This window comes from Ranitomeya imitator, chromosome 6, assembly GCF_032444005.1.
Source record: "Ranitomeya imitator isolate aRanImi1 chromosome 6, aRanImi1.pri, whole genome shotgun sequence".
Taxonomy (NCBI): domain Eukaryota; kingdom Metazoa; phylum Chordata; class Amphibia; order Anura; family Dendrobatidae; genus Ranitomeya; species Ranitomeya imitator.
The window spans coordinates 441,379,764-441,623,556 of record NC_091287.1 but is presented as its reverse complement, the minus strand read 5'-3'; the positions used below and the strand labels follow the sequence as shown (position 1 = coordinate 441,623,556).

The window sequence follows — 243,793 nt, the reverse complement described above, 5'->3', positions numbered from 1 at the left end:
TGGAGGGAGTTGAATCTCTTAGTTGCCAAGCAACAGCCTCAAAATCTTTATGATCTAGAGATGATCTGCAAAGAGAAGTGGATCAAAATTCCTCCTGACATGTGCGCAAACCTCATCATCAACTACAAAAACCATCTGACTACTGTGCTTGCCAACAAGGGTTTTGCCACCAAGTATTAAGTCTTGATTGCCAGAGGGATCAAATACTTATTTCTCATTATAAAATGCCAATAAATTTATATAATTTATACAGTGTGATTTTCTCGATTTTATTTTTGATATTCTATCTCTCAATGTCAAAATTAACCTACCCTTAAAATTATAGACTGTTCATGTCTTTGTCAGTGGGCAAACTTACAGAATCAGTAAGGGATCAAATACTTATTTCACCCACTGTAGATTGGTGCCAACTGTGTACAATTCGACAACTATATAAATCTGATATTACTTCTTTTCCAAGGTTAATAGCTAAGCGGTCTCAAAACAACAGTTTTATGTGCAAATCCATGTCAATTCCCAGTAAAACTGCATGGCAAGAATGGTTCCTCTCTGCCCCAATGAGCTCGCTGCATGCGGTAGCTATCTGGATTTTTTTTCATGAAGCCATTGAAATGCATTGGTGAGTTTGATCAACAATAGAAATCAAACTAGGACATGTCAGAAGGCATGAAATTGCACATTGACTACAATTCTTCCATTCTGCTAAAATAATGGATGGCACACGTATAAAAAAAAACTGAAAGAGCCCTAAGGGTTGAAGCACAGCAATGCCGAAACTGTGGACAATGGCCGCTCGATTATGAAACAAAATTGACCACCACAGAGTTTTGGCTCATTGTCTCAACCTATGAATTGTGTTAAAAATTAAATGTCAGGACTTTTGTAGAATGTAAGTCCGCATGGACAGGGTCCTCTCCCCTCTGAACCAGTCTGTCATCGTAAATTTGTTTACTGTAAACGATAGCTATAACTATGTATGTAACCCCTTTTAATGTACAGCACCATGGAATTAATGGTGCTATATAAATAAATAATAATAATTTTGTAAGTTATAAGGCTGAGCGGTGAACTGTAGCGGCAGCATTTAGGCTCACGGCATTAAAGCTAAAGACACTTTATACTGATGATTGATACACACTTTGTAGAATGTCAGGCAAAGACTAATACATGAAACCACAGTTTTTTACTCACTTAAATAGCAAGTGCTATGTGTCAATAAATAAGGCCTCATTCAGATATCTGTGAATCACATACATGTATTATCCATGTTTTTCCACGTTAGAGCACGTACCTGTTCTAATCTATGGAGCTGTTCACATGTGCCTGCTTTTTTGTAGACTTTGTGTCCACAAAAAATTTTCAGAGACATGTTTGTTTTTGATCCGAGTCAGAAATCACAGATACCCCAGGAAAGTCTATAGGTTAATGAAAAATCAATGACTGCACATAGAAGCTGTGTGCTATCCTTTTTTAAGTACAGTATGTAATTGGTAGGAGAAACTTTGCAATTTTTTTTATTTTTTTCATATTAGAAAAACACTAATGAAAATCAGACTGTTTTTTGTGTTTGAGAAAAATCAATGACATCTGATTGAGACCTCAGACTTTGCTTTTAATGACCTTTTTAGTTCTCAACAGTTCCTGAATTCCAATGACTCATGGTATTACCAAGTACCAGCAGTTTATGGCCAAAACTGCACTACAAAAGGTCTAAATACTGAAGCTGCTACATGCACTGATTCCACTTCCATGTCTTATAAATGAAGGCTTCGTTTCTGGGAGGGGGCAGGGGATGCCGCAGTGACCGCAGCCTCTGCCCCCAATGACGTCTCATTTGACATCATGCATCGGGGATCCTCAAACGAAGTATCATCAAAACTGAAATAAGTAGGGAAGAAACCTAGATACGGCAGATAGGGAGAGGTAGAGACTTTTTAATTAAACCATAGTAGAAAAAGTAATACATTATTAACAAAAAACAGAGACATTTAGGATGAAAATCAATATTAGTTTGGGACCACCCCTTTAAATGCCATGACGAAAAGCAGATTTTACAGCACTCTGGATGCGTATTCTCTGCTAGATGCTAGTATTCCACGAGAAAGCATCAAAATGATGTAGTGTCTTTAAGATGTACCACAGCTGTAGCGAAAGACATGGCTCGCATGTGCAAAACTTATACATTGATCTACTGCGTCTGAGGGAAAATGTAGAAACTGAACAGAAGGTTCTCAGTTTAGCATTCTGATCAGACTGTGTGAAGCCCACGGCCCCGTCACGATGAACCTCTCAGTGGGTCCCTAACAAGAACGGTGCCCACCACTGCCGCAGTAATGGTGCAACTGATGAACCTCATGTTCAGTTTTGTAAAGTTTTCCTTAGCCGCAATAAATCAAAGTATAAGTTTTTAGTGTGCGGTCCATGACTGTCTACAGCTACGGCATCTTTAAGATGTAAATGAGGGCTCCTGCAGGGTATACTGTAAATCTGATTTTTGGCCAGATATTGCACACAGACAACACTCTGTTACACCATAAGACTGTTCAGATGACCAATTGTTTTTTCTTGGTCCAACTATCCATGATACAAAAAAATCACAGCATGCACTGTTCTCTTCAGAGTCTCTTCTATTCAAATCTATGAGTACATCTAAAAATTGGATCCTACACAGAACATCCATGTGGCATCCGATGCTACTGATACATTTCCATTATTAACCTAGGAAACTGTATTTGATCTTCTGCATTATACAATGTGGACGTATAAAAACAGATGTAAAATAACAGACGCACAAATGAAAATTGTCCAAGGTTTTGGGGTGAAATGCAGACAATCTGTAATATGCTCGTCTGTCCCTGGCCTAAAACGTTAGATGCGTATATCTGTAAAAGGATTCCTACATTTCCAAAAGAAACAGAGTTGCCCCTCCACTGTCTTTTCAGGTAGTGTAAAAGCAGACGTGTAAGGAAACTGCAGGTCTCTAAATGATGGTACAAGCTTGAATCCCAAGTAGCAAAATAGATAAAGTTTGTCCATTATTGCTCTAGGACGGTGGGCTTCAATCGGTCGCCCTCCAGATGTTGGTTGCCAAGTTATGCTGAGAGTTGTAGTTTTTCAATTTGCAGAAGAGCTGCAGGTCGAAGACCTGGTAAAAATGAATATGAGCAAAACAATATACAGACCTCAAGATAAAATGTTCTATTTTATATCATGCCTCGTTGTCCTTAGTTCAGAATCTTGAATTTTTTCACTGATTAAATGTTTAATCATGTATTTTGTTCTTTTTTGCTGTTGTTTCTTTTATTTTTAAAATAAAATAAGGATATTAAATAAAGGTAAATGGATTGTCGTCTTTTCTTTTCTTTTATGTTACTGTATGTGTGTGTGTGTATATATATATATATATATATATATATACACACATACATATACAGCGTACTGTTAGCTGCCTTTGAAGGGCCATACTCATCTCCTACACTTATGGCATGTCTATAGGCTGTATCTATGGTAGATTCAGGTCCCTCTAACCTACATCATTCTTGAGATGGGCTCCCATTGTCCCATTGCTCCCAGGATAATGAGAATTCGTGACCCCCCGTCCCCCACCCCCCCCCCCCACCCCCCCCCCCCCGTCCCTCTCAACTGACAGTGCTCACCAGTGCAGTGTTATTAGATCCGGGTCCATATAAGGCTGCCAGCTTAATTTTTTATTTTTTTTGAGAACTTATCCAAAAAGGAAAAAGACTTCCATCACCTTTTACTGACACACTGGAAAAGCATAATGAATCAATAAAGGGTTTGTCCATTTTAATAAACTTTTGTCCATAGGTTGGGTTTCCTTAAAAAAAGCAGACTTTACTTACCCTCCCTCGGTCCAGTCCTGCGTCTTTGCATCTGCTCCAGTCTCTGCTGTTTGGCTGCAGCGTTCACGTCATGTTGACAGAACTGCAGACAATTACTGAGCCCAGTGGCTCTGCCAATGTATCCCACTCATCTACAAGAAAATTGCATCCTTTGCTTGTTGCCAAAGCAAGACCATTCAGGTGAATGGTACTGATTGAAGTTAGATTCCAAATCTCAAATTTCAACAATTTTTCTGGGTAATTTTTACCTTGCTTCAAATCATCTGTGACTCGTTGCTCCATCCAAAACCAGGGGTCACACAATACTATTGGTACATATCGAAAAAACAAATCCAGAAAGGCAAATTGTATATAGCAATAATTTTATTACATGGTGAAGAACTGACATTGCAAATAAAAAGAAAGCAAATCAAATCTTTGGCACTTGAGATTTACTGTTTCGAACCAACCTGGGTCTTTTTCAGACATCACTATGTCCAAATTGGCAAGTGAAGAGGGTAACCCGTGTTACAAGCAGTAGTGTGGCATCTAAGGGGGCATTGCTAAGGACACCAGAGGATACGGTGTAAAGCACAGTGTGCACTATCAGCAATGATAACATTTTGGTGAATTACTATTTCCTATTGAAATAAAACAAGCATCATGTGAAATGTTCTGTGAGTGTGGCTGATTATCCTCTATTTGATTCTTTGGAATTTTCCCATCACATTAACACTCAGTGAGCACCTTATCTATTGTATACTAGAAGAGTGGGTTACAACTTTGTTCTTTTTCATTTTAACACTATTGGAAATCTTCCATTTTCTCCCAGTTTAAAGGGAAGCAGCCCAGTCACAATGCGCTGAATGAGCCCTAATGCTGCCGATAATAGTCAATGAATTAATAACATTTTATATTGTTTAACAAATAAGAATTATTATTAATTAGTACATTGAATTTTTAAATTAATAACAATGAATAATGAATTATTAATATTAATCATAGGAGGTCAATGTATTTTTTACCCTTTAGTATAGTTTAGTGGAACATAAAGCCCAGTGGGTTGTACTGTCTCCCAATGCTACTGAAATTTCACAGTAGTTAAATTATATATTCACATATATGGTGTGTATATACAGTGGGTACATAAAGTATTCAGATCCCTTTAAATTTTTAACTCTTTGTTTCATTGCAGCCATTTGATACGTTCAAAAAAATTATTTTTTTCTCATTAATGTACACTCTTCACCCCATCTTGACTGAAAAAAAACAAATGTAGAAATTTTTGCATATTTATTAAAAAAGAAAAACTGAAATATCACATGGTCATAAGTATTCAGACCCTTTGCTCAGACACTCATATTTATGTCACATGCTGTCCATTTCCTTGTGATCCTCCTTGAGATGGTTATACTCCTTCATTGGAGTCCAGCTGTGTTTAATTAAACTGATAGGACTTGATTTGGAAAGGCACACACCTGTCTATATAAGACTTCACAGCTCACATTGCATGTCAGACCAAATGAGAATCATGAGGTCAAAGGGACTGGCCAAGGAGCTCAGAGACAGAATTGTGGCAAGGCACAGATCTGGTCAATATAGCAGAAAATAGAAAAAAATATATACCAGCTCACCTGTCGGCATGTGTTGTGGGGAAGCACGGATATAGTGTAGTCATCACGTGAGCAAAGTAATCCAAAAAAAAGAGAAAAAATCCAGCTTCCAAAAACTTACAAATTTATTAAGAATAAAAGGCAGAGTCCAGTCCAATCCATAAATTACATAGAGGAGAGTAGCAAGCAACGCGTTTCGAACAATAGTATGTTCTTTCTCAAAGCTTTGAGAAAGAACATACTATTGTTCGAAACGCGTTGCTTGCTACTCTCTACTATGTACTGTAATTTATTGGATTGGACTGGACTCTGCCTTTTATTCTTAATAAATTTGTACGTTTTTGGAAGCTGGATTTTTTCTCTTTTTTTGGATTACAGATCTGGTCAAGGTTGCAACAGAATTTCTGCAGTACTCAAGGTTCCTAAGAGCACAGTGGCCTCCATAACACTGGTCAACACAAAAAAATCATCAGCAAAGGTAATATATCTGTTTTATGAACTTTGATGTGCTGATTCCAAAAATATGCTTAGTTTTGCTATATCACATAAAGTTTCTGAGGTAGAAGTATTTTTGTTATGTTATTTATTCATTTTCAATGTATGTGATTTTTCTTATGTTATTCACATTTCTTTGATTGTCTTACTTAACTGTGAATTTTCTTACAGGGACAACATCAGTAAAGGTTTTTAGTGAGTTTTATGGGATGGAGTAGTGACAGTGCAGTCAACCAATGACTGCTTCTCGGAAAGTCATATGTTATGGGGAGGAGCTAACTGTTATGAGGCGGTAAGATTTGAGTCAGTCAGAAAAGGATGGTGATGGCAGCAAGGACTGGTATGTGAGACTCAGACAGGAGACAGGCCTGTTCAGGGATCTGAGCACTGCTACAGGGAGATAGAAGGGAAAGCAGCGGACAGCCACCATCGTGATAAGATTTTCACTGCATTTCTGGGAGGGCAAGTCACCTCAGATGGACGAAAACAGCTCAGCCACTGAGGTGTAACTGAGTGAGGGTGTCCACAGGGCGCACCTGAAAGGAGCCATTATCACACTGAGAAATTGCCTGTCTGCAAATGTTCATCTGTAAGGAATAGGCTGAACCGTTTACCTCACAACTGTATAAAGTTATCTACCAGTTTACCTCCAGTAAAATCAGTTCAATATACAAGCTGCCTCTGTCATCTCTGGGGAAATATCTACATATAGTCGGTCGTATCATCGCATTTTTTTTTAAGCTTGTCACCACCAATGAACTGAACTTACTCTACTCTTTGATCTGATTTAAAGGACAAAAATGCCCCGACAGTGTATCAATCATCTGAACAGATTCTACTATGTATATGATTCTTTTATACCAAAAGGCCAAATACGTTCAATCACTCATGGTATTAAGAAGATGTTCCAGATGTACTTTAAGTGACCACTTGGTGAACAAGACAAAAACAGGGCCCCTCATGTGATATGCTCAAGTTGTTCAAATGGTCTTTGTGACTGGTTGAATATGAGGAAAGTGGCTATGCCATTTGCTGTTCCCATGATTTGGAGAGAACCTAAAATTCATAGTGATGACTGCTACTTTTGTTTTGTCAAACTGAAGGGCCTTTCTACAAAGAGCAATCATAAGATTAATTACACTGAACTTGAATCTGCGATTAGGCCAGTTCAACATGATGGAAAATTGCCAGTTTCTGTACCACTGTTGTCTGAATTGGATGAAAAGTAGAATATGAAGACTATGGAGCTGAATCTACTGGCGAAGACATGGAGACCTCAAGTCAAGATGAGTATGTACCTGATGGAGCAGCCAGAACGCTTTACTCAACATGAATTAAATGATCTCATCAGAGACCTTTCATTGTCAAAAGATAAAGCTCAACTTCTTGCATTAGGTTGAAACAGAAGAATCTTCTTCAAGATGATGTCAAAGTGTGTTCTTACCGAAACAAAAGTAACACTTTAACACAATTTTTCACAGTTGATGGACCAATGGTGTACTATAAAAATGCGAATGGCCTCTTTGAAGAACTGAATCAAGAGTATTTTGTTGCAGATTGGCGATTGTTAGTTGTTAGCTCATCCCAGAGAAGTTTGAAAGCAGTGTTGCTTCACAATGGAAATATGAAACCATCAATCCCTATTGCTCAATCATGTCATCTAAAGGAAAGTTGTGAAAATCTGTCAGTTGTTTTTGATGCTATACTATATAAGCATCATCAATGGAATATCTTTGGAGATTTGAAAGTAATTGGTCTGCTAATGGGAATGCAAGGAAGTTTCACAAAATATTGATGCTTCTTGTGTTAATGGGACAGTAGAAATACAGTCGAGCATTATGTTCATCGTGATTGGGGACAGAGAAACATCTATGCTCCAGGTAGACATAATGTTCAGCATAATCCTTTAGTTGCTCTAGCAAAAATCTTTCTTCCTCCACTACATATAATGTTGGGATTGAATAAAACCTTTGTGAAAGCCATGGCAAAGACAAATTCACAAGGGTTCCAGTACAGACAAGGGGCAGTACCCCGAAACACTCTCCGCGAGGAGAAGTGATACTTCTTGGATCCCGGTCAGACACCTCTCAATCAGCCAAACCAGATCTCCACTTTGCACTGACGAGGAGCAGTACCCCGAAACACAGTGTCTGCAAATTGAGATTCTGGTTTGGCTATTATCCTAAGTCATGTGACAAGGCTCATTAAAGGGTCGACATTGACTGTTAGGATGGCTACTTCCAATAGGTGGCACTAGAGTTCTAGTCCACTTCCTCTCTGAAGAGACAATTTGCATATTTCCCAGAGGAGCATTGTGGCTTTAAGTCTCCTCACCTCGACATGCTTATCATGTCAATCTCCACGAGGAGAAACGATACTTCTTGGATCCCGGTCAGACGCCTCTCAATCAGCCAAACCAGATCTCCACTTTGCACTGATGAGGAGCAGTACCCCGAAACACAGTGACTGCAAATTGAGATTCTGGTTTGGCTATTATCCTAAGTCATGTGACAAGGCTCGCTAAAGGGTTTACATTGACTGTTAGGATTGCTTCCTCCAGTAGGTGGCACTAGAGTTCTAGTCCTCTTCCTCTCTGAAGAGACAATTTGCATATTTCCCACAGGAGCATTGTGGCTTTAAGTCTCCTCACCTCGACATGCTTATCATGTCAATCTCCACGAGGAGAAACGATACTTCTTGGATCCCGGTCAGACGCCTCTCAATCAGCCAAACCAGATCTCCACTTTGCACTGATGAGGAGCAGTACCCCGAAACACAGTGACTGCAAATTGAGATTCTGGTTTGGCTATTATCCTAAGTCATGTGACAAGGCTCGCTAAAGGGTTTACATTGACTGTTAGGATTGCTTCCTCCAGTAGGTGGCACTAGAGTTCTAGTCCTCTTCCTCTCTGAAGAGACAATTTGCATATTTCCCACAGGAGCATTGCAGCTTTAAGTCTCCTCATCTCAACATGCTTATCATGTCACTCTCCGCGAGGAGAAACAATACTTCTTGGATCCCGGTCAGACGCCTCTCAATCAGCCAAACCAGATCTCCACTTTGCACTGACGAGGGGCAGTACCCCGAAACACAGTGTCTGCAAATTGAGATTCTGGTTTGGCTATTATCCTAAGTCATGTGACAAGGCTCGTTAAAGGGTCGACATTGACTGTTAGGATTGCTACTTCCAACAGGTGGCACTAGAGTTCTAGTCCTCTTCCTCTCTGAAGAGACAATTTGCATATTTCCCAGAGGAGCATTGCGGCTTTAAGTCTCCTCACCTCGACATGCTTATCATGTCACTTTCCGCGAGGAGAAACGATACTTCTTGGATCCCGGTCAGATGCCTCTCAATCAGCCAAACCAGATCTCCACTTTGCACTGGTGAGGGGCAGTACCCCAAAACACAGTGTCTGCAAATTGAGATTCTGGTTTGCCTATTATCCTAAGTCATGTGATAAGGCTCGTTAAAGGGTCGACATTGACTGATAGGATTGCTACTTCCAATAGGTGGCACTAGAGTTCTAGTCCTCTTCCTCTCTGAAGAGACAATTTGCATATTTCCCAGAGGAGCATTGTGGCTTTAAGTCTCCTCACCTTGACATGCTTATCTGTTGTGAATTCAGCTTTTGGGCTCCCTCCGGTGGTTGTAGAGGGTAATGCAGTTGTGCCTGGATTGCAGGAGTGGACATGTGTATCTACTCATTGCAGGACTGACTGGGGTATATAGCTTTGCAGGATCCTTTAGTCAGTGCCAGTTGTCCATTGTTCTTGAAGGATTCACTTCCTGCTGGTCTCTCCAGTTTGCTGTGCTTTTCTACAAAGATAAGTCCTGGCTTTGTTTTTGCTGTCCACCTGCTGTGGACCTTAAAGTTCTGTGCATTTTCATGTTTTTGTCTTGTCCAGCTTTGTCTGTGAAGGATTTTTTGCAGCCTAGCTTTTTCTCTGGAGATGCAAATATACCCCCCATGTCTTTAGTCAGATGTGGTGATCCGTATTTTCTGCGGTGGATATTTTCTAGTGTTTTATACTGACCGCATAGTACTCTGTTCTATTCTTTCTTTTTAGCTAGTATGGCCTCCTATGCTAAAATCTGATTTCATTTCTGCGTATGTTATTTCCCTCTCCTCTCACAGTCAATATTTGTGGGGGGCTATCTATCCTTTGGGGATTTTCTCTGAGGCAAGATAGGTTTCCTGTTTCTGTCTTTAGCGGTAGTTAGATCTTAGGCTGTGCCGAGGGGTTTAGGGAGTGTTAGGTACCCCCAACGGCTACTTTTAGTTGCGCTGCTAGGTTCGGGGTTTGCGGTCAGTACAGGGACCACCTTCTCCAGAGTCCGTCTCATGCTGCTCCTAGGCCACCAGATCATAACACTTATCATGTCACTCTCCGCGAGGAGAAACGATACTTCTTGGATCCCAGTACATTTCACAGAAATTCTCCAGCATTACACCAGCAAAACTGAAGGAAGGGGTGTTTGTTGGTCCTCAGATCAGAATGCTTATGAGAGATGGTGTGTTTGAGGGAACTCTAAATGATAAGGAATTGAGATCTTGGAAAAGCTTCAAGTGGATCTGTGAAAACTTCTTAGGAAAACAAAAATCTCCAAGAATATGTTGAAGGTGTTGAGGAACTGCTAAATGCATACCATTGTCTTGGATGTCGCATGTCTCTGAAAATGCACTCACATTTAGATTTCTTCCCTCAAAATCTTGGGGATGTAAGCAATAAACAAGGCGAGCGGTTTCACCAGAACATTAAAGTAATGGAACACCACTACCAGGGTTTTTGGATTGACCAGATAACTTTTGGATGTTATATTGTTGTGAATTCTGCTATTGGGTTCCCTCCGGTGGTTATGAGTGGTAGTGCTGCTGTCTTTGGATCGCAGCATTTATCAGGTGTGTCCACTTATTGCAATTTGGACTGGGCTATATAGTCTTGCTTGATCCTTTAGTCAGCGCCAGTTGTCCATTGTTTTTGGAGGATTCACATCCCTGACTGGTCTCTCCTGTTTTGCTGTTAACAAAGATAAGTTCTGGCTTTGTTTTTGCTGTCCACATGCAGTGGGCCTTATAGTTCTGTGCATTTTCATGTTTTGTCTTGTCCAGCTTTGTCTGTGTAAGGATTTTTTGCAGCCAAGCTGTATCTCTGGAGATGCAGATATACCCTCCATGTCTTTAGTCAGATGTGGAGATTTGTATTTTCTGTGGTGGATATTTTCTAGTGTTTTAATACTGACCGCATAGTACTCTGTCATATTCTTTCTTTTTAGCTAGAAAGGCCTCCTTTGCTAAATCCTGATTTCAGTCTGCGTATGTCATTTCCCTCTCCTCTCACAGTCAATATTTGTGGGGGGCTGTCTATCCTTTGGGGATTTTCTCTGAGGCAAGATAGTTTTCCCGTTTCTATCTTTAGGGGAAGTTAGTCCTTAGGCTGTGTCGAGGTGTCTAGGGAGTGTTAGGTACATCCCACGGCTACTTCTAGTTGCGGTGCTAAGTTCAGGGTCTGCGGTCAGTACAGGTACCACCTTCTCCAGAGTACGTCACATGCTGCTCCTAGGCCACCAGATCATAACATTATATAGGGACAACCCTGAAAAATCATTACAACGACAGTCTAATGTCAAGCACTTTTAATTTCTACTCATATTTTGGTTCTATTTTGCATGTGAAATTATTTTAGTTCAATAAAAACTGTTTTGCAAGATGACGCTTTTCTGATATGTAGATTACTGTTTTCTTAATGTTGACAGTATATTTACTATAACTTATAATAATAATGATGCTGCTCCATGGAAACTATACGTGCTACAGAAATACTATATACATTTTTAAAATCAGGACAAAAAAGTTGATTCAGAAAAGTACAAAGTCTCCTGCGATGAATACAAAAAATATTTTTTGTAGACCTGTGTAATCCTCAAATGGAAGAAGTTTGGGACCACCAGAAGTCTTCCTAAACCTGGCCGTCCAGCCAAACTGAGCAATCATGGGAGAAGAGCCTTGGTGAGAGATGTAAATAAGAACCCCAAGATCACGGTGGCTGAGCTTCAGAGATGCAGTAGGGAGATAGGAGAAAGTTCCACAAAGTCAACTATCACTGCAGCCCTCCACCAGTCAGGCTTTTATGGTAGAGTAGCCCGACGGAAGCCACTCCTCAGTGCAAGGCATATGAAAGCCCGCATCGAGTTTGCTAAAAAGCACATGAATGACTCCAAGACTATGAGAACTAAAGGTACCTTCATACTGATCAACTTTCCAACGATCACGACCAGCGATACGACCTGGCCGTGATCGTTGGAAAGTTTTTTAAAAATGAGCGCGTTAATGACCAATCACAAGCCGCTACGTCTTTGAAAGTTATTAACGCGCTCATTTTTAAAAATGAGCGCGTTAATAGCTTGCGGTGACATCGCGGCTTGTGATTGGTCGCGGCCACGCGACCAATCACAAGCCGCTACGTCTTTGAAAGCCATTAACGCGCTCATTTTTAAAAATGAGCGCGTTAATAGCTTGCGGTGACGTCGCGGCTTGTGATTGGTCGCGTGGCCGCGACCAATCACAAGCCGCTACGTCTTTGAAAGTCATTAACGCGCTCATTTTTAAAAAATGAGCGCGCTAATAGCTTGCGGTGACGTCGCGGCTTGTGATTGGTCGCGTGGCGGTCACATGGGCGGCCCGCGACCAATCAGAAGCCGGGACGTGATTCTCAGGTCCTAAAAGCGCTGATTTTGAACAACGAAGCCTGCCGGTTACCCGCGCTGAGTCCAGGGGCCGCCGGAGAGGTAAATATATCAATATTTTTTATTTTAATTCTTTATTTTACACATCTCTATGTATCCGATACCGATACCCGATACCACAAAAGTATCGGATCTCGGTATCGGAATTCCGATACCGCAAGTATCGGCCGATACCCGATACTTGCGGTATCGGAATGCTCAACACTACTCAATACTGAGCAAAGGGTCTGAAACTTATGACCATGTGATATTTCAGTTTTTCTTTTTTAATAAATTTGCAAAAATTTCTACATTTCTGTTTTTTTTCAGTCAAGATGGGGTGCAGAGTGTACATTAATAAGAAAATATGAATATTTTTGAATTTACCAAATGGCGGCAATGAAACAGAGTGAAAAATTTAAAGGGGTCTGAATACATTCTGTACTCAATATATATATATATATATAGAGAGAGAGAGAGAGAGAGAAACTCAAAAAAAAGAGGCAGCACTCCATTTCTTTTTTAAAAATGGTTACTTTTTTAACCAAGCATAGGGAAAAAATTATGGAATCACTCAATTCTGAGGAAAAAATTATGAAATCACCCTGTAAATTTTCATACCCAAAAATAACATCTGCATCAAATTAAATCTGCTTGTTAGTCTGCATCTAAAAAGGAGTGATCATCACACCTTACAGAGATGTTGCACCAAGTGGACTGACATGAATCATGACTCCAACAGGAGAGATGTCAATTGAAACAAAGGAGAGGATTATCAAACTCTTAAAAGAGAGAAAATCATCACGCAATGTTGCAAAAGATATTGGTTGTTCACAGTCAGCTGTGTATAAAATCTGGACCAAATACAAACAACATGGGAAGATTGTTAAAGGCAAACATACTGGTAGACCAAGGAAGACATCAAAGCATCAAGACCGGAAACTTAAAGCAATACGTCTCCAAAACAGGAAATGTACAACAAAACAAATGAGGAACGAATGGGTGGAAACTGGAGTCAACGTCTGTGACCGAACTGTAAGAAACCACCTAAAGGAAATAGGATTTACATATAGAAAAGCTAAACGAATGCCATCATTAACACCTAGACAGAAAAAACAAGGTTACAATGGGCTAAGGAAAAGCAATCGTGGACTGTGGATGACTGGATGAAAGTCATATTCAGTGATGAATCACTAATCTGCATTGGGCAAGGTGATGATGTTGGAACTTTTGTTTGCTGCCCTTCCAATGAGATTAATAAAGAGGACTACCTGAAGATAACATGCAAATTTCCACAGTCATTGATGATATGGGGCTACATGTCAGGTCTAGGCACTGGTGAGATGGCTGTCATTACATCTTCAATAAACGCACAAGTTTATGTTGATATTTTGGACACTTTTCTTATCCCATCAATTGAAAGGATGTTTGTGGATGATGAAATCATTTTTCATGATGATAATGCATCCTGCCATAGAGCAAAAACTGTGAAAACATTCCTTGAAAAAAGACACAGAAGGTCAATGTCATGGCCTGCAAAAAGTCCGGATCTCAATCCAATTGAAAATCTTTGGTGGAAGTTGAAGAAAATGGTCCATGACAAGGCTCCAACCTGCAAAGCTGATCTGGCAACCGCTATCAGAGAAAGTTGGAGCCAGATTGATGAAGAGTCCTGTGTGACACTCATTAAGTCCATGCCTCAGAGACTGCAAGCTGTTATAATAGCCAGAGGTGGTGCAACAAAATACTAGTGATGTGTTGGAGTGTTTTTTTATTTGTTTCTTTTTCATGATTCCATAATTTTTTCCTCAGAATTGAGTGAATAAAAAAAGTAACTATTGCTGACTACCACATTTTTTGTTCTTGATTTCTTTTAGTGTTTATTAAAGCCAGAAAGTTGTCATTTGAAATGACTTTAGTTTTGCGCCATGACTGTGATCTGCTTTTTTCTACAAAATTAAACAACCGAATGAACATCCTCCAAGGCCGGTGATTCCATAATTTTTGCCAGGGGTTGTATTATAGTTTTTTGCAGCTCCATTTCATTCAAGTAAATGGGACTGAACCAGGTACAGCTGTTTATTTATTTATAGGACTGCCATGACTTTCCCCAGACGTCCTGTAGACATTGAATGGAGCACAGGTCGGGCATGTACATCTTTGCTTCATTCAAAACAAGTCTCTGCACAGCCAGATTCCTGGTTCCAGAGCCCTGTTCTCAGGATTGCTGAAAATCCCAGCAGTCAAACCCCCAGTGATCCTTTGGATTGGTAATAATTACCCTTTAACGTGATATACAGTGGATATGAAAAGTACACACACCTTTGTTAAAATGCCAGGTTTCTGTCATGTTACACAGTCATACCAGGAAGAATCATTTCAGAAGCTTTTCCACTTTCATTGTCACCTACTGTATAATTTGTACGAAACCATTGAGAAACAACCTAAAATCATTTTGAAAGGAAAAATAAAAATTCCAAAACTAATACAATGTGGTTTCATAAGTGTCAACACCCTCTTATAATTCGGGATGTGGTGGTATTCACAATTAGCCAAGCATATTTAAACTCATGTCAAATAGTAGTCAGTATACAGCTGCCATTATTCATAGTGAATCTGATTAACCCTATAAAAAGTTTAGCTGTTCTAGTAGGATTTTCCTGATATTTCCTTGTTCAAATTTCACAACAAAGCCATGGACTGTATATAGTTTACAATGCAGCAAAGGGATCTTATTGTTTATTAAATTTACCATGGAATACTGTGAAGATGGTGATCAAGAAGTGGATTAAATTTGGCACAACAGTGATATTACCTAGAAATGGACATCCTTCAAAGGACAAGTAGAGACCTATAGCAATATTAAAGCTGCTGCGGGAATTTCTGTTAAGAGCTGGTTATGTAGTGCATGTGACAACATTCTTCTGTATTCTTCATATGTCTGGCCTGTGGGGTAGAGTGGGAATGCAAAAGCATTTTCTTATGAAGAAAAACATCAAAGTCCAACTATGTTTTGACAAAAGCTAAATCATGTCTGCCAAAAGCATGTGGGAAACCATATTATGGTCTAATAACACCAAGGTTAGACTTTTTGGCCATAATTCCAAAAGGTATGTCTGGCGTAAAGCCATCACTGCACATCAGCAAAAGATCACCATGCCCACAGTGAAGCATGGTGGAGGTAACATTATCCATTAGAGCTGTTTTCAGCAGCTGGAACTGCTGCTTTAGTCAATCCAGAGGGAATTAGGAACAGTTTCAAATATCAGTTAATTTTGCATCAAAGACTTAAGGTCTCTCCTAAAAAGCAGAAGATGAAGAGGAATTCTACCTTTCAGCACAACAACCCTAAGCATACCTAAAAATCAACAAAAGAATGGATTTGCCAGAAGAAGATCAAAGTCTTAGAATTACCCTACCTGAGGCCCAGTCCTGAATCCAAGGACTACAAGGAAGACTACAAGGAAGAATGAGCAAAGATTGCCAGTTGTAGAGTAGACGTGCCATGCTGATAGACCCCAACCCAAAAAGATTGAATGCTGTCAAGAATATAAAGGGTACTTCAACAAAATTTTAATTTAAGGATGTTCAGATTTATGCAACTACATTATTTTAATTCTTTATATTCCTTCCGAAAAGATTTCAGGTTTTTTTTTTTTTTATTGAATTGTGCATTACTATATATAGGTGACATTAAAGGTGGAAAATGTTCTGAAATGATTATTCTTGGTATGTTTTTTTACATTATACAAACCTGGCAAAGCAGGGGCGTGTAGACTTTTTACATCCACTGCATACTATGTGGAACATAAAAGTCAAGATTGTATATTACAATTAACATTTCTTGATGCTAAGTGAACTGCAACTGATAAAAGTAAATATAATGTCAGGTGAATAGAAAATGCCATCTGTGATACCCAAGCCAAGACTGAGTTTGCCAACCAGACAACTGTTAGTAGAACCACTCAGCGGGCACATAAAAAAGGGTAGAAACATAATAATAAGTGATTGAAAAAGAACATTAACACAATAAGCCAAATGTGTCATCATAATGTAGATTTTATATAATTTTAAAAAGCATTTGCAAAGGAAAGACAAATCATGAATTTATTTTATACTCTTTGCTGAAAAATTGCCTTGGAGAGATTTACTGATCCTGTGTTATAGTGTAAACCAATGGAGGCAGATCATGCAGCTGCCATGATTTCCATGAGCTGGGAAAGTGGGGGGCCCAAAGCTAAATAACCCTGCCTCCCAGGCCAATATTTGACCTTTCAGTGGGTGATGAGGTCAGGGTTTATTTTTTTTTGTGATGCTTGCAAACTTGAGGGTTAAAGCACCGCTGTACTTGTTGAAGCAGCAGAACACTCAGCAGTCAAAGTCCTTGCACCACTGAGGACCATGAAAGGCAGCGGTGATGACCTCCTCCAGTGCCCTAGCTTCACCTCTACAACCATTCAAACTTAGTGACAGTAACATACTGACACCAGTGCCACCACCTCCATGCCATCTTAATACGAATAGTGATGTGTTCCAGTGCCCTGGGTGGTTGTCTAAGTTGGGATTTTTCATGAGGCCCCATTATTTCTATGTATGCAGTGGCTGATGCTGGGTGTATTTGAAGCATCATTAGACTTATATTAGCTTTTAATCAAGTTTTTAAGGTATTCCTCATCAATAGGATAGAGGATAACCTACTGATCTCTTGGAGTCTCACCAGTTGGGACACCCACCGATCCTGAGAATAGGGTTCTGCAGCCTCCCTTCTGTGTGGAGATGAGGTGAAGATGGTGCACCATCGCTCTCTTCATTCTGTATGAGACTGCTGAAGATGTCAGAGTACAGCACTTTGCTATCTCCAGCAATCTCAGAGACAATGAATGGAGCAGAGGTGCAATAGCCCGAGCTCTGCTCTGTTCAGATGGGACTCTGTAGAGCCAAATGTTGAGGATCCCTGGGAATCCCAGCTATTAGACCCTGTTCCGGGAAACATGAAGAATTTTAGGGAATTTAAAAAACTAGTAATGATAACCGGCATTACTAATTACACAAAAACTAATTAATGCAATGCCTTTTAATATGTAGTGAACAGTGCAGACCACCCAATCAGGACCTCAGGCAATAACGGGTAACCTGCTTACATTCTGTCTGATTTGTGTACATGTGAATAGATGTGCGTACGTTGGTACAAATAACATTCAATACATACTGGATCCAATTCCACAAGGCAAGAACAAGTTCCAAAAAGTTATAAGCAAAAAGTGAAAAATATGTTAGTGTGCCAGGTACAGTATATGCGTATATGATAACAACTAACCTGATCTCTTTAATAGATTCACTATTTAGACTTCAGATTTGCTTAAACTCTGTCATATTTTGCCAACTTTCTGCTGGTGTTTACTTGGTACCTCTTGGGATCCATAAGACGTGGTATAAAAATACTGGCCATAGAAGTTTTTCCTAGAAAATGCACCCTCTGTTTCCTTGACATTAGGCAGTACAGTATATGTCTTACTATATGGAAAGCTCTAATGCACTTTGTTAGGTCCTTTTTGGCAGTTACAGAATATTCACAGTTATGTCGTTGCTCCTGTTATTGGCACTATGGCAATGAAATTAAACAAGTCTTTGCATTTGTCCAAGTAGCTGGTGAATATTTTGCAAAGTGACATAAAAAGAAAAAAAAAGACCCATTGGTGAATTGTAAAGTGATTGCAGTGATGTCCAGGAGATCAGTCCAGGGCAAGCAGTGGCTGAGTGTTCTCACTGTCTCTGTGGTCCTCGTGCATCAGGGTGCCAGGTTCTACCGCTGATTGGGACCTGAAGGAAATAGAGAAACAACGTATTCATTGTGTGAACCATTGGCGGACACAGACAGAAAAGGGACCCTATGCAAGAACACTATATGGGCCCTTTGCAGCTCAAGAGCTCCTAAAAATGCAAAATGTCACCTGCTTTGGAGGTATAAATGGGCCCCCTTACCACTTGGGCCCCTGTGTAGTCCCAGAGGTTGCAGAAATGATATGTCCGCCGCTGGTGTGGACTATGTATGCATTTAACTGTATAACCACGATTGCCAGATCTTTTTTTGCTTGTTTTTTTAATAAATGTTATAAATTCTATACCAAACTTGTGAAAATCAGAAATCTAGCTATAGGGTGTGGTGATATAACAATGACATATGGGCCCTGGGTCCAAATGAAGTACATTGGCCTCTACGAACATATGAATAAAAATGGTATCAGGCATGTCGACTGCACTGTTACAGATTATGTGTTGGCGCACAGAAATTTCACATTTAGTGCCAAATCAGTCATTTTGGTGAGAGTGCTGTGCACAACGATCCGTAGTGTGACGGATGGAAGTCAATGTGGTAGTGCACGAGCACCATGTACTAGTGCTGTCCACTTTGTGGACTAGATCTTGCTAGTTTCAGTGGCTTGTAAATATGTCCGCATTGTAAATGAGAGTGCAATGCTGCATATGGGTGTGTAACAAGGTGGCACGGGGTGGCAGCCATGGACGAGACCACTAAGTAATAGTCAGTGAGCACCCCGGCACCTTGCTCATGAAAAGTCACATAAAGTTCTTTGTACTGCATGTGTAACATGCACCACAACACACTCTCAGGCTCTATCAAATTCCTTTCGGCTGCTGTCATGTAGGCTCCTCAAATCACTTCAGAGAAGAGATTCTTTTCCAACAGTTGAACTTTAAGCAGCAAAGCATCTATCAAATCAGCAGCACAGTTCACACAAAGTGGCATCTCCTCACTCTCCCTGTCCTTCAGACAGTCCTGATTCTTCCTGACAAATTTTCCCATCTCCTGCACTTACTTTGTTCCACACGTGTTCCAGGCTCACCAGTTCTACTTGTGTCACCAGTCCGGCTTCCTTAGGAAGAGATGCTAGGTAAGCTCCACCTGTCCCGGTCATAAACCCAAATTCACCTTGAGTTGATCCCTGATCTCCTGGTGGCCATCCACACTGGTCCCTATCCTGAGACTCCCTCCAGCCATAGCTGCACCATTCTGCCGGCTACATAGATCCTGTATTCTACAGGTATCTTGCCTTCGGGCAAGCTGCCCGGGAACTCCTCCTATACCCCCCTAATGCTGCTGCTCTCTTCTTTCACCTTTTTTTCTGTGAATGTGCAGCGTTTTTTCATTCATAGGAAACAATGGAAGAGTGCAAAAATGCAGCAAAAAACACAGGTATCAATTTTTGCTGTGTTTTTGGAGGAAGGAAGTTAAATCAAAATTAATTTTTTGGGGTAGGGGACGCTAAACTTTATCAACAGCAAAAACTCAGCAAAACCTGCCTTTTGTAAGCAGCATTTTTACAGCCAAGAGATCAGGTTTTTCCTGTGGGAACAGAAATCTAATTCACAGGAAAGTCAGTATTTACCAACACCGCAAATGTGACTACTTTATTGTAGGAATAAGAAAGTTACTATACAGTGAACTGCAATTTATTTAATCTCTTTTTAAATGTTGAAGTTTTTGGATTTTATACATACCGTGCATAGTCCGTATTAAAGGTGTTGTCCACATTTCCCCTCTTTACAGAAACAAGGGATTTTTTTTTTTCTAAATACATTTACTTATTTTACCCTGTTCCCACTGTGAAGCAATGGTCTTGTTATCCCACCTGTCTTCTACCCTTTTACCTGATTTCTCCTTCCTGCCTCTAACAACAGAGGAACGTCAGTGACGTCACTCTAGAAGCTCTCAGCAGCAACGTCACAGAAGGATTGCAAATGAGACACATAGCACATGTGACTTACGAGTTACATTCAAATCTATAGACTATAGTTGCCGCTTGTCACCAAACATAAAATGGTGTTGACATTTTTTGTGATGGTTGTGGATGGAGTAAGTTGCTGCACCGCTTAAACTGCAGCCTAAAACAGCACCCAAAAAAGAGTAACCCAACCATCATACTATCTCTACACTATACCAGCCACTGATGTTTAAAGAGAATCTGTCACCAGGTTTTTGTTACCCCATCTGAAAAAAGCATGATATAGGGGCAGAAACCCTGACTCTAGTGATGTATCACTTACTGGGCTTATTTCTGCAGTTTTGCTTAAAAACTATTTTATCTGCTGCAGATCTATCAGTTTTCTAAATGCTGAGCTATGTATAATCAGCCCACATCACTGATTGACAGCTTTCTGCCTATGCACAGTGTACACAGAAAGCTGACAGTCAGTGCTAGGATGGGATTGGAGAACATGGTAGTAATCCAAGTTATCCCTCAGTGATAATCTCCTGCTGATAAAACTATGATTTTATAAAAACTGCATCAAGTAAGTGACACATCACTGGAATCAGGGTCTCTGCCCCTAAATTATGCTGCCTTCAGATAAGGTGGCAAAAAACTGATGGATTTTCTTTAACAGATGCATGGCATAACAGATGTTGCCTAACAGCATTGTGCCAGCCAAGTTTTTCACATTGAAATATTTCCACTATGATCCCAATATAGCTAAACCCAAAACCTTTAGGCAAAATTTCAGACAGTCACACAGCTTAGCCCTATTGTTTTTTAGAATGTTAGAAAAAAAAATACTTGTATATGGGCCATGCATCCTTTTATAGATCATTAAGAAGGGGCAATAATGTCTCCCTCCTATACTATCACGTGTGTGCTCAGATGTTTGCCCTAATCTATGTAAATGATCTCTATATTTCCTACAATTATGAAAACTCTACATAATAATCACATGAAAAACCCCACAGACTTATGAAACAAGAAGAATTCGTAGCACAGTACTACAGTATTCAGAGTGTAAACCGTGTGGAGGAATATTAAATTGCTATTTTAATTGACAACATGTCCTTGGTGTAGGTCAGTGCCATTAATCTGATTGCGAGTCACAGCTGCGACGGCAGAGCCACACTTGTGCTGCAGGGCAGGCAGCTATACCACTGGGGATAGATAGATGGCTGCCTTCTTCCATTTCTGTCATGTTATTTAGATATATAAACCTTGAAAATTATGCACCATGTTTGTTTTAGCCGCAGCACTGCTTTACAGCATTGATATATCTGGTATATTGGTTGGTAGAAGACGGGTGAAGCAGCTTTGTATGTGACCAGTGTAGCAATGGCTAATTACATTGTATCAGACCTAAAACTTTGCAATGCGTTATATATAACTTGTCCCAGTAAAGACATATGGTGTGTGGGAGGGGTGCGAGAAGGGTAGACATTTAAAAATGACCTTGCATCAGTTTTATGTCACAGATTTTTGTGCAAGATGTACTCATGCAAAAATGTGTGACATCTTTGTCTCCTTTCTGCCAGGTTCTCCACAGTTCCAACACAGAGTTGGATATAGTGGTAATGGACAGGACTGACCATGGCCCAACAATAGTTATTATACCCAAAATGTGCTAATTGTCAGCAGAGATATCAATTTGTGGCACTTCAGCGGCCCCACATGTACATAAACTACTAACAGATTTTGTTCTTAAAAATTTAGAGGTATCTTACTCCAGAGGACCTCTCACTGAATTTTTCATATTATTCGGAACACAGAATGTAATAGTGGATGCAACGAGGAATAAATTATTATTATTATTATTTGTAATACTGCCTCTCCATTAAGGAAATATCAGCATTCAAAGTATTTTTCCCCTAATAAGTTAATTCTTTTTAAGTCCAAGTGGGTGTAATCAGAGTTTTCACTGGAGGCGTGTACTTCTTCTCCCTATATTATGCTGACCAATAATATGCAGGCATCAACAGTCAAGGAAAAGAACACACCCCCCACCACAGTTTAGGTTTCTGAGTTTATGAGATGTATTGATAAAGCTCAGATCTGGTCTAACCTCCTTGTCCTCTTTAAGACTGGGATATGAATGCTGGCATTAACCCCTTAGTGACAGAGCCAATTTGGTACTTAATGACCGAGCCAATTCTTACAATTTTGACCACTGTCAATTTATGAGGTTATAACTCTGGAATGCTTTAACGGATCCCGCTGATTCTGAGACTGTTTTTTTCGTGTCATATTGTACTTCATGGTAGTGGTAACATTTCTTCGATATTGCTTGCGATTATTTATGAAAAAAATGGAAATATGGCGAAAGTTTTTAAACTTTTGCAATTTTCAAACTTTGTATTTTTATTTTGAGGGGTCTATATGATAGAAAATAATGAAGTGTGACACCATTCTAAAAACTGCACCCCTCAATGTGCTCAAAACCACATTCAAGAAGTTTATTAACCCTTTACGTGCTTCACAGGAACTGAAACAATGTGGATGGAAAAAATGAACATTTAACTTTTTTTTTGCAAAGATTTTACTTCAGAACTTTTTTATTTTCACAAGAGTAAAAACAGAAATTAAACCATAAATGTTGTTGAGCAATTTCTCCTGAATACGCCAATACCCCATATGTGGGGGTAAACCACTGTTTCGGCGCGCCGCAGAGTTTGGAAGTGAAGGAGCACCGTTTGACTTTTTCAATGCAGATTTGGCTGGAATTAAGATTGGATGCCATGTCACGTTTAGAGAGCCCCTGATGTACCTAAACAGTGGAAACCCCCCACAAGTGATACCATTTTGGAAACTAGACCCCTTAAGGAACTTATCTAGATGTGTGGTGAGCACTTTGAGCCCCCAAGTGCTTCACAGAAGTTTATAACGTAGAGCCGTGAAAATAAAAAATCGCATTTGTTTACACAAAAATGATCTTTTCGCCCACAAATTCTTATTTTCTCAAGGGTAACAGGAGAAATTAGACCACAAAAGTTGTTGTGCAATTTCTCCTGAGTACGTCAATACCCCATATGTGGGGGTAAACCACTGTTTGGGCACACCGCAGAGCTTGGAAGAGAAGGAGTGTCGTTTTACTTTTTCAATGTAGAATTGGCTGGAATTGAGATCGGACGCCATGTCGCGTTTGGAGAGCCCCTGATGTGCCGAAACAGTGGAAACCCCCCACAATTGACACCATTTTGGAAACTAGACCCCTTAAGGAACTTATCTAGATGTGTGGTGAGAACTTTGAATGCCCAAGTGCTTCACAGAAGTTTATAATGCAGAGTCGTGAAAATAAAAAATATTTTTTTTTCCACAATAAAGATTTTTTAGCCCCCAAGTTTTTATTTTCACAAGGGTAACAAGAGAAATTGGACCCCAAAAGTTGTTGTCCAATTTGTCCTGAGTATGCCGGTACCCCATATGTGGGGGTAAACCACCGTTTGGGCGCACGGCAGAGCTCGGAAGGAAGGAGCGCCGTTTTGAAATGCAGACTTTGATAGAATGGTCTGCGGGTGTTATGTTGCGTTTGCAGAGCCCCTGATGTACCTAAACAGTAGAAACCCCCCACAAGTGACCCCATTTTGGAAACCAGACCCCCCATGGAACGTATTTAGATGTGTGGTGAGAACTTTGAATGCCCAAGTGCTTCACAGAAGTTTATAATGCAGAGTTGTGAAAATAAAAAATATATTTTTTTTTACAAAAAAGATATTGTAGCCCCCAATTTTTTTATTTTCACAAGAGTAACAGGAGAAATTGGACCCCAAAAGTTGTTGTCCAACTTATCCCGAGTACGCTGATGCCACATATGTGGGGGTAAACCACTGTTTGGGTGCACGGCAGAGCTCGGAAGGGAAGAAGCGCCGTTTTGGAATGCAGACTTTGATAGAATGGTCTGCGGGCGTTATGTTGCGTTTGCAGAGCCCCTGATGTACCTAAACAGTAGAACCCCCCACAAGTGACCCAATTTTGGAAACTAGACCCCCCATGGAACTTATATAGATGTGTGGTGAGAACTTTGAATGCCCAAGTGCTTCACAGAAGTTTATAAGGCAGAGTCGTGAAAATAAAAAATATTTTTCTTTCCACAAAAAAGATTTTGTAGCCCCCAAGTTTTTATTTTCACAAGGGTAACAGGAGAAATTGGACCCAAAAGGTTGTTGTCCAATTTATCCCGAGTACGCTGATGCCCTATATGTGGGGGTAACCCACTGTTTGGGCGCAGGGCAGAGCTCAGAAGGGAGGGAGCACCATTTGACTTTTTGAGCGCAAAATTGGCTGTCGTGTTTGGAGACCCCCTGATGTACCTAAACAGTGAAAACCCTCCAATTCTAACTCCAACCCTAACTCCAACACACCCCTAACCCTAATCCCACCCCGATCTATAATCCTAATCAAAACCCTAACGATAATCACAACCCTAACCCCAAAACAACCCTAATGTCAACCCTAACCATAACCCTAATCAAAACCCTAAATCCAACACACCCCTAATCCTAATCTCAATCCTAACCTCAAACCTAACCCTAATCCCAATACACCCCTAATCCCAACCCTAACCTTAACCCTAATCCCAAACCTAACCCTAATTCCAAGTGTAACCCTAATGCCAACCCTAACCCTAATACCAACCCTAATCCAAACCCTAACCCTAATCCCCTCTAACCCTAACTTTAGCCGCAACCCTAGCCCTAACTTTAGCCCCAACCCTAGCCCTAACCCTAAATTTAGCCCCAACCCTAACCCTAGCCCTAACTTTAGCTCCAACCCTAACCCTAGCCCTAACTTTAGCCCCAACCCTAACCCTAGTCCTAAGGCTACTTTCACACTTGCGTCCTTTGGCATTCGTCGCAATCCGTCATTTTGGACAAAAACGGATCCTGCAAATGTGCCCGCAGGATGCGTTTTTTGCCCATAGACTTGTATTGCCGACGGATCGCGACGGATAGCCACACGTCGCGTCCGTCGTGCACTGGATCAGTTGTGTTTTGGCGGACCGTTGACACAAAAAAGTTCAATGTAACGTTTTTTTGTACGTCGCGTCTGCCATTTCCGACCGCGCATGCGTGGCCGTAACTCCGCCCCTCCTCCCCAGGATATAGACTGGGCAGCAGATGCGTTGACAAACTGCATCCGCTACCCACATTGTGCACAATTTTCACAACGTGCGTCGGTATGTCGGGCCGTCGCAAGTGTAAAAGAAGCCTAACCCTAAATTTAGCCCCAACCCTAACCCTATATTTAGCCCCAACCCTAACCCTAACCCTAAATTTAGCCCCAACCCTAACCCTAAATTTAGCCCCAACCCTAACCCTAACCCTAAATTTAGCCCTAACCCTAACCCTAAATTTAGCCACAATCCTAACCCTAACCCTAAATTTAGCCCCCACCCTAACCCTAATTTTAGCCCCAACTGCTCTTCTCCTGCCGGCCGGCAGATGGCGACAGATGGTGGGCGTACTGCGCATGCGCCCGCTATTTTCTTTCCAGATGAAGATGCCGGCGGGCAGGAGAGGACGCAGGAGGACCCAGGGACACCAGTAAGTATAATAGGGTCCCTGAATCCCCCTATTTCTCTGTCCTCTGATGTGTGATTGCTTTTTTTTTTTTGCGACCGCCGGTAAACAGTTAATTACCTGCGATCGCAAAACAGGGATCGGTAAAACCGACCCCGATCATGTTCTTTGGGGGTCTCGGCTACCCCCGGCAGCCGAGACCCCAAAGATCCTCCCGCAAAGATCCTCCCGGTGCCAGTCAGCGGGCGCACTGCGCATGCGCCCGCCATTTTTTTTGCCGGAAAAAGATGGCGACGCCCATCGGGAGCCACGAGGAGCACCGGGGGAGACAGGTGAGTATCGGGGGGCTATCTGGGACCCCATTTCTCTGTCCTCTGATGTGCGATCACATCGGAGGACAGAGAAATTAAAAGGCAAATTGTGTTCTGTTTTTTTTTTTTGCGATCGCCGGTAAACGGTTAATTACCAGCGATCGCAACTCGGGGGTCGGTAAAAAAAAACCCGAATCATGTTCCCTGGGGTCTCGGCTACCCCCGGCAACCGAGACCCCAGAGAAAATCCGACTCTGGGGGGCGCTATTCACTTTTTCCACAGCGCCATTAATTATCGGCGCTGTGGTTTAAGTACCCTTAGCGGCCGCCGTTAAAAGGCGTATCGGCGGTCATTAAGGGGTTAAATAAACGTTTACAATGGTCTTTTGTGGTGTGAAAATAGTTTTAGAGTTCCAATAAACCAAAGGAAATTGGGATAAAGATAAGAGAAACAGGGTTATTTTAGATAGTGTACAAAATCGAATTCGATGACATTTATAGAAAATGTAACAAGAACAAGATACACGGCACTCTATAGATTTGTGAGTAGAGGTGCTCAAGTAGGGTTTCCAGCCCCTTAAATCAACTGTATCAAAAAGCTTGGCACCCAATAATGCTTGTAGAAAATAAAGTCATTTATTTTACATCTGGACAAACAGATCAGCTGTAGCTTGTATCTTGCTAAACGTTTTCGGTCCTTTGTGGACCTTCCTCAGAGCAAGTTTATCTAATGTAATACAGAGATTATACAAAATAGAAAAAAGGAAAAATGAGGATCAAAATAACAATCTGTCAATGTCAAAACACATTACATAACTCAATATAAGACAAAAAACATAAATAACTGCAATATATGTCAAAATGCTGAAATAACGGTGACTGCAGCTTTTTGATACAATTTATAGAAAATGGATGGTTAGGGATCCTTCACACATATGCATGCATACACACGGATTTTTTCACCTTTTAAACAATTGATTTTGGCTTTTTTTTTTCATTTTCTAGCATTATATACATTAGTCCCTTAAGGGTCCTGTCAAGTGATTCTTCTTGCCCAAACCATAGGCAGCATTAATCAGAGCCTAGCTGCACCATTTCAACCAGGTAAAGTCCGACACCACTCCGAGCTCTAGGAGATTGAAGGTCTCCCACTGTGGAAGGAACTGTCCAGGAGCACTGCCAGTTTAGTCTTGTTTATCCCTATAGTCCCCATCTGACTTTACCTGTTTTTTTCTCAATTGTGCAGTCAGGCTCCGATTCATGATTTCTTGGATTTCCTTGCTCATTATCCCTTTCCCATTGTATGTGTCTTCTCACCATTGATTTACTTAATAGTGAATATGGCTCACAAAGTGTATAAAGATTGACATTTCTGACTTGTAGCCTAGGAACTATGAGACACTGATGTGTATTCTGATGTATATTCTCATTTTTATGTTTTGTAAAGTATTGCTTAGAATAAAGGACTAACGTGTTGGCACTGGTATTGCATTGAGAGCAGAGATTACCTTTTCATGTATTTCGGAGAGCAGTCCCTGTCCACATTGCTAGGTGCGTACTTCACATGGATAGCATTGTAAGACGTGTGAGTATACTCGTTTTCATCGTTGTAATCAGGACCAAGAAGAGTCCTGGCCCAGGTCCCCATGTCATAAGGAGGAAGTGTACCCCCAAATTCAGAGGGCAAACATTCTGGATGGATCAGCTGGTGAAGACTGTTGAGATTGTTACCATGGAGGAAAATCTGCAAATAAAAACAAATCATGTCAATGTTACAGAAAAAATATAATTACTGGAACAAATTTTCCCTTCATCCATAATTATTCCCCATACTATGTGCTATACTTTCTATCCTGCTAATTCTAATGATTGTACTTCTTTGTATTTTTTTACTCTTTCACGTTTCTTTCTTTCCAGGACTCCAGAATTAATGAGCTAACCCTAGTTCACTACTGATATCTGGCCAACGCCGAAGCAGGTTTCGGACATCTACCGATCTATGGGCAGGGAATCAATGGTTGAGTCCTGGACATTCTTGATAAGATCACAACTGTCATGTTGTCAGCTGCAATGCAAGATGCAACTAATGATAGTGAATGTGCCTGCTCAGAAGTCCTAAAACTTAGATTTCTATTGACTGTTGGGTCGGCGTTACAGAAACCTTCAGACCTTAGCTTGTCTACACCACTGTTGGTTGTGATGTTGTAACTAATAGCATATGGACCCTATGGGATCTCTCTAAGATGGTCCCCAGCTATCATTGGTCTTCTCATATGGGCCAAAGGGATCATTTGGATCCCCCACCATCCCAGGCTCCCCAGCAATTGCAGCCCCTGCACCCACTAAGGTTATGCCCCTGATGTTGTAGAGCAACCCTATGATCCAGTGTTGCGAGTGTAGTCTTAGCCTAACAGCTATTTGGGCAGGTTACAGATGAGATTCTTGTACAGCAATGACACCATGACATCACAAATAATCACTTAGGCCACATGATCATTTAACCCTCTCACTGATTTACAGCGTACGACTCCTATTACTGAATTCTTGATGACAGAGTTACATTTGAATTCATTCTCTCCTCTTGTGATTTATTACTCTGTGCTACCTGAGTTGGTGAATACATCTACAGCTTCACATCGTCCACGAGGAAGGCAGATGGGGTCACTTGTGCTGTGCCTTAATCCCAAATCACCATTTAAGCTGAATACACTGCCATTATACTCTTACAAGATCTCCGCTCTCAGTTTAAGGATCTGTTCACATCATAGTTTCAGTCCAAGGGAAAAACGAAGTCACAGCGCTCAGAAAAAATGTTATTTCACAGAGCTGTTCAGACGTCCGTGTTCGCAAAATCACGGCAAGCACTTGTCTCTTCTGTATTTGGGATGAGATTTGCCTATTCAAGTTTATGAGTGTGCAAAAAAATTGATCCTATATGAATCATTCATAGCATCTGATTTTTACTGATACATTGCAATTTTTTCCAATGCGAAACTGTTTATGGTCTTATAAATTTTAATTGCCATACTACTGATATATAAAGGTAATCCATATGGATGGCCATACAGATGGATGGCCATACAGATGAAAAAAATTTTTTCTGGATGAAAATTGAATGACTTCTTATTCAGTTGTGTGAATTTAGCCCAATGGAGAGAAAATGGTTGGAATTGACCCATGGAGTCTAAGATTTATTATCCTCTGTCAACCATTAATGCACATTGGAATATTTTTCTAATATGGGTCTTATCGAAAATATCTTACTTCCACCTCTATCTAAGTATGATTTATCACGTCAAAGCTGAACAAATACGGCTACAGGAATATAATGAAATTATAAAATAGAGCGCCTTATGGTGTAGATAGAGATGCTCAGTTCTGTATGGCAGCTGGACCTTTATGCGATTGTCTGTAATTACAGCTTCTGGTGCTGCCAGTAGTTTTAATATGTTCCCCCTTCATATCACAAATGAGTTTCTGACTGGTTAGATCCTGTTCTTTCTGGAGATCAAAGATGCTCTCATCCCAAAGACTCAGGCTGAATGTAATCCATTGCTATAGCTTTATTGATTAGACTCAGGCAATCTGCAATTCACAGCTGCGACCACAACACACCATATGCCTTCATCTCAGAGGTCAACGAGAAAAACAGACTCAAAGAGGTCTCTGGAGATTTGGAGAAAGTCCGGGATGCAGCCTTCCACCAGTTTTTATGTCTTACCCTTTTTCGTGTCTTGTCTTTTAGGAAAGGTTTAATGATTGTATACAGAGCATGGATGTACCAAGGTTGATTGACGAAGTGGACACCTCCAAAGCGAGCTGGAAAACTGTCCTAGGAGCGAGAGGAAAACAGACGCTCATTACCGGATATAAAAGGGTGGCCGGCTGGACAGAACGACAATCCGTTACACAAGAGACATGCGTTTACTACAATTTTATCATTCAGCCTAGTTATATATCTGTGCAGATTGACTAAAACATACAAGTTGGTCAGCAAAAAAGGATCATGTTCTGACTCCTATGGAACATAACTCTTAGCATAGGCTAATACTCGGTGAATTTACAGCCTAACCAATGTTATTAAGGACTACAAATAAGGGTTGGGGGAAAAGAAAGGAAAGAATGCATGGTTCTGGCTAAGAATACATTTTATTCAAAAGTTTGTAATATTTTATTATGCAAATTGCCTCTTCTGAGAAAAAGAGGATTTTCAGAATAGTATTACAGAAAGGAAGAAGAAAATAAAGAAAATTCGGCAATATATTTAAGATAGCAACAATAGGCAATTTCTAATGATACAATATTTATTATTTAATTTATTTTTTTTTGCAGCATGCATTTCAGAGTTGATACAACTCCTTTCTCAAATACATTGAAACAGGATATCACCCCTGACTTTTAAAAGAGTTAGTAATGATGTTACAATTATCATCACACATGATAAACCACAATAAATTCATTTAACAGAAGATAGTTAATTTTGAAACATATCTAAAAAATTACTAACAGTGATCGCCAGCAAATTGCAACTTCTTAAAGTGGTTATATTAACATATATATATATATATATATATATATATATAAACAAAATAAGAAATCAAAACAAAACAAAATAGAGAAACTCTTTAAAAAAAAATAGAAAAAAAAATAATGAAAAGAGTTTATTAGACTTCACATTAGGGAAATTGAATCATCAAATCTTGTATGTTCGATACTTTCATTCTGCCAAAGTTGCAAGTTTGAATATCCAAAAGGATCCCCTGTGTTATTAGTCTTTGGAATCGATTTGGAATATTCTCAGGTATTTGTTCAAATATTCTTAATTTTAAATGGCTATTATCTTTGTGATTAAATAATGCTTACATAGGCTGTGATTAAGGATTCAAGTCTGAATATTGTGCCTATGTTTATTAATTTGGTTGTGAACAGATTGGATTGTCCTATTGACATACTGGGGATTGCAACTACATTCCAATAGGTAGATGACATAGGACATGTTGCAATTCAACAACTAGTAAAAAATAAAATTCTGGCGTGAGACAACTGATCTGAATTACTCACAGCCATGTGAAATGATATGACAACGCTGACATCTTCATCTGCCGCATCGGAAAGATCCACTCAGACTAGGAAAAGAGGACAGTGTTTTCTGTCTGCAAAGCCACTGTGACGACACAGCATTTTATTTTAATTAACCAGACATCTATTTTCAGTTAATCAGGAGGAATAGACTTTTATCTATTTGTAGACTTTTAAATTGATGTTTTTATCTTTGGTTGGTCAAGAGTCTGAAATGTTGACTCTTCTTGTAGGTTAAATTGATATTTGTAAATTGATGAATGGTTGTTATTTACCTCTTATATCAGCTCCTACAGTTTATTGTACTGTTATCTTAGCAGGGATGCAGGGTCACTGAACAATGATATTTGCAGATATGTTGATTACACATTATACCAGGCTATGCAGTTTGTTGACTTGCAAACATTGAAGGATAAACTAAATAATTAAATAATGCGAGTTAATTTCATCACCCCTTCCCGCTGACCTGTGAATAATGGCTTGAAGAACAGCTGTGAATTACAGGGTCGGCCATTTATCTGGATACACCTTATAAAATGGGAATGGTTGGTGATATCAACTTCCTGTTTGTGGCACATTAGTATATGGGAGGGGAAACTTTTCAAGATGGGTGGTGACCATGGGTGGTCGGCCATTTTGGATCCAACTTTATTTTTTCCAATGGGAAGAGGGTCATGTGACATATCAAACTTATTGAGAATTTCACAAGGAAAACAATGGTGTGCTTGGTTTTAACATAACTTTATTCTTTCATGAGTTATTTACAAGTTTATGATAATTTCTAAAATGTGTTCAAAGTGTTGCCCATTGTGTTGGATTGTCAATGCAACCCTCTTCTCCCACTCTTGACACACTGGTAGTAACGCCGCAGAAGACATGCTAGCATAGGTTTCCAGTATCCCTTGTTTCCTTTGTTTCTTGCTGGGGTCATCTGAAGGCAATTGTCCATGCTGTGAAGATACGAGATGTGCAGCATCTGAAACAATGGATACTGGAAGCCTGTGCTAGCATTTCTTCTGTGGTGTTGCTATCTGTGTGCCAAGAGTGGGAGAAGAGGGTTGCATTGACAATCCAACACAATGGGCAGCACTTTGAACACATTTTATAAGTGGTCATAAACTTGTAAATAACTCGTGAAGGAATAAATGTACATTAAGACCAAGCACACCATTGTTTTTCTTGTGAAATTCTCAATAAGTTGCATGCGTCACATGACCCTCTTCCCATTGGAAAAAATAAAGTTGGATCCAAAATGGCCAGCTTCACAATTGCCATTATGGTCACCACCCATCTTGAAAAGTTTTCCCCCTCCCATATACTAATGTACTACAAACTGGAAGTTGATATCCCCAACCATTCCCATTTTATTTAGGTGTATCCATATAAATGGCCCACCCTGTATACGGGGATATGCCCTATGTAACAATATACATTCAGAAATCCAAGAGATCCAGAGATCCAAAGAACCAGAGACTCTTTACAAAACCACAGCCAGAAACACGTTACAGGATAGCTGCCAGATCATGGCTCTGCCACGAGAGGCACAAATTTGACATTCTACAGGAAACCTCAACTATCATCATTGTTTTTGTTCCTACCTCATGCTGCTGCCAGATTACATAGAGACACCTATATAGTTACTATCAGAAGATGTATATACAACAAAAAAATACGACCTTGAAAAAGGTAACAAAGCAGACAAGCTTTATTCACATAAATCACAGTGAGAAGTGAGAATCTGGAATTGCTTGCCTGAGGAGGTGGTGATGGCGAACTCAGTCGAGGGGTTCAAGAGAGGCCTGGATGTCTTCCTGGAGCAGAACAACATTGTATCATACAATTATTAGGTTCTGTAGAAGGACGTAGATCTGGGGATTTATTATGATGGAATATAGGCTGAACTGGATGGACAAATGTCTTTTTTCGGCCTTACTAACTATGTTACTATGTTACATGTTAAAAATATTTTAAAAACAGTAAAACACCACAGATAGAGAAAGGTGGGTGACCCTGGAAACCAACATCATGTTTTAGAGTATAGCAGGAATATTACAATGTAACACTTCAGCAGAATGTAGGGAAGAAAACAATAATAAATATGGTAAGTAAAACACAATGTATGCTAAAATGCTAATATAATATATATATACTATATATATATATATATATATATATATATATATATATTTTTTTTTATTATAGGTACTGCCCATATCACATAAATCAAATGGTTATCAAAGAACATATGTAGACACCAAGTGCAGTAAGTATACATAATGTTAAATAAAAGTTCAAAGAATAAATAACCTTAGTAGGTAACTGCTTAAGTATCAAGCCACATGGTAAAACTAAGTAGTATTACCTGATAGGAGGAGGTTATCCAGGCACCCACCACATCCAACGTGTGTTTCTCTTCGTCTTTGACCCCAGGGTCACCCACCTATTTCTATCTGTGATGTTTTACTGTTTTTAAAACATTTTAACATGTGATTTGTGTGAATAAAGCCTGTCTACTTTGTTACCTTTTTCAATGTGTTATATGTCAGATTACATTGCAAAAACCTGCTGAGAGGACTTTGCACTAGTTTTAGCATGTTTTACTGGCCACTTAGAATAGCAGCTGAAGCGCTGAATACAACATAATTTTATTTTTCATATCTCATCTCCTGTGCTTAGATATAACCTTGCAATGTTTATATGCTAAATTCCTTTTCAACCAAGGGGGCATTAGCGTAGATTCATTTTTGCGGGCGTTTACTTTTTCTCTTGCAATGCGATGACCAATCAAAAGCAGAAAGCATCATGCAAGGAAAAAATGGTAATAACCCCAGAAAATGTCAGACTTGGCTTTTTCTGAGTGAGACTTATAGAGTGGGGAAAGTAAGTATTTGATACACTGCCAATTTTGGGAGTTTTCCCACCTACAAAGAATGGAGAGGTCTTGAATTTTTATTGTAGGTATACTTTAACTGTGAGAGACAGAATCTTAAAAAACAATCCATAAAACCACATTGTATGATTTTTACATAATTAATTTGCATTTTATTGCATGAAATATTTGGTACAGAAACCTTTTTTTGCAATTACAGAGGTCTGACGTTTCCTGTAGTTCTCAACCAAGTTTGCACACACTGCAGCAGGGATTTTGTCCCACTCCTCCATATAGATCTTCTCCAGATGTTTCAGGCTTCTGGGCTGTTGCTGAGCAACATTGAGTATCAGCTCCTTCCAAAGGTTTTTAATTGGGTTCAGCAGAGCTGCCACTGGGAATTTCAGGGCCCCCATACTGGCAACATTTTTGGGCCCCCTTGAGACTCCGCTCAGGCTCCACCCCTGTCCTGCCTCCACCCAGCTTCTCCTTCACCCCTCGAACCTTTCACAGTCTTACCGCCCACTCTTGGAAAAACTCCACTTCTGCCCCATATCCTCACCAATCACACATTAACAGTTCCCAGTGAACACGATATCACATACATAGCCAACAGCTTTTGTTTTAGCCAAAATATTTTTTTAAGCCACCACCATGACAAGGTAGACTCTTTTGAATGGGCCATACTCTAACCTATTAAACATTTCTTAAAATATCCAAAATCTCGCGATACATGACCATATGCATCCTCCCTTCAATAAGATGCACTTGGCCTGTCCCCTTTACAGAAAACCACCCCAAAGTATGAAGTTTCACCCACCCTGCTTCACGGTGGTGACGGTGTTCTTGGGGTTGTACGCCTCCTTCTTCCTTCTCCAAACATGGCGAGAGGAAATGATACCAAAAATTTCTATTTTGGTCTCATCTGACCACATGACCTTCTTCCATGCCTCCTCTGGATCATCCAGAAGGTCATTGGCAAACTTCATACGGTCATGGACATGTTCTGCTGTGAGCAGGGGGGACCTTGCGTGACCTACAGGATTTTAATCCATGACGGCATAGTGTGTTACTAATGGTAATGTTTGAGCCCGTGGTTTCAGCTCTCTTCAGGTCATTGACCAGGTCCTCCTGGGTAGTTCTGGGCTGATTCCAGCCCTTTCTCCGAATCATGCTTACCCCACGAGGCGAGATCTTGCATGGAGTCTCAGACCAAGGAAGATTGACAAATAGAGAAAAACGAGCAGCATCCAATCCAGGTGAAAAAGTAGAAATTCTTTATTCTGCCATCATAATCATACAACTTTTCAACCAAACATGGTCTTTATCAAGTATATATGTTTGGTCGAAACGTTGTATGACTATGATGGCAGAATAAAGAATCTCTATTTTTTCCACCTAGATTGGATGCTACTCGTTTTTCTCTATTTGTCAGTATTTGTCCAATTGGGTCAATGGATTTTGAGCGTGCATCCTAAAATTATGTAATGTGCTGTCGGCTGCTGCTTATTGTACAAGGAAGATTGACAGTCATCTTGTGTTTTTCCATTTTCTAATAATGGCGCCAACAGTTTTTGTCATCTCTCCAACCTGCTTGTCTATTGTCCTGTAGCCCATCCCAGCCTTATGCAGGTCTACAATTTTGTCCCTGGTGTTCTTAGACAGCTATCTGGTCTTGGCCATGGTGGAAAGGTTGGAGTGTGATTAATTAAAGGGAAGCTGTCAGCAGGTTTGGCTGATATAATATACGACCACAGCCTTTCAGGGCTTATCCACAGCATTCTATACTTATTTTATACAATAAAATGCAATTTAATTATGTAAAAATCATACAATGTGAATTTCTGTTTTTATTTTTCAATTCTGTCTCCCACAATTGAAGTGTACCTATGATAAAAATTACAGACCTCTCCATTCTTTGTAGGTGGGAAAACTTGCAAATTCAGCAGTGTATCAAATACTTATTTTCCCCACTGTAGCACCTCTGCGTCTACAGCTGTACTCTTACAGCATTCTCAGCTCTGCTATACTCATTCCACAGTGCCATGAGATGAAAGCTGCAGATGCAGAGATATTTGTAATGACACACAGCTTTGCACAACTACCATCCCCTCCTTTTAATCACAGTAGATACAGCACGTAAGATCAGTGAGGTGAACAGGGCTGTGTGCCCTAGCATGTCTCTCACAGAGAGAGTCAGGTCTCACCTTCCCTGGGGAAATGTTCTTTTTTAACCCTTGCATGATGCCTCTTGCTTATCATTGGTCAACTTCATGCAGGGGAAAAAGGCGATGCCCCCAAAAATGAATCTCTGCTATTGCTCGCTTGGTTGAAGATGAAAATAGCACATAAGTTAATATCTTTAGGATGGGAAATTAATAAATAAAAACCATGTTATACTGAGCTTTACAGCCACTATTTCATGATGTGGCCAGTTTAACCTTGTATAACTGGTGAGAGGTCATCTTTAAATCTGCATTGAAATGTTTAGATTGTTGATGCTGACTATATAACCTGTAGATATCACATTTAACTGCTATCAAGAAATGTTTAGAAGTAAATTGACAATTTGTCAGACTCATTTCTTTAATCAAACACTTGCTATGCAGTATGAGTACAACGCAGCAGTCGATCCAATGGCTTTTGTGTTGCTTCCTCACCCACACAATCCCTTAGGTCCCCAGTGAAGCCACCTAGCCAGAAAATAAACAATGCCTGTGCATAATTCAGGGGCCTAAACCCCAGTGAATCTCCTAACATGCAAAATGGGAACAATTAAAAAATTGAGCTGGAACCACATATCAGTATTCAGTAAGCATTTTTATAGGGAAGCACATGCATATACTGTATATTACTATAGACTTCTCTCCACTGCAACTTTCTGCAGCATGGCTTCATTCACACAGCTGTGCAAAATGTCATATGCTGTCTGTTTTTTAGTCAGACAGCACACAGACCCACAGAATTTCATAGATCCATACAGACATATGTTTTTTAAAAACAAATCTGTATTTTCACAGAAAATTCTCACGATCGGAGCGGTGATGTCAGTAAGGTAACTGGGGTTCATCTGCTATGAACTTTGGTGACCTTACATCAGACTCAGACACTGCAGGATCGTAATCATGCTCCTGTCTCAGTGTGTTCCAGCTGGCTTGCTCAGTGGTTGCATCATGCTACCGTTCAGCCAAACCATCCAAATGTAGAAGAGCTGGAGTTCTTTGTGAGCCAGCATCACATAGGGATTATCTGTGGACAGGTGAGGAATATGGGGTTTATTATTTTTTATTTTTACAGTAATAAATGGCTAAAAGTGGGTCGGGGAGTTTTTGTTTAAAATAAAGGACTTTACTCGATCTGTGTCTTTATTACATTTGACTATGGGGTTAGTAATGGGGGCTTCTTATAGATGCCTCTCCACTACTAACCGCTGGACTTGATGTCAGCTGACATTACAAAGCTGACATCAACCCCACAACTACAAGTGCTTCTTATTAAATTATATCATCAAAAAGTTAAATTTATTTCAATTCTTCAATACAAAATGTGAAACTCATATATTATATAGAGTCATTACAAACAGAGTGATCTATTTCAAGTGTTTATTTCTGTTTATGTTGATGATTATGGCTTACAGCCAAACAAAACCCAAAATCATTATCTCAATAAATTAGAATAACAAAAAATACCTGCAGAGGCTTCCTAAGCGTTTAAAAAGGTCCCTTAGGCCTGAGTCACACTATGTAGAATACAGCCGAGTGCTATGCGAGAAAACATTGCATAACACTCAGCCCAGTGTTAATCTATGGAGCAGCTCACATCAGCATTTATTTTCTCAGCCGTATTCGGCGTGCGTGTAAAATTGCAGCATCCTGCAATTGTCACAGAGACTCGGCCGAGACTCGCCAATGGAAGCCTATGGGTACGAGAAAAAAAACGCACAGCGCTCGGACCATGTGAGTGCTGTAGGATTTTTTTTTTTTTTTTTATTTTTTATTTTCAACTTTTCAAAATACATGAACAGTACAGTAGGACACATGAATCTGAGACATACTGTTACAAACTGCTGAATGGGATGAATTGTACCATACAGATGTATCAAACTGAGCATATTGTTCACCGGAGGTGTCCATAGCTTTGGGTATTTGCATAAAATTCCGGTGGGAAAGTTAGGTCACAAAGTCCGAGTCATGCAACCCAAGAACACAAAAGAAAAAAGAATAAAAAGAAACATACAAAAAACACAAGAGAACAACAAAAACCATAAAAGGGGAAAGGGGGGGGGGGAATGGGATGTACCGGAGGGGATGAAGTGGTCAAGTAGAACTTCCTGAATCACAAATCTCTCGTCTGATGGAGACGGGTATAAGAAGACCATAAACCAGCAAGAAATAATCAGGTAGTTGCAACTAACTGGGAAAGAGTGCTAGAGAGAATATCAAATAATACTAAGACAACCAGGTGAATGAGCAGTGCCCGGGTCCATCACAGTGCAATGTTAATAAACATGCGGAAATCGCGGGAGAACAAACTTGTATAGCTAAGAAGAATAGCTAGTGGAAGGCAATGAAGTAGAGTTAGATGATATTTGCCATGGCAACCATGTCCGAAAGAATCTATCGTGTGAATGAGAATCCCAGCTGGACAGCTCTTCCATCCTACAGATGTCCTGGACTTTTTTGGTCCATTCATCAATGTGATGGGGGGTCGTTTGTCTCCAATGTAAGGAGATCAAGTGTTTGGCTGCGGCTATTAGAAGAGGGAGAAGGTCATGTTTTTTCGGCTTGTATGACTTCGCGGGAAGCGACAGTAGTACTTCTTGGGGTGTTAGGTTCTGTGTTATTAAACCAATTTGGCGGAGTCGGTTGAAGACATCTTTCCAGAATTTAGTGATAATTGGGCATGACCAGAATATGTGTGATAACGAGCCCTTTGACCTCATGCATCTCCAACAAAGAGGAGAGTCTGAGAGGCCCAGGTGATAGAGCGACTCGGGGGTTCTATACCATCTGGAAAGGACTTTAAAAGCATTCTCCTGTAACAGGACACATCTTGAGAACCCGTGTGAGTGTCCTAGTACTTGCTCTGTTTCCCTACTGGAGAGAGATATGTTCAACTCAGACTCCCAAGAGGATATATATAGGGGTTTAAACTTAGTTTTAGGGGAGATTAAGGTATGATATAGTTTAGATATTAATTTAGGGGGTGTGGGATTGAGTTTGAGTATAAGTTCCAACCAAAGCCATTCTGGGTTGTTTTGGATGTTTGACTTGAGTTTAGACATAATGTGTTGTATATGGTGTATTTGTTTAAAATCTCGGGGTCGCTTCCTGGCATCACGAGGCCAACTATTTGTACAGTTGATTTGATTGGTAAGTAAGTGAGAAATTGGGAGGTTCGGCAAGGAATCCCAGAGGTCAAATGCATCTATGTATTTTGGTTCGATGAGCCAGGGCACGACCCCCAGAGGCATGTTGTCCAAAAAGAGACAATGTGGCCAGTTGTTTGGGATCAGCTTCCTCCTAATAGACAGTGTGTTGCTGGTTATTCCTTCTAGGGAATTTTGCGGGGGGACAGCCGAGGTCCAGAGGTATTTTCCAGCCCCACCTCCCAGTAATAAGAGTTCAAGGTTAGGGGTTTTTGGGGAAAGTCTAGGTTTGACCAGATATATCCACCTGGCCAAATGGATTGCCCGGTAGTGCTGTAGGATTTTTACTCAGCATTGTCCTTTGAAAAGCCGGCAGTTCATGTGCCGCATACAGTAAAATCAGAGTGACAGGTTACAACAGATATAATAGATATATACATATAGAATAGGTAGATATATAGATGTCAGTGACACAAACTGTTAGGACTGGCAGAACGCACCAAGTATAAGATGAAATAATATTGGTGCCTTCGCAGTCCGAGGTCCACCGTGCGGGTGAAAAACCTGCTGCTAGTAAATGGCAGCGCTATATGGCGGTGGAAGCGAACCATGTAAAGCCACAGGTCCGCAATACCGCACTAATAAGTGCAAGCAAGGAGTCAGCGAACTCAATCCCAAGACTCAGGGTTGAAGTCCATACAGACTACTTGCGCACCACACCGCAACTGGGTGTGTTAGGTATAGTAAGAGCACCGAAGTGCGAATGGTGCCGTGCTGGCAGACACCACTAAGTACCCAGACGTGGGTTAGGAAGCGCACTACTGGCGTGTGGCGCCACACTGGCGGTCACAGCAATAGACGCTGATTCGTGTGTAACACGTTGAGTGATTAGTCGGGCGCTAGGTAGCAGCCATACTCCTTATGCGAACAGTCATACAATAGGGTAGGGGTATTTAATGAACGACTTGCACTCACAACAAACACACGTATACAAATGTACACTAGCGCATGGCCGTGCGGTCATGCAAAGCTTATATTGCTGCAGTACGTTCAGGACCTTCCAATAAAGGACCAATGGGCAGCTGCCACAGAAGTTAGCCCTTTCAGGACCCTCCAGGAGGACCAGTGGGAACCACTGCAGCATCTGAGCATGTGACCCTCGATCTCCAACGGGAGATCTCACCCTGGGCATGCTCAGAAGGGAAAAAGCAGGACTTAGTCCCAAAAGCGTCCGCTCGCTGCTGCCCAGCACTGGCTTTAATGGCAAAAGCTGGAAAAGCAACAGCAAGCCTAAGCACAGAGTGAGACTGAGCCAGACGCAAGGACCGACGTCTCTGCTGAGCAGGTTCCACTGCGGCAGGAGAAAAATGGGAGACTGCAGCAGAAACGGGCCGAGATTCCCCCTGTGCAGAAGCGGGAACTCAACCCCTAACACACACACACACATATATATATATATATTACATAGATAGATAGATAAAAGAAAAACCAGCAATTCAGCAGCCATGTAGTGTAAAATTACAGCAGGAGCCAACAGGATAGAACAGATGGACTAAATACAGTAAATACACACAGAATAGGTAGATATACAGATGTCAGTGACATATACAATTTATTAATTAATAAAATAATTTTTCTGAAAAAAATGGTGTGGGCTTCCGCATAATTTCCCGAACCAGCACAGGGAAAGCTGAAGGCTGGGGGCCAATGTTTATAGCCTGGGAAGGGGGTAAGTAATATCATGCAGCCTGCCATCTAGATGTAGCAGAGCTAGACCCGTCTTGAGACTAATGGATTAGCAGCATTTCTACAGAAAGGTCTCTTTTGCAGATGACAAGGGCGTCGGTAGAATGGGCGAGGTCATAAGAATGGGTAAATTAAAATTTATTCAAGGAGTCTGGGTCATACTTTCAAATAAAGGACTTTATTCTCGGTGTCTGTGTTTTCATACAATGTGACTATGGGGTTAATAATGGGGGCATCTTATTGACGCCTCTCCGTTACTAACCTTGGGGCTTGATGTCACCTGACAATACAAAGGTGACATCAACTCCCTCCAACTATCACCCCCCATGCCACCGCTATAGAGCAAGTGGGAAGAACAAGGCTAAGTACCAGAATTGGCGCATCGTAGAGATGCACCTCTTCTGGAGCGGCTGAGTGCTGATGTTTTTAGCCTGGGGGGTCCAGTATCCATGGCTCCTTCCTAGTCTATTATTATCAGCCTGAAGCTGTCTGCATAGCCTTTGCTGGTTATTAATTATAGGGGATCATTTTTTAGGGTCCCCTATTTTATTAATTAAATACATGGTATTCTAGAATATGTATGTACAGTTAGGTCCATATATATTTGGACAGAGACAACAGTTTTCTAATTTTGGTTACAGACATTACCAAAATGAATTTTGAACAAAACAATTCAGATGCAGTCGAAGTTCAGACTTTCAGCTTTCATTTGAGGGTATCCACATTAAAATTGGATGAAGGGTTTATGAGTTTCAGCTCCTTAACATGTGCCACCCTGTTTTTAAAGGGACCAAAAGTAATTGGACAATTGACTCCAAGGCTATTTCATGGACAGGTGTGGGCAATCCCTTCATTATGTCATTCTCAATTAAGCAGATAAAAGGTCTGGAGTTGATTTGAGGTGTGGTGCTTGCATTTGGAAGGTTTTGCTGTGAAGTAAACATGCGGTCAAAGGAGCTCTCCATGCAGGTGAAACAAGCCATCCTTAAGCTGCGAAAACAGAAAAAACCCATCCGAGAAATTGCTACAATATTAGAAGTGGCAAAATCTACAGTTTGGTACATCCTGAGAAAGAAAGAAAGCACTGGTGAACTCATCAATGCAAAAAGACCTGGGTGCCCACGGAAGACAACAGTGGCGGATGATCGCAGAATAATCTCCATGGTGAAGAGAAACCCCTTCACAACAGCCAACCAAGTGAACAACACTGTCCAGGAGGTAGGCATATCAATATCCAAATCTACCATAAAGAGAAGACTGCATGAAAGTAAATACAGAGGGTTCACTGCACGGTGCAAGCCACTTATAAGCATCAAGGATAAAGAGGTTAGACTGGACTTTGCTAAAAAAACATCTAAAAAAGCCAGCACAGTTCTGGAATAACATTCTTTGGACAAATGAAACCAAGATCAACCTCTACCAGAATGATGGAAAGCGAAAAGTATGGCGAAGTCATGGTACAGCTCATGATCCAAAGCATACCACATCATCTGTAAAACACGGCGGAGGCAGTGTGATGGCTTGGGCATGCATGGCTGCCGGTGGCACTGGGTCACTAGTGTTTATTGATGATGTGACACTGGACAGAAGCAGCCAAATGAATTCTGAGGTATTCAGAGCCATACTGTGTGCTCAGATCCAGCCAAGTGCAGCCAAACTGATTGGTCATCGTTTCATACTACAGATGGACAATGACCCAAAACATAAAGCCAAAGCAACCCAGGAGTTTAAAGCAAAGAAGTGGAATATTCTTGAATGTCCAAGTCAGTCACCTGATCTCATCCCAATTGAGCATGCATTTCACTTGTTAAAGACTAAACTTCAGACAGAAAGGCCCGCAAACAAACAGCAACTGAAAACCACCGCAGTGAAGGCCTGGCAGAGCATCAAAAAGGAGGAAACACAGTGTCTGGTGATGTCCATGAGTTCAAGACTTCAGGCAGTCATTGCCAACAAAGGGTTTTCAACCAAGTACTAAAAATGAACATTTTATTTAAACTTATTGAATCTGTCCAATTACTTTTGGTCCCTTTAAAAACAGTGTGGCACATGTTAAGGAGCTGAAACTCCTAAACCCTTCATCCAATTTTAATGTGGATACCCTCAAATGAAAGCTGAAAGTCTGAACTTCAACTGCATCTGAATTGTTTTGTTTAAAATTCATTGTGGTAATGTCTATAACCAAAATTAGAAAAATGTTGTCTCTGTCCAAATATATATGGATCTAACTGTATGTATATACAATGCCTACAAGTAGTATTCAACCCCCTGCAGATTTAGCAGGTTTAATAAGATTCAAATAAGTTAGAGTCTTCAAACTTCAAACAAGAGCATGATTTATTAACAGATGCATAAATCTTACAAACCAAAAAGTTTTGTTGCTCAGTTAAATTTTTATAAATTTTAAACATAAAAGTGTGGGTCAATTATTATTCAACCCCTAGGTTTAATATTTTGCGGAATAACCTTTGTTTGCAATTACAGCTAATAATCGTCTTTTATTAGACCTGATCAGGCCGGCACAGGTCTCTGGAGTTATCTTGGCCCACTCCTCCATGCAGATCTTCTCCAAGTTATCTAGGTTCTTTGGGTGTCTCATGTGGACTTTAATCTTGAGCTTCTTCCACAAGTTTTCAATTGGTTTAAGGTCAGGAGACTGACTAGGCCACTGAAACACCTTGATTTTTTGCCTCTTGAACCAGGCCTTGGTTTTCTTGGCTGTGTGCTTTGGGTCGTTGTCTTGTTGGAAGATGAAATGACGACCCATCTTAAGATCCTTGATGGAGGAGCGGAGGTTCTTGGCCAAAATCTCCAGGTAGGCCGTGCTATCCATCTTCCCATGGATGCGGACCAGATGGCCAGGCCCCTTGGCTGAGAAACAGCCCCACAGCATGATGCTGCCACCACCATGCTTGACTGTAGGGATGGTATTCTTGGGGTCGTATGCAGTGCCATCCAGTCTCCAAACGTCACGTGTGTGGTTGGCACCAGAGATCTCGATCTTGGTCTCATCAGACCAGAGAACCTTGAACCAGTCAGTCTCAGAGTCCTCCAAGTGATCATGAACAAACTGTAGACGAGCCTTGACATGACGCTTTGAAAGTAAAGGTACCTCGTCTGGAACGGAGACCATTGCGGTGGAGTACGTTACTTATGGTATTGACTGAAACCAATGTCCCCACTGCCATTAGATCTTCCCGGAGCTCCTTCCTTGTTGTCCTTGGGTTAGCCTTGACTCTTCGGACAAGCCTGGCCTCGGCACGGGAGGAAACTTTCAAAGGCTGTCCAGGCCGTGGAAGGCTAACAGTAGTTCCATAAGCCTTCCACTTCCGGATGATGCTCCCAACAGTGGAGACAGGTAGGCCCAACTCCTTGGATTTTGTACCCCTTGCCAGGCTTGTGACCCTCCACGATCTTGTCTCTGATGGCCTTGGAATGCTCCTTTGTCTTTCCCATGTTGACCATGTATGAGTGCTGTTCACAAGTTTGGGGAGGGTCTTAAATAGTCAGAAAAGGCTGGAAAAAGAGATAATTAATCCAAACATGTGAAGCTCATTGTTCTTTGTGCCTGAACTACTTCTTAATACTTTAGGGGAACCAAACAGAATTCTGGTGGGTTGAGGGGTTGAATAATAAATGACCCTCTGAAAAGACTTTTCACAATTTAAAAAAAAAATAAACAAAGAAATAACATTCTTTTTTGCTGCAGTGTATTTCACACTTCCAGGCTGATCTACAGTCCAAATGTCACAATGCCAAGTTAATTTGAAATGTGTAAACCTGCTAAATCTGCATGGGGTTGAATACTACTTGTAGGCACTGTATAGTAGCCACATAGTATATAGCACAGGCCATGACATATTATAGAATACCCGATGCATTAATACAGGCCACGCAATATATAACAGTGGCCATGCAGTATATAACACAGCCCAAACAGTATATAACACAGCCCATGCAGTATATAACATTGGCCACGTAGTATATAACACTGCCCACGTAGTATATAGCAGCCACACAGTATATAACACAGCCCACGTAGTATATAACACAGCCCAAGCAGTATATAACAAAGTCCATGCAATATATAACATTGCCCACGTAGTATATAACACTGCCCACATAGTAAATAGCAGCCATGTAGTATATAATGCAGCCCATGCAGTATATAACACAGCCCACGTAGTATATAGCAGTGTGGGCACAATATCCCTGTTAAAAAAAAATAATTAAAATAAAAAATAGTTATATACTCACCCGCCGGTGTCCAACGAAGCTGTGTCGATGCATGCGCGGCTTCCACCAGCTTCCGTTCCCAGGATGCATTGCGGAATTACCCAGATGACGTAGCGGTCTCGCGAGAGCGCTAAGTATTTTGGTTAATTTTGCCATGCATCTCTGCCATGCGTCTGACCAGTCAGCGCAGCCATCTACCAAGAAAGTTTAGATGACACCTCCAGTGTGTGCGCCGATAATATCCTTTCCCCACTTCCTGCCTGCACAGTCATCGCTAGGAACCATGTGTACATAGCAATGAATATGCAGGGAGGAAGTGGGGAGAGCATGTTATCGGTTCACACACCGGAGTGACTCGCCTGCACCTTCACAGAAGATCCCTAAATGCAGTGCCTATAGAAGGGAGGATGAGGTCTGTATTTCTGAGGGAGTGCAGGGTGCAGACACGGGATTCCGGGGCCGTAACTGATGCTGATGGGAGGGGGTAATTATTGCAATGAAGACAGGAGACAGTGATTTCTTCCAGGCACCGCACGCCCTGGAGCCTGGTAGAAATCATTAGCATAAAGAAAGAATATAACATTTCTCAGCAACAAGACTGTTAATATGAGGCATACAGGTAGGACTAGTGTAATGTAACATTTCCATTACCTGCATGCCCGTATTAATAGGTCATATACGTCCCGGGGTGACAGATTCCCTTTAACATATATTATACATTACAGTTGTATTTAACTGTGGTAAGTAAGGGAATAATGAGAATTATTAATTATGTAGGCTCACAACAGCCACAAAACTGGCAACAACAGTGCCAGGCTATGAATTTCAAGCAGGGGAATACACAACATAAAATCAGCATAAATAAGGCATTTGCATAAAATTAAAGCCACTAAGATAACTAGGTAGAATCTCTGCCACAACAAGGTCACACATGGAAAAGAATATGTAAATCCTTGGCAGTTCAGAACATTAGGCCGGGGTCACACTTGCGAGTGCAATGCGAGAAATTCACGCGAGTCTCTCGCATCCATACTTGACACTGCCGCCTGGAACTCCGGACCGGAGTGTGTGGTTACATGTATTTCTATGCAGCTGAACACTCCGTTCCCGACAGCCAGCGGCAGTGCCGGGTATTGATGCAAGAGACTTGCGCGAGTTTCTCGCATTGCACTCGCAAGTGTGACACCGGCCTTGTAGTTTAAGGAGCACAAGTCCTTAATTTTTTTTTACGACAGTGGTGGTCATTGTCTTTGATTTTGATTGATTTTGGGCTAATTGAATACAATTCTGTACATGTAAAGACATTCCTGATAACGGTAATATCAAGAGGAATCCTGCAAAACTGAAATTAATTATGTTTTAGGCTTGGATATGCTGTACATATTTATTCAGTAGGTTGTACTATAGTACATTATAACTTTTTCTTATTTGCTTCTGATGACTGCTACCATAGACTTAAATCCAAATAACTTTCCATTTTTGGACATGACAGCAATGAAAAAGATACATCTGCCATAATAAAGTGACAGAGCTGGTGTGCCAAATCATAATGTGTGTGGCTAAGTAGAGGATCAATTGAGTGAAACTACTGCTATAAAGACAGTCCTGAATGCAGTAAAGAGAATCACTGTGTGAAATGTTAGCAATGTTCTAGCAAGAAGACATCTGATTAACAGATTGAAAAATCTGTAACCGTGAAATGTGTGTTTTATAGCCTATAAATAACTGGTAAAAGAATTGCTGATAATTTCTATTTGCTAAAGACTGAAGAGCTGCATCTAGAAATCTGTAAATGGATGGATGATGCTTCACATGTGAATAGCGTCCTCCATTAAATCTTACATTTTAGTAGGACACCCATATGGCAATAGATTCTTTACCTAAGGGTATGTGCACGTCATGTTTTTTCTGTGTGTTTTTTTTTCAGCAAAAAAAAGCATTTTACTGTCCCAGCAATGTGAATTACCGTATATTTCTAAAGTCTCATGCACACGTTGCTTATTTTATTCTTACAGATTTTAATCAGTTTCATATCTGCAGCATTTCAATACTTTCAGCGTTTTTGCAGCATTTTTCACCAATTCTAATGAATGTGAGAAAATGCATTAAAAAAGCAATCAAAATGCATGCTTTTTATATAGCGTTATTCCTGTCAAGAGACACTTTTCTGATGCAGAAAAGTCTGCAGGAAACACTTAATGTGTGCACATATGCTAAGTATTAGTGCCCACCTTAGCTTCTCAAATGATATTAAACCCTTTACCCCCAAGGGTGGTTTGCACGTTAATGACCGGGCCAATTTTTACAATTCTGACCACTGTCCCTTTATGAGGTTATAACTCTGGAACGCTTCAACGGATCCCAGTGATTCTGACATTGTTTTCTCGTGACATATTGTACTTCATGACAATGGTAAAAATTCTTTGATAGTACCTGCGTTTATTTGTGAAAAAAACGGAAATTTGGCAAAAATTATGAAAATTTCGCAATTTTCCAACTTTGAATTTTTATGCAATTAAATCACAGAGATATATCACACAAAATACTTAATAAGTAACATTTCCCACATGTCTACTTTACATCAGCATAATTTTGGAACCAACTTTTTTTTTGTTAGGGAGTTATAAGGGTGAAAAGTTGACCAGCAATTTCTCATTTTTACAACACCATTTTTTTTAGGTACCACTTCTCATTTGAAGTCATTTTGAGGGGTCTATATGATAGAAAATACCCAAGTGTGACACCATTCTAAAAACTACACCCCTCAAGGTGCTCAAAACCACATTCAAGAAGTTTATTAACCCTTCTGGTGCTTCACAGGAATTTTTTGAATGTTTAAATATAAATGAACATTTAACTTTTTTTCAAAAAAATTTTGGAAAGTAGACCCCCTAAGGAACTTATCTAGATGTGTGGTGAGCGCTTTGACCCACCAAGGGCTTCATAGAAGTTTATAATGGAGAGCCGTAAAAATAAAACAAAAATTTTTTCCCACAAAATTTATTTTTTAGCCCCCAGTTTTGTATTTTCCCGAGGGTAACAGGAGAAATTGGACCCCAAAATTTGTTGTCCAATTTGTCCTGAGTGCGCTGATACCCCATATGTGGGGGGGAACCACTGTTTGGGTGCATGGGAGGGCTCGGAAGGGAAGGAGCACCATTTGGAATGCAGACTTAGATGGAATGGTCTGCAGGCGTCACATTGCATTTGCAGAGCCCCTAATGTACCTAAACAGTAGAAACCCCCCACAAGTGACTCCATTTTGGAAACTAGACCCCGTAAGGAACTCATCTAGATGTGTTGTGAGAGCTTTGAACCCCCAAGTGTTTCACTACAGTTTGTAACGCAGAGCCGTGAAAATTAAAAAAAAAATCTTTCCCCCGAAAATAATTTTTTAGCCCCCAGTTTTGTATTTTCCCAAGGGTAACAGGAGAAATTGGACCCCAACAGTTGTTGTCCTATTTGTCCTGAGTACGCTGATACCAAATATGTTGGGGTAAACCCCTGTTTGGGCACACGGGAGAGCTCGGAAGGGAAGAAGCACTGTTTTACTTTTTCAACGCAGAATTGGCTGGAATTGAGATCGGACGCCATGTCGCGTTTGGAGAGCCCCTGATGTGCCTAAACAGTGGAAACCCCCCAATTATAACTGAAACCCTAATCCAAACACACCCCTAACCCTAATTCCAACGGTAACCCTAACCTCACCTCTAACCCTGACACATCCCTAACCCTAATCCCAACCCTATTCCCAACTGTAAATGTAATCTAAACCCTAACTGTAACTTTAGCCCCAACCCTAACCCTAACACTTAGCCCCAACCCAAACTGTAGCCCTAGCCCTAACCCTAGCCCTAACCCTAACCATAGCCCTAACCCTAACCCTAGCCCTAACCCTAGCCCTAACCCTAACCCCAGCCCTAACCCTAGCCCTAACCCTAACCCTAACCCTAGCCCTAACCCTAGCCCTAACCCTAGCCCTAACCCTAACCCTAACCCTAGCCCTAACCCTAGCCCTAACCCTAGCCCTAACCCTAGCCCTAACCCTAGCCCTAGCCCTAACCCTAGCCCTAGCCCTAATGGGAAAATGGAAATAAATACATTTTTTTAATTTTTCCCTAACTAAGGGGGTGATGAAGGGGGGTTTGATTTACTTTTATAGCGGGTTTTTTAGCGGACTTTTATGATTGGCAGCCGTCACACACTGAAAGACGCTTTTTATTGCAAAAAATATTTTTTGCATTACCACATTTTGAGAGCTATAATTTTTCCATATTTTGGTCCACAGAGTCATGTGAGGTCTTGTTTTTTGTGGGACGAGTTGACGTTTTTATTGGTAACATGTTCGGGCACGTGACATTTTTTGATCGCTTTTTATTCCGATTTTTGTGAGACAGAATGACCAAAAACCAGCTATTCATGAATTTCTCGGAAGGGAAGAAGCACTGTTTTACTTTTTCAACGCAGAATTGGCTGGAATTGAGATCGGACACCATGTCGCGTTTGGAGAGCCCCTGATGTGCCTAAACAGTGGAAACCCCCCAATTATAACTGAAACCCTAATCCAAACACCCCTAACCCTAATTCCAACGGTAACCCTAACCTCACCTCTAACCCTGACACACCCCTAACCCTAATCCCAACCCTATTCCCAACTGTAAATGTAATCTAAACCCTAACTGTAACTTTAGCCCCAACCCAAACTGTAGCCCTAGCCCTAACCCTAGCCCTAACCCTAACCCTAGCCCTAACCCTAACCCTAGCCCTAACCCTAGCCCTAACCCTAACCCCAGCCCTAACCCTAGCCCTAACCCTAGCCCTAACCCTAACCCTAGCCCTGACCCTAACCCTAGCCCTAACCCTAGCCCTAACCCTAGCCCTAACCCTAGCCCTAACCCTAACCCTAACCCTAAACCTAGCCCTAGCCCTAGCCCTAGCCCTAACCCTAGCATTAACCCTAGCCCTAACCCTAGCCCTAATGGGAAAATGGAAATAAATACATTTTTTTAATTTTTCCCTAACTAAGGGGGTGATGAAGGGGGGTTTGATTTACTTTTATAGCGGGTTTTTTAGCGGACTTTTATGATTGGCAGCCGTCACACACTGAAAGACGCTTTTTATTGCAAAAAATATTTTTTGCATTACCACACTTTGAGAGCTATAATTTTTCCATATTTTGGTCCACAGAGTCATGTGAGGTCTTGTTTTTTGTGGGACGAGTTGACGTTTTTATTGGTAACATCTTCGGGCACGTGACATTTTTTGATCGCTTTTTATTCCGATTTTTGTGAGACAGAATGACCAAAAACCAGCTATTCATGAATTTCTCGGAAGGGAAGAAGCACTGTTTTACTTTTTCAACGCAGAATTGGCTGGAATTGAGATCGGACACCATGTCGCATTTGGAGAGCCCCTGATGTGCCTAAACAGTGGAAACCCCCCAATTATAACTGAAACCCTAATCCAAACACACCCCTAACCCTAATTCCAACGGTAACCCTAACCTCACCTCTAACCCTGACACACCCCTAACCCTAATCCCAACCCTATTCCCAACTGTAAATGTAATCTAAACCCTAACTGTAACTTTAGCCCCAACCGAAACTGTAGCCCTAGCCCTAACCCTAGCCCTAACACTAACCCTAGCCCTAACACTAACCCTAGCCCTAACCCTAACCCTAGCCCTAGCCCTAACCCTAAAACCCCAGCCCTAACCCTAGCCCTAACCCTAGCCCTAACCCTAACCCTAGCCCTAACCCTAACCCTAGCCCTAACCCTAGCCCTAACCCTAGCCCTAACCCTAACCCTAGCCCTAACCCTAGCCCTAACCCTAGCCCTAGCCCTAACCCTAGCCCTAACCCTAGCCCTAGCCCTAATGGGAAAATGGAAATAAATACATTTTTTTAATTTTTCCCTAACTAAGGGGGTGATGAAGGGGGGTTTGATTTACTTTTATAGCGGGTTTTTTAGCGGACTTTTATGATTGGCAGCCGTCACACACTGAAAGACGCTTTTTATTGCAAAAAATATTTTTTGCATTACCACATTTTGAGAGCTATAATTTTTCCATATTTTGGTCCACAGAGTCATGTGAGGTCTTGTTTTTTGTGGGACGAGTTGACGTTTTTATTGGTAACATCTTCGGGCACGTGACATTTTTTGATCGCTTTTTATTCCGATTTTTGTGAGACAGAATGACCAAAAACCAGCTATTCATGAATTTCTTTTGGGGGAGGCGTTTATACCGTTCTGCGTTTGGTAAAATTGATAAAGCAGTTTAATTCTTCGGGTCAGTACGATTACAGCGACACCTCATTTATATCATTTTTTTATGTTTTGTCGCTTTTATACGATAAAAACTATTTTATAGAAAAAATAAGTATTTTTGCATCGCTTTATTCTCATGACTATAACTTTTTTATTTTTTTGCTGATGATGTTGTATGGCAGCTCGTTTTTTGCAGGACAAGATGACGTTTTCAGCGGTACCATGGTTATTTATATCTGTCTTTTTGATCGCGTGTTATTCCACTTTTTGTTCAGCGGTATGATAATAAAGCGTTGTTTTTTGCGTCGTTTTTTTTTTTTTCTTACGGTGTTTACTGAAAGGGTTAACTAGTGGGACAGTTTTATAGGTTGGGTCGTTACGGACGCGGCAATACTAAATATGTGTACTTTTATTGTTTTTTTTTTATTTATTTAGATAAAGAAATGTATTTATGGGAATAATATATATTTTTTTTTTCATTATTTAGGAATATTTTTTTTTATTTTTTTTTTTTACATTTGGAAATTTTTTTTTTTACTTTTTTACTTTGTCCCAGGGGGGGACATCACAGATCGGTGATCTGACAGTGTGCACAGCACTCTGTCAGATCACCGATCTGACTTAGAGCAGTGCAGGCTTCACAGTGCCTGCTCTGAGCAGGCTCTGTGAAGCCACCTCCCTCCCTGCAGGACCCGGATCCGCGGCCATCTTGGATCCGGGTCTGGAGCAGGCAGGGAGGGAGGTAAGACCCTCGCAGCAACGCGATCACATCGCATTGCTGCGGGGGGCTCAGGGAAGCCCACAGGGAGCCCCCTCCCTGCGCGATGCTTCCCTGCACCGCCGGCACATCGCGATCATCTTTGATCGTGGTGTGCCAGGGGTTAATGTGCCGGGGGCGGTCCGTGACCGCTCCTGGCACATAGTGCGATAGGCAGCTGACACCCGGCCGCGATCGGCCGCGCTCCCCCCGTGAGCGCCGCCGATCGCGCTGGACGTACTATCCCGTCCGTGGTCATAGGGGCCCACCCCACCTCGACGGGATAGTACGTCCGATATCAGAAAGGGGTTAATGACATAATAATGATCCACAAAGAAATAGTGCCTCCTTTAGCCACTCAGTACAAGTAATTCAGTTATTCACCCTCTTTCAAAATAGAAGTTACCCTAACCCTAGTCCTACAATGTACAGCGCATCTCAAGCTGCAGGCGCCTGTTGGTGTGGTGTCATTGTATTCCTCCAACCCGCACAGGGGTTTCAGCGTCTCCTAGGTTGTATGCTCAACCATATTCCTTGTTGTATACAATAAGTAGACCATTTCACAAAATCCTCATTTCAAAGTGCAACACCCATCTCATATTTATAAATGTCATAATTTACCCAATCTTAACAATATATGTTTGACTGCTTTATTAAAGGAGGATTGTCAAGTTGTTAAATTGCTTTAGTTAGTTATATAGCATTAAAATAAGCACCTTTTTCAACTGACTTGCTTTTTCTATCTGCTATCATACTCCTATAATGGGAGCTTTTATCTTTCATAGTGTACAGCTGATTACTATGGAGCTCAGCCTCTACTACCTGGCCAGACCCTGGGTGAGTGTGTGCAGTAGTTAAATTCTAGGAGAGGGGTTAAATCCAAATATCCCAGCCACCATCTCTTTATAGCCCATTTATTTCAATGCAGCAGTTATCTGCTCATCCCTATCCCCTTCTCTCTCAGCTGCTGTTATAAATCTTGCAAAATCACCAGCCTATCTGTCAGGACTCCTATAGTCACAGTTCAGATTGCTTTTGCTATCTTGAATCTGAATAATCTGTGTTATAGCAGGACTTGTGCTGAGCTTTATAGTTCTACTAATATTACAGCTCTGCTACTCACCCATCCTGTCACTCAATGAGGAGAGCTCCACCCTGCCAGGAAGTGAGGAGATTGTAAGAAGACTGCATAGCACTGAGCTTCACAAGAGACAGCTTGAAAATACCCCTTTAAAAATGTTTGCTTCCCAATGAACAAAATACTTTATTTCACCCACCCCAAAAAATAAAAAATTTTCGGGAGTAAAGCCACTCCTCTATTCTTTCTATGCTGAAAACAGGAGATACTATTTTAGTACTGTGAACAATATATTTAGTGGTGATACAACCGGATTAATATTCTATAAAGCCTTTCATGCATTTATGTTCCATTTCATTTTAACAGATAAACAAACAATTTAATTTCCAAATCTATGCAAGTACTAAGAAAATACGTTAAAAATCTCTAAATGGTACACAATTTCTGCCGCACTAGACGTTAGTCATTTTATGTTCACACACCTGCAACCCTTCGATGGCTAGTCTGAGGATTGATGGGGTAAGCTTGGAGGCTTGCTTGAAGGAAAAATTGCTCCAGTCTATGATTAAAATGAAGCCATTGATTTGAAGCTCTTGGTCTTCTATTAGAACTTCTAGCGAAAGGAGAATGGCACGCATGATGTCCACAAAGGAGTTCCTTAAAGAAAATAAATTATAATTAAGCAGTGACTCATGTAAGGCTTAGCTTGAGAAAATGTATGATATAAACTGAAATTGCATGCAATAATTACATGTCAGTTTTATCCAAGAGGGAAATTTTGTTGGAAAGAAGCTTCTAGGAATATGTGCGCACAAAGTCTTATTCAAGCTGCCAAAAATGTCCGTTTTTCAAACAGGCAATCCCTGCATGTGTGGCGGCTGTCGAACAGCCACGAGACCTGCAGGTGAGGGGACTCGAGTCGCACATATTTTTTGGAACTATATATTTCTGATACCTCTGATGCTGAGGATAATAATGGGCTTTAAAGATTATACAAAAACCTTCCAGAAAGCACTAAATACAATAACTGATGTATAGCTAAATTATTTTGTCTATAGTGACTTCACCACAAGGGCGGACACAGAAAGAAGAAGGCCCCTGTGTAAAAACAATTTAGGCGTCCTCTGCAATGTTACACAATTACGCATGTTTGTTGTACAATTCCACTTGCTTAGGCGGTTGGATAGGGCCACCTTACCTCTCGGGCACCTGTGCGGCTGAACAGGTTGCACCAATGGTATATCCACACCTGCGACACCATATACAATATACCATTTTCTCAGAATGGCAGAACTTGAGTGGTAAGGGTTAACGAAGCCCGGTAACTAGAGTACAGTTTCAGATAAAATACTCCAAATTTTATTTAGATGCGGGTAGCTTTAGGGTTGGATTTTCTTATTGTACATTTTTTTTAGGTTGTATGATTTTTTATCCAAATACTTTAAGCATCAAAACTAAGTTATAGCTTAAACTTTTGTACCATCTGAGAGGGCATAACAAATAAAATAAAAAAAACCTGTAGAATACTGAGAAAAACATTAATCTTTGGAATGCCTATTTTCAAAACCTAACATTTTGCATTGGACTTAGAGACAAGAATGAGCAATGGCCAAGAAGTGGTTCAATGTTTAGAAATTATATAACATTTTCTGTTGACATCTTGTTATACTTTGAAGTGTCTCATCTTCGACTTGTATGGCAATTCTGAGGTATTACAACATACATTGTCTGGGGCCGAATCTATCCAACTAGTTCTTATTGAAATATCCAATAATTGATTTTTCAATCAGGTGCACAATATTGCAAATAAGAGAAACGACGATACACATCCGCTCTTTTCTTGGTCAATAAAATATCACACTGAACTTATAGATCTACTCTATGTCATGTTAAGCAAAATAAAACATCAGGTGAAATACAAAAATAAGAAGATTGTGAAAAATATAGGACTGAAGATATGGTTCTACACCACAAGATAGAAATCATATAAAAGAAAGGTGTGAATAGCCAAAGGACAAGAAATAATGACTAAAGAGTAACCTTTTATTTATTACTCAAAAAAGGCAGTGTAAATAGCATAAGTATCATAACTAGTCATAAGATGGCACCACCAGTGGCTTACAGGTAAAGTAAATAGTCATAAATAATGAATGCAGTTAAACATAAATTAAACCCACAATTGAAATGTGACAAAGGAAAAATGGTAAGAAACAAGGGTGTAAGGTACAAGTAAAGGAATCAAGAACCATGTGGTGTGTCACAAAACAGAGGTTGGCAAATGTAAAGGGTAGATGGTAGTAGAATATTTACCAGAAATACACTGTGGCGCCTGGAGTCCCTACGTACGTTTTGGCGCACAAGCCTTCTTCCAGGAGCCAGAATATCTACTGTAATATCTACTGCTGTAATATCTACCATATCTATACTTTAAAGGAGACCTCATATCTTAAAAAATGCTATTAATCTGCAGATATGGGGTTAATCTGCAGATTAATAGTGTTCTGAAACTGCTCGACACCCGCACTCAGGGCTGGTTTTAGACAAAGTGGGGCACTAAGTATTCACATATTGCACCATCACACTCCATTTTGTTCAGACTGCCATTACGACATGTGCCCTACATGTACAGTGCATGTCGTGTCTCCCCCTTTAATGTGGGCTCTGGCACTGAGCCCACATCTTTTCCGGCACATGTCAGCTGTTTTGAAAAGCTGACATGTACTCCTAACAGCGGTGGGTGGAATCGCGGTCCACTCGCGGCTGTTAACCTGTTAAATGCTGCTGTCAAATTCTGACTGGAATTTTATGTGCTTGCGCCGGAAGTGCTTCACTAATCTCTCCCATTGGTACTCGTGTCACATGACCGCGGTCCCAGGTGGGTTGGCATGACAACCTGGGGTCTGCAGCAGACACCTGTGGTTATCATAGCCAAATAGCTATGAGCGCCGCCCAGCGGTTGGCCCTCACAGAAAGTGAGTATCAGCTCAGGCTAAGAGCAGGGAATCATAAGTAGATTACTGTTTAAAGGTGATTTGATTAGAAGGAATTTGATGGGCATTTGTTGAATACAGTGGTCTCATATTTTTGGATTATCTTTTATCTGCACATTACATTGGTTATAGTGTTTTTAAATAATTATATTAAAGATTATTGTTTTTAGAGGGTTTACATGTTCACACCCCTTAGCAATTTACAAATAACACGTTAGAAAATATCACATCTCTTTTCATCAATGACTGAGGTATGACTGCCACAAACTCTGAATATAGCCGAGAAGCAAAAATAGACATCTGCTTTTCTTCGGAACCTATCTTGTATAAAATAAAAGTTAGATTAATGAATGAAAACTTTTCTTTTATTTTCAAAAACAGAAGATGGAGTTTTGTGTAAGAGAAGAATGAGTTCTGTGTAAGAGAAGATAGAGTTACGTGTGCTTTGTACCTTTTGGTGGTGACTGCCTTTCAGATGCCCAAAAGAAACAGATTCCAGATGACAATCAATAATAGCCTCCATTACAATTCTAATTTTTTTATGCAGAGCCTCTAAATGGAGTAAAAATCTGCATTGACATGTAAATTTACATCTCTCCATAATCCCTCTCACCTTGTGCAAGTGTCACAGAAGCTTTGCCAGTTTTGTAATTTTGGTGATCAATCATGTGATGCAGGACACAAACAACAGTATATAAGTCAATGTAATGTTGGCCTTTGAAAATGTTCAGCTTAAATTTGGACCTGAAGAGAGATCAGCAGATCGGCCATTCGCTTCTAATGTCCCTCAGCCTAATTATTTCCCTACTACCTTGCTGTCTACAGTAATTAAAAGACTTCATCAGGCCCCATATATACATATACTGTATATAGGGACTGGATAAATAGGATACTCAAGGTATCCTCACACTACTGGTAAATCAGCAATCCTGATATAGGATCCATTAAGCGGCTCTTGAAGCAATGACTCCAGCAGCAGTCCACTCCTTATGAATCTCCCTCAAATTTTTCAATGGCCTTTTCTTAACAATCCTTTCAAGGCTGCGGTTATCCCAGTTGCTTGTGCACCTTTTTCTACCACACTTTTTCTTTCCACTCAACTTTCTGTTAATATGTTTGGATACAGCACTCTGTGAACAGCCGGCTTCTTTAGCAATGACCTTTTGTCTGCCTTCTGGACATCTGTCAAGTCAGCAGTCTTCCCCATGATTGTGGAGCCTACTGAAACAAAGTAAGGGACTTTTTTAAAATGCTTAGGAAGCCTTTGCAGATGTTTTTGTTAATTATTCTAATTTACTGAGATAATGACTTTTGGGTTGTCATTGGCTGTAAGCCATAATCATCAACATTAACAGAAATAAATACTTGAAATAGATTACTCTTTTTATAATGGCTCTATATTATATGAGTTTAACTTTTTGTATTAAAGAACTGAAATAAATTAACTTTTTGATGATATTCTAATTTAATGAGAAGCACTTGCATAAATGAGATCTCCTCTGAGGTGTCTTTTTTCTAAGCTAAACAAGCCCAACTTTTCCAACATATCATCATATGAGAGGCCTTCCATCCCTTGTAATAATCTAGTTGCCCGCCTTTAAACTAACTAACTTCTGAATATCCTTTTTAAAATGTGGAGCCCAAAACTGGATCCCATATTCTAGATGTGGTCATACCAGTGATTTACAAAGGGGTAATAATACGTTGGGATCACACGATTTTCTCTCTCTTTTTATACATTGAGTACTGCTGCCCAGCTTATTTGTAACCAGAATACCAAAGTCCTTCTCCTGTTCTGTAGTCCTGAGTATACTCCCATTTAATGAATATGCAGCAATAGGATTACTCCGTCCTAGGTGCATTACTCTACATTAAATCTAATTTGCCAATTCAGTGATGCCTATTAACCCCTTTCTGCCAATGGACGTACTATTCCGTCCATGTGGGGTAGGCCCTACTTCCCAAGGACGGAATCGTACGTTCAGTTCGATCGGCCGTGCTCACGGGGGGAGCGCGGCCGATCGCGGCCGGGTGTCAGCTGCCTATCGCGTCACGGACCGCTCCCGGCACATTAACCCCTGGCACACCAAACATGATCACGATGTGCTGGCGGTGCAGGAAAGCATCGCGCAGGGAGGGGGCTCCCTGCGGGCTTCCCTGAGCCCCTCGCAGCAATGCGATGTGATCGCGTTGCTGCGAGGGTTTCCTTACCTCCCTCCCTGCTCCAGACCCGGATCCAAGATGGCCGCGACATCCGGGTCCTGCAGGGAGGGAGGTGGCTCACTAGTTAACCCCTTCAGTAAACACCGTAAGAAAAAAAAAAACGAGGCAAAAAACAACGCTTTATTATCATACCGCCGAACAAAAAGTGGAATAACACGCGATCAAAAACACAGTCATAAATAACCATGGTACCGCTGAAAGCATCATCTTGTCCCGCAAAAAATGAGCTGCCATACAGCATCATCAGCAAAAAAATAAAAAAGTTATAGACCTCAGAATAAAGAGATGCAAAAATAATTATTTTTTCTATAAAATAGTTTTTATCGTATAAAAGCGCCAAAACATAAAAAAAATATAAATGAGGTATCGCTGTAATCGTACTGACCCGTAGAATAAAACTGCTTTATCCATTTTACCAAACGCAGAATGGTATAAACGCCTCCCCCAAATGAAATTCATGAATAGCTGGTTATTGGTCATTCTGCCTCACAAAAATCGGAATAAAAAGCGATCAAAAAATGTCACGTGTCCAAAAATGTTACCAATAAAAACGTCAACTTGTCCCGCAAAAAACAAGACCTCACATGACTCTGTGGACCAAAATATGGAAAAATTATAGCTCTCAAAATGTGGTAACGCAAAAAATATTTTTTGCAATAAAAAGCGTCTTTTAGTGTGTGACGGCTGCCAATCATAAAAATCCGCTAAAAAACCCACTATAAAAGTAAATCAAACCCCCCTTCATCACCCCCGTAGTTAGGGAAAAATAAAAAAATTTAAAAAATGTATTTATTTCCATTCTCCCATTAGGGCTAGGTTAGGGTTAGTGCTAGGGTTAGGGCTAGGGTTAGGGCTAGGGTTAGGGCTAGGGCTAGGGTTAGGGCTAGGTTTAGGGTTGGGGCTAGGGTTAGGGCTAGAGTTGGGGCTAGGGTTAAGGCTACAGTTAGGGCTGGGGCTAAAGTTAGGGTTAGGGTTTGGATTACATTTACGTTTGGGAATAGGGTTGGGATTAGGGTTAGGGGTGCGTCTGGGATAGAGGTGTGGTTAGGGTTACCATTGGGATTAGAGTTAGGGGTGTGTTTGGATTAGGGTTTGTTATAATTGGGGGGTTTCCACTGTTTAGGCACATCAGGGGCTCTCCAAACGCGACATGGCGTCCGATCTCAAAACGAAAATGTAAAACAGTGCTCCTTCCCTTCCGAGCTCTCCCGTGTACCCAAACAGGGGTTTACCCCAACATATGGGGTATCAGCGTAGTCAGGACAAATTGGACAACAACTTTTGGGGTCCAATTTCTCCTGTTACCCTTGGGAAAATACAAAACTGGGGGCTAAAAAATAATTTTTGTGGGAAAAAAAAGGATTTTTTATTTTCACGGCTCTGCGATATAAACTGTAGTGAAACACTTGGGGGTTCAAAGTTCTCACAACACATCTAGATAAGTTCTGGGGGGTCTAGTTTCCAATATGGGGTTACTTTTGGGGGGTTTCTACTGTTTAGGTACATATGGGGCTCTGCAAACGCAATGTGACGCCTGCAGACCAATCCATCTAAGTCTGCATTCCAAATGATGCTCCTTCCCTTCCGAGCTCTGCCATGCGCTCAAACGGTGGTTCCCCCCCCACATATCAGGTATCAGCGTACTCAGGACAAATTGGACAACAATATTTAGGGTCCAATTTCTCCTGTTACCCTTGGAAAAATACAAAACTGGGGGCTAAAAAATAATTTTTGTGGAAAAATTTTTTTTTTTATTTGCGCGGCTCTGCGTTATAAACTGTAGTGAAACACTTGGGGGTTCAAAGCTCTCACATCTTATCTAGATGAGTTCCTTAGGGGGTCTACTTTCCAAAATGGTGTCACTTGTGGGGGTTTCTACTGTTTAGGTACATTAGGGGCTCTGCAAACGCAATGTGACGCCTGCAGACCATTCCATCTAAGTCTGCATTCCAAATGGCGCTCCTTCCCTTCCGAGCCCTCACATGTGCCCAAACAGTGGTTCCCCCCCCACATATGGGGTATCAACGCACTCAGGACAAATTGCACAATAACCTTTGGGGTCTAATTTCTTCTCTTACCCTTGGGAAAATAAAAAATTGGGGGCGAAAAGATAATTTTTGTGAAAAAAAAATGATTTTTTATTTTTACGGTTCTGCATTATAAACTTCTGTGAAGCACTTGGTGGGTCAAAGTGCTCAATACACCTCTAGATAAGTTCCTTAGGGGGTCTACTTTCCAAAATGGTGTCACTTGTGGGGGGTTTCAATGTTTAGGCACATCAGTGGCTCTCCAAATGCAACATGGTGTCCCATCTCAATTCCTGTCAATTTTGCATGGAAAAGTCAAACGGCGCTCCTTCCCTTCCGAGCTCTCCCATGCGCCCAAACAGTGGTTTACTCCCACATATGGGGTATCAGCGTACTCAGGACAAATTGTGCAAAAACTTTTGGGGTCCAATTTCTTCTCTTACCCTTGGGAAAATAAAAAATTGGGGGCGAAAAAATAATTTTTGTGAAAAAAACGATTTTTTATTTTTAAGGTTCTGCATTATAAACTTCTGTGAAGCACTTGGTGGGTCAAAGTGCTCACCACACCTCTAGATAAGTTCCTTAGGGGGTCTACTTTCCAAAATGGTGTCACTTGTGGGGGTTTCAATGTTTAGGCACATCAGTGGCTCTCCAAACGCAACATGGCATCCCATCTCAATTCCAGTCTATTTTGCATTGAAAAGTCAAACGGCGCTCCTTCGCTTCCGAGCTCTGTCATGCGCCCAAACAGTGGTTTACCCCCACATGTCGGGTATCAGCGTACTCAGGACAAATTGTACAACAATGTTTGGGGTCCATTTTCTCCTGTTACCCTTGGTAAAATAAAACAAATTGGAGCTGAAGTAAATTTTTTATGAAGAAAAGTTAAATGTTCATTTTTATTTAAACATTCCAAAAATTCCTGTGAAACACCTGAAGGGTTAATAAACTTCTTGAATATGGATTTGAGCACCTTGAGGGGTGCAGTTTTTAGAATGGTGTCACACTTGGGTATTTTCTATCATATAGACTCCTCAAAATGACTTCAAATGAGATGTGGTCCCTAAAAAAAAATGGTGTTGTAAAAATGAGAAATTGCTGGTCAACTTTTAACCCTTATAACTCCCTAACAAAAAAAATTTTTGGTTCCAAAATTGTGCTGATGTAAAGTAGACATGTGGGAAATGTTACTTATTAAGTATTTTGTGTGACATATCTCTGTGATTTAATTGCATAAAAATTCAAAGTTGGAAAATTGCGAAATTTTCTAAATTTTCGCCAAATTTCCGTTTTTTCCACAAATAAACGCAGGTAATATCAAAGAAATTTTACCACTATCATGAAGTACAATATGTCTCGAGAAAACAATGTCAGAATCACCGGGATCGGTTGGAGCGTTCCAGAGTTATAACCTCATAAAGGGACAGTGGTCAGAATTGTAAAAATTGGCCCGGTCCATAACGTGCAAACCACCCTTGGGGGTAAAGGGGTTAAAGGGAAATAATTGCCATACTTTGGGCAGACAACTACAGTTTGAGCTGCATGTGTACCAACTTAAGTCAAGCTCAATTTTTTTGTTTTTTTTGTAATATTGCATTCTGTGCAACTGGGGTGTGGCCACAATTTTCTGAGCTGGAGATTGTACATAAGGCTCCCCCAGACTGGTGTTCTACTGGTTGGGCCCAGTCCTGTTGTCTGCCCTTATTCACACTGAGTTCAACATTGACACATGGTAAGGTTTTTCATATTAGACAGTGTAGGACTGCCCTGATCAGAGTTGCCTTGTCGTGGTGGGATGGCTTTTATGCTATTTTTGATCAAAAACAGTATTACTAAGAACTCTGTTATTTAGATGCACTTTTTGCTTTTTACTTAGTTACAGCATAGTTTTTGCTCATTTTTTCTCTTGTAGATTTTATATGTTTTATTGCCAATGTGAACATGCCTTTATGTGCTGCATGTGTACCAACTTAAGTCCAGCTCAATTTTTGTGTTTTAACTACAGTTTGATGCAGAGTCAGATTCACCTGCTGTGACTTGGAGGGCCTCAAATAGCCTGTCAGGCTAAGAACATGCTTCAAGTAACAGGTCTATTATACACACCTCGGCATCCCAGCTAACCACTGAACAGACGATCAGTTATATTCCTCAGCGAACAAGTTACAGTCCGTAAGGCTGCTTTCACACATTAGTTTTTTGCCGTCAGGCACATTTTGGCAAATTTTGAAAAAAACTGATCCGGCTAAAGTTGCCGCTGGATCCGTTTTTTTCTCATAGACTTGTATTAGTGACAGATTGCGACAGATGGTCTCACGTTTCATCCATTTTTTGCCTGATCCGTCGAAAACTGTATTTCCGGCGGCTGGAGAAAACAGATATAGTAACATTTTTTGTATCCGTCAAAAAAATGGACAGCAACGGATCCATCGCCGTCCGTGGTTTGCTATAATTGAACCCTATGGCGCTGGATCTGTCAAATGATGGAATGTGGCGACAGAATCCTTTTTTTTAAACTAAGCATGCGTTTTCCATTCTGGGGTCTCTCTCTCTCTCTCGAGCAGCTAGTTAGATCCGGCTAAAAAACGGATCTGTTGCATCAATTTTTCACAATTTGCCAAAGATCAGTTTTTTTCAAAATTCACCGGATTGAGCTTGACTGCAAAAAACTGATGTGTGAAAGTAGCCTAAGTCCTGAGCTCAGGCCCCACCTCAGTGATCACGGTGGTAGTGTACACGCATACCTAGAGAGCGCTTGGCACCAAATGTAGATTGTCAGGCAGATACTGTACATTACTTGCAAGCAGAACTGTATGAACTAGACCTAATTGTTCATACTGTAGCTTTGAGAGGCTTATATACTTATACTCTTATCAAAACCCTTCCCGTGGAGAATCACCTGTGGGTGAGAGGAAGGGTGGATTAGATAATTGTTATATTGAAACTAGATGGTGGCGCATCGGGTATTGTAGAATATGCATGTCCATGTAGTATATTGCCCAGCCACGTAGTATATTGCCCAGCCATGTAGTATATTGCTCAGCCACGTAGTATATTGCACAGTCACGTAGTATATTGCCCAGTGACGTAGTATATTGCCCAGCCATGTAGTATATTGCCCAGCCACGTAGTATATTGCCAAGCCACGTAGTATATTGCACAGCCACGTAGTATATTGCCCAGTTATGTAGTATATTGCCCAGCCACGTAGTATATTGCCCAGCCACGTAGTATATTGCCCAGCCATTTAGTATATTGCCCAGCCACGTAGTATAATGCACAGCCACGTAGTATATTGCCCAGTGACGTAGTATATTGCCCAGCCACGTAGTATATTGCCCAGCCACGTAGTATATTGCCCAGCCACGTAGTATATTGCCCAGACACATAGTATATTGCCCAGTGACATAGTATATTGCCCAGTGACGTAGTATATTGCCCAGCCACATAGTATATTGCCCAGCCACGTAGTATATTGCCCAGTCACGTAGTATATTGCCCAGTGACGTAGCATATTGCGCAGCCACGTAGTATATTGGCCAGTTACATAGTATGTTGCCCAGTCACGTAGTATATTGCGCAGCCATGTAGTATATTGCCCAGTCACGTAGTATATTGCTCAGACACGTAGTATATTGCCCAGTGACGTAGTATATCGCACAGCAAAGTAGTATACAGCACAGAGCCACATAGTATATTGCCCAGTGACGTAGTATATTGCCGAGTGACGTAGTATACAGCACAGAGCCACGTAGTATATTGCACAGCGAAGTAGTATACAGCACAGAGCCACGTATTGTATTGGCCAGTCACGTAGTATATTACCCAGCTGCGTAGTATATTGCCCAGCCAGGTTTGTCACAGGTGAAAAAATAAAAAAGAAACATATACTCACCTTTCCGAAGGCCCCTTGTAGTCCACGGCAGCTTCCGGTCCCAGCGTTGGTGTGGGCACAGGACCTGTGATGAAGTCGCGGTCACATGACCGTGACGTCATGGCAGGTCTTTGTAGCGCAGGCGCGCAGGGACTGTGATGATGTCGCGGTCACATGACCGTGACGTCATGGCAGGTCCTTCTGCCATACCATCTTTGCCACCGGAAAGTGCAGTGGAAGATGGCGGCCGGTGGGAGCGGCTCTGCGGACTACAGAGGGTGAGTATAGCAGGTTTATTTTTTTTAAAATTATTTTTAACATTACATTTTTTACTATTCATGCCGCATAGGCAGTGTCAATAGTAAAAAGTTGGGGACACACAGGGTTAATAGCGGCAGTAACGAAGTGCGTTACCCGCGGCATAACGCGGTCCGTTACTGCCGGCATTAACCCTGTGTTAGCGGTGACCGGAGGGGACTATGCGGGCGACGGGCACTGACTGCGGGGAGTAAGGAGCGGCCATTTTCTTCCGGACTGTGGCCGTCGCTGATTGGTCCCGCAGCCATGACAGGCAACTGGCGAGACCAATCAGCGAATGAATAAGGCTACGTTCACATTTGTGTTGCGTCGGGCGCAGGTTCGGCGACGCATAGCGACGCATGCGTCATGCGCCCCTATATTTAACATGGGGGCGAATGGACATGCGTTGTCTTGCGTTTTGAGACGCATGCGTCATTTTTGGCGCAAGCATCAGGGCGCAGAGGACGCTGCATGTTGCATTTTTTTGCATCCGAAATCAAGCCAAAAATGGACGCATGCGTCACAAAACAATGCGTTTTTGCATGCGTTTTGCATGCGTTGTGCGTTGCAACACCCAACAACGCAAATGTGAACGTAGCCTAACCTTGACAGAAGGACAGACAGAAAGACGGAAGTGACCCTTAGACAATTATATAGTAGATGCTGTTTGTTGTATTTCTATGTTCAAATGCATCTCTATGTACCAATATCATCTTCCTGTGGGTTTGCTAGCTGCACTGCAGTTCAAGTATACAAAATTCTCCCAGTGACACCACTGAAACCTGTGTCTTAAAGCTTTATTGAAAAAGTCTTGAGTATACTAATAGATCACAGACTGAACATGAGCCAACAGTGTGATGCAGCAGCAAAAAGGGCAAATACAAATCTGGGATGTAGCATACAGTCTAGATCATGTGAAGTCATTATTGCCCTTTACTCCTCTTTGGTCAGACCTCATCTGGAATACTGTGTCCAGTTTTGGGCACCACATTTTAAAAAAGACATCAAAAGCTGGAGCAAGTTCAGAGAAGAGTGACCAAAATGGTGACTGGTCGGTCTGCAAACCATGTCCTATGAGGAACGTTTACAGGATTTGGGAATGTTTAACTTGCAAAAAGAAGACTGAGAGGAGACTTAATAGTTGTCTACAGATATCTCAAGGGCTGTCACATTGTAGAAGGATCATCTTTATTCTCATTTGTACAAGGAAAGACTAGAAGCAATGGGATGAAACTGAATGGGAGGAGACACAGATTAGATATTAGAAAAAACTTTTTGACAGTTAGGGAGATCAATGAGTGGAACAGGCAGGCCATGAGAGGCGGTGAGTTCTCCTTCAATGGAAGTCATCAAACAGAGGTTCGACAGACATCCTGCTTTGAGCTTTGAGCAGGGGGTTGGACCAGATGACCCAGGAGGTCCCTTCCAACTCTACCATTCTATGATTCTTTAATTCTATGATTTAGCTGCTGTCTACAATTAAAGAGGTTGTGTGTTCAAATCCCAGTGAGACCTCACAAAAAAGAGAAAATGCCACTTTTGTAATTGTTTTTTATTTTTTAGTAGTTTTATAGTAACAAAAATTTATTTTTTTTGTCTTCACCTCGACACTACAGGGACATATTAATAAAATGCTATGTACAGATGTATCACGATGTACCTATACAATCTGTTTCTGGCTTCACTGTCTGCAATACAGCTCAAGATTACCAAATTCTCCTATCTTTATCAATATGAGCTGTGGCTTATCGCTAGAGAGGCTGCCTGAGATTAAAGAGATATGTGGTTGGGTCCTGGGGAGATCGTGTGAATATTATAATTTAATTTAGGGGGAGGATCTACAGAGTGATGAAGACATCGTTGACAGGGATTTATTAAACCATGTCAAACAGATGTCTGTTCAGCCTCTGTTGAAAACTTCCATTGAAGGAGAACTCACCACCTTTCGTTGCAGCCAGTTCCACTCATTGATCACCCTCATTGCCATTTTTAGTATTAGAAGCCGGGACTGAGCCCTCAAGTCGGGACAGTCCCGCTGAATCAGTAACAGTTGAGAGCTATGAAGAATCCCATTGCTGTTTAGGGGTGAGATTATGATACAATAGTCAATTTTCAAGCCCCCCGTTACCAGCACAACAAAAGGAGAAGACTAGTCTTTTCAATTTTGCAAAGTACACTGGGTACTGTAATTTTGTATGCAGTCGTGTAGATGAGATAGTAAACATGAAAGTGTCACTCTGGATCTACAGTTCCACGTTTAGTTTCTTTTGAAATCTAGAGCAAAACCAACAAAAGGCAAGAGAAATGTACAGGAAGTGTTCTTCAGTGAATATATTTTAGAAATTTAAAGACTTGTGAACAAAAAAGTCAGTGCCTGTAATATAAGGAAGAAACCAGTAGTTCAATGTAGTTACAGTATATAATGCATTGCACTGTTTAAAAGTGATTTTGTCTTTTTAGTAATTTTCATACACTTAGTTGGGTACAAATAGAGTTAATAATTGGGACAAGCCCAGACTGGGAGGGACTATATGGGAATGCAGAAAATTACTTCCTGGTAGCAAGTCAGATGGGGCATAGAAACAAGTATTGTAAGAAGTAAAGTTTGACAGTTAGCAGACTGACATGCTATAGTGTTTTGTGTGCGAAGAGGGAGGACTGCTTCACATCAGAAAATACATCTTGAGGACAGAGGAAACAAGAAATTTGACAGATTGGAATACAGGTCAAAGGTACAGAACTTTGCCCCGGGAAAGTAGAAGGCATACTTGAAGAAGATTGAAAGCAGAGAAGGAGGTGTATCAGCAGTGCGCTAGTGAACAGTTGTTTACATTTTAAGGAAGCTGTAGTCGCCATATTGGGAATTCTCCTAAAGGAGAGCAGTGAACTTTCAAGGTTCAGGTAAGTAGTACTGACGTACCTCAAACAGTGTGGTCCTCGTTAGTCAGTTGGGAACTGAGAGTAGCTGTGAGCGGCAGTAACATTACATCCTGACCCATGCAGCCCGCACAGGCGAAGATGAAATTTCCCATAATTGTTTACTGAATTATCATGAGGTGCAAGAGAATAAAGTGTCAATAAAAGACCACTCCAACATTTTTTTTTATTGCACTGCTGGAGTGATTCTTTAAATTTAATTCCCCTGCCCCTGTCTCATACTCACCGGCCATTGCCTTTATCCTTTTCCAGCATCGCTCCTGTTGGTCTCCAAAGGTCATTTTTCAATACATCTCTATTGGAGCCTCGTTCTGGTTCTCATAGAATTGCATTGGACTCTTGTGACGTACCTTCTTACTTCCGGCCAGTCAGAAGTTACGGGCACAAGATGGCGCCACGAGACTGGAGCGGTGTTAGTAAAAGGTGAAGCCGCTGGAAGGTAAGTAGAAGAATGGTGGCAGGGGCTTCCACTTAAAGTGCCACTCCAGCGTTGAAAAAACAACAACAATGCTGGTCTGCTGTTTTAAATGAAGTGCCCATGTCTGCTTAATGCAAGAGAATCATTTATGTGTATATAGTTCTTATCAAGTTTATGTTCTGTAAAAAGTTTATTGTTGGACTTTGGTCTCCCTCACTAACACCTGGTCCTGGCCTTCAAGGTACAATGGAACCATGTGGTCTGCAGAGGCATATAGCCCAGGCCATAAGAAGAGCAAACACACCTATCCAGGACCCACATTTTTGTGTACAGTTGCGGGGTGTGAAACACAAGAACATCGACCATGGCTACAACCCCACACCACGTTACCCTGAGATGGTTGTTAACCTGATTAATCAAATGAAGGATCATTCAGTCAATGGATATCTAGTGTGAAAGACCAGCTTTACTGTGGCCATCAAATCCCAAACGTAGCTTACATAGATTGCTTAAAGCATTATTCCAGGTCTATTACTTCTGCATCTGGAGATGAGTGGGGCTGGTGATGTCACAACTACTGATATCTACTGATTGTTCTTGTATCCTGGTAGGTATAAGTAGACTTCATGACACTAACCCTACACACTTTCTAATACGGAAGTGAGTAAAGCCAATATAACCCTTTAAGGCCAACTGTAATACATGGTGACATGTAGGTAACATTACAGATGTATAAATATCTTGAATAATAATATTTAGCATATTAGTTTACCTTCTTGAATGAAACAGAAGAATTTGAAGGTGTAAAATATTTTCCCTGGTTCTTATACTTAGAATACAAAAATATCATTCATACTAGCCACAAATGCATTTTTGTAGTTTATTACCCATGAAAACATTATACTGGTACTAATAATGAAATATCTGACCTAATGAAGACAAAATTCAGGCCATTCACTATAACAATCAGTAGAAGGACTAAATGCTATCTACATTTACCTACTCTGGTCCCAGTTGGCTGCAAAAAGTATAAGAATCTTCCTCCCATAGTGATCACGACTGTCCAGGACACCAGGAAATCCATCCATGAGAGCACGTTTAACCCCAGGGTCATCTGCTTTAAGATTTTTAAACATGTCCAAATTAAGTTGACGATACTGGAAATACTGGGCGAGAAGTCGGAAAGCTTCCATCTGGTTGAACTTTCTTGCTCTTAGAAACCTTAGTATGAAGGCATCATCTGTCCTTAGGAAGCCAATATCTGGTCTAGTGATGATCATGTCTCTGACTTGTTGGATATCCTGATGTAAAGTGTCTGGATTTTCATTCAGTTCCAAACGGGCTTTCTCTATTGTCTCCGGACTTAGTCCAACTTGTAAGTGGGTCATCTTTATAACTTGTAGATATGCAAAACCTTAATTTCTGCTTAATTATTTGCAAAAATGTTCATGCCTTCCACCAAGTCTGAACATGAAATTCTCCGAAACTAAACTCCACACAAATCCAGGATCAAGAGAAAAGGGAAGGGTGAAATGATGGTGGTATATCCAGAAATGAAGGCGTTATCTGCAAACATAAAAATCACAATGTCTTAGTTATCAATTGTTTAGTAAAATAAGTTCTACCATATACAATATTGCTCTGTCAACACTATAATTTTATTCCCTGTAATTTCAAATATAATTAACTTCTGGTGAATTGTGAGAAAATAACAGCAAGTTCAATAATTCTTGGTGTAGAAGTCATAGGCAGTTGGGATTAGTTGGGATTGACAAGTGACTTTTTTCCTATAGACAATCATTGAGTAAGCTCGCTGCATAAACTCTAGTAAAATGCCTAGAGGAAATCAGCTGTCGTGTACCTGAAAAGATGCGGGCTCAACATCGGAACCCTCAGGAAAGAGGGAGACAAGACTTATGACGTATATATACATCATACTGTATGTCGTAAAGGGGTTAACATTGCAAAGTATAGGAAAAGATTTGTAATTTATGTATCTATTCAAATGTGAAAAACACTGACGACTCACACCGATGGTAAAAACTAACACATGGATGACACACTGATCCAAAACACTGACAACAGCACCAATACTATTTTTTTCACGTGTATGTTTAACCCCTTAGTGACAGAGCCAATTTGGTACTTAATGACCGAGCCAATTTTTGCAATTCTGACCACTGTCACTTTGTGAGGTTATAACTCTGGAACGCTTCAACAGATCCCGCTGATTCTGAGAATGTTTTTTCGTGACATATTGTACTTCATGATAGCGGTAACATTTCTTCGATATTACTTGCGATTATTTATGAAAAAAGCGGAAATATGGCGAAAATTTTTAAAATTTTGCAATTTTCAAACTTTGTATTTATATGCCCTTAAATCAGAGAGATATGTCACGAAAAATAGTTAATAAATAACATTTCCCACATGTCTACTTTACATCAGCACAATTTTGGAAACAAAATTTTTTTTTGTTACGGAGTTATAAGGGTTAAAAGTTGACCAGCAATTTCTCATTTTTACAACACCATTTTTTTTTAGGGGCCACATCACATTTGAAGTCATTTTGAGGGGTCTATATGATAGAAAATAACGAAGTGTGACACCATTCTAAAAACTACACCCCTCAAGGTTCTCAAAACCACATTCAAGAAGTTTATTAACCCTTTATGTGCTTCACAGGAACTGAAACAATGTGGAAGGAAAAAATGAACATTTAACTTTTTTTTGCAAACATCTTAATTCAGAACCATTTTTTTATTTTCACATGTGTAAAAACAGAAATGTAACCATACATTTTGTTATGCAATTTCTCCTGAATACGCCAATACCCCATATGTGGGGGTAAACCACTTTTTGGATGCACCACAGAACTTAGAAGTGAAGGAGTGCCGTTTGACTTTTTCAATGCAGAATTGGCTGGAATTCAGATCGGATGCCATGTCACGTTTAGAGAGCCCCTGATGTACCTAAACAGTGGAAACCCCCCACAAGTGACACCATTTTGGAAACTAGACCCCTTAAGGAACTTATCTAGATGTGTGGTGAGCACATTAAACCCCCATGTGCTTCACAGAAGTTTATAACGTAGAGCTGTGAAAAAAAAATCGCATTTTTTCTACAAATATGATCTTTTTGCCCACAAATTTTTATTTTCACAAGGGTAACAGGAGAAATTAGACCACAAAAGTTGTTGTGCAATTTATCCTGAGTACGTCGATACCCAATATGTGGGGGTAAACCACTGTTTGGGCGCACCACAGAGCTTGGAAGAGAAAGAGTGCCGTTTTACTTTTTCAATGTAGAATTGGCTGGAATTAAGATCGGACGCCATGTCGCGTTTGGAGAGCCCCTGATGTGCCTAAACAGTAGAAATCCCCCACAAGTGACCCCATTTTGGAAACTAGACCCCCCAAGGAACTTATCTAGATGTGTGGTGAGAACTTTGAATGCCCAAGTGCTTCACAGAAGTTTATAATGCAGAGTCGTGAAAATAAAAAATATTTTTTTTTCCACAAAAAAGATTTTTTAGCCCCCAGTTTTTATTTTCACAAGTGTAACAAGAAAAATTAGACCCCAAAAGTTGTTGTCCAATTTGTCCTGAGTATGCTGGTACCCCATATGTGGGGGTAAACCACTGTGTAGGCGCACGGCAGAGCTCGGAAGGAAGGAGCGCCGTTTTGGAATGCAGACTTTGATAGAATGGTCTGCGAGCATTATGTTGCATTTGCAGAGCCCCTGATGAACCTAACCAGTAGAAACCCCCAACAAGTGACCCCGTTTTGGAAACTAGACCCCCCAAGGAACTTATATAGATATGTGGTGAGAACTTTGAATGCCCAAGTGCTTCACAGAAGTTTATAATGCAAAGTCAAAAAAAAAAAAAAATTCCTAAGTTTTTATTTTCACAAGGGTAACAAGAGAAATTGGACCCCAGAAGTTGTTGTCCAATTTATCCCGAGTACGCTGATGCCCCATATGTGGGGGTAACCCACTGTTTGGGCGCACGGCAGAGCTCAGAAGGGAGGGAGCACCATTTGACTTTTTGAGCGCAAAATTGGCTGTCGTGTTTGGAGACCCCCTGATGTACCTAAACAGTGGAAACCCCCCAATTCTAGCTCCAACCCAACTCCAACACACCCCTAACCCTAATCCCAACCTGATCCATAATCCTAATCACTAACCCTAACCATAATCACAACCCTTACCCCAAAACAACCCTAATGTCAATCCTAACCATAACCCTAATCAAAACCCTAAATCCAACACACCCCTAATCCTAATCTCAACCCTAACCTCAAACCTAATCCTAATCCCAATATACCCCTAATCACAACCCTAACCTTAACCCTAATCAAACCTAACCCTAATCCCAAGCGTAACCCTAATGCCAACCCTAACCCTAATACGAACCCTAATCCAAACCCTAACCCTAATCCCAACTCTAACCCTAACTTTAGCCCCAACCCTAGCTCTAACTTTAGCCCCAACCCTAACCCTAGCCCTAAGGCTACTTTCACACTTGCGTCGTTTGGCATCCGTCGCAATCCGTAGTTTTGGACAAGAAACGGATCCTGCAAATGTGTCCGCAGGATGCGTTTTTTGCCCATAGACTTGTATTGCTGACGGATCGTGACAGATGGCCACACGTCGCGTCTGTCGTGCACTGGATCAGTTGTGTTTTGGCGGACCGTCGGCACAAAAAACGTCCAATGAAACTTTTTTTGTACGTCGCATCCGCCATTTCTGACCGCGCATGTGTGGCCGTAACTCCGCCCCCTCCCCCCCAGGACATAGATTGGGCAGCGGATGCGTTGAAAAACTACATCCGCTGCCCACGTTGTGCACAATTTTCACAACGTGCGTCGGTATGTCGGGCCGACGCATTGCGACGGCCCCGTACCGACGTAAGTGTGAAAGAACAGCCGAGACCCCGGAGAAAATCCGACTTTGGGGGGCGCTATTCACTTTTTCCACAGCGCCGTTAATTAACGGCGCTGTGGTTTAAGTACCCTTAAGTACCCTTAGCGGCCGCCGTTAAAAGGCGTATCGGCGGTCGCTAAGGGGTTAAACACGTACATGTGAATGAGGCCTTACATAGTGTTTGCGCCTCATCACAGCAAAGCACAAGAACTAGCTGGCTGAACGAGGGGCCTCTGAGGGTAGGTGCACACGTTGCAGATTTGTCTGCAGAATTCTCTCCACGGAATCTGCAAGAATCTGTATCTCTTGGCAGAAAACACAGGTAAAAAAATTTAAGTTTTTGATGCATTTTTTGTGCGGATTTTCATGCATTATTTCATGCAGATTTGTCTGCGTTTTTGTCTAACCTCTTCAATTACATACTCCATTGAATAATGTTCACACACACACACACATGTAGATAGATAGATAGATAGATAGATAGATAGATAGATAGATAGATAGATAGATAGATAGATGAGTTATTTAGTGTCACGTCTTAATGGACTGGAGAAATGCGGGGGTATCCGCCCCCAAAGGTCTCTATGTTCATACTTAGAATTGGGATGCCCCACTTAAATGGGGAGGGTATCCTAGACCTAGTGACACGTTTTGGACTTATGTCCTGGCCCTTTAAATTCGGCAGCACGTCAAATCTTTCCCATATAGAGAACACTGTATGTGCTAATATGACCTAAATACGGCGCTTCCTTTTTAGTTTAATTTTATTTGTAAAAAAGGTATTTTCTAAGGTTCAGAGATGCAGAGATCGGAGGAATTTGGTTTTAATTTTGATATAAGTTTACATGGAGTATTGTAATGTAGGGGTCCGTCACCTCTTTGGGAAAATTTTCCCTTAACTAATATGGCGCAGCGATCTTCCAGCAACTCTGCGCAACTGCGGCTCTAAGCATTGTGGGTCTTTGACCTAGACGTCACCTGAATAGGTGCATGAGGATGCTGGAGATCGCATGATTAAGATTAAGACTTATGTGTAAGGCTGCCGTCACACTAGCAGTATTTGGTCAGTATTTTACATCAGTATTTGTAAGCCAAAACCAGGAGTGGGACAATTAGAGGAAAAGTATAATAGAAACATATGCACCACTTCAGCATGTATCACTCACTTCTGGTTTTGGCTTACAAATACTGATGTAATATACTGACCAAATACTGCTAGTGTGACGGCAGCCTAAGTGTGTTTTAATCATGATTTATGGGACATGGGCACCTGATTTTCTTTTATTACTAATTGGCTATTTAGTCATTTTTTAATCACTATCACGCAATATGCAATGTATTATACCTATTAATATTAAAATTTAAGGGGCATGTCAATTTTGCACGGATGCACTTTTGTATTGATGGTCAATTTATGTATTATATATTATTTTTTACAATATTGCACTTAATGAGTTTTTTAATGAGATGTGTATGTGTTTCATATAAAAGGCTGCTTCACTCTTGTATTCACTGCTTGAAAAAGGATATTACATCCGAAACGTTGCCACGCCATTCAGGCATTAAAGTCCACTTATTTTCTTTAGTTTTAATGTGCTGCTTTCCTTTTTTTGAATCTAGATAGATAGATAGATAGATAGATAGATAGATAGATAGATTATAGATAGATAGACAATTACCCTGCTGTGAGGTCGAAACGTTGCACCACTTGATGTTGGATTAAAGTCCACAATTTTTCTTGAACTGGAGTGCTGTCTTATTTTTTTCTATTTATATTTTGCGTTGGACAACTGTATTATTCAGGAAGTATTGCACCCAAAATCTGCTCAAGTTTGTGCTGCTATTTGTCTTTTCTATTTAGATAGATAGATAGGAGATAGATAGATAGATAGATATGAGATAGATAGATAAATAGATATATGATAATAGATAGATAGATAGATAGATAGATAGATAGATAGATAGATAGATAGATAGATAGATAGAGAACCGGACTGGCCATCGGGCAGTTCTGACAAATGACAGAAGGGCCGATGTCAGTAGTGGGCTGCTGCGCGCTGACTCACCCCCCCACCAGCACCACCGCCGCCACATTCAACTATACCGGCATCTATGACACTGGTACAGTTGAATGCAATGATGGAGGAGAGAGCGTCTGCTGACGCTCACTCTCCCATCATTCCCCGCTCTGCTTCTGACACTACGGGTGCGCGTACACTCACTGTGTCCAAGGCGTTGCAGCGACAGCCGCCGAGACAGGAGCTGGGAGCAGCGCGGACATGAGGAGAGGTGAGGAGTGTGTTGTTTTTTTTTTACTGGACCGTGGGGCCATTCTCGGGGGGGGGGGGGAGGAGAGATGCGGGCTGTGCTTTATACTACTGTGTGGGCTGTGCTGTATACTACTATGTGGGCTGTCCTATATACTACTATGTGGGCTATGCTTTATACTACTATGTGGGCTTTGCTGTATACTGCTATGTGGTCTGTGCTATATACTACTGTATGGGCTGTGCTTTATACTACTGTGTGGGTTGTGCTGTACACTACTATGTGGGCTGTGCTATATACTACTTTGTGGGCTGTGCTATATACTACTATGTGGCTGGACTCTGCTATATACTACTATGTGGGCTGTGCTGTATAGTGCTATGTGGACTGTGCTATATACTACTGTGTGGGCTGTCCTGTATACTACTGTGTAGGCTGTGCTATATACTACTATATGGGCTGTGCTATATACTACTGAGTGGGCTGTGCTGTATACTTCTGTGTGGGCAGTGCTATATACTACTGTGTGGGCTGTGCTGTATACTACTGTGTGGGCAGTGCTGTATACTACTGTGTGGGCTGTGCAGTATACTACTATGTGGGCTGTGCTATATACTACTATGTGGGCTGTGCTATATACTACTATGTGGGCTGTGCTATATACTACTATGTGGGCTGTGCTGTATACTACTATGTGGGCTGTGCTGTATACTACTGTGTGGGCTGTGCTGTATACTACTACATGGGCTGTGCTGTATACTGCTACGTGGGCTGTACTGTATACTGCTACATCGGCTGTGCTGTATACTACAGTGTAGGCTGTGTTGTATACTACTATGTGGGCTGTGTTATCTGCTATGCGGGTTGTGCTATATACTATGCGGGCTTTGCTATATACTATGCGGGTTGTGCTATATACTATGCGGGCTTTGCTATATACTATGGGGGTATATTATATTCTATGGGGGAGGCCGTGTTATATACTATTGTGGGGGAATTGTTGTGAATTCTGTGATCAAGCTCCCTCCTGTGGTCACAAGTGGTACTGCGGCTTCTGAGTTTCCTTCCTCAGGTGATGAGGTTAAGTCGTTAGGTGCTGCTCTATTTAACTCCACCTAGTGCTTTGATCCTGGCCTCCAGTCAATGTTCTAGTATTGGTCTTGCTTCCTCCTGGATCGTTCCTGTGGCCTGTCTGCTCAGCATAAGCTAAGTTCTGCTTGTGTTACTTTTGTTCCTATATTTTCTGTCCAGCTTGCTTTTTTGGTTTTGCTTGCTTGCTGGAAGCTCTGAGACGCAGAGGGAGCACCTCCGTACCGTTAGTCGGTGCGGAGGGTCTTTTTGCCCCTCTGCGTGGTTGTTTGTAGGTTTTTGTGTTGACCGCAAAGCTATCTTTCCTATCCTCGGTCTATTCAGTAAGTCGGGCCTCACTTTGCTAAATCTATTTCATCTCTGTGTTTGTATTTTCATCTTACTCACAGTCATTATATGTGGGGGGCTGCCTTTTCCTTTGGGGAATTTCTCTGAGGCAAGGTAGGCTTATTTTTCTATCTTCAGGACTAGCTAGTTTCTCAGGCTGTGCCGAGTTGCATAGGGAGCGTTAGGCGCAATCCACGGCTACCTCTAGTGTGGTTTGATAGGTTTAGGGATTGCGGTCAGCAGAGTTTCCACGTCTCAGAGCTCGTCCTATGTTTTGTGGTTTTTGTCAGGTCACTTGTGTGCTCTGAACTTCAAGGTCCATTGTGGTTCTGAATTACCTATTCATAACAGTACTGGAGGCCCAAAGTACTATGCTTCTCAATAGAGGGAAAAAAGAAGTTCTGAGACCATTTTTTTTTCTTTGCACTGTGTTTTGCCTTTTTTTTCCCCTAGACATTTGGGTGGTTCAGGACACAGGTGTGGTGATGGACATTAAAGGTCTGTCTTCATGTTTGGATCTTCTCACTGCAAGAGTACAAAATATTCAAGACTTTGTGGCTCAGAATTCTATGTTAGAACCAAGAATTCCTATTCCTGATTTGTTTTCTGGAGATAGAGCTAAATTTCTGAGTTTCAAAAATAATTGCAAACTGTTTCTGGCGTTGAAACCTCGCTCCTCTGGTGACCCAGTTCAACAAGTTAAGATCATTATTTCTTTATTACGTGGCGATCCTCAAGACTGGGCATTTTCCCTTGCGCCAGGAGATCCTGCATTATGTAATATTGATGCGTTTTTTCTGGCGCTCGGATTACTGTACGATGAACCTAATTCAGTGGATCAGGCAGAGAAAAATTTGCTGGCTCTGTGTCAGGGTCAGGGTCAGGATCAGGGTCAGGGTCAGGATGAGATAGAGATTTATTGTCAGAAGTTTAGAAAGTGGTCTGTGCTCACTCAATGGAATGAATGTGCTTTGGCAGCAATCTTCAGAAAGGGTCTCTCTGAAGCCCTTAAGGATGTCATGGTGGGATTTCCTATGCCTGCTGGTCTGAATGAGTCTATGTCTTTGGCCATTCAGATCGGTCGACGCTTGCGTGAGCGTAAATCTGTGCACCATTTGGCGGTATTATCTGAGTATAAACCTGAGCCTATGCAATGCGATAGGACTTTGACCAGAGCTGAAAGGCAAGAACACAGACGTCAGAATGGGCTGTGTTTCTACTGTGGTGATTCCACTCATGCTATCTCCGATTGTCCTAAGCGCACTAAGCGGTTCGCTAGGTCTGCCACTATTGGTACGGTACAGTCGAAATTTCTTTTGTCCGTTACTTTGATCTGCTCTTTGTCATCCTATTCTGTTATGGCATTTGTGGATTCAGGCGCTGCCCTGAATTTGATGGACTTGGAGTTTGCTAGGCGCTGTGGGTTTGTCTTGGAGCCCTTGCAGTGTCTTATTCCATTGAGAGGAATTGATGCTACGCCTTTGGCCAAGAATAAGCCTCAGTATTGGACCCAGCTGACCATGTGCATGGCTCCTGCGCACCAGGAGGATATTTGCTTTCTGGTGTTGCAAAATCTGCATGATGTGGTCGTGTTGGGGTTGCCATGGCTACAAGTCCATAACCCAGTATTAGATTGGAAATCAATGTCTGTGTCCAGCTGGGGTTGTCAGGGGGTACATGGTGATGTTCCATTTCTGTCTATCTCATCATCCACCCCTTCTGAGGTCCCAGAGTTCTTGTCTGATTACCGGGATGTATTCGATGAGCCCAAGTCCAATGCCCTACCTCCGCATAGGGATTGTGATTGTGCTATCGAGTTGATTCCTGGTAGTAAGTTTCCTAAGGGTCGACTGTTTAATTTATCTGTACCTGAGCACGCCGCTATGCGGAGTTACGTAAAAGAATCCTTGGAGAAGGGTCATATTCGGCCGTCGTCATCGCCATTGGGAGCAGGGTTCTTTTTTGTGGCCAAGAAGGATGGTTCGCTGAGACCTTGTATTGATTACCGCCTTCTAAATAAAATCACGGTCAAATTTCAGTACCCCTTGCCGCTGCTATCTGATTTGTTTGCTCGGATTAAGGGGGCTAGTTGGTTCACCAAGATAGATCTTCGTGGTGCATATAATCTTGTGCGTATTAAACGGGGCGATGAATGGAAAACTGCATTTAATACGCCCGAGGGCCATTTTGAGTACCTAGTTATGCCATTCGGACTTGCCAATGCTCCATCAGTATTTCAGTCCTTTATGCATGACATCTTCCGAGAGTACCTGGATAAATTCCTGATTGTATACTTGGATGATATTTTGGTCTTCTCGGATGATTGGGAGTCTCATGTGAAGCAGGTCAGAATGGTGTTCCAGGTCCTGCGTGCTAATTCTTTGTTTGTGAAGGGATCAAAGTGTCTCTTTGGTGTTCAGAAGGTTTCATTTTTGGGGTTCATTTTTTCTCCTTCTACCATCGAGATGGACCCTGTTAAGGTCCAGGCCATTTATGATTGGACTCAGCCGACATCTCTGAAGAGTCTGCAAAAGTTCCTTGGCTTTGCTAATTTTTATCGTCGCTTCATCTGTAATTTTTCTAGTATTGCTAAACCATTGACCGATTTGACCAAGAAGGGTGCTGATGTGGTCAATTGGTCTTCTGCTGCTGTGGAAGCTTTTCAAGAGTTAAAGCGTCGTTTTTCTTCTGCCCCTGTGTTGTGTCAACCAGATGTTTCGCTTCCGTTCCAGGTTGAGGTTGATGCTTCTGAAATTGGAGCGGGGGCTGGTTTGTCGCAAAGAGGTGCTGATTGCTCGGTGATGAAGCCATGCGCCTTCTTTTCCAGGAAGTTTTCGCCTGCTGAGCGAAATTATGATGTTGGCAATCGAGAGTTGCTGGCCATGAAGTGGGCATTCGAGGAGTGGCGTCATTGGCTTGAAGGAGCTAAGCATCGCGTGGTGGTCTTGACTGATCACAAGAACTTGACTTATCTCGAGTCTGCCAAACGGTTGAATCCTAGACAGGCTCGTTGGTCGCTGTTTTTCTCCCGTTTTGACTTTGTGGTTTCGTACCTTCCGGGCTCTAAAAATGTGAAGGCGGATGCCCTGTCTAGGAGTTTTGTGCCCGACTCTCCGGGTTTGCCTGAGCCGGCGGGTATTCTCAAAGAGGGAGTAATTGTGTCTGCCATCTCTCCTGATTTGCGGCGGGTGCTGCAAAAATTTCAGGCTAATAAACCTGATCGTTGCCCAGCAGAGAAAATGTTTGTCCCTGATAGGTGGACGAATAAAGTTATATCTGAGGTTCATTGTTCGGTGTTGGCTGGTCATCCTGGAATCTTTGGTACCAGAGATTTGGTGGCTAGATCCTTTTGGTGGCCGTCTCTGTCGCGGGATGTGCGTTCTTTTGTGCAGTCCTGTGGGATTTGTGCTCGGGCTAAGCCCTGCGGTTCTCGTGCCAGTGGGTTGCTTTTGCCCTTGCCGGTCCCAAAGAGGCCTTGGACACATATCTCTATGGATTTTATTTCGGATCTCCCCGTCTCTCAAAAAATGTCGGTCATTTGGGTAGTTTGTGATTGCTTCTCTAAGATGATCCATTTGGTACCCTTGTCTAAATTACCTTCCTCCTCTGATTTGGTGCCATTGTTCTTCCAGCATGTGGTTCGTTTACATGGCATTCCGGAGAACATCGTTTCTGACAGAGGTTCCCAGTTTGTTTCGAGGTTTTGGCAAGCCTTTTGTGCTAGGATGGGCATTGATTTGTCTTTTTCCTCGGCTTTCCATCCTCAGACAAATGGCCAGACTGAACGAACCAATCAGACCTTGGAAACATATCTGAGATGTTTTGTTTCTGCTGATCAGGATGATTGGGTGTCCTTTTTGCCGTTGGCTGAGTTCGCTCTTAATAATCGGGCCAGCTCGGCTATCTTGGTTTCACCGTTTTTCTGCAATTCTGGGTTCCATCCTCGTTTCTCTTCAGGGCAGGTTGAGTCTTTGGACTGTCCTGGTGTGGATACTGTGGTGGACAGGTTGCAGCGGATTTGGACTCATGTAGTGGACAATTTGACCTTGTCCCAGGAGAAGGCTCAACGTTTCGCTAATCGCAGACGCTGTGTGGGTCCCCGACTTCGTGTTGGGGATTTGGTTTGGTTGTCATCTCGTTATATTCCTATTAAGGTTTCCTCTCCTAAGTTTAAACCTCGTTTCATTGGTCCGTATAGGATTTCTGAGGTTCTTAATCCTGTGTCTTTTCGTTTGACCCTTCCAGATTCTTTTTCCATCCATAACGTATTCCATAGGTCATTGTTGCGGAGATACGTGGCGCCTGTGGTTCCATCTGTTGATCCTCCTGCCCCGGTTTTGGTGGAGGGGGAGTTGGAGTATATAGTGGAGAAGATTTTGGATTCTCGTGTTTCGAGACGGAAACTCCAGTATCTGGTTAAGTGGAAGGGTTATGGTCAGGAAGATAATTCCTGGGTCTTTGCCTCTGATGTCCATGCTGCCGATCTTGTTGTGCCTTTCATATGGCTCATCCTGGTCGGCCTGGGGGCTCTGGTGAGGGTTTGGTGACCCATCCTCAAGGGGGGGGGTACTGTTGTGAATTCTGTGATCAAGCTCCCTCCTGTGGTCACAAGTGGTACTGTGGCTTCTGAGTTTCCTTCCTCAGGTGATGAGGTTAAGTCGTTAGGTGCTGCTCTATTTAACTCCACCTAGTGCTTTGATCCTGGCCTCCAGTCAATGTTCTAGTATTGGTCTTGCTTCCTCCTGGATCGTTCCTGTGGCCTGTCTGCTCAGCATAAGCTAAGTTCTGCTTGTGTTACTTTAGTTCCTATATTTTCTGTCCAGCTTGCTTTTTTGGTTTTGCTTGCTGGAAGCTCTGAGACGCAGAGGGAGCACCTCCGTACCGTTAGTCGGTGCGGAGGGTCTTTTTGCCCCTCTGCGTGGTTGTTTGTAGGTTTTTGTGTTGACCGCACAGCTATCTTTCCTATCCTCGGTCTATTCAGTAAGTCGGGCCTCACTTTGCTAAATCTATTTCATCTCTGTGTTTGTATTTTCATCTTACTCACAGTCATTATATGTGGGGGGCTGCCTTTTCCTTTGGGGAATTTCTCTGAGGCAAGGTAGGCTTATTTTTCTGTCTTCAGGACTAGCTAGTTTCTCAGGCTGTGCCGAGTTGCATAGGGAGCGTTAGGCGCAATCCACGGCTACCTCTAGTGTGGTTTGATAGGTTTAGGGATTGCGGTCAGCAGAGTTTCCACGTCTCAGAGCTCGTCCTATGTTTTGTGGTTTTTGTCAGGTCACTTGTGTGCTCTGAACTTCAAGGTCCATTGTGGTTCTGAATTACCTATTCATAACAGGGAATATTATATTCTATGGGGAGGCTGTGTTATATACTATGGGGGGTATATTATATTCTATGAGGGAGGCTGTGTTATATACTATGGGGGCTGCATTATATTCTATGGAGGCTCCATTATATATTATGGGGAGGTGGGCTGTATTATATTCTATTGGGGGCTGTATTAGATTTTATGAGGGATGATTGCATCATACTCTTTGATGGGGCTGCATTATATTCTGTGGGGAGGTGGGCTGTATTTTATTCTATTCGTGGCTACATTATATTCTATGGGGGGCTGTATTATATTTATATTCTTTGAGGGGTGATTGCATCATACTCTATGAGGGGGCTGCATTAAACTATGAGGGGGGCTGCATTATATTCTATGGGGTGGTTGCATTATACTCTGAGTTGGCTGCATTATATTCTGTAGGGTGGTGGCTGCATTATACTATATGTGGGCTGCATTATACTGTATCGAGGACTATGAAAAATACGTTATACTATATGAAGAACTATGGGGTGCATTATACTATGGGAAGTGAATTGTACTACATGGATGACTATAGCGGTGCATTATACTATATGGAGCACTATGAGGAGTGTATTATGCTATATGAAGGACTGAGCAGCGTATTTTAATATATGGAGGACTATAGGGAGTGTATTATACTATATGGAGGACTGTGGTTCACATTATAATATATGGAGGACTATGGGGTGTATTTTACTAAACAAGTAAAATGCTGCATATTCAGATTGTTTTTGCTGGAACAAAAATCATTGTTCTCATGAGCACATCGCCGGTGTAAACTGTAGATGTGCTGTTGATAACATGATACTGTTTGGTGATCTGTTAGTGATCTATTAGTGATCGTTCTGTCCCATCATTATTCCTCAGCTGGTGGAAAGAGGCCGGGAAACAAGCGTTGAACAACTTCAGTATTGTCGATCAAACTCTTTAGCGGCCTGAGATCAGCGCATGTAAATACAACTTTGCCTAGGGCCCCACTTTGCCTAAAACCGGCCCTGCCTACAAGTATACAAAGATATTATACAGTCACCATGTGACAAGTGGGCCTGTGTAACTTCAAATGTCAGGGCTGAATTGTAGTCCCAGTCCGGTCCTAGATAGATAGGAGTTAGATTGATAGATAGATAGATAGATAGATAGATACATTTTTGGTGAAGAATCAACAAGTGGAGCACAATTGTGAAGTGGAACGAAATTTATTGGTTATTTAAAATTTTTGTGGAAATTCAAAAATGGAAAAGTGGAGTGTGCAATATTATTTGGCCCCTTTACTTTCAGTGCAGCAAACTCACTCCAGAAGTTCATTGTGGATCTCTGAATGATCCAATGTTGTCCTAAATGCCTAATGATGATAAATATAATCCACCTGTGTGTGATCAAGTCTCCGTATAAATACACCTGCTCTGTGATATTCTCAGGGTTCTGTTTTAAGCACAGAGAGCATCATGAAGACCAAGGAACACAACAGGCAGGTCTGTGAAACTATCGTGGAGAAGTTTAAAGCTGGATTTGGATACAAAATGATTCCAAAACGTTAAATATCCCAAGGAGCACTGTGCAAGCGATTATATTGAAATGGAAGGAGTGTCATACCACTGAAAATCTACCAAGACCCGGCCGTCCCTAACTTTCATCTTAAACAAGGAGAAGACTGATCAGAGATGCAGCCAATAGGCCCATGATCACTCTGGATGAACTGCAGAGATCTACAGCTGAGGTGGGACAGTCTGTCCATAGGACAACAATCAGTCATACACTGCAGAAATCTGATCTTTATGGAAGAGTGGCAAGAAGAAAGCCATTTCTCAAAGATATCCATAAAAAGTGTAATTTAAAGTTTGCAACAAGCCACCTGGGAGACACACCAAACATTTGGAAGAAGGTGCTCTGGTCAGATGAAACCAAAATCGAACTTTTTGGCAACAATGCCAAAATAAATGTTTGGCATAAAGGCAAAACAGCTCATCACCCTGAACACACCATCCCCACTGTTAAACATGGTGGTGACAGCATCATGGTTTGGGCCTGCTTTTCTTCAGCAGGGACAGGGAAGATGGTTAAAATTGATGGGAAGATGGATAGAGCCAAATACAGGACCATTCTTGTTTGAGTTTGCAAAAGACCTGAGACTGGGACGGAGATTTGTCTTCCAACAAGACAATGATCCCAAACATAAAGCAAAATCTACAATGGAATGGTTCACAAATAAACGTATCCAGGTGTTAGAATGGCCAAGTCAAAGTCCAGGCTTCAATCCAATCGAGAATCTGTAGAAAGAGCTGAAAACTGCTGTTCACAAACGATCTCTATCAAACCTCACTGAGCTCGAGCTGTTTGCCAAGGAAGAATGGGCAAGAATCTCAGTCTCTCGATGTACAAAACTGATAGAGACATACCCCAAGCGAATTGCAGCTGTAATCACAGCAAAAGGTGGCACAACAAAGTATTAAGTTAAACAGGCCGAATAATATTGCACTCCCCACTTTTCAGTTTTTGAATTTCCATAAAAATTTAAAATAACCAATAAATTTCATTCAACTTCACAATTGTGCTCCACTTGTTGATTCTTCACCAAAAATGTACGTTTGGTATCTTTATGTTTGAAGCATTATATGTGGGAAAAGGTTGAAAAGTTCCAGGGAGCCGAATACTTTCGCAGGGCACTGTTGATAAATAGATAGGAGATAGATAATAGATAGAGGACAGATATATAGATATATATGAGTTAGATAGATAGATACATGCATAGATAATATATAGATAAATAGAAAGATAATAGATAGATGATAGATAGATGATAGATAGATAGATAGATATTGGATAGATAGATGATTGATAGATAGATAGATAGATAGATAGATAGATAGATAGATAATAGATAGATAGATAGATAACACCAAGGCTGATGTTTAGTAATGTACCTAATAAATGTATGCATAAATAACTAAAGACTAAAGTAACTAAAGACACACACACAAAATCTGCACGCAATATCTTTAATCTAAAAAAAGGCAAAAAAAAGTGGCTTGGGCTCCTGTGCAATTTTCTGCGCCAAAGAAGGCAAGCCGACAGCTGGAGGCCGATGTTTCTAGCCTTGGAAGTGGTTAATACCCATGGAGCTTCCCAGGCTATGAATCTCAGCCCACAGCTGTATATTTAGCCTTTACTGGCTAAATATATATATATAATAGGGGACTCCAAAAAAAAGGACGTGGGGTCCCCCTTTAATTAATAGCCAGAAAAGGCTATGCAGACAGCTGTGGGCTGATATTCATAGCCTAGAGAGGGGCTACGGATATTGGCCCCACCCTGCTACAAATACCAGGCCCCAGCTGCCCGAGAAATGGTGCATCTGTAAGATGCGCCATTTCCGGCACTTAGCCTCTCTCTTCAAACTGCCCTCTAGCGGTGGCATATGGGGTAATAAGGGGTTAATGTCACCTTTGATTGTAAGGTGACATTAAGCCCGGTTAGTAATGGGGAGGCGTCAATAAGATACCTATCCATTACTAATTTTATAGTAGTGAAAGGGTTAAATAAAGACACAGCCAGAAAAAAAGTATTTTAATATTCTTAATTTCACCATACTTACAACCACACCTAATTTCCCAAAGCGATCACCTGCAAAAAATAAAAAATAATAAACCAACAGTATACTCCCTGGTCCGACGTAGTCCAATTAATAACGAGTGTCCCATGACGATCTCCCCTATAGAGCGATCACATCAGGAGATGTGACAGCTCTATAGGCCTCCAGTTACACATTGACAGGAGATAATGGCTCCTGCAGTGTTATCACTGAGGGTTCAATGGCCTCTCACTTTACGGCACTGCTGCATGAGAATTTTCACATGCAGCAGTGCCGCAAGTGACAGTATGAACTCTGCACTCACAGCGGTGGAGGAATACAGTGCAGAAAGATACCGTCTGTCAATGTATCCTGGAGCCCCTGGAGAGCGGTCGCATCTGCCAATGTGACAGCTCTCCACAGGAGATCATCGTGGGACACTCGTTATTAAATGGATTACATCGGATCAGGGAGTATACTGTTGGCTTATTATTTTTTAATTTTTTACAGGTGATCGAGGGCTTTGGGGACTAGGGGATTAGTGATTATATACTGCATGTTGTATGTACTGTATGTCTATATGTATGTACTGTATATGTGTGTATGTGTTGTTTGTTTTTTACACTTGAACACAGTAGCTGGATGATGGGACTACTGCTGTCCCATCATCCGGCTACCTGTCACTGTAGCAGGCATAGCCGGAAGGGACTAGTAGCCCCATTGGATGATGCCTGCCAGCACACAGACCCGCACGCACACACAGCCCCGCACACACACATACAGCCCTGCACAGCCCCGTACACCCACACACATGCACACACACACAGATACACACTAACGCCCGCACACACACACAGCCCCACACATCTTCTCTGCACACACGCACACACACAGCCCCGCCGCACACCCCCACAGACCCCAGCAGACACAGACACACACAAACACCCACACACAGCCCCGCTCATCTTCTCTGGACACACACACTCTCCCCCCTCCCGATCTGCAGCATTTCTCGCAGGCACATCGACAGCAAATCCGCAGATCTTTTTTAAACCTGCGGTTTTGCTGCGGATTGGCCTGACACAATGGAAGTCTATGGGAGCAGAAACGCTGCAGATCCACAAAAAGAATTGACATGCTGCAGAAAAAAAAAGCTGCGATTCCACGGGTTTTTTTCTGCAGCATGTGCACACCAAATGTCAATTTTACATTGACTAACATTGCTTGTGCACTACACTACGGATTTCATGCAATTCTGCACGTCCAAAAATGCTGCACATCCGCATCTAAATCTGCAAAACCTAACTGTACATCTAAAGTAAGGGGTAAAGTTTCCCCTTGTGGAAGACTTACAAGACGAGCAATGCTCCTCTCTACAAGGAGAAACTTTACACCTTATATCCCTAAGTTAAAAACTCCTGATTAATTACCTTTAGACTTCCCTATGGTCTTAATAGGTGTGCAATAGTTTCAAGAATTCTATCAAGGAAAAAATCATGGACATACGTGAGTCACTGTAATGACGTAACTTACCTATGACTCACACACAAAAAACTGACATGAATGCAGATATTCACAAGTCATCACCCAAATAGAAGAAGCCTGAAGGTCTCTACTTACCTGATTAATGTTAAATAGGGCTCACAGTATCTGAGTTGAGGTACCCTGGCGACAAACCCAGGCTACAATTTTTTGAATTAAAATGCACCCACTTGTGCAACTCTGATTAAGGTCGTCTGTGCGGAAGACAAGGTCTCTTACATTTTTAAAGTGGTATAAAAAATGAATGAATTTTGGAGACTATAAGCACATTGCTGGAGTGTAACTATTAGGCCGGGATCACACATGCGAGAAACACGTCCGTGTCTCGCATGTGAAATCCAAGCTCTGGCGCCAGCACTGTGGAGCGGAGCGTGCGGCCGCATAGGAACACATGGAGCCGCACGCTCCCCTCTGGAGTGCCGGCGCCCGAGCTTGGATTTCACATGCGAGACACGGACGTGTTTCTCGCATGTGTGATCCCGGCCTTAAGAGTACTGCTAGAGTGGAAAAAACTGTTACCTATTATCTATAGTGTTATGGAAAAGTAATACATGACAGAGATTATTGAATTGGCTGTCAAGTGTTCACAGTACATTTACTTATATATTATCATCCACTTTACACATTGTTCTGCACATAAACATGTCGTGCTAGAGTGCGGATAGTACAGCCTGGCACACTGTCATCTACAGTGGCATGTAAAAGTTTGGGCACCCCTGGTCAAATCAAAATTACTGTTATTAAGAACTCTTAAGCAAGTTGAAGATGAAATTATCACTAAATGGCTTAAAGTTAAACAAGGCACATCTCCTTTGTATTTTAGGCCTATATGTATATATACTAGATGGTGGCCCGATTCTAACGCATCGGGTATTCTAGAATATGTATGTCCATGTAGTATATTGCCCAGCCACGTAGTATATTGCCCAGCCACGTAGTATATTGCCCAGCCACGTAGTATTTTGCCCAGTCACATAGTATTTTGCCCAGCTACGTAGTATATTGCCCAGCCACGTAGTATATTGCCCAGTCACATAGTATATTGCCCAGCCACGTAGTATATTGCCCAGTCACATAGTATATTGCCCAGCCACGTGGTATATTGCCCAGCCACATAGTATATTGCCCAGCCACGTAGTATATGGCCCAGTCACATAGTATATTGCCCAGCTTGCCCAGTCACATAGTATATTGCACAGAGCCACATAGTATACAGCACAGAGCCACATAGTATACAGCACAGAGCCACGTGGTATACAGCACAGAGCCACGTGGTATACAGCACAGAGCCACGTAGTATACAGCACAGAGCCACGTAGTATACAGCACAGAGCCACGTAGTATATTGGCCAGTCACGTAGTATGCATCATATCCCTGTTAAAATAAAAAATAGTTACATATGCACCTCCTGGAGGCACCGGATCGAAGCGGCCGGTTCCCGATGCTTGTCGCGCACTCCGGTCTGAAGATTGCATTGCAGTCGCGCGAGTTGATGACATAGCGGTCTCGCGAGACTGTATGTCATCATCTCGCGAGACCGCAATGCATGCAGCAGTCACCGGGGCATTGCGCGGAGCGGGAAAGGCCGGTTCCTAATCCGGGGGGGGGCCACCGGAGGGTGAGTATGTAACTATTTTTTATTTTTATTTTTTATTTTTAACATTAGATATTTCTACTATTCATTCTGCATAGGCAGCATGAATAGTAAAAAGGTGGTCACACAGGGTTAATAGCAGCGTTAACCGAGTGTGTTACACCGCGGTCAACGCTGCCATTAACCCTGTATGAGCGCTGACCGGAGGGGAGTATGCGGACGCCGGGCACTGACTGCAGGGAGGAAGGAGCGGCCATTTTCTTCTGGACTGTGGCCGTCGCTGATTGGTCGCGGCAGCTATGACAGGCAGCTGCCGAGACCAATCAGCGAATGAATAACCGTGACAGAAAGAATGACAGACAGACAGACAGAATGACGGAAGTGACCCTTAGACAATTATATAGTAGATCTATATATATATGTTCATCTTTTACGTTTTCACAAATTACAAATAGGAAAATGGGCCAATGCAAAAGTTTGGGCACCTTTTGAGATTTTGTGCTCAGATAACCTTGACCAAGGTTTGAGACCTTAATTAGACTCTTAAGGTTATGGCTTGTCCACTATCATCATTTGGAAACGCCAGGTGATACAAATTTCCCAGCTTTACAAAAAAACCCAGTCTCCTCTAACCTTGTGCCAGAAAACAGCAGCCATGGGTTCTTCTAAGCAGTTGCTTAGCACTCTGAAAATGAAAATGATGGAGGTCCACAAAATAAGAGAAGATAGTGTAATGACCAGAGGTCCGAATAAGATCCAGTGAGTCACAAACCAAGACCAAGGCAGAAATCTCCAACGGTATTTACTCAAAGGCAAAATAATCAAGGTAATATGGAGAATATTAAGGCAGATGCACCCCAAAGATACACTAGCTCAGCAGCAGCTGAAATCACTGTGCCACTCCAAGGTCTCCTGAGAACTGTATACTACAACAGACTAGTAATAAATTTACCTAACAGGCAACTAAAAACAGGAACAAGTGTAAATTGAATGTAGTGTTATTAAGGGAGCCCCTGGAATGGCACATTGAGTATAACTTACACAACTCTAAAATAAGATACACCTCTAAAGTAACAATTTAACACTCTGAGCAGAGATACCCGGGTATCTATAACTATGGCACCGTATCCTGAGATGGATTTCCTCTCAGGCAGGAATCCGCACAGGCTGCAGCCAGTCCTTATCTTCAGCGCCAATAAGTTACAGCAAGCTCCTCTTGTCTTGTCGGCCGATGCCGAGCCCAAACGCCGGGGACTTAGTTAGTGGTCTCACGATGTAGTCTCTGCTTCTGTAGCTCCTAGGAATGCTTCCACGACAATCCGTCCGTCTCTGTATCAGCAGTCTGTCCAGACTTGTTCCTCCACTCAATGCACAGGGAATCCACAGACTTCCAAATACGTACTGGGTTCTTAGTAAAGTCTCAGTCTTTTCTTAGATAAAGGGTTAGCTCCTCTCCAGGAAACGTTAGCAACACAAGTCTCTCACAGAGTTAAACAAAAGGTTAGCTCTTCTTCAGGGGAACGTTAGCAACAAAAAGTCTCTCAAAAGCTTCTTTTCCTCCAAAAACACTTGCAGTAAATCCACACAGTCTCTTTTTAAGATCTCACAGCAGCTTCTCCTTTTGCTTCCCGCCTTTTCTCTCTCAGCTCTCACTTCTTAGTTTCACTTTACACCGGAGACACTCGACCCCACCCCCCAGCACACATTGTCTCTGGGAGTTTTGCACGGTCTGTCCTTTGCTGCAACAGGCAAAAACCACAGGGTCCTAGTGCCCTCTCAGTGGGACTACAGTTCACCCTCTTACAATAGCAAAGCATTTTCAAGCTGCACTTTCATCAATATGAAATGCAATTAAAGAAATGGCAGGTAACAGGAACAGTGGGGGTCAAGAAACGGTCTGGAAAACCAAGCATAATTTCAGTGAGAGCTGCTTGTAAGATTGCTAGAGAGGCAAATCAGATCCCCTGCTTGACTGCAAAAGACCTTCAGAAAGATTTAGCAGACTCTGGAGTAGTGGTAAATTGTCATACTATTCAGAGAGACCTACAGAAATATGACCTTCATGGAAGAGTCATCACAAGAAAACCTCTCCTGAGTCCTCGCCAAAAAATTCAGCATCAGAAGAATGCAAAAGAACATCTAAACAAGCCTAATGCATTTTGGAAATAAGTCATGTGGACTAATGAGGTTAAAATAGAGCTTTTGGGCCAGAATGGTATGGGATTTTGCATCAGCCCATTTTCCTTTTTGTAAGGCCATCCCTTGACCCAAGCGATATGTCCAGCTATCGCCCAATATCTTTGCTCCCATTTGCTTCCAAACTCCTTGAGCAGCACTTTGACAACCTACATTCTGGCTTCCGTCCCCACCATTCCACTGAGACTGCCCTAACCAAAATTACTAACGACTTACTTAAAGCCAAAGCTAACAGACAATTCTCTATACTCCTCCTTCTAGACCTGTTCTCTGCCTTCGACACAGTTGACCACTGCCTCCTACTACAGATCCTCTCTTCCATTGGTGTCAAAGACCTTACCCTATCTTGGATCTCCTCATACCTTACCAACCGCACATTTAGCGTTTCCTGCTCCCATACTACCTCTTTATCTTGCCCCCTCTCTGTTGGTGTCCCTCAAGGCTCTGTCCTTGGGGCCTTACTCTTCTCAATCTATACACTCGGCCTAGGACAACTCATAAGGTCCTATGGCTTCCAGTACCATCTATATAGTGATGCCATTCAGATCTACCTCTCTGGCCCAGATGTCACCTCTCTGCTCTATGTCTATCAGCCATATCCTACTTCTTCTCCTCTCGCTTCCTCAAGCTCAATGTTGACAAATCTGAACTAATTATCTTTCCTCCATCTCGAATGTCCCCAAAATCTGCTGCCTCAGAGTAACCCTTGACTGTGCCCTGTCCTTCAAACTACACATCCAAGCTCTCGCCACCTCCTGTCGCCTCCAGCTCAAAAATATTTCCAGAATCCGTCCTTTCCTCAACTCTCACTCTACCAAAATGCTCGTGCATGCCCTAATCATCTCCCGCCTCGACTGCTGCAACATCCTCCTCTGTGGCCTACCTTATAACACTCTCGCACCCCTCCAGTCCATCCTTAACTCTGCTGCCCAACTAATTAATCTCTCTCCTCGCTACACTCCTGCTTCCCCTCTTTGCAAATCCCTTCGCTGGCTCCCAATTTCCCAGCGTATGCAGTTTAAACTACTAACACTGACCTATAAAGCCATCCATAACCTTTCTCCTCCGTATATTTCCGAACAAATCTCCCCATATCTTCCCTCACGTAATCTCCGGTCCTCCCAAAACCTCCTTCTCTCCTCCTCGCTTATTCGCTCCTCACCCAATAGCCTCCAAGACTTCTCTTGAATATATCCCATCCTCTGGAATTCTGTGCCCCAACACATCCGGTTATAAACCACATTTGGATCCTTCAAAAGAAACCTGAAAACCCATCTCTTCAAAGAAGCATACAGCCTGTAATGACCACACGGCTACCTCAACACCATCGGAACTACTGCAACTCTCGACCTACTGTCTCCTTACCCATAATCCTGTAGAATGTAAGCCCGCAAGGCAGTGTCCCTTTCCCTCTGTACCAGTCTGTTATTGTTAGTTTTGTTTACTGTAAGTGATATTTATATTTTGATGTAACCCCTCCTCATGTACAGCATCATGGAATTAATGGTGCTATATAAATAATAATAATAACTAGATGGGTATTTCCTGAAGGAACTACAGATAGTGCTTTGTAATGGTGCCCGGGCTGCCCCTGCAAGACTTTCACACTTGGGTGCCCTTCAGGCGCTGGTTTGGTGGGCGGGGCCCCTCAGGGGATGATTTGGTGGGCGGGGCCACTCTGTGTCCGATTTGGTAGACGGGACCACTCTGGGTCTGATTTGGTGGGCGGGGCCACTCTGGGTCAGATTTGATGGGCGGGGCCACTCTGGGTCAGATTTGGTGGGCAGAGCACCTCTGGGTCAGATTTGGTGGGCAGGGCACCTCGGTCAGATTTGGTGGGCGGGGCACCTCTGGGTCAGATTTGGTGGGCGCGGCACCTCTGGGTCAGATTTGGTGGGCGCGGCACCTCTGGGTCACATTTGGTGGGCGGGGCACCTCTGGGTCACATTTGGTGGGCGGGGTCACTCTGGGTCACATTTGGTGGGCGGGGTCACTCTGGGTCACATTTGGTGGGCGGGGTCACTCTGGGTCACATTTGGTGGGCGGGGTCACTCTGGGTCACATTTGGTGGGCGGGGTCACTCTGGGTCACATTTGGTGGGCGGGGTCACTCTGGGTCACATTTGGTGGGCGGGGTCACTCTGGGTCACATTTGGTGGGCGGGATCACTCTGGGTCACATTTGGTGGGCGGGGTCACTCTGGCTCACATTTGGTGGGCGGGGTCACTCTGAGTCACATTTGGTGGGCGGGGTCACTCTGGGTCACATTTGGTGGGCGGAGTCACTCTGGGTCACATTTGGTGGGCGGGGTCACTCTGGGTCCGATTTGGTGGGCGGGGTCACTCTGGATCCGATTTGGTGGGCGGGGCACCTCTGGGTCCGATTTGGTGGGCGGGGCCACTCGCGGTCCGATTTAGTGGGCGGGGCCACTCGGAGTCACATTTGGTGGGCGGGGTCACATTTGGTGGGCGGGGTCATTTTGGGTCACATTTGGTGGGCGGGGTCACTCTGGGTCACCTTTGGTGGGCGGGGTCACTCTGGGTCACATTTGGTGGGCGGGGTCACTCTGGGTCACATTTGGTGGGCGGGGTCACTCTGGGTCACATTTGGTGGGCGGGGTCACTCTGGGTCACATTTGGTGAGCGGGGTCACTCTGGGTCACATTTGGTGGGCGGGGTCACTCTGGGTCACATTTGGTGGGCGGGGTCACTCTGGGTCACATTTGGTGGGCGGGGTCACTCTGGGTCACATTTGGTGGGCGGGGTCACTCTGGGTCACATTTGGTGGGCGGGGTCACTCTGGGTCCGATTTGGCGGGCGGGGTCACTCTGGGTCAGATTTGGCGGGCGGGGTCACTCTGGGTCCGATTTGGCGGGCGGGGCCACTCGGGGTCCGATTTGGCGGGCGGGGCCACTCGGGGTCCGATTTGGTGGGCGGGGCCACTCGGGTCCGATTTGGTGGGCTGCGCACCTCAGGTGCCAATTTGGTGCGCGGGTCACTTTAAGAGCTGATATTATCTGGCAAAACTGTGTCCTGGTGGGGTCATGTAGAGTTCGTAGGCGTTGGCATAGTAACTGGGTCTGACTGCACATCGCAATGAGCTAATCAGCCAGGTGGCAGTTGGCAGTTATTTTGAAATTGCCTCAGAAATCAGCCATTATCCCTTATTGTTGGAACAATTTCCCATTGAAATGCATTGAGACGAAATTTTCAAACGCCAATTGCGCCAAAACTACAAATCCGATCGACACGAAAAATACTTAGCACACCTGCCAGGAACGCTGGCTTCGAAATGACACCTCACTGGAGTCTGTGCGTGCAGCGGTTCGGGCCGCATTAATTGCGGACTGAATAATAATAATAAGAAGAATAAGTTGACTACGGTGGAATAACAATATAGTGCTTTGTCCCAAAGCACTATAATAAGAATAATAAAATACAATGGAAATGTGTCATCTTTAACTTTAGGCCTGTTAGAGATCATTTCATCTTCAACTTGCTTAACTGCTTAACTGTTCCCAATAACAGTAATTTTGACCAGGGGGGCCCAAACTTACATGCCATTGTACGTATCCGCCTATTATACAGAAATGTCACTGATTGTAGAATAGGACGCTTCCCTTTTGGATAGGTTCATGTTTTGTTTTTTTGCTATAATTTGGCCTCACCATTTGAACAAAACCTTAGACTTCATTTCCCAGAAAGCATTTCCAAGGGCACAGATACTACAATAAATAGGTATTCCGATCTCCAAGATCCTATCCTAATATGTAGTAGGTGTTATAATAATAATCATCACAAATACCTCCAACAAGCAACTAGCTTACTAACTGTCACACTCACTATATCAGTGGACGCAAGCATAGATACCTAAGATCCTGCAATGCCTGCACATGAAGAAAGAGACATAGCGAATCAGAAAAACTATACTACATTTCTAATTGGAGGTATTTGCTAATATTATTATTATTCCTACTACATGTTGGGATAGGATCTTGGAGATTTGAATTCCACCTCTAGATTAGATTGTGATACATGCTGTAGCATAGGACTGAATCAAGATCTTATATGTAAAGCACTTTATCTACAAGATGACTCAAAGGTTTATGTTAATTAAAATCGATTTTAAATGAGTGATTTCATGAAAAACTTTGATAGCAATCACTGTGTGATCAATAGAGGTCCAACCATGGACCAGCCACCAAACAGGAGAATGAAGGGTCTGCAGTGTTTTAGTTGATGTGAAAAGATCTTCATAATAGATCAAAACTGGGCTTTTAACTTTAGAAATAAAAACATTTTTAAATACCATTTTGGAATATCCTCATTAATCACAATTGCAGTTTGACAGACAGCAGAGATCAAGTGACGATTAGCACTGGGGCTCAGTAACAATCAAAGCCTGGTCACTGCAATTCGTGTCCCCAGTTGCTACAAATAGCTGTGAGATGTGAACACAAGGGTGGTCCTTAATGTAAGCAAAAATTATATTTTTAATTTTGTGATGGGGTACTCTCTGAAATGATTAATTTAGGTAAAAACTAAGTAAAACACAAACATTTTAGAAATGTTTTCAATTTTACAGGTACCTACCAATCAGTATATTTAGTCGTTTGAACATATCTTGGTAAAAATTAACCATTATGATTGGCAATTACAGATCATGCTTGTTTCTCAACAAAAACAAAAAACCTTTATTGCCTGAGAATTAAATACATTTTTGATAGCGTCACTTATTATTTGCAGTCCATGAGTGTCTTTTTCATTCTATCTTCATATCATTCTCGATACTCCTTGATACTCGATACTCCTTGACTGCCAGCAGCAGACATTTTTTTGTTCTTCATTTGTTTCGTGCAACTTGTTATATTCTTCCATCAGTGCTACTCCTTGTTCTGCAGTTTCATTACACCCTCTCTTACCCTTACTGTTTACTTGGCAACCTGGTAACCTTCATCTGCAGACCATAGATCTACAGCTTTGGACAGGAACACTGATGACAAGCCGATGATGCTAAAGAACCTGTAGGTTTTCAAAGTGACAGTCTTCCAGGTTTTTCGTCATAACTAGTGTTGAGCATTCCGATACTGCAAATATCGGGTATCGGCCGATATTCGGTGGATTGGATTTCCGATACTGAGTTCCAATACTTTTAAGATATCGGAATCGGAAATTCCTATAGTGCAATGATGTACTGTAATGGAGTGTGGGCGGTGCATGGGCGGAGACTGCGTGTCTGTGTGTGCAGGTGGGGTCTGTGCGTGACCGTGGGGGGTCTGTGCGGGCCTACTGGGGGTCTGTATGGGCCTGCCGGGGGTCTGTGCGGCCTGCCGGGGGTCTGTACGGGCCTGCTTGGGGTCTGAGCGGCCTGCCGGGGGTCTGTGCTGCCTGCCGGGGGTCTGTGCAGGCCTACTGGGGGTATGTGCGGCCTGCCAGGGGTCTGTGTGGGCTTGCCGGGGGTCTGTGCGGGCTGCTGGGAATCTGTGCGGGCCTACTGGGGGTCTGTACGGGCCTGCCGGGGGTTGTGCGTCTGTGCAGGCATCGTCCAATGGGACTACAAGTCCCATCGGGCTATGCCTGCTACAATGACAGTGATTGACAGTGATTGACACATTAGCCAATGATGGGACAGTAGTAGTCCATCATCCGGCTAATGTGTTGAATGTAAAAAAAAACACAAACATACATACTACATACATACTACATACATACAACATACATACTACATATACATACTATATACAGTACATACAACATACTACATACATATTACATACATACTACATACATACTACATACATACTACATACATAGATACTACATACATACAACATACTACATACACACTACATACATACATACTACATACATACATAATACATACATACTACATACATACAACATACATACTACATACATACTTACTACATACTGTGATGCAGTGACCCCTGTGACAGCTAGGGGGTGCTGCGAGTGCTCTTTGGGATGTGCATGGAGGCATATCTATTGTGATAATCGTGGTGATCAGTGACTGGCTGTGTTGTGAATGGCCGATATGTGTCGCAGAGGGAGTCTGCGTAGTAAGTCTGATGCAATGTTGTTGTTCTGGGACCTGTAGTCCCTCAAGTGTGTATATGTATGGTGTAGCTGTAAGGGAGACTTACTAGGCTAGTTGTGTGAGATGGGTGGGACAAACTAGCCACACATCCACACTCCCATCCAGGGGAGTGCTTAAGGGTATATAATGTGACCAGGGTGTGGGTCACATGTTCTCGTGTGGTTCCAGTGGAAGGTTCTGGAGAACCTGTGTGTTGGGAGGTCCTGGGAGTAGGACCGGATCCCTGAATAGCACACTGAACCATCTGTGTTGGACTTCCTGGGAGTAGGAGTCCTGAATAGCACATGGTGGGGCTTTGGACCTAGTGAGCCTGGTGTGTTGGATTTTCCTGGGAGTAGGAGTTCTGAATAGCACACTGAACAACCTGTGTGGAATTTCCTGGGAGTACGAGTTCTGAATAGCACATGGTGGGGCTTTGGACTTGCGGGTGGCCTGGGGTGTTGGACGAGGTCCTGAATAGCACCTGGACAGGTCACATGTGCGGTTCATGTGGGGAAGCTACCGTCCTTCAGTGGGTCTGGACTGACTAAGATATGCCACCCAGGCAAGTTGGTGATCCCTGTGAGGCAGCTTTCCCGGAGGAGTGGACTGACAAGGAGTCAGCAGGTGGAGCAGGAGCTCCCGTCAGGTACCTTTACAGACTGTTGGTGCTTGTGTTGTTCCATGAACTGTGTGGTCTCCCACGGTGACTGAACGGAGTGAGGTTTGGCGTGATTAGAGACCGCGACCCAGTGTCATATGTGCTGTATGTGAATTGGGACATTGGTGAAGTGTACGGCGTACAGTAACCCATGGTAACTGGGCGAAGTGAGAGGTCCAGCATGTTTAGTGTCTGTGAGACAAAGCCGTAAACGTGAGTCAAAGCTGTAAATGAAGTGTTAAGACAAAGCTGCAAGTTAATATCACCAGTTGGTGCCTATTGTGTTCTATGGAATGTATAATATGGACTGTGCATAACCCGGTTTATGACACTTTAATAAACCGCATGGACTGTTTTGTGTTCAAAAATCGTGCCTGACTACGTTAATCCCGTGCCAAGCGAGTGTCCCCCAATACACTTAGTGAGAGCAATCTTACAATACATACTACATGCATACTATATACATACTACATACATACAACATACATACATACTACATACACACAACATACATACTACAAACATACTACATACATACATACATACAACATACTACATACATACTACATACATACTGTATACAATACATTCATACATTACATACAATACATACATCTAGACATACAGTACATATAACATAGAGTACATACTCACCATCACTTGTCACTTTGTTCCCCGAAGCCAGTGTCACCTGTAAAAAATATTAAAATAACAAACAAACAATATAGTCCTTGATCCGCAGAAATCCACAAGTGTCCCACGACGATCTCCTGTGGAGAACGGCAGCATCAGCTCATGCAACCGCTCTCTAGGGGCTCCCGGAATATAATGACGTGAGGAAGGTATCCTTGCACTGTATTCCTCCGCCGCTGTAAAAAAATAGTCCCTAGTCTCACTTTTGGCATTGCTGTGTGAGAAATTTTCCTACGCAGCAATTGCCATAAAGTGAGACTCTGAACTATAGTAACCTCTCAGTGATGCACTGCAGGAGCCATTGTCTCCTGTCAGTGTGTCACTGAAGGTTCTATAGAGCAGTGACATCACCCGATGTCACTGTTCTATAGGGGAAATCGTCGTGGGACACTCGTTATTAATTGGACTACTGCGGACAGGTAGTAAACGGTTTATTATTTTACGTTTTTTGCAGGCGCTGAAGTATGGTAAGTATGGTTAAATGAAGAATATTAAAATACTTTCTTCCTAATGTGTGTGTTTTATTAACCATTTACTAGTATTGGATTGATAATGGATAGGCGTCTTATTAAAGCCTCTACATTAATTAACCCGGCTTAATGTCACCTTACAATAACAAGGTGATATTAACTACTTATTACCCCATAGCCCACCTCTACACGGGAGTGGGAAGAGAGGGGCTAAGTGCTGGAATTTCTGGGGTGGCTGAGGACTGGTATTTGTAGCCGGGGGGCAATATCCATGGCCCCTCTCTAGGCTATGAATATCAGCCCGCAGCTGTCTGCATAGCCTTTCTGGCTATAAAATATAGGGGGACCCCACGTCATTTTTTGGGGGTGTCCCCCTATTTTAATAGCCAGTAATGGCTACGCAGACAGCTGCGGGCTGATAATCATAGCAGGCTACAAATATTGCCCCCCCCCCTCGTCGTCGGCTTTCCCCCTCTTGCGCAGAAAATTGCGTGGGAGCCCACGCCATTTTTTTCCATTTTTAAAAAATTAAACGCTCATTAAGGCCTCTTTCACACTTCGGTACAAGTCCATCGCTATGTGTCGGGCCAAGGTACCGACGCACGTTGTGAAATTTGTGCATGACGTGGGCAGCGGATGCAGTTTTTCAACGCATCCGCTGCCCATTCTGAAGTCCAGGGAGGAGGGGGCGGAGTTTCGGCAGCGCATGCGCAGTAGAAAATGGCAGACGCGATGGACAGAAAAAGTTCACTTGAACGTTTTTTCGTGCTGACGGTCCGCCAAAACACGACGGATCCGTTGCATGATGGATATTGGGAAATATCGGGATCGGATTGGATCAGCAGATATTTTTTGGATATCGGCTGATCCAATCTGATCCCGATATTTCCCAATATCGGAAAGTATCGCTCAACACTAGTCATAACTGATGCTGAATGGACAGTTATGTTCTTGGGAGGATGTTCTGTCGCTGGTGTGCCGCTGATAGTTGGCGCAATCAGAAGTTTTGTGTCATTTGACACAGCATCTTCAAGTAAGGATAGAGTGATCAGTTCCTTGGACAAGTACAATAAATGTCTTTTCATCTTCTTTATCATGACTTCTGACTCCAAGTTGTTCTGATCCTTGTATTTATAAATGTCCTTGAGCAGCTGGAGATCAATGCGTGAAGCTGATGGTGCTGACGGCACCAGGAACCATGTCTTCGCATAGATCAAAACAGTGAACTGACAGATGTGTGTGATAGCCTTTTTTCCTCATTTGTCGGCAAGAACTGACTCCTGAACTTCCACATTTTTAGAGCATAGATGGTTTTTGCAATCCATCTGGCTTGATGCAGTCCAGCTGGAGCTCTGAATTAAATTCCTTTAGATGAAACACCACCAAGGAAAATGATTGTTAACTCCAATAATTCTCATTAGTCCTTGTGGGGTTGGTACTTAAGCAGTTGCATCTCCGCAAAGGGTATGATTTCAGCTGCCATGTCGGAAACTGCTGATGACATGATCTGGTCTGATAGTGCTGTCTGAAAGATAGTCAAGACAATGACCTGTCAGCTGTCCTTAAACCTGCTGGAGATATGTTTTTCTGGACCTTTCGATGGACCAAGTCAATGAACAATCACTGCTTCCAGCACTATTTCCAGAATATGATGGCGTCATGTAAACCACAGCATGTCCTTGTCAAGCTTCTGCTCTAGAAGTTTGCAGGCGCTTGTTCCTGAAACCCGTGTTAACAGATGTGCTATTAGAACATATTCACTTTTCATTGTCAGTAACATTCCTGGTCACTGCTGCAGTATTAACAGCACTAGCGCAAGCTTCACTTGTTCCTTTGGCCAGCTTTGGAACTCCAAGCAACTGATCAATGCCAACTCCTGATACCAGAATGGGAAGATGGTCTACAGTTTTAACGATGCTGATGTCTTCTAAGAGCTTTCTATCCCAGTGAGTTGTTAAAGGTACAGTTGGTTGAAATTGCTGTGTCAGATTTAGAGCCATTGTTTGACAGCGTTTTATTCTTTATGAACTAATGAACTAATTTACATTGAAATCTGCAGGATTATGTCCAAGGTGCTGAATTGTTTATCTCTGAGCTAGCAAAAACTCATTGTCTTCCAGTATTCTTGTCATATCCATGCGTGATATCAAACAAGTTGTCTAACCTGTGGTCCATTCTCCCTCCTTCTTCTTCAGACTATCAGAACATTTAGTTTTGTTTTCTTTGTTTTTCTTCAGCTTGTCATATTCTTTGAAAAGACCTTCCATTTTTTACCCACATAGTTTTCTGTCTCGTGGGGACGCCATCCTTTGCCCTGACATCAAGAACATCATTACCTGTTAAGCGAACTGCGTCAGGAACTGTCTGTTTAGTCATTTTCTTGTAGTAGTAGAACAGCGACATAACCGCTCTCTCTTATAGCAGTTTAGTTGAAGATAAACTACTATCAATCAGACATGTGTCCAGTAAGCCACAAGTCTGTTTAGCTTCAGGCTGTTATCTGTGACATACTGCAGGGCTAGCTGCTATGATTGATATTTAATTTTTGTAACCCCTGTGAAATGAGTATGGTGTACAGGAACTGATGCAAACAGAAACAGACAGTGCTTCTCAGTCAGAGACATTAATCCTCTCAGAGCTGTATAGCCATGGCAGCCTTGAGGAGGTGGAGCAGCATCAGAGGATAGTACTGATTAGCTGAGCAAGATGGAGACGGAGGGTGTTATTAATGCCAGGCTATATTCAGCAAAATTTGCTCTGTCCTGCCACAAACAGATCTTTTAGACAAGATGCAAATGGGACTTGACCATGACAAAAAATCAAGAAAGTTTTATGGTAGGTAAGGTTCCCTAAATTATTGACTGAATTATTTTCTGCATTTATAGTTTACATACAGAAGCAAAATAAAGGGGTGTCTACTGAAGAAAACACACTTTTGAAAGTAAGGACCACCTTAGTGAACAATCATGAAAGCAGACAGAAAAAAAGTGAAGCGTTTGAAGTTTGGTGCTGGAGAAGACTTCTACGAATCTCATGAACAATTAGCATCACCAACACAAATGTTCTTGATCATATAAACCCAGAGATGTCCCTGGAAGGCAAGACCACCAGATAGAAACTGGCTTTTTTGGACATTCAATGAGGGAAAATTCATTAGACAGCAAAATTCTATTCAGAATGGCAGTGGAAAAAGGAAACAGGGCCCACTGATTGGTCACTATCAAGGATAACCCAGGAAAAATCATCAAGAAATTGAAAATAGCCATGGAAAACAGGAAAGCATAGTGAGAACTGGCTACAGAGTATTCAAGGGTTGGACACACCTGAACGGATAAAATCAGTTACGAAATTCTGGGTTATTAGAAATGGGTCCCATATGCAGGATCTTGAGCTTTTTGCCAGATCTGGAAGTGATTACAAGGAGTGTTTCCTCCTCTGTCTTGTATTACACAGGCAACCCATTTATTTAAATGGTCATGGGGTAATGCTTAGTTTTCCTTGTAATGCCTTGTAAAGGTAATGTCTAAGATTATAGCTGATCGCTTGAGGACTCGTTGTAATATGATTATTTTCAACAATACCCATAGGGATCATTAGAAGGATAGAGCACCTATGACAGTAAACTGGTGGTGATAGAAGACCATACACTTGAATTCAAAGTTGGAACCTCACATTTCCTTATTTTTACTATGTAATCGATATTGGCAGATTGCATCTAATCTACAATGTTTTCCATATTTTAGGTAACATCAGGAATCTTTATCTTCAGGTGAGGATATCCGGAGTTCAGAGCAAAGGAAAAATCTTCAAATAAGCAATCATTTTGGCAAAAAAAGCCTTTCTGTGCCGCACGGTTATAGTAAAATGACATAAATGCAAGTAAATACCCAATGTTGCTGATGCACAAGCCATTCTATCTGTTAATAGATTGAATGCAACCACATGATTATGTCTGCCTATTCTTCAACCCTTTGTAAATTAAATAGTTCAAGGCAGTTCTCAATCTCACTAATGCTCTGCTTCACAAAAGACTCTTCAAGATCAGCTCTGCAGCTGAAAAAGATGTATGTTTTACAAAGGAGCAGATGTTCATTGAAAAGAATGTGTTCACATATGCTACTCATCTGTCAGAACATACACAAAGTCCACAGATATTGCACCCGTGTTTTTAGAATATTCCACAAAAGAGTTTGATGCAAAACTGCAGTCAAGAATAATAATGCATAAATGGCATTAACATAACATTCAAGTGCTGCTGGAAAACAAAATGTTTATATTTCACATATACAGTATACAGTCAATGCATTAGATAGATAGATAGATAGTAGTGATGAGCGAGCGTGTTCGCCACTGCTTGATACTGGATCGAGCATCAGCGTGCTTGAGCATGCTCATTACGTGATCGAGTATCGCGAGTGCTCGAGTGCCATGATCACATCACTACTCCGCATGTTTGTTGCCTGTCAAATAGACAATAAACATGTGAGGATTGCCAGACATACACGGTAATGCTGTAGCCATGTTGGATACTGGCATTACTGTGATTGGCCGGCCGCGTTGCTTCATAGAGTCTTATATAAGCACCTGTAACGTGATGTTCGACACACTGTCCTCAGGAAGCAGTTCAGGGAGAGTTGTTATTGGAAGGAGAGCGTAGTTTAGAGCAGGCATATACGACATGCAGTGTTCAATATTGCTATTGCAACACTTGTATAGCATTAAAATAAAAGTCCTTTTCGGGTAGCTAATTATTTTCATTTTTCTAGTAAAACCATGGTCACCTGCATTGATTGGAGGGATATTTTTCAATTACATGCATAAAGGACGTGTTTAGTTTTATATTGCAGTACTGGTACAAGTATACCGCTGCAGCACCGTTAAAAGAAAAGTCCTTTTCAGAGCAACATATTTTTTCACCTATTAATACCAGAAAATTTGCAAGCATATAAATATATACTTACTTTAAAATGTGCAAGGTGCGCTGCTGATGGTGCACGCAGGGGCTGAGGCCATGGGCCAGGTGAAATTGTATCTGCTGCGGGAGCATAACAAACACACTCATCTATGAAACCTAAATTCCTATCCCACTTTGCACAGGGAAGTGGGACACCACTCTTGAATCCAGAACAGTGCGAACAGGTGGTTGGCTCGATGCCAGTTAATGCTTCCAGTATGTTTCGCAGCACCACTCTGTCTTCCAAATGGTCCAGTCTCACTAGCCAAGAGTCTGGACCACATAATCCTCACCCTTACACTCCTTCCTTCCACCATGGTGAGTTCCAGGAGTCAAGTGATCCCACACTCGGACACTCTGACAAGCTCTTTACTTTTCAATTTATTGCTTCCTTCCTCTCGCTCTGCAGGTTTCAAGCAGGACATGAGGAGCTCATGTGTAGTGATGCCCAAATATTTGAGCAGCCTAGTTCAGAAGACGACGACGGTGGGAAATGGCAATTTATGTCTCAAGAGGTAGATGATGATAACATCACTTGTTGGCAATTGTGTCTTAAATCAGCAAGTCAGAAGGATCACAGTGTGGAAGACGAGGTAGTGTGCGATGAAGTCACTGACCAAACCAGAGAATATGCCATGCAGAACAAGGCCAGCAGCGCAGAGGATGAGTAATGCATGACACCGCAACAAGCAGGAATAGGCAGTGGGGTGGCCAGAGGGAGAAGGCGGGCCAACTTTTTCCCAGAGCAACAGCACGCATCAAGTTCCCAGGCCAAAGATTAGGTGTTCCTCAGTCTGGTTCTTTTTTAAAGAAAATGTGGATGATAAAAGAATGGTCATTTGCGGCCTCTGCCCTACCAAGGTCATCAGGGTTCTGACCACTACCAGCATACTCAGGCACATGTCATCAAACACCTGACTAGGTGGGCTGAACGCCTTGGTCAACAATCAGTGTCTATGGGTGACACTACTGCCTCTTCCCCTGTGCTACGTGCTTGCCTCGCACCCATATGTCTATGGGTGCGAGTGACACAACGCACATCACGCGGATATCATCTGAGTGATGTGCAATATATGCCGACGCCGACAGTGGAAGAGATGGAGAAATTACTTTCTCCACCTGCTCCTCAGCTGTGCTCTGATTCTGTCTGTGCGAGCGGCTCGGAGCACATACGCATGACACTCGGCTCCCGCTCACAGCAGAGCAGGAGTCAAGGGTCATTAGCATATGACATCTGATGCTCTCACATTGGATGCCATACGCTAGTGTTACCCCAGCCTAATAGTGACTCCCAGCTCACACAGACAGTGTGATCCGGTGAGTCAAAATAGAAGTCACCTAAGTAAGACGAGGACTGGAGTGGTGATGAAAACTGGTGAAACTGGTTTTCCAAGATCATTTCCCAATATGTATTAGGTGTAATAATGGAAATATTAGCAAATAGCTCCAATTAGAAATGTACCATAAGTTTTATGATTCGCTATGTCTCTTTCTTCAGTTAGTTAGCTAGTTGCTAGTGGTTTTAACCATTGATACCTTAGGTCCTGAAATGCCTGCACATGAAGAAAGAGACATAGTGATTCAGAAAAACTATACTACATTTCTAATTGAAGGTATTTGCTATTATTATTATTATTATTACTTCACCTACTACATATTGGGATAGGATCTTGAAGATGGGAATACCCTTTTAAGGTTGTGAATGTCTGTTGTGATGAGGTGATCTACTTTTATTGTAATATACATCACATTTACTAATTGCCCCAATTAATTTTAAAACTGTATTATATATATGTACTGTATCATGCACAATTGCACTTTTTTATAATTGGTTATTCTGGATTTTCTGTCATTACACATTATCATATGATAATGTATGGACTATTGTATTTGCAAATTGTATTTTTGTGTTATTTATCTATGTGAATTGTGGTGATTGACACTCCTATATAAAGCTGTGCTGTGCACCCTGTATTCACTTGAGAAAGGCTCAGGGCTAGAACCAAAATGTTGTATACTTTTAGCATGGAATAAACAACAGTGTTTATTCATCACATTCATACGCGAGTTCAGCCCATTTTTGAACTTTAGATAGATTGATAGATAATAGATAAATAAACATACATGTCCTGTGTTCTCATCAATGGATACTATCAATGCATGTAGCCTAATTTATCTTGATAACCTGGTGACTATTAAACAATGGCGGTATAATTTATGATGCTGGTAGGACCACTGTAAAGGCCCCTTCACACTTAGCGACGCTGCAGCGATTCCGACAACGATCCGGATCGCTGCAGCGTCGCTGTTTGGTCGCTGGAGAGCTGTCACACAGACCGCTCTCCAGCGACCAACGATGCCGGTAACCAGGGTAAACATCGGGTAACTAAGCGCAGGGCCCCGCTTAGTAACCCGATGTTTACCCTGGTTACCATGCTAAAAGTAAAAAAAAACAAACACTAGATACTTACCTACCGCTGTCTGTCCTCCAGCGCTGCGCTCTGCTTCTCTGCTCTCCTCCTGTACTGCCTGTGAGCCGGAAAGCAGAGCGGTGACGTCACCGCTCTGCTTTCCGGCTCACAGCCAGTACAGGAGGAGAGCAGAGCACAGCGCTGGAGGACAGATAGCGGTAGGTAAGTATCTAGTGTTTGTTTTTTTTTACTTTTAGCATGGTAACCAGGGTAAACATCAGGTTACTAAGCGCGGCCCTGCGCTTAGTTACCCGATGTTTACCCTGGTTACCAGTGAAGACATCGCTGGATCGGTGTCACACACGCCGATCCAGCGATGTCAGCGGGAGATCCAGCGACGAAATAAAGTTCTGGACTTTATTCAGCGACCAACGATCTCCCAGCAGGGGCCTGATCGTTGGTCGCTGTCACACATAACGATTTCATTAACGATATCGTTGCTACGTCACAAATAGCAACGATATCGTTAACTATATCGTTATGTGTGAAGGTACCTTAAAGCACTTAATTGCTATACTGAATTTTCAATAAGGAATGGGACAGAATCGATGCTGACTAATTGTTATGTTGACAGATCTCATTTACACCCTGCATTTTTTAGATCCTTGCTTTGTGTACTTTCCATCTGTCACAGTCTAGCAAACGCCGGCTGCTCAGTGTAAGTATGCTTCTAAATTGTTCTTAGCTTCACTTCTAAAATGAGGAGTGTGAACCACATAGAGAAGTCGGAATATTCTTCTCTAATTGTTACACAGTACACTCAATTTGTATTTTTCACTGGTGAGATATGGTATTACCGTGGAAAGACTTGCATACTTGTATGCGATATACTGAGTCAATTCAGCACCAAGGCTGTATTTAATTTGGCTAAGATTCTTAAGATCAGTTTGAGCATGCTAAACATCATGGAATAGTGGCTGAATAAAAAAAAAACAGCTTATCTTCGGTGCAGAGATATTAGTTTGCACACTTTAGGTTATCTATATATATATAAAAATGAGTGTATGTGTATGTGTGTATCAGCCATGTCCACTCCACATAGCCCAACCCAATCACAAGCATCTTTCATTTCTCCAGAGCTTTAGGCCTCTTTCACACTTCCGTCTTTTACCTCCCGTCATACTCCGTCGATTTTTGTAAAAACAGGATCCTGCAAATTTTTCTGCAGGATCCTGTTTTTTTCCCATAGACTTGTATTAGCGACGGATTGTGACGGATGGCCATCCGTTTCACCCGTCGTGCACTGGATCCGTCGGAAAATAACTCCGTCAGGGGGAGAAAATGTTCAGAAGAATGTTTTTTCTTCACGTCGGAAAATCGCTCAGCGACGGGTCCTGTGCTGCCCGTCGGTGGCTATAATGGAAGCCTCTGGGCGCAGGATCCGTTGCTGACCGTCAAAAACAGGAATCCAGTGACGTATCCCGTTTTTCTCTTCTGAGCATGCCTGGAAGGATTTTCTAGTCAGGGGTCTCTCTCTCTCTCTCCACAATTTTATACATTGAAATTCAGGTAGCGCCAACTTCAACGCATCTGTCAGGACACAGGATGCGTTGCATCCGTTTTGCACTATTTTTAACACATTCGTCGATACGTCGCATCGATGCATTCTGACGGCCGCCTGCCGACGGAAGTGTGAAAGAAGCCTTAAAGAAGCTGAGCTGTGATTGGTTGCTATGAGCAACAGTTTTCCCACTCCACAACACCTCAGCAGACAATGACTGGGTGGGAGAAATCTAGCATCCCTGGGAACATAAGCTCACAGCCATTGTCTGCCCCCCAGACATGACAGAAATCACCCCCTCCTCTATTACTGCCACACTCTATTGTTACCGGCGTAGAAAATCGCATCATCAGCGGCCACATACAGAGCTGCACTGCCAGGTTACTTAACAGCACATCTCCAGAAACTCCCTGCCCAGCGCAACCCAGCTCGGGACTATGGGATGGAGGATATGTGATGGTATATGGACACAGGACTATGGGATGAAGGATATGTATGATGGGTATATGGGCATGGGACTAAAGGATGGAGGATATGTATGATGGTATATGGACACTGGACTATGGGATGAGGATATGTATGATAGGTATATGGGCATGGGACTATGGATGGAGGATGTGTATGATGGGTATATGAGAACTGGACTACGGGATGGAGGATATGTGTGATGGGTATATGGGCACTGGACTATGGGGTGGAGGATATATGTCATGGGTATATGGGCACTGGACTATGGGATGGAGGATATGTGTGATGGGTATATGGGCACGGGACTATGAGATGGAGGATATGTATGATGTGTATATGGGCATGGGACTATAGGATGGAGGATATGCATGAAGGGTATATGGGCACGGGACTATGAGATGGAGGATGTGTATGATGGGTATATGGACATGGGTCTATGGGATGGAGGATGTGTGATGGGTATATGGGCACTGGACTATGGGATGGAGGATGTGTGATGGGTTTATGAGCATGGGACTATGCGATGGAGGATATGTATGATTGGTATATGGGCATGGGACTTTGGAATGGAGGATATGTATGATGGGTATATGGGCACGGGACTATGGGATGGAGGATGTGTGATGGGTATATGGGCACTGGACTATGGGATGGAGGATGTTTGATGGTTATATGGTCACCAAACTATGGGATGGAGGATAATCATTATAATTTGTTATAACTAACCACAGTTAGATACTATGCCCGGGCAATGCCAGGCTCTTCAGCTAGTAATTTATAATAAAACTAACTGGGCATTACCAGAATTTTGTATCTGGGGATGTGTACTTCTTCCCCTCCATGACGTTGACCAATCATAAGCAGGCAAAAACAGACAGGGGAAAAAGTAAATATGCCCTCCTCTCCTCACTGATCTCTGCAGCCATTATGTAGAGATACAGCAGAGCTGAATTATGTTTCCTTGAAAACACTTCCAGCGTTCATCTCAGTCAGTGTGGGGGAGGGTCAGTGCTGACAGCACTGTGAAATGAGATCTGGAAGTGCTTGTGATGATACACAACCCAGTTCTGCTGCATATCTACACAGTACCTGTAGCATTGTATATAATCATAAACACTTTCAAATTTCATTTCAAGGTGGTCAGTACTATAGGAGGGTGTCATAATCTTATAGCACTCTAAGATGAGATCTGGAAGTATTTATAATTATACATAACTCTGCAGATACTGCACAACCCCTCATTTTATTCATCCCCTCTGCACAGCCCCTCATTTCATTCCCTCCATCTGTACAGCCCCTCATTTTATTCCCCCCATCTGCACAGCCCCTCATTTTATTCCCCCCATCTGTACAGCCCCTCATTTTATTTCCCCCATCTGCACAGCCCCTCATTTTATTCCCCCATCTGCACAGACCCTCAATTTATCCCCCCTCTGCACTACTCTCATTTTATATCCCCCATCAGCAAAGCCCCTGTATTCGTGACTGACAGAGGTGAATACAATTGAGTGCAGGGAGGGAGCGATCACCGGGGCACAGGCAGAGAGAGGAAGAGTGGTGTCAGTGACTGACACTGCTCCCCTGTGTGCATGCAATCCGGCCTTCATTGTGCTGAATGTCTGCGGCCAGAGGAAGGTGTCAGGTGTCAGCATGCATAGAGCAATTTGTTTTTTAAGCACGCCCCCCCTCGGGTGGGAAGCGTTCTAGGCAGGTGCCTACCCTACCTATCCCCTCTCCTGACCCTGGTTGAGCTTAACATAAAGACCTAAATTAAACTGTACAAGCTAGTATCTCTGCAATGGAGAGGATAAATTAAAAAATAAAATCTAAATTTTACTCAGCTTTGCAGCTACAATTTCATGTTGCAGCAAGTTTAATATGCTCAAATTGGTGAAAGTCCTCTTTAAGAACACTAATGCAGGAAATCAGTAGTACTATACACTGCAATCCGTTCTTACCAGGCTCAGTTTACACTGTATTATGGTCAATGAAATGTTCCGCTAAACACTTACACAGACATATGCAATTGTAAGTCTATACAGGTATCTGCCATTGACTACCGTGCACCGCACAGTATCATTTTTTCATTTTATACAATTGTTGAGCTCACCTTTCATTACTGTTGAGGTGGAGAAATTATGACTTAGGCCGGCTTCACACTCAGCGTATGAAAATACGGTCCGTATATTACGGCCGTAATACGCTGAAATGTCCCGAAAATAGTGGTCCGTAGCTCCTCCGTAGGCAGGGTGTGTCAGCGTTTTTTGCGCATGGCATCCTCCGTATGTAATCCGTATGGCATCCGTACTGCGTGGTTTTCTCGCAGGCTTGCAAAACCAACATACCGCTATAGAAATGATCCATGTGTCCCAAAAAGAAAAAAATATATATATATACTGTCTATATATATATATATATATATATATATATATATGTCATTAGACACATATATGTATATATATTAATATTTATTCCAGCGCTATACAGCTTGAAAGCCGGTAATTCAATTACCGGCTTTTTCTTTCTCCTTCCTAAAACCCGACATGATTTGAGACATGGTTTACATACAGTAAACCATGTCTTCTCTCCATTTTTTTTGCAGATTCCACACTACTAATGTCAGTAGAGTGTATCTGCAAAATTTGGCCGTTCTAGCTCTTAAAATAAAGGGTTAAATGGCGGAAAAAATTGGCGTGGGCTCCCGCGCAATTTTCTCCGCCAGAGTAGTAAAGCCAGTGACTGAGGGCAGATATTAATAGCCTGGAGAGGGTCCATGGTTATTGGCCCCCCCTGGCTAAAAACATCTGCCCCCAGCCACCCCAGAAAAGGCACATCTGGAAGATGCGCCTATTCTGGCACTTGGCCACTCTCTTCCCATTCCCGTGTAGCGGTGGGATATGGGGTAATGAAGGGTTAATGCCACCTTGCTATTGTAAGGTGACATTAAGCCTAATTAATAATGGAGAGGCGTCAATTATGACACCTATCCATTATTAATCCAATTGTAGTAAAGGGTTAAATAAAACACAAACACATTATTTAAAATTATTTTAATGAAATAAAAACAATGGTTGTTGGAGTATTTTATTCTACGCCCAATCCAATCACTGAAGACCCTCGTTCTGTGAAAGAAAAAACATAATAAACCAACAATATACTTACCCTCCGCAGATCTGTAACGTCCAACGATGTAAATCCTTCTGAAGGGGTTAAAACATTTTGCAGCAAGGAGCTTTGCTAATGCAGGCTGCTCCTCGCTGCAAAACCCGGGGAATGAGTCTAAATATAGATCAATGAGCTATATTTAGCTTCATTTGCGGTGAGGCGCCCTCTGCTGGCTGTTTATAGATCGTGGGAACTTGCCTAGAAAGCCTGGGAGCATTGCATTGCAAATGCAAGGTGGCATTAACCCTTCATTACCCCATATCCCACCGCTACACGGGAATGGGAAGAGAGTGGCCAAGTGCCAGAATAGGCGCATCTTCCAGATGTGCCTTTTCTGGGGTGGCTGGGGGCAGATATTTTTAGCCAGGGGGGGGCCAATAACCATGGACCCTCTCCAGGCTATTAATATCTGCCCTCAGTCACTGGCTTTACTACTCTGGCGGAGAAAATTGCGCGGGAGCCCACGCCAATTTTTTCCGCCATTTAACCCTTTATTTTAAGAGCTAGAACGGCCAAATTTTGCAGATACACTCTGCTGACATTAGTAGTGTGGAATCTGCCAAAAAAATGGAGAGAAGACATGGTTTACTGTATGTAAACCATGTCTCAAATCATGTCGGGTTTAGGAAGGAGAAAGAAAAAGCCGGTAATTGAATTACCGGCTTTCAAGCTGTAAAGCGCTGGAATAAATATTAATATATATACATATATGTGTCTCACTGACATATATATATATATACCTATTCTATGTGTACACATTTATTCTACCTATTGGACTGTAAGCTGTCAGTGTGATTTTACTGTACACCGCACTGAATTACCGGCTTTTCTCTCTAACACCGCTGCGCATTTCTCGCAAGTCACACTGCTTGTCCGTGTGAAATCCGTATTTTTCACGCTTCCATAGACTTTCATTGGCGTATTTCTTGCGCAGTACGGTGACAAACGCAGCATGCTGCGATTTTGTACGGCCGTAGAAAGCCGTATAATACTGATCAGTAAAATACGGCAGATAGGAGCAGGGGCATAGAGAATAATTGTGCCGTATTTTTTGCGAGTTTTACGGACGTAGTTTCTGCGCTCTTACGTCCGTAAAACTCGCAAGTGTGAAGCCGGCCTTATACTGGATAAATATATGGCAAAGGACCACCTATATTGCGCAGGTATCGGGTGCCAACCTATGTTAAAACTCCAGGTGCTTCACATAAATTAATGCAAAGTAGGAGAATAAAAATTGAAACATAACATTTGTGTTTACTAAAGTTTTGCATTAGTCCCATATTTTTCATTTTCACAAGGGTAAAAGGAGAAAATAGACCATGCAGTTTTGTTGTGCATTTTCTCCTGAGTGCATTGATATCTCATATGTGGGCAGAAACTACTTTAGATACACGACAGGGCTCGGAAGAGAAGAAGCGCTATTTGGGTTTTGCAATGTAAGTTTGGCTGGAATAGATCATGGACAACTGGTCACATTTGCAAAACCCAAGAGGTGCCAAAGCAGCAGAAGCCCTACAAGTGAAACCATTTTGGGGGGTGTCCAAAGTCACTCCATGTACCTCATTTCAGTGAATGATTCCATCAGCAGTTTTTGGAGATTTAGACAGAAATCCCAACAAGTGTTTAGCAAAAAATACAATAAAAATGTTTTTTTTTTATTTTACAGTTAATGCCAATCATCAACAGAAGACCTCAAACTATTAATATGTGCATGTACGCATGTACATAAAGATAGGTCCAGCAATACCTTTAACATGGCCAGTCCGTTCTTCTATCTTTGGATTAATATGTAAATGAAGATGAGGAGCTATTTGTAGATCTGGTACCTTTGTCACTCCAGCTCTATTCCCTGCCTAGCACCACCTTCACTTACTTGACTGACAGCTCCTTTACCTGAAGTCACACACCATAGAGGCTGTCAGTTAAGCGGGAGGAGACGGCGCTAGGTAGGGAAAGGGCAGTAGTGACAGAGGTTGCTGATCTACCATATCCATTTACAAATCAATTGAAACTCTTATTTCTCAGTAACAGAAGAATGAACTGGCCATGTAAAGTTATTGCTGGACTTTCCTTTGAAATAGCTACATGTGCATATAAATAGTTTAAGGGTGAATAGAGCTCCCATGAAATAAGGAAACTTTATGATTTACTTGCTGTTAAAATTCTGTTATATTCATGAGCCATCAAATGTGATCTTGTAGCCACAGATCCTTTTTTTCTTGAAAGCATAGAGCCCTGAGATTTACTGTCTGAATTGTGAAGACATGTATCCATTTTGAGACTTCGTAGGAGTCTCAGGATGGTGCTTTGTTGGTGGAGTGGATGGACGCTGAGGATGGGAGTGAGTGAGCCGTGTACAGCTCTGCCTCTTAGGAAATGTAGTCTAGAGGAATGTTGGGAGAGCTGGCAGGAAGATCAGGATGTACAAATAATAGACCACTAGAACAACTGAAGGGGGCTAAAAAGGAGTTAAAAAGGTATAAGGTTTTTTGGGGCACTCATTGCAAGCCTTACACCAAAATGTTGTGACTTTACAAAGTGTTTTATGTCAGATTTCAGATGTAAACCCATAGATGAATCGTTGACCTAGACGTCTTATAGATGTCTCAAAACTGAGAAGGTTGGTTTAAGATAGGCAATTGGCGCAATGTATACCAGATTTATTATTAATATTTATTTAGTAAATCTCCTCTTGTTATTTTTATCTAGCTGCTCTATAAATAATGCTGCTTTTGTCTTTTATGGTTTTAGTAGATCTCTATGAATGCTTAGTAAAGAGAATATGCAAATTGCGAAAAGAGGACTTAAACTCTATAGCGCCACCTGTTGGAAGTAGCGATCCTACAAGTCACAATCAACCCTTTAACGAGTCGTGCAATATAACTTAGGATAAAAGCCAAACCAGTATCTCAATTCGCAGACACGGTGTTTCGGGCTGTTGGCCCTCGTCAGTACGAAGCATGAGAACTAATTTGGCTAGATGAGAGACTCTAGACTGGGGTCTAAGGGGCAACGTTTCTCCTTAGGGAGAGTGACATACCAGCTCTGGCTTGTCAAGATAAGGAGGCTTATTTGCCGTACAATGCTCCTCTGGGAAATATAATATGCAAATTGCCTCTTCAGAGAAAAAGAGGACTTAAACTCTATAGCGCCACCTGTTGGAAGTAGCGGTCTTACAAGTCACAATCAACCCTTGAACGTATAGAGAAGCAACTAATAAAGGTATTTTATGCTAGCTGTCATATGATCTACATTGAGGACAGATCTAATTTATCGAATGTAATCACCATGGAAAATATATGGACATACAACAGCACAGATAATTTAAGAAAATGTTTCCTAGCCATGATTCTGATCATTAATAATGTATAGAAGCTGTTCTATGCAATTTATCAGAATACCAGAGGCACAACTACTACTTTTGCATTCAGATTTCCCTGACCCTTCAGTGCCAAGTGGCATGAATATACAGAAATACTGTACAATACCGTATATTCTCCTGTTTGCATTTTTCATGTTTATTTTTGGGGCAAGTTACAGCGATCCACCGCACACTGTCAGGATCCATAAACTTGCTGTCACATAGAATGACTGCAGACTTATATCAGAAGACCTGACATCCCCTTTAACCGTGTGTCCGGAAGTAAATTTTCTTGCTTATGAAATATTTGTGTTTTATACCTTATTATATTTATGCTGTGGAGCAGGATATCTCACACTTACTGTATACTGTACGTTATTATCGCAATAAATTAGAGATAGAATACCTCTTTTGAGATGAATTTCAGAATACCAGGTAATTATGCACATTGTAGTTCTCTGAATTTATGTGATAATAGTAGTGTATAAGCGGGTGGTTTCGTCAAACTCAATCTGACAGGTGCCCCGCCCCTATCAAAGTGTATCAAAGTGTGTAACCCCTCCCCTCCCCTTGTTTGACGGCTGGTATCCAGCTGTCCCTCCTTGTTTGATTTCCCCTTTTGATATAGTTTAATATAGTTTAATTTGTTGTAGTTTTGATATTATTCCCGTATTTTGTGGAATAACACATGTTTATAATTATAGCCTAGTCGTGTATTTATTTTACACGTGGTTTATAACACCTTTCTCATTTGTTTATAATAGATTTTATACGTATCCCCGAGTTTGATTCTGTAAGCTTTTGTTTTATTCACAGTGTATTCATATAGTGGAGAACTTAAAGCTGTTTATATGTGTCTCTACTGAACACTATGGTGAACATTAACTAAATGTTTATTTTCCCAAACAGAGAATCTGCTGTGGGTATTTGCAGTGTATTCATATAGTGGAGAACTTAAAGCTGTCTATTTGTTTTTGTAAATGGTGAACACTAACTAAATGGTGAACATTATCTAAATTAGGTTAACTGCGGTTCAGAGGTTCATAACACCTAGGTCAAGCAATTGTTGTTGTATTTGCGTACCCCATAAATGTTTATTTCCACAAACAGAAAAGTTATTGTGTCCTGAAGATGGCATCTGAGGTTATTTGTTATCTACTGAGGCCATTGCAAGCTGTGTTTATTCACATTGTAGCAGGTTTTATCCTTGTGGCTGCCTTATATACACAGAAGAGATATGCACCAATGTCACAACACAAGTTATAATATGACCCAATGTTACAATACAAGTAAGAAGCGGCGTGTTTTATACGAATAAAAACCAAAGACACGATATTGTAAAAAAAATTTAAAAGATTTATTTCTCACGATAAAACAGCATCTCAAAGACATTTCAACACTATAAAAAATTCTTACAGAATATAAAAAGTAAAAACATTACAATACAGTAATATGACAGTACAGTAACAGTACAATGATCAATTACACTTCTTACAAAATAATTAATATAGCGTTACAAGGCGTGTACAGCATTTATCCAGTACATTCTTTACATCGTGAGCCACATGGTTTGTAGCAGCGGTAGAGACCTTTTTTTAGGTAGCAAAGTTCCACGTGTGGTACCTAATGACGGGGAATGTAAAGATTGAATTGTACGGGGTGACGCCGCTAACTTCAGCGGTGTAGATACAGAGCGTGTCTCACTGTTGGTAATTTTTAATTCATCTAAAAGCTTCCTAGTAGCGGGGTTACCCACAACTGTAGACGGCATATTTAGCTCTGCCATAGCCTGCATAAATGAATCCCAACCCGGCGGTAAATTTCTACTGTTCAGAGCATGACTCTGCGTTGTACTACGTACCAAATCCAGTAAGTTAGACCCTGGTATTACGGATCCTTTGAAAATAAATTCAGCATTATTATTCCATGCTGTGACATTTTTATTCTGCAGCAGCCTGTTTAGTAAAAATTCAGCATTCTTTTTATATCTTTGGTTTATATGGCCGACAATTTCAGCGATCTCATGATTTTTATCAGAGTCGGTATTTGGCAATTGCTGCTGACCAGGATCAGGAGGGCTAACGAGATTTAAAGCCGTTACTTCTTTTGAGCTGTGCCTCGTATGTACCAAGTAGCGTTGTAGCACAGCGCTATACATTTTAATTTTCACATCATCGGGAATGTCACGACGCTGTAAAATGTCGCTAATCTCACCATCAAGGCGCCGAATAACACTGTCGCGTATGTTATCTGTAGTACCGGGTCTTAGTTTGTCTAGCTCCTGTTTGGGGACTAGATACATTTTCGTTGTATGCTCCATTATCTTCCGGCGATCAGGCTTGTTATTATTGGGATTGCAAAAGCTAAAAGAGGACCGATAAACCCGCCGGCCTGTTTTAGTAGGCGCTTCTTTTTCTTTATGGGCTGAGACCTGTCGCCAGTGATTTTTGCACTTTATTAACATACAACACACAAGAAATAGACATTTAGAACTTATTTATGATTAATATGCGATTATTAGGCATTTAGGACTTATGTTATCATGTTTTTGCACTTTATTAATATGCGGTTATTAGTCATTTAGGACTTATGTTATCATGTTTTTGCACTTTATTAATATGCTGACCACATAGGTCAGGGATTTTTTGTACTTTATTAATATGCGGGCCACAAACACTTCTGCACCCACGGGCGCTTCTCAACCAACCATGCATCCGGTACTCATCAGGCACTGTGAAATAATGCAAAAATACATCTGTGCGCGGCTGTCGGCATCAACATTGTGCTATTATAAGTTTATGGTTCTGTAAAGAACACGCAACACATACAGAACTCACACACACACACAAATACACACAGCACACAACACGCACACATTTCTCAAAATGCCATACACTTCAGAATATATTTGCAATTCACTACGCATGTAACACATATTTCTTCGCCCCACACGCATTTAACAGTCTTTCATATGTATCGCAGAAAGATTTTAGTTCCAACTGCGGGTCAGCGGCTTAAAGAAAAGTTATTGTGGCCTTGATTCTGGGGTAACACATGTTTATAAATATAGCCTAGTCGTGTATTTATTTTACACATGGTTTATAACACATTTCATGGCCTTGATTCTGGGGTAACACATGTTTATAAATATAGCCTAGTCGTGTATTTATTTTACACATGGTTTATAACACATTTCATTTGTTTTTGTTGTTTGATTGTCATGTAAGAAGCGTTGTGTTTTATACGAATATAAAAGTGACACATTCCCATATATTATTACAGCTTTCATTAATTCTACATTATTTTAGCACATATTAATTTTACACTATTAATTTTACAGGAGCCTGTGCTGCCTATAATTTGACTCCTTTTTATACAAAGACATCTAACATATACAGACTTTTAATATTTTTGTGTAAAATCGCGGTCAGACAGGCACAAACACACACACACACACACACACGCACACAACACAGAACCACACACAACAAACACACAGAACCCACACACACACACACACACACACACACACAAGAAATAGACATTTAGGACTTATTTATGTTATTATCTTTATGCACTTTGAATGTGCTGTCTATAATTTGACTCTATCCTTGTTTTGTTGAAAATAACTGGACATACATAAGAAACCGGGCAATATATCTTTATAGAAATAACACTTCTGCACTCTTTGTGTATTTCTATCAGTTTTATTCAGGCATTTATAACACAACATGTTTGATATTGGTAATTTGATTCTGGGAACACATTTTAAGTTACTGCTGCACATGTATTACTGTTTTTCTTGTTTTTTGTGTAAAATTTCGTTGTTGGTTTACAAAGACATTTCTTTGAGAAATGTGTAGCATAACCAATTACCCATCACGGCCACTAGATGGCAGAATATCATATTAATTATTCTGGGATAACATTTCTCTTTGTGCCTATTAATTTTACAGGAGCCTGTGCTGCCTATAATTTGACTCCTTTTTATACAAAGACATCTAACATATACAGACTTTTAATATTTTTGTGTAAAATCGCGGTCAGACAGGCACAAACACACACACACACACACACACGCACACAACACAGAACCACACACAACAAACACACAGAACCCACACACACACACACACACACAAGAAATAGACATTTAGGACTTATTTATGTTATTATCTTTATGCACTTTGAATGTGCTGTCTATAATTTGACTCTATCCTTGTTTTGTTGAAAATAACTGGACATACATAAGAAACCGGGCAATATATCTTTATAGAAATAACACTTCTGCACTCTTTGTGTATTTCTATCAGTTTTATTCAGGCATTTATAACACAACATGTTTGATATTGGTAATTTGATTCTGGGAACACATTTTAAGTTACTGCTGCACATGTATTACTGTTTTTCTTGTTTTTTGTGTAAAATTTCGTTGTTGGCTTACAAAGACATTTCTTTGAGAAATGTGTAGCATAACCAATTACCCATCACGGCCACTAGATGGCAGAATATCATATTAATTATTCTGGGATAACATTTCTCTTTGGGCATTTCTATCAGTTTTATTTATGCTTTTATAACACAACATGTCTGCTATTGTTAATTTGATTCGGGGATAACACATGTTTATAAAAATAACGCTATAGCAAGCGGTAATGTCAAATTCTGAAAATAGCCATTTTATATTGAATTACTAACATTTTTCTATTTTAGCGCTGACACAGCCACATATATTATTCCAGCTTTCTTTAATTCTGCATTATTTTATCACATGATGAAAATAGTCATTTTATATTGAATTACTGCAGCTCGCGGCGCGTTACCACTGGTCTCGTTTCTCAATTAATTTCCCAGCTGACGACGCTATCTATAATTCTGCGTATACCTTAGGCGTGTATTTACATGACAGTGTAATTATTTCTCACAATAAAACAACAGCTCAAATTTTAAGTTAGCTAACAGCATAATGATGACAAATGCATCTTTGCGGAATCTGATAACGACACGCTGAACAAAGGACGGAGCCTGACAAATACACACAACACACAACACGCACATATTATGAAAAATGACAACCATTGTATGTGATTTAAAAAACTTTAGTTAGATTTATCAGGGGTGATTTAGTTTGAAAGCACGCAGCTCCTCGGTAATGTCATGTGTTGGACACGCATTTAACAGTCTTTCATATGTATCGCAGAAAGATTTTAGTTCCATCTGTGCGAGTTTGCTTTGAGCGTACTGCGCAGACATGTCAGTAAACATTTTGACATGGTCAGCATCCCACGAAGGACGACCTGTGTAAGGTGTATGTACAGCAACTTTCTGCTTTCTACCTACACGGCGTCGGGATACGGTTCGTTTCTTTAGAGGTAATACAGGGGCAAAAACGCTAGAAAAGTCTGCAAGAGCAGTATCTGCAGATTGCACAGTCTGGCACACAGGTATATTGAGGGGCTCTGTGGGTGACCACAGACCCTCGGAGAGCTGCTCAATTTCTCTGTTTTCAGGCGTAACTTGGGGTATGGCGCCTGTGCTATTGGCGGGCCGTGTTATGCGGGGCCGAGCGTTCGGCGCTGCACGTTTCTCTCTTGAAACGTTCGTATATTTCTGATGTGAAATCTTGGGGCTTGGATTCCCGGGTTGTTTTGGTGCAGCGTAGCATTCATCACGATCCACAACACAGATGGGCGAGAGAGATGTTGTTCGCACCGCCGTATTAGCTCTTTGTGGTTGATTCTCTTCAGTGTCGTAATTACGCCAGTGCAAAACTCGTTGTTGAAGAGGCGACGTATCTAAAAGAAAAGATACAAGTGGCGGTTAGCCGCGAAACGGCGCAAAATTGGAAAAGCTAAACGGCGACGCATAGCTATGATCATACGTAATATTTGAAAAGTTAATGGGGACAGGTAGCCATGAAATCATTGTAACAATATTTACATAAACCTGTATAGAGCAGTCCAGATATATACTTACAAGTATGAAGCGGGAATTGTCCCACATCAGCTCCTGGTTTAACGGGAGGCGCAATGCTCAAACTCGCAGAGGCGGGAATATTCTCTTTTTCAAGCTGTATTTTCCGGGCAACTAGATTAGCGGGTGTAAGTAAAAATATAACGATTAGCGAACACAGAATTGATTTTCTACACAAAACTGCAGCGGTGAGAAGAATATATATATATTCAAAAATGAATTTTCTGACAGTTAGCTAGCAGCTGTAAGTAAATATGAGTATTACACAAAAGTGAGAATCGACTGTATTTCAAGTGAACAGATACCTTTTCTATTCTTGAAACATCGGTGTAACGAGTTGCCGCGTCTTTTAGGCGCATCGGGTTTCGCTGAAGTTGCAGGGTTCTTGACATCTATGATCTCCACGTCTGAACCCAGCGTATCGCGTGGTTCGGGAACACACCAGTTTTCAGCCATAGCGTCAGATGTCTCCGTGTCAGTATCTGTATGAGAAATTGCGCGTAGTTCGTGTTTACATACAAAGGATTAAAGCAACTGATATAGTATAATATAGTTTTACGGTATAAACATATTTGCGGTGTAAATTAATATAGCAAGACTTATGCCGCTATATATTAATAATTCAGTATTATATTGACGGCTACCGCTATTATTTGTTTTATTAATTTAATCATATAATAATTAATATAGAAAGACTTATCAGCGGGCAACTATTATAACATAATTTATGTAATACAGTAGTTAATAACTGGCAATACGCCCTAACTAGCGCCTGCAGCGTTTACTTACTACATGTGTGTTGTTTAACATAGACATATTTATAGTCATATTTATACAGTAGCGGTATATTTAGTGGGGCTGTGTAATATAGTTTTACCGCATAAATCATATTTGTGGCGCATGATTAATATAGAAAGACTTAGCCGTATTACCCATGATTTGCGTAGTATAAGAATATTTATACACGGGGAGCAGTTTATTTGTTGGGGTATATAAATGAGTTTGACGAGTGGTGGTGTGTGGATAATATAGTTTGCGCATAAAATTTACACAGATAATTTATTTTAGATGGAATCCCAACATTTTTCGGCTTTTTCCAGTCAAGTTGCGGATTCGGTAATAGGTATGTTTCAAGATTTATATACATGTATCTGTTAGTGTCCCATTCTAACTAAGGGCTGTTTTTATATATTATTTTTATATTGTTTATTCTTTCTTGTTTAAGATGAATTAATCAGGACCATCCCCGATAATCTAGATGAATTTACCAGGAACACCCCCGATGCTGTAGATGAATTTATCAGCAACTATAGCGATGATTTTTTAAACGGCTTCAGCGTGCCTACTCTGGAGTGTGATACACCTGGAGCTGAGTATAGTAACACTAATGCAGGTATCGCTGCTGTGTGGGATTTGACTCAGGACATCATAGGTGCGTTGTGTGACTGCTGTGTATGTATGTGTGTGTGTGTGTGTGTGTATATAGCTTTTAAGTATTTAGACGTGTAAATATATATATTAATTCTTTACAGATGTCGACATGTTTCCAGAACCAACCACCACGGAACACAATCAGACGCCTGTTGAGGAACTGATGTACCAGACCCCCACGCCGAGAAACAGCCCTGATTCTAGAGCACCTAAAAAACAGCTCGGACCGGCGGGCAAAAAAGGGAAAGGTGAGAATCATATGAAAAGTTTTTTGCACAACCGCTCTGCGAAAATCCACCACGCCTCTACTAAGGCCTGTATCTTTATTTATAGCTTGTAAACTGAAGCCTAGAAGAATTTTCACAAAAGAGAATATACCGGAGCTAATGGAGAGCATCGCAGAAGCTGCAGAAGACGCCACGGCAATCATTCACCACACATCGCTATCCCGTAAGTGTATATTTTGGTATACATGCACAGTCTCTGTACAGTCAATGATGCACGTGCTTCATCATTGAGATCCATGGCCCCCACATATCTGACACATGTATAATCTATCCTGCAGCTAAGCGCAGCGGCCTGCGGCGGTCTCACACATATCTGGCACACGTATAATCTTTCCTGCAGCTATGCGCAGCGGCCTGCGACGGTCTCGCACATATCTGACACATGTATAATCTTTCCTACAGCTAAGCGCAAAGTCATGAGAAAAACACCTCCAGCACCTCTACAGCCGCTACAGATCACCGAGAATGGCGCAGCACAAGCGTGGCCAGCGATACAGACGGCTAATGGATCTGTTAGAGCATATCCGCTATCACCGATCTGCGTGGTGCAGGACGCAGGAAACCCTGTACCGTCGGACCATCGTGAAATACCCCATCCAAGTACCGGACAGCCATCGACAATCCGTGTGAATGACCCCGCGCTACTATATCCAGAAGTGCTCGAGGTACCCCGAAAACATAAGCGGAAAACAAAACATGTTACAGAGCCACCAACCGCATCCTGCGCCGTGGGTGCCACAGCCACGATGAGTCGTGAAGAGTATGATCGCGAGATTGATCAGCTCGCTGATGGTAAGCAACCATCCATAGAACCGCTCATTATACGTATGTCCCACACTATGCAACCGTCAGCGCCATGTGTAACGGGTCCTGCTAATGCCTCTGGGGCCGGACCCTCAGGACCCTCTAATTTGGGTGACATATCTCATGTCTGTGTATCTAACTCTGTTAATGTTAAGAAACGGTCAAAGAGGTCGCGGCCGGATGATGTTAAGGGGTGTAAAGAGCTTAAGGTGTGTAAAAAGCCACGGATTCATGCGCCAGCTATAGATCTGCAGCATGAATCCCGCAGCTGGGACCCCGTTGAAATGCTTGTATTTCAGGAACACATCGGCCGCTACTTACGCTACAAACGCTGGGTCCCCAAAATAATGTTTTTTTGCGATACTTTTGAAAAATTATTATTAACACAATTTATATATATATTATCTATGTTAATATATACTGTTTATGGCGTAAAACTATAGCATCTATTAACTATTGTATTACACAAATTATGGCATAATAAATATATGATTAAATTAATAAAACAAATAATAGCGGTAGCCGTCAATATAATACTGAATTATTAATATATAGCGGCATAAGTCTTGCTATATTAATTTACACCGCAAATATGTTTATACCGTAAAACTATATTATACTATATCAGTTGCTTTAATCCTTTGTATGTAAACACGAACTACGCGCAATTTCTCATACAGATACTGACACGGAGACATCTGACGCTATGGCTGAAAACTGGTGTGTTCCCGAACCACGCGATACGCTGGGTTCAGACGTGGAGATCATAGATGTCAAGAACCCTGCAACTTCAGCGAAACCCGATGCGCCTAAAAGACGCGGCAACTCGTTACACCGATGTTTCAAGAATAGAAAAGGTATCTGTTCACTTGAAATACAGTCGATTCTCACTTTTGTGTAATACTCATATTTACTTACAGCTGCTAGCTAACTGTCAGAAAATTCATTTTTGAATATATATATATTCTTCTCACCGCTGCAGTTTTGTGTAGAAAATCAATTCTGTGTTCGCTAATCGTTATATTTTTACTTACACCCGCTAATCTAGTTGCCCGGAAAATACAGCTTGAAAAAGAGAATATTCCCGCCTCTGCGAGTTTGAGCATTGCGCCTCCCGTTAAACCAGGAGCTGATGTGGGACAATTCCCGCTTCATACTTGTAAGTATATATCTGGACTGCTCTATACAGGTTTATGTAAATATTGTTACAATGATTTCATGGCTACCTGTCCCCATTAACTTTTCAAATATTACGTATGATCATAGCTATGCGTCGCCGTTTAGCTTTTCCAATTTTGCGCCGTTTCGCGGCTAACCGCCACTTGTATCTTTTCTTTTAGATACGTCGCCTCTTCAACAACGAGTTTTGCACTGGCGTAATTACGACACTGAAGAGAATCAACCACAAAGAGCTAATACGGCGGTGCGAACAACATCTCTCTCGCCCATCTGTGTTGTGGATCGTGATGAATGCTACGCTGCACCAAAACAACCCGGGAATCCAAGCCCCAAGATTTCACATCAGAAATATACGAACGTTTCAAGAGAGAAACGTGCAGCGCCGAACGCTCGGCCCCGCATAACACGGCCCGCCAATAGCACAGGCGCCATACCCCAAGTTACGCCTGAAAACAGAGAAATTGAGCAGCTCTCCGAGGGTCTGTGGTCACCCACAGAGCCCCTCAATATACCTGTGTGCCAGACTGTGCAATCTGCAGATACTGCTCTTGCAGACTTTTCTAGCGTTTTTGCCCCTGTATTACCTCTAAAGAAACGAACCGTATCCCGACGCCGTGTAGGTAGAAAGCAGAAAGTTGCTGTACATACACCTTACACAGGTCGTCCTTCGTGGGATGCTGACCATGTCAAAATGTTTACTGACATGTCTGCGCAGTACGCTCAAAGCAAACTCGCACAGATGGAACTAAAATCTTTCTGCGATACATATGAAAGACTGTTAAATGCGTGTCCAACACATGACATTACCGAGGAGCTGCGTGCTTTCAAACTAAATCACCCCTGATAAATCTAACTAAAGTTTTTTAAATCACATACAATGGTTGTCATTTTTCATAATATGTGCGTGTTGTGTGTTGTGTGTATTTGTCAGGCTCCGTCCTTTGTTCAGCGTGTCGTTATCAGATTCCGCAAAGATGCATTTGTCATCATTATGCTGTTAGCTAACTTAAAATTTGAGCTGTTGTTTTATTGTGAGAAATAATTACACTGTCATGTAAATACACGCCTAAGGTATACGCAGAATTATAGATAGCGTCGTCAGCTGGGAAATTAATTGAGAAACGAGACCAGTGGTAACGCGCCGCGAGCTGCAGTAATTCAATATAAAATGACTATTTTCATCATGTGATAAAATAATGCAGAATTAAAGAAAGCTGGAATAATATATGTGGCTGTGTCAGCGCTAAAATAGAAAAATGTTAGTAATTCAATATAAAATGGCTATTTTCAGAATTTGACATTACCGCTTGCTATAGCGTTATTTTTATAAACATGTGTTATCCCCGAATCAAATTAACAATAGCAGACATGTTGTGTTATAAAAGCATAAATAAAACTGATAGAAATGCCCAAAGAGAAATGTTATCCCAGAATAATTAATATGATATTCTGCCATCTAGTGGCCGTGATGGGTAATTGGTTATGCTACACATTTCTCAAAGAAATGTCTTTGTAAGCCAACAACGAAATTTTACACAAAAAACAAGAAAAACAGTAATACATGTGCAGCAGTAACTTAAAATGTGTTCCCAGAATCAAATTACCAATATCAAACATGTTGTGTTATAAATGCCTGAATAAAACTGATAGAAATACACAAAGAGTGCAGAAGTGTTATTTCTATAAAGATATATTGCCCGGTTTCTTATGTATGTCCAGTTATTTTCAACAAAACAAGGATAGAGTCAAATTATAGACAGCACATTCAAAGTGCATAAAGATAATAACATAAATAAGTCCTAAATGTCTATTTCTTGTGTGTGTGTGTGTGTGTGTGGGTTCTGTGTGTTTGTTGTGTGTGGTTCTGTGTTGTGTGCGTGTGTGTGTGTGTGTGTGTGTTTGTGCCTGTCTGACCGCGATTTTACACAAAAATATTAAAAGTCTGTATATGTTAGATGTCTTTGTATAAAAAGGAGTCAAATTATAGGCAGCACAGGCTCCTGTAAAATTAATAGGCACAAAGAGAAATGTTATCCCAGAATAATTAATATGATATTCTGCCATCTAGTGGCCGTGATGGGTAATTGGTTATGCTACACATTTCTCAAAGAAATGTCTTTGTAAACCAACAACGAAATTTTACACAAAAAACAAGAAAAACAGTAATACATGTGCAGCAGTAACTTAAAATGTGTTCCCAGAATCAAATTACCAATATCAAACATGTTGTGTTATAAATGCCTGAATAAAACTGATAGAAATACACAAAGAGTGCAGAAGTGTTATTTCTATAAAGATATATTGCCCGGTTTCTTATGTATGTCCAGTTATTTTCAACAAAACAAGGATAGAGTCAAATTATAGACAGCACATTCAAAGTGCATAAAGATAATAACATAAATAAGTCCTAAATGTCTATTTCTTGTGTGTGTGTGTGTGTGTGTGTGTGTGTGGGTTCTGTGTGTTTGTTGTGTGTGGTTCTGTGTTGTGTGCGTGTGTGTGTGTGTGTGTGTGTTTGTGCCTGTCTGACCGCGATTTTACACAAAAATATTAAAAGTCTGTATATGTTAGATGTCTTTGTATAAAAAGGAGTCAAATTATAGGCAGCACAGGCTCCTGTAAAATTAATAGTGTAAAATTAATATGTGCTAAAATAATGTAGAATTAATGAAAGCTGTAATAATATATGGGAATGTGTCACTTTTATATTCGTATAAAACACAACGCTTCTTACATGACAATCAAACAACAAAAACAAATGAAATGTGTTATAAACCATGTGTAAAATAAATACACGACTAGGCTATATTTATAAACATGTGTTACCCCAGAATCAAGGCCATGAAATGTGTTATAAACCATGTGTAAAATAAATACACGACTAGGCTATATTTATAAACATGTGTTACCCCAGAATCAAGGCCACAATAACTTTTCTTTAAGCCGCTGACCCGCAGTTGGAACTAAAATCTTTCTGCGATACATATGAAAGACTGTTAAATGCGTGTGGGGCGAAGAAATATGTGTTACATGCGTAGTGAATTGCAAATATATTCTGAAGTGTATGGCATTTTGAGAAATGTGTGCGTGTTGTGTGCTGTGTGTATTTGTGTGTGTGTGTGAGTTCTGTATGTGTTGCGTGTTCTTTACAGAACCATAAACTTATAATAGCACAATGTTGATGCCGACAGCCGCGCACAGATGTATTTTTGCATTATTTCACAGTGCCTGATGAGTACCGGATGCATGGTTGGTTGAGAAGCGCCCGTGGGTGCAGAAGTGTTTGTGGCCCGCATATTAATAAAGTACAAAAAATCCCTGACCTATGTGGTCAGCATATTAATAAAGTGCAAAAACATGATAACATAAGTCCTAAATGACTAATAACCGCATATTAATAAAGTGCAAAAACATGATAACATAAGTCCTAAATGCCTAATAATCGCATATTAATCATAAATAAGTTCTAAATGTCTATTTCTTGTGTGTTGTATGTTAATAAAGTGCAAAAATCACTGGCGACAGGTCTCAGCCCATAAAGAAAAAGAAGCGCCTACTAAAACAGGCCGGCGGGTTTATCGGTCCTCTTTTAGCTTTTGCAATCCCAATAATAACAAGCCTGATCGCCGGAAGATAATGGAGCATACAACGAAAATGTATCTAGTCCCCAAACAGGAGCTAGACAAACTAAGACCCGGTACTACAGATAACATACGCGACAGTGTTATTCGGCGCCTTGATGGTGAGATTAGCGACATTTTACAGCGTCGTGACATTCCCGATGATGTGAAAATTAAAATGTATAGCGCTGTGCTACAACGCTACTTGGTACATACGAGGCACAGCTCAAAAGAAGTAACGGCTTTAAATCTCGTTAGCCCTCCTGATCCTGGTCAGCAGCAATTGCCAAATACCGACTCTGATAAAAATCATGAGATCGCTGAAATTGTCGGCCATATAAACCAAAGATATAAAAAGAATGCTGAATTTTTACTAAACAGGCTGCTGCAGAATAAAAATGTCACAGCATGGAATAATAATGCTGAATTTATTTTCAAAGGATCCGTAATACCAGGGTCTAACTTACTGGATTTGGTACGTAGTACAACGCAGAGTCATGCTCTGAACAGTAGAAATTTACCGCCGGGTTGGGATTCATTTATGCAGGCTATGGCAGAGCTAAATATGCCGTCTACAGTTGTGGGTAACCCCGCTACTAGGAAGCTTTTAGATGAATTAAAAATTACCAACAGTGAGACACGCTCTGTATCTACACCGCTGAAGTTAGCGGCGTCACCCCGTACAATTCAATCTTTACATTCCCCGTCATTAGGTACCACACGTGGAACTTTGCTACCTAAAAAAAGGTCTCTACCGCTGCTACAAACCATGTGGCTCACGATGTAAAGAATGTACTGGATAAATGCTGTACACGCCTTGTAACGCTATATTAATTATTTTGTAAGAAGTGTAATTGATCATTGTACTGTTACTGTACTGTCATATTACTGTATTGTAATGTTTTTACTTTTTATATTCTGTAAGAATTTTTTATAGTGTTGAAATGTCTTTGAGATGCTGTTTTATCGTGAGAAATAAATCTTTTAAATTTTTTTTACAATATCGTGTCTTTGGTTTTTATTCGTATAAAACACGCCGCTTCTTACTTGTATTGTAACATTGGGTCATATTATAACTTGTGTTGTGACATTGGTGCATATCTCTTCTGTGTATATAAGGCAGCCACAAGGATAAAACCTGCTACAATGTGAATAAACACAGCTTGCAATGGCCTCAGTAGATAACAAATAACCTCAGATGCCATCTTCAGGACACAATAACTTTTCTGTTTGTGGAAATAAACATTTATGGGGTACGCAAATACAACAACAATTGCTTGACCTAGGTGTTATGAACCTCTGAACCGCAGTTAACCTAATTTAGATAATGTTCACCATTTAGTTAGTGTTCACCATTTACAAAAACAAATAGACAGCTTTAAGTTCTCCACTATATGAATACACTGCAAATACCCACAGCAGATTCTCTGTTTGGGAAAATAAACATTTAGTTAATGTTCACCATAGTGTTCAGTAGAGACACATATAAACAGCTTTAAGTTCTCCACTATATGAATACACTGTGAATAAAACAAAAGCTTACAGAATCAAACTCGGGGATACGTATAAAATCTATTATAAACAAATGAGAAAGGTGTTATAAACCACGTGTAAAATAAATACACGACTAGGCTATAATTATAAACATGTGTTATTCCACAAAATACGGGAATAATATCAAAACTACAACAAATTAAACTATATTAAACTATATCAAAAGGGGAAATCAAACAAGGAGGGACAGCTGGATACCAGCCGTCAAACAAGGGGAGGGGAGGGGTTACACACTTTGATACACTTTGATAGGGGCGGGGCACCTGTCAGATTGAGTTTGACGAAACCACCCGCTTATACACTACTGATAATAAAACAGACTTCCCTGAATACTAGAATGCTTCAATAATAATCCTTAAAGCTACCTGGGGGATTTCAGATTCATTGTGGTCACCCTGCAGATTCATTAGTACACCATAAGCTGCCATAAAGCAGCTATTGGGAGTATTAGGATCATACCGAGAAGGCTGACCATCTACCTTGGGAAATTTAAAACTCCTAATATTAATGGATAACTCACCCAGCTACATGCAATATCAATGACATCATCATGGTTATATCAATGCACAACCTATATACAGTTTTAAGATATATTTGTGATTATATACAAGTTATTTTAACTGCTTAAGATAATCCTTTTCACACAAAAGACTGTATAGGGTTAGGCATGGCTCAAATATTGTCACAATCATAAAATTGCTAAAATAGATGAGAAATGTGATTGTAAATGACACAATTTTCTTTATGGTAACTATAATATATGTTGGCAGTGTTAAAGGGAACCTGTTTCCAGTTATTTAGTGTCTGAACAAATGCCACCACCTTTATCGGCCCCTGTGCTGCATTCCACAAAGTTGCATAGAATTTCCTGACTCCCCCTGTATACCTTAAATATACCTTTTGAATTGCTCCCGCGCTGTATATAAATCCGGTAGGTCCGGTACGGTGCGTGTCATTGCTGTGGCATCTGTCCCTCCTCTCTATTGCTAATCACCGTCCTCCGGCTCTGATTGATGTGGATGATGCATCCTGCGTCATCCACATAGCCCTACCAAATCTCGCACCTGCATCGGAGCATTACCGGCTCGTGCATGCACACTTTGCTCTGCCCTACTCCGGGCAGAGGATAAAACATGCGCATGCCTTCAGTAGGGCAGAGCAAAGTGCGCCTGAACAAAGGCGGCGATGCTCCGGCACAGGCGCAAGATTTTCTTGAGCTATGTGGATGAAGTATGATGTGTCAGACACATCGATCAAAGGTGGAGGACAGCAATTAGCAGCAGAGCGGAAGGACAGACGCTGCAGCAAGGATGCCCATATGGCCGGATTTACATACAGCGCGGGAACAGAAGCAAGTCAAACTTTGGGACATACACGGGGAGTCAGAAAATAATATACAAACTTGTGGAATGCAGCACAGGAGATAACAAAAACTGGTGACAGGTTCCCTTTAAAGGGAACTTCTCACCATGAAAGGTAGCCCGTTCTGTAGGCACAATGTTATAGAGCAGAGGGAGTGGAGTAGATTGAGATCTTGAGTTTTGTGAGAAAAGATTCAGTATAACCTGTGACCAATTATTCGTCCAGTAGGCGGTCCTATCAGTGACTGACAGCTTTTTTTTGTACAAGCTTGACAACAGAAGTAGCTGTCAGTCACTGATAGGACCGCCCACTGGACACAAAATCCCAGAAAGAAAAGATGTTCAAATAATTAAAACACCAGTCGTATTGAATATTTTCCCACAAAACCATATATTAATCTGCTCAGCTCTACAACCTGACACATGCAGATTAGACTGCAGTTTTATGGTGACAGGTTCATTTTAATAAATAACTGCAAATACATGTGAATCACTTCTGTTAATCTGTTTACTATTCATATTTGGGTATGGAAGGTACAGAGCTCATGTCCTGCTACAACATTCAGCGAGACCTGTTTGTTGTTGCTTTTATCCATTGGGTAGAGTTTTCTAACATTTAATGCCATTTCTACAATTGTACTTTTGGAACTGGAAGATGAATGTAGCATTGGCTCTGCCTTCGTTCAGCTTTGACAACTTTTTATTCTATATTTTTTAGGACAACTGTAGTTTCAATTTTTTCTATTCCATGTGGTTGGCAAAGGCATGGCATGAGTGGTCATCATGTATCAACAGTCAACAGAAGACAGAAGAATGAATGTGACATTTTTGGTTTTGTCCACTTTGCGCCGTTCTTGTTTATATAAATGTTGTACCAATCATGTGCTAGTCACTGGGAAGACTGACAACGTTTTACTTTTGTAACTTCATTTTTAATTATTTGGGGGGCTGAGGAAGAGGCTAATCAACTACAAGCCAGTTATTTGAGTAGAAATAAAATAATTAAGAAACTATATGTGATGGAGAAGGTCCCAACACATTTCTGAAGCATAGAGTAAAGAGCGCACTTTCCAAAATGTGTTTAAAATACCAGCAATTACAAAACCCACAAAGACTTTCTGTGCCTTTCCAAACCCAACAGGTTAGCAGCTTGTGCCCAAATGTATGCAATTTTATCTTAATTGGATGAAAACAGATTTCTTAGCAAAATATATAAGACTAGATGGTGGCCCGATTCTAATGCATCGGGTATTCTAGAATATGCATGTCCACGTAGTATATTGCACAGCCCACGTAGTATATTGCCCAGCCACGTAGTATATTGCCCAGTGACATAATATATTGCCCAGCCACGTAGTATATTGCCCAGCCACGTAGTATATTGCCCAGCCATGTAGTGGTATATTGCCCAGCTACGTAGTATATTGCCCAGTGACGTAGTATATTGCCCAGCCACGTAGTATACAGCACAGACACATAGTATATTGCCCAGCCATGTAGTATATTTCCCAGCTACGTAGTATATTGCCCAGTAACGTACTGTAGTACAGTTAGGGCCAGAAATATTTGGACAGTGACACAATTTTCGCGAGTTGGGCTCTGCATGCCACCACATTGGATTTGAAATGAAACCTCTACAACAGAATTCAAGTGCAGATTGTAACGTTTAATTTGAAGGGTTGAACAAAAATATCTCATAGAAAATGTAGGAATTGTACACATTTCTTTACAAACACTCCACATTTTAGGAGGTCAAAAGTAATTGGACAAATAAACATAACCCAAACAAAATATTTTTATTTTCAATATTTTGTTGCAAATCCTTTGGAGGCAATCACTGCCTTAAGTCTGGAACCCATGGACATCACCAAACGCTGGGTTTCCTCCTTCTTAATGCTTTGCCACGCCTTTACAGCCGCAGCCTTCAGGTCTTGCTTGTTTGTGGGTCTTTCCGTCTTAAGTCTGGATTTGAGCAAGTGAAATGCATGCTCAATTGGGTTTAGATCTGGAGATTGACTTGGCCATTGCAGAATGTTCCACTTTTTGGCACTCATGAACTCCTGGGTAGCTTTGGATGTATGCTTGGGGTCATTGTCCATCTGTACTATGAAGCGCCGTCCAATCAACTTTGCAGCATTTGGCTGAATCTGGGCTGAAAGTATATCCCGGTACACTTCAGAATTCATCCGGCTACTCTTGTCTGCTCTTATGTCATCAATAAACACAAGTGACCCAGTGCCATTGAAAGCCATGCATGCCCATGCCATCACGTTGCCTCCACCATGTTTTACAGAGGATGTGGTGTGCCTTGGATCATGTGCCGTTCCCTTTCTTCTCCAAACTTTTTTCTTCCCATCATTCTGGTACAGGTTGATCTTTGTCTCATCTGTCCATAGAATACTTTTCCAGAACTGAGCTGGCTTCTTGAGGTGTTTTTCTGCAAATTTAACTCTGGCCTGTCTATTTTTGGTATTGATGAATGGTTTGCATCTAGATGTGAACCCTTTGTATTTACTGTCATCAGGGGCTGGCTGGCACTTTTCAGCCTGGGGGGCAATCACAAGGCAGTGGCCCTTCAGTTGCGGTGGCCCTCCTTTTTCCTGCTTACCTCTGGCCATTGCATTAAAGCAGCAGACATAACAGGCTTTAAAAACATGCTGGTACAGAGATATGGAAACAGAACTGAGCTTGCTGCATAGATATGGGAGCAGAACTGAGCTTGCTTTCTCCAGAGATAAGGGAGCAGAACAGAGCTTACTACAAAGATATGGGAGCAGAACGGAGCTTACTACAGAGATATGGGAGCAGAACGGAGCTTACTACAGACATATGGGAGCAGAACAGAGCTTACTACAGACATATGGGAGCAGAACAGAGCTTACAACAGAGATATGGGAGCAGAACGGAGCTTACTACAGAGATATGGGAGCAGAACGGAGCTTACTAAGAGATATGGGAGCAGAACTGATCTTACTCTAGAGATAAGGGAGCAGAACAGAGCTTACTACAGAGATATGGGAGCAGAACGGAGCTTACTACAGAGATATGGGAGCAGAACAGAGCTTACTATGAGATATGGGAGCAAAACAGAGCTTACTATGAGATATGGGAGCAGAACAGAGCTTACTACAGAGATATGGGAGCAGAACCGAGCTTACTACAGACATATGGGAGCAGAACAGAGCTTACTACAGAGATATGGGAGCAGAACGGAGCTTACTACAGAGATATGGGAGCAGAACGGAGCTTACTATGAGATATGGGAGAACTGATCTTACTCCAGAGATAAGTGAGCAGAACAGAGCTTACTACAGAGATATGGGAGCAGAACGGAGCTTACTACAGACATATGGGAGCAGAACGGAGCTTACTACAGAGATATGGGAGCAGAACAGAGCTTACTACAGACATATGGGAGCAGAACAGAGCTTACTACAGAGATATGGGAGCAGAACGGAGCTTACTACAGAGATATGGGAGCAGAACGGAGCTTACTAAGAGATATGGGAGCAGAACTGATCTTACTCTAGAGATAAGGGAGCAGAACAGAGCTTACTACAGAGATATGGGAGCAGAACGGAGCTTACTACAGAGATATGGGAGCAGAACAGAGCTTACTATGAGATATGGGAGCAGAACAGAGCTTACTATGAGATATGGGAGCAGAATGGAGCTTACTACAGAGATATGGGAGCAGAACAGAGGTTACTACAGAGATATGGGAGCAGAACAGAGCTTACTATGAGATATGGGAGCAGAACAGAGCTTACTACAGAGATATGGGAGCAGAACAGAGCTTACTATGAGATATGGGAGCAGAACTGATCTTACTCCAGAGATAAGGGAGCAGAACAGAGCTTACTACAGAGATATGGGAGCAGAACGGAGCTTACTACAGACATATGGGAGCAGAACGGAGCTTACTATGAGATATGGGAGCAGAACTGATCTTACTCCAGAGATAAGTGAGCAGAACAGAGCTTACTACAGAGATATGGGAGCAGAATGGAGCTTACTACAGAGATATGGGAGCAGAACAGAGCTTACTACAGAGATATGGGAGCAGAACAGAGCTTACTATGAGATATGGGAGCAGAACTGATCTTAATCCAGAGATAAGGGAGCAGAACAGAGCTTACTACAGACATATGGGAGCAGAACGGCGCTTACTACAGAGATATGGGAGCAGAACAGAGCTTACTACAGAGATATGGGAGCAGAACAGAGCTTACTATGAGATATGGGAGCAGAACTGATCTTACTCCAGAGATAAGGGAGCAGAACAGAGCTTACTACAGAGATATGGGAGCAGAACGGAGCTTACTACAGACATATGGGAGCAGAACGGAGCTTATTATGAGATATGGGAGCAGAACTGATCTTACTCCAGAGATAAGTGAGCAGAACAGAGCTTACTACAGAGATATGGGAGCAGAATGGAGCTTACTACAGAGATATGGGAGCAGAACAGAGCTTACTACAGAGATATGGGAGCAGAACAGAGCTTACTATGAGATATGGGAGCAGAACTGATCTTAATCCAGAGATAAGGGAGCAGAACAGAGCTTACTACAGACATATGGGAGCAGAACGGAGCTTACTACAGAGATATGGGAGCAGAACGGAGCTTACTACAGACATATGGGAGCAGAACGGAGCTTACTAGACATATGGGAGCAGAACAGAGCTTACTACAGACATATGGGAGCAGAACAGAGCTTACTACAGAGATATGGGAGCAGAACAGAGCTTACTACAGACTTATGGGAGCAGAACAGAGCTTACTACAGAGATATGGGAGCAGAACGGAGCTAACTACAGACATATGGGAGCAGAACGGAGCTTACTACAGACATATGGGAGCAGAACAGAGCTTACTACAGAGATATGGGAGCAGAACAGAGCTTACTACAGAGATATGGGAGCAGAACAGAGCTTACTACAAAGATGTGGGAGCAGAACAGAGCTTACTACAGACATATGGGAGCAGAACAGAGCTTACTACAGAGATATTGGAGCAGAACGGAGCTTACTACAGACATATGGGAGCAGAACAGAGCTTACTACAGACATATGGAAGCAGAACAGAGCTTACTACAGAGATATGGGAGCAGAACGGAGCTTACTACAGACATATTGGAGCAGAACGGAGCTTACTACAGACATATGGGAGCAGAACAGAGCTTACTACAGAGATATGGGAGCAGAACAGAGCTTACTACAGAGATATGGGAGCAGAACAGAGCTTACTACAAAGATGTGGGAGCAGAACAGAGCTTACTACAGACATATGGGAGCAGAACAGAGCTTACTACAGAGATATGGGAGCAGAACCGAGTTTACTCCAGAGATAAGGGAGCAGAACAGAGCTTACTACAGAGATATTGGAGCAGAACGGAGCTTACTACAGACATATGGGAGCAGAACAGAGGTTACTACAGAGATATGGGAGCAGAACAGAGCTTACTATGAGATATGGGAGCAGAACAGAGCTTACTACAGAGATATGGGAGCAGAACAGAGCTTACTATGAGATATGGGAGCAGAACTGATCTTACTACAGACATATGGGAGCAGAACAGAGCTTACTACAGAGATATGGGAGCAGAACAGAGCTTAATATGAGATATGGGAGCAGAACTGATCTTACTCCAGAGATATGGGAGCAGAACAGATCTTACTCCAGAGATATGGGAGCAGAACAGAGCTTACTACAGAGATATGGGAGCAGAACTGATCTTACTCCAGAGATATGGGAGCAGAACAGAGCTTACTACAGACATATGGGAACAGAATGGAGCTTACTACAGAGCAGTGGCATAACTACAAAAGTTATGGGCCCCGCTGCGAACTGTCAAATGGGGTCCCCCCATGCCAAAATATATAGATGAATTAGAAATGGCAACACACGCAAACGTCATCTGCATTAGTAATACATGCACCATTACATAATTAGTTGTAGGCTGGGTTCACAAGAGTGAAGTTTACATTCTGTATACACACCACAACCTCCAGCCTAGCGGAGGGTATCCCTCCTGTAAACCCAGCCTGACGGGGTCAACCCCTTATAAATGGAAGTGTGCTCCTCTAAACCATGTAATCACTGCCAATCCTCCAACCGTAAGTGGTGAATTTCCAGAGCTGGGAAATGGGAGCTCAATATTAGAACACGTCAACTTTAGTTCCCATCCCACCTCAAGGAAGTATGGTAGACAGGTGTGATAAGACTGTTAGAAAAACTACTGCCACACACACAGCAGTACATACTGGCAGAAGTGTGAGGGCATTAGTGCCTGTGTATGGACATGTTAGTGCCTCTTAGCTTTTGGCAATGTTTTACCTCAGCTCACATTTGGGCCATACCATTGTAAAACAGGTAGACACATTTACCCACTGACCCTACTATTCATAAGGAACTGCTGTCTACCCCTTAGTTGCCACTGTATATAGTCAGGGTGGGAATGTGGGCTACAGAGCAACACAGGGCGATGACACTGCTACCTGAACCCTTCAGCTGCCCTACTATGTGCAGGGAATAAAACCAGTACAAAGTATGGCAGCCTCCCTGCAGAGCTGTCCAGGGCCGTACTGGAACAAAAAAGGAGCAATGCCACACAAACCCCACCAGCCCACAGACTATAACACTCCCTGACACCCGATCAGTGGATTTTCCTATACTGTGTTGTGTTCTTCAACGCTCCTCTTAAAGGCGTTATTGGAAGAGCTATGTTTGAATGCCGTCGCAGTGCGCACGATTGATCGCTTCTTTAGAGCGCCGGTTCTCGAGATCATGGGGGTCCGAGCGTTCGGACCCCAGCAACTACAAAGTTCTCGGGAAAGGGAATTACTTGGTATAATCCATTTAAATGTGTTTTCCAATATATATATATTTTTTATTTTCCCATAGTATTCCTGAAAATAATAAACCAATATTAACCCTCCCAAAGACCAATGTCGCCTATCCGAGAACAGGACAGGAGAAGTGGTACTGTGCATTGCATATATACAGGACAGGAGGAGTGGTACTGTGCATTGTATATATACAGGACAGGAGAAGTGGTACTGTGCAGTGTATATATACAGGAGGAGTGGTAATGTGCAGTGTATATATACAGGACAGGAGGAGTGGTACTGTGTAGTGTATATATACAGGACAGGAGGAGTGGTACTGTGCAGTGTATATATACAGGACAGGAGGAGTGGTACTGTGCAGTGTATATATACAGGAGGAGTGGTAATGTGCAGAGTATATATACAGGACAGGAGGAGTGGTACTGTGTAGTGTATATATACAGGACAGGAGGAGTGGTACTGTGCAGTGTATATATACAGGACAGGAGGAGTGGTACTGTGCAGTGTATATATACAGGACAGGAGGAGCGGTACTGTGCAGTGTATATATACAGAAGTGGTACTGTGCAGTGTATATATACAGCAGGAGTGGTACTGTGCAGTGTATATATACAGGACAGGAGGAGTGGCACTGTGCGGTGTATATATACAGGACAGGAGGAGTGGTACTGTGCAGTGTATATATACAGGACAGGAGGATCGTTACTGTGCAGTGTATATATACAGGAGGAGTGGTACTGTGCAGTGTATATATACAGGAGAAGTGGTACTGTGCAGTGTATATATACAGGAGGAGTGGTAATGTGCACAGTATATATACAGGACAGGAGGAGTGGTACTGTGCAGTGTATATATACAGGACAGGAGGAGCGGTACTGTGCAGTGTATGTATACAGGACAGGAGGAGTGGTACTGTGCAGTGTATATATACAGGACAGGAGAAGTGGTACTGTGCAGTGTATATATACAGGAGGAGTGGTAATGTGCACAGTATATATACAGGACAGGAGGAGTGGTACTGTGCAGTGTATATATACAGGACAGGAGGAGTGGTACTGTGCAGTGTATATATACAGGACAGGAGGAGTGGTACTGTGCAGTGTATATATACAGGACAGGAGGAGTGGTACTGTGCAGTGTATATATACAGGACAGGAGGAGTGGTACTGTGTAGTGTATATATACAGGACAGGAGGAGTGGTACTGTGCAGTGTATATATACAGGACAGGAGGAGTGGTACTGTGCAGTGTATATATACAGGACAGGAGGAGTGGTACTGTGCAGTGTATATATACAGGACAGGAGGAGTGGTACTGTGTAGTGTATATATACAGGACAGGAGGAGTGGTACTGTGTAGTGTATATATACAGGACAGGAGGAGTGGTACTGTGCAGTGTATATATACAGGACAGGAGGAGTGGTACTGTGCAGTGTATATATACAGGACAGGAGGAGCGGTACTGTGCAGTGTATATATACAGAAGTGGTACTGTGCAGTGTATATATACAGCAGGAGTGGTACTGTGCAGTGTATATATACAGGACAGGAGGAGTGGCACTGTGCGGTGTATATATACAGGACAGGAGGAGTGGTACTGTGCAGTGTATATATACAGGACAGGAGGATCGTTACTGTGCAGTGTATATATACAGGAGGAGTGGTACTGTGCAGTGTATATATACAGGAGAAGTGGTACTGTGCAGTGTATATATACAGGAGGAGTGGTAATGTGCACAGTATATATACAGGACAGGAGGAGTGGTACTGTGCAGTGTATATATACAGGACAGGAGGAGCGGTACTGTGCAGTGTATGTATACAGGACAGGAGGAGTGGTACTGTGCAGTGTATATATACAGGACAGGAGAAGTGGTACTGTGCAGTGTATATATACAGGAGGAGTGGTAATGTGCACAGTATATATACAGGACAGGAGGAGTGGTACTGTGCAGTGTATATATACAGGACAGGAGGAGTGGTACTGTGCAGTGTATATATACAGGACAGGAGGAGTGGTACTGTGCAGTGTATATATACAGGACAGGAGGAGTGGTACTGTGCAGTGTATATATACAGGAGGAGAGGTACTGTGCAGTGTATATATACAGGGCAGTGGTACTGTGCAGTGTATATATACAGAAGTGGTACTGTGCAGTGTATATATACAGCAGGAGTGGTACTGTGCAGTGTATATATACAGGACAGGAGGAGTGGCACTGTGCGGTGTATATATACAGGACAGGAGGAGTGGCACTGTGTGGTGTACATACACAGATACTTAGAGTTACACCACGCAGGCTATATACAGTATATAAAACTGAGCAGCACCAAATATTTAAGGGCTTGTCCACTACTAGGACAACCCCTAAATGTTCGGCCCCGATAAATTAATAAAGCCTATACTCACCTCCTGTGCCAGCGCCGTTCCCACAGAGGCTGTTATGTGGTGTTGTGATACGTGATGCCCGGCACCAATCAGTGCTGGTGTCACTGTCTCAATCTTCGCACAATCTGAACATGAAGAGGACGTCCGGGATCAAGCAGCTCACCCTGCACGTCCTCTTCATGTTCAGTTTGTCTGAAGGCGAAGACAGTGACACCAGCACTGATTGGTTCCGGGCATCATGTGTCATAACACCACATCACAGCCTCTGTGGGAACGGCGCTGGCACGGCAGGTGAGTATAGGTTTTATTAATTTATCGCGGCCGAACATTTAGTTTAAGACGAGGTTGTCCTAGTGGGAGACAATCCCTTTAAGCAGTGGACTCTTTATTAGCCCATATTCTCGGCCATATTCTCGGAGTCCACCGCACACACACAGGGAACCGTGGAATTACTGGGGCTCTGGCCTGTCGCAAAATGGCAGCGCTGGACACCCACGCAGCACTGCTGGGCACCAGAGACACCCGCAGCACCGGCCAGCAACCGCCAGGCATCCAGAGACACCCAGCAGCAGCACCAGACATGCACCAGCACAAGACCCCCCACACCATCACTCCGCACATCAGTGCCCCCCTCATCCTGGCCTGCAGCATCACCCCACTCCTGCCTCCTCCAGCAACGACCCTGAGACCCCCCTTCACTGCACCCAGTAAGCAATAAGACGCATGGATTATAAGAAGCACCACCATTTTATTAAAAAAAATTTTTTTCTTATTTTTCTCCTCAAAATTTGGGGTGCGTCTTATAATCCGGAGCTTCTTATAATCCAACAATTACGTGTATATATATATGTATCCAAAAACGAGGCAGCACTCCATAGTTCAATATAAAAACGTGCAGGGTTTAATTTACCCACATATTCTGGCAACGTTTCAGCTCACAATGAGCTTTTCTCAAGCCTTGAGAAAAGCTCATTGTGAGCTGAAACGTTGCCAGAATATGTGGGTAAATTAAACCCTGCACGTTTTTATATTGAACTATGGAGTGCTGCCTCGTTTTTGGATACTTGCAATTGTGGATGATCGCTGGACTGATTGTCTTGGGGCCCTGCACCTGAAGATAAGTATTTCTGTGCTGTTCCCTTTTTCTACTCGATATATATATATATATATATATATATATATATATACATACACACACACACATACATACATACATGCACGTAGACACACATACACACATACACACACATACAGACACTCACACACATATCTATATATACACATACATAGACACACATACATACATGCATGCACACACACAGACACACACATATACACATACATAGACACATACATACATGCACGCACACACACATAGACACACACACATACGGTATATATATACATACATACACATACATACATGCACGCACGCACACACACACATACATAGACACACACACTCACTCACACATACATTATATAGGTGAAACCGCGACTGCGGTATGTACATTATATAGCTGATACCACTGTGTGTAATATACTGCGACCGCTATGTATAGCCCATAAAGGCCAGACGCTGTGTGTGTACAAATGTGTGTGTGTGTGTCTGTGTATGTATATACAGTGGGGCAAAAAAGTATTTAGTCAGTCAGCAATAGTGCAAGTTCCACCACTTAAAAAGATGAGAGGCGTCTGTAATTTACATCATAGGTAGACCTCAACTATGGGAGACAAACTGAGAAAAAAAAATCCAGAAAATCACATTGTCTGTTTTTTTATCATTTTTTTTGCATATTATGGTGGAAAATAAGTATTTGGTCAGAAACAAACAATCAAGATTTCTGGCTCTCACAGACCTGTAACTTCTTCTTTAAGAGTCTCCTCTTTCCTCCACTCATTACCTGTAGTAATGGCACCTGTTTAAACTTGTTATCAGTATAAAAAGACACCTGTGCACACCCTCAAACAGTCTGACTCCAAACTCCACTATGGTGAAGACCAAAGAGCTGTCAAAGGACACCAGAAACAAAATTGTAGCCCTGCACCAGGCTGGGAAGACTGAATCTGCAATAGCCAACCAGCTTGGAGTGAAGAAATCAACAGTGGGAGCAATAATTAGAAAATGGAAGACATACAAGACCACTGATAATCTCCCTCAATCTGGGGCTCCACGCAAAATCCCACCCCGTGGGGTCAGAATGATCACAAGAACGGTGAGCAAAAATCCCAGAACCATGCGGGGGGACCTAGTGAATGAACTGCAGAGAGCTGGGACCAATGTAACAAGGCCTACCATAAGTAACACACTACGCCACCATGGACTCAGATCCTGCAGTGCCAGACGTGTCCCACTGCTTAAGCCAGTACATGTCCGGGCCCGTCTGAAGTTTGCTAGAGAGCATTTGGATGATCCAGAGGAGTTTTGGGAGAATGTCCTATGGTCTGATGAAACCAAACTGGAACTGTTTGGTAGAAACACAACTTGTCGTGTTTGGAGGAAAAAGAATACTGAGTTGCATCCATCAAACACCATACCTACTGTAAAGCATGGTGGTGGAAACATCATGCTTTGGGGCTGTTTCTCTGCAAAGGGGCCAGGACGACTGATCCGGGTACATGAAAGAATGAATGGGGCCATGTATCGTGAGATTTTGAGTGCAAACCTCCTTCCATCAGCAAGGGCATTGAAGATGAAACGTGGCTGGGTCTTTCAACATGACAATGTTGAAACTAACTCATCAGGAGGGCGTTAAACTAGAAGAAGAGGGGACGGGAAGAAAAACATTAGACTCGAACAAAGACGACCCAGGAAAACATACTCAGAAGGGAGGTAAGAACATTTCTAAAACAATCCACAGTGAGGAGATTGGAACAAAACAAAATCCTCTAAACTGCATGCTCGCAAACGCCAGAAGCCTGACAAACAAGATGGAAGAACTAGAAGCAGAAATATCTACAGGTAACTTTGACATAGTGGGAATAACCGAGACATGGTTAGATGAAAGCTATGACTGGGCAGTTAACTTACAGGGTTACAGTCTGTTTAGAAAGGATCGTAAAAATCGGAGAGGAGGAGGGGTTTGTCTCTATGTAAAGTCTTGTCTAAAGTCCACTTTAAGGGAGGATATTAGCGAAGGAAATGAGGATGTCGAGTCCATATGGGTTGAAATTCATGGAGGGAAAAATGGTAACAAAATTCTCATTGGGGTCTGTTACAAACCCCCAAATATAACAGAAAGCATGGAAAGTCTACTTCTAAAGCAGATAGATGAAGCTGCAACCCATAATGAGGTCCTGGTTATGGGGGACTTTAACTACCCGGATATTAACTGGGAAACAGAAACCTGTGAAACCCATAAAGGCAACAGGTTTCTGCTAATAACCAAGAAAAATTATCTTTCACAATTGGTGCAGAATCCAACCAGAGGAGCAGCACTTTTAGACCTAATACTATCTAATAGACCTGACAGAATAACAAATCTGCAGGTGGTTGGGCATTTAGGAAATAGCGACCACAATATTGTGCAGTTTCACCTGTCTTTCACTAGGGGGACTTGTCAGGGAGTCACAAAAACATTGAACTTTAGGAAGGCAAAGTTTGAACAGCTTAGAGATGCCCTTAATCTGGTAGACTGGGACAATATCCTCAGAAATGAGAATACAGATAATAAATGGGAAATGTTTAAGAACATCCTAAATAGGCAGTGTAAGCGGTTTATACCTTGTGGGAATAAAAGGACTAGAAATAGGAAAAACCCAATGTGGCTAAACAAAGAAGTAAGACAGGCAATTAACAGTAAAAAGAAAGCATTTGCACTACTAAAGCAGGATGGCACCATTGAAGCTCTAAAAAACTATAGGGAGAAAAATACTTTATCTAAAAAACTAATTAAAGCTGCCAAAAAGGAAACAGAGAAGCACATTGCTAAGGAGAGTAAAACTAATCCCAAACTGTTCTTCAACTATATCAATAGTAAAAGAATAAAAACTGAAAATGTAGGCCCCTTAAAAAATAGTGAGGAAAGAATGGTTGTAGATGACGAGGAAAAAGCTAACATATTAAACACCTTCTTCTCCACGGTATTCACGGTGGAAAATGAAATGCTAGGTGAAATCCCAAGAAACAATGAAAACCCTATATTAAGGGTCACCAATCTAACCCAAGAAGAGGTGCGAAACCGGCTAAATAAGATTAAAATAGATAAATCTCCGGGTCCGGATGGCATACACCCACGAGTACTAAGAGAACTAAGTAATGTAATAGATAAACCATTATTTCTTATTTTTAGTGACTCTATAGCGACAGGGTCTGTTCCGCAGGACTGGCGCATAGCAAATGTGGTGCCAATATTCAAAAAGGGCTCTAAAAGTGAACCTGGAAATTATAGGCCAGTAAGTCTAACCTCTATTGTTGGTAAAATATTTGAAGGGTTTCTGAGGGATGTTATTCTGGATTATCTCAATGAGAATAACTGTTTAACTCCATATCAGCATGGGTTTATGAGAAATCGCTCCTGTCAAACCAATCTAATCAGTTTTTATGAAGAGGTAAGCTATAGACTGGACCACGGTGAGTCATTGGACGTGGTATATCTCGATTTTTCCAAAGCGTTTGATACCGTGCCGCACAAGAGGTTGGTACACAAAATGAGAATGCTTGGTCTGGGGGAAAATGTGTGTAAATGGCTTAGTAACTGGCTTAGTGATAGAAAGCAGAGGGTGGTTATAAATGGTATAGTCTCTAACTGGGTCGCTGTGACCAGTGGGGTACCGCAGGGGTCAGTATTGGGACCTGTTCTCTTCAACATATTCATTAATGATCTGGTAGAAGGTTTACACAGTAAAATATCGATATTTGCAGATGATACAAAACTATGTAAAGCAGTTAATACAAGAGAAGATAGTATTCTGCTACAGATGGATCTGGATAAGTTGGAAACTTGGGCTGAAAGGTGGCAGATGAGGTTTAACAATGATAAATGTAAGGTTATACACATGGGAAGAGGGAATCAATATCACCATTACACACTGAACGGGAAACCACTGGGTAAATCTGACAGGGAGAAGGACTTGGGGATCCTAGTTAATGATAAACTTACCTGGAGCAGCCAGTGCCAGGCAGCAGCTGCCAAGGCAAACAGGATCATGGGGTGCATTAAAAGAGGTCTGGATACACATGATGAGAGCATTATACTGCCTCTGTACAAATCCCTAGTTAGACCGCACATGGAGTACTGTGTCCAGTTTTGGGCACCGGTGCTCAGGAAGGATATAATGGAACTAGAGAGAGTACAAAGGAGGGCAACAAAATTAATAAAGGGGATGGGAGAACTACAATACCCAGATAGATTAGCGAAATTAGGATTATTTAGTCTAGAAAAAAGACGACTGAGGGGCGATCTAATAACCATGTATAAGTATATAAGGGGACAATACAAATATCTCGCTGAGGATCTGTTTATACCAAGGAAGGTGACGGGCACAAGGGGGCATTCTTTGCGTCTGGAGGAGAGAAGGTTTTTCCACCAACATAGAAGAGGATTCTTTACTGTTAGGGCAGTGAGAATCTGGAATTGCTTGCCTGAGGAGGTGGTGATGGCGAACTCAGTCGAGGGGTTCAAGAGAGGCCTGGATGTCTTCCTGGAGCAGAGCAATATTGTATCATACAATTATTAGGTTCTGTAGAAGGACGTAGATCTGGGTATTTATTATGATGGAATATAGGCTGAACTGGATGGACAAATGTCTTTTTTCGGCCTTACTAACTATGTTACTATGTTACTATGTTACTATGACAATGATGCAAAGCACACCGCCAGGGCAACGAAGGAGTGGCTTCGTAACAAGCATTTCAAGGTCCTGGAGTGGCCTAGCCAGTCTCCAGATCTCAACCCTATAGAAAACCTTTGGAGGGAGTTGAAAGTCCATGTTGCCAAGTGAAAAGCCAAAAACATCACTGCTCTAGAGGAGATCTGCATGGAGGAATGGGCCAACATACCAACAACAGTGTGTGGCAACCTTGTGAAGACTTACAAAAAAAGGTTGACCTCTGTCATTGCCAACAAAGGATATATTACAAAGTATTGAGATGAAATTTTGTTTCTGACCAAATACTTATTTTCCACCATAATATGCAAATAAAATGTTAAAAAAACAGACAATGTGATTTTCTGGATTTTTTTTTCTCAGTTTGTCTCCCATAGTTGAGGTCTACCTATGATGTAAATTACAGACGCCTCTCATCTTTTTAAGTGGTGGAACTTGCACTATTGCTGACTGACTAAATACTTTTTTGCCCCACTGTATATATATATACACACACACACGCACATAAACACTGCGGCTGACCTATATGGCCTATACACAGCGGTCGCAGTATATTACACACAGTGGTATCACCTATATAATGTACGTACCGCAGTTTCACCTATATAATGTATATACAACAGTATACAATATACATTAGACAGGTCAAACTGCAAATGCTGCATATACTTACAAAAGGTTTCATCTTGGTTCTCACCTGAGATAGTGGAGGATGAGGAGGGTCCACTGTCCAGCCGGCATCGGAGGTGCTAAGGGCGTGGGGCAGATGCCGGCTGGGGATTGGTGAGGAGAGCACTGTTCTCTGATGCTGGTTCTGGCCAGGGTCAGACACGGTGAGGCTCAGGTGTCTCTGCGTGCGGTGGCGGCCTTTTCAAACCTTTGCACAGGCCCTGGTGCGTGCGCTCTCCTGTTTGCCTTCACTGACAAAAGCTGCAGCCGTGTACGCAAGCACAAATGAGGGCTGTGCTCATGTGGGCCGCCACGGCCTTGGTCAGCGCGTTCAGCAAAAGAGCACGCACCAGGGCCTGTGCAGAGGATTTAGAGGGCCGGTGGCCCATTTTGAAGCTCTGCGTGCTTAGGGGTCCCTTAACACTTCGGGCCCTGCTGCAACCTCTGTAGTTACGCCCCTGATAGTGGTATACCATAGGCACAGATATACAATGTTATATACACTGGATGGATCATTCCTGCACCTGGCCCAGGACATACATGCACTGTATATATACAGGGCCATGTATATAGCATGTGATGTCTGGTCACCAGGTTCAGGCTTGATCACTCCAGTGCTGGATTCTGTAGACAGTCTCTGCTCACTCTCGGTATAGGGAGATTTATTGCAGGAGGCTGAACTTTCCTGCAGTCTGGTGACCCTGGAGCCGATGACCTGGCACTGACAGGGTGAAAGTTCAGACCCCTGCAATAAATCTGTGAGCATCAGCAGAGCGGCCACTGATACTATAGAGACCGGCCCTGGACTTATCGGGAGGTGAGCAGCAGCGTTCACCTCCTCACCACACAGAGAGCTGAAGGTACTCACTGATGTCTGGGCCATCCACATGCAGATCTCCAGCAGTTACATGCAGCAGTGTTCCTCTACCTCTGGAGCCGGCGCACACAGGGAGCAGGGGGCGTGTCTGCAGCTCCACTGTGAGGCAGCTGCCAGGACATACACAACACAGCGCCCAGCAGCCCGAATCAGCTGCTTGGTGACCGGCCCGGGGGGCACATGCCCCTTTTCCACCCGGCCCAGCCCGCGCCTGACTGTCATGGAGTCTTCTCTTTACTGTTGACTTAGAGACAGATACACCTACTTCACTGAGCGTGTTCTGGACTTCAGTTGATGTTGTGAACGGGTTCTTCTTCACCAAATTAAGTATGCGGCGATCATCCACCACTGTTGTCATCCGTGGACGCCCAGGCCTTTTTGAGTTCCCAAGCTCACCAGTCAATTCCTTTTTCTCAGAATGTACCCAACTGTTGATTTTGCTACTCCAAGCATGTCTGCTATCTCTCTGATGGATTTTTTCTTTTTTTTTTCAGCCTCAGGATGTTCTGCTTCACCTCAATTGAGAGTTCCTTTGACCGCATGTTGTCTGCTCATAGCAACAGCTTCCAAATGCAAAACCACACACCTGGAATCCACCCCTGACCTTTTAACTACTTCATTGATTACAGGTTAACGAGGGAGACGCCTTCAGAGTTAATTGCAGCCCTTAGAGTCCATTGTCCAATTACTTTTGGTCCCTTGAAAAAGAGGACGCTATGCATTACAGAGCTATGATTCCTAAACCCTTTCTCCGATTTGGATGTGGAAACTATCATATTGCAGCTGGGAGTGTGCACTTTCAGCCCATATTATATATATAATTGTATTTATGAACATGTTTTTGTAAACAGCTAAAATAACAAAACTTGTGTCACTGTCCAAATATTTCTGGCCCTAACTGTATATTGCCCAGCCACATAGTATATTGCCCAGTGACGTAGTATATTGTAGTATATTGCCCAGCCACATAGTATATTGCCCAGTGACGTAGTATATTGCCCAGTCATGTAGTATATTGCCCAGTCACGTAGTATATTGCCCAGTCACGTAGTATATCGCCCAGCCACATAGTATATTGACCAGTGACGTAGTATATTGCCCAGCCACGTAGTATAATGCCCAGCCACGTTGTATATTGCCCAGTCACGTAGTATATTGCCCAGCCATGTAGCATATTGCCCAGTCACGTAGTATATTGCCCAGTCACGTAGTATATTGCCCAGTCACGTAGTATATTGCCCAGCCACGTAGTATATTGCCCAGTCACATAGTATATTGCCCAGCCACGTAGTATATTGCCCAGCCACGTAGTATATTGCCTAGTCACGTAGTATATTGCCCAGTCACGTAGTATATTGCACAGTAACGTAGTATACAGCACAGAGCCACGTAGTATACAGCACAGACACGTAGTATACTGCCAATTCACGTAGTATATTGGCCAGTCACGTAGTATATTGCCCAGCTACGTAGTATATTGACCAGCCATGTATGTAACAGGTTAAAAAAGAAAAAAGAAACATATACTCACCTTCCGAGGGCCCCTTGTAGTCCTGTAGTCCTGTCGCCTGTGTGCGGTGCATGTGGCAGCTTCCGGTCCCAGGGTTGGTATGAGCGCAGGACCTGTGATGACGTCGCGGTCACATGACTGTGATGTCATGGCAGGTCCTTCTCGCATAGCATCTTTGGAACCGGAACCTGCCGCTTGCACTGCCGAGGACAGGGCGCACGTCGGAGGGTGAGAATAACGTTTTTTTTTTAATTATTATTTGTAACATTAGTTGGTCACACAAATGGTTAATAGCTGCGTAACCGGAGTGCGTTACACCGCGCTCCGGTAATGCTGGAATTAACCCTGTGTGAGGGCTGACTGGATGACTGGAGGGGAGTATGGAGCGGGCACTGACTGCGAGGAGGAAAGAGCAGCTATATTGCCGCTGGACTGTGGCCGTCGCTGATTGGTCGTGGCAATGGTCGTGGGCGTTTTGCCACAACCAATCAGCGACTTGGATTCCATGACAGACAGAGGCCGCGACCAATGAATATCCGTGACAGACAAAAACACAGACAGAAGGACAGACAGACGGATGTGACCCTTAGACAATTATATAGTGGATTACATCAAGACCTACATAAAATCATTCTTTACTAGCAGTTATCTAATCCAATTTATTACTAAGATCATTGATTGAAATACTTAGATGCAGAAAATGTATGTTTTTTGTTTTAGTGTGCATGATAAAGCAATACTGAACACAAGGCGCCTTGGACTACACTTGACATGGTCCATAATGATTAGGCCTTATTAGCGGTGTAATGTATGCAGAGCTATAATATTCTATACGCCATGTATGTTCTATTTTGGCGATTTTCTGCAGCTATTATCTCAAATTATGTTTGAGATTTTTTTTTCTTCCTTGATTTTAATTGGTGACCTCTGAAAATTGTATCTATAAATTACATTAAATTAGCTTAAGCATAACCTCAAGATTATATTAATGATGTAAATCAGAAGCATATACAATTTTATGTACATTCATCTACAAAAAAAAAAGAAAAGTAAATCAGAAAAAAAAAAAAAAAAAAAAATTGCCGAAAATGCTATTACCTAGCAGACAGATATGGCTTATATAGGCGCATACATAATACTATAAAACAGATGTAAACTAATAGAGCATACGGTTGATTAATTTATTTTCCACTATTTTCAGCTCTACAGAAAGTCACCTTAGGATGCATTAACCCTTCCCATTTACAGGCATCTTCTATAAACCTTAGCCCTTGTCTTTTATACCATCAGCCTTGTTTCTTCCAATCTGCATTAACCCATTCATTACAAAAGGCCTACGAATACCAGCAGCGTCTGCTTTTTCCCACACACTCATCCACATAATTTAATCTCCTCGCCAGCAGCCTCATACCCATTGCAAACCGATCGCTTTTTTGCCTGCTCGTTGCTTAAGGCTGTTCTCTGCTTTTCATTGCTTTGTCTTTCAGTCATCAGCAGGAAGCCTTTCTTGTTAAGAATACATCAAATGACATATTATATATTGCCTCCGTACGTATATTCCCATATTGTACATTGATTTAATCACAGACCCCGCTATACTAGTCTGTGGTCCTGTATGCTGACTCACCAGAACCATCAGCATGTCCTGGTCCTGAACTCTTGAGCCTTTTGTCTCTGTAATAGCATAGGGGTTGTGTGCAATCTGCAGAGCATTGTTAGACAGGGAAGGCTTGAGCTGAGATACTGCAGATGGGAGCTGTCCATGCGCTTAAGTGCTGAAATGCTGCAGCTACAGAGAATCAGAGCCTTCTATAATCTTCACATACCTGTTACGCATTAAATCCGTGCGGAAAGAAGCAAGCTGTCCATCTTGGATTTGGAAATATGAGCTGTCGACTTTAGTCAAGTTTCCAGAATAATGTCTTCAGCTGTGGGGTTTGCCAGAAGGCTCGCGTGCCAGAGAACGAGCTGGAAGGAGGCAGTGAAAGAGTCCTCCCCAGCAGTGCTTGTCTTCAAGGCAATAAAGGGAAAAAAAAGGTTTGCTAGCAAAAGCAGACCCACCCCTGATATCTCATTGGCTGATCTGAAATTGTGGAGCAAATATTTAAACTGAATTTTCCATTTCTTCATAGATCAGAAGCCCCTTCATATAAACAGAAAATATCATTCCATGCTACGGTAAAAGTTTTATTGTACCCTATTTAATACAAACATGACATGCCTAGCATCTCTAAGTCTGTTTTCCTCTACGTGACATTAATATGATCCTGTCTATAATCATTTCAAACCACAAAATTCTGATATTATATTTGGTTAATAACATAAGTTAATGAATGAAAAGTATTTATTATCACCGATATATTTGTAAAGAGAAAAATAAATTGGATGTATATAACATATATACCGTAGGTGAGGTATAAAATATTGTTATTTTAGAATGCATACCATTACATACAAGTGCTTCTCACTAAATTAGAATAGCATCAAAAATTTAATTTAGTTCAGTTCTTCAATACAAAAAGTGAAACTCATATATTAGATAGAGTCATTACAAACAGAGTGATCTATTTCACATGTTTATTTCTGTTAATGCTGATGACTATGGCCGACAGCCAATGAAAACTGAAAAGTTATTATCTCAGTAAATTAGAATACTTTATAACGCAAGCTTGAAAAAGGATTTTAAAATCCGAAATGTTGGCCTACTAAAATGTATGTTCAGTAAATGCACTCAACACTTGGTCAAGGCTTCTTTTGCATCAATTACTGCATCAATGCGGATTGGCATAGAAGCATTTAGCCTGTGGCACTGCTGAGGTGTTATGGAAGCCCAGGTTGCTTTGATAGCAGCCTTCAGCTCGTCTGCATTGTTGAGTCTGGTGTCTGTCATCTTCCTCTTGACAATACCCCATAGATTCTCTATGGGGTTAAGGTCAGGCAAGTTTGCTGCCAATCAAGCACAGTGATACTGTTGTTTTTAAATCAGGTACTTTTGATAGTGTGGATAAGTGCCAAGTCCTGCTGGAGAATGAAATTTCCATCTCCATTAAACTTGACAGCAGAGGGAAGCATGAAGTGTTCTAAAGTTTTCTGGTAGACGGCTGCGCTGAAATTGGTCTTGATAAAACACAGTGGACCTACACCAGCAGATGACATGACTCCTGAAACCATCACTGTTTGTGGAAACTTCACACTAGACCTCAAGCAGCTTGGATTGTGGCCTCTCCACTCTTCCTCCAGACTCTGGGACCTTGATTTCCAAATGATATGCAACATTTTCTTTCATCTGAAAACAACACCTTGGACCAATGAGAAACAGTCCAGTTCTTTTTCTCCTTGGCCCAGGTAAAGATGCTTCTGGCTTTGTCTACTGGTCATGAGTGGCTTGACACAAGGAAAGCGACACTTGTAGCCCATGTCCTGGATACATCTCTGTGTGGTGGCTCTTGAAGCAATGACTATAGCAGCCTTCCACTCCTTGTGAATCTCCCCCAAATTTTTGAATGGACACTTCTTAGTTTATTTATTTATTTTACTCATTTATATAGCGCCATTAATTCCACAGCACTTTACAGATGTTATTGGCACTGTCCCTGATGGGGCTCACAATCTAAATTCCCTATCAGTATGTCTTTGGAATGTGGGAGGAAACCGGAGTACCTGGAGGAAACCCACGCAAACATGGGGAGAACATACAAACTCCTTGCAGATGTTGTCCTTGGTGGGATTTGAACCCAGGACCCCAGCGCTGCAAGGCTGCAGTGCTAACCACTGAGCAACTGTGCCTTTCAAATCTGATGTTATCCTGTTTGCTTGTGCACCTTTGTCTATAACACTTTTTTGTTCCACTCAACTTTCCATTAATATGATTGGATATAGCACTCTGTGCACAGCCATCTTTCAAGTTAGCAGTCTTCCCCATGATTGTGGAGCCTACTGAAACAGACTAAGGGACCTTTTTAAATGCTTAGAAAGCCTTTGCAGGTGTTTTTTGTTAATTATTCTAATTTACTGAGATAATGACTTTTGGGTTTTCATTGGCTGTAAGCCATAATCATCAATATTAACAGAAATAAACACTTAATCAATGATTTAGAAATACCGTGCTTCAGGTGCCTAGAGAGAGTTAACAACTAACTGAAATGTCTACAGTAATGGACAAAAATTTTGAGATTGAGACAAATATTAATTTTTCCAAAGTCTACTGCTTCATTTTTTCTCATGGCAATTTGCATATACTCCTGAATGTCAGAGTGATCAGCTTAACAGCAATTACTGTACTTGCAAAGTCAATATTTGCCCAGAAAATGAACTTTAACCCCCAAAACACATTTCAACATCATTGCAGTCCTGCCTTAAAAGGAGCAGCTAACATTGTTTTAGTGATTGATCCATTAACACAGGTGTGGGTGTTGATGAGGACAGGGCTGGCGATCAATCAGTCATAATTAAGTAAGAATGACATCACTGGACACTTTAAAAGGAGGCTGGTGCTTGGTATCATTGTTTCTCTTCAGTTAACCATGGTTATCTCCAAAGAAACACGTGCAGCCCCAAAGAAACACATGCAGCCATCATTGCATTGCACAAAAATGGCCTAACAGGGAAGAGTATCGCAGCTACAAAGATTGCACCTCAGTCAACAATCTATCGCATCATCAAGAACTTCAAGGAGAGAGCTTCCATTGTTGTCAAAAAGGCTCCAGGGTGCCCAAGAAAGACCAGCAAGCACCAGGACCGTATCTTAAAACTGTTTCAGCTGCGGGATCGGACTACCAGCAGTGCCGAGCTTGCTCAGGAATGACAGCAGGCTGGTGTGAGTGCTTCTGCACGCACTGTGAGGCGGAGACTCTTTGAGCAAGGCCTGGTTTCAAGGAGGGCAGCAAAGAAGCCACTTCTCTCCAGAAAAAACATCAGGGACCGACTGATATTCTGCAAAAGATACAGGGAGTGGACTGCTGAGGACTGGGGCAAAGTCATTTTCTCTGATGAATCCCCTTTTCGATTGTTTGGGACATCTGGAAAACAGCTTATTCGGAGAAGAAGAGGTGAGCGATACCACCAGTCTTGTCTCATGCCAACTGTAAAGCATCCTGAAACCATTCATGTGTGGGGTTGCTTGCCAGCCAAGGGAATCGGCTCACTCACAGTCTTGCCTAAAATCACAGCCATGAATAAAGAATGGTACCAGAATGTCCTCCAAGAGCAACTTCTCCCAACCGTCCAAGAGCAGTTTGGCGTCCAACAATGCCTTTTCCAGCATCATGGAGCACCTTGCCATAAAGCAAAGGTGCTAACTAAATGGCTCATGGAACAAAACATAGAGATTTTGGGTCCATGGCCTGGAAACTCCCCAGATCTTAATCCCATTGAGAACTTGTCAATCATCAAGAGACGGGTGGACAAACAAAAACCAACAAATTCTGGAAAATGCAAGCATTGATTATGCAAGAATGGACTGCTATCAGTCAGGATTTGGTCCAGAAGTTGATTGAGAGCATGCCAGGGAGAATTGCAGAGGTCTTGAAGAAGAAGGGTCAACACTGCAAATATTGACTTGCTGCATTAACTCATTCTAACTGTCAATATAACCTATCGGTACTCATAATATGATTGCAATTATATTTCTGTATGTGATATAAACATCAGACAAACACTAATAAAAACCAGAGGGCAGCAGATCATGTGAAAATATAATTTTGGTGTCATTCTCAAAACTTTTGGCCATGACTGTACGATCATACGCATTCATCAGCCTGTAGTTGCCATATGGGGCTGATCAATAATGAAAAAATTTATCTAACAAGTGTTCCTCATATACCCAGAGGAAATAACTTTGTAGACAATTGTACTGCTGTACAGTGTTGTATATTACTCACAGTATGTGCTGTACAAGTCACCCCAAAAACATTTAAGATTACACATATAGGGGTTCACATACCTTATAGTTCACTGACAATGATCCCGTATATGTCTTGCCAATTTGCTAGATGGAAAACTGGACAGTGGATAAACACCCACCGCCGCCGGTTGTACTGGAAGGGGCGTGCTGTGGGTTCGTGTGGAGCTGAAGCAGTGAGTAATCAGGTGGATATAGACGCACCGTCCGGTGCTGTGTAAAGTCAGCAGGGATGTGTTGCTAATCCGTGCAGAGCCAGAGATGTCCCGGCCGGTGGCGTCCCTGGTTACACGGAGAAAAATATGGCCGATACTGCTGGGCAGCGTGTGATGTCACTGGCCTACGAAGTCTCGCTGAGTCCAAAAACAACCAACGCGTTTCAAAGTGTAACGCACTTCTTTGTCAGGGTTACAGCCTCGTGTTTGTTGCTCCATATACCAAGTACCTTGCTGTATGTTATTAACTCCCCACCTGCCAGTCTTAATCCACCATACTTAGGAACTATAGTAATAATCTTTCACTGTCAGAGGATTATTTGCCTTTATGTAATTTACATTTTATTGAAAAACCATAACTCTAATACAGTTATCGTGATAGGTGGGAAACCAATAGAGAATTATGATGAATTGGATAATTATAGTGAACTATTGTATTGTTGTTAAAAAATTTTTTACAGACTTGTTAATAACTTGCCCAATCAGGCTACCTGAATAAAAATTATAACTTTATTATAATAAGAGTTAAAAAAATGTCAAGGAATTATTTTAAAATGTATGTGGCTTTTATAAACCACCTATCTACTCTAATTGAACCACACATTAAAAATGGGGAGGAATAGAGGGGTAATGGTCTGCAGTATTTGCTCCACAAACACTGTGTTAATGCATAAAACCTGTGTTAATTATGAATGCATTGATATTGAAATTAATTATAAAAATAAAAGTGAAAAATCAATGCATCAATGTATAAATCAGCCCCAATTCTCTGTGGAAAAAAGGCTTTTGCTTTTATGTGATTGTTTTATATGGGGCTATATTGTTTTTAGCCTTTGTAGGTGTTTTAGAAAGCATATAATTCCAATTCACAGTTAAGGCCTTTAGGGGTTAAAGTATCCAAAGCAAATATCCATTCAGATTTCCCTCTGGATATATGCTTTAGGAAGTCGTCCCCTCTCCGATTTGGATATACAATTTGGATGCCACAAAATTGTACTCCTTTTAAAGATTGTCCATGTTTCTCCTTAAAATGGCGTGAAAGGGGGTGTCCTGTAAATCCTTTTAGGATATTTCTAAAGTGTTCCTTTATACGTACTCGGAGTTGTCTTTTTGTCCGATCCACATACAATTTCTTACACGGACATTGAATTAAATGGATAACCCCAGTAGAGTAACAGGATTTTTTATCTTTGATAACAAATTCTTTTACTTCATCTGAAGCTAGGAATGTTAGTTGTCTGATTTAGAATAGGTATGTGTACATCCATAATATCCCCCACATGGTAGAAATCCAATTTTGGATTGGTTGGAAATTATGTGACTATCGGGTAATCCCGTGAGGACCATTTTTGTTGTGGGGGCTATGATATGACCTAGGGATGACCTCCTGTATACGAACCTGGGTTTAGTGGGGAGATATTCCACTACCACCATGTCTTTTTGTAGAACTGGCCAGTGTTTGCGCACAAATGTTTACAAATTATTTGTGTCCTGCATGAAACTGCATTATGAATGGTAGATTAAAATTTGTTGCTGCAAATTCATACTATTGGGATCATCAGTTTTGCTTCCTTCGTTGTTGTTATTACGTTTCCTCATTATAGGGAACCTGTTGTTAGCGAGTTCCGGCCGCTGCACAGGGGGAATTTCGAACCATGTCCGCTGTGGTCTCCCATTCTCATCCAGCCACAGTGGAACCTGCTCAGCGGAGACGTCGGTCTCAGTGTCTGGCTCAGGCAGATAATGTGCGCTTGGTTACCACTGATCTTCCAGACTCAGCCATTGTAACTAGCACTATTCTTCGGTGGGCAGATGCTCCTGGGAGTAAGTCCTGCTTTTCCTCTACTGAGCATGCCCAAGGGTCGACCTTCCATTGGAGGTCTGGGATCACATGCTCAGGTCATGTAGCGGCTCCTTTTGGACCACTAGGAAGGTCCTTGTCTGCTACAGCTATAAAAGGTTCGCATGGCCACACGGCCATGCGCTAGTATTAACCTATGTCATGAGCTTTGCTACTTTGTGGTCATGTCTGCATGTGGTCAGGGATGGCTGAAATAAGCCCCTAGAATACCGGCGCCTCCGGTGAGGAGTTTTGTGTGCATGAATTCAGGGCTGGCGTATAGCCACTAGAATTCTGGCTCCACCGGAGAGGAGTTGTTCGTGTGCTAGGCTGACTGCATGACCACTGTTTGCTTTCTGCTCTGTTAGGTAGCTGTGATCCTCTGTGAGGTTAACAGGGCACAGCGTTTTCCTATCTTAGTGATTCTGTGAAGTAACAGAGTTCGCTTATACCGCCATATAGTGCCGCCAATTGCTAGCAGCAGGTTCTCTCCTGCACGGTGAACCCCGGGTTGCGAACGCACCTATTATAACTCATATATATACTTGGTGCATTCCGCCAACCCTAACATAATACTAGTGCCAAGGTCTGGCTAGTAAATGGTGGACGATCAGCGTCTATAGCGGTACATCCATTAGCTGGAGGGTAGGTTGGTGGCTCTTGAGCGCACAACCTCGGCTGTGGATGTCACCGCAGTCGCTGTACAGGCTGCTAGCTGCAGCCAGTTTGTCCTCTGCCACCCCTGCTCCGACCTTATCCCGTCTCCCACCTCCAGACAAGTTTGCTGGTGACAGTAAGCTCTGTCGGGGATTCGTGAGCCAGTGCACCATATATCTAGAGCTTCGTGCTGCACGTTTTCCTATGGAACGGGCTAAAGTGGGATTTATCATATCCCTTCTGTCGGGCAGGGCGTTGGAATGGGCAGCGCCGCTGTGGGAGCGCGATGATCGTGTGGTACAGAGTGCTCCTCGCTTCCTGGACTCTCTGAGACAGGTCTTTTTGGGACCTCGTGTTACCCACGATACAGTGCTCCAACTGCTGGCATTAACACAGGGTTCGTCAATGGTCAGCCAATTTGCCGTCCACTTCCGGACTTTGGCATCAGAGTTGGAGTGGCCAGATAAAGTCCTTATTCCTGTGTACTGGAAGGGACTGGCTGACCATGTAAAGGACACCTTGGCCACCAGAGAGATTCCTGCCACACTGGAGGACCTCATAGCTATATCTACCCGCATCGACCACCGTTTTAATGAGCGGAGGTTGGAGTAGACCCAGTGTAGGCAGAGGTTCCGGTTGGCTCCTACCTTTGCCAATCCTCTGGAGTCTCCTATTCAGGCAGTGACTGTTCGAGTGGTAAATGGGTCAAGACTGCCCATACAAATTACACATTAGACCATCCCTTTCACGTTATGCATGTCTCCTTCCCATCAGGAGATTATCTCCCTGCTTGTCATTCCCGAGGGAATGGATGAGATTTTTCTGGGGATGCCCTGGTTACGTTTCCACTCTCCTCATATAGAGTGGTCCTCAGGGAGAATTTTGGGTTGGAGTGAATGCTGTAAGGGCAGATGTATGAGGGAGTGCATTCAGGTTGCCACTACATAGGTACCCACAGATCTTACTTCTCTCCCCAAGTGCTATTGGTCCTATGCTGACGTGTTCTCCAAGAAGGCTGCGGAGACCCTTCCATCTCACTGTCCCTATGACTGTCCTATTGATCATGCCTGGAGCAGAGCCTCCCCGGGGTCAGGTCTATCCTCTCTCCCTCCCGGAGATGGAGGCTATGACTCAGTATATTCAGGAGAATTTGGCTAGAACGTTCATTAGGAAGTCAGTGCCAACTGCAGGGGTGGGGTTCTTTTTCGTGCAGAAGAAGAACGTAGAACTTCGTCCATGCATAGATTACAGGGGTCTTAACGCCATCACCATTAAGAATAAGTACCTTTTGCCCCTGATTTCTGAGTTCTTCGATAGGCTATGGGGAGCAAGGGTATTCACCAAAAGAGATCTGCGGGGTGCTTACAATCTGATTCGCATCTGTGAGGGGGACAAATGGAAGACGGCATTTAACACCAGGGATGGGCACTATGAATATCTGGTGATGCCCTTGGACCTCTGTAATGCCCCAGCCGTCTTCCAAGACTTTGTAAACGATATCTTCCAGGATATGCTCTCCACTTCGGTCGCAGTCTATCTGGATGATAAACTCATCTACTCTCCAGATATTGACTCTCACCGGAGAGATGTTTGCAAAGTCTTCGACCTCTTACGGGCAAACTTCCGCTACGCTAAGTTGGACAAATGTGTGTTTGAGCAGGAGTCCTTGCCTTTCCTTGGTTATATCATCTCCGCCCAGGGGTTGGCTATGGATCCTGCCAAACTACAGGCTGTGATGGACTGGCAAGAACCCCACTCTCTCAAAGCGGTGCAGCGCTTTATGGAGTTCATTAACTACTATCGCCAGTTCAATCCGCATTTCTCAACTTTAGTAGCTCCCTTGGTAGCCCTCACCAAGAAGGGAGCAAATCCCAAATTGTGGTCGGAGGAGGTCTCCAAGGCCTTTCTCTCAATAAAATCTCATTTTGCTTGCGCTCCCATTCTACATCGCCCCGATGTTGATAAGCCGTTTATAATAGAGGTGGATGCCTCATTCGTTGGTACTGGAGCAGTCCTCTTGCAATAGGATGCTCAAGGTTGGAAGCATCCTTGCTTCTTCTTTTCCAAGACCTTCACACCAGCGGAGAGGAATTATTCCGTCGGGGACAGGGAGTTGCTTGCCATGAAATTGGCTTTCTCTGAGTGGAGACATCTTCCGGAGGGGGCTCGCTTTCCTTTCCAAGTTTTTAATGACCACAAAAATTTAGTATACTTACAGACAGCCCAGCGGCTAAATTCTCGCCAGGCCAGATGGTCCCTGTTCCCCCAGTTCAATTTTACTCTCCATTTTCTCTCCGGAGAAGAGCATTCGTGCTGACGCTTTCTCTTGCTCCGTTGTGTCATCTGTGGAGGAGGAAGAGGAGCCTCAGCTGATTGTCCCCACTGAGAGCTTGAGAGCTCTGGCCCCAGTCTAGCTAGAGTCTGTGCCCCCCGGCAAGACTTTTGGACCATCACATTTGCGACCGGAGGTTCTCTCTTGGGCTCATTCCTCTAGGGTGGGTGGACATTTTGGGACCAAGAGGACGTCTGAGCTGCTGGCGAGAACATACTGGTGGCCGCATATGGATCGTGATGTCGGGGACTATATTTGGGCATGTGTCTCCTGTGCTAAGAATAAAGGTACCGTCACACTAAGCGATGCTGCAGCGATACCGACAACGATGTCGATCGCTGCAGCATCGCTGTTTGGTCGCTGGAGAGCTGTCACACAGACAGCTCTCCAGCGACCAACGATGCCGAAGTCCCCGGGTGACCAGGGTAAACATCGGGTTACTAAGCGCAGGGCCTGGGTAATCACCGATCATTTCTCTAAAATGGTGCACTTGGTGCCTCCTCCACGGCTACCTTCTGCACGGGCTTTGGCAGCATTGTTTGTAAAACATGTTTTCCGCCTACACGGTATGCCTGACAAGATTGTCAGTGACCAGGGTCCCCAGTTTGCATCTCGGTTCTGAAGAGAGCTTTGTCGACTACTCAGTATCGAGTTGAATCTCTCTTCTGCATATTATCCCGAGAGGAATGGGTTGGTAGAGAGGATCAACCAGACCTTGGTCACATATCTGCGACATTTTGTCTGAGTCAAATGACTGGGCATTCTTGCTACCGTGGGCGGAGTTTGCACTAAACAATGTCGTAGCCGACTCCACTGGTGCTAGTTACAGTGGCTGAGCCTGGAAGATTAGTAGTAACCAAGTGCACATGATCTGCCTGAGCCAGATGCAGAGACCGACGTCTCCGCTGAGCAGGCTCCACTGCGGCTGGAGAAGAATGGGAGACCGCAGTGGAGATGGCCCAAGATTCCAAGATTCCCCCTGAGCAGAGGCAGGAACTTGACCCCTAACATTACCCACCCTCCTAGGGCCCTGTCAGGAATCCCCTGACCGCTGCCACCAATTTGTCACGATTCACACCGTGACGTCACCCCTACGTCACGGGTCGGGGTGGCTTTGGGCCAACAGACGGCTATCACATGTGCAGGGGGGCTTATCTTAGTTATCCCTCCACTGCTAACAATGTGATGAGAAAACACACACAAGGCTATTGACCTCTTAGTTTACAGCAGGGGCTTATTCTAGGTATCCCACTGCTTTCAATATACCACAAATTGCAGGGATTTATGTATATCCCGCTTACAGTTCCACTTAACACTTGCAGCTCTCTGGCGCCCCCTTACTCTCAGGTCAGATTAGGTACTGCACCCTGGGTAATTAGTCGCCAGAAAGGCTGCCTGCTATGTACTGGCTATTGGGCACGCTGCAGCGACGCGATAACTACTCCCACTCAGGCATAACATTAATTATCAACACCGCAGCCGCTACAGCATCACTCAACAGTCTGCACACGGTATCACTGCCACCAGCTTCGATTAAATGGGTCCGAAGCTAACCCAACACAACAGTAGCGTATTTCCCTTCAGAAGACTTAGGGTATGGTTTAGAACAGGAGAATGAACTAATATTAAATATTATATCCCATAAATATTAGGCAGTGCTCTATCAAAAATATTTTATAAAGATGTTACAAATGAGACAATTGCAAATATGTACACGGGTAATTATAACATAAAGGGAATAAAGGAGAAAAGATAACACTCACATGTTCAAAGCATGGCAGGCCCCCAGGCTGGTGCAGTTTTCCATACGTCCCAGCTCATGGGATGTACTCAGCTCTTCCAGGAAAATAGGACAAGAAAGAGCTGGGGATGCCTGCCAGACACTTAAAACCTGAAGGCTGTGACATCACAGAAAGGCTGTCTTATCCAGACCCTCCTCTCTCTACATTCTGAGTACTTCAATCTTAAATTTATCTACTTGCTATAACTTCGCTACAAAACATGTCATAGTCATAATGAACCCATAATTCATCTTGGATTAACGTGAGCATTCTAATGAGATCAAATATGTCCTATCTGGGATACATATTTACCAAGAAAACCTTACTTCTTTACCAGATGGAGTTAGAAGCCCGTGTTTCGGGGGATGGGTCGATACACCGAGTGAGAATACGAATATATATTTTCGTGGTCTTAACGTAAACCTGGTGCATACTATCGTACAAAACCCAAACAAAGAATCTTTCATGAATTTTGGAGCCATTTTTCCAGTTCCAGCTAGTGGAAGATTCTAACCTGGTCGTAAATACCGTTCGGCCATAAAACTTCTCTTCCCCCATACATTGGCAAAGCAGCTCTTGGCTGAGTGAAAGGGAAGGAATTTGAAGCTACAAACTGCTGCAGCATCACTCCAAGAAGGGGGGCTTAGCCCACGCAGGCTAGCAAGAAAACTACTTATGATATTTCATACCATATCGTGACACCTCCCCCTTTTGGTGTGCGCTAGGGAGGCAGTACCCCACGGTATGCCTCCATGGGCACCTCAGTAGGTTCACCCTGGCAGGAGAGTCCATCTGCATTCCCATGCTCTTTGCCCGTTTTGTGTTCAATGGTGAAGTCAAACTGCTGAAGGACAAGGCTCCAGCGTAGCAACCTGCCGTTGGTTCCACACATGGCGTTTAGCCAGCACAGAGGGTTGTGGTCGGTCACCACAGTGAAGGGGCGACCGTACAAGTAGGGCTGCAAGCGCTGCAGGGCCCAGACTATGGCCAGGCATTCCTTCTCGATGGTGGAGTAGGCCACTTCCCTCGGCAAAAGCTTCCGGCTCAGGTATAACATGGGGTGCTCTTGGTCCTCCGAGTCAACCTGGCTGAGCACAGCACCAAGGCCAAACTCGCTGGCGTCGGTCTGCACAAAGTACGGTCGACTGCTGTCGACTGCTTTCAACACAGGGGCATTGCACAGTGCGGTTTTCAATGCCTGGAAGGCCCCCTCACAGCCATCTGTCCAGTTGACGATGTGGGGTAGCTTCTTCCTGGTGAGGTCCGTCAAAGGTTTTGCCAGGCTACTATAGTGCTGTACGAAGCGCCTATAGTACCCTGCAGTGCCCAAGAAGGACATCACCTGTTTATTGGTCACGGGAGTGGGCCAGTTCACGATCACTCCCACTTTGTCAGGCTCTGGCTTCAGGGTGTTCCCGCCTACCCGGTGCCCCAGGTAGTGAACCTCCCTCATGCCCATCTGACACTTTCCCGGCTTGATAGTCAGTCCTGCTTGGTGAATTCGCCTGAGCACCTCCTTGAGATGCTGCAGGTGTTCCTTCCAGGAGGGACTGAAGATGGCAATGTCATCCAAGTACGCCACAGTGTACTTCTCCAGTCCCTGAAGCAGGAGGTTGACCATCCGCTGGAAAGTGGCAGGGGCATTCTTCATGCCGAAGGGCATGACCGTGGACTCGTACAGTCCGAAGGGCGTGATAATGGCGGACTTCTCCTGCGCCTCGGGGCTCAGGGGAATCTGCCAGTATCCTCTACTCAGATCCATTATTGTTAGGTAATCTGCGCCAGCTAACTTATCCAGCAGCTCCTCGATGCACGGCATTGGGTGCGCATCAGAGGCTGTGATGGCGTTGAGCCCCCTGTAGTCCACGCAGAACCGGGTGGTCCAGTCTTTCTTTGGCACGAGAACTACAGGTGATGCCCACGCGCTCTTTGACCATCGAATCACCCCCAGCTGTAACATCTCATCGATCTCTTGGCGCATAATCTGCTGCACTTGGTCAGAGATTCGATAGGGTGTTCGCCGTAGTGGGGCGTGATTCCCGGTGTCCACCTCGTGGACGGCTAACTCAGTCCTCCCAGGTCGGTTGGGGAACACGACCCGGAAGGGTTCCAGTGTGGTTTGCAACTGCAACCGCTGGGGTTCAGTTAACGAGGCGCTTACCTCCACGTCCTCAATGGACCCATTGGCCTTGGCTTGGGCCAGCATGTCCAGGAGGGTGTCTTCCTCCCCGTCTTCGGGCATGCTGCAGACCAATAGGACGAAAGGTTCACGTTCGTGATGAGCCTTCATCATGTTGACGTGAAAGGCCTTTCGCCTACCCCGAGCGTGGTCAAGTGTGACCATGTAAGTGACCGGGTTGAGCTGTTGGTGGACGACGTACTGGCCCTCCCAGGCTGCCTGAATCTTATCCGTTGGTACGGGGACCAGCACCCACACCTTTTGACCCACGTGGTAGGTCCGCTCCCAGGCGTTCTGGTCGTACCAGTGCTTCTGATCAGCCTGAGCCTGCGTCATGTTGTCATGCACCAACTGCGTCAAGGTCTGCATCTTGTCACGGAAGCGCATGACATACTCTACTATGGACACTTCAGAAGGGTTCGGCCCCTCTTCCCAGGATTCTCTTACCAACCCAAGGGGTCCCCGGACTCGCCTGCCGTACAGGAGCTCGAAGGGGGAGAACCCCGTCGAGGCCTGGGGAACCTTTCGGTAAGTGAACAGCAGGTGTGGGAGGTACCGCTCCCAGTCGCGCCCTTAAGTCTCAACCAGCATGCGTAGCATCTGTTTGAGGGTACCATTGAAGCCTTCACACAAGCCATTGGTCTGTGGGTGATACGCACTCGATACCAGGTGCTTCACCTGCATTCTCTTACAGAGAGCCTCCATTAGGCGAGACATAAATTGGGTCCCTTGATCAGTAAGCATTTCCCTGGGAAACCCTACACGTGAAAAGATGGCCAACAGGGCATCCGCTACCTTATCTGCCATAGTTGACGACAGAGCTACTGCCTCTGGGTACCGGGTAGCATAGTCTACCACAGTAAGGATGTATTGCTTTCCAGAGCTTCTGGGGACGGCCAGCGGGCCCACAATGTCCACTGCGATCCTCTGGAAAGGCTCCTCTATCCCTCGCAAAGGGATCAGGGGAGCCTTAATAGCAGGCCCCGCCTTCCCCACTCTTTGACAAGTGATACAGGAGCGGCAGTAGTTTGACACATTTGTCCCCATCTTAGGCCAATAGAAGTGTTGAGACAGCCGGGCCTTAGTTTTGCTGATCCCCAAGTGTCCAGCTAGCGGGATCTCATGGGCAATCCGCAACAACTCACCCCGGAATTGCTGCGGGACGACCAGCTGTCTTTCCCTCAACCACTCCTTTTGTGATTCTCCGGGTACTGTCTCCCGGTACAACCTTCCTCGTTCCCAGAACACCTTCTCCTTATCAGCCTCGGAGAAGAGCGTCCCGGCAAGTTGTCTCAAACTCTCTAGGCTCGCATCTGTGTGCAGAGCGGCCTGAAACTCCTGGCTAGGGGAAGCCAAAAGCGACGTCAGGGTCCCTTCCCCACGGGAACCCTCTTGGACCTGCTCTGGGTCCACCTCTGGTTCAGTCACAGTAATGACTGAGGAGGGTCCGGAAGGCAGACAGTTATCTGTGTTCCGGGCACTCTGACTGCGGGTGACAGCAGCTACGTAGGCTGTCTCCCCGGGGGTTTCTACAGGCCCATCAGCCGATGCTGCTATGGGCTCTACCTCCCCATCCACCCCCAACACTCCAGGGGCAGTGCTACTTATGGGCCAGTTACCTTCCTCGGTGGCACTGGTCACTTTCATGGCATCACCTTCCTCACGGTTCCCATGCATCTCCCCATTTCCTGTAGCACCGACACTTGCCCCTGTTAGGGGTTCCTCAGCCGTCTCACTCCGCAGAGCGACGTGGCTGGGCACGCCTGTACCTATGGACACATTAACCTTCACAGAAAAATCATTATCAGGTTCAGCTGGCACAGGTACAACATTTTCACCATCAATCCTAGGGAAAAAATGGTTATTAGATGCATCATTACAAGATAAAGCATGGTCAGGTAACACATGCGATTTCCCATCATCATCATCATCAGGGTTAACTTTACCCTCATTAGTAGATTGGGGAGGGGTGTCAGGGACGTAGTATGCAACCAGAGAGAGAAAACCGAAAAAGAAATGGACACTAGAGCTCAAAAATTTGACAATTTTATTTAAAGAACCATATAAAAAATACAAAAAAATACAAATAGAGATCAAATAAGAAGATGCAATAAGAAAATGACAAGGCAACACTAGTGCCACACACGGACAAGATGTTACACTCAAGAGCAAAAGATATTCAATAGTACTGATACCGCAGGTGTACATAAGTAACATACATCAGTCAGTAAGGTAATACATAATACATAGTACAGATAACGGGAACCAGACTGATGTACTATAGATAAATGGCCGAACAAGTGGTAATCAAAGACAAATAAATGCTCATAGAAAAGATGCCAATGCAGGGAGGTACAAGGTATGCAGGAAAATATCATATAAAGTGACTAGTGCCGTAAGATGTATACTAAGAGATACCAGTAAAGTGCCTAGTGCAAGCTAAATGTAGCCATATATATTATAAGACTCATGCTAACCCAGACCAAGATGTTACACTGAAGAGCAATGGATATTCAATAGTACTGATACCACAAGTGTACATAAGTAACATACATCAGTCAGTAAGGTAATATATAATGTATAGTACAGATAACGGGAACCAGACTGATGTACTATAGATAAATGGCCGAACAAGTGGTAATCAAAGACAAATAAATGCTCATAGAAAAGATGCCAATGCAGGGAGGTACAGGGTATGCAGGAAAATATCAAGTGACTAGTGCAATAGGATGTATACTAAGAAATACCGGTAAAGTGCCTAGTGCAAGCTAAATGTAGCCATATACAGTGGGGCAAAAAAGTATTTAGTCAGTCAGCAATAGTGCAAGTTCCACCACTTAAAAAGATGAGAGGCGTCTGTAACTTACATCATAGGTAGACCTCAACTATGGGAGACAAACTGAGAAAAAAAAATCCAGAAAATCACATTGTCTGTTTTTTTAACATTTTATTTGCATATTATGGTGGAAAATAAGTATTTGGTCAGAAACAAAATTTCATCTCAATACTTTGTAATATATCCTTTGTTGGCAATGACAGAGGTCAAACGTTTTCTGTAAGTCTTCACAAGGTTGCCACACACTGTTGTTGGTATGTTGGCCCATTCCTCCATGCAGATCTCCTCTAGAGCAGTGATGTTTTTGGCTTTTCGCTTGGCAACACGGACTTTCAACTCCCTCCAAAGGTTTTCTATAGGGTTGAGATCTGGAGACTGGCTAGGCTACTTTTTAAGTGGTGGAACTTGCACTATTGCTGACTGACTAAATACTTTTTTTTGCCCCACTGTATATTATACGACTCATGCTAACCCAGACCAAGGACATAGGTCAATCACAAATGGGAAATCCCATGTAAGTAAATAGGTGAAGCCTAAGATAAGCCTGCATACCACTAATGAAAAGGTACATGTAAGGAGTACCAACCTGCAGCCGTGTGTGGAGAGGAGCCCCGACGCGCGTTTCGCGGATACTGCTTCCTCGGGGGGCGCTCCAGTATGTATGTATGTATATCCAGTAGTATGCAACCATCCTCCCCAAATCAGTCCCCAACAAAACATCAGTGGGCAAATTATCAGACAGCCCCACTTCCTTCACCCCGCTCCCGGCACCCCAATCAATAAAAACCCGGGCCATCGGTAAGGGACAGCTGATGCCCCCAATCCCAGTGACAGTTAGGGTTTTCCCCGGAATGATTTCTTCAGGGGCCGCCAGTTCGGGTCGGATGAGGGTTCGTTCAGCCCCGGTGTCCTTGAGGCCTGTAGCAACATGGCCTCCCACAGTGACGTGCTGTACGTTGTCACACACCCTCCCAACCACACCACCCACCAAAAGAACTGCTGCATTAGGCCCTGGGGCCTTGGCTGGGGTGTTCTTCTGCTTGGTTGGGCAGGATGGACTGATATGACCAGTCTGCTGGCAGGTGAAACACTTGCGAGGTTCAGTGGTAGGTCTGGTGCTGTTGGCTACGGGGACAGGACCTCTGGAGTGCTGGCTGGCAGGGATACTGGCATTGGTTGCAGGCTTACCCCCTCTCCAGCTGGTGGTGACTGGCTTCCGCACTTCCGATCTACGGTGGGCCTCATAGGCATCGGCAATCTGCACTGCTTTCGTCACGTCTTTTGGTTCTCTGTCCATCACGAACTGTCGCACCTCAGCTGGGCAAAGATGAAAGAACTGGTCTTGGATCATCAGGTCTCGCAGTTGTGCAAAGGTGGTCACTGACAGTCCTTGGGTCCACTGGTCAAAGTGGGTCCCCAGTCCATGCACCACATCACTGTAACTGTCATGTGGGCCACGTTGGAGGGTCCGGAACTTTCTACGGTACACCTCGGGAGTAAGCTGGTACTTTGCTATAAGGGCCTGCTTGATGGCCTCATAGTCTCCATCTTGTTCTTGAGGGAGGGCAGCAAACGCCTCCAGAGCTTTGCCTCTCAGCCCTGGTGTCAGGTATCGGGCCCATTCATCTGTAGGCAGCCGGTACTGTCTGCAGGCTTTCTCAAAGGCCCGCAGAAAAGTGTCCAAGTCCCCGTCCTTCTCCATAACAGGAAAGTGATCGGGCCGGGGTTTAGGTATCTGAGCGCTGCTGGGCTCACGGTTGGTCTGGGACGACCCCTGCATTTGCAGTTGGGCTAACTGCAGCTGGTACTCCCGCTCCGCTTGCCGCTCGGCTCGCTGGGCCTGAGCCTCTCGCTCGGCTTGCCGCTCGGCTCGGGCCTCTCTCTCAGCTCGGGCCTCTCTCTCGGCTTGCTGGGCCTCCTGCCGGTATTGCTGAATCAGCTGCCGACGTCCCTCATGGTCGTCAGTGGGGAATTCTTTCAAGGCCGCCTGCAGGTGGGGGTCCAATTCGCCCGGATTGCTAACAGGGCCAGCATTCAGTGGTTGGACCTCTGCTGCAGCACCATGTTCGCTGGTGCTGACTTCTGCGGCCTCTGGGCTCTGTGACCTGGCTGGGTCGGCTTCAAATTGCACCAGGTCAGTGACCATTTGAGCCTTGGACTTGTCCTGGGGGTTCAGGCCATGGTACAGGCATTTCCCAGCAAGAATGTCCTTCTTCTGCTGGTTGTACCAGACTTCCCCTTTCGCAGCCATGGTTGCCAAATAAAAGATAGGATGGAAAAATGAAGAGAAGGGAGGGGATAATTATCAGTACGCAATTGTCTCAAGACTAATAAAACACTGAGTTCGTTCTCCAAACTTATTTGCGCAGAGTCCTTGCAAGAACTTTCTGCAAGTTTTTAGTGAGAGGAATGATTGCTCAAACCAAATCACTAATGCTCTAAGATATCCCACCGCCTTGCCACCAAATGTCAGGAATCCCCTGACCGCTGCCATCAATTTGTCACGATTCACACCGTGACGTCACCCCTACGTCACGGGTCGGGGTGGCTTTGGGCCAACAGACGGCTATCACATGTGCAGGGGGCTTATCTTAGTTATCCCTCCACTGCTAACAATGTGATGAGAAAACACACACAAGGCTATGGACCTCTTAGTTTACAGCAGGGGCTTATTCTAGGTATCCCACTGCTTTCAATATACCACAAATTGCAGGGATTTATGTATATCCCGCTTACAGTTCCACTTAACACTTGCAGCTCTCTGGCGCCCCCCTTACTCTCAGGTCAGATTAGGTACTGCACCCTGGGTAATTAGTCGCCAGAAAGGCTGCCTGCTATGTACTAACTATTGGGCACGCTGCAGCGACGCGATAACTACTCCCACTCAGGCAGGAACATTAATTATCAACACCGCAGCCGCTACAGCATCACTCAACAGTCTGCACACGGTATCACTGCCACCAGCTTCGATTAAATGGGTCCGAAGCTAACCCAACACAACAGTAGCGTATTTCCCTTCAGAAGACTTAGGGTACGGTTTAGAACAGGAGAACGAACTAATATTAAATATTATATCCCATAAAAATTAGGCAGTGCTTTATCAAAAATATTTTATAAAGATGTTACAAATGAGACAATTGCAAATATGTACACGGGTAATTATAACATAAAGGGAATAAAGGAGAAAAGATAACACTCACATGTTACTTCTTTACCAGATGGAGTTAGAAGCCCGTGTTTCGGGGGATGGGTCGATACACCGAGTGAGAATACGAATATATATTTTCGTGGTCTTAACGTAAACCTGGTGCATACTATCGTACAAAACCCAAACAAAGAATCTTTCATGAATTTTGGAGCCATTTTTCCAGTTCCAGCTAGTGGAAGATTCTAACCTGGTCGTAAATACCGTTCGGCCATAAAACTTCTCTTCCCCCATACATTGGCAAAGCAGCTCTTGGCTGAGTGAAAGGGAAGGAATTTGAAGCTACAAACTGCTGCAGCATCACTCCAAGAAGGGGGGCTTAGCCCACGCAGGCTAGCAAGAAAACTACTTATGATATTTCATACCATATTGTGACAGGCCCCCCTCCTTGGGCCTCGCTACGCTTGAACGCAGCAATGAGCTGGAGAGCTCAAATGTGCTTAGCAGGCTCCCAGGACTTGTCCTCTGGGCCATAACCCTTCCAGTTCACCAAATAGAATTTTTTGCCAGGTACCACCTTGCACCCCAAAATAGCGTTCACCTTGTAATCGTCCATAGATGAACCCGATGTCCCGGCAGATGACTCGAAAAACTGGGACATGTGTACGGGCTTCAAGAGGGACACATGAAAGGTGTCGGTGATACCTAGGCGCGGAGGAAGGGCCAGACGGTAGACCCCAGGGTTAACCTGTTCGAGGACCTTGAAGAGACCCAAGTAGCAAGGTGCAAACTTAGTGGACTCAACTCACAGCCTGATGTTACGGGTGGAGAGCCACACTAAGTCACCAGGAGCAAAAGTTGGAGCGGGGCGCCAGTGTGCATCGGCAGAGGACCTCATACTCTCCTTGGAGGCCTGAATGGCATCCTGAGTGCGGTCCCAAATGTCCCATGCCTCCACAGCCCAGTCTGCCACCCTGGAGTCGGCGGAAGACACGGGCATGGGCACGGGGACACGCGGATGCTGGCCGTAATTTAGGAGGAATGGAGTGTGACCGGTGGAGTCGGCTACGGCAATGTTAAGTGCAAACTCCACCCATGGTAGCAAGGATGCCCAGTAATCCTGCCTGGCAGAAACAAAATGTCGTAAATATGTGACCAGGGTCTGGTTGGCCCTCTCAACTAACCTATTCGTCTCGGGATGATATGCCGAGGAGAGATTCAACTCAATACTGAGTAGATGACAAAGCTCTCTCCAGAATCGAGACGCAAACTGGGGACCCCGGTCACTGACAATTTTGTACGGCATACCGGGAAGTGAAAGATATGCTTGACGAACAACGCTGCCAGAGCCTATGCAGAAGGTAGCCATGGAAAGGCACCAAGTACACCATTTTGGAAAAATGGTTGGTGATCACCCAGATAATGGTGCCACTACGAGACTTGGGCAAGCTCTCCACAAAATCCATCCTGACCACTTCCCAGGGCCTGTCCACCACTGGCAGGGGGTAAAGCAACCCAGCTGGCCGTTGCCGAGGAGACTTGTTCTTGGCTAAAGAACCACATGCCTGAACATAGTCTGTGACGTCACGAGCCATATGCGGCCACCAGTATGTCCTCGCCAGTAGCTCAGATGTCATTTTGGACTCAAAATGTCCACCCACCCTGGACGAGTGAGCCCAAGAGAGAACCTCCGGATGCAGACTGGATTGTACAAAAGTCTTGCCCGGAGGCACAGACTCTAGCGAAACTGGGGCCACAGTTCTCAGGCTGTCGGTGGGGACAATAAGCCGAGGCTCCTCGTCCTTCTCCTCAGATGATACAATGGAACGAGAGAGCGTCGGCACGAATCCACACAGAGCTCTACCGAGTGGGTAAATGATCCTATAGTAATTGTCCCCTTAAAGGATAATTTGGAGGCAAACGTCACAGTATCTAGTGTACCTCCAACTACTACCACTAGACGCTGACGTTTCCTCGACCGCTGGGGACATCTGGTGGCAAGATGTCCTGACTGCTGGCAAACATGACAAACCTGGAGTGCACGAGCGGAACCCGCTCGTGACACTACCATCGCCTCATGTGACTCAGGGGCCTGGAATGGAGATTCCAAAGGCTTGGCGAAGGTGGGAGTCAGTCGAAACCTCTGCCTACACTGGGCTCGCTCTAACCTCCGCTCATGAAAACGGAGATGAGTGGACACAGCTATTAACTCCTCCAGTGTGGTTGGAATCTCCCTAGTGGCCAGAGCGTCCTTCACGTGGTCAGCCAGCCCCCTCCAAAATATCAGAATAAGGGCTTTATCCGACCACTCCAGCTCAGATGCTAGAGTGCGAAAGTGGACGGCAAAATGGCTGACCAAGGACAAGCCCTGAGTCAATGCCAACAGTTGGAGCGCCGTATCATGAGTGACGCGAGGTCCTAAAAAGACCTGTTTCAGAGTGCTCAGGAACAACGTAGCACTCTGTACCACATGATTGCCACGCTCCCACAGTGGCATAGCCCACTCCAACACCCTCTTCCGACAGGACACAATAAATCCCACCTTAGCCCGCTCTGTGGGGAAACATGCGGCCAGAAGCTCGAGATGTATAGAGCACTGGCTCACAAAACCCCTACAAGATTTACTATCACCCAAAAAATTTTCTGGCAGCGGGAGGTGAGATAGAGTCGGGACAGGGGTGGCAGTGGACAAGGTTGCTGAAGCCACGCTAGCAGCCTGAACAGCAACTGCGGTTACATCCACAGCTGAGGTTGTGCGCTCGAGAGCCGCCAACCTACCCTCCAGCTGCTGGATGTACCGCATGGATTGCTGTGTGTCCGCCATTGCTAGCCAGACCTTGGTGCTATTATGTTAGGGCTGGCGGAACGCACCAAGTATATTTAGATATTATTATTGGTGCGTTTGCAGCCTGGTGTCCACCGTGCAGGAGTCCAACCGGCTACTAGCAAATGGTGGCACAATATGGCAGTAGAAGTGAACTCTGTTACTTCACAGTGTCGCACAGAAGGGAAAACGCTGTGCCCTGTTAGAGTCACAGGGGAACACAGCTGCCTAACAGAGCAAAAGCAATCAGTGGTCATGGAGAAGCAAGCACACAAACACCTCCCCTCCGGTGGATCTGGAATTCTAATGGCTTTACGCCAGCACTGAATTCACCATACAAAACTCCTCACCGGAGGTGCCGGTATTCTAGTGGCTTATTTCAGCCGGACCCTGACCACAAGCAGACAAGACCACTGAGTAGCTAAAGCTCATAACATAAGCTGATACAAACGCATGGCCGTGCAGCCACTCAAACTTTTCATAGCAGCAGCAACTTCAGGACCTTCCTAGAGGACCAATGGGAGCTGCTACAGTACCTGAGCAACTTCAGGACCTTCCTAGAGGACCAATGGGAGCTGCCACAGTACCTGAGCAAGTGACCGCCGACCTCCAATGAGAGGTCTTACCCCGGGCATGCTCAGAAGGGGAAAAGCAGGACTTAGTCCCAGAGACGTCTGCTTGCCGCTGACCAGTACTGGTTACAATGGCTCAGCCTGGAAAGGTAGCAGTAACCATCCGCACAGTATCAGGCTGGGCCAGAATAAAAGACCGCAGCGGAGATGGCCCGAGATTCCCCCTGTGCAGAGGTGGGAACTCGACCCCTAACAATACGACTCTTCCCATTTGGTGACATATAGGTTCGCATAGCTGGGCGCAAACCTTGTCCCCATTGCTGTCCCCCACATTTGAATGTAATATTGGCCTTCATACAGAAAATAATTGTGTTGCAATATAAACTTAATGCAATCCACAATATATTGTATTTGTATTTCAGTATATGTGCCTATGCCTTGGAGGAAATATTCAATGGCTTGGCAACCTTTTTCCTGATTGATGACTGTATACAGTGATTTGATGTCCAGACTCCAGAGTGCCCAATATATAGTTGCTGTTCCATTTGATTTTTTTCAAAACCTCCAATGTATGGCCTGATTCATTTAGGTATGCTGGTATTAATTTCATGCATTTCTGCAGATGAACATCCACATATCGGGATAGATTAGCTGTTGGATTATTAATTCCCGATATGATGGGCCTACCTGGAGGGCAAGTTGTATTTTTGTGGAGTTTTGGAATATGGTAGAATATCACACTACTTGGGTTCTTGTTCATAATATATAGAAATTCTTTTTTTTATTTAGAATGTCCAGTGATTTACCTTTCTGTGCCAAGGTATTCAACTTACTGACATAATGGGTGGTGGGGTCTTGGCTTAGTTTTTTATAAGTAACCTGATCCCCTAGGAGTTTAATGGATTCCTGATGGTACATAGTGTGACTAAGTATCACGATACCTCCACCTTTATCAGCGGGCCGAACAACAATATCATTATTTGCCTGTACGTCTTTAATCGCCTTCCTTTCTTGGGAATTTAAGTTATGGGGCATATAGTTTTTTTTTTAATTAAATTTCCTTACATCTCTTGATACCAACATATCGAAAGTATGAAAAGCATTTGAATATTCTTGAATCGGGTTAAAATTTGATGGGTTAGCTAAGGAAGTGTGAACAAAACCCGATGTCTCAAACTGGTTACATTTGGTTGGTACTCGCTCTTTCTTCAAAAAATATTTTTTAAGAGCTAAATTTCGTAGATATTTTTTTCATACTAATGTATAAATTAAATGGTTTAGCTTCCTTGGTTGGCACAAACTTAATGCCTTTTTGTAAAAGGGAGATTTCATTCTCTGATAATTGATATGGACTAAGCTTGTATATTGATTGTGGGCAGTTACTTACGTTCTTTATTTCCTTTTTGGAGAGCTTCCCGCCCCCTTTTACCTCTTTTTGTTTTTGTTTTGCGGGTCTGATCTGAAAAAAATCCCGATTAATTTGTTGCTGAACTCCAGTTCCTCTGCCTTTCATCTGTGTTGGATTACTTCCTCTATTAGGGTTTTTATTCATAGAATTACAATTGATGTTCCTACCTTCCCTAATAGATTGAAATTGGTGAGTATTAGAGGGTCTTAAGGTGCCTTCACACTGAGCAATATTGCAACGAGAACGACAACGATCTATGACGTTGCAGCGTCCTGGATAACGATATCGTTGTGTTTGACACGCAGCAGCGATCCGGATCCCGCTGTGACATCGCTAGTCGTTGCCGAAAGTTCAGAACTTTATTTGGTCGTTAGATCAGCCTGAATCGTTGTGTTTGACATGAAAAGCAACGACGCCAGCAACGATGAAAGGGGCCGTCGCAGCGTCTTGTTGTGGCCAGGTAGGCGTTATGCATTACAAAAGGAGAAGCCTTTAAATTTAGCAATGTCGCTCGTAGATAGATACGCAATTATTTCGAAGATCCCAATATATTACAAATTACAAAAGGAGACGCCATCTGTCATAATGGCCTGGGAGGTGGTGTGAACATTATTATAGTAATGTAATTATCACCATACTCCCAAATGCATTCCAAAGACAAAAGGTGACGCCTACATCACATTATTACATTAAAAAAGGCACCCCTTTACATTACATTACAAAAGGTGACGCCAACTGTCACGACAGCCTAGGAGGTAGGTGTGAACTTTACATAAGGGCGTATTTACAATGCATCACTATTACAAAAGAAGACCCCTTTAAATCACATTATTACATTACAAAAGGTGACGCCATAACGTTATAGATTTCAAATGGCTTTGTTGTTACGTCTCACTGAGAACGCTGATAGGTCACATCGGGGTCATCTGTACCTGCGTTCCGAAATATAAACCGCGACTTTACAACTTTTCAATCACTTGTGCGTACTCTGCCATCCACGAGCATCTCGTGTGCGTCTTGGTTCGAAATCCATCGTGTTCCTTCTCCATCAACTCGTGGGCGTCTTGGCTGTAACTTTTGAGCGACCTGTTTGTAGATCTTCAACTCTGCAGCGTTCTCAATTAGTACATCTACGGTGAGTATATCCTTGTGCTGTATTCATTTGCCATGCAGCAATACTAATTTATGTGTATAGAAATAGATGTATACTACATCTCAGCAGTGATTTTTTTTAGAGCTTTCACGTTTATAACCAAAGACGCTTTAGCGTCGTAGTATTTCCCTTTTAAGTGGTAATGCAAACGATTTTGTAGTATGGTGTGTTTCACCAACATGAAATTGGCCATTGACAAAATAGCAACCAATAGAATTTACAAATTTTTCAACGCTCAAAATGGATAAAAATAGCCCTCATCCCATCCCCAAATGGTGGCTATGGGGAAACACACAAACGGCCCCCATCCCATCCCCTAAATGGTGGAAATAGTCCCACGGACCATCCCATACAAAAAATGACTGATAACAATAGGAACGGCATACGGCTCATCAAACTTTTAATTTTTGCTGTTTCTTAACTTTTATTTTTTTATTTTTTAAAGATGTCTACAAATGAGCAGGACTGTGTTCGGGCACTCATAGAGATGTACCGCTCCCTGCCCTGTTTGTGGAAGATAAAATCTAAGGATTATAGCAACCGTTACATGAAGAGAGAAGCGTATGAGAAGCTGGTGGCCGTCTACAGGGAGTATCATCCCACAGAGACCGTGGATGAAAACATTGTGAGGAAAAAGATCCAGGCTCTCCGCACAGTTTTCAAAAAAGAGGTCAACAAAGTGGAAAATTCTAAGAAGTCTGGGGCCGGAACTGAGGAAGTCTATGTGCCCAGGCTGTGGTATTACGACCTGATGGCATTCACTAGAGACCAAGAAATCCCTCGCCCGTGCCAGACTGTGACTAGCCTTTGTGAGCCATCGCCCGAAGATATCCTGCCTGAGTCTCCTGACGACCATGTAAGTAGCCCCAAGCTTCCCTTCTTGTAGCATGCCGTGTGTCTTGTATGTTTATGAGACTGCATGGCTTCCAGTAATAGTGAGTCACGTTGTTCATGTTTAATCCCCCTGATGATAACAGCTGCCACTTCCTGTGTCCGTAATTAACATATTGTGTCTTCCGCACATTCGTACAGTATTGCCGGCCAATGTAGTTCAGCACAGCTCTTTAACCCCTTTGTTTTTTAACCCAGGTAACTGTTCCTCATAGGTTCCAATGGGCATAGAGGTGTTTGGGGAGGTGTGGGCTCTCTAGGGCTGTGTGGCAGAGTCGTTTGTATGTTATTTATTTTAAATTTTTCTTTTTCATGTAATTGCAGGTGCCTCTGCAACAGCGGGAAACAACGGAAGCGAACAATGTACAGTCCCCTCAGTCCTCCAGTAGCCCGTCTGTCGAGGAGCAGACATGTCCACTGCGCCCATCTAGAAAAAGAAAATCAACAGCAGCCACACCTGTGGATCTCCTGGCAGTGGCCAACAGCATCTTGTCCAAGCACGTCACAACCAAACTCTCCCCATTCGCATCCTTGGTTGAGGAACGTTTAAACAGACTGGATGATACCCAAAGATCTCACGCGGAGAGAATAATGTTTGACGTTATGAACGCGGCAGCCGCAGGAAAACTATGCGACACATCAACATTGAGCATTGACGTCCGTCAGCCCAGTGCCCATTTTTATTGGGGACACCAACAGGAGCCCATGCACAGCACTCCTGTCCGCAGACCTGGGCCACATAATTCTCAGTTCCGGACACCACCTGCACCCCCTTCTTTTGGTGACTTATCACAAGGACCTCCTATGGCCACGCACCACTACAGTGAGATGGACACTTACTACCAAAATTTGTAGTGTTGTAGTTGAAATAAATGAGACTTGTGTTTTAGATGCTCCACAAGTAATCCCCTATGCCTTCTCCCCTGCAGGCATCCTCCTGGCACCCGGTCATTAATCCCCTATGCCTCATCAACATTAAAAAAGTATTGTAATAAAAAATAATAAAATTTTTAATACAAATTATTAAATTTTTGGTTTCTTAAATTTGTGTATGTACTACGTGTCTCTTTGGCTTGGCAATAAATGACGCCGCTGGTCAATATACTACGTTGCTGGGCAATATGCGACGGGGACATGCAAATGCTAGAATACCCAATACATTACCGTCACACATAACTATATTGTTAACGATATCGTTGCTTTTTGTGACGTAGCAACGATATCGTTAACTAAATTGTTGTGTGACAGCGTCCAGCGATCAGGCCCATGCTGGGAGATCATTGGTCGCTGGGGAAAGTACAGCACTTTTTTTGGTTGCTGAATCTCCCGCTGACATCGCTGAATCGGCGTTACACACAGCATGTGTAACGCCGATTCAGCGATGTCGTCACAAGAAACAAGGGAAACATTGGGTTACTAAGTGCAGGGCCACTCTTAGTAACGTGATGTTTACCATGGTTACCGTTGTCAATGTTAAAAAAACAAACAGTACATACATTCCCGCTGTATGGTCAAGTCCCTCGCCTTCGGCTTCCCGCACTGACTGGTGAGCGCCGTCCGGTAGTAAAGCACAGCGTTGACATCACCGTTGTACTTTACGCCCGGCGCTGAGTCAGTGCTGGAAGCTGAAGGCGAGGGACATGACCATACAGCGTGAATGTAAGTATGTATTGTTATTTTTTTTTAACATTTACAACGGTAACCAGGCTAAACATCGGGTTAATAATCGCGGCCCTGCACTTAGTAACCCGATGTTTACCCTGGTTACCCGTGGACTTCTGGATCGGTGCTCGCTGGAGAGCTGTCTGTGTGACAGCTCTCCAGCGACCAAACAGCGATCGACATCATTGTCGGTATCGCTGCAGAGTCGATGAGTGTGAAGGTACCTTTAGAATATGGTGAACATCTACTAATATATATACACACACACATCAGGAAATCACTAGTGCATAGGATGCTGCAGACTCACAGGTTTCATATGATTGATACAGAAGTAGAGTATGTTCATAGATATATATGTTTATTGGTATGTATTGGTATGTATGTAAAATAATAAGAAATAACAAATAGATATATCGTTATGTTCACATTTATTACAGAGAAAGGAGTATCATGGGTCATCCAAAAATTGTTAAAAATGAGCACTTTTACACAAGAGCACTTGAACCCCCCAAAAATATCATCCATAATACATGGTAAAAGTTATGCCAACAGTTACGTTACAGCTGTTGATACTGCCATGGGACAGCCCCTGGCCCATTGAAAAAGTCAGAGTACTTGTCCCTGCTATTCGTTGCATCATCACAGTACCTTCCAGAACCCAGACTTTCCAAACCGCAAACCCTGTGCGCGTCTAGACGCCATTCGCCCTGGGTTACATCTCCGTTACCCTGGTCCACAGAGTCTACATACTGTGGAGGGCTGTATGCAGTGGCATCACGGCGACGTAGAAAGTTGTGGAGGACACAACAAGCAAGCACCACAGAGTCAATAGACGTTAGTTTCATGTTTAGTGCTGTGTGGAAAACCCGAAATCGGTTTGCCATAATTCCGAATGCATTTTCCACAACGCGTCTAGCTCTTGAAAGTCTGTAATTAAAGATTCGTCGTTCCGGTGTCAGAGTCTTCTGGGAGAAGGGCTTCAAAAGGTTGGGATGCAGTGGGAAAGCCTCATCTCCGACAAAGACAAAGTTCATGTTTTCTGTTGTGTCACTGTTGGGCGGCAAGGCAAGTTTATTATTTTTCAAGCGTTCCCCAAAATCTGTGTGCTCCAAAACTCCTCCATCGGATACTCCCCCGTTAATCCCAACAGACACACTTATGAAATCATAGTTAGCATTTACGAGGGCCATGAGAATTATGCTGAAATATCCCTTATAGTTATAATAAAAGGAGCCAGAGTGTGGTGGTTGGGTGATGCGTACATGTTTGCCATCCAAGGCCCCACCGCAATTAGGGAACTGCCATTGCTCCACAAATCCCCTTGAAATCTCTTTCCAGTCATCCGGGGTCTGTGGGAAAGGCATGTAACTGCGGTGTAAAACTGAGACAATAGCTTTGCATGTCTCTGGGATGATGACGCTGAGTAGGGATCGGGATATAGCTGCGCTGTAATGCAAGTCTTGCATAGACCTGCCAGTCGCCAGGAAACGCAGCGTGACAGCCAGCCTCTCATCCACAGGGACAGCTGCTCTCATCTGTGTATTTTGCCGCCTGATATAAGGTTCTACAGCTGCAAGTAGGACATTAAATGAGTCCTCCGACATTCTCAGGTAGTTACGAAAATCATGCGGGTTGTTATCCTGCAGTTCCCTTATAAGGCCCATATGGGACAATTGATTCCTATTCTGCAGCCACTGTTTGGTCCACATGCGGCGCTGACGCTTTACACGATTGTTTCGCGCTTGAACCTCCAGCTGGTTGTGAGCTTCTACCAATAACGCGGCCGCAACAATCACAGGTACATCCGAATGAGACATGGCAACCTGAGAAAGGAAAAAAGAAAAAAAATTACTACATATCATTTTCAAAACTTACACAAGACATCCAATACTGTAATGCATTCTCCGTTGCGTCACCGATGTTGCACCATTTGACAAAAATGTTAACATAGGATGTAAGGTACTATATATATATATATATATACATACATACACACACATATATATACATACACAGAGATATACATGGCTAATTGTAAGCAACGTTAACACAACAGCCATACCCCATAGATACCCTCCATTAAATGTACCATCCACTGAAACAAACAGGACGATGAGTGCTGCTGATTTATAACGGGAACGCCAAATAGTGACTTCTGGAGCCGGCGTCACACCCGCGACGGTGTGCATAAATGGAGACGCTATAGCGTTGCGAATCGCGCGCCAGAACGGCAGAATCAAGGACCTCCTCTGGGCGTGGCTGGGTGGTGCCATACAGCGTCTCTCTTGCTAAAATGGCGGCGAGACCGCGATGTCCTCCTTTGGGGCAGACAGAGGTCCGCTTTTTTGTTAAAAAAATGGATGCCATGGACTATGAGGGCCGGGAGAGTCGCCCAGCACACCCAAATCTACACAAGAATGAGGTGTTGCGCCACATTGCCCAGAAGATGGAGCGGAGGTTCGGCATCCGGCGCAGTGCACTGCAGCTGCGCAAAAAGTGGGCCGACCTCCGGTACAAACAGCCACTTTATCTGGCAACGTTGCGGGCAGAGACCAGGCAAGGCAAGTAACAGTATAGTGTAATTGGGAGACACACAGTATCGGGAGGGGGGAATAGGGACACTCGCACTGCCGTGTGGCGCTTCCCACCTTCTATATATGTACCTCGATTTGGGGAGTTAAATTTAAATTTTATTCCTTTATGCCACTGGCCTAGGTTTGTTATTTGTGGGGGTGTCGGAAGCTCTGTACTTTGGTGTGTAAACATTGTGTTTCTTTATTTTTTGTGTATAGAGAGACAACGCCAGCAGAGGACTACAGCGGCCAGCAGCGTACGCCCACAGCCAGGGCCGTCACGTAAGTTACCCCTCATGTCTGGCAATTGCGATGGCGCCTACTTAATTTTTTATTTAAGTCTACAGCTCTGTACTTCTGGTGTCTAAACCTTGCGTGTCTTTTTTTGGGGTGTAGAGAGACGCCGCCGGCAGAGGACAGCACCCACTGCAGCCAGCAGTACAGCGGCTAGCAGCGGAAGCCCACAGCCAGTGTCGTCACGTAAGTTAACCACCCTTTTTTAGAATTTAATGACGCCATACGGGCCATTAGTAGGGAGGTTAAATATTGTGTACATTACAGGTGCAGTAACCCCACCGCAGGCCACAACCCCGCCCTTTCAACACCCATCTTCCTCCCCCGGGTCGGCGTCATTCTCTCCAGCGACAAGCATTCGTAAGTGACAAAACCAGCGAGCGCTTCACCACAGTGAGTTCAATTGTTAACCAGATATGTATTTGCTTCCTTTCAGCAGCAGGAGCTGTGGCCCGAGCCAGGGGATGGGTGGTCAGCAGCTCCGCGGATGAGCAACAGGCGTCCCTTTTCCGTAAGTATTGAGAAAGTGGGAGGGGGTTATCGGTGGGATGTCACATTTGACAACGACTAAACGGACCCTAAAACATTGAACCTAAAAAATGCCCTCTGGGGCAGTACAAAATTGAGTGTGTAGTTAAAAGTACCATTTTACAATAAACGATTTACTAACGATCATTACCAGCTATACGACCTGGTCGTGATCGTTGGTAAGTCACTGTGTGGTCGCTGGGTCGCTGTCACACAGAACGATTGCGTTAACAATATCGTTGCAACTTCACAGAAATCAAAGATATCGTTACAAAAATCGTTATTTTTGACGGTACCTTAAATTGCTGGTTATGTAAACACATGCCACCGTTGCAGCTTAATCACTGTCCATTCTCCAACCTCTTCTATCACAGAACCGGACACTGTGAGAGAGCTGCTGGCCAAGCAAGACCGCCTGGAGCGGACAGCAGCGCTCATGCTGCAACAAGTACAGCAACATGGCCGCACGCTGCGACACCTCTTGAGGCGTGGGAGGTTCTGATTTTTTTTTTTTTTTCTTTCATTGTTTGGGATATTGTTCTGTTACTTGTTATTTTTCAGTTAACAACATAAAAAAAGTTTGATTTGACACAATTATGTTTGGTTTATTGTGTCTATAGCCGCCGGCAACACACCGTGCGCCAAGAAACGTCGCCACACACACTTTTTGGCCCACATAATATCTCCAGTAGTTAAAAATAAAAAGACTGCAGCTTGGTGTGTCTGTAGTATACAGATATGAGGTGGGCCAAAAATATTACATGCATCTCCATAATCACACAAATTGAGGGGACAATGGTTGTCACACGGTACATATCTATGCTCACCTGCCAGGTGTCAGAAATAGTGAATTCATGAGCCTGTATATGTTTATCATGAATTCATTTTTTCTGACACCGTACTTGATGAATATAGATAGCGTGACAGTGATTGTCTCTTGATCAAAAAAAAATAAGGTCAGTTTGTGGAAAAAAAAAAAATTAGTTTACCAGTTGTGAGCTGTTTTTATTTACTTGCGGAGCAGGCCAGGGACAGCTAAGCCAAGGTAGACACAAAAGAGTTGGTTGGCCTTACCATATAGTTTGCGCAAAAAATGCTACACAGCGCCAAAGAGTTTGCAAACTGCATCCGAAAGTGCCTCCATCTTGTGTGTCCGCTTACCAGATGCACAAGATAGCTGCCAGATATGTTTTATACATTACTATACCATATACTTAGATAAGCATTGCGTCTAGCATTACTACATAGCCATTACTATACAGAAAAAAAAAAAAAAAATTGGACATACCGTTGATGAGCAATAAAAGAACCGATGAAGACGCCGGCAGTGGAGTACGGCGTTCCGAACAGAACGTTCACGGTAGAAGAGGATCGTAGCTGGAGAAGGATCGTTCCGGACAGGACGCTAGAAATGCAGAAAAACATGCATACGCAGCTCTCGAACAATGTGAATCAATCGCTGTAGAGTCGCGGTTTATATTCTGGGACGCCGGGACGTCACATCCTGGGTGACACCTATCTGGGTGTCACCCACCTGGGTGACACCTATCTGACTACGCTGCCAATTCATCGGATCGTTTACACCACTGCTGTTTGACGTGAAGCAAGCAACCAGCGACAACGATCCGTGAGTCGCTGTTACGTCACTGTATCGCTCCGGCATCGTTCGAACGTTGGTGTGTTTGACGTCTCTACAGCGATCTAAACAGCGACGCTCCAGCGATCGCCTTTTGGTCGTATCGTTGTCTATATCGCTGCAGCGTCGCTCAGTGTGAAGGTACCTTTACCCCTGACTCCTTGCTCATCATGGGAATGCCTCTCCTATTAGCATTAGTTTGATTTGGTCTATTAGTTGGAATTGTGCTCTCACTAAACTCATCTCCAGCTGTAGTTACTTCAGGTGGTTCGAAGTCTTCCATACACAATGATAAAGGCATACATCTATTGGTATAACACACAGGATTGTTAGTGTGATCATTATGTCGAGTTTGAGTATTGATAGACATATGATCTGTAGTGTGTGTACATGATGGGGTCTCAATTAAACTATTCATTGTTTGAGTTGGAGAGTTACTCTCAATTAGAGTGTCCCTCCTACAGGCAGAAACTGGAGTGTATTGTGTGTAGTTTAAAATAGCTTAGATGGAAAATTCCATTAGGGTATCACTTACATTCTCATTAATACTAGGTGTTAGATTATACTCATCCAGAGTTAAAAACTGATTTACTCTCGATTGTATACTAATGGTTGTTACCGCTGGTGAGCCGTTTGGGGTAGAAGATTCTAGAAACAATCTGTGGGGTATATTATCCCTATAGAATTTCTTCATTTTTTTTAATTAATAATGTTCTTTTCCTTCTCCCTTAGTCTTTGTAAAATGCTATCAGCAAGATTTTGATTATCCTCTGTGAGTTTGCATGTTTTAACCCCTTCCCGACCTTTGACGCCACGTAGGCGTCATGAAAGTCGGTGCCATTCCGACCCATGACGCCTATGCGGCGTCATGGAAAGATCGCGTCCCTGCAGATCGGGTGAAAGGGTTAACTCCCATTTCACCCGATCTGCAGGGACAGGGGGAGTGGTAGTTTAGCCCAGGGGGGGTGGCTTCACCCCCTCGTGGCTACGATCGCTCTGATTGGCTGTTGAAAGTGAAACTGCCAATCAGAGCGATTTGTAATATTTCACCCATTATAACGGGTGAAATATTACAATCCAGCCATGGCCGATGCTGAAATATCATCGGCCATGGCTGGAAATACTAGTGTGCCCCCACCCCACCCCTCCGATCGCCCCCCCACCCCCCCGATCTGGCCGGTACACTGCTCCGGCTCCCCTCCGTCCAGTGCTCCGCTCCCCCCCGTGCTCGTGTCCGCTCCCCCCGTGCTCCAATCACCCCCCCGTGCTCCAATCACCCCCCCTGCACTCCGATCCACCCCCCCGTGCTCCGTTCCACCCCCCCGTGCTCCATTCCAGCCCCCCCGTGCTCCGTTCCACGCCCCCCGCGCTCCGTTCCACCCCTCCCGCGCTCCGATTCCCCCCCCGTGCTCTGATCCCCCCCCCGTGGTCCCCCCCACCCTATCATACTTACCGATCCAGCCGTGGTCCCGTCCGTCTTCTCCCGGGCGCCGCCATCTTCCAAAATGGCGGGCGCATGCGCAGTGCGCCCGCCGAATCTGCCGGCCGGCAGATTCGTTCCAAAGTGCATTTTGATCACTGAGATATAATCTATCTCAGTGATCAAAATAAAAAAAATAATAAATGACCCCCCCCCCCTTTGTCACCCCCATAGGTAGGGACAATAAAAAAATAAAGAAATTTTTTTTTTCCACTAATGTTAGAATAGGGTTAGGGTTAGGGGTAGGGTTGGGGTTAGGGGTAGGGTTAGGGTTAAGGTTAGGGCTAGGGGTAGGGGTAGGGTTAGGGTTAGGGGTAGGGTTAGGGGTAGGGTTAGGGTTAGGGGTAGGGGTAGGGCTAGGGTTAGGGTTAGGGCTAGGGTTAGGGTTAGGAATGTGCACACGTATTCTGGTCCTCTGCGGATTTTTCCGCTGCGGATTTGATAAATCCGCAGTGCTAAACCGCTGCGGATTTATGGCGGATTTACCGCGTTTTTTTCTGCGCATTTCACTGCGGTTTTACAATTGCGATTTTCTATTGGAGCAGTTGTAAAACCGCTGCGGAATCCGCACAAAGAAGTGACATGCTGCGGAATGTAAACCGCTGCGTTTCCGTGCAGTTTTTCCGCAGCATGTGTACAGCGATTTTTGTTTCCCATAGGTTTACATTGAACTGTACACTCATGGGAAACTGCTGCGGATCCGCAGCGTTTTCCGCAGCGTGTGCACATACTTAGAATTAGGCTATGTGCACACGGTGCGGATTTGGCTGCGGATCCGCAGCGGATTGGCCGCTGCGGATTCGCAGCAGTGTTCCATCAGGTTTACAGTACCATGTAAACATATGAAAAACCAAATCCGCTGTGCCCATGGTGCGGAAAATACCGCGCGGGAACGCTGCGTTGTATTTTCCGCAGCATGTCAATTCTTTGTGCGGATTCCGCAGCGTTTTACACCTGTTCCTCAATAGGAATCCGCAGGTGAAATCCGCACAAAAAACACTGGAAATCCGCGGAAAATCCGCAGGTAAAACACAGTGCCTTTTACCCGCAGATTTTTCAAAAATGGTGCGGAAATATCTCACACGAATCCGCAACGTGGGCACATAGCCTTAGGGTTAGGGTTGGAATTAGGGTTGTGGTTAGGGTTAGGGGTGTGTTGGGGTTAGTGTTGTGGTTAGGGGTGTGTTGGGGTTAGGGTTGTGATTAGGATTATGGCTACAGTTGGGATTAGGGTTAGGGGTGTGTTGGGGTTAGTGTTGGAGTTAGAATTGAGGGGTTACCACTGTTTAGGCACATCAGGGGTCTCCAAACGCAACATGGCGCCACCATTGATTCCAGCCAATCTCGTATTCAAAAAGTCAAATGGTGCTCCCTCACTTCCGAGCCCTGACGTGTGCCCAAACAGTGGTTTACCCCCACATATGGGGTACCAGCATACTCAGGACAAACTGCGCAACAATTACTGGGGTCCAATTTCTCCTGTTACCCTTGTGAATCTAAAAAAATGCTTGCTAAAACATAATTTTTGAGGAAAGAAAAATGATTTTTTATTTTCACGGCTCTGCGTTGTAAACGTCTGTGAAGCACTTGGGGGTTCAAAGTGCTCACCACATATCTAGATAAGTTCCTTGGGGGGTCTAGTTTCTAAAATGGGGTCACTTGTGGGGGGTCTCTACTGTTTAGGCACACCAGGGGCTCTGCAAACGCAACGTGACACCCGCAGACCATTCCATCAAAGTCTGCATTTCAAAAGTCACTACTTCCCTTCTGAGCCCCGACGTGTGCCCAAACAGTGGTTTACCCCCACATATGGGGTATCAGCGTACTCAGGAGAAACTGGACAACAACTTTTGGGGTCCAATTTCTCCTGTAACCCTTGGGAAAATAAAAAATTCTGGGCTAAATAATTATTTTTGAGGAAAGAAAACGTATTTATTATTTTCACGGCTCTGCATTATAAACTTCTATGAAGCACTTGGGGGTTCAAAGTGCTCACCACACATCTAGATAAGTTCCTTTCAGGGTCTAGTTTCCAAAATGGGGTCACTTGTGGGGGGTTTCTACTGTTTAGGCACATCAGGGGCTCTGCAAACGCAACGTGACGCCCGCAGAGCATTCCATCAAAGTCTGCATTTCAAAACGTCACTACTTCAATTCCAAGCCCCGGCATGTGCCCAAACAGTAGTTTACCCCCACATATGGGGTATCACCGTACTCAGGAGAAACTGGACAACAACTTTTGGGGTCAAATTTCTCCTGTTACCCTTGGGAAAATTAAAAAATTCTGGGCTAAATAATTATTTTTGAGGAAAGAAAACGTATTTATTATTTTCACGGCTCTGCATTATAAACTTCTATGAAGCACTTGGGGGTTCAAAGTGCTCACCACACATCTAGATAAGTTCCTTTGGGGGTCTAGTTTCCAAAATGGGGTCACTTGTGGGGGGTTTCTACTGTTAAGCCACATCAGGGGCTCTGCAAACGCAACGTGACGCCCACAGAGCATTCCATCAAAGTCTGCATTTCAAAACGTCACTACTTCACTTCCGAGCCCCAGCATGTGCCCAAACAGTGATTTACCCCCACATATGGGGTATCAGCGTACTCAGGAGAAACTGGACAACAACTTTTGGGGTCAAATTTCTCCTGTTACCCTTGGGAAAATAAAAAATTGCAGGCTAAAAGATCATTTTTGAGAAAATAATTTTTTTTTTTATTTTCATGGCTCTGCGTTATAAACTTCTGTGAAGCACTTGGGGGTTCAAAGTCCTCACCACACATCTAGATTAGTTCCTTTGGGGGTCTAGTTTCCAAAATGGTGTCATTTCTGGGGGATCTCCAATGTTTAAGCACACAGGGGCTCTCCAAACGTGACATGGTGTCCGCTAATGATTGGAGCTAATTTTCCATTTAAAAAGCCAAATGGCGTGCCATCCCTTCCGAGCCCTGCCGTGCGCCCAAACAGTGGTTTACCCCCACATATGGGGTATCAGCGTACTCAGGACAAACTGGACAACAATATTTGGGGTCCAATTTCTCCCATTATCCTTGGCAAAATAGGAAATTCCAGGCTAAAAAATCATTTTTGAGGAAAGAAAAATTATTTTTTATTTTCATGGCTCTGCGTTATAAACTTCTGTGAAGCACCTGGGGGTTTAAAGTGCTCAATATGCATCTAGATAAGTTCCTTGGGGGGTCTAGTTTCCAAAATGGGGTCACTTGTGGGGGAGCTCCAATGTTTAGGCACACAGGGGGCTCTCCAAACGCGACATGGTGTCCGCTAACAATTGGAGCTAATTTTCCATTCAAAAAGTCAAATGGCGCGCCTTCCCTTCCGAGCCCTGCCGTGTGCCCAAACAGTGGTTTACCCCCACATATGAGGTATCGGCGTACTCGGGAGAAATTGCCCAACAAATTTTATGATCCATTTTATCCTACTGCCCATGTGAAAATGAAAAAATTGAGGCGAAAATAATTTTTTTGTGAAAAAAAAGTACTTTTTCATTTTTACAGATCAATTTGTGAAGCACCTGAGGGTTTAAAGTGCTCACTAGGCATCTAAATAAGTTCCTTGGGGGGTCTAGTTTCCAAAATGGGGTCACTTGTGGGGGAGCGCCAATGTTTAGGCACACAGGAGCTATCCAAACGCGACATGGTGTGTTATGGCTGGCAATCAGGCAACACAGCGTGCAGTAATCAGCGCACATACAGAGATCTGGCAATAACCAAAAACAATAGGACGAGCTCTGAGACGTGGAATCTCTGTAGACTGCAGTACCTGATCTATCCTCACACAACTATAAGCAGCAGTGGATTGCGCCTATCAACTACCTATGCAACTCGGCACTGCCTGAGGAGCTGACTAGCCTGAAGATAGAAATACAAGCCTGACTTACCTCAGAGAAATACCCCAAAGGAATAGGCAGCCCCCCACATATAATGACTGTTAGCAAGATGAAAAGACAAACGTAGGAATGAAATAGATTCAGCAAAGTGAGGCCCGATATTCTAGACAGAGCGAGGATAGCAAAGAGAACTATGCAGTCTACAAAAAACCCTAAAACGAAAACCACGCAAAGGGGCAAAAAGACCCACCGTGCCGAACTAACAGCACGGCGGTGCACCCCTTTGCTTCTCAGAGCTTCCAGCAAAAGTTAATAGCAAGCTGAACAGAAAACAAACTAGAAGCACTTATCTAGCAGAGCAGCAGGCCCAAGGAAAGATGCAGTAGCTCAGATCCAACACTGGAACATTGACAAGGAGCAAGGAAGACAGACTCAGGTGGAGCTAAATAGCAAGGCAGCCAACGAGCTCACCAAAACACCTGAGGGAGGAAGCCCAGAGACTGCAATACCACTTGTGACCACAGAAGTGAACTCAGCCACAGAATTCACAACAGTACCCCCCCCTTGAGGAGGGGTCACCGAACCCTCACCAGAACCCCCAGGCCGACCAGGATGAGCCACATGAAAGGCACGAACAAGATCTGGGGCATGGACATCAGAGGCAAAAACCCAGGAATTATCTTCCTGAGCATAACCCTTCCATTTGACCAGATACTGGAGTTTCCGTCTAGAGACACGAGAATCCAAAATCTTCTCCACAATATACTCCAATTCCCCCTCCACCAAAACAGGGGCAGGAGGCTCCACAGATGGAACCATAGGTGCCACGTATCTCCTCAACAACGACCTATGGAATACATTATGTATGGAAAAGGAGTCTGGGAGGGTCAGACGAAAAGACACCGGATTGAGAATCTCAGAAATCCTATACGGACCAATAAAACGAGGTTTAAATTTAGGAGAGGAAACCTTCATAGGTATATGACGAGAAGATAACCAAACCAGATCCCCAACACGAAGTCGGGGTCCCACACGGCGTCTGCGATTAGCGAAAAGCTGAGCCTTCTCCTGGGACAAGGTCAAATTGTCCACTACCTGAGTCCAGATCTGCTGCAACCTGTCCACCACATAATCCACACCAGGACAGTCCGAAGACTCAACCTGTCCTGAAGAGAAACGAGGATGGAACCCAGAATTGCAGAAAAATGGAGAGACCAAGGTAGCCGAGCTGGCCCGATTATTAAGGGCGAACTCAGCCAACGGCAAAAATGACACCCAATCATCCTGGTCAGCGGAAACAAAACATCTCAGATATGTTTCCAAGGTCTGATTGGTTCGTTCGGTCTGGCCATTAGTCTGAGGATGGAAGGCCGAGGAAAAAGATAGGTCAATGCCCATCCTACCACAAAAGGCTCGCCAGAACCTCGAGACAAACTGGGAACCTCTGTCAGAAACAATATTCTCAGGAATGCCATGTATGGCTACGTTCACATTAGCGTTGCGCCGCCCTGCGTCGGCGACGCAACGCGCGACGCACGGAAAAACGCGCGCAAACGCGCGCAAAAACGCGCGCGTTTTGCGACGCGTGCGTCATTTTTGACGAAAATCGGACGCACAGAAAATGCAACTTGTTGCATTTTCTTGCGTCCGACGCTAGCGTCGGAAACGACGCACGTGGCGAAAAACGCCACCCAAAAAACGCACGCGTCCCCTATGTTAAACATAGGGGCGCGTCGCCGCTGCGTCGCCGCTGCGTCGCCGACGCAACAGCGGCGCAACGCTAATGTGAACGTAGCCTAAACGAACCACATGCTGGAAGAACAAAGGCACCAAATCAGAGGAGGAAGGCAATTTAACCAAGGGCACCAGATGGACCATTTTAGAAAAGCGATCACAGACCACCCAAATGACCGACATTTTTTGAGAAACGGGAAGGTCAGAAATGAAATCCATCGAAATATGTGTCCAAGGCCTCTTCGGGACCGGCAAGGGCAAAAGCAACCCACTGGCACGTGAACAGCAGGGCTTAGCCCTAGCACAAATTCCACAGGACTGCACAAAAGCACGCACATCCCGTGACAGAGATGGCCACCAGAAGGATCTAGCAACCAACTCCCTGGTACCAAAGATTCCTGGATGACCGGCCAGCACCGAACAATGAAGTTCAGAGATAACTTTACTAGTCCACCTATCAGGGACGAACAGTTTCTCGGCCGGACAACGATCAGGTTTATTAGCCTGAAATTTCTGCAACACTCTCCGCAAATCAGGGGAGATGGCAGACACAATGACTCCTTCCTTGAGGATACTCGCCGGCTCAGATAACCCCGGAGAGTCGGGCACAAAACTCCTAGACAGAGCATCCGCCTTCACATTTTTAGAGCCCGGAAGGTATGAAATCACAAAATCAAAACGAGCAAAAAATAACGACCAACGGGCCTGTCTAGGATTCAAGCGCTTGGCAGACTCAAGATAAGTAAGGTTCTTATGATCAGTCAAAACCACCACGCGATGCTTAGCACCCTCAAGCCAATGACGCCACTCCTCGAATGCCCACTTCATGGCCAGCAACTCTCGGTTGCCCACATCATAATTACGCTCAGCAGCAGAAAATTTCCTGGAAAAGAAAGCACATGGTTTGAACACTGAGCAACCAGAACCTCTCTGTGACAAAACCGCCCCTGCACCAATCTCAGAAGCATCAACCTCGACCTGGAACGGAAGAGAAACATCAGGTTGACACAACACAGGGGCACAGCAAAAACGACGCTTCAACTCCTGAAAAGCTTCCACGGCAGCAGAAGACCAATTAACCAAATCAGCACCCTTCTTGGTCAAATCGGTCAATGGTCTGGCAATGCTAGAAAAATTACAGATGAAGCGACGATAAAAATTAGCAAAGCCCAGGAATTTCTGCAGACTTTTTAGAGATGTCGGCTGAGTCCAATCCTGGATGGCCTGAACCTTAACCGGATCCATCTCGATAGTAGAAGGGGAAAAGATGAACCCCAAAAATGAAACTTTCTGCACACCGAAGAGACACTTTGATCCCTTCACGAACAAGGAATTAGCACGCAGTACCTGGAAAACCATTCTGACTTGCTTCACATGAGACTCCCAATCATCTGAGAAGATCAAAATGTCATCCAAGTAAACAATCAAGAATTTATCCAGATACTCACGGAAAATGTCATGCATAAAAGACTGAAAAACAGATGGAGCATTGGCAAGTCCGAACGGCATCACCAGATACTCAAAATGACCCTCGGGCGTATTAAATGCCGTTTTCCATTCATCTCCCTGCCTGATTCTCACCAGATTATACGCACCACGAAGATCAATCTTAGTAAACCAACTAGCCCCCTTAATCCGAGCAAACAAGTCAGAAATCAATGGCAAGGGATACTGAAACTTAACAGTGATCTTATTAAGAAGGCGGTAATCAATACACGGTCTTAGCGAACCATCCTTCTTGGCTACAAAAAAGAACCCTGCTCCCAATGGTGACGACGATGGGCGAATATGTCCCTTCTCCAGGGACTCCTTCACATAACTGCGCATAGCGGTGTGTTCAGGTACGGACAAATTAAATAAACGACCCTTAGGGAATTTACTACCAGGAATCAAATCGATAGCACAATCACAATTCCTATGCGGAGGTAGGGCATCAGACTTGGACTCTTCAAATACATCCTGAAAGTCCGACAAGAACTCTGGGATGTCAGAAGGAATGGATGACGAAATAGACAAAAATGGAACATCACCATGTACTCCCTGACAACCCCAGCTGGTTACCGACATAGAGTTCCAATCCAATACTGGATTATGGGTTTGTAGCCATGGCAACCCCAACACGACCACATCATGCAAATTATGCAGTACCAAAAAGCGAATAACTTCCTGATGTGCAGGAGCCATGCACATGGTCCGCTGGGCCCAGTACTGAGGCTTATTCTTGGCCAAAGGTGTAGCATCAATTCCTCTCAACGGAATAGGACACCGCAAAGGCTCCAAGAAAAATCCACAACGTTTAGCATAATCCAAATCCATCAGATTCAGGGCAGCGCCTGAATCCACAAACGCCATGACAGAATATGATGACAAAGAGCACATTAAGGTAATGGACAAAAGGAATTTGGACTGTACAGTACCAATAACGGCAGAGCTATCGAACCGCCTAGTGCGTTTAGGACAATTAGAAATAGCATGAGTAGAATCACCACAATAGAAACACAGTCTGTTCAGACGTCTGTGTTCGTGCCGTTCTACTTTAGTCATAGTCCTGTCGCACTGCATAGGCTCAGGCTTACTCTCAGACAATACCGCCAGATGGTGCACAGATTTACGCTCGCGCAAGCGACGACCGATCTGAATGGCCAAGGACATAGACTCATTCAAACCAGCAGGCATAGGAAATCCCACCATTACATCCTTAAGAGCTTCAGAGAGACCCTTTCTGAACAAAGCCGCTAGTGCAGATTCATTCCACAGAGTGAGTACTGACCATTTTCTAAATTTCTGACAATATACTTCTACATCAACCTGACCCTGGCATAAAGCCAGCAGATTTTTCTCAGCTTGATCCACTGAATTAGGCTCATCGTAAAGCAATCCCAGCGCCTGGAAAAATGCATCAACATTACTCAATGCAGAATCTCCTGGTGCAAGAGAAAACGCCCAGTCCTGTGGGTCGCCGCGCAAAAAAGAAATAATAATCAAAACCTGTTGAATAGGATTACCAGAAGAATGAGGTTTCAAGGCCAAAAATAGCTTACAATTATTTCTGAAGCTCAGGAACTTAGTTCTGTCACCAAAAAACAAATCAGGAATCGGAATTCTTGGTTCTAGCATCGATTTCTGATCAATAGTATCTTGAATCTTTTGTACATTTACAACGAGATTATCCATTGAGGAGCACAGAGCCTGAATATCCATGTCCACAGCTGTGTCCTGAAGCACTCTAATGTCTAGGGGAAAAAAAAGACTGAAGACAGAGCTAAGAAAAAAAAATGATGTCAGGATTTCTTTTTTCCCTCTATTGGAAATCATTGAAGGGCTCCTTGTACTGTTATGGCTGGCAATCAGGCAACACAGCGTGCAGTAATCAGCGCACATACAGAGATCTGGCAATAACCAAAAACAATAGGACGAGCTCTGAGACGTGGAATCTCTGTAGACTGCAGTACCTGATCTATCCTCACACAACTATAAGCAGCAGTGGATTGCGCCTATCAACTACCTATGCAACTCGGCACTGCCTGAGGAGCTGACTAGCCTGAAGATAGAAATACAAGCCTGACTTACCTCAGAGAAATACCCCAAAGGAATAGGCAGCCCCCCACATATAATGACTGTTAGCAAGATGAAAAGACAAACGTAGGAATGAAATAGATTCAGCAAAGTGAGGCCCGATATTCTAGACAGAGCGAGGATAGCAAAGAGAACTATGCAGTCTACAAAAAACCCTAAAACGAAAACCACGCAAAGGGGCAAAAAGACCCACCGTGCCGAACTAACAGCACGGCGGTGCACCCCTTTGCTTCTCAGAGCTTCCAGCAAAAGTTAATAGCAAGCTGGACAGAAAAAACAGAAAACAAACTAGAAGCACTTATCTAGCAGAGCAGCAGGCCCAAGGAAAGATGCAGTAGCTCAGATCCAACACTGGAACATTGACAAGGAGCAAGGAAGACAGACTCAGGTGGAGCTAAATAGCAAGGCAGCCAACGAGCTCACCAAAACACCTGAGGGAGGAAGCCCAGAGACTGCAATACCACTTGTGACCACAGAAGTGAACTCAGCCACAGAATTCACAACAATGGTGTCCGCTAACGATGGAAATAATTTTTCATTCAAAAAGTCAAATGGCGCTCCTTCCCTTCCGAGCCTTACCATGTGCCCAAACAGTGGTTTACCCCCACATGTGAGGTATTGGTGTACTCAGGAGAAATTGCCCAACACATTTTAGGATCCATTTTATCCTGTTGCCCATGTGAAAATGAAAAAATTGAGGCTAAAAGAATTTTTTTGTGAAAAAAAAGTACTTTTTCATTTTTACGGATCAATTTGTGAAGCACCTGGGGGTTCAAAGTGCTCACTATGCATCTAGATAAGTTCCTTGGGGCGTCTAGTTTCCAAAATGGGGTCACTTGTGGGGGAGCTCCAATTTTTAGGCACACGGGGGCTCTCCAAACGTGACATGGTGTCCGCTAAAGAGTGGAGCCAATTTTTGATTCAAAAAGTCAAATGGCGCTCCTTCCCTTCCAAGCCCTGCCGTGCGCCCAAACAGTGGTTTACCCCCACATATGAGGTATCAGCGTACTCAGGACAAATTGGACAACAACTTTCGTGGTTCAGTTTCTCCTTTTACCATTGGGAAAATAAAAAAATTGTTGCTAAAAGATAATTTTTGTGACTAAAAAGTTAAATGTTCATTTTTTCCTTCCATGTTGCTTCTGCTGCTGTGAAGCACCTGAAGGGTTAATAAACTTCTTGAATGTGGTTTTGAGTACCTTGAGGGGTGCAGTTTTTAGAATGGTGTCACTTTTGGGTATTTTCAGCCATATAGACCCCTCAAACTGACTTCAAATGTGAGGTGGTCCCTAAAAAAAATGGTTTTGTAAATTTCGTTGTAAAAATGACAAATCGCTGGTCAAATTTTAACCCTTATAACTTCCTAACAAAAAAAATTTTGTTTCCAAAATTGTGCTGATGTAAAGTAAACATGTGGGAAATGTTATTTATTAACTATTTTGTGTCACATATCTCTCTGGTTTAACAGAATAAAAATTCAAAATGTGAAAATTGCGAAATTTTCAAAATTTTCGCCAAATTTCCGTGTTTATCACAAATAAATGCAGAATTTATTGACCTAAATTTACCACTAACATGAAGCCCAATATGTCACGAAAAAACAATCTCAGAACCGCTAGGATCCGTTGAAGCGTTCCTGAGTTATTACCTCATAAAGGGACACTGGTCAGAATTGCAAAAAACGGCAAGGTCTTTAAGGTCAAAATAGGCTGGGTCTTGAAGGGGTTAAGCTCATCAAAAATTTTAGTGATTTGATGACTGAAGTTACCTAAGTTTAGAACACGTTTATCAATAACAAACTGTAAAGCCCTCAAGGAGAATTCATGGAACATTTTATCCTATTCTTCACGAATGCTGGGGTTTCCAAAGTCTCCTGCAAGACTTTTATATATTACTAAGCCTTTAGGAATTGTATTGGCTTGTATGTATTTCTCCAGTGAAGCTACTTCCCACATATCTCTCATCTCTATGTTTAATAATTTTTCCAGAGATTTTAGTAATTCTTTAACATGACACACATCGATAGGGGAAGGAGCCTTGGCTGTGAATCGTTCTTTAATACATGCAAATCTGTGATCCCTATCATTCCATAGTGCATGAAGAGCCATATTTAGAGCTGCCTAAGTGTGAAAGCAGAGATAAAACTGATTAAAAGTAATAAACACACTGGCGCAGCACTGGCAAAAAGTCGAGAGCTGCTGGTATTCAGACAGATACTGTGCCACTTCCGTCAAAAGTTAAAATTAATCAATGATTTAGAAATACCGCGCTTCAGGTGCCTAGAGAGAGTTAACAACTAACTCAAACGTCTACAATCATACGCATTCATCAGCCTCTGGTTGCCATATGGTGCTGATCAATAATGAAAAAATATATCTAACAAGTGTTCCTCATACACCCAGAGGAAATAACTTTATAGACAATTGTACTGCTCCGTTGTATATCACTCACAGTACGTGCTGTACATGTCACCCCAAAAACATTTATGATTACACATATAGGGGTTCACATACCTTATAGTTCACTGACAATGATCCCGTATGTCTTGCCAATTTGCTAGATGGGAAACTGGACAGTGGATAAGCACCCACCGCCACCTGTTGTACTGGAAAGGGCGTGCTGTGGGTTCAGGCGGAGGTGAAGCAGTGAGTAATCAGAGCAGGTGGGTATAGACGCACCGTCCGGTGCTGTGTAAAGTCAGCAGGGATGTGTTGCTAATCCATGCAGAGCCAGAGACGACCCGGCCGGTGGCGTCCCTGGTTGCATGGAGAAAAGATGGCCAATACTGCTGGGCAGCTTGTGACGCCACTGGCCTACGGCGCCTCGCTGAGGCCAAAAACAACCAATGCGTTTCAAAGTGTAATGCACTTCTTCGTCAGGGTTACAGCCTCGTGTTTGTTGCTCCATATATAGGCACTACCCAAGTACCTTACTGTATGCTATTAACTCCCCATGTGCCAGTCTAATTCCACCATACTTAGGAACTATAGTAATAATAATCTTTCACTGTCAGAGGATTATTTGCCCTTATGAAATTTACATTTTATTAAAAAACCCTAATATAGATTATTTATACAGCTATGGTGATAGGTGAGAAACCAATAGAGAATTATGATTAATTGGACAATTATAGTGAACTATTGTATTGTTGTTAAATTTTTTTTTTGCAAACTTGTTAACAAAGTGCCCAATTGGGCTACCTGAATAAAAATTATAACTTTACTATAATAAGAGTTAAAAAATGTCAAGGAATTCTTTTTAAATGTATGTGGCTTTTATAGACCACCTATCTACTCTAATCGAAGCACACATTAAAAATGGGGAGGGATAGAGGGGAAATGGTCTTCAGTATTTGCTCCACAAACACTGTGTTAATGCATAAAACCTGTGTTAATAATGAATGCATTGATATTAAAATTAATTATAAAAATAAAAGTGAAAAACCAATGCATCAACGTACTCATTTATATAGCGCCATGAATTCCACAGCACTTTTCAGATATTATTGGCACTGCCCCTGATAGGGCTCACAATCTCAATTCCCTATCAGTATGTCTTTGGAATGTGGGAGGAAACCGGAGAACCTGGAGGAAACCCACGCAAACATGGGGAGAACATACAAACTCCTTGTAGATGTTGTTCTTGGTGGGATTTGAACCCAGGACCCCAGCGCTGCAAGGCTGCAGTGCTAACCACTAAGCCACTGTGCCTTTCAAATCTGATGTTATCCTGTTTGCTTGTGCACCTTTGTCTACAACACTTTTTCCTTCCACTCAACTTTCCATTAATATGCTTGGATACAGCACTCTGTGCGCAGCCATCTGTCAAGTCGGCAGTCTTCCCCATGATTGTGGAGCCTACTGAAACAGACTAAGGGACCTTTTTAAATGCTTAGGAAGCCTTTGCAGTTGTTTTTTGTTAATTATTCTAATTTACTGAGAAAATGACTTTTGGGTTTTCATTGACTGTAAGCCATAATCATCAATATTAATAGAAATAAACACTTGAAATAGATCACTTTGTTTGTAATATAGTATACGGGTTTCACTTTTTGTTTTGAAGAACAGAAATAAATCTACTTTTTGATGATATTCTAATTTAGTGAGAAGCACTTGTATAAAGAAGTCAATTCCATTCGAATATTTTATTATTCAATATGTTATTAGATTGGAAGCCAGTGAAACTCGCACAACCATTTGGAAGACATTCTAGCTCCATTCTAATGCTTACGTGAATTAAAAAAGTGTCCTTTTACTAGGGAAAATCCCAATCAGAAAACACTTCAAATGCACAGATACAAACACACAGCCTGTGATAGGTAATATCCAGGACAAAAAAGTGAACAGGACTAGAAGGAAAATAAATGTTTTATTAAGTAATAAAAGTAAAAACAATTAAAGTCAGAAAAGGTGCTTACAGAACAAGGATGCAGTAAAGTGCTCACTCACAATGAATGCAATGATGGGGTCATAGCAGTGGTTTAAAGGTAGAAAGATAAAGGAAAGTCAGACAGTGGTTACCCATGCACATTATAGAAAACTTTCCATAATGTAGTCTCAATGTCAAAGTGTCAGCCAGCAAATAAGATCATATAGGTACAAGATATTACCTATTGGTCTAAGTGAACTGTGAGCCTAGCAGACAACTATAGCACCGCATCTTTTCCCCTCGACGTGCATTTTGTCATGCTTCTTCCAGGAGCTTATGAATCTTTGAGACTGAGAATATTTGCAGCAGGTATCCATTGGAAAGGTGGGGTATCCCTGTGGTAATCATACAGACACACCTGTGTAATTACAGTTATGATATTCGCATGACCTGTCAAATTTGAACAATTTGCGAATCAGTGCAGTACATCCAGCAGAGACACTGAGAAGCGTGTGCTCGGTGTCTCCCTGTGAACTCCTATTCCCTGTTTGACGGCATTGCAAGCCTGAGAAACCTCGCCTGCTCATGGTGCCATCAGACAGGTCCTAGGAGTTCACAGCCAATGAACTCACTTTACCTACGTGAAGTCAGCACAAGTGTAGTGGGGAAATTTCCCACGGAGCTCGCGCTGATGTCAGAAAGCTGGAGTGAGTTAATTGGCGCTAACACTCGCATGACACTTGCATTGCACTTGTGCGACTCTCGGCAGGGAGGCTCAGACTGATTTTTCAGACGTTTATTGTGACTCCGTTCTTAAACTCATACTGGTTACTCTTCCACCAATGAACAAAATTTGACAGGTTAATTCACACACATCCGGTCAGAACTGACAGGGACCACTGTGCTGCGTCACTCAGTAGGCACGGAAATGTTGTCAAGGTTACTATAATTTACGCAGCCACCTAGTGCAGACACTGAGCATTTACTTGGAACACTGGAACAATCAAATGCCAGGGGTTGTATATTGGTGATGAAGCACAAGCAGCTTACAAACGTTACAAGATGACTCTAAATCCCCTAGATAGAACTCAGTTATGGAAATATACACCGTCGTGTTCACATTAAGGATCAAACTTTCTCAAGATGGCCGCCAAACCAACCCCTTCCTGTCAGGCGCTTCTTCACAAATGCTTGTTCTGCCCCCTGGCCTGGGGCTCTGTCTGCTTCTGTCCAAACTGCAGTTCAAACCAGCAGAACAGAGTCCATGTAACATAACACCAATCTCTGCCAACAGAGACGCTGTTTTTATTTCTCCTCACAGAACTGGGGTCACAGCCCCAGAATCAAAATCCTGCACAAACCAGTTTAAGCCGGAGTCATCAAGCATTTGCAGGGGAAACAGTGGCCTCCTGTGGCTGATGATTATTACTGCAGGCAATAGTATTGTCAATTCTACGTTACTAACGAAATAAACAGCAGCTGCAAATTACATGCAAACGGTTAATGATGGGTGACTGACGATCAGCGGCATATTCCCCATCATCTCACAGTTACATCATGCCTATACTCCAGCCACATTCAGAGATGCAGTCCATATTCTGCTGCTACATCATGCCTATACTCCAGTCACATCTAGAGGGGCACTTACAACACTTGTATACAACTTCACAGTTAACCTATTGCCCTAATGCTGTATACGCTGATCCTAATCTGTCTTTTTTTTCAGTTCTGTTATTCATATACATTATATTGACAGCATGACATGGAGGAATGATTCTGAAGGTTGTGTGTTGTTATCTGTAATCATTGTGGCCGGCCTTAATTTTTGGCCTAGTCATCCAGGACAAATGTAAGAGCATTTCTGCAACACTGATGCTCATTCACTTTAGGTGGTGACTACCACTACCTGCTGTAAAAATGGCAATGTGTAATGATAAAAATCATCATGCGTTCATTACAGCGACTCAAAGTCCATTTCTATCCAAGTTATAATCCTCTACATCCACCATTTACAAATGGGTTTTCAATGAGGCGATAGAGACCAAATCAAATAATATATAATTGAAGTAAATGTGTAGTAATGTCTACACTTCAGAGGTAAAGCCACTGGCCTCTCTGCATTTATTTCAGATACGGGTGTTCTTTGTTAGCCATTAGCAAAATGAAAGAATTGCAGAGTTTTCACATTCTAAAGTTTTCATCCCCTGGCAATTTATAGGAGACACTTTAGTTTCACACTATTAAAAATGACCTTTATATTCCTGTGACTGATGAAATTATTACTTTAAGTGGTGGTTCATTTTAATAAAATTTATGGCACCCTGAAGAGATTCAGGCACTTATAACCAATGTAATGCTAATAGTTTCCTTCAGAAAGAACAGTCAAATTTGCATGCAAATTAGAAATATTTCTAAGTTACTGAGCATGGCTTATATAAAAAGATCGGTCCAAAAATTAAAGTGTAATTGTAAATGCTTGGTCTGGTCACTATTCAGACTTTGTAGTATTGTGCTGGTCATTCCAACTAATTTTTTTAACATTGAATTACAGCATTGTTTAATAGGAATCCATGCACACAATAGTTCAGCATTATTTTAGTACTGTATGACAGTATTAGGCTATGTTCACACTTTGCGTTTTTGCTGCTTTTTTATGCTAAGTTTAAGCTGCTTACAAAAAGCAGGTTTTGCTTAGCTTTTGCTGCGTTTTTTTTTTCTGCATTTTTTCCTGCGTTTTTGTCAGGGTACATTTGCCTCTTGTGCATGCTGATAAAGATTAGTGCTTTAAAAAAGTGTCATTCAACTTCATCAGGTTTTGTCACCACAAATGCAGCAAAACCTGATACCAGCTTTTTTTTTAGTGTTTTTGCACTACTAATGGGTGAAAAACGCTGAAAAAATGCTGAAAGAAGAAGTGACATGCTGCATTTTGCAAAAATCAAGATGTTTGACAAAACAATCAGGAGAAAAAAAATCTATGTGCATGAAATTTCTGAACTCTCTTAGGCCAGTCTCACACGTCCAGATAATTCCGGTACCGGAAAAATCAGCACCGGAATTATCCGTGTCTGTGTGCCGCTGCGTTTCTGTAGCACATCAGTGTGGCACACGTGCGGCACACACACCGTGCGGGAGACAGCGCTAAAGTTTAGCGCTGTTCCCTGCATCTGGTGCTGAAGCCGCGATTCATATCTTCCCTGCAGCAGCGTTTGCTGTAGAGAAGATATGAATAATCGTGTTTAAAATAAAGCTCCATGTCTCCACCCCCCTCCCACCCCCTGTGCGCCCCCCCGCTGTTATTAAAATACTCACCCGGCTCCCTCGCTGGCTGGCGTTGCTTCCTGTCCTGGCCGCACCTTCTACTGTATGAGCGGTCACGTGGGGCCGCTCATTTACAGTAATGAATATGCGGCTCCACCCCTATGGGAGGTGGAGCCGCATATTCATTACTGTAAATGAGAGTCCCCACGTGACCACTCATACAGTAGAGGGTGCAGCCAGGACAGGAAGCAGCGCCAGCCAGCGAGGGAGCCGGGTGAGTATTTTAATAACAACGGGAGGGGAGGAGGGGGGCGCACAGGGGGTGGGAGTGGGGTGGGCACATGGAGCTTTATTTTAAACATGATTATTCATATCTTCTCTACAGCAAACGCTGCTGGAGAGAAGATATGAATGGCGGCTTCAGCACCAGTGGGGGGACAGCGCTTACAGTAGCGCTGTCTCCTGCACGGCACACGGACTGCAGACGGACAACGTCCGTGTGCGGTTCGTGTTTTACATGGATCCATTGACTTTAATGGGTCCGTGTAATCCGTGCGCTCCCACGAACACTGACATGTCTCCATGTTTGGCACACGGAGACACGGTCCGCAAAAAATCAATGACATCTGCACAGATGCATTGATTTATCTGTGTCTACGTGTGTCAGTGGCTCCGGTACGTGAGGAAACTGTCACCTCATGTACCGGAGCCACTGATGTGTGAAACCGGCCTTAAGGTACCTTCACACATAACGATATTGTTAACGATATCGTTGCTATTTGTGACGTAGCAACGATATCGTTAATGAAATCGTTATGTGTGACAGCGACCAACGATCAGGCCCCTGCTGGGAGATCGTTGGTCGCTGAATAAAGTCCAGAACTTTATTTCGTCGCTGGATCTCCCGTGGACATCGCTGGATCGGCGTGTGTGACACCGATCCAGCGATGTCTTCACTGGTAACCAGGGTAAACATCGGGTAACTAAGCGCAGGGCCGCGCTTAGTAACCTGATGTTTACCCTGGTTACCATGCTAAAAGTAAAAAAAAACAAACAGTACATACTTACCTACAGCTGTCTGTCCTCCAGCGCTGTGCTCTGCACTCCTCCTGTACTGGCTGTGAGCCGGAAAGCAGAGCGGTGACGTCACCGCTCTGCTTTCCGGCTCCCAGACAGTACAGGAGGAGAGCAGAGAAGCAGAGCGCAGCGCTGGAGGACAGACGGCTGTAGGTAAGTATGTACTGTTTGTTTTTTTTTACTTTTAGCATGGTAACCAGGGTAAACATCGGGTTACTAAGCGCGGCCCTGCGCTTAGTTACCCGATGTTTACCCTGGTTACCGGCATCGTTGGTCGCTGGAGAGCGGTCTGTGTGACAGCTCTCCAGCGACCAAACAGCGACGCTGCAGCGATCCGGATCGTTGTCGGTATCGCTGCAGCGTCGCTAAATGTGAAGGGGCCTTTAGACTTTCCTAGTATTGTGAAATGACGAAGCTCAACATTTGCATGAGAAAAGCAGCAAAAACACAACGTGTGAACATAGCTTTACTTTATCTATTTTTTGGTCAACACTTCTAAGAAGATGACCACAGTCTCTGCCATGTGAGAGTAAAAAGCATATGTGGTTTTCTTTGATAAATAATATAATAAGCATCATCCAACAATATATAATTCATAGGTTTTCATAGTAGTATCTCTACGTACAGTACAATATGTATGTAAAAAGGAATACAATTTAGATCTTTATGCAGAGAAAATGCTGTTATACTTAGTAGTGCAGCCTGTGGCTCATGGAGGGTGAATATCTACACTTGAAAAAAAAACCAGAATGATCAGAGCAGCAACTTTAGTTAAATGCATACAGTGTGACTAGGCCTCGTGTGCAGCTAATCTGGCTGCAGACGTGGAGTGTCTACCCCTAGTAATGTGTAAGCAGGAGCACGGGATGCAGTGAAGGACAGGAGGCAGAGCAAGGGTTAACAAGTTTACTAACAGGGGAATACTCCACGCAGGGAGGTAAAGGGTTAAAGAGGGGATAAAACAGTTCAATGCAAAGGATATGGTGAGGTGAAGAATAACGGTACTAGTAACGGCAGTTTTTATTCCTAAGTCCATGAAATGGTTAGCGCCGACAACAGCTGTAGTGGTAGCTTTTCCCTGAAGGTCCTGTGGGCATCAATGCCCCATCTTCTGGTGGCAACGGTCGGTCTCCGGTACCTTCCGCTGAGCCCTAGTCCATAGGGTTGAGCGAAACGGGTCGGCCATTTTCAGAAGTCGCGTGGCCCCGGCATGACTCTCCTCACAGTCTCTGTCAGCGGTTGTGGTGGCAGTGCTTGGGCACAGGCCTACGCTGTATGGATGCTCTGGGACCAAAGCACTCACTGGTCCTTGCGGTAGTGTCTGACAAGGGTATGGGCCACAGTCCTGTATGAGCCCAATGTGGCTTGGCAAACCTATAATGGCACAGTCAGGGTGTAAGGGTCTGTCCTGTCCCGAGTCACTCTTATGGGGCACGTGTGTTGTACTCACGGACACGATGCATTTGGCGCCTTGCTTTCTGGTAGTCACCGGTACACTGCACCTCTCTCTGCACTTGCCAGGCACACACTGCACATCACCCTCCCTCTCTAATCCCCGCTGCCAACAGTGGGAGATGGCGGACGCAGGTCTACACGATGCTGTTGCTGTTGCTAGACACACATCTCCCCTCAGTGCAGCAGTCCCTGTCCTTCTTGTCTGCTCAGTGTGCACAACTCTGCTCTGGGTGCACGGCTCTGCTCTGTTCTGCAGCGGTCCCTCTGCCAGCAACGGGGGCTCTCTCTATGCCACCTGTCGCAGCGCTGGTACTCTGTGTTGGGGAAGGGGAAGCAGAGCGCGCTGCTCTGCGTTTGCACCAAACTGTCTTGCGCGTGCTTTTCCTTTTTATGCCCTTGCTGCTGCACGCTTTTCTCCTCTCACTCCCCGCCCTTCTGAGACAGCAGGAAAGTCCACCTCATTAGCACTTCCTCCAGGCAATAGGGGAAGGTCTGGCTCAGTCAGGCTTCCCCCCGGGAACAGGGGATGCAGCCTCTCTAGTGCCGGACCCAGCATGCAGATACCCACAGTGCTGTCGACCCCCTTACAAATGCCCAAGGAAAAACATTACTATCACCCACACAAGAAGCGGCCTACACAATATCTGACATCTTCATGTTCCCCAATTGTGCCTAATTCACATTCACTGTTTCCTGATGGAAAATATAGACTTGCATTGTTCTCTGAGAGCGTCTTACACATACAAGACCTTTATAAACTGGCAGACAGAAAAGAGTCTATGAAATTATTTGAAAATTAATGTATTTATAAATCAATCTGTGAAGGAAACAGACAATGGCATAGTACTTTGGCAGTGCAAATGGCGGAAAATGATTACCATTAATTTTATACTGATTAGAAAGGATTTGTAAACTTATAGCAAGCAGAAATTGCCTCAACTATTTTGTATATGAATGCTAAACAGTTTTGCACCCATGCATTCAGGTTATACTTTAAACTTACTTGTCCTTTCACACAAATGCTGTAGAAAATTTTGGTCTTCCTGCTCTTATAGCCCACAAACGAAAAACGCATATGGTGCACATATCAGTTTAATGGTTTGGACACACCTTGCATTTTTGCCACTTTGTTCCCATGTACTGTTGCGGAGATAAAACTCAGCATTTTACAATACTCGCAAAGTGAATGAGATTCCTTATAGAGATATTTTAATCTCTGAGATCCTATCCCAATATGTAGTGAGTGTCACAATAATAATGACTCAAATTAGAAATGTAGTATAGTTCTGCTAATTTGCTATGTATCTTACCCCATGTAACATAGAAACATAATGTATATACTTGAGTATAAGCCGACCCGAGTATAAGCCGAGACCCCTAATTTTGCCACAAAAAACTGGGAAAACTTAATGACTCGAGTATAAGCCTAGGGTGGAAAATACAGCAGCTACTGGTAAACTTCAAAAATAAAAATAGATACCATAAAAGTAAAATTAATTGAGACATCAGTAGTTTAAGTGTTTTTGAATATCCATATTGAATCAGGGGCCCCATAAGATGCTCCATACAAAATACGCCCCATACAATGCTGCACAAATGTTGATTATGGCCCCATAAGATGCTCCATACAGACTTTTGCCCCATATAATGCTCCACAAATGCTGATTATGACCCCATAAGATGCTCCATAGAGATATTTGCCCCATATAATGCTGCACATGGCCCCATAAGATGTTCCATAGAGATATTTGCCCCATATAATGCTAAACATGGCCCCATACAGATATTTGCCCAATATAATGCTGCACATGGCCCCATAAGATGCCCCATAGAGATATTTGCCCCCATATAACGCTGCACATGGCCCAATAAAATGCTCCATAGAGATATTTTCCCCCATATAATGATGCACATGGCCACATAAGATGCTCCATACAGACATTTGCCCCATATGCTGTTGCTGCGATTAAAAAAAAAAAATGACATGCTCACCTCTCAGGCCCCTGGCACTTGCTATATTCACCTGCTCCCCGTTCCACTGATGGACGCCGCTGTGTCTTCCCCGTCCTCTGCACTGTTCAGGCAGAGGGTGGCGTGCACTAATCACGTCATCGCGCCCTCTGACCTGAGCGTCCCTGCAGAGAACGGGGAAGACACAGCGGTGGCTGGCGGTGGAATGGGGAACAGGTGAATATTGCGCACTGCATTATACTCACGTGCTCCTGGTGCGGTCCCTGTACGTCTGTTCCCCGGTGCCGGCAGCTTCGTCGTGTAGTAAGCGGTCTCATGGTACCACTCATTACAGTAATGAATATGCGGCTCCAACCCTATGGGAGTGGAGTCAGGTCCATATTCATTACTGTAATGAGCAGTACCACGTGACCGCTCACTACAGGAAGAAGCTGCCGGCACCCAGGAACCAGGGATGTGCAGGGACCGCACCAGGAGCAGGTGAGTATTATTACACAGCTGCCGCTCCCCCTCCCCTGCTGATCCCTGGGAATGACTCGAGTATAAGCCGAGAGGGGCAATTTCAGCCTAAAAAAAGGGGCTGAAATTCTCAGCTTATACTTGAGTATATACAGTAGTTATTAAGGTTGAAGGAAGACTTTAAGTCCATCTAGTTCAACCCATAGCCTAACCTAACATGCCCTAACATGTTGAACCAGAGGAAGGCAAAAAAAAACCATGTGGCAAAGAGTAAGCTCCACATTGGGGAATAAAATTCCTTCCCGACTCCACATACGGCAATCAGACTAGTTCCCTGGATCAACGCCCTATCAAGGAATCTAGTATATATAACCTGTAACATTATACTTTTCAAGAAAGGCATCCAGTCCCCTCTTAAATTTTAGTAATGAATCACTCATTACAACATCATACGGCAGAGAGTTCCATAGTCTCACTGCTCTTACAGTAAAGAATCTGCGTCTGTTATTATGATTAAACCTTCTTTCCTCCAGACGTAGAGGATGCCCCCTTGTCCCTGTCTCAGGTCTATGATTAAAAAGATCATCGGAAAGGTCTTTGTACTGTCCCCTCATATATTTATACATTAAAATAAGATCACCTCTTAGCCTTCGTTTTTCCAAACTAAATAGCCTAAACTGTAATAACCTATCTTGGTATTGCCGACCCCCAGTCCTCTCATAACTGTGATCGCTCTTCTCTGCGCCCGCTCTAGTTCAGCTATGTCTTTCTTATACACCGGAGACCAGAACTGTGCACAGTATTCTAAGTGTGGTTGCACAAGTGACTTGTATAGAGGTAAAATTATGTTCTCCTCATGAGCATCTATGCTTCTTTTAATGCATCCCACTATTTTATTTGCCTTTGTAGCAGCTGCCTGACACTGGCCACTGAATATGAGTTTGTCATCCACCCATACTCCCAGGTCTTTTTCATTGATGGTTTTGCCCAGAGTTTTAGAATTAAGCACATAATTATGCATCGTCTTTGCTCTACCCAAGTGCATGACCTTACATTTATCCCCATTAAAGTTCATTTGCCATTTTTCAGCCCAAGCTTCTAGTTTTCATAAATCATCCTGTAATATAAAATTGTCCTCCTCTGTATTGATTACCCTGCAGAGTTTAGTGTCATCTGCAAACATTGAAAATTCTGCTCTGTATGCCCCTACAAGGTCATTAATAAATATGTTAAAAAGAAGAGGGCCCAATACTGACCCCTGTGGTACCCCACTGCCAACTGCGACCCAGTCCAAGTGTGCTCCATTAATAATCACCCCTTTTTTTCTATCCCTGAGCCAACTCTCAACCCACTTACACATATTTTCCCCTATCCCCATTATTCTCATTTTATGTATCAACCTTTTGTGTGGCACCGCATCAAAAGCTTTTGAAAAGTCCATATACACTACGTCCACTGCGTTCCCTTGGTCCAGTCTGGATTTTACCTCATCATAGAAATTGATCAGATTAGTCTGACAGGAACGGTCCTTAGTAAATCCATGTTGGTATTGGGTCATGAGGTTATTCCTCTTCAGATACTCCAGTATAGCATCCCTTAGAATGCCCTCCAGGATTTTACCCACAGTAGAGGTTAAGCTTACTGGCCTATAATTTCCAAGTTCAGTTTTTGTCCCCTTTTTGAATATTGGCACCACATTTGCTATACGCCAGTCCTGTGGTACAGACCCTGTTATTATGGAGTCTTTAAAGATTAAAAATAATGGTCTATCAATGACTGTACTTAATTCCTGCAGTATCCCAACCGGACCCGGAGATTTGTCAATTTTAGTGATTTTAAGACGCCGACGTACTTCCTGCTGGGTTAAGCAGGTGACATTTAATGGGGAATTTTTATCACTAGTCATTTTGTCTGCCATGGAATTTTCTTGTGTAAATACTGATGAAAAAAAGTCATTTAGCATATTGGCTTTTTCCTCATCTTCATCCACTATTTCACCCAGACTATTTTTAAGGGGGCAACACTATCATTTTTTAGTTTCTTACTATTTACGTAGTTAAAGAATATTTTGGGATTATTTTTTATGTGTAGGGCTTTGCAACAGCTTAGGTATCCATGGTTATGACCACTCATAGGCCGGGGTCACAGCTGCGAGAAACTAGCACGAGTCTCGCGACTCAATACCCGGCACTGCCGCCGGCACTCGGAACTGGAGTGTGAGGCTGCATGTATTACTATGCAGCTGAACGGCTCCGGTCTGAGTGCCGGCAGCAGTGCTGGGTATTGAGACGCGAGACTCGTGCGAGTTTCTCACAAATGTGACCCTGGCCATATAGAGAGTTAGTTAACTGTTAGTGGCTGTAACCATGGATACCTAAGATACTGCAGTGCCTGCACATAGGGTAAGTGAAATAACGAATCTGAAAAACTATATTAGATTTCTAATTGGAGGTATTTGTGAATATTATTATTATTATTATTATTATTATTATCATATCTGCTACATATTGGAATAAGATCTTGGAGATGGGAGTACCTCTATAAGGCTGGAATCACACCAGTGCATGGCATCCAATGCAAGAGCACTGGATGCAATATGCTACTGTGCTCCAATTTTCTCATATGAGAGAATCGGAGCACAGGTGAGGAGACCAAGAAAGTAATTTCTGCATATCCTCTGCTGCCGGTGTCGGCATGATATCCGAATGCAGTACAATGTTTTACTCGCACCCATAGACTTGTATGGGTGCGTGTGAGCCGAGTCTCGCTGCCAATCTCAGCATGCTGCCCCATAGAGTAACACTGGGCCGAGTGTTATGGGATGTTTTATCGCATAGCACTCGGTCATGTTATACAGCAGTGTAACTCCAGCTTAAGTCTCATGCACACATTGCTTATTGTTTTCTTACGCCATATGCACACTTTTACCTCAGTATTTGTAAGTCTAAACCAGGAGTGGGTAAAAAATATAGAAGTGGTGACGTGTTTCTATGATACTTCTCTGATTGTTTCAATGCTGGTTTTGGCTTATAAATACTGAGGTAAGAAAACCTCATCAAATACTCAATGTATACACATGGCCTTACAGATCTGAAGAGGTTTCAAATCTACAGCATGTGAATTCGTTCAGCATTTTTGCTGCATTTTACCTTTTTAATGAATGAGGAAAAAAATACATAAAAAAATTCAAAATTGCACACAAAATTGTGTATTTTACCCAGACAACCTCTAAAATTTCCCAGTATGCCTTGCTCCTGCAATTTCCCAAGTGTATGGCTACCTAAACAGAATGCCCTCTCTAGTATGCCTGTATATAGTTTGACAGACCTTCAAGCAGGAGGAATAGAAAGATGCAGACCAGCTCCCATTTCCCGAAATCTATTTTGGTGTCTCTTGCTGCTAGAGTTGGATTACACTTGACAACAGGCAATGAACAGTAACTTAGAGTTAGACCGGGGTCACACTAGCGATGAATACTCACGAGTGCTATGCGATAAAACATTGCATAGCACTCGGACCAGTATTCATCTATAAGGCAGCTCACATCAGTGTGAGTGAAATGTCAGAATGCTGTGATTGTCACCGACACTCGGCCGAGTCTCGGCTCGCCAGCACCCATATAAGCCTATGGGTGCAAGTGAGACAACGCACATCACTCAGATATCATCCGAGTGATGTACAATATACGCTGACCCCAGCAACGGAGGAGATGGAGAAATTAATTTCTCCACCTCCTCTGCTGTGCTCCGATCCTCTCTGCACGAGAGGCTCGGAGCACATACGCATGACACTCGGCTCCCGCTCGCAGCAGAGCAGGAGCCGAGGGTCATTATCATATTGCATCCAATGCTCTCGCATCAGATGCCATACGCTAGTCTGACCCCGGCCATAGAGTAAGTTAGTAAGTTACTCACTAGCACTGCTAATAAGCTGTTCATAGTCAAAAAAAGTGGAGACTGGACATTTAGTGGGATAATGGTACCAATATCTTGACTCCTTTAGGAACTGTCTTCACCTCCTTGACAGCAAAGAGCTTATTAGCATAGAAGGATTAAAATGAATAATAATAAGACATTTACTTAGTCTTCAAATGATACCTTTGGATAGTACAGGAGTCAAACGTTCAGGTACTGATATTGGTTTTAGGGGCAGAAACTTCTGACAGGTTGCCTCTAAAGTGTAGATTCCTCTGTGCTAGTCTAATTACAGCTGCATTTATATAATTTCCCTGTAGATATTTATTGTCACAATATCTCATTTAATGAGCGGTGCTCATTAGCTGTTGGGAAATCTTCAGATTTGTAGTCGTAAAACTTTGTTCACATCATGATGGGGGTGTTAGTCTTGGTGTGTTTCCATGTACTTTTTTTAATGTACATATTTGAATAGTGATGCAAAATTAATGACCCAGACTTTTGCTTTCTTTCTATGTAGATGCGTATTTCTGCCATTGACTCTGATTGTAAAAAACAAAAACCATACAGCCAGGGTTGTTAACTTGGCTTTTTGTTTGTTCTACACAGCTTACCAAAATGTCATGGGCATACAATATTTTTACAGACATATTGGAAAACCATAATAAATTATTATGATTATAAGTGATGCATGTCTGTAAACTGTAAAATTATGATAATTTGCAAATAATTTGCAATCAATATTATCAGTATAAGTTTCTTCAGTCTCAAAAAAAATCCTGGATGCCTTAGAGTTTTTTTTTCACAGGACAGGGCAGAAAACTCTGTTTTTCCGGATTGTTTCAGAATTTCTGGATGGTTGGCAACCAAGCATACAGTGCACATGGTGTCCCTTGAAACACGTGGTTGACTACACTTTTTAAAACAGCTAAAAAAAGGAATACTGGTGCATACTGGCAAAATACATTGCTGCACATGCAATTTCCCACACTGAATTTATTTATCATTGTATATATTGTGCCTCGAAGAAACCTATAAGAAGAGCTACACCAGGGAATTATTTGCCAATGTGAAACAATAGAAAGAGCCTTTCTTAGCATTCAAGAAACAATCAATGACAAATATGGTAATGAAATTAGTGACCAGCAGGACATCAAGTAGAGATGGAAGGAATATGCAGGGAAACTATATGCCAGTGCCAGCATTAATTATCACAAAGACAGTGAGGGCCAACAGGAACTAGAACTAGACTTATTGGAAAGTAAAGTGAATTGTTCGCTGATGCAGTTGCCAAACAACAAAGAGCCTGGCATTAATAGTATCCCTGCAGAGCTGCTCAAACCAGTTCCAGTAACTGCATTGACAGCTCTATGCCAGATCTGCAGAAGCTAGAAAAGGTCAGTTTTCATCCCATTACTGAAGAAAATCGATTCCAATGACCAGGGTCGGAATGGAGTGCCTAGGGCCCACCAGGGCAATTGACTCTGGGGACCCACACTATAGCCAGCATAAACGGTTTTATTACTTATTATTTTTTTATATATAATATTATGACAGGGATGTAAAACATATTTGTTATATACCTCATTAGGAAAATAAGTTGATGATGAATGATGAGTCCTGGTGTTCGTGAGCTCCCAGGTTTTTTCTCTACACCGTGCCACTGATTTACAGTTTTTGTTTTTTTTAACGAAATAGCAGCGGGGGGAGGAGAAAGTCAGGAGCTCATGAATATTCAGGACTCATCATTATGTGCTGGAGCTTCCAATACAAGATTTTGGTACAACTGAGTGACCCAGCACTTTGCTATGGAGATCTGTCACTAGTTTGTTACCCTCAGTTAGGACACCATAACATTGGTGACAGAATCCCTTTAACAAAATCCCTGTGTGATGGACAAGGGAGACTCCATTTTGGATTTATGAAGTCAGGCCCCATAGATTATCAGGAGATCTTCTTCCACTCATGAAGTGGCCCCACCCTTGGGAGAAGTACACAGATTCCCACAAGAGCAGAACTCTTACCATTTGGCCAGAGAATTAGAGGCCATGTGTTAATGAAGGCAAAGAAAAGCAGAGCTAGGACCCCCTACTGTCTTTTATGCAAGAAGGCCAACATCAAAGCAAACTCTAGACCAAATGTCACTGACACCTAGAGATGAATCATGAGGGTACCATGAAAGCTAGACCGAGCGTCACCGACATCTAGAGATGGATTTTGAAAGTACTGTGCATCTCAGGGTTAAGTCCAATGTATCACCAGAACCCTGGAAGCCCCTTGTATGCACCCCTGCGTATCACATTGCTCTAGCGTTCCGTATACTGAGTTATCAAGACTGGCTCTCCAGAACCACTGCAGAGTGCCTGATAACCAGTACATGACAGGGCAACCTCTCTGGGGACTACTTATCCTAGGTGCAGTTCTCTGACTGACCTGAGGGTAAGGGGGCGCCAGAGAGCTTTGACTGTGTAAGCTCTGCGACAGATTGGTGACGGCGAGGTGATATCCGTATCCCCGATCCTCTCGTGTGTGTCGTTTTTCCTTAAAAGTGGTGGCAGCAGTGGGATCGAGATAATAGTGAGCGTGGGACCCTACTCTGAAACACTAAAGACTACCAGTGGTAGCTTTTGCAGCTGGGGTCTTAAGATCAGCCCAACACTAGACTGTCAGAGTGCAAATAATATAAGGTGTGTTGGTGTGCACGGGTTGCAGCTCTGTGTCAGTAACCAAACAGTGCAAGGATGGCTAGTGGCACCAGGTCCCAAACCCAGGCAATGGCCAATGCTATGGGTGATGGAGAGGAGGTGGACAATTGTGCTGTTCAAGGTGATACAGAGTCCATTCAAGGCTCCCTAAGGAGCCTGCCACCCATGCTCAGTCCTGCAGTGAGCTGCCCCTCACCTACCCACCCCAGCCAAGCAGGCTCAGATGCCCTCCTGCAATTGGCAATAGCCAGTCTCAATGCTCATGACCAGGCCACCTGTTACAAACTCCTAGCAGTGTGAGAACGCCAGGCAGAGCAGGAGACTACAGAACGCAGTGAAGCTGCAGAGTGCAATGCAGTGCGCCGAGTGGAGAGTGAAGCTGCAGAGCTCCAGGCAGAGCGGGAGGCCACAGAATGCCGAGCAAAGTGTGAGGCTGCAGAGCGCCAAGCAGAGCGCCAAGCGGACCATGAAGCTGCAGAGTGCCAGGCAGAGCGAGAGGCCACAGAGCACCGAGCAGAGCATGAAGCTGCAGAGCACCAGACAGAGCGTGAAGCTGTGTAGCTAAGCACCAGATGGAGATGGCTCAGCAGCGGTCCCCATCAGACACCTCAGCACCTCCGGAAACCAAGTCTTCCAAAGTCTGCTCTGATGACTTCCTCTTGTTAGAAAAGGATAGAGACCTGGACTCATTTCTGCTGGCCTTTGAGTGGACCTGCCGCTAACACCATCTGGCCCAGAATCAGTGGGCCATGTCTGGACCTGCCGTTTGAGGGGTAAGGCCTTGGATATTTTGGGGGACTTACCTGCCGGGGAGGAGCAGGACTACGACAGCATCAAATGGGCCCTGATCCAGCAGTTCATCCTCACCCTGGAGTCTTACCACAGAAAGTTCTGGAGCCTGCAGAGGGGCCCGAAGGAGGCCTGGGCCGACCACAAGCGGGTCCTTATGAGAGCTGCCGAGCACTGGACCAAGGGTCTGGAGTTCACCACCAGCCAGGAGATCCAGGAGCTGTTTGTCATAGATTTCCTTATGCCCCTGTCCTCTCATGTGTGTCATTTTTCTTTACACCCTGGATAACACCTTTAGGGTAGTTTCATACAAGCGAGTTCACTGCTGGATGCTTGCTGCTTGTATCCCACAGTGGACCCACTCTGGAGGAAGATTGTGCCGGCATTATATTGAGATATACTCATATATAATGCACCAGGTGCATTATATCTAATGTTATGAGTCAGAGTGAGATCCTTCAAGTGTATTGGACACCTCTTTAACTGCACTCTGTGTGCACATAACTCTTCAAACCAAGCAGAGGAGCTCAGATTATCATGGTGGCCAATCATTTATATACACCTTCACACCTGTTTAATTTCCATCCATCTCCATCCTTCTCTCGCTCTATAAAGCCAGAGCTGTCAATCAAACTAGTGGGGGGTGAAAAACAAGCAGGTGGCAAGGTGAATTTATATGATTGGCCACGCTGTGAAGCACCGAGTGGCCGGACTTAGTTTGAACAGTCATTCTGTACTGACAGTCCCTTTAAGGGTAACTTGTCACCTTGAGAAACGCTATTTATATGCAGATATAGGGTTAATCTCCTAGTAAATAGGGTTTAAAAGGAATCTGTCATCCCGGGACATATATGACATATTTATATGGGCATACAGGCAATGGAAATGTTTGACTAGTCCTACCTGTATGCCTCATACTAATGGTCTTGTTGCTGAGAAATGTTATATTCTTTCTTTATGTTAATGATTTCTTCCAGGCTCCTGGGCATGAGGTGCCTGGAAGAAATCCCTGCCTCTTGTCTTCATTGTAATACTTACCGCCTCCCACATAAGTATCAATTACAGCTCCCGAATCCTGCACTTGTGCCCTGCACTCCATCAGAAATACATACCTCACCCTCCCTTCTGTGGTCACTCCATTCAGGGACCTTCTGCACAGGCGACTTCTGCTCTAGTGACCTACAGTGTGCGCGCTGACAAGGTGCTCTCCACACTTTCTCCCTACACAGTCATCACCATGTACACATGGTTCCTAGCAATGACTATGGAGGGGGGAAGTGGGGAGAACATATTTTTGGCGCACACACAGGAGTTCACAGTGACTCGCCAGCGCCTGCACAGAAGATCTCTTAATGAAATGCACACAGTAGGGAGGATGAGGCATGTAATTCTGAGGAAGTGCAGGGTGCAGGCACGGGATTCCAGGGCTGTAAGGCTGCTTTCACACATCAGGTTTTTTCTTTCAGGCACAATCCGGACACGTTTTTTTCCTTATGCCGGATCAGTTTTTTTTCCCATAGAGTTGTATTAGTGCCGGATTGTGCCTGAAGGACATGCGTTTCATCAGTTTTGTGCCGTATCCGTCCCTTCAGGCTTTTTTGCCGGACACAAAAAAGTCTCCTGCAACGTTTTTTGTGTCCGTCGAAAAAGCCTGAAGGGACGATTCCGGCAATAAACGCATGGAACGGATGTGTGAATGAACGTTTCTGGCGACCGAATCCGTTTTTACACACTGAGCATGCCCAGAAGCTTTGTTTTTGATTCTCCCTCTCTCTCTCTCTCTCTCTCTCTCTCTCTCTCATATATACACACTAGCTGAAGAGCCCGGCGTTGCCTGGGCATAGTAAATATCTGTGGTTAGTTATAGCACCTCACTTCTCTTATTTTCCCATCACGCCTCTCATTTTCCCAATCACATCTTTCATTTTCCCCCTCACATCTCTCATTTTCTCCATCACACCTCTCATTTTCTCCCTCACTCCTCTCATTCCCCCCTAACACTTGTCATTTCAGCCTCACATCTGTCATTTTCTGATCACTTCACTATTTTTCCTCACTCCTCTCATTTTGCACTCACACCTTTTCATTTTCACCTCACACCTCTCATTTTCACCTCATCACCTCAGTATATACATGTTTGTCATCTCCCTTATATATAGTATACATCTGTATGTCATCTCCTGTATATAGTATATACCTGTATGTCATCTCCCCTGTATATAGTATATACCTGCTGTGTGTCATCTCCCCTATATATAGTATATACCTGAATGTCATCTCCTTCTATATATAGTATATACCTGTATGTCATCTCCTCCTGTATATAGTATATACCTGTGTGTCATCTCCCCTGTATATAGTATATATCTGAGTGTCATCTCCTCCTGCATATAGTATATACCTGCATGTCATCTTCTATATATAGCATATACCTGTATGTCATCTCCTCCTGTATATAGTATATACCTGTGTGTCATCTCCCCTGTATATAGTATATATCTGAGTGTCATCTCCTCCTGCATATAGTATATACCTGCATGTCATCTTCTATATATAGCATATACCTGTATGTCATCTCCTCCTGTATATAGTATATACCTGTATGTCATCTCCTCCTGTATATATATATGTACCTATATGTCATCTCCTCCTCTATATAGTATATACCTGTGTGTCATCTCTCCTGTATATAGTATATATCTGTGTGTCATCTCCCCTGTATATAGTATATACCTGTGTGTCATCTCCTCCTGTATTAGACCTCGTTCACACGTTATTTGCTCAGTATTTTTACCTCAGTATTTGTAAGCTAAATTGGCAGCCTGATAAATCCCCAGCCAACAGGAAGCCCTCCCCCTGGCAGTATATATTAGCTCACACATACACATAATAGACAGGTCATGTGACTGACAGCTGCCGTATTTCCTATATGGTGCAATTGTTGTAGTTTGTCTGCTTATTAATCAGATTTTTATTTTTGAAGGATAATACCAGACTTGTGTGTGTTTTAGGGCGAGTTTCGTTTGTCAAGTTGTGTGTGTTGAGTTGCGTGTGGCGACATGCATGTAGCGACTTTTGTGAGATGAGTTTTGTGTAGCAACATGCGTGTAGCAACTTTTTGTGTGTCGAGTTGCATGTGACAGGTTAGTGTAGCAAGTTGTGTGCAGCAAGTTTTGCGCATGGCGAGTTTTGCGCGTTGCGAGTATTATGTGTGGTGCCTTTTGAGTATGTGCAAGTTTTGTGTGAGGCAACTTTTGCATGTGTTGCAACTTTTGTGCATGTGGCAATTTTTCCGCGTGTGCAAGTTTTGCGTGTGGCGAGTTTTTCATGAGGAGAATTTTGCACTTGTGGCGAGTTTTGCAAGAGCCTAGTTTTTGCATGTGTCGAGCTCTGCGCGTGGCGAGTTTTGAGTGGCGACTTTTGTGTTTTGACTTTTATGTGGCGAGGTTGGTGTATTTGTGGTGAAATGTGTGCTGAGGGTAATATGTGTTCAAGCACGTGGTAGAGTGTTGCGCATTTTGTGTGTGTTCATATCCCCGTGTGTGGTGAGTATCCCATGTCGAGGCCCCACCTTAGCAACTGTACGGTATATACTCTTTGGCGCCATCGCTCTCATTCTTTAAGTCCCCCTTGTTCACATCTGGCAGCTGTCAATTTGCCTCCTACACTTTTCCTTTCATTTTTTCCCATTATGTAGATAGGGGCAAAATTGTTTGGTGAATTGGAAAGCGCGGGGTGAAAATTTCACCTCACAACATAGCCTATGACGCTCTCGGGGTCCAGACGTGTGACTGTGCAAAATTTTGTTGCTGTAGCTGCGATGCTTCCAACACTTTTCCTTTCACTTTTTCCCCATTATGTAGATAGGGGCAAAATTGTTTGGTGAATTGGAACGCGCGGGGTTTAAATTTCACCTCACAACAAAGCCTATGACGCTCTCAGGGTCCCGACGTGTGACTGTGCAAAATTTTGTTTCTGTAGCTGCGACGCCTCCAACACTTTTCCTTTCACTTTTTTCCCCATTATGTAGATAGGGGCAAAATTGTTTGGTGAATTGGAACGCGCGGGGTTAATATTTCACCTCACAACATAGCCTATGATGCTCTCAGGGTCCAGTCGTGTGACTGTGCAAAATTTTGTTGCTGTAGCTGCGACGCCTCCAACACTTTTCCTTTCACTTTTTTCCCCATTATGTAGATAGGGGCAAAATTGTTTGGTGAATTGGAACGCGCGGGGTTAAAATTTCGCCTCACAATATAGCCTATGACGCTCTCGGGGTCCAGACGTGTGACTGTGCAAAATTTTGTTGCTGTAGCTGCGACGCTTCCAACACTTTTCCTTTCACTTTTTTCTCCATTATGTAGATAGGGGCAAAATTGTTTGGTGAATTGGAACGCGCGGGGTTAAAATTTCACCTCACAACGTAGCCTATGACGCTCTCAGGGTCCAGACGTGTGACTGTGCAAAATTTTGTTGCTGTAGCTGCGACGCTTCCAACACTTTTCCTTTCACTTTTTTCCCCATTATGTAGATAGGGGCAAAATTGTTTGGTGAATTGGAACGCGCGGGGTTAATATTTCACCTCACAACGTAGCCTATGACGCTCTCAGGGTCCAGACGTGTGACTGTGCAAAATTTTGTTGCTGTAGCTGCGACGCTTCCAACACTTTTCCTTTCACTTTTTTCCCCATTATGTAGATAGGGGCAAAATTGTTTGGTGAATTGGAACGCGCGGGGTTAAAATTTCGCCTCACAATATAGCCTATGACGCTCTCGGGGTCCAGACGTGTGACTGTGCAAAATTTTGTGGCTGTAGCTGCGACGGTGCAGATGCCAATCCCGGACATACACACACACATACACACACACATTCAGCTTTATATTGTAGATAGAATAGGTGTATATAAATATATATATATATATATATATATATATATATATATATATAAGTTTTGTGTACGTTTGTATATTATGAGCTTCTGACTCGTTTTTTCTCCTGTATTATTATATATATTTGAGTCGCTCTGCCCTTTATAATATGCAATTTAGCAATAATGCTACTTCATGCATGGTATTTTTGTAGGAAGAATGTCTTTGGGATTATTTTTCAAATTGATGTTTTCGTGTTTCTCACAGCTTCCAGTTCCAAAGCAGCTATGGATTATAAAGCACGTGAGCAATCATGGCTGACACGTATTAATGAGGTGTTCAATGACAGTTCCAGGCCATCAACAGCAGATGGCAGTAGGGATACATATGAGACAACTAAGAAACTTAAAGATTTACTACATAGGCGCACTCGGATCTGGTGGAATCGTGCCTTTCTAAATAAATATATTAAAACTGGCCTTACGCCCAGAGGGTTGAGAGTCCAGGTGTTCCCGTCCTTCGAGGTGGAGGATATAGTGTTCAAACAGAAATGGGAGGAATATGCTACTACATGCTCAAAGGGCTTTATGGTACTATTAGCTCAATTAAATAAAGATACCATAGACTCCCTGGACAAAGAAATCTGAGGTAGAATTACAAGCACTTAATTGTGAAGTTGATAAAGAATTCCAGAAGTGGGAGAAGGAGATTTGTGCCACTAAGACAGCGAAGTTCCAGCGAGATGTTGGGGACAGACAGTCCAATATGATGTATAGGTGGAATCGGAAATCACGTAAACACATGAAGGCATCTAGGAGGAGATCTATATCTGCATCTATGACCTCACGCGCAACTGAGGAATCATCTAAATCGCATTCGAAGGCTGTTGAACCTTATAAAATGTTCCCCAATATGGATATTCAGGTGAAGCGTAAAGTGGGATATGCCAACAAACAAGATAAAAAGCACAAAACCAACCAACTAGAGGTAATTAATTTATCTGCACATGTTCTGACTCAGGCTCAGTTGGAGGTTCTGTCCATGGGTTTAACCTTCTCACCAACTAATAATTTTGATTCTTTTACAGCAATAAAGGATTTGTTTTTGTTTTCAAGAAAATTAATTCTTAAAAAATTACACAATAAAGGAAATGATGGGCAATCACATAATGAACAAGCAGAAATGGAAGCTCTTAGAGCCTTGGAGGAACTTCTAGCTGAGCAGGACTCAACATGTGCAGGTACGTTCCCACGTTTCATATATCCACGGTCTACTTGTTTCCCCCCCTTGTTGGTGTGTCCAGCTGTGGACATATTTACTAGGTTAGTTATGAATGATTTTCAACACATGTCCACCATTCGTAAAACCGATAATCTAACAGCACGGCAGAGACTAGCCCTGAGAGATCTCAGAGGCTATAGGGTTATCGTTATCAAGCCAGCCGAAAAGGGGGGGAACATAGTGATATGGCCACAGTGGATATATGAGAGAGAGGCCTATAGGCAATTGAAAGATAAAAAACATACGATCGTCTTGATCATAATCCTATAATTACTTTTTCTGCAGAACTTGAATTAATTTTACAACAGGCCTTTGAGAAAGGCATTATCCCCCCAAAAATAATGGAGGGTCTACTCACAAAAACCCCTAAAGTTCCGACCATCTATTTTACACCGAAAATTCACAAGGATTCTTCGAATCCACCCGGTCGGACCATTGTTTCCGGCTTGGGTGGACTCTGTGAACCTATTTGTAAATTCATAGATTATTACTTCAAGCCGCTTGTGGAATCCTTACCCTCGTACGCACGGGACATAATGGATGTTCTGTCCAGAATTGACGGTATGCCCCTGGATTCGGATATGTTACTTGTGACAGCAGATATCGAATCACTGTACACATGCATCCGACACAGTGACGGTCTTCAAGCCTGTCGGTTTTTTCTTGATAACAGCAACTGGGATGGCCCTATGTGTGAGCTTATCCTGGAGCTGCTCCAGTACATCCTGACCCACAATTTCTTCGTCTTTCGCGATGTATTCTATCTACAGCGGTGCGGCACTGCCGTGGGGGCGGCCTATGCGCCCTCTTTCACCAATCTCTTCCTAGGATTTTGGGAGAGGGAGATGTTTGGGGGAGAGGGCGTTCAGGCTGCAGACCATGTGCAGTGCTGGCTACACTATATCGATGACGTTTTTATTGTGTGGCGGGGCGGCGAACAGCAGCTCCGTGATTTTATGGATGGCCTGAACTCCAATATGTACAATATCAAATTGACATATACATACAGCAGGACCGAGGTGGACTTTCTGGATGTCAAAATATTGGTGGATGAACACTTGCAGTTGCAGACTGACGTATACCGTAAGCCCACCTCGGTCAATGCTTTGTTACATGCGAGTTCGGGCCATCCTACATCCACCATTAGGGCCATCCCAGTGGGCCAATTCCTCAGAATGAGACGTATTTGCTCATCTGAGGAAAGATTTGAGGCTCAGGCGACGGATTTACGTGACAGGTTTCGGATGCGTGGGTACAGTGAACGTTGCATCAAGCGGGGATATATGCGGGCAAAGAGGAGTAGCCGCTCCACCCTTTTACATGGCCAACTAAAAACCAAAAAAGGTGATGACCAAGTTAGATTCATATCCACCTATAATGGTCAGTGGATGCAGATGAGGGAGAGCCTAAAACGTCATTGGAACGTGTTACAGACGAATCCAATGCTGTCAAAATACTTACCTAGGGATACACTAATGACAGCAAGACGCAGCCAGAATTTGGGAGATATGCTGGTAAGAAGTCACTACATACCAGATATCAAAAGCCCCTTTAATTCCCGAGGACCGCCACAGGGGTGCTTTCCCTGTGGTAGATGTGTAGCTTGTAAGAATATTTTAAGAACAAACACATTTACCTCATCGGATGGAACACGTAACTTTAATATCAGACAGCATATCACCTGTGCAACTGCACAGGTGATCTATTACGCTACGTGTGACTGCAATAAAATCTATATAGGGCTAACGTCACGCCAGCTCAAAACACGTACTAGTGAGTACGTGCGTGACATACTTGCAGCGGCATCGGTCACTGACCAAACTTTGTTAAAGACCATACCTAGGCACTTTCGAAATTTCCACCAAAGTGATCCGAAATCCTTTCTGGTCAGAGGGATTCAGCACATCCAACTGGGGATCCGTGGTGGGGACATTAAACGCTTACTTGCCCAAAAAGAATGCAGATGGATTACCATCTTGGGCACTATGTCCCCCCACGGTCTCAATGAATCACAGGGGTTTGCTTCATTCCTCTGACCATTACTCACATGCGCTTTATGAGGTAGTAGCTGTCTCTTTGTGTTTTCCCTGAGATTATCCTGCCTTCTGCTGTTGTATGTCTTTTAATGGCTTTTTGGCTTTTTTTAATCATTTTTATTATGTTTTGACATTCATGTTTTTTATTCTTATTTCTTTAGTGATCAATCATATACAGCATATATGTTTCAACATCTGTTACATGCCCTTTTCAAGATGTATCCCCATACCCGGCAGATTACCTGGACGTTGATGGATATGAAGAGTGGTTCCTGTATACATCTAGTCTAATATCTATCGGGATGCTTTGAACTTCAATATGGACTTTATTTAACCACTTCTTTGATATTCTAAAGTACTGACGATCAGCATTTTGTCAACTGAAGTGTATCTAGTGATATCGCTGCGATGTCCCTTTTCTTGGGATATTTCAGCATAGTTATTATTATGGCTTTCTATACAATGGCGATCAAAAAAGAAAGGTATATTTTTGTATTCACGGCTCATTGTACCCCCTCCATCTGCCCTGCTTGAATTGGTGCATGGTGGCGGTTTGGCGCCAGCCGCTTCATGTGACCTGTCTTGCGTTGCAGACGGATGTGTGGACATGTTTTTACTTTTTATCTGTTATGTCTAGCATTTTGCCTGACATTGGGCTCTCCTTGTGCCTTTATGGAGCTGATCTCATTGTATGGTTGCTTCTATTCATGCATATACGGTACTTTGCTGCACTAATCTCATTGTATGGTTGCTTCTATTCATGCATATACGGTATGGCTGTTTCTATTCATGCATATACGGTATGGTTGCTTCTATTCATGCATATACGGTACTTTGCTGCACCTATGCTGACACATTATATCTAATGCCCGGGGATGGTTGCTTCTATTCATGTATATACGGTACTTTGCTGCACTGATCTCATTGTATGGTTGCTTCTATTCATGCATATACGGTACTTTGCTGCACCTATGCTGAGCACTTGCGCTGATGCGATCACTACGATTGGATCGCTTGTACCATGTGACCACGCATGCCGGGTATTTAGGGTGGGATGAGTTGCCTCCAAAGCCACGCCCCCTGAAGAAGGTGGACCTGCATCGAAACGTGCGTTGGGGAGTGAGTCCCGGGACACCTGCCTAACACGCTATGGGTAAATACTATGTTTAACTGCAGTGCCATTTTTTTTTTTTTTATTATTCATGTTTCTTGCATCAGTAGCTGGCATGATTTGACAAGTCTGGTATATGCACATGCTGAACTATCTGGGAGTAGGTGGAAGTGGTTGGAGTCCACAGGGATATATGGTAGCCTTTAACTCCACTATTGCTCTCAGCTTTTTCAGCATGCTATGCAGGCTCTATTAGGAGCTAATGGGAGTGGTTGGCATTCACAGGGATGTATAATGTGCTTCCAAATTTAACCATTTGTGCTACCAGCATACAGATAGGCTTTAAACTTATTGCTACTGCTATAAATGTATTATGGTACTTTGATTTGGTATTCTTTGCTATATTGTGCTGGCCCAATTGTGCAGGCGGGACCTACCGGCACTCACTTATTTGGAATTTTTGTCATGTACCTCATATTGTTATAAACATCACTGATTGCTCCAAGAACTGTATGCACTGGCACACTAACAGTTCTAGTTTTATGGATATTTAATAAAAGTTGTGTACGTTTGTATATTATGAGCTTCTGACTCGTTTTTTCTCCTGTGAAATATATATATATATATATATATATATATATATATATATATATATATATATATATATATATATATTATTCTCTCTTTACATTTCATAGAGAGATAGAAGAATAGCCGGTAATTCATTTGTTTTTTAATTTATTACAGGAATTTGAGGGCATGGTTTGGATTGGCAGAAGAATAAAGATGGCAAGACTGTGTGTTCTTTCATTTCATTAACCCCTTAGCGACCGCCGATACGCCTTTTTAATGGCAGCTGCTAAGGGTACTTAAACCACAGCGCCGTTAATTAACGGCGCTGTGGAAGAAGTAAATAGCGCCCCCAGAGTCAGATTTTCTCCGGGGTCTCAACTGCCGGGGGTAGCCGAGACCCCAGAGAACATGATTCGGGGTTTTTTTTACCGACCCCGCATTTGCGATCGACGGTAATTAACCGTTTACCGGCGATCGCAAAAAAAACAAACAAAAAAAAGCGATCTCTTTTTAATTTCTCTGTCCTCCGATGTGATCGCACATCAGAGGACAGAGAAAAGGGGTCCCAGATAGCCCACCGATACTCACCTCTCTCCCGATGCTCCTTGTGGCTCCCAGTGGGCGCCGCCATCTTCAAAATGGTGGGCGCATGCGCAGTGCGCCCGCCGGCCAGCACCGGGAGAATCTTTGGGGTCTCGGCTGCCGGGGGTAGCCGAGACCCCAAAGAACATGATCGGGGTCGGTTTTACTGACTCCTGTTTTGCGATCGCCAGTAATTAACTGTTTACCGGCGACCGCAAAAAAAAAAAAAAAAAAAAAAAAAAAGCAAAGTGTAATTCTCTGTCCTCTGATGTGATCGCACATCAGAGGACAGAGAAATAGGGGGATTCGGGGACCCTATTATACTTACCGGTGTCCCTGGATCCTCCTGGTGCTCCTCCTGGCTGCCGGGGAAAAGAAAATGGCGGGCGCATGCGCAGTACGCCCGCCATCTGCAGGCCGACAGGAGAAGAGCAGTTGGGGCTAAAATTAGGGTTGGGGCTAAATTCAGGGTTAGGGTTCTTTCACACTTGCATCGGTACGGGGCCGTCGCAATGCGTCGGCCCGACGCACGTTGTGAAAATTGTGCAAAACGTGGGCAGCGGATGTTGTTTTTCAACGCATCCGCTGCCCAATCTATGTCCTGGGGCGGAGTTACGGCCACGCATGCGCGGTCACAAATGGCGGATTAGTGATTAGGATTATGGATCGGGTTGGGGTTAGAGGTGTGTTGGGGTTAGGGTTGGAGCTAGAATTGGGGGTTTTCCACAGTTTAGGTACATCAGGGGGTCTCCAAACACGACAGCCAATTTTGCGCTCAAAAAGTCAAATGGTGCTCCCTCCCTTCTGAGCTCTGCCGTGTGCCCAAACAGTGGTTTACCCCCACATATTGGGTATCGACGTACTCAGGAGAAATTGCACTACAACTTTTGTGGTCTAATTTCTCCTGTTACCCTTGTAAAAATAAGAATTTGTGGGCGAAAAGATCATTTTTGTGTAAACAAATGCGATTTTTTTTTTTTTTTTTTTTTTTTTTTTTTTTTACTCAGCTCTACGTTATAAACTTCTGTGAAGCTCTTGGGGGTTCAAAGTGCTCACCACACATCTAGATAAGTTCCTTAAGGGGTCTAGTTTACAAAATGGTGTCACTTGTGGGGTTTTTTCACTGTTTAGGCACATCAGGGGCTCTCTAAACATGACATGGCGTCCGATCTCAATTCCAGCCAATTCTGCATTGAAAGAGTCAAACGGCGCTCCTTCACTTCCAAGTTCTGCGGTGCGCCCAAACAGTGGTTTACCCCCACATATGGGGTATTGGCGTATTCAGGAGAAATTGCATAACAAAATTTATGGTTACATTTCTGTTTTTACACTTGTGAAAATAAAAAAATGGTTCTGAATTAAAATGTTTGCAAAAAAAAGTTCATTTTTTCCTTCCACATTGTTTCAGTTCCTGTGAAGCACGTAAAGGGTTAATAAACTTCTTGAATGTGGTTTTGAGCACCTTGAGGGGTGTAGTTTTTAGAATGGTGTCACACTTCATTATTTTCTATCATATAGACCCCTCAAAATGACTTCAAATGTGATGTGGTCCCTAAAAAAACAAAGGTGTTGTAAAAATGAGAAATTGCTGGTCAACTTTTAACCCTTATAACTCCCTAACAAAAAAAAATTTTGTTTCCAAAATTATGCTGATGTAAAGTAGACATGTGGGAAATGTTATTTATTAACTATTTTTTTGTGACATCTCTCTGATTTAAGGGCATAAAAATACTAAGTTTGAAAATTGCAAAATTATAAAAATTTTCGCCATATTTCCATTTTTTTTCATAAATAATCGCAAGTAATATCGAAGAAATGTTACCACTAACATGAAGTACAATGTTTTTTCGTGACATAATCTCAGAATCGGTGGGATCCGTTGAAGCGTTCCAGAGTTATAACCTCATGAAGTGACAGTGGTCAGAATTTCAAAAATTGGCTCGGTCATTAAGTACCAAATTGGCTCTGTCACTAAGGGGTTAAAATACTTTATTCTGCCTGTGTGTTTATTTATCCCTTTTCAAACTTTAGGATTAGTAATGGATAGGTGTCTTATTGACATATCTCCATTACTAAGCCAGGCTTAATGTCACCTTACATTACAAAGGGGACATTAACCCCTTATTACCCCATATGCCAATGCTACAGGGCAGTGGGAAGGCAGAGTCTAAGGCTATATTCACACTTTGCGGATTTTGCTGCGGATCCGCAGCGGATTTGACCGCTGCGGATTTGCAGCAGTTTCCCATGAGTTTACAGTACAATGTAAACCTATGGGAAACAAAAAAACTCAGTGCACATGCTGCGGAAAAAGCCACGCGGAAACGCTGCGGATTACATTCCGCAGCATGTCACTTCTTTTCTGCGGATTTTCACCTGCTCCAATAGAAAACTGCAGATGAAAATCCGCAGAAGAAACCGCAGTAAAAACCGCGATAAATCCGCAGTAAAAACTGCGACGGGTTTTCACTGCGGATTTTGGAATTCTGCTGCGGAAAAATCCGCAGTGGAATCTGCAAAGTGTGAACATAGCCTTAGTGCCGGAATTGGCGCATCTTACAGATGCACCTTTTCTGAGGTGGCTGGGAGCAGATGTTTTTAGGCAGGGGGGCAATAACCATGGTCCCTCTCTAGGCTATTAATAACTGTCATCAGTCTCTGGTTTTCCCTCTGTGGTGCAAAAAAATTGTGCAGGAGCCCACACCAGTTTTTTTTTTTTTTTTTTCTGTGAAAACATTCTTTTATTAAATACATACAGGTCCCAAATTTTACACACACATACCAATAACAGTATTAGTCACTGACATATATAAATCTAACTGTTCTACAATGGTTTACTGTATGTAAACCATGTCTCCTATCCTGTCGGCTTCTGCGATGATGTTATAGAAGCTAACAAATGAATTATCAGCAATTCTCAGAGGCGTAGCTAGGGTGTTGATTCGGGGGGGGGGGGGGGGGGGGCGGGGGGAAGCCTATGCGTGGGCCCCTAACAAGGTAACCTTGCTTATAAATGGGTGACGCCCCCTAATAGTGGAGGAGAACCTCAGCAGATGACCGCACTGTTACTGAAGATAATCTCTATATAAAGACCAACATGGATATTACCGTCATATGGTCAATCCTACAGAGCATATAACAGATCACAGCACAGTTACAGATAATGACTTACCGCTGATGTTCCTTCTGTTGGAATAGTTCACTTTTTCCATCTGGCCCAGACTGTCATGACAACTTCTTCCAGCCAGTACTCATCTGCAGAGAATACAACAAAGACACGTTTCACTTCTCATATTCCAGCCATCACTATCTATTCCCAACCTGCACAAACTCCTCATCCTGCTGATACCCCAATACTGAGCTGCTGCCCTATGTGACCCTATTACTGAACCTGCTATATGTTACTATGTGCCTTCTAAATTCTAAAGAAACCCAATAATATAGTAAAGCCGGGTACAAGTGCCCTAGAAAATAGTGCCCATATTTTGTCCCCTAGAAAGTAATAATGCCCAGTGTGACCCTTTGATAGTCACAGTAACCTGAGTTCCCCAATAACAATAAGTGCCCATTTTACATTTAATAATGTCCCGAGTCTGCCCCCTGTACGGCTCCCCTATACACAGCATGATGCTCTCTTATACACAGTATAATACCCCCTCACTGAAAATTACCACCCACACAGTATACTGACCCCTTAGTAGCCCCCAAACTGTTTGGTGGCTCCAACACTGTATGATGGCCCCTTCACTTTAATCCCCACACTGTACGATGGCCCCCCTCACTGTAATCTCTACACTGTATGATGCCCCCTAGATAGCTTCCATATAGTATAATGCATCAGATAGTCCTAAATGTAGTGTAATGCACTCCCCAAAAGCCTCCATATAGTATAATGCACTCTCCATAGGCCTACTCTATATTGTATAATGCACCCCCCAAAGGCAAACTCTACAGCACAAGGCAGCCCCCATAGGCAAACTCTATATTGTATAATGCACCCCCCATAGGCAGACTCTATAGCACAAGGCAGCACCCCTAGGCGCACACTATAGCACTAGGCAGCACCCATAGGCACACTCTATAGCACAAGGCAGACCCTGTAGTATAAGACAGCACCCCCATAGGCAGACACTGCAATATAAGGCAGCACCCCATAGGCAGACCCTGTAGTATAAAGCAGCACCCCTATAGGCAGACCCTGTAGCATAAGGCACATGCCGATACAGTTACAGTTATGTAGCTCCGGGTGGGCCCCTTCTGAGCACCGAGCCCTGGGCGACCGCCCCCTCTACCCACCCGGTAGCTACGCTACTGGCTATTCTGCTATGTATCTCTCTATGAAATATAAAGATATATATTTATATGTGTCACTGACATATATATTCTATGTGTATATACTGTATCTATTCTATCTTTTCTACTCTTAACTCGTCAGTGTGATTTTTTTTTTTTTTTTTTTTTTTTTTTTTTTTTTTTTTCCTGCATGCCGGACATGAATTGCCAGCTTTTCAAAGGACACCGCTGCATAAAAATCGGACAGCACTCGCATGGTGCGAGTGCTGTGCAATTTTTTTTTTTTTGCACCCATTGACTTGCATTGGCAAGTTTAGTCCGAGATATGCAGCATGCTGCAATTTTTTTTTCTCAGTCCGATTTTAGCTTGAAAAAAATTGCAGATGAGATGTAACTCATTGAATAACATTGGTCCGAGTGCAATCTGATTTTTTTTTTTTTTATCGGATTGTACTCGTCTGTATTTCTTGCAAATGAGTATGAGCCAAGTGAAAATTAAGCTTTATTCTCCCTGCTGCCACCCGCTTCCTGTCATAGGGTCGGTGCAAGGAGGGAGACATTACAGTCATTGCTAACTACAAAGTGAGAATGCTATAATAACGTCCCGGACTGTGATTGTGACATCGTCCAAGGAGCACAACTTCAGGTTGGGTTTCATTGAATGGCAGCAACACATGACAACCCATCAGCAACCCACAGTTGCATCACTGATGGGAGCAGGTGAGTGCATGCACCGGCCATCTAAATGTCACTGTCAGTGACTGACAAGGGCATTTAAATACTTAAAACAGGAGGGCCTGTGCGCGTTGGGCCCCACCTCCTCTTGCTTCATTAGCATCCCTGGCACCTGCGCTGTAAGTTCGAAGGGCAGCGCAACTGCGCATGCCCAGAAAAAAATACTTACAGCCCAGGCGCTGAGAACACTAATGAAGTAAGAGGAGGTGGTGCCCAACGCGCACAGGCCCGGAGTGACGGCTGTGCTGCGTCTGATTAGGGGGGAAAGACCCGCCCCCAGGACGATTTCACGGTATGAGGGGGCACATTTTATAAGCGTTTATTTCAGCGTGTGCAGGGAGCATAACTAAAAGAGTCACCTTGTCAGAATGCAGCATTAGTGCTGCACAGGGTGGCTCTTTTAGTTACAAACGCCTGAGGGGGGTGACTGGTTCCCTTTAAGCCCCAGACCTTGTGACTCCTCCCCCATGTGACTGAACACTTGACTGTGACATCACACAGGTCCTGTCAGCACACCTCGGTGCCAGCTCTGCAGGTGGAGATAAGGTGGACACCTTCCCACCCACTTTATGGATGTCCACATAAAAACCGGCCCATTATGCAACTTAGCTAAATCCTCACAACATGTAATGAGCTGGAGGAAAAATACTCTAGGTTTCACATCACTGATGCCATTAAGCATAGTGACACATATCTCCCCTCCAGTACTTTACCAGTGACGTTGTCACAGTAGAGACACAGACATTCAGAAGCGCGCATACACACATGAAGAAACAGACACACACTTGCAGAAACACACATGCAGACATGCACACACTCAGAAATGGACACACACATGCACACGCAGGCAAGCATGCAAGCACACAAATGCACATACAGTCATACACATACCCACACAGAAATGCACACTTAATCATGCAGACACGAGCTGAGACAGTGATGCACATACACACACCGATACGCACACAGAATTTCACACTCAGACAAACACACACAGGGAAGAACGCACACACGTGTGAATGCATGTAGAGGAGCTGCGGAGACACCATCACGTGTTTCTCAACGCAGGCAGTGAATTGCCAGGCCTTTCCCTGGGAAGGAACAACCAAGGGAAGGGCAGCATCCAATAAAGGAAAACATCCAATGAAGGAAAACCACCTATGCCAAGCATGGTATCCATCCACAGACAGCTGTTTCGGGGTTTTTGCCCCTCATCAGTGTGGAGTAGGAACATGTGAATACACATATGCACAAAAATGCACACGTAGACACATAGATGCACACCCAGGGAGACATGCACACGTACACACACAGACATGCATATGCTAACACTCAAAGATATACATACACACAGAAATGCACATGTATGCAGACATGCGCAGTCACAAAAATGCATATACAGACATGCACACGTAGACATTGACATGCACATACAGGCAGACACGCACACGTACACACAGAGACATGCACATACAGATACTCAAAGACGTACACACATAGAAATGCATACATCAACACAGACACGTGCATGAACAAAATTGCATGCACAGACACACAGACACAGAAATGCACACGTAAACACAGACGCACGCATGCAGACACGCATACGCACAGAAATGCATACGCAGACAGACACACAGACATGCAGACACTCAATTACATACACACATTTAGAAATGCATAAGTAAACACAGATGCATGCACGAACAGAGATGCATACGCAGACACGCACACCCAGGCAGACATGCACACATACACACACACACTCAGACATGCAGATGGAGACACTCAAAGACATATGCACACAGAAATGCACACGTAAACACAGACAAGCAAACGCAGAACCACACACACAGAAATGCATATGCAGACACGCCCACCCAGGCAGACAATCACATGTAGACATAAGCGTGCACACGTACACACACAGACACACATGATGGCATATACACAAACATGTATACATATGCAGGCACATACATAAAAATTCATATAAACATACACAAATATTAGGGGCTCTAGTACCCTACTTTGGCTTGTCTCTAGTCTGGCCCACATGCTTTATTGAAGCACTTCTATGGTGGGAAGCAGCAGTGCAGGGCATGGTGAGTGGTGTCACTTTTAGCAGACGCTGCTATGCCCATGTCTGCTAACTGTGATGCGGCCGTGTGTGTAAACCAAGCTGCTCCCTGGCCCAGCCTGCCACTCTCCTGAGCGTCGCGGTGGTTGAGCTGCATGCGCGCACCTTTGCACTTTTAAAGGGCCCGCGGCCACTATTTTTTTTTTTTTTCTTCTCTCTTTCTCTTGCTCTCCTCTGCAAGGGCCCACCGAGGTTTTTTCCATCACCTCACCAGAGCAGCCTGACCGTGCCAGTGACTGTGCCAACTAAAGAACAACTAGATAGTAGCCCGATTCTAACGCATCGGGTATTCTAGAATATGTATGTAGTTTATTTATGAAGATTTTAGAATAATACACTGAATACACAGGATTTGGCTGGCCGCGACCAATTAGCGAAGCGTGGTTCAACTCCCGCGCCAATTTGCGGCGGGACTGCGCCTGTCGCTGATTGTTCGCGGCCGGCCATGAAGTATATAGCACAGCCTCATAGTATATAACAGCCCATGTAGTAAATGGCACAGCCACGTAGTATATAGCAGAGCCACGTAGTATATAGCACAGCCAGATGGTATATAGCACAGCCCACAGAGTATATAGCACAGCCACGTAGTATATAAAACAGCCCACGGAGTGTATAACAGCCCACGTAGTGTATAGCACAGCCCACGTAGTACATTGCACAGCCCGCGTAGTACATTGCACAGCCCGCGTAGTACATTGCACAGCCCGCGCAGTACATTGCCCAGCTCGCGCAGTACATTGCCCAGCTCGCGCAGTACATTGCCCAGCTCGCGCAGTACATTGCCCAGCCCGCGTAGTACATTGCCCAGCCCGCGTAGTACATTGCCCAGCCCGCGTAGTATATTGCACAGTCCACGTAGTATATAGCAATGTGGGCATCATATCCCTGTTAAAAAAAAAAAAAAAAAAAAAAGAATTAAAATTCTTCGGTAGCCAAAACCAGGAGTGGATCAAATAGAGGAAAAGTATAATAGAAACATATGCACCACTTCTGTATTTATCACCCACTCCTGGTTTTGGCTTAGGCCGGCCTCACACTAGCGAGTTTTACGGACATAAGAGCGCAGAAACTACGTCTGTAAAACTCGCATAAAATACGGCACAATTATTCTCTATGCCCCTGCTCCTATCTGCCGTATTTTACTGATCAGTATTATACGGCTTTCTACGGCCGTAGTAAAATCGCAGCATGCTGCGTTTGTCACCGTATTGCGCAAATAAAACGTCAATGAAAGTTTATGGAAGCCCCAAAAATACGGATTACACACGGACCAGCAGTGTGACTTGCAAGGAATACGCAGCGCTGTTAGAGAGAAAAGCCGGCAATTCAGTGCGGTGTACAGTAAAATCACACTGACAGCTTACAATAGAATAGGTAGAATAAATGTGTACACATAGTGTGTGTATGTATGTATGTATATATATATATATATATATTGTCATTGAGACACATATATGTATATATATTATTACTTCATCCAGCGCGATATAGCAGAAAGCCGGTAATTCAATTACCGGCTTTTGCTTTCTCCTTCCTAAACCCGACATGATATGAGACATGGTTTACATACAGTAAACCATCTCATATCACCTTTTCTTTTTTTTTTTGCATATTCCACACTACTAATGTCAGTAGTGTCAAAACAACAAAGAAATTGGAGCAAACAACCAAAGTATATAAAAATATATTAGATTTTATTAAATTCCATCATTAAAAATTACATATTGAAACAATATACCACACAGAGCAAAAATAAAGGGTTAATGGTGCACCTTGAGTGATGGCACCCCCTGGACAAGAACACAAAGCCACTATTCCATGTATGATTCACACACTGAAACAAAAGCCATAAGATGCCCAGTGCATTCAGTAAAAAAAACTGGCTAATACATTCTCCTAAGTCCCGGGTAAATAGATCCCTCCATTTTAAACAGCACAGTGGCTATATAGTAGAATATACCCGAGACCATAAGTGGACCTTACCCATGCTCCTGTCCATAGGGATACCCACGCGCCCCTACGCGCGTTTCACAACAGCTTCCTCAGGGGGCGAAGTGATAGTCCAAGTTCCCCACTTCCTTCCTTAAATAGCCACCTGGTGATCACCATCAGCGGCGCATGTGGCCGAGGCAGGCGCAGCAGAGCTACATCACTCCGGCGCCATCATGGCGCTGCGGGTCACGGGGAAAGCCCCGATGATGTCAATGACCCGCACGCATCACTACCAGGCGCCGGCGATGATGCCGCAACCCGCGACCACACCGGAGACATGCGCACCAGTGTCACAAGTATCACAACCTTCCCATAAGAACAGTGCGGAGTTTAACCCTATCCTCCACCGGTTTAAAGAATACCGGTAATATCATGATTAAGAACCATATAGAGACAATTAACAACATACAATAAAGTGACAGTGCATAAAGTGACATAAAAACAATACATATATCATATAACAATATGACCATTAGTGTTAAGAAAATCCAATACATACTCTGCATATACATACATTACAATACAGTAATAAAGTATTTGTTGCCAAAGTACAGTATTGCCGGATCCATATGGTGCTTCCACAATAGTGATTTAGGTTTGGTGATGATGGGAGACGTATTCCTCCAACAATAACTATTATTCAGGTGAAAACTAGATAAAATGCAAACAAGTGATATTAGTACAATAACAAGGAAAAAAGAAAAATAATAAAAAAGAAATAATAAAAATAAAAAGTAAAATGATAAAAACAAGGGGAGGAAAAAGTCAAAGGTCTAGAGATGACGCAGTATACTACAAAAACGATGAAAAGCTCAATTGCTCATTAAGGCCCGCTGGTGTCATTGTGTCTAAAGTCACGATCCAGCGGCACTCTTTTTGTGTAAGGATGCGCACATTGTCTCCACCACGTGTACCCAAATGGACACAGTCAATCCCCCATATTTTCAAATCACTTGGCTTTTGTTTCAGTGTGTGAATCATACATGGAATACTGGTTTTGTGTTCTTGTCCAGGGGGTGCCATCACTCAAGGTGCCCTCTGCTGGTTGTCCTCATATGAACTCAAGCCAGGGAGCTTTCTAGGAAAGTTCCCACGATCTAGGAACAGCCAGCAGAGGGCGCCTCACCGCAAATGCAGGTAAATATAGGTCAATGACCTACTTTACCTACATTCTCCGGGGTTTTGCAGACATGAGCAAGGTTGCATTAGCAAAGCTCGTGGCTGCAAAATATTTTAACCCCTTCAGATGGATTTACATCGTTGGACGTGACAGATCCTTGGAAGGTATGTATATTGTTGGTTTATTATTATTTTTTTTCGAGGGTCTTCAGTGAGTGGATTGAGAGTAGAATAAATTAATACAACAACCTTTGATTTTTTTTCATTAAATTAATTTTTAATGTGTGTGTGTTTTTTTTTTTTTTTTTTTTTTTTTTTAACCCTTTACTAGTATTGGATTAATAATGGATAGGTGTCATAATTGACGCCTCTCCATTATTAATTTGGCTTAATGTCACCTTACAATAGCAAGGTGGCATTAACCCTTCATTACCCCATATCCCACCGCTACACGGGAATGGGAAGAGAGTGGCCAAGTGCCAGAGTAGGCGCATCTTCCAGATGTGCCTTTTCTGGGGTGGCTGGAGGCAGATGTTTTTAGCCGGGGGGGGGGGGCCAATAACCATGGACCCTCTCCAGGCTATTAATATCTGCCCTCAGTCACTGGCTTTACTACTCTGGCGGAGAAAATTGTGCGGGAGCCCACGCCAATTTTTTCCGCCATTTAACCCTTTAATTTACTAGCTAGAGCGGCCAAATTTTGCATAGACACACTACTGACATTAGTAGTGTGGAATATGCAAAAAAATGGGGATATGAGATGGTTTACTGTATGTAAACCAGGTCTCATATCATGTCGGGTTTAGGAAGGAGAAAGCAAAAGCCGGTAATTGAATTACCGGCTTTCTGCTATATCGCGCTGGATGAAATATTAATATATATATACATATGTGTCTACTGATATATATATATATATATATATATATATATATATATATGTTTTGTTTTTTAACACATGGATCCCTTGTATAGCCGTATGTCGGTTTTGCAAGCCTGCGATAAAAACACGCAGTACGGATGACATACGGATTACATACGGAGGATGCCATGCGCAAAATACGCTGAAACACCCTGCCTACGGAGGAGCTACGGACCACTATTTTGGGGACTTTTCAGCGTATTACGGCCGTAAAAAACGGACTGTATTTTCATACGCTGAGTGTGAAGCCGGCCTTACAAATACTGATGTAAAATACTGACCAAATACTGTTAGTGTGACACCGGCCTGAAGACTTCAGTGGCAGTTGCTCAGATGAGAGATAAGTTTGCTGCTTAGTTTTTTTCTGATAATGGACGTGTTGCATGGCAAGACCAAATGGTTTAAGCCGCCAAGTAAAATGTTCCTGTAATGTTAAAATGTACCTGTTCAAATGTACATGTAACTTTAAAATTTACCTGTAATTTAACAATGTACCTTTAATGTTAAAATCTACATATAATTTTATAATGTACCTGTAATATTTGCTTACTCATAATAAAATACCTCCAGTTAAACTTATAAGCTCCCTCAACAATACAATACACACCTGTGTGTGTTTGCAGCGGCGGCGCATAAAGATACAAAGAAAACACAGATATTGTGCCAAAAAAATACAAATTTTATTTACCAAAATTTAACGAAAAAAAAAATGGGTTTAGGATAGGACCTTGGGGGTGTGGGGATGTGAGGATTGGGTGGTAGTTGATGAGGCAGGGGTTACAGTGGAAGGGGCAACAAATTGAAGGATTGGATCATGGATGGGAGTGGACACATTGGGGTAGTCGACAGTGGAATCAAGGGAATGGATAGACCAACTGGACAGACACAGACTCAAGGGAGGGTAGTGACACATTGGACCCAGCACCTCCACTCTCACCTACCAATCTTAGCAGTTTTTGTAGCTCCGGGTCTTTATCCTGGTTCTTTGTTTTCTTGGCCGACTTGGAGTGGTGGCCTTTGTATTAGTGTTCTGGCGTGGTGCTGGGATGGGCAGTGTCGTGGATACTGCTGGCTGCAGGGGTGATGGAATACGCAAAATCGGGAATATTGATGGCTGCTGGGGTGCCAGAATGGGCAGTGTCATGGATGCTGCTGACTGCAAGGGTGCAGGAATGGGCAGCGTCTTGGATACTGCTGTCTGTAGAGGTGCTGGAATGGGCAGCGTCATGGATACTGCTGGCTGCAGGGATGCTGGAATGGGCAGCGTCATGGATAATGCTGGCTGCAGGGCTGCTGAATTCGGCAGCATGGTGGATCTGTGAACTGGAGGCGGTGGTAGTGAAGGATAGTTCGGTGCTGTGGGATTTGTGAAGTAGATTTTTGACTGCTGGTAATATCCTCCGGACTGTGGATTGTAGCTTTGCGACTGGTGCTGGGACTGCTGCTGCAATGCGTGGCTGTAAGCAGCCTGGTGGGCCTGCATGACGTTCAGCTGGAATTGAGGTGTAAGGTTTACCGACAAGCTCCGCTCTATTGCTGAAAAGAAATGTCTCGCCGGTTTCTCAAGGTCCGTTTCCAGGCGATCACGGCGTTTGTTGACAACCTGTAAAAGTGTGTTCACATGGGTGAACCCACTCTGCAGTCTATCACCAAGCACCCTAATCCCATCCTGGAAGACTGAAATTAAGTTCATAAACTCGGGCATGCCTGGCCTTTCCCAGGCCCTCTGCCGCTGACGAGAAGACCCAACCAAAGCAGAGGAAGAGGGCTGGGAGAGGGAAAAACCAGATGGACCAGCTGCCTGTTCCCCAGCCTGTGAAGCCTGCCAGGTTGCTCCATCGCTGGTGGATGATTGGGACTGCGTCTGTTCATTGGCTGGTCAATGAGGGGCCGCTTCAACAGAGGATGATCCAGTTTGTGCTGTGCTGCATCAGGTTCTGTGTGAAAAATAAAAGCAAAATATTAGATTTAAAAAAAAACACGCAACACAATTGATACTTACGTTCACTGAGCAAGTGCAGAAAACCGAGGTTTCGGTATTATTTATATTTTCTTAACTTTCGAGCAGCACCACTTTGAATCCAAATCTCCTGTCTGATGTCCTTGTTGAAGCAGTCTTTCATGGAACGCCAAAGGATTTTGATTGTATTCACTATGAAGGGGTAAAAAAAAGGAAAAAATCAATTGGAAAACAATGCACATACATTAACAGGTTCACTACCACGTCAGAACACATTGCAATACTTACCAAAAGAATTTCTGACACGTCGCGTGGCACGGTCCCAATCATCCATCAGCGATGTTGCCACTTCTTCCCAGAGTCATCGAATCACCACATTGTGGGAGTGCTGATGGTCACGGGTGTCCCACAACGGTACTCGCTCTTGCACAAGATGATCAGTTGTTCGTTGTCAATTTCCAAGATGGCTTCTTCCCGTTGTGGAACCTACAGATCAAAAAGAAAAAAAGGTTTTTAAGTAAAACTGCAAACAAATTCTGTTTCAACTCTGATGAAAAGAATACTTACACCGCGTCTTTCCTCCTCAGAGTCCGATGACCCTGGGAAGCTTCATTTCCACTCGACTGCTCCTTCTCCTCTACACTGTCAGGTACCCATAAAGAAAATACAGGATTTACCCCATGTATAGTATTGCCAGTCAATACATGCCAATCAGTATATCAAATGTGGCTACATAATCAGGGTTAAGTCCACTCTGGGAGGCTTCACTGGAGGAGGACATGTTAGAAGAGCATAATAACATTGAGGCCAGCATATTATAGACTCAAAATGATGGAAAAGTAAGGTAAAATTACCATGAGTAAAAATATGCTATGTACGCAGATGAAAACCCAACTTCTTAAAAGGTCACGGCTATGGTGGAATCGGTCACTATTGGAGAAATACGTTGCTTCTAACATGATTCCACGTGGTTTACGTGTAAGGGCTATTCCTACTTTTGTTGTTAGTGACGAACAATTTATCAGTAGATGGGAGGAGGCTTGTAATATTTGTTCCATGTCTCTATTACAATTGTTAATTAATCTCAATACTACAGAGATTGCGGAACTTGATATAGCAATTGATGCGGCCCAAATTGAGATTAAGAAAGAATGCCCTGGTGAAAGGCTGGCTCAATTTGAGTCTGACCTTGATAAATCTATGGACCAATTGGTCAAAAAAATACAGGACAACCATATATCTAAGTTTAGTCGTGACACTAAGGACTATCAGAATGGCCGTGTATACCTGTGGAGAAGAAGCAACGCAGACCTCCAAAGAATTCCATCCAGTAGTTCTATCGCTTCAGCAAGTGGACAGTCTGATATGTCATCTACCTCGTTTGCCTCATACGGAGATTCCCATAGGTTGAGGGATCATGCCTATCATCCATATAGGAGAGGGCCTCCTGCTGATCCCGTCGCCAGGGGACGAGACAATAAGGTGATTAATTTAAGTACTCATATTTTCACCGAAACTGACCTTGCGCTATTGGGTAGGGGTCTGTCCTTCTCACCCACACCGGGGTTTGATACTTTTTCTGCTATAAAAGACCTTCATGTCTTTGGTAGGTCATTGTTGTTCAAAAGGTATTATTACAATGATGAATTTCATAAATTGTTTCCAACAGAGGAGGAACAAGAGGCGATAAGGACACATGAAGAACTGGCTGATGAGCACAATAACGAAGGAGGTAAGATCCATCCGTCCGCGCTCCACTAGGTTCCCCCCGCTTTCTTCTTGCCCTAGTATTGACCTTTTCGTCCGGGTGGTATCTAATGAGTTCCAGAATATTCCTAGATTTGGTGGGAGGGATAATCTTACTAGGGAGGAAAGGGTACGGTTAAGGTACATACAGGAATTGCCCGACATAGTGCTGAAGCCGGCCGATAAGGGTGGCAACGTCGTCGTCTGGCCTAAGCAAATGTATGAGAGGGAGGCGTTTAAACAATTGAACAACACTACTTGTTATAGGAAGTTAACGTATAATCCCCTCTCAGCATTTGCTTCAAAATTGGATTCTATCATTAAGAGGGCTTTGGACGGCGGTGTTGTCACCCGTGAGCTGGCTTCGGCACTTACTGTTAAGGAGCCTACTATCTCTACCCTGTATCTCCTACCGAAGATACATAAGGATGCATTGGTGCCACCTGGTCGGCCAATTGTGTCAGGTAGGGGGAATTTTCTGGAGCGCGTGAACGGATGGATTGATTTTTACCTTCAGCCATTTGTGTCCTCCTTGCCCTCTTTTCTCAAGGATACTGGTGACTTGCTGCGCAGGGTCGACGGATTGTGTTTAGAGAGTGATACTCTGTTGGCTTCAGTTGATGTTGAATCCCTCTATACCAATATTCGGCATCAGGATGGCATTCGTGCTGTCCGTTATTTTTTAAACACTTCTACTCTTGCTCCATCTTTGAGGGATCTCATCCTGGAGCTACTGGAGTTCACTCTCACACATAATTTTTTTGTTTTTAAGGGGTGCTTCTACCTACAGATCCAGGGGACAGCCATGGGAGCGGCCTTTGCGCCCTCCTATGCCTGTCTTTTCCTGGGTATGTGGGAGAGGGACCTCTTCCTGTCAGATGAACAGGGGTCGGTTGAGCGTGTCCTTTTATGGACACGTTACATCGACGATATCTTCTTTATCTGGCAGGGCACCTCCGTCGACCTTGCGCGGTTTGTCACTGAGTTGAACAACAATGACCTTAATATTCGTCTCACCCCGGTGTGGGACTATGAGAGGATCGATTTCTTGGATGTCACGATTAAAAGGGATGCGGAGGGTAGGCTACAAACGGATATGTTCCGTAAACCAACTGCCACTAATACCCTCCTGCATGCGTCATCGTGTCACCCTTCGCATATGATCAAAGCAATTCCTGTGGGTCAGTTTTTGCGTCTGAGGCGCATCTGCTCGAGTGAACAAGATTTCATTATTCGGGCGGGTGAGCTCAGGTCTCGTTTCCTGGCGAGGGGATACAGCAGGCGTGTTCTTAAAAAAGCCTACCATCGGGCTAAACACTCGGATCGTGACGGCCTCCTATATGGTGATAATTCAGGCAAACGGGGCGGTGGCAATCAGATTAGGTTTATTACATCTTACCATTCTAGGCATGCTGATATGCGTTTGGCAATGCGTAGAGCTTGGCCGATTCTCCAGGCTGATCCTATAATCAAGAAATTTCTCCCGAAGTATCCTCTTATGACGTTTCGGCGGGCTAGAAACTTGAGGGATCAGCTCACCCATTGCCATTATGTTGGCCAGTCTATGCCTACGTTCCTCGACGGCGCTGCCGCACGGAGTGGTTGTACTCCTTGTGGTAAGTGTGTTGCCTGCCCTAATATTGAGCGTTGTTCATCGTTCTCTAACTCTGACGGCAGTAAGATTTTTACCATCAAAAAACGGATAACTTGTACATCGAGATATGTTATATATTATGCCACCTGCCCTTGTGGTCTTATATATGTGGGTTTGACCACGAGGCAGCTAAAAGTCAGAGTTAGAGAACATGTGCTCGGTATTCAGGCGGCAGCCACATGCCTTGATGTTACCACTTTAAAAACTTTACCTAGACATTTCAGAGACTTCCACTCCTGTGACGCAGCGTCGTTGAGGGTGCGTGGCATAGATCTGCTCAACATCAATATTCGTGGCGGTGAGTTGTCCAAACGCCTTGCTCAACTTGAATCAAGGTGGATTTGGACACTGCGTACGGTTTACCCTGATGGGTTAAACGAAAATATTTCTTTTGCCCCATTTCTGTGATCCACATGTGCTTGTACGTTTTACATCTTTACCATCCATGGCAAATGCTTGTTCATTTATATTTTGTTTCTGATTTTAATTTTTTGTTTTTATCCTTTTCATATAGTGGTGATGGTCTGCAACTATATTGATGTGATGCTGCTGACAGTGCTTGTCTGCGTGTTCAAATTTGGAGCCTGTTATCATCCAGGATGCTAATTTACAGTGTTTATGTACTACGTCTACTATGTGTATCTGTGTGTACATATATATACGCTGTATGTTGATATTTATGGCTCCTGCCCCTTTTAGTGTATATGTTTGTATATATCTATATGCACGTTGTGTAATTGTTATTGTACATTGTTCATACTGCTGTATTTTATGTGCCAATAAGAGGGACTGCTACTTGGGCTGTTTTACTATTTTTTTGCCCGTTTTGTAGTTATGTATACTCTTGCAGTTATTACTAATGTTCTGTATATTCATGCCTTTTCATGTTATCATGGTTTGGTTTACCAGTACACTGGTTGATTACTCACTGATTTCACTCTAGGGCAATATTGTGTGGGGTATTTGTGCGGTTTAACATATCATTGCGGTCCGTACTTCCGCCCTTTTATTATCCCCATTTCAACATGGCGGTGCGGTCCCTTGCTTCATGTGCGCGTGTGCTGGGGTCCGGGCTGGTGTGCGCGCCTGTCTCTGCCGTCCGGCACTGGTCACGTGGGGCCCCACGTATTTCCGGTGCCGGCGGCCATGTTGGAGGTGGCGCACACCGCCCGGCGCCTATCCGCGCACATGGGGGCGTTTCTACACACCAGATCGGCTTCCTGTCGGTGGTATATTTATATCTGTGCCATATCATGTATGGCTACCCCCTGATGAAGGAGCTGCGCGCTCCGAAACGCGCGTCGGGGTCAGGCCTGCCGTTCCCTGTACCTGTGCTGCGCATTTGGAGGTATGTTATCCGTTAAGGATACGTTAAACTGATATGTAACCCTGTATGTGTACTCCCCATATGAGGGCACTTGCCCCACATCTATTAGATTGGTTATTGCTTTATCTTTCATGTGGGGAGATGGCATGCTACTTTATAATTATATAGCAGCACGGTCCTCGGATCCGGTTGTGGTCTGTTGTTTTGCATTGCCATTTGGGTGCATTTGCATCCCCTACTGTACCCCTGTTCTGTGTTTGGTGTATTTTAATGTTTTCTTAATAAAGTGTTATTTTTTATGGGACCATATGGCTGCCTGTTCTTCTTTGTTTTCTTTAATGTTAGAAGAGCAGACAGCAAGAGAAACACTGCAGAAAAGAACAGAGAAGAAAAAACTTGTTATGAGCAAAACACTATGTAGCCAAAAACAAAATCCATGGACACCAATACTTACATTACAGGCAGTAGTACAAAAGCACAGCAGTCAGCACAGGCCAGAGACAGACGGCAGCACCAGGAAACCCCGCAGTACAAGGAGACACACCGCAGCAACTGGAGATGCCACCAGTCTACAAGCAACAGAAAAAGCATTAAAGAAACATAGACATTTTCAAAAAGTCTATACTTACATAGTCAGGAGACCCCGCTGCACAAGGAGACAAACTGCAGCAACAGGAGATTCGACCAGTCTACAAGGAACAGAAAAAAAATTAGTACAAAGTACAGACTGCAGTGAGAGAGACAGACATTATCAAAGGTTCTATACTTACATAGCCAGTGTTGCGGTCAGCTCCAGTGTCTTGAGAGTAATGGACTATCTGTCTCCAGACCCCCTTTTATACATCAGCGATTTTGGAGGTGGTAACATAGTTTCCTGGACATGATTAGTGTGAAACGTATCGAACGCATGCGT

At 43.1% G+C, this 243,793-nt stretch overlaps 1 protein-coding gene and 1 long non-coding RNA gene across 3 annotated transcripts; one reads left to right on the top strand and one right to left on the bottom strand.

Annotated features, from left to right (window-relative positions):
* Positions 1 to 17,041: 17,041 nt before the first annotated feature.
* On the bottom strand, positions 17,042 to 151,500 carry CLVS1 (clavesin 1). 2 transcript variants are annotated; one of them, XM_069731391.1, is made up of 6 exons: positions 151,308 to 151,500; positions 69,443 to 70,009; positions 54,160 to 54,334; positions 29,999 to 30,109; positions 27,786 to 28,021; positions 17,042 to 18,495 (listed from the first exon to the last, which is right to left on the bottom strand). In XM_069731391.1, exons 2-6 carry the CDS (start codon positions 69,829 to 69,831, stop codon positions 18,408 to 18,410), a joined length of 999 nt encoding a protein of 332 aa, XP_069587492.1. In that variant the 5' UTR covers positions 69,832 to 70,009; positions 151,308 to 151,500; the 3' UTR covers positions 17,042 to 18,407. The 2 variants fall into 2 exon arrangements, with proteins under 2 accessions (XP_069587492.1, XP_069587493.1); XM_069731392.1 differs by having other exon boundaries at positions 151,109 to 151,495.
* A 29,877-nt stretch (positions 151,501 to 181,377) lies between these two features.
* On the top strand, positions 181,378 to 182,236 carry LOC138641450 (uncharacterized). The gene is made up of 3 exons (XR_011313844.1): positions 181,378 to 181,730; positions 181,845 to 181,928; positions 182,010 to 182,236. It is a non-coding gene; the product is annotated as an uncharacterized lncRNA (long non-coding RNA).
* The last annotated feature ends 61,557 nt before the right edge of the window (positions 182,237 to 243,793 follow it).

Bases quoted from the DNA above. Each gene is read 5' to 3' on its own strand.
- CLVS1 (XM_069731391.1), bottom strand. From the start codon at position 69,831: ATGACCCACTTACAAGTTGGACTAAGTCCGGAGACAATAGAGAAAGCC. The intron at 54,335-69,442 runs GTAAATGTAGAT...ATTTTCTTTAAG, and splicing joins GCCAACTGGGACCAGAGTAG to GAACTCCTTTGTGGACATCA. The intron at 30,110-54,159 runs GTGTGTGAACAT...TCTCGCTCCTAG, and splicing joins TAGCCATCGAAGGGTTGCAG to GACAGTTTTCCAGCTCGCTT.